This window comes from Astyanax mexicanus, chromosome 16 (assembly GCF_023375975.1).
Source record: "Astyanax mexicanus isolate ESR-SI-001 chromosome 16, AstMex3_surface, whole genome shotgun sequence".
Classification (NCBI taxonomy): Eukaryota; Metazoa; Chordata; class Actinopteri; order Characiformes; family Acestrorhamphidae; genus Astyanax; species Astyanax mexicanus.
Genome location: NC_064423.1, coordinates 38,238,456 through 38,526,813, shown reverse-complemented (window position 1 = coordinate 38,526,813; position 288,358 = coordinate 38,238,456). Strand labels below are relative to the sequence as shown.

At 37.9% G+C, this 288,358-nt stretch overlaps 6 protein-coding genes and 1 long non-coding RNA gene across 12 annotated transcripts in view; 4 read left to right on the top strand and 3 right to left on the bottom strand.

The window, feature by feature from the left end:
* The window catches only part of znf821 (zinc finger protein 821), a 24,571-nt gene extending 11,298 nt beyond the window's left edge, over positions 1-13,273 (bottom strand). Inside the window, exons 1-3 of one of the 2 annotated variants that reach the window (XM_022670093.2) lie at positions 12,762-13,273; positions 603-734; positions 359-465 (exon numbers count right to left, since the gene is read on the bottom strand). In XM_022670093.2, the coding sequence (XP_022525814.2) occupies positions 359-465; positions 603-723 (228 nt within the window). In that variant the 5' untranslated portion in view covers positions 724-734; positions 12,762-13,273. The remainder of the gene's footprint in view (positions 1-358; positions 466-602; positions 735-12,761) is intronic. The other variant, XM_022670092.2, reaches the window with a different exon arrangement.
* Positions 13,274-22,598: 9,325 nt separating this feature from the next.
* Positions 22,599-70,739, top strand: ap1g1 (adaptor related protein complex 1 subunit gamma 1). Its single transcript, XM_022670090.2, has 23 exons — positions 22,599-22,737; positions 41,134-41,337; positions 41,459-41,583; positions 42,614-42,755; positions 42,857-42,953; positions 44,918-44,994; positions 47,422-47,517; positions 48,069-48,149; positions 48,243-48,341; positions 48,505-48,560; positions 49,017-49,130; positions 49,763-49,903; positions 51,276-51,330; positions 52,520-52,642; positions 52,778-52,867; positions 54,499-54,623; positions 54,782-54,886; positions 55,588-55,729; positions 56,730-56,853; positions 58,322-58,423; positions 59,474-59,634; positions 59,725-59,823; positions 61,980-70,739. Exons 2-23 carry the CDS (start codon positions 41,137-41,139, stop codon positions 62,079-62,081), a joined length of 2,457 nt encoding a protein of 818 aa, XP_022525811.1. The 5' UTR covers positions 22,599-22,737; positions 41,134-41,136; the 3' UTR covers positions 62,082-70,739.
* Positions 70,740-75,995: 5,256 nt separating this feature from the next.
* Positions 75,996-145,774, top strand: phlpp2 (PH domain and leucine rich repeat protein phosphatase 2). 2 transcript variants are annotated; one of them, XM_022670087.2, is made up of 19 exons: positions 75,996-76,384; positions 82,058-82,335; positions 87,292-87,425; positions 103,408-103,598; positions 105,062-105,187; positions 108,838-108,992; positions 114,012-114,158; positions 115,681-115,911; positions 118,764-118,966; positions 120,452-120,512; positions 120,647-120,742; positions 121,330-121,485; positions 123,180-123,380; positions 124,652-124,814; positions 125,005-125,135; positions 126,096-126,209; positions 129,807-130,001; positions 130,493-130,724; positions 132,372-145,774. In XM_022670087.2, the coding sequence occupies exons 1-19, from the start codon at positions 76,142-76,144 to the stop codon at positions 133,641-133,643; spliced, it is 4,329 nt and encodes a 1,442-aa protein (XP_022525808.2). In that variant the 5' UTR covers positions 75,996-76,141; the 3' UTR covers positions 133,644-145,774. The 2 variants fall into 2 exon arrangements, with proteins under 2 accessions (XP_022525808.2, XP_022525809.2); XM_022670088.2 differs by lacking the exon at positions 75,996-76,384 and adding an exon at positions 76,632-76,830.
* A 1,523-nt stretch (positions 145,775-147,297) lies between these two features.
* marveld3 (MARVEL domain containing 3) lies at positions 147,298-155,122 on the bottom strand. The gene is made up of 4 exons (XM_007237619.4): positions 155,023-155,122; positions 153,610-153,830; positions 153,402-153,478; positions 147,298-150,328 (listed from the first exon to the last, which is right to left on the bottom strand). Exons 2-4 carry the CDS (start codon positions 153,816-153,818, stop codon positions 149,718-149,720), a joined length of 897 nt encoding a protein of 298 aa, XP_007237681.2. The 5' UTR covers positions 153,819-153,830; positions 155,023-155,122; the 3' UTR covers positions 147,298-149,717.
* Positions 155,123-156,892: 1,770 nt separating this feature from the next.
* On the top strand, positions 156,893-211,764 carry usp10 (ubiquitin specific peptidase 10). Of its 4 annotated transcripts, none has more exons than XM_022670086.2 (15): positions 156,893-157,175; positions 171,139-171,207; positions 172,293-172,338; positions 173,808-173,867; positions 176,550-177,893; positions 184,652-184,743; positions 184,840-184,949; positions 185,952-186,010; positions 186,119-186,222; positions 187,817-187,916; positions 189,224-189,407; positions 195,798-195,963; positions 199,189-199,333; positions 205,031-205,096; positions 209,957-211,764. In XM_022670086.2, exons 1-15 carry the CDS (start codon positions 157,155-157,157, stop codon positions 210,142-210,144), a joined length of 2,754 nt encoding a protein of 917 aa, XP_022525807.2. In that variant the 5' UTR covers positions 156,893-157,154; the 3' UTR covers positions 210,145-211,764. The 4 variants fall into 4 exon arrangements, with proteins under 4 accessions (XP_022525807.2, XP_049321376.1, XP_049321373.1 ...); XM_049465416.1 differs by having other exon boundaries at positions 156,894-157,175; positions 189,221-189,407; XM_049465419.1 differs by lacking the exon at positions 173,808-173,867.
* LOC111196912 (uncharacterized) lies at positions 181,461-182,362 on the bottom strand. The gene is made up of 2 exons (XR_007424782.1): positions 182,082-182,362; positions 181,461-181,579 (listed from the first exon to the last, which is right to left on the bottom strand). It is a non-coding gene; the product is annotated as an uncharacterized LOC111196912 (long non-coding RNA).
* A 23,162-nt stretch (positions 211,765-234,926) lies between the features above and the next one.
* crispld2 (cysteine-rich secretory protein LCCL domain containing 2) lies at positions 234,927-287,956 on the top strand. The gene is made up of 15 exons (XM_049465421.1): positions 234,927-235,074; positions 241,739-242,076; positions 250,996-251,114; positions 258,796-258,928; positions 268,105-268,220; positions 268,905-269,005; positions 269,736-269,900; positions 270,892-270,952; positions 271,055-271,121; positions 271,796-271,926; positions 273,283-273,326; positions 273,431-273,506; positions 274,028-274,103; positions 278,015-278,145; positions 283,109-287,956. Exons 2-15 carry the CDS (start codon positions 241,822-241,824, stop codon positions 283,158-283,160), a joined length of 1,527 nt encoding a protein of 508 aa, XP_049321378.1. The 5' UTR covers positions 234,927-235,074; positions 241,739-241,821; the 3' UTR covers positions 283,161-287,956.
* The last annotated feature ends 402 nt before the right edge of the window (positions 287,957-288,358 follow it).

Below are 288,358 nucleotides of genomic sequence, written 5' to 3'. Positions count from 1 at the left end.
CGACTGTCCATTCTAGTGTAGGTTCGTCCAACTTTTTCCTCTATGTCATACAGTTTGTTAAATGTTTTACTGTCCCATTCATTCTGCCATTTGTTTTTGAAGTATGTGAAGAGTTTTGGATAGCTGTACACTCAGAGGAAAGCGCAGCGACTCCGATCTGATACACCAGCTCACAGACGCAGCCTTGTGCTAATCCACATCACCCTAGGAGTGACCAATTGTGCATTCTCAGGGCTCCGGCAGCTGATGGAAAGTTGCATGACCAGGATTCGAACCAGCGACTTTTTTACCTTAAAGTGGGAACGCTTTAGACTGCTGGACCACTCGATAAGGCTTACTCCATAACAGTTAGACTCACCTCCTTCACGTCTCCATGAAAGGAACACTGGCTCCCCCTACTCGTCATGTTGTCATCAACTGATGAGCTGGAGGAGTTCTCTTTATCCAGGTCACTGTCGCTATCATCTGCAGACACGAAACATTCCATTACCACAGCACGGATTACACGCCCCACAGCTGACCTTTCATTCATCTCCAGCTTTTCTGATAATAAGCAGCAGCTAATCATATTAATAAGTTCTGTTTACGGCTGTGAGACTGACCGGTTATGTTGTCCTGCTCGTCGAGGTCAGGGGAGTCGTTGCTGTGGCACGCTGGGTTTTCTGCAAACTCGTTTCGAGCCTCCATCTCTGAAGTGTGCTGTGGGCCAGAGAACCCGGTCATGTGAAACGGCCCTGCGGATGAAGGAGAATACGATGTGAGGTTAAATCAATGACAGAGAGTCAAAGTGGAATGCCCTTAGCGTATTAATAACATACACTATTCAGTAGGGCTGAAGATATTGGGAAAAAAGTACATGGCAAATTACTTTTTTTGACAATATATATCGCAATATTGAACAATGCAGGGCCCATGACGTCACCAGCCCCACCCCCACCAGCGTACTGTCTTGCGTCCGGACCGGTCAAGAGCTGAGTCAGCGCTGAGCTCTCAAAATCAGAGGAAAACAGCAATCCGCCCTTTAATCAGGCATTTAAATGGCTTTTTAAAAAGGTACATAAAAGTGTTTTTCTGGGATTAAAAGCGTGAATTCAGCTGTAACTGGAAATATCTGTGCTACAAAACTGTGCTGGACTGAGGTGCACAGCTTTCAACACGTGCTCAAGTTCACAAGCACGTGCCCAAACATGTGGATGGAGGCCATTCGATTACGTCATGTTTACTCCTCCACCTCCCCATTCTCAGGCAGCAGCAGCCTTTCACTTACACAGACACAGAGAGAGCACTGTGTATCTACTTCTTTTGTCAATAATCAAATCACTGCAACACGACGCGTTTGCTTTAATTGCACGTCCTGCGATGTGACTATTGCGCATGCACACAACGCTATGATGATCCTTAAACAATATATTGTGCAGCCCTACTATACGGACAAAAATATTGGGACACCTGCTAATTTTTTAGTGTTTCTTATGAAATTAGTGGCATGAAAAAGGGTTTGTCCTGATTTTGTTGGAGTAACTCTCTAATATAAAAGTAGGCTAAGGAGACGAAACGGTCTAAATTTATATCAGAACCATATTTTTAATTTAGGTTCATACAATATCTTTTTGATATTGAAATGAACATTATAAAAATAAAGTATACTTTATTTGAAGGCTACCTACCACAAGGATTTTAAATACATTTTTCAAGCATTGAATAGTGTTATTATAAAGCAATATTTTAAAATTTATTTCTAAGTTCTATAAATAATTTTGAGACATTCAGACTAAAGTAGAAAGTGAAGATGTTCTATTTATAACACCATCATGAAAGTTTGCCCTCTTAGAAACAATATCTAAGGAGTTATAATATAACATCACTCATGCATGTTATATCAATACAGTCTTACTTATTTCATAAAAATAGTTATATCATGTTGCAGGGAATTTATTAGCTGGTTGGTTGAGAATTGGTTGAGAACCTCAGATAGTAGACAGCAGGATTACACAGCAGACTTTTTCTGAGGGTGGGATCTGTATCTACTGTCCGTGGCAAGTCAGCAGATGAAGTAAATACTTTTAAATAAGAACTTTTTTTTTGCTTCTGCCACAGTTAAGCATTAATTCGCTTGTTTGCGTTTCGCCATTTAGCACAAGCTAACGCTAACATGTGGTAAATCCTCAGCATAAACATAGTGTAGCCAGCAACATCTTATCTTATTTGCATAAAAGTGACAGAACCTTTAAACAGCTCACTCTGAAAGGGACTGAAACTGGTAGAAATAGAGGTGGTAAGATATTTATCTTTATCTAAGAGCGATTTAGTGTAAAGTACTTCATGCAAATGAACGTAATGTAATTTTTTTTTTTAGCCCGTAGACCTATACTAGCAAAACCCAGCCTAACCTGAAGCAACAGAAGATCAAAAGACATCAACAGCATCAATTCAGCTTACAGTACAGAACCCTGAAACAGGGCTCAGTTCGTACTGAGCTCCATCTCACTTCTGCTGACCAAATCAGGGAAGAAAAATCAGGATGCAGCATAATTTCCCCACACTATCGTACAGCTTGTGAGGATTCTGCTGTACTGAAGGAAGCGCCTGCGTCGTAGCCCCAGGCTCTGCATACATTAATATCTGAGCTCTGACATATTCTATACTGCACTGTAGCTGCAGAACTCAGGCCAGAGAACCTGTCAAAACATGTCGCTCAAAACTGCTGACAATAATACATCAACAACACGCTCATAAATGTGCATAAACGTCCCAACGATAGTGGACATCCTTTCTAACAAATGCATTTAACTATTTCAAAGAACCAGTGTGTATTATATTTTCTGTACTAACTCGTAAAATGATCAGGGTTGTGATCAGATATTAAGAAAACAAGTTACTTATGCTTTTAGGCATCTGTTAAAAGGGGGTGGGACAAAATATTGATATTGCCATATATCAAAGCTCTTTTATTTGCGATACATTATCCATTCATGGAGTCAGTTATAGATAGGTGCCTTAAACTCCCTAGAACCCCCCATTTAACTTACTAAAATTACTGCTTTATTACTCCAGATGGTGGCGCTATAAACAAATTAATAGGGTAAACATGCAGTGAAGTATATTGGTTGTGGAATTCTGTGAAACTAAATTTAGGAGTATTTAATCCTCTTCAGTAGCACAGATGCCATGAAATATTGTGTAATTAGAATTGTCTTGCAATATACTGAGTCCCCAGAAGGACTACAAGACGGACGCCTGCCAAGCTGCTAACTTGTTCCTGAACAAGTAGCTAAGCACTGAGCATCAACTTGTTAATCAACTAGCAAAACTAATATTTTACGTGTAAGTTTGGGCTCCGGGTGGTCCAGCAGGCTAAAACGCTGCCCCTATGGTTCAAATCCTGTTCATGCAGTTTGTCATCAGCTGCCAGAGCCCCGAGAGAGGGCACAATCGGCCTTGCTCTCTCTGTGTGGGTACAGTAGATGGCGCTCTCTCCCCTCATCACTCCTTGGGTGATGTGGATCAGCACAAGGCTGCGTCTGTGAGCTGATGTATCAGAACCGAGTCGCTGCGCTTTCCTCCGTCTGATTTCACGTGTCGAAGGAGGCATGTGCTATACTTCATCCTCCTGATGTTGCATTGCTAGTGATAAGGGGAACCCTAATGAGTGGGTTGGGTATATGGCTGTGTAAACTGGGGAGAAAATGGGATAAAAATTAAATCTAAAATTATTATATAAAAAAAAAAAAATATATATATATATATATATTTTATATATGGATTATACAGTAGAGTATAGTCCAACAAAAGCAGGATAAACTCTTTAATACCCTGGATTCAATTCCAAAATCCAATACTTCTTTCCATATAAATTACTGTATGTGCATTAACACATATTTAGACACATATATTACACACAAGTAAATTCACACTCTTCACTGCAGCTCTAAAGGAAGCAGGCTGGCGCTGCCGCCTGCGAGTCAGTGCCTCGACTCGCTCGACTGAGAAATCAGCTCCTCCAGAAGCTCCAGTCCGCCCACACAGACCTGCTCCTCCGAAACCAGTGCGCATCTCATTACAGCAACACTACCATACAGCCTACAGACTCGCAGCACCACTCTAAAACCTAATTACGCTTAATTACCCTGACTTTCTCTTCTTAATAACACTCTCAGAGAGAAGAGGTGACTCGCACATGAATTATACTGCCGGTCATGTTCCCCTTATAGTTTACAATACAGTTTTTAAAATAGAACAAATCAGTAGTGATCATATACCTGATTATAGGAATGTAACAATAATGAATATCATTTAAAATCAAACTCTGTTGTGTTTTACTGTGTGGCTAGTGTGTGTTAGACTAAAACACTATAAAGCTTAGTTTTACTTCAATACAATACTTTTTTATATTCAGTATTGTTGTATCTGCTTTTACCTTATTTATTCTGTATTAATGCACTACCTCTTATATTCAGTTAAGGTATATGTATAGTTTTGTACTGTTTGTATTTATATATTGATGTATATATTATTTGACCACTGTAGTAAGTCAGATACTTATCTTGAGGTTACAGCATTTCTTATTTATATCGGACGGATGGACCGGATGCTTGTTGTAGTTTTAAGCTTAGTTTCTGCTTCAAGCATTTCGGATGGAAGCATATACAGATGGTTGTTGCTATAGTCACCAACAGTTGTTCAATAGTCTTTTTTTACAGAATGCACAAAGTTTCTGATATCAACTAGAGACCGACCGATATGGGTTTTTCTAAGGCCGATGCCGATACCGATCATTAGTGGTCAGAGTCAGCCGATGGCCGATGTGACCTGCCGATTTTTAGGGCCGATATGCTATCGTATTATATTTATTTGGCATGCTTAAAATCATACTAGTAAGAGGAGGCACAACAGTTGTAAACTTCACACAATTTATTGAAAATAAGGTTAGCATTTTATAGTGACTTTAATGTTACTATATCACTATATGTTAATAAAAAATATATTAATTTTATTTAGATTGTATTATCCATAACATTTTATTTTATTCATTATATAACATATGTTCTATATACACTATATATTCATGTTTATAGTAGAAATATTATGTTGGCTATTATATAAAATTTACTGTAGGGGCCTACTAATTAACAAATGTATGACTTGTTGCAGTCTGTTAGTCTATTAATTATTCATTTTAATATGTTTAACAGAGTGCAAGAAGACTTCCATAATGTGACAACTTTAGATAGTTACTCCAAAACGGCAAAGCTCATTTCTTCTTCAACTCCATGCAGTTGAAAACGAATGGACATCGGAGGACAATGTTATAAAATGTTCACATTAGGACTGCAGCTATTATTTTACAAAAATGGGTGACGTTTAAATTAAGAATAAAATTATAAATAATGCAAAAACAGACAGGTGCTGTAATTTAAATATAGCTTTATCTGTTTTTTTTTCTTCTTCAAATGAGCTCCTTAGCCAGAGAAACGCGTCTCATCAGCTGTACTGGAGGTTCGGTGCGTGAGCGGAAAATGAGTTGAGAAAGCTGAAGAGCGCGGACTTTATAGGTTCAGGATAAAATGAGCTTTTATCAGAAAAGTCTGGAGGGGGTTCTAAAGTAGAACCCGACAAAACAGAAAATTCTGCTCATCGTTTCATTTAATATCTAACAGCGCAACCCGCTTTAAACGGGTGAGTTTTACAGCAGAACAGCAGGAGGCGGCATGATTTAATGTCTGTTTGTAGTGAAGGAAAAAGAGATGTTTTATTTTAACTCCATTATTTTAGAAACTATTTGTTTTATTAATTCGTTTACAATAAAGCTTATTTATATATAAGGAGAAGTACAGTCCTCTAATAATCCTGACTAACCAGTAATTATTATTTCAGGGCAGCTGATGCTGCGAATATCCTTAAACAGTTTTAGTCCTGCCCTTTTTCATTTCGTCTAAAAATAATTTAAATACTGAAAATATCAAGTGTTAATTTGATTTTATTTACTTAGATTTTCGTTTCTGAAGAAGAGACGGCAGTTATTTTATACTAGAGCTTATAGATAGGGCTTGCCTTGCATAGTCAGGGCGCATTCCAAATGCACTCCTGCCATCAACGCTAAGCATAGTTTCGTTTGGAGAGAAATGCTACAACACAGATGCAGTTGAAATTCTATTCTTTTTCAGTAAATGAAGCAACATCACAGATTACTAATCATGAGAGAAAATATAGACTTTGGGACACTGGATTGTAAAAATGGATGCCTTACCCGTTGAAAGTCTTGCTCACTCTTGAAACCTTGCGCTGCGTTCCAAGTAGCTGCCCGCAGATGTGCCGGATTAAAATCGGCGCGGCCAAATAAGAAAATCGGCCGATGCCGATTGATAAAAAAATAACAAAAATCGGCCGATTAAATCGGCTGGCCGATCGATCGGTCGGCCTCTAATATCAACTGCTGTGGCTTTCCTCGGTCTACTTGTTTGACATCTGTTACTTAGTACACCAGTGATGACTTTCTTCTTCAAGGCATTCAGTACAAACGATTATACTGGTTATGGCAAATATTTGTGCTCTAAAGACCCTGATTGATTTTCCAATTTCTCTCAGCTTCACAATTGCTTGGTTTTTTATTCATAGACCCTCATTACACCTCTATCTATAAATGCAGAATCTGCACAGATAAAAAAACTAATCTGAAACTGAGCATATAGACATTCAACTCATGTCCTAATACTTTTGCTCACAAGAAAAATGGGTGGGTTCAGACAGAAGGTGCTACCTTCTAAACTGTGTATCACATCCAGATGAAAATACATGGAAATAAAAGAATAGAAGAAATGTTGATCTTTTGTCTCATATCTCTTCTTGTGTATGAATGAAGTTACATTTATAAAGCACCTTTCTAGAAACACAAGGACGCTTTACAATTTACAATATACTCAGCAATCATCCACACACCGGTGAGAAGCAACAGCCAATAGCGCACAGCGTACTCTCAACCAGAAACAACCATCCACCTGGAGGACGGCATCGGGCACTATAGCATTTACCCAGGATCTGGACACACAGTCATACATACATTTACACACACACAAACTTGCATACATACCGCACACATACACACTAGATCTATTTAGAGTATTAATTTCATTCTGGACAATTTTAGAGTATCCAATTTACCATGTTTTTAGACTGTAAGAGTGTCCCCATAGAAAACTGATTCTTCTTTTCGCTATCTTTTAATGTCAAACCCAAATGTTTTCAGTCTACAACAAAAATGAGGGGGTTGGCCTCACTATTCCAATACTTATGGATGAGGTATGGATTAAATATTGTTATTATTATTATATTTATTATTATTTCCCTTTAAAACATTTTCAGGCACTTTTTTCCTCTTCTCTTTTTGCTGTGTCAGTGTGAAGACCCCCCCTACCCCCGTATCTGATCTAATCAAACTGTAGATAATGTGATCTGTTATCTCTGCTGTAAACATTCAGGTTTTCAGTGGAATGTTATCCCAGTGATCAGTAGACACTGTTCCTCAAAGTTCTACCTTCCCTTCCTCCACCAATCCGTCAGACCCCACTCACTATGTGTCTGAGCCCATTAAACTGAGGGTTTGATGGGGTCTGATTTGCATTGGGGGGTGAGTTCTGCCTGTTCACAACTCTGAACTGCCACAACAGACTGGCTCTACTGCAAGCAGCCGGTGATTGATGTGAGGGATGCCCATCCCCCACTGCCAGGCTCTGTCTGTACATCTGTCTCTCTCACACACTCAATCTATCTATCTATCTGTCTTTCTCTCTCTCTCTCTCTCTCTCTCTCTCTCTCTCTATCTATCTCTCTCTCTCTCTCTCCTCCTTCCTTCCCTCTCTCTCTCTCTCGCTCTGCCACTCTGATGTTATCTCTCAGTCTGTGTGACTGTAGGCAGGAGGTGACGCAGTGTCTGTCTGAATCCAGACAAAGAGACAAACTCATCAGCCTACACACACACACACACACACGAAAGAATCAGTGAAGGCTGGCAGACGATGGGGGGAGGTAAAAAAAAAAAACAAAAACAGACAAAAGGAAAAAAAAGGGGGAGAAAACCAACAAAACTTAACTCAAACAATAAATGCTGGAAACCAAAAACAGTAAGCTAATAGTCGAAAACCAAAAACATTAAGATTTGATTAAAAAAAAAAAATTGCTAAATGTTGGAGACAGAAACCATTTGCATAAATGTAGGGGACCAAAAATATTGGCTAAATAGTGGAGAGCAAAAAGATTTAGATAACATTGGAGCCCAAAAATATTTAGCTAAATCATTGGATTAAATGGTGAGCTAAACATTGAAGACCTAAACCATTGGCTAAATGATGGAGAACAAAAACATTTGGCTAAAAGATGTAGATAACATTGGCGAACAAAAACATTGAGCTAAATGTTGGAGACCAAAAATATTGAGTAAACCTTTGGGGACTAAAAACATTGGCTAAAATGTTGCAGAGCAAAAAATTTGGCGAGCAAAACCATTGGCTAAATGTTAGAGACCACAAACATTTGGCTAAATACTGGAAACCAAAAACATTAAGCTAAAGGGTGGAGAACAAAAACATTGAGCTAATATTTTGGCAGCCAAAAACTCTAAGCCAAACATTGGCGACCAAAAACATTGAGCTAAATGGTTGAGAACAAAAATGTTGAGCTAAATGTTGAAGGCAAAATAGATTTAGCTAAAATTTGGAGAGTAAAAACATCAGGTGAAATGTTGGAAACCAAAAACATTGAGATACAGAACAGAGCTGTATTTACAAGCTTTGATTTAAAGAATAAAAGAGGGGTAGAATACCAACAAAACTTAACTCAAACACAAACCAAGCAAGGGGGTGTGTATAACCCATACACCCCCCCACCCCCCACACACACAACCAGACACACACACACTCAACCCTCCCACCAAACCAGACAAACCAAAATAAAGGGAAAAAAGGACCCAGACCCGAACAGACAGACAGACAGACAGACTGCCCGACAGGAAACATTTGGCTGGACGGCCGGCTGGGTGAGTGGGGGGTGGGGGTGTCGTGAGGGGCCCATGTCTGTTGGCGAGTGCTCTACTTTCTCAGGGTGATGAGAGCGGTGATGGGAGTGATGGTGAAAGGCCAGGACATCGGATAATCCCAGTCATCCGATTCCGAGAGTCTAACAGGCAATAAACACCTCAACACTCTGCACAACCTTCAATTACAAAACTGGTCAATGCAGTTCCCTCAGAGACGGTGAGCAGAACTTCAGCTCTGTTTCTGTTTCTGTGCTACAGGTGTTGGTTGCTATCACTGTTCCTCGAAGACCATTTAGGAGGGTTTTAATAAGAAAGAAACTACTGGTTAAATATTGATGACCAGAAACATTTAGCTAAAATGTGGAATGCAAATACGAATGGCTAAATGTTGGAGACCAAACTAATTTAGCTACAGATGCATCTTTAAAAAATTACTTTCATTGAGAAGTTACTTTATTTCAGTAATTCAACCAACACCAGCAGATGACATGTCTCTCCAAACCATCACTGATCATCAGTAAATTTTACATTTCATTTGTAAATCAAGGGAGCAGAGTCTGGAGGAAGAGTGGAGAGACACACAGTCCAAACTGCTCGAGGTCTAGTGTGAAGATTCCACCAATCAGTGATGGTTTGGAGAGACATGTCATCTGCTGGTGTTGATCCACTGTGTTTTATTATCAAGCCTAAAGTCAGTGCAGTTTTGTTTTCCTGCAAAATCTTACAGCACTTCATATCTTACAGCTTCCCTCTGCTACTGACAACTTTTATGAAGATGCAGATTTCATTTTCCAGCAGGACTTGGTACATTGCCCACACTGCCAAAAGAATCAATTGGTCTTAGAGAATATTCTATTTTTTGAGACACTATTTTTGGGGTCTTCATTGGCAGTAAGCTTCATAATCATCCACAATAAAAGCAGTATAGAAGCATAGCTGAACTATGAACCATGATTCTGTCATCACTCCATATATGGTTGTGGTAAGATGACTGTGATGCTACTGGGCAATGCTGCATCAGCAGCAGTTTGAAAAGAGGCGGAGTCTGACTTCACATATATCGGAGGAGGCGTGTGCTAGTCTTCACTCTCCTTGTGTTGTGGTATCACTAGTAATAGGGGGTATACAGCTGTGGTAGAAAATGTATAAATAAAAAAAAGAATAACCTGGAAAAGTCTGGCTGCTGTGTTTAGTTGTGGACACCCACAACTACCCACTTCTGAGAGCTATATAGGAGTACTATATGTACTCACTGTAATCTATAGTTCTATAAACCCATATTACACTGTTTTCAGCTTCTTTTTGTGGTTGAAAGGGGCCTGCTCTGCATGTGTGAGGTATGTATGTGTGCAGCTTGCTATTCCCTGATTGGCTGGACGCAGCACTGCAGCCAGATTCATTTGAATAAAGTTGAGTCCTGCTGAACTTTTTCACAGGAAGGCGGGGTTGAGTTCAACACAACCCAGCATGAACCACAACATGCGACAGCTCTCTCTATTGAAACAAATAGGGTTCATCAAAGCTTAAGTGCCAGTGGACACATACCAGAAAGGCTATTTTAAAAATGCAAAAATTCATATTTAGTAATTATGTGTTCTGTATGTCTTACAACCAGGGATGTTACTAATGATAATCTGATGATTATTTTTACAATTATTAAACAAACATTTCTACCATGCCTTCTGTCTCTGCTTCCTGTTCCAGTGCATGTTTTACCTCCCCTGCTTAAACCTGCACAGCTGTGAAAATCAACCTGTTGTCCAGTCTCTACCTTATTATAAAATAAAATATAAAATAAATTCTCATTGCAAAATAAAGCCTGTATTTGTAACATTACTACAAGTAATCGCAATAAACAATGAAATACATTAATTAAATAACACAAATAAAAGTGTAAGTAGGCAAAAATGAAACTTGGAGTTGCCAATTATTTAATAGATATTGGCGATTATATTGACTAATCGATGCAGCCCTACTCACAACACTGTGAGAGATAGAGCTGTGTATTGGCAAGAACTAAAAACAAGATTTCGATACAGGCGTTACGACTTAATATATTGCAATATATTGTAATACTGTAGAAAGCAAAAGCAAGGCTAAATGCTTAAATCAAACGTAAAAATGAACTGTCATAGTATAAAACATACCCTATTCTAATAAGAAAAGTTTAGTTTTTATCCAATCAGAAGAGTAAAACCCAACAACACTGTGATCTAGTGGGCTGGGATTAATCACAACTCTAACCACATGAACCACTGTCTGACACCAATTATTGTAAATTTTAGTATTGTATTAATTTGAAGCTCGATACAGTATTGCAATCAGAATTTTGCAATACGACAGGATATTTTCTTACTACACCCCTAGTAAAAGAGAATAATAAGAAAATACACTGCTCACATATCCTTTCTCTCTCTCTCTCTCTCTCTCTCTCTATGCAAGTACAGAGAGACACTTCACCTGATCCGCTGGACCAGAGGTTTGTTAGCCAAATTTCACATTCAAAACAGCAGGAATGCTTTGTGACATGTTATTTAGAAGAAACAGTCTGAGAGAGAAATGTCTGACAACAAAAAATGAAGGATAGGCTAAACTGCAGATGTAATATAGGGATGATGTGTGGGTGTCTGTAAGTTCAGTAACACAGACAGAAAGCATCCCTCCAGCCAGCAAACTATTATAACATAATAGCTATAACTAACTTTACAGGGCTTACGATTTAATATATCACAATATATTTCAGATAAAAAATGACATAACATAAAATATAGGATTTCACTATTAAGGACAGAGTACAACACTACATCAACACTACATTTTTTACATCTAAACTACTACAGTGTGTGTGGATAATTATCTGTGATTCAATTAATGTAAAATCTCTTTTATTAACTATTTACAGTAGTTTATATCACTGGTGCATGAAATCTTCTAATTTTTAACTAGGGCTGTACGATATTGGTAAAAAAAAAATACATTTAGATATTTTTGTTCAGCATATCTCAAAATAATGCCTTCTAAAATCAAGCAGCAAAAATAACGACTTACCATCTCAAAATAATACGTTCTAAAAATTAAGACATAGATTCTCAAAATAATGAGACAAACGTCTCAAAATAATTCTTTAGCATCTGAAAGTAATGATTCTGAATTATTTAACCTCTCAAAATAATAATGTAGCATCTACAAATAATGAGACAATGTCTCAAAATAATGAATCTGCATATAAATATGATGTAGCATCTAAAAGCAACTACTTAACCTCTCAAAATAATGATTTAACATCTTAAATAATGATTTAGCATCTTAAAATAAGACGATATCTCAAATTACTGAATGGGTACATCAAAATAATGAGATAATGTTAAAAAATAAAGTAGCATCTCATGATAGAATATCTAAAAAAGAATGATTTATCACCTGAGAATAATGATTAATCACCTTAAAACATAAAAAAAAACTCAAAATAAAAATCCACTCCAGGATTTTATAGCTACCCTCCGTAGCGCTGCACCGCGGTAGAGCTGCCCAACAGAGCAGGACCACAATCCCGTGGTGGATTTTTACTTTCCGGACCTGGATTTGATAGGTTTTCTAGTGTAAAGGAGAGTAAACACAATCCCAGTGTTTCTCCCCATTGCGAGCGACTCTGCAGACTTATGCAGACCGGTAAATTAATAAAAAAAAAGCCAATAATCAATCCAATTAATCGATTAAATAGCGTATACAATACCTGCGATACCTACAATTCACTTTGAAAGGGTTGGTCTGTTTTCGTCTTGACATATTATTGCTCCCCTCTCCCGGATGGATTCCATAAATCCTGCTTGTTTGGACGGGCAGCTGGAGCAGGGGAAGCAGGGGACAGTAGCAGCGGCGAGGCCGGGGATGGTGACGTTCCTCCCGGGCACGGCTGAGTAGAAGCTCCGCTAACTAACGCCAGCGCGGTCCGGCTCCCTCCATTCAGTCACATAGCGATCGTTAGCTCTGAGCTAAAACGGGACACTTCTCGGGCTCAGCGTCGTGCCAGATTGACACCGACATTATTAAGGCGGTACAGCCCGAGCTACAGCGCCTTAAAGCGGCAGCGGGCGGAAGAAAGTACCGGGAACGGGGGACCGGCGGACCGGCAGCGCTGCTGATGGAGGGGCTGCTGCTGCTCCCCGCTAAGCTCCGCGGTGTTTACGCCGCAGCGTCCGTCTCTGAAACACTGCGCAGACTGAGCGCAGCCACGCAGAGAGGGCTGCCCAATGACTGAAGCTGCCAGCCCAGCCCTCTGAGGGGAGGGGAGGGGGTGCAAAGCATTGTGGGAAATACACAATAAAAGTTTAATAAAAGAAAAATTATATACAAAAATAAAAACTGTCTTTGATGTAAACCTTTTTAAGCTACTTGGGAAACTTGGGAATAATTATGAGATGGTAAATCATAATTACAAGATACTAAGTCATAATTACAAGCGTTAAGTCATAATTACAAGATGGTAAGTCATAATTACAAAATACTAAGTCATAATTACGTGATGGTAAGTCGTAACTGTGAGATGGTAAGTTAATTGCGAGATGGTAATTTATAATTACGAGATACTAAGTCATATTTATGGGATGGTAAGACATGATTATGAAATACTAAGTAAAAATTATGAGATGGTAAATCATAATTACAAAATGGTAAGTCTTAATTATGAAATATGAAGTCATAATTACGAGATGGTAAGTCGTAATTGTGAGATGGTAAGTCAATTGCGAGATGGTAAATTATAATTACGAGATAGTAAGTCATATTTATGGGATGGTAAGACATGATTATGAAATAATAAGTCAAAAATATGAGATGGTAAATCATAATTACAAAATGCTAAGTCATAATTATGAAATACCAAGTCATAATTACGAGATTGTAAGTCGTAATTGTGAGATGGTAAGTCATGATTATGAAATATTAGGTCATACATATAAGATGGTAAGTCAATTACATACCTGTCAAGTCTCCCGTTTTGGCCGGGAAACTACCGTATTTTACTCCTCTTTCCCGCCGTCCTCCCGTATTAGTATTTTCCCGTAAAATTCCCGTATTCTATTGGAATAAAAATACATATATATTATTGAGGAGACAGGGCACTGACCGCTCTGTGTCTCTTAACCAATCGTGGAGCCGATTCAAGGAGAAAGTCCCGCCTTTCAGGAGAAACAGCCAATCAGCTTGCAAAGGAGGGTCAGTGTGGGGAAGCCCCCCCCCGTCGCTGTGAGTTCAGGCAGCTAGTCGGAGCTGCTGATGTTAAAACATATCTGAATATTCAGCGATTTTTCTAAAAGAAAGGTAACGGTAGGCTAATCATGTAAACTGTGATGAGATTTTTCTGATAGCTGCTTAAAAATACTCGTCTCCAAAATAAAACACACAGATTAAAAAAATACAGCTTGTGACTCAGTTTAACTAGAAATGTGGAGAGGACCGAAATTAACTGAATTAATCAGGGGTGGAGTGATCAAAAGGAAGAAGTATTAATTAAAATTTATTGTGTAGGCCCCTTAGGACTAATTTTTACTGATGGAATATATCTGGTCCATGTCCTTTTAGTAAAAGCTCATGATACAATTTTTAGGTCACCAACAGTAATTTTGCAGAATTTGTGCACCCTTTGTTCAATTTTAAATCCATTAAATAAATAAAAAATATATCATATAAAAGAGTGCATTTATTACAAAAAATACATGAAATCTTAATTTTTTAAAAAATATATAGAAAAGGGTTTTTAATTTGGCTGTATTAAAAGAATGACATATGTAGGAATGTCCACAACATTTCAGATCCTGATAATCTAATTGTAGTGTGTAAGTGGTTCACTTGTGGTTATTTTAGATTTTTTTAAACCTGTCTTAAAATGTAAGAGATACTGAACCTTCGTTGGACTGGTGGGACGGCTTTAAGCGTACAGAGGAAAATATCCCTTATTTTTAAATCTAAAACTTGACAGGTATGCAATTAAGTCATAAATTCCAAAATTATAACGTACTATCTCGTAATTATGACTTACCATCTCCCAATTGTGACTTACCATCTTGTAATCATAACTTAGCATCTCCTAATTGTGACATAAGTCTTGAGTACTCATGTTAATAAATACATTAATAAAATTAATGTAATTGTAATGGACTGGATCTTTCACTACTCATGCATTGTGACTGTGATCATAAAAAAAAAATTAAAGTAGCCTCAGGTGCACTCACCAGGACCGCTCCAGGAAAGGAAGGGTACAGGATAAGTTCATCAGAGTTCCCCGCCTCAGAAACCGCTAGCTAACAGCTCCCTAGATAAGAGAACCTGAATGCTTCTTCACAGAGTATTTTGGTTTGTTTAACACTTTTAAGTTACTACATGATTCCTTATGTGTTCCTTCATAGTCTGGTCACTTCACTATTCATTTACAATGTAGGAAAAAAATAAATACTTAAATGAGAAGGTGTACAAACTTTGGACTGGTACTGTATGTAGTAATAACCTCTGATATAAAGAGACAACAAATAACAAATATCCGTGATAATTATTGTGAGATGAATGCCATATTCCATATACACATGATAATATTTTGTTAAGGTGTGTATATAGGCTGACAGCAGTGTGCCAGTGTGCATCTGGAGCTAATGCCACTTTTAGTCAGTAGAGGGCGCTGTGTATTGTAGTTTTTCTTACTTATTGATCCATGCATTTTTTTTCAAGCACATTAAGTGCACTGATCAGTGGGGCTTTGGTTTGGCTGTGTTGAACATATTGTTAAAAATACTTTACACACAAGTTTTCAATATCAATGTCATTATAAATTTAAAAGCAGCATATTATGATATATATTATTACATGTGTGATTACACAGCATTACATTGCATATCCACATTTGCAAATTCTGCACTGTTATATACTGGGGGTTTTAATGTTTTGGCTGATGGGATGGGAATCTGTGGTATGCTGTTGCTTTAGTGGAAAGCTGTTTAGTGGTTTTAATGTTATGGCTGATGGGATGAGGGTGTCTGTGTTGGGAAGCTGTTCAATAGTTTTAATGTTATGGCTGATGGGATGAGGGGGGGGGTCTGTGGTGGGAAGCTATTCAGTGGTTTTAATGTTTCGGCTGATGGGATGAGGGGTGGGGGGTCTGTGGTGGGAAGCTGTATAGTGGTTTTATTGTTATGGCTGATGGGATGAGGGAGTCTGTGGTGGGAAGCGCTTCAGTGTTTTTTATGTTATGGCTGATTGGATGAGGAGGCTCTGTGGTGGGAAGCTGTTCAGTGGTTTTAATGTTATGGCTGATGGGATGAGGGGGGTCTGTGATGGGAAGCTGGTCAGTGGTTTTAATATTATGGTTGATGGGATGGGGGGTCTGTGGTAGGAAGCTGTTCAGTGGTTTAAATGTTATGGCTGATGGGATGGGGGGTCTGTGGTTAGAAGCTGTTTAGTGGTTTTATTGTTATGGCTGATGGGATGTGGGGGTCTGTGGTGAGAAGCTGTTTAGTGGTTTTAATGTTACGGCTGATGGAATGAGGGGGTCTGTGGTGGGAAGCTGTTCAGTGGTTTTAATGTTATGGCTGATGGGATAAGGGGGGTCTGTGGTAGGAAGCTGTTTAGTGGTTTTATTGTTATGGCCGATGGGATGAGGGGGGTCTGTGATGGGAAGCTGGTCAGTGGTTTTAATATTATGGTTGATGGGATGGGGGGTCTGTGGTAGGAAGCTGTTCAGTGGTTTAAATGTTATGGCTGATGGGATGGGGGGTCTGTGGTTAGAAGCTGTTTAGTGGTTTTATTGTTATGGCTGATGGGATGTGGGGGTCTGTGGTGGGAAGCTGTTCAGTGGTTTTAATGTTATGGCTGATGGGATAAGGGGGGTCTGTGGTAGGAAGCTGTTTAGTGGTTTTATTGTTATGGCTGATGGGATGTGGGGGTCTGCGGTGAGAAGCTGTTCAGTGGTTTTAATGTTATGGCTGATGGGATGAGGGGGGGTCTGTGATGGGAAGCTGGTCAGTGGTTTTAATATTATGGTTGATGGGATGGGGGGTCTGTGGTAGGAAGCTGTTCAGTGGTTTTAATGTTATGGCTGATGGGATGACGGGTGGGGGTCTGTGGTGGGAAGCTATTCAGTGGTTTTAATGTTATGGCTGATGGGATGGGGGGTCTGTAGTGGGTAGCTGTTCAGTGGTTTTAACGTTATGGCTGATGGGATGAGGAGGCTCTGTGGTGGGAAGCTGTTCAGTGGTTTTAATGTTATGGCTGATGGAATGGGGGGTCTGTAGTGGGAAGTTGTTCAGTGGTTTTAAAGTTACGGCTCATGGGATGAGGGGGTCTGTGGTGGGAAGATAGTCAGTGGTTTTAATGTTATGGCTGATTGGATATGGCGGGGTTGTGGTGGGAAGCTGTTTAGTGGTTTTAATGTTATGGCTGATGGAATGGGGGTGGGGGTCTGTGGTGGGAAGCTGTTCAGTGGTTTTAATGTTATGGCTGATGGGATGGGGGGCTGTGGTGGGAAGCTGTTCAGTGGTTTTAATGTTATGGCTGATGGGATGGGGGGCTGTGGTAGGAAGCTGTTCAGTGGTTTTAATGTTATGGCTGATGGGATGAGGGTGGGAGGAGAGGGGGGGGGGGGTCTGTGGGAACCTGTTCAGTGACTCTGTAAAGAAGTGCCACAACACTGCTGGATGGCGTCATCATACACTGCCACGAGGTTAGGCGCAGGCCGCAGCACCGCCCTCCAGCGCCTGTTAGTCCTCCGCCGAACTGACACGTAGCACCAGCAGCGCTGAACTCATTACTTATCGTTAATAGGTTAGATCTTAAAACACGTACAAATAATAAAACTGTGCAACAGCTCAACCCTGCAGATAATTTACCCGGTTTAAACGTGATTTACGGTGATAAATCACTGGAGTTCTATATTATAAACAGACAGGTGGATAACTGTAGCTTCCTGGTCTGTCACTTTATTATAGTGACATAATAACAGACACAAAATACACTAAATACTCTATATACTGCACGAGTTTAAGGTATAAACTGGTGTATAGTTGACGTGAATAATATATTTTCTCTGTTTGTATATGTGGAATAAATAAATAAATTAATGAAAAAAAGAAACTATTTATTTTATCTGTTATGTAATTTTATTTAGTTCCTTAGATTAGTCCAATAATAATAATAATAATAATCATAAAAACAGCTATATATTTTTTTCTCCTACATAGTAAATGAATACTGAAGTCATCCAGTACTATGAAGGAACACATAAGGAATCATGTAGTAACTTAATAGTGTTTAACAAACCCTTACTCTCATCTGGGGAGCTATTAACTTGCTGGTTGGTTTCTGAGGTTGGTAACTGTAATGAAATGATCCTGTAGAACAGAAGAAACTCTTGTTCTTCCTTTCCTGAGGTGGTCCTGATGAGAGCCAGTTTCATCATGTTGAACCGACAATTTTTTTTTTTTTTTGCGACTGCACTTCGGGATTCTTTCAAAGTTCTTGAAATGTTTTGGATTGACTGACCTTCATTTCTTAAATAATTTTTTTGTTTATTTAGCTGAGTAGTTCTTGCTTCTCATAATCTGGATTCGAACATTACTCAATATTCACTATTCACTGTATACCTGTAACTCTACCTCTTCACTACTTTACTTTAACTGATGCTCTCAAACACTTTATTAAGAGACAAGAAATTCAAGTAATTAACTCTTGACGAGTTCAGCACAGCTGTTAACTGAAAGCCATTGTGTGATGCAAAATGTGGAAAGCTGTCATCTAAGCAAGAGGTGCTACTTTGAAAAATCTTTTTGAAAAAAATCATATTTTTAATGACTTAATATTAATAATATTAATCTTCAATTTATTTTGCCACTGAATGTAAGGTGTTTCCAAACATTTGACTGATAATGTATAATATACTGTATATTATATTATCTACTTATTTCCTATTTAATATCTATATATTGCTGTTATTGAAAGATTGGTTGATTCCTTCTATATATTGTATTATAAAAATCAGAGTATAGAGTTGATTATTTAGAGAGATGAATTCAGAAAAAATTAAATAAATATAATAAAAATTCTCTGTAATATTTAATCTGTGCAGTTCTGTGTTGATTAAATATTGTGATGTGAGCAATATTTGTACGTTTTCTTTTGGAAGCTGTGGTGAAAACTATAATTCTAAAGTTTCTCTTACATGCATTATAATGCATTCTAAGTAAAGACACAAAACATACGCAATTATCTGTGAATTTGTTTGTTCTTGCCAGAAATGTCATATTAATAACGAAGAATTAGCTAAAGTAGAATATGTTAAAAGTCTGAGAATTGTTTTAAACTGAAAGAGTCTGTAATTTCTAAAAGGTTATGGTGATTTTTCTTTGGCAAGCGGTTTTGCTGTTTATTATTTATTCACCATAAATGTACAGCATGTATCATATCAGTAGCCATGAATGATTAGTCATAAATATTAGTCATGCTTTATTTGTTTAAATCCAAGTGCAATTAGCAGAATTCATTACAAGAAACTAAAGTAAAGCTCAGCTCACTGGTGCCACTTAATCATTTAAGGTTGACTTTTTGTCATGCTTGGTCTTGCTGGTAAACCAGATTTGGTGAAGTTTGATTATACTGGTTATTTAGCTTGGTCAGGTTGATTATGGTAAAAATTTAACCCAGTTTAACCAGTTTGAGCTTCAGTAAGGATGTTCCTGCAGTCATGTAAGTGCTGTTTAATGTTGTTAATTGTATTGTTTCTATCCTATGTATGTACATTTATTTAAGAATATTAGAAATATTATTATTATAAATAACATTGTTCAAATGACTGTTCTTTTCTATTTATTAATAATTATTTATTATTATAGACTACCGGTCAAAAGTTTTAGAACACCCCCAATTATTTTCCCTGGAAATGGTACAACATCTAGTGTACAAAATATTAGTATATTGTAAAGGTGTATTGTAAAAAAAAAAAAAAAAACCTGAAAAATCTAATTTAAAAAAGAGGGGTGAGCTTTAGCGAACAGTTAATTGGTAAACAGCTTACAGCTGGCCCGAATCAATGCAAATAAAATTAGCTTTGAAAATTGATTTTAAAAAATGTTCATTTCCAAAGCTATTAGTGTATTAAATATACACCATTTTTTTAATTCTAAATTCTGGGCATTTAATGTATAAACATAGACTATTTTTATATAATTCTTTTTATTTATTCACAATAATTAATGCTATACATACTGCAAAAAATATAAATCTAAATTAATAACATTTCTTACTCTGATATTATTAAAGTAACATTGCAGTAATTAATAACTTATTTTTAATTTCCTTGTACTTGTTTTAAGTAGAGATGCACAGATGTTTCTGATGTTTCGAATTTCGGGGGCCGATGCTTATATACGATATTATACATTTATGTATCTGCCGATGCAGATACAATACAATTAAGGGTTTCTCCTGAGAATTTTGTTTTCACATTTTTTGGTTTCAGATTTACTTAGCCATTTTTTTCTTAAATACACTGTTAACAGCTTTAAACCCTAATTTTTAATTATTAAATTAAATAAAGCAGTATATGTACTGAAACTAATTAAAAAAAATTAAACACTACCTAAAATAAATGGATTTAAAAGTAGCACAGCCCATTGTAGTAGAATGACCAGCGTCGCTTAATCCTTTTAAAGTTTATGATAAGTACTTAAGGAAAATAGTTTAGAAATGCAATAACTTTTGATTATTCTAAAATGCAAATATCCAAATTATGAAGAAAAACATATTAAATTATTTAGTAAACAAAAATGTATTAAACAAACCAGAATATGTTTTAAATTTTAGATTTGTTAATGTAGCTCTTCTTGATTAGATAACAACTTCACACATCTCTGCTGGATTTTTTCAGTCAGCTTTATGAGGTAGATTCACCTGGATTTCAGGCTTTCAGTTAACAGCTGTGCTGAACTCATCAAGAGTTAATTACTTGAATTTCTTGTCTCTTAATGTGTTTGAGAGCATCAGTTGTAAATAGTGAAGACTAAAGACTACTCAACTAAATAAAGAAAAAAATGACTTTAAGAAGAAATGAAGGTCAGTCAATTCAAAACATTTCAAGGACTTTGAAAGAATCCTCAAGTGCAGTCGCAAAAAAACATTATGATGGAACTGATACTCATCAGGACCGCCCCAGGAAAGGAAAAGCAAGAGTTCCCTCTGTTGTACAGGATGCGTTAATCAGAGTTACCATCCTCAGAAACCACAAGTTAACAGCTCCCCAGATAAGAGCACCTAAATGCTTTTTCACAGGTTTGTTTAACACTTTTAAATTACTACATGATTCCTTATGTTTTCCTTCATAGTTTGAATCACTTCAATATTCATTTACAATGTAGAGAAAGGAAAGAAAAATAACAACATTGTGAGAAGATGTGACAATGAGACAATGAGAACAATGAGAAGATGTGTCCAAACGACTGGCAATGTATGTCTTTTTTTTCTAAAATTCTGACAACCATGCAAAATGAGAAATTTCACATATTGTTCTTAAAAAAGCAATCAATTATACTGATATACTGAATATTCCAAGATCATCGTGCATCTATAGTTTTAAGTGATTTAATGTGCTAAAACGGTCTTATTGTACTGGCAAATAATATTGCTTACTCCAGGAAATAACTGATAATATTTTACTTTTAGTCAAGACATAATGATGAAACAGACACAACAATCTGCCATAGAATAAGACACTTTCAGTAGTTTAAATTATTCAGTAGATTAAATTACTTAAAATGTTATATATATATATATATATATATAACTACTTAAAATAATATATAAATTACTTAAAATCTTTTATATATATATATATATATATATATATATATATATAACATTTTAAGTAATTTAATCTACTGAATAATTTAAACTACTGAAAGTGTCTTATTCTATGGCAGATTGTTGTGTCTGTTTCATCATTATGTCTTGACTAAAAGTAAAATATTATCAGTTATTTCCTGGAGTAAGCAATATTATTTGCCAGTACAATAAGACCGTTTTAGCACATTAAATCACTTAAAACTATAGATGCACGATTATCTTGAAATATTCAGTATATCAGTATAATTGATTGCTTTTTTTTAATAATTGTATAATTATTAAATAATTATACATAATTGTATAATTAATCGTTTTTTTTGTTTAAAATATTCACTTTTGCATGGGTATATATATATATATATATATATATATATATATATATATATATATATATATATATATAACCATGCAAAAGTGAATATTTTAAACTTGAATTTAGAGGAATTTACTAATTCTATAATTGTACACAATATCTTATATCAAATTAAATTAATTTAAAATATATTTAATACTGAAATATGATACAATAACATTTTATAACTATTATTATTGGTAGAATAAATAATAAAATACATGTAATATATTTGTAATTATCTATGTATCTGTGTGTATAATATATGTGTGCTGTCCTTCCTGCCTGCGCGTGCATGTGTGCATGCGCGCGCGCGCTGCTTCCACCTTGAAGTTCGGTGGGAGACGATTCCGCGCTGTATCCTTCCGCCTGCAGTAGAAGTGCTGAGGCTAGGGCCGCCGCCATTTTGAATGTCTGGTCCGTTCCTCCCTCCGTCGCAAACAGAGACGATTCCAGCGCTTTCCTGGTGTCAGTACGGCTGGTGAGTACGGTGTCTTTCGGAACCACAGCGATAAAAGACCCGTTAGGACGGTAATGGAGCTCGCGGCTTCCCGGGCCGCCTCGAAACGGCGCTATTTTAACACTGTCCGCGGCTGTAAAGGCTGAGTAAGGGGGCTCGGGAAGTAGAGCAGCTAAGGCGAGTAACGTTTATTACAGGTTTAAAAAACTCAAGAACGGCGTTTAGCGAGTCACAAACTTAACGGCACGAGTCGGAGAAGGTTGAGTAGGCGAGGGTGCAGTTTTGTACACTTTAAAACGCGTGCTTAGTGAGATAAATCGGTGAAAATAGCGAGCAATGAGTGGCCGTGGCTAATCCAGATCCGTGGATTGAAAATCCAGTTCCGGCGTTTCGTTCTAACTGCGTAAACGGATATGCTGCAGTTCAGCTGCAGCCGACCCGTCGATGTAGTTAGAACGAAATTCCGGCGCGGAGTGTCACTTCACGGACTGGATTTGCTAGGAAAGCCTCTGATTGGGCATCAGGCGTGTCCATACTGACAAACCTAGCTTGTGCTTAGCTTGCTACGTATATTTAAACCTTTTAAACATGCATATATAAATAAATTCGTGTAAAATTAGCTTTAAAACTTGCAGCTTTCTTCATAATAAAAGGCAGCTGCCATCCGGGTAATGTAACGTTAGCTAGATAGCCTGCCTAGGTAGTTAGGTTGCTCGGTTAGTTAGCTGGCTAATTCGTATCCAGTCTTTAGCTATGGTCCCTTGAGGCCTTGCTAGGTAGCTATCTAGGTTAGCTAGCTTGCTATTAAGCACACTTCTCTCTGACAAGAACTAGAAACAAGGAGGAAACGTCAAGTTGAGAAAAGAAGGGCAATAAATGAATTAATCCGTTTTTAAACTGCAGTAAGTTGAAGAAGGTAGCGTTAGGTTAGCTAGCCTAGTTTACTACTAGGTAGCTGACTGCCTAGGCTGCCTAAGTAGTCTTTTTAGTGAACAGTCGAGCTAGGGAACTAGTTAGCTAACTACTGAGCTTGCCTAAGCTGAGGCCTTGTAGCTTACCAGGTAACATAAAGCAAAAAAAAAAAAAAAAAAAAGTTTTTTAGCATTAAAAGAGCAATGAAACACTTCACTCTGACAAGAACTTGGGAACTATGAGCTAGGAGGAAACGTCAAGTTGAGGAAAAGGTCAAGAAAATGTTTTAACCGCTAAATTAATCCGTTTTTGAGATGTAACTTAGTTAGCTGAAGTATCTAAGTTAGCCAACGCATATAACCAGCTAGTTATCTGGCTAATACCATGACACAGAAATATCATGATATTAAAAATTCATATCGTGATAATTGGGCTGTTCTGTCTTAAAAGTAGTCTATTATTTACTCCAAAGCTTTAAGTGTGTTTATTGTATAATTGTTTTAGTTTGCAGTTCATATGCATGCACTAAATTTTCTGCTGTATTATTTGCGGCATTATATTATCTAATGCTATATTATTTATTTTGCCACATTATGATTATACTATTATACTATATTCCTGAAATTAATGAATTATTTTAGTTTTTCTATATCACCAAGTATATTGTTATTGCCAAACAGTCCCTGAAATATCGTGATATTATTTTAGAGCCATATCGCCCACCCCCACTGCCTAACTTGCCTTTTTAAAGCTTAAGCTGTTGGAATGAGTGGACAACGTAGCTTGGAGGCTATCTAGCCTTTGGAGGCCCAATTGTGCACCTTTTTAAAGTAATTTAAAGTGACGGAACAGGTTTTGAGCATTAAAATAGCAATGTTATAAGTGTTTACTCACATTGAAGATCTTTGTCATGTAGTTTTCACAAAAAAGAAAGGGTTCAAACATGCAGATTTCTCCTTTTTAAGAGATCTTTCATCTGAGGTAACAACGACATTAGTTAACGTTATCTAACCTAGTTAGGTTTCTCCCTTTATGTCTTGCTAGTAAGTTATGTTTAGATATCTGTAAGTCAAGCACACTTCACTCTAAGAAGAACTAGAAACTAGGGAACTAGGAGGAAAAGTTGAGGAAAGAAGCTCAAATGTATTAACTACCTAATTAATTTTGTTTAAACTGTAGTTAGCTAAAAGAGTTAGCTAAACTGGCCAGTTAACTAGCTAGTTACCTACCTGTCTAACTATCTAGGTTGCCTTACAAGTTTGTCTTCTTTCTTTGTTATTTAATGTTTTATTGGTTTCAAAGTCATTGCAATTTACAGGAAATTAGCACATCAATCTCAAGAAACAAATTAAAATCTTTTTTTTACAGTGTTAACTTAATATTTAAGACTATATTAAAGTTTTACAGGGACACATGCAGAATTATGTGTGGAAAAACCTAGCTCGTGATTAGGTTAATTTATCGATTAACCTAGCTAACTAACCAGTTGTAAACAAACCTAGCTTGTGCTGAGCTTGATACTTGATAAACCTTTTTATGTAAGTATATATGTATATAAATGTGAATCAAGGTTTCAGACTTGCAGCTTTCTTCATTATTAAGCAGGATTCAGGTTGATTGAACTGTATCTAATCCCTTTCTGTATCCTATCCTTGGCTATGCTCCTTTGATGCATTGCTTGCTAGTTAGTTATTTATCTTTAACTCAAGCACACTTCACTGTGACTGAAAAAGTAGGAAACTTAAGAACTAGGAGAAAATGTCAAATCGAGGAAAGAAGGTCAATCAATTGTATTACCGCTAAATTAATCGGTATATAGCTCACCTATTTAACTAGCTAGTTACCTACCTATCTATCTAGGCTGCCTAGCTAGTTTCTTTAAAGAGGTGGGAATGAGTGAGCTGCCTAGCTAGGGAGCTAGCTAGCAAACTAGTGAGCTAGTCTAAGGCTAAGCTAAGGCCTGCTAGCGAGCTAGTATAGCTCATTTTGCACCTTTGAAAGTAACAAAATGTATTTAAAAAAATAAAATAAAATAGCCTAAAGTCTAAATACTTATACATTTTGCCACTTTTTTTGCATTTATTATAAGTAACCTAAATATAATGCTAATGCCAGTATTCGCTGTTGCATGTATATTTGCTGGTTTCAATGCCGATATACACATTTATAATTTGCAGAGAGACTAGACACCCTGATATAACCAATGTCTTAAAACGCTAATAAAATGGTTTCAAAATTAGTTTACATAAGTTTATTTTATAGAAGCATAGTCAACATCGGCCAATTGAAAATCTTGAAATTTCGATATCATGGTGCTTCCCTATTTTACATCACTACAGTTCATGTTTTGGACAAGTAATAAGTGAGTCATGTCCGGAACGATGTGTGTGCTTGTAGTACAATATATTGGTATGACCTTAGTCATTTTTGCTGACCTTAGTTTTTCCCATTATGGCTTTGTCTGCAAGGAGAGCCTGTTAACATGAGTGAGCTGGTGTGTCGACATTTGTTTTTTCTTTTTTTAAAAACGGGTTTTTATTTTATTTGTTCCTTAAAAGGGTAGATTTGCATTTTTATGCTTTTATCAGTGGCACAAAATTATTTTGAAATTACTAGTATTTATCGTGTATTGTTTAGGCAGTGGGTTGTTCAGACAATAGTAGTAGTCATTGTGACAGACCTGCTGTTTCTCTTTGTGTTTTTTTTTTTTTTTTTAAGTTTTGTTCTAGATTTTGGAACATTGTTGTGAGGATTTGATTGCACTTAACAACTAGCTAAGTTTGGGATGTATTTTCTGATTTCATAGATCAAGTATTCTCCACTGCCCCACAGCTTAGTACTGGTTGATTTATATGCCTGTAGCCTACATCTGGCATTGGTTTAGTCTCTTCTATTGGCAGTACTATGAGACCAGATTGGTGTGTGCATTTGCACATTTGTCAGCAATGGACGCAACTTTCAAAAAAGCCAGGTATGTTCATTAGCAGGGTTTCCAGTGCTCACCAATGAGAATGTAGAGTATTTGTGGTATTTTTGATATCTGCTTTATGGGATCGTTTCATGTAAGCAGGAATGAGTAGAGGAAGTTCTTTCCCTCACCTGTGAATGTGTACTTTCAGGTCAGTCAGTATTGTGTGTAATAAAAACTGCCAGCTTTCCTCGCAGTGCTTTAGTTCATGTTTGTTTAGATTTGCATGTCCTGTAGGAGAATAGACGCCTACTACTACTATTTTATCATATGTTGTAGTTGGAGTTTTTGTCTGTTTCTCAATTGTGTACAAAAGACAAGTACTGCATATAGTATATACTATATACATATCTTTAATAGTGTTACTTTGGCAGGTTGGTACATTACAATTTAACATACTGACCAGTTTTGTGTGAACAGGACGTGATGAAGCATTGCTGTACCAACATACTAGTGCATTTTAAAACAAGTTACTTTATTTCAGTAATTCAGTTTAAAATGTGAAACTCCTATAATATAGATGTGTTACACACAGATTGACCTATTTTAAGCACTTTTTTCTTTTATTGTTGATCAGTGTCTCAGAAAATTAAAGTGTTATATAAGACCAATTTGTACTTTTGGCAGTGTGCCAAGTCCTGCTGGTAAATGAAATCCATTGCGCAAGTTCTTCAGTCTCTGTAGCTGCTGCACTGCTGCATCATTAGCTTCCATTTTTGCTCACGTGTTTCAAGATGTAAGAAGCTCCTTCTTCTCCCTTTCGTATTGCATTGTGGAATAGTGGCATCTAGCAAAACCATTTTCAAAAAACGAAAAATTCTGAGTATGCATGATTGATATCTGATAGTGGTGTAATGGTAAATGTATTCTTTATAGTCACAGTACAGGGCTCACGGTTTAGTTTGATCAATTGTACGAAGAACTTTTCTTATACTTATTCATTCATTTGCTATTTTTTTTCCCCAGTGTTTTTCAGTTTGTAGCCGACTGTGACCTTTTATGAAAAAATACAGGAAAATCTTAATACAACATAAATACAACAGTTAATTTGTTATAATACATTTACTAGAGTTGGGACCATGCAGGATGACATTTGTTGCTACTTGCTACCAAAGCTCGTTTTCTCTTTGGGAGAATTTAGATTAAGTTTTGTTCAAATATAGCCTATTTTAAACCAATATCACTCCTCCTATTGCACATCCTTTGTATTTGGTGTTGTATTTAACAACAGTAAACATAAGTGGTTTAAAGACTAGATAAAATGTGTATAAAATGCAAGAAAGTTTATATTTCACAGCTTAATGTGGTACAGGTGAGATTAATTACCACAGGGCAGATTCTATCTATATTATATTATATGCTTGAGCTGCGCAACATTTGAGATGTTTAATATTGTTGTGTTAAAACATAAGTGCGCATATATTTTTTTTAAACCAGATTTTGTGAATTTTTAAACCAAAAAGAACCGCTGATGTGTTTGATGTAATTTGGCTCATGTGACGTGTCACTGTTGCGAATGCTCACATTGTGATGACTATGCTGAAATACTATATTGGCAGCCCTAATGTATACTTCACACTCAAAATGTAATTAGTATTAACAATTGATTAATTGGCATGCACCCTTAGTTACATTAAACACACAGATGAACAGAAGTGCTAATGTAGTGTTTACTTATAATTTAGTATTACGTGTGTTACAGAAAGGTATACGTGAAGGTTTTTCAGGATGTTTTACAGCATGTTTTTAAACATAAAGATGTTTTTGACTACAATCCTGTAGTCGTAGCTCAGGTCTCCTCTTGAATTGATTTTGTGGTGGTGTTCCTGCTTGGCCTACATCGGTGTTGAATGGGTCGGTACTGAATGTGTCACTAGGTTCGTTCCCTGTGGAGACTTTGGTTGTTTTTGTTCCTCGTCTGGTTGCTAGGCTCGTCCTCCATCTGATCGAGCCAATTCTCTCGGGGTGAAGGTGAACCGCTTTGGTGAATGGTAAAAATCCAGATCAGAGCAATGATGCATCGCTGCTCCACTAATTCCCATCTTTCCCAGGCCAATATGAATCAGGCTGAATGTTGAGGATCCTAACTGAGATACTCACCTGTGTTTTATGGAGATGACTTGTGACATTTATAACTTTGTTCGGGTTTAAAAGAAGAGTGGATGTATAATTACTTGGCTATAGTCTAGGTGTGGCGCTTTTAGACTTTTTTGTAGATATATCATCTCAGAAATGATTGCACTACACAATATTGTCATTTTAATACCATTAAACGGCACTGCTATAATAATGAAAGAATAGCATGACGAAGCATTTAACCCCTTTTAAAGACAACAAAATATGTGATTAATTATAGTTTTGGAAATATAGGCTACTTTTTGCAAATATACTGTTCCCACTCTGTGTATGGAGTCAGTTATTAAAGCACTGATTGATTATTCCATCACTGGCCAAAATACTATTTACTTTTATTTATGTGAACAAACATACAAATTTACACAATAGACGATATCATTATCAAATATTATTAAGGTCATGTTCATTTATTGTATGATATGTTGGAAATGTATCCATTATTACAGAGTGGCTAGATGTGATTTGTTTTTCTTGTTGGTAGTGCTGGACAATATGGCCAATATTTTGCATAACAATGTATAGTTTAATTTCAGTCAATACAGTATAATTTAGGGATCCACTGATGTGGCAAAACTGCGCCGATATACAATATTACATGTATAAATCGGCAGAGGTTGACGCTGATGTACATTTTTTAAAACTTGCAGAGAGCCAAGACATCCCGGTATAACTTTAACTTTGAAACTAATAAAAATAAATAAAATGTAACTTAAATCAGTTAATTTTTATAGTAGCACAGACAATGTCCGCCAATTGTGGTAGCTATAACCCTTTGTCAGATTTTATTTTTGGAAGGAAAATATTAACCACCACTGCTTAGCATTATTCCCAACACAACATAAAGGTACAATTCCTATCTGCTTGTGCATCCCAAATATAATTCAGCGTCAACACACACAATATAAAAATAACAATACCTACAGACTTCTGAAAAAATGATTTGTCAATTCATGTAGTGTCTCCTGTAAAAAATGTCAGTGAGTAATGCTACAGATAATGTATACAGAAATTCCCCGCCTACTCCTGCATCGAACTAAAACGGTCTGAAACAGAAGCACTGCAGCACTTTTTCACCAAAAACAGATCAAAATAACAAAAAAAAAACATGAAATGAGAACTTTTAATATGATAAAACCTCTCAAAGGATTTTCAGCACTTTGTTTCACAGCCCTAATTGATAATAGGATCCAGATTAGGTCTGTATAGTGTATCGTATTAGCATCATCAATGCGTGCATGAGCAATTCTCACTTCGCAGGATGTATGATGTTGCACAAGGCAAATTAAACATTTTGCTACAAAAAATTTCCACTGAACTTATTTTACGTAACACGTCTACCAGATATTATATATATATATATATATATATATATATATATATATATATATATATATATATATATATATATATATATATAATTTTATTTATTTATTGTAACTGTAGTCTTGTTTGTCCCTATCCATCCTCCTGCTCCTTTTTCTTGATGGGACTTTATCTCCCTCTTGCTGCTGTGTGTATAGACTATACACATACACTAATTTTACAATTTGTTCATCTCTCACTGTTCTTACCTCTTGGGTTTAAGCAACTGAAAATAAACGGGTATTTCACAGATTAATCTTTAGGCTTTAGCATGTTCTTAACAGCAGGTATTAACTCTAACAGCTGCAACATTGGGAGCCCCTGCTTCCTTTTTTTTTTTAAACCACTTTGACCAAATAACCTAAAGCCTGGAGTTGAAAATGCCTGGGACCAGAAACCTGCAGTAGAGTCGTGGAACGGTACTCTTTTTGTCTTAAGACTGGCGGCAAGAGCGTATAAAGCTTACTTTAGTGAGAATAGACTTGAAGCTCCCTGTTTCTTACTGCTGCTTTTTTGGGGGTTGGGAAACAACTTTCATTTCTACAGCACACCATTTATTTGATTTGGTTTGATTTAAGTTAGCTTATTGATTTGATTGGAAAAGTTGTTGTAATCTGCCTGTAAATTGTGACATTCACATATATGTAAGATCTCCCATAAATGACTGAGATGGGAGTAGCTACTCAATTTACTCCCTACTAATGCCTTATATAAAACCCCAAACTCTGATCTAGATCTAGAACACTATAACTAACTTAAAGCTGGCAGGAGCATGGAGCTTCTGAGGAGTTTAGCTGTGAGTGTTTTATATCATACAGTATCTGACTTTAATGGTCCAGGGTATTTTAAATTCTTATAATACTGTGTGTGGTCATGTGATTCCACCCCCACCTCTATGCAACATGGAATCAACATGGAGAATAACTGAAATACTGAGCAACTCAAGCAACTTGTACCAAAGAAAAGGCTGTCTGTCTGACACAGGAACTACTTTATTATTATTTTAACAATCAAAAATAACTGTAAAAAAAGTGTTTATGCACAATGTGTGAAACTTCATATTGGATGGGAGGTAAAAAAAAGCAAAGTTACTGAGAAATTCTTGTAGTAATCACATTACTTCACCAATTACTGAAACTAATCCTGTTCGAAATTCTATAAATGCTCTATAAACTTAAATTCTCTTTTTTTATTTCCAATTTTGCAGTGTCTAAAAGGGCTGCATGATATTGGGTGGAAAAGAAAAATACATTGAGGAAATCTACAGTTTTTACATTGTGAAATAAAAAAAAATAAATACAAGAATATTCATCAGATTTTGGTCATCCAACATGACGGAATTTTTTGAATCCAAAATTTGTGTAAAATAAACAATATTATGTAGAGACACTGTCCTAGGATGCAATTTAAGCTCTTCAGGGAAGGCAAAATTGACACAGTTAAACCATTTACAAACAGTTTAACGCTTTAAAGTGGTTCACATATGACTACTTTTTTATAATGCTTAGTGCAGGATTAGAAAAATGCACAAATAAACACAGTAATGTTAATATATTTATTTTTGGATTTGCTGACTAAGCTTTAGGATGGTTGTGAGATAGCAATACTAGATCTGGTTACTGTATGAGAGAAAAGTTTGATTTTTGTCATATCATGCAGCTAAAAAAGGCTTGAAAATTTTGACTTTGTTTTATTAAATTAATGCTGTTCATGGGCTCATTGTGAAGACAATGCTAAAAATATATATATATATAGTATATTGTGCAGCTCTAGTCTCTGACTGGGTGTGTTTGGGTGTCCCGGACTCCTTCACCATGTATTTGGTGAGAGTGTTGAGTCATATCTCAGTGGTATGCTGTCTGATCAAGAGGTTTCTACCTTTGCCCTCAGGATGTTTACAAGCTGAGGCTTTTTTTTTCCTGATTGTAGGCCTCAGCGGTGGTTGAGGGGAAAACTCGGCTCCTGGTTTTGAGGAATGTGGAATGCTGTGACCTCCTGTTCTGCTTTAATCACTGAATTCTTACTTTATCACTGCAGCTGAGCCTTATTCATGCCAAGGTTCCCTTTAATCCGTGTATCATTCGTTCATTTGATATTCAATTGAGAATCAAAATCGGAAAATTAAAAAACCAATTCGTTTTTTCGTTTTTTCGTTTTTGAATATAATACCAAAAAACGAATAACGGCTTGTATTTTGTATTTTTATTTGGTTATCCAAACAAAAATTGGAAATTTAAAAAACGGACCAGGAGCCGAATTTGATTTTGATTTTGAACTTGACCCATTTGTGTGCCCCGGAAGTTACTGATTTGTTTATTCTTGGTGGGTTTCTGTTGCGCGGGAGTTCACTGCAGTGTTATCTACACAGTCTGTATTGCTGTAGGCAGCATGGCCGGACTGGAACCACATTCTGGCCTAATTAAAGATCTTTTTGAAGGTGGTAAGACGCATGAAGAGATTTCGTGCACGTTGCAGCAAATGGGGATCCAGCGATGTTCTGCAATGAGTGTTAGAAGGTTCTGTGTTCAACACGACCTTAAGCGAAAAAGACATGTATTTTCTGTTGTCATATCGTCTTCTTTCACTGCAACGCGTTTAGTTCCTCTGAACAAGATAAAACTCTCCATCCTCAACTCCATCCAAAGCCTACAGCAATACAGACTGTGTAGATAACACTGCAGTGAACTCCCGCGCAACAGAAACCCACCAAGAATAAACAAATCAGTAACTTCCGGGGCACACAAATGGGTCAAGTTCAAAATCAAAATCAAATTCGGCTCCTGGTCCGTTTTTTAAATTTCCAATTTTTGTTTGGATAACCAAATAAAAATACAAAATACAAGCCGTTATTCGTTTTTTGGTATTATATTCAAAAACGAAAAAACGAATTGGTTTTTTAATTTTCCGATTTTGATTCTCAATTGAATATCAAATGAACGAATGATACACGGATTCCCTTTCTCTGCTGTTCCACACAAACCAACTTGACATTTCCTTTTAAAATGCCATGGCGGTCATCAGCTGTGTATTGAACAGCTTATTTTTTGCGCTATTTTTTGTGCGCCTTGCTTTGAGACTGAAAGGTTTCTGTCTGAAAGATTTTTCGCCATGTAATAGAAAGTTGTACAAATGCTGTGTGGATAGGTAAAATTTGAATAGTTTCTAGTGTGTGGAACATTTGACCTGCTTTAGTTCAATATGCATAGGCTGTCATGGCAACATATATTTTTTTCTTTCTTTATATAAGGTCCCAAAAATAACTGCTTTAGACAATATTGTCATTTTAATACAGTTTTATTACACTGATAAAGATAATATAATAATATTAAAGCGTAATAATGCTTTGTGCCTGTGTTGACTCACTGAATGAATCAATTAAAGCATTGATTACAAGTCTGTGCGTTAATATCAGGCTCAGAGCTGGTGTAAACACAACCGTGGGGAAACTCAGAGATGACCCAGAGCTCTCCTCAGACACTGGATTATACTTTAGAATGGGTTTTTTGCTGAAAATCTGAGAAATAAAGCAGTGAACCAGTCACAAAGTTACTGGATTAATTATAAGTCTTCACCAGAGAGTGATGGTGCTGTTTTTTAGAAAAGGTAGGATTTCTTTCTTGATCTTTCTAGCCATATATATATATATATATAGATATATATAGATATATATAGATATATATAGATATATATAGATATATATAATGCTGATATGTTGAGGCATTATTGAGTTATTAAGCTGTGAAGACTAGATTGTGCAAGGTACATTGTGCTAAATACTGTGCTTTGTGCTTCACAATCAAATAAATGATCCTTACAGACAGAGAAAATTCCTCATTGATTGTAATTGAGATAGTGGAATTAAACGATTGGAGAAATCGTTTTAACTTTAGTAGAAACTCCTTTTCTCTGTGCTCCTCAAGTCAAAGTTGGTAGATGTTGCATTGTATTGATTTGTTTAGAGATAAATGGGGCTTTTGGTATGTTAAAGGTGCACTAAACCCCCTGATTTTTGCCAAACCCTCTGATTCCACCAATAGGTCAAATTAAAAAAAATAGATTGGGAGGGACACTGGGTGATGTATGGGTTTAGAGGCATGTTGGGAGTATCCGTATACCAAAGTACACAGAAACATCATCCACACCAATAGCACATTTGAACCTGTGAGGATGCTGCAGAGGTGGAAATGACCACTCAAAGCATTTTTTAAAGGATAGGAATTTTTTATAAAAACTTTAAGCAGGACTTCAAATTAATACATTTTAGCTATCAATGGGAAAAAATATGGTTTAGGGTTTAGTGGCTCAGGAAGTTATAGGTTACAGGTTGAATGTTTGGCAGCCTCTAGAACGTCATCCTCTGCTGTGCTGTCTGAGAGAACGGTGTATTTTGTCAGTGGTGATTTCTTCCAGACGGTCCTTTTGAGCCAGCTCCTTTTCCACCCAGCATTATCAGCTGTTTTGCTGAGAGGAGAGTAAGATGCAGGGAATGTCTTTGTTCAGCAAGTAATTACTGTAGTTTCTCTGCTGCTGTAGCAGCTTAATTATGTGCTGCGCGTTAACAGATAGAGGTGCGGTGTTTATCTGTGACGGCGAGTCTCCTGCTGGAGGTGGGCAGGGGAAATAAACTTTCTGGGCATGTTTTCTGCTGTTGTCTGTGATGGATCCCCTGGTGTGACAGTTGTGATTAATGCATGCTCTCTCTCTTTTGGCCTGTTGGTGTGATAAACAAAGGTCTCTCCAGACTCTCGAGGTTCTCAGGGCCTGTTCTGGTGCCAGCTCCAGTGTTTGAACTGGTTCTGTCCCTATGTGTGAATGGAGCATGCAGAAGAAGAGGTCACTCTGTCTAGGCTATTGTGGAGCTGTGCTTTCTGAAGTCGAAGGCAAGAGCAGATAGACACGTTAAATATAATCCTTTCAGCACTGCTAGCTCTGAGTCATTTCCTGTCCCTTCAGCTCTGTGTGTGAGTGTGTGTACACACACATTCAAATAATGTGATGCTTATCTGGCGGCTAGGCCTAGGCCTGCCATGGTGGCTTTTTTTTGTTTGGACGATAGATTGTCTTAGGAATTATTGCAATAAATTACGTTATGGTAATTTTAAGATACCATTTAGGTCTACATGAAAGACATTGAGAGGTTTGCTATTTGTTTTGCAAGATTTATATACAGTACCAATCAAAATTTGGACATACCTCTGCTCTTTTAATGTGTGTTCCCTTCTTGTAAATTTAATATTAAAGACTATATGAAAGCTATACAGGAACACATGCAGAATTTGTTAATTTAATTTATTTATTTTATTTTAATCTCAGCGTCTTCATGAGGGGGAGTCACCTGGAATAGGTTTCTCAGCGTCTTGTTCCTGGAGTTCCAGGAGGTGCTGAACAATAGCTCCAGCTCATCCCAACTCACCATCTCAGTTTGAGGTTTAGATCAGTTTACTGCATTAATTCCATGTTCCCTAAAATTTTTGTAATGTCTTTAATATTAATCTACGATGTAGAAAATAACTCAAATGAAGAAATATTAAGGGGTAGGGGTGGGCGATATGGCTCTAAAATAATATCATGATATTTCAGGGTATTTTTGCGATAACGATATACTTGGCGATATAGGAAAACTAAAATAATTCATTCATTTCAGGAATATAGTATAATGGTATAACAGTAAAATCATAATGTGGCAAAATAAATAATACAGCATAAAATAATATAATGCAGCAAATAATATTGCAGAATATTTAGTGCATGCATATCGTCGCTGTCCAATGAAAAACACTTATCTCCAAAACAAACAAAAAAAAAACCTTGGAAACTCTCAGTGTAAAAAGAGTTTATTTTAGGTAATTTTGAAGAGTTTCTATTGGTCTATGCATTAATAAATTTTGGTACAGTGTAAGGGACATTGGGATTGCACATTAAACTATAGCAATATGGTTCTTATTGTAACTTTTGGTCACTTTTGCTGTTATCTTGCCAGTGATTATCTGAACCCTTAGTTTGAAGTGTGCTTTTCAAAAATTGCCATTTCAAGGGCCGTGTAGGCTTAACACCAGCCTAACAAGACTCAGGACTCTCAACCCTAAGTGTGAATGCGTAAAACAGAGGGGTTGGGCTAAGAGGTTGGGCCAAGGGCTGAAATGGGATTTGGGCAGGAGTCTAATCTCTGCTTTAGTTTTCTGGCTGTGAGACAGAGTAGTACACACCTTGCAAATAGGCGGCAGGTAAATGAGCTGCTGACTGTGGGCACAGTTCTCATTACACCTTCAAAAAGGGCATAAAAGCTGCTGTTTAGACGGGTCGCCCTTTCTGGTCTGATGCGGTCTACTTTTGTATTTATGCTTGCACAATATCCTTTGCCTCAATGTACATGTTTTGGGATACCTGCTCATTTATCATCATTTAATTGAATTTTGAACATTACAGCATACAAACCAACAGTCACCATTTTTTTTCTTTGCTAGTTTTGGCCAAATATTTTTGGTTGACTAATATTCATGCCGTCCCAAGATTTAATATATGTAATATAAAAATATGTAAATTAACATGATATTGCAAAGACTATTATTAGTGTAAAAATGTCTTTATGTTAAAATGTTCCTGTTGTCCATCTCGTTAGCCAATCAATGGCGATATGTTTGCACGTATGAATATTCATGAGCAGGAGCCGAAATCCTCCACCGGACTAAAGCAGCGTTATACTGGATCACCGGTGCACTTTTTTTCACAAAAAACAGCTCACAGTGCATTCATTCATACTGGAGACCACGACTCGACATTTTAAAATGAAAAGATTGTGGAATGAGACCTTTAAGTCTAATACCTTTTTTAGTGCAGGTCTGCTGTTAGTTTAAGTGTAGTGATAAATGGTTCATATTTACTATCTGCTTTTGAGTGCAATTCTATTGACATTACTGCAGGAATTAGACAAGCTGTGTCACCAAAAATGGCTGAATTGCTGCTTTTATTATAAGGTACTTTCACAGATATTTGGACGTATAGGGTCAGGCTCAAACTTCTATGTTCTTTTAAACAAAATACCTCCTTTAAAAATGCTGTGTAGTCAAAGACTATGCTTAATCCAGGTCTGGGAAACTGCTGCATAGTGTGTCATCACACATCATTGATTTTCAGACCTTAGACTGATGAGGAATCGGCCTGTCGGGCCGTGTGTCCTTGTGCAGCAGGAATTCCTCGGGTCTCTGGAGAACCCAGGCCTGTTTGGTATCGAATGTTTGAGGAGCAGGCCGCTGATTATTACCCAGTCTACCCAGCTGAGTGTAAATAGATGAGAATGTAATCTTACCACTACGCATGTGCTTCTTTAATTTTTAATCAGACTCCAGCATGCTGAAACCCTAGTGCTCGCCTCTGCAGGCTCATGAAGGAGGAATGGAATTTCACATGCGGTTTCACTGTTATCCATCACAGTTGTTTATCGTAATAATCTATCGCCTTGTACTTTCTTCCCACATATTTCAGCACAAGTGTAGTTGTGTGTGTGTAAGGCATTAGTCGGGCAAAAATTGCTGCGCCCCTATTGAGATGTTTAATGATATTCAGAACTCTGCAGAGATGTTTCTGGGTACAGATCAGGGGCTTGCTGTGGCACGCTGAGCGTGAAAATTGCATTTGGTTGATGGAAGAACCTGTTTTTGACTAAATGCGGTTGTGAGTAATTTAGGTCTGGCTTTTTGTAGTATTGAATTAAAGAATTTAATCAGGTTCTGTGGGGAAACCACATGCATGTACATCTATCAACATTTAAAGGTGCAGTTCTTAAGATGTTGTGGGATTTTTTATTATTATTATTATTATTATTATTATTATTATTATTATTATTATTAGAAGTGGTTTAAATAAATGCCGGCTTTGCACTTGTGCATCAATTCCTGCTAATCTAAAAACAGAGCTATCTGCTAGGTTTTAGACCACAATATGTTTTTCTGGTTACCTTGAGAAACTGTGGTGCTGCTAATGGCACTGATATAAGAGCTACTGCAAACATGGAGATCCAAAAGTCTGAATGTTTAGCTGCTTATTTGTTAAACCGAAGAAATGTAGGATTAAAACTGAATAGAGACGACAAGCTGAGAGTTACTGCTAAAATTACTGTCTGTGTTATACCCAGTAACCGGTGTGTTGGGACATGTGGCTTGGGCTGTTTGCTGTATTATACTCAGAAACTGGGGTGCTGAGGCTTGTGACTCCGGATTAGGAACATGGGTGAACCGGAGTCATTTTTAGAAAGCTTTTTAACTACAGTTCTCAACTTTTCAAACATAATCTGGGTTAGAAGTGTGGGTTTGTATTGTTTGCTATAATATCGACCACCTTTTTTTAAATATTGTGAATGATATTCACAATAATATAGTTGGGGAATTACTAGTGATAGGTGGAGTCCTAGTGAGTGGGTTGGGTAATTGGCCGTGTAAATTGGGGAGAGAATGGAAAAAAAAAAAAATAGTGGGCCATATCGCCTACCTGTACTCTTGGTAGAATAACATCACTTTTATAAAGCTCTTTCAAAATTGCCGCTAATTGATTATTATTATTATTGTTATTATTATTATATATTTTTAAGAGACATCAGCTTTGGCTGGTATGGCCAAACATTCTGAGAGATACATGCTAATGTATTTATTGTATGCTGGAAAAGAACCAAGCAAGGCTGACCCACACTATTACTACTGGTGGACACTACCTGTACAACTTTATATAAAGTTATTCTCGAGTGCGTATTCTCTCTGTTATTTATAAATGTGTATATTGGAATTGGCAAAAAATATGTGTAATATCTTCATAGGCCCAGAATTTGTGCATCTCTACGTCAGAGCTGTTAAAATTTGATTTGTAGAAGCAGAAATTGCAGTTGTCATAATTTCTCTCTTGGACCTTGTTAAACTTGGATCATGTTTCAGTTGTTAAATACTATTTTTTTTTGCATCGGACCAGTTTGAGTAACACTTATCTTGATGCATTTGTTGTTTTACAGCTGGTGTGTTTTTTTTTTTAAGCAAGCCTTATTTTTTTTAACCTTAGTGTGTTTTACACAACCATGCATTTAAAAGCAAACTCTAATTCTAAAAAGAAAGCTGTTCTGTGTTCTATGGTAGAAAATGCCATCTTTGTTTTGTGTTTTGTAGTTGCTATGAAAGATATTTCTGCTAGTTTTCAGTGTAGCGTTTGTTTATAACAGTTGTGGGCTGATGTTGGTGTTCGCGGCTCACTCTGGAATGTGAAGAGGGAGATCTGCTGTGTTTCAGAATTTGATAGAAAGAGAGAAGGAGAGTCAGAGCTCCTGTGGTTTCTAGATCTGTAAGGTGACAGTAGTTACAGGCAGAAATTGGGTTTAATTGATATTGAATTGATAGTGTGGTGGTAACAGTCTGATGGATGACTCCAGCTATCTCTTGGTTCATTCTGGAATTGATGTTTTAAAGACAGTCCTGTGAAAATGCCTCAGTTTAGACAGAATAAGATTGACTATTTATTAGATCTTTCACAATGATTTACATAATAGACTCCTCATACAATATGTGGTTATGACTTTAATAACATATTAACAAGGAAGAGCCCGGAAACAATGAATGAGCTGGTGTGTCAACTTTATATATAAAACAGCTCTCTTATTTGATTCATATTGGATTTATTTTGGATATTTAAAAGTGTTTATATACTTTAAGAGTATTTTTTATTTTATTTTAGAATACGGTAATTAAATCAGTGCCAAAAATTAGTTTTAAAATGACTATTGTTTAATGCTAAGGGTGTGCCATATTGTATCATACAGAATAATATCTCCAAAATTTTTGAATATCGTGAACAATATTATACCCTGAAATATCGTGCCAGATCAACCACCCCTAATTATTACATCAGGGTACTACTTCTTTTTTTTTTACTGTCTTTAGTAAAATAATAAATTCCCACCGTTCTCATTTTCCCATTAAATATCTACTAGAGACAGATTATATTTGTCCAGTATCATTTATTTTACTTTAATCCTGAATATATGGAGATATATGAAGTGTATTATTATTAGTACCATGACATTCTAGGTCATTGCTTCTGTTACCAATCTGATAACATTCTTGTATATTCTTGTATTATATTATTTAATATCTCAGTTAGGTGCCATATATTGTATGCAATAATACATTTATTTTCATTTTGTTTAGCATATTTGTGAAATAATTTTTTCAGTCATTGTTTTCTTATCGTATTTTTCTTTGTTTATGCTTTATCTCTCACTGTACTTAATAATAATAATAATAATGATAATAATAATAATAATAATAAAAACAGCTTTGGAAAGTTAGGAGATTGCTTAAGTTTCTGAATCAGTTTCTCTGATTTTGCTATTTATAAGTTTATATTTCAATAAAATGAACATTGTTTTATTCTATAAACTACAAACAACATTTCACCCAAATTCTAAATAGAAATATTGTCACTTAAATGGTCAATTAATTTGCAGAAAAGGAGAAATGGCTGAAATAACAAAAAAAGACGCACAGCTTTTAGACCTCGAATAATGAAAACAAGTTCATGTTCATAAAGTTTTAAGAAATCCAATATTTAGTGGAATAACCCTGTTTTTTAATTGCAGTTTTCATTCATCTTGGCATCATGTTCTCCTCCACCAGTCTTACACACTGCTTTTGGATAACTTTATGCTGCTTTATTCCTGGTGAAAAAAATTAAGCAGTTCAGTTTGGTGGTTTGATGGTTTGTGATCATCCATCTTCCTCTTGATTATTATATTCCAGAGGTTTTCAATTTGGTAAAATCAAAGGAAACCATTACTTAAAAAAGGCCCCTTTTTAAAAAAAAAAACAGAGCTGTATATGTGTCATGGCCACGTAGCATTTTATTTATTTATACATTTTAATTTGTTTCCAGTTTTTTTTTTAGGCTGGTCTTTGCAGCTGCAGTCTGACTGCTGACGCTGTAAAGTTGGCCCTCATTTATCTTTGTAAATGTGCCCAGTGCTACTACTTCAGTGGCGTCTTGGCTGACATTGTGCTATTTTGCAGAGGATGCCAGCTCCGATCAGACTGCGGGAGCTGATCCGGACCATCCGGACGGCTCGGACCCAGGCAGAGGAGCGGGAGATGATCCAGAAAGAGTGTGCTGCCATCAGGTCATCCTTCAGAGAAGAAGACAACACGTACCGCTGTAGAAATGTGGCGAAGCTGCTTTATATGCACATGTTGGGATACCCAGCACATTTTGGGCAGGTAAATCAAACTGTTCACTGAATAGTCAATGCTGTCTATTCTAGTGGGACTGCCAGAGGGCATCTTATGTGCTGTCTCGTTGAGTTCTGCCATTTGTGATGTGTCAAATCTCATTTTTTAGCTGGAGTGCCTAAAGCTGATCGCATCACAGAAATTCACCGACAAGCGAATAGGCTACTTGGGGGCAATGCTGCTGCTGGATGAGAGGCAGGATGTACATCTACTAATGACGAACTGCATTAAGAAGTAAGAAAATGGCAACAATGACACTGATTTAATAATTGGCCACCACTTTTAAAATACGGCTAAAAAAAGTTTTAGTGCTATTAATTCGTTTAGAAATACTTTATAAACCATTAATAATCAGTTACAACACATAGTGATTTACATTCGTTTATGCTGTAAAACCTCAGAGCTTTCTGGGTGCTTATCTTCCTTTGTCTTTTCCTTTAGTCATCATTAAGCATTACACTCCTTATTACACATCAATAGTCTAAAAAATACAGCAAATATCAGCACACACACACACACACCTGGGAGATGAGTGGTCTGTTATGTAATTCAGACTAGACGATAAGATTTTAAATGTACTATAAATCAGTAGTGATTTAAAAAAAGTCACTACTAAACTCAGTTAATTACTACAGAATGCCTCTTTATATAAACTGTCACTAAAAATACAATTATTTTATTTCAGTATTTATCAGCAGCTCATTTTATCCAAACTGTAGGGCAGTGTTATTTATACAAACACCAAGATAGGACAGGATTAGTTTCTCAGGAGGTCCTGGGGTCATTTTCTCTCTTATGTGCGGTCCTCTGTGATTTTATTCCATGTATGTGTTTTTTTCAGACGCCCTCTAAAACACAATACAGGCTGACTTGACTCCGTGGTCCTCCAGTAATTTTAGTCCCGTCCAGGCGCACATCTGAGATTCATCACCTCTTTTTTAGTAAAATAGCTATTTGTATACACGTTGGGTGTACGTTTTCACGGAGATCGATGTAAATACAACAGTGAGTGGAAATGGAGGAGCTACTGAACGCCATGTTACATGACCGAGAACAACAAAAAAACTCACTGGTCCTCCTGTTTTTTTTTTGTTTTGTTTTTTTTGTTTGTTTTTGCAGTCCAGATGCAGGAGATTTATCACTGAGTAGAAGTGTGAAATATTTGATAGTGCTTAACATTTACTTCACATCTGCATGTGTGAAACATGAGTTTTAGCACTTGCTTTTCTAATTTTCTCCTTCTGCTTGATTCTCTTCATCACAGTGATCTAAATCACAGCACACAGTATGTTCAGGGACTGGCCCTGTGCACCCTGGGATGCATGGGTTCTTCAGAAATGTGTCGTGACCTGGCTGGGGAAGTAGAGAAGCTCCTCAAAACATCAAACTCCTACTTAAGGAAAAAGGTATCTCACCACCTCCCTTGCTCTGCGATGCTGTGATTATCCTCAGTTAAAATGTTTGGATTTGTAGACTTATAAGTAAATACGATTTTTTGTCCCCACAGGCAGCGTTGTGTGCAGTTCATGTCATTCGCAAGGTGCCAGAGTTGATGGAGATGTTTCTGCCCGCAACGAAAAACCTGCTCAGTGAGAAAAATCATGGTGAGAGAGAAGAAAGCCTTATTGTACATTGCTGGCATGTTATCAGGTGTCTGGAGATCTTAAAAAGGTCTTGGGATTGGTTTCCTAGATAGTAAATAAGCCTAGTAATGGAAAAACGTATTAATAAAATGCATTCAAATGTCACTTTTTCCAACTGACTATGTCGCAATATGCAGCATTACCAGAGCATGGCTAATGACTCTAGCAGATCTGAATATAACAGCCTAACTAAAGGGAGAGAACCAGAAGGTAACATAGACATGGAGGCACCCTAAAACACTGGCATCTACCCTTTGAGGAAGGCAAAATATAGTTTTGACTGATTTTGTGGAGAACAGCCAATATAATCAACATTATTGGATGTTGTTCTTAGTCCAAAACAAGGATCATTTGGCACATTTGCATTGCACTGTTTCCAAATTTGAAATGCAAAGTTAACTTGCTGATTTAACAAAAGACTGGGGCTAGCAGAACCTATGGCATTATTATTGGTTCTTAAAATCGCTATTTTCAGATATTTTTCATTGCCTGCTTTAGCTAGTGTACACAGTACTGAAGCCAATGGCGAAGTGTGTGTGTGGGCTAACAATAATTTTGCATTGTTCTGGACCCCATCATGTTTTTGTGTGCTAAACTGCTTATTTATGTACATTTAAAAGTAAATACAGGATTTGCAAGTTTACTGTAATTTTTGGAGACTTAAAAGGGGCACCAATCCCCTGATTTTTGCTGACTCCACCCTCAGCTTAAATTTGGGGGGGAAAAAATGCTAAAAAAAAAAAAAAGCCAAAATGGGAGGGGTAGTTTGAGAAAGGCACTGGGTGATGTATGGGTTTAGGGGTGGGCCAGGAGGTAGGAACTGATTCGCTGATCTGCATATTGTGAGTTTCCATGTACCAAAGTATCCAAAACGTTTTAAAGGTTAGTAAAGGTTTTAAAAACAATTTAAGCAGGAATGGTATGTTTCATTACTTTCATAAGGAAACGCATTTCAGGAAATGAAAAATGTATGGTTTAGGGTTTAATGGCTCTTCAACAGAACTGTAAAAAGAACACCACATAAATATTATTGTGAAAGTGGTCTACATTTGGCCTCTGATTGACAGGATGTCTGCAAATATATGGGGATTTTTAAAGACTATACGATGTCATTAGAGCCAATACTTTATTATTAAGTTAGTACTAAAATTCTAAAAAGAATTCTGTGGTACTGAAAGTACTGAAAACTGCTGCAGCCATTGCAGATGTCAGATTGTAACTTTAGTTTTTCAAGTTTTGTTATTAAATAATATTTTTATTTTACACTCTTTTTTAAATGTTTCAGTGAATTACTTTTTTTGTTTATTTTTTTATTGTGTAAAAGTTGGTATTGAGAATTGTAAGATTTCTGAATATTCTTGTTAAAGGGGATATAAAGTATAAACTTTTTTTGAATAGCCCACTTTTGTTCTTCCCCAGCTTTCCGAAATACAGCACTTTTAGTTGATGCTCCCAACAGGCTTACAATGCTAGTGATAAGGACTTAGAGTACCCATGCAAGAAATCTCTATTTTCATGCCATTAACAAGCTCTGAGTAGCTCCACACTTCATTGGTACGTAAATTAATTTGACTTAGTTTCTAGATGGCCATGCTGGAGAAGTAGCTGAAGGTACTCTGTGTATAAACAGTGTTTTTATTAAACTACTTGTAAACTTTCATAGCTATCGTTGCCTTGATTTAAATGTCAGGACCCTCAGAATTCTACCATTAAAGTGTTGAGCTACTTTAAGCTTGTTTATGGTGTTAAAACAGTAATAGTTTTTTGCTTGGGTAAAAAGCATTGTAAGCCCTTTTTGGGAGCATCGGATAAGTCTTTTAAATGTTTTTTTTTTGTTTTTAATATAAAGATTTGTACACACAGATTATTAACAAATTTAATTGACCACATACTAACTGTCTTTAAATTTCTTTATTTTTTTGCAGGAGTTCTCCACACGTCTGTTGTCCTACTCACCGAAATGTGTGAGCGGAGTCCCGACATGCTTACTCACTTTAGAAAAGTACGTAGTCCTCCTCAGCAGTCTTTTATCTTCAGCAGCCATGCTTTTATCAAATATATATCTGGGGTTGGGGTACTAATGTCTGCATCAGTCTTGTAGTATTGTTACTGTATGCTGAATCTTCTGATTAGTAGCTGTAGATGCTCCTTTTAATGCTTGATTGCACTGCATTGAACTGCTAGTGGTAGTGTTGCTGGAGGTGATTATGGGCTGTCCTCCTGTTCTCTGTATCTATTGCTCTGCTCTCCCTCAGCCTGACCTGCTGTGCCAGCACACCCACCTCTCATACTCATGATCGTAACATTTATTTTAAGCTCTTTCTTAAAGTGAACTCTCTCTCTTTCTCTTTTCTAAATTCCCTCCCCTAACATCTACTTCATATTTTTTCTGTCATTTGTCTTTGTTACAATTCCTGCATTGTGTTAGAATGAGAAGGTAAGAGGACATTCTGGTTTCATAGCTGGTGCATGCTCTTAAAGACACACACACACACACACTTCACCGTGGTCACTGTAGATGTAGTTCACCACTTGGTTTTACAGTATCTTTTTTTTTTCTTTTCTCGTTTTGAAGTTACTTGTCGTTTCACCTTTTTTGGTTTCGGTTCTGAATGTCATCACAAGACTGTATAATTTGCATACATTTTTCAGTAGTCCAGCGCTCACCATTACACTAATTTACACTAAATGTCATTCATTTGAAAGCCATTGGTTTGTGTACAGACTGTAGTTTTGATTGATGTTGATTTGTACATCATGGGCACAGATGAAATTAGGCTTTCGGCTAAAACTAACAAGGGATTAAATGTAAGTGGAGTCTTGGCCATTGATGATAAATGTAACTGATGGAGTCAGGGTAAATCATTTTACTGTAAATCCTTGCTATGGCTGATGCATCTATTTAATTGATTTACTTGTATAAAAAAATACAAAAACTAGATAGAAACCAAGCAAAACATCCTAACACAGTAGTTTCCAGAGCTGGAGTACCCAGACACTGCACATTCCCTTCACCTGATGAGAGGGGCTTGACTTGAAGATTTGGGTATTGGGCAGTATTTATATACATTTTCATTTTTGGGACATGAGTATTTGTTTTTAGTTGCTTGTTAATGCCCTTCAATCAAATGACGTTTTCACACCAGCAATATTTGATCCAGTTAAAACGCACTCTGGTTGGTTTGTACTCTGGAGCGGCTCGCTTGTGATAATGTGGTCCGGTCTCCTCACAGCCACGGCATATGTTTACTACTTGTACATCTATGTCCCATTGAAAACGCTCTAACACAATCTTCTTACTATATTTACTTTTTTGCTCCCACGCCAAACAGCTCTGACTAATCAGAGCAGAGAATATGCTTGTGTAGTTTATTGGTGCCTCATTTTGGTGCCTTTAGGTTTATGCCTGTGTGAAACTAAACCAAACACAGAGAGAAACGCTCCCAATAAACAAACTAATTAACTGAAATTGACCATAGAAACCAACTACAGGTGTGAAAACGCCCTAAATTATTGTCAATATTATAACAATTTAGAAAATCATGACTGAACCTATAGGATACCTAAAGCTGGACAATATAACTCTATTTTATCGCATTGTGATCATTCTTATCGTATTGACAGTACACTTTAATAAGCATATCCAGGATATCAAAGATCCAGTTTAATAGATTTTACACTGTTCATATTGATATTTATTGGCTTTATCATTCAACCCTACTACTTTTATAACTAATAACAGCTTATGTTTATCTTTATTAATTAATTAATGAATTTGGTTCATTAGGACGGTCACATTAATATTCAGCATTTAACTTTTGCAGACATTGATGATGTCTTGCTAACAGTTTGCCTTAACAGCTGTTATTGCTCAACCATATAAATATAAATGGTTTAAAAAGTATATTGACTTAAAATAGCTTTTGTAAAGTTATCGCAACAGGCCTAATCAATCAAATCAAATTTTGTCATGTTCTCTTTTTTTGGTTTATTTAAAATCTCTCCCTTTTCTGTAATCTGTATTTAATACCAATTATCAGAAAAAGAAACTAAAGACTGTAACCTCACCAACGAATCTCTGGTGTTATTCGGTCCAGCCCTCGGGTTGAGTAACTATTAGTCATTGGGTTGACTAATAGAGTTGACCGTTTGTGTTGGGTGCAGGGAAACCCTGTGCAGTGCAGGTGGTGCTCCAGCTTCATGATTGGGAAATTCTGTTCTAACCCGATGAGCTGAGAAAAGACTATTGTAAGATGATTGCCACCCCATTAAATTTACAGTTGATCCCCTTTTACTCATTTTTCTTTGCTATGTGTAGCTTTTCTTTTTGTGTGTACAGTTTTGGTGTATTTTTATGCTCAGTTGAAAGTGTTACTGAAGTTTTTTACTTTTATTTTTCTTTTGCGTATTCATTTTTTTTTTTAACTAGCTGGTTCCACAATTGGTGCGAATCCTGAAGAACCTCATCATGTCTGGATACTCTCCCGAGCATGATGTGTCTGGCATCAGTGACCCTTTTCTGCAGGTATTTATATTAAAGTTCTTACACTGCTCTTATCTCACTGTCTGTACTAGTAGACAGTAGACACATTATAATGAATGCTTTAGTCATTGTAAAAAAAAAAGTGTTACCAATAGAATAGTACTTTTTGGAGAGGAAAAAAACATGAACTTATTGGCACCATGCTTAATCTAATACTAGGGTGTGGGCTAAATGTGTGGTCACTTCAATGTTGGGGGAATAAATCAAATGGTAGAAAAACAACACTAGAGCTCAGGGATTGCTTAATAGTGAAAGTAAGAGCTTTCCCACATGCACAATGCAGCGAAGGGAACTCAAGGGATTGGGACTAAACAGGTATGTAGCTTTAGAAAAAACACTGTTTAGTTGGACTAACCTGCAAAAACGGCTTCAGTTTGCTAGAGAACATGAAGATTAGACTCTGGAGCAGTGGAAGATTTACCCTGTTCCAGAGTGAATGCTGCATTTGTCCCTTTACTAGCGTTGCTTTAATAATCAGTTCTTGTATTCTGAATCCAGTAGACTTGGTTTAATACTTGCTGTCCTTTTATCAGGTGCGGATATTGAGGCTACTGAGAATTCTGGGGAAGAGTGACGACGATTCTAGTGAAGCTATGAATGACATTCTTGCACAGGTAAGACCTTTTAACTACATCTTTTAAAATAGAGCTTTTAAATAGAGTTTAAAAGAATCAGCCGTACTGATTTGTTTGGTCTGTTTTCTGCAGGTCGCGACAAACACAGAAACGAGTAAAAATGTAGGCAATGCAATCCTATACGAAACTGTTCTAACCATTATGGACATCAAATCAGAGAGTGGATTAAGGGTGAGTGCAGTGTGGTGGTAGTTTTGTACTGTAAATGCTACGTGTAATATAAAATATTTATATGCTAATCCTAAATAAGGGGAAATAGGATCTGATTGTCTATAGAAGGTTATTTCTAACATTTACTTGTATGTGCGGTTTTAAATGTACTTTCCTATTGCAGGTATTAGCCATCAATATCCTGGGACGTTTTCTTCTTAACAATGACAAAAACATCAGGTAGCTGTTTTCTGTTTTATATGTAATTAAGATTATTCAGCTTAACAATCATAAAGGTGAATTTTTTAACTATTTACTCAGTGTTCTGTAATCAGATATTTTTAAGTGTTGATTTGTGATATATATGATTTGGCTGATTCTGACTTATTTTGGTTCAGATGGGTATGCGGGTAAAGTATTGAAGAATTTGTATCAATCAACAATACTGTGCTTCTGCAATACTCAGTGTATCGCAAGACAATACTCTACACTACTTTACGGCGTATGTGTTACTGAAGAGGATAAAATACTCCTAAATAATCAAATACCAGAAGTGGTTTACCCTATTAATTTGATTAGTGCCGCCACTCTTAATCAAATTGTCAAAATAAGGCAGTGTTTCAATAAAATATCAACATTTGAATCAGTGTATTGACAACGTTTTCATATATGCATTTTTTCCACACCTATCTTCAGATACGTGGCTCTGACGTCTTTACTGAAAACAGTGCAGACAGACCACAATGCCGTGCAGAGGCATCGGAGCACCATCGTGGACTGTTTGAAAGACCTGGACGTCTCCATCAAAAGGTAATTTATGAGCGCACTCAAGACCTGTCAAAAGTTTGGACACCTTTTCATTCAATTTATTTCTTTAATATTAGTCATTGGTGTAGAAAATCAATTAAACACATGAAAACTATTACGAGACACACATGGAATTATGTAGTAAACAGTTAAAAAAAGTGTTCTTCCTCCACATCTTCTGATCTAAACCTGATGATCCTTTGATGGTGAATTGAGGTGATTTAATTGGGATGAGCATCAAATATTGTTCAGCACCTCCAGAAACTCCTTCCTTCAAACCGCTGAGAAAACTATTCCTGGTGACTCTCCCTCATGAAGACACTGAGATTAAAATACCACCAAGAGTGTGCAGATCTACCCTCAAAGATCAATGTGATACTCATTTAGAAGAATCTAAAGTGTAAAACATTATGTTCTGGTTTGTTTAACACTTTTTACTTACATAATAATTCTTCATGTGTTCCTGTATAGCTTTAATATAATCTTCAATATTTAATTTACTATGTAAAAAGATCATGAAAGAAAAAAACATTTCGAATGAGGTGTGTCCGAACTTTTGCTTCTTTTTATTCTTATTCTGACCCTGTGAAAAGCAGGATTGTGACTGACGACCTGTGTTTTCTTGTGCTCCGCAGACGTGCGATGGAGCTGAGCTTTGCCCTGGTAAATGGCAATAACATCCGAGGCATGATGAAGGAGCTGCTGTATTTCTTGGACTCCTGTGATCCGGACTTCAAAGCTGACTGTGCATCAGGGGTCTTCCTGGCTGCTGAGAAGTAAGTCCAAGTTTGTTTAGACGTCCTGCTGTGCTCAAAGAGACAACAGCGCTGGATTGGAGAGATTGGAGACTATTTTTGTGCTAAGAGTTTTTTTTTTTGTGGAAGTTTCAATGCCTCGTTTTTTTTTTTAAAGAAATGCGCTGTTTTCAGTCTGTTTCACTGAGAATGATGTTTTGATAGACAGTAGACCCTCAGCGCAGGCCAATAGGAGATGGGTGCTGCAAAATCCAACCATAAATGTCCAAAAGTGTACAAAGCAAACTGATTTAAAACTATAACGTTCTGGACTATACTTTTATTTTAATTACAAATACCCCCATTCCTAATTCTGGATGATCCAGGACTATAACTAATCCCCAACCACTAATGCTTGAATGGGGTTTTTTTTTTCCCCCACTCCGTTCTTCTGTGTCCACTAAACACATCCACAGTAAGTGTATGGTATCTATCTGGTTGTGTCTGGTTATAAAAAGACTGCTAAAAAGACTAGTGGACCATTTTGCTTTTTTTAGTACCTTCAGTTAAAGCCCAACTAGGTAGGATTGAGATTTTGTGCTGGTGGGCTCCCCCTACAGTTGCAGAGTGTAATAAATGTTTCAGGCGGATTAGTTTCTCTTTCTTGTTTTCTGGCTTTCACAGACATATTCGGTCTCTTTCCAGCTTCTGCCAGAGTGTCTGTATGTTAGTTTGTAAAGAATGAACCAGTAGTTGTTGTAGAACTGTTAGAACTAAAGGTCGGAAAGCAGGTCGCAGTTCTCGCGAGCGTTGGTCGCGGCCGCCCCGGAAAACTTACAGAGTCTGGTTTGAGCTCAGAGGAGCTCCGGCACAGACACGAGAGAGACGCTATTCCTCCTATTACACCTCAATGCAGCGCTGCAGTGAGTTTCAAGCTGTAATTTTACTTCTTTAAAAAGATTAAAAATCAAGGAAATCCTACCTAGTGGGGCTACTTGAGGAATACTTGAGAGAAAAAAAACAAAAGACAAAGCCCAGAGCACAAAGCTGAGAAGCTGAGGCAAGTAGCAGGTTTAGGTTATTGTTCAGAGCAGCACTTTGCGCTGGAGGTGCTGTGGGGAACGACAGTATAAGTAACCCATTTACCGAGTTGATCTAAAGCCGTTTAGACTGGTGGTTGATGTTATAATAAGTGAGTGATTTAAGATGCTGAGTGATGAAATGAGTGATCCATCGTCAGAGCGTGGCTCTGTTGACACATTAATTTCTGACAGCATGACTTAGAACACTTACATTTAGTCAAAACAGGCTGATTTCAGATCAGGTTCTCAGTCCTTGACCAATATGTTTAGCCATAGTGTTGTATACAACAGTTTGTACTGTTAACTCATTATTTTTTTTCTATCTTTTCCAGGTATGCACCCTCCAAAAGATGGCACATAGACACAATTATGAGGGTGTTAACAACGGTAAATAGTAAATTTTTTGTCACCCCAATATACCTCAATATGCCCCAGTATGTAAAGTTACAGTGGTGTGTCTGAAAATTGTCCAAATGATGCTCTGCTGATTAGTAAATGCTAGGGATGTCACGATTCTCTAAATCCTCGATTCAATTTTATTTCCAATTTTAGGGTCACGATTAGAGTCGATTCTCGATTTTCTTTTTTTTTTTTACAGCAGAGAGGCCTATGCCAGTTTTAGATTAGTCTATGGTCAGTCATTGGTTTGATTCATCAAATGAAACAGTATCTTATTTCAATAGGTGGGCTTGATATAAGTGATGCAAAGTGATACAAGTGATCTGTAATAAACCACATTAGGCACTAATGGTCAAATTTAAATAAGTTAATTAAGATATATATGTAATGCCATCTAGTGGCTTTTTTGGTAGCATCAGTGTGCACAATTAAAACAGCAATGTGCAACATAACAAAATAAATAATAAAAAAATACAGGAACAGTCATGTACAAAATAATAGAACAATTAGAGCCTTAACAAACTGAACTCTATACTACTATAACAGTTAAACATGAAAAATAAGACTTTTAAACTTTTTCGGTCCCTGAGAATGAAAAGTTTTTTTATTTAACAAAGATATATAATTAACTTTATCTGAGAGAAAGATGCTGCTCAAGGTACCAAAACTCTTTGAACCATTCTCTTTGAGCAGTCACAATGCCCGCGACTTCTGCAACAGTGTGCTGCGCCGTTTGTGTAGCGCGCATGCTTGCGTAGCTTAGAGGGAGGGACCGTCGATCCTCTTTTTGACTTCGAGGCTCGAGACCATGACATAATTTCGATCAATTTCGATAAAATATCGAAATCGTGACACCCCTAGTAAGTACAGAGCTCCACACATGCTGTTAGAAATGCAAAGGGGACCGACTACACACTGATGTGTACAGTACAATAAAAGTTGTAGGTCCTGCATGTGTAGTGTGTAGGTGTTTCAATACTTTTGTACATATATTGCATGTTTACTTTGCTTGCTGTTGAATGATGATTATTAAAAGTGATCCATCGACTGAAAACAAAGTGATGAGTTCATCAATTCTGACAACAGCTGCTTTAGGAATAATCATTCATGTACTTTTGAATTGTTTGGATGTTACTTTGATATGAATGAAATATGTATTTTTATTTGGTCATTGTAGGCGGGGAGTTACGTCAGAGATGACTCTGTTCCAAACCTCATCCAGCTCATCACGAACAGTGTGGAGATGCATGCGTACACTGTACAGAGGCTCTACAAAGCCCTTCTGGATGACATCTCACAGGTAAGTCCTATTTCATGTTGCTTTAATGTTAATTCTTTAGATAACCTCCCCCGAGCCAGAATTTGTTCTCACATTTTTATCATTTTTAGTATGTGTGGAATTATTATTAATGTATTTTGTTGGATGTTTCCACAGCAACCTTTGGTTCAGGTGGCGTCCTGGTGCATAGGAGAGTACGGAGACCTACTGGTCTCAGGCCAGTGTGAGGAGGAGGAGCCAATCCAGGTATTTTTATTTATTTATTTTTTTGATATATATATATATATATATATATATATATATATATATATATATATATATATATATATATATATATATAATTTTTTTTTTTTTTTTTTTTTGAGGATACAAAAGACAATAATAAAACGGGAAGGTAGAGAAACGAGACAAATCAATCGAATGAGAGAAGAAAAGTGCTGACTATTAGTATAAAAACACAAAGATATAATAGACAAAACAAATGTACAAAACCTTTTATCACTCCTTCTTTCCCCAAATCCAACACTTCTTTACGTCCCTATCGTCCTCCACCAATTTTGTGTGTTAAGTGTTAAAAAAAAGCAGAATATGTTTTATATTTCAGATTCTTCTAAGCAGCACCTCTTGCTTACATGACAGTTTTGCAGTTTTCAGCTTTATGAGGTGGAGTCACCTGTAATTCAGGCTTTCAGTTAACAGCTGTGCTGAACTCAAGAGTTAATTACTTGAATTTCTTGTTTGGTGTTTAAGAGCATCAGTTGTAAAGTAGTGAAGAGGTAGAGTTACAGGTATGCAGTGAATAGTGAATATTTGAGTAATGTTCTAATCCAGATTATGAAAAGCAAGAAACTACTCAACTAAGTAAAGAAATGAAGGTCAGTCAATCCAAAAAAAATAAAGTGCATTTGCAAAAAAGACCTTTAAAAAAATTGAAATAATGATCAAACTGGCACTCATCAGGACCACCCCAGAAAGGATAGAAGAGCAGGAGTTCCCTCTGTTGTACAGGATAAATTGAACAAAGTTACCAGCCTCAGAAACAAACCAGCAAGGTAAAAGCTCCCCAGATAAGAGCATCTAAATGCTTTTTCACAGAGTATTTTGGATTGTTTAACACTTTTAAGTTACTACATGATTCCTTATGTGTTTCTTCATAGTCTGGATATAGTCAGTATTCATTTACAATGTAGGGTAAAACAAAAGGTGTGTCTAAACTTTTAAATAGTACTGTATTGTCATGACCTTTATTCATACAGCAAGGAAATTCAGTGTTATAGTAGGAATAGCAAGGCACAGAAAAGTAATAAAATCTGGGAGTAATTTAAGTACAGATATAAATAATAAAGGAAAAATATCTATATTTACAGCTATAATTACAAGTGAAAAACATGTATTTCACATGCTAACATGTGAAATTAATATTATATTCAGCACCCTGTAAGTGTAAACTTGTAAACTTAAACTGTAAAGCCCAATTTATACTTTTGCGTTAAACCTACCCTATAGACTGAACCTATCTTGACGCGCACCTGTTTGGAAATGTAACAATGCGTTGTGGTCCTCCAGGCCTGGCGTCCCCTCCCACATATTCCCACCTTCACAGTTTAATCTGCAATGCGACTCAGAGCCGCTGATACGCGCACGCAGAAGTATAAACACACTGTACTGCGTAGCTGGATACGTGTAGACTAGGGCGTAGGTTCAACACAGAAGTATAAATTGGGCTTAAGAAATGTAGTTTAAACATGTTTTTACATGTAAACATCGATTTTAAAGGTGATACTGTGTTTTTATAGATGAACATTGTATTGCAGTACTTAAATGTATGAATTTCTTGAATGTGCATACAAACTAAGTTCACTCTCTAATGATAACAGGTGACTGAAGATGAGGTCTTGGATGTTTTGGAAGGTCTCCTCGTCTCCAACTTGTCCGCACCTGTAACCAGAGGTTATTCACTGACCGCCATCATGAAGCTGTCCACACGTTTCAGCAGCGTGAAGTAAGTGCAGTGTGTGTATATACACTATATTGCCCAAAGTGTTCGCTCTATTTTTGATACTTTTCGCACCATAGTGATTGGTTCAGATTACACTGTGCTGGATTATGTGATATTTCCATTTTATGTTTAAATCCTTTTTATTCTCTTCTTGTTTCCAGCCGGATAAAGAAGGTGGTGTCGATATATGGCAGCAGCATAGACGTGGAGTTGCAGCAAAGAGCTGTGGAGTACAATGCACTTTTCAAGAAATACGATCACATGAGGTAAGAGCTCAGCGTTCCGTGCACTCACTGACCACACAAGGCAGCAGCTGATTATATTTGATTAGAAGATGGGTCTTGTTACAAACACGGGTTTAGATTGGTTCAGAAACCTTGCAACAATAATTGACATAAAATACGTGACATTTATCATATAACAATAGTGTGAGGTGCTGACTTTGTACTTGATATAACACAGTGGACCAACACCAGCAGATGACATGTCTCTCCAAACCATCACTGATCATCAGTAAATTTTACATTTCATTTGTAAATCAAGGGAGCAGAGTCTGGAGGAAGAGTGGAGAGACGCACAGTACAAGCTTCTCGAGGTCTAGTGTGAAGTTTCCACCAATCAGTGATGGTTTGGAATAACAAGTCATCTGCTGGTGTTGATCCACTGTGTTTTATTATCAAGTCTAAAGTCAGTGCAGTTTTGTTTTCCTGCAAAATCTTACAGCACTTCATGCTTCCCTCTGCTGCTGACAACTTTTATGCAGATGCGGATTTCATTTTCCAGCAGGACTTGGCACACTGCCCACACTGCCAAAAGTACCAATAGGTCTTAGATAATCTAATCTAATAATAAAAGAAATAAACGCTTAAAATAGATCACTCTGTGTAATACATCTACGTAATATGAGTTTCACATTTTGAGCTGAATTACTGAAAAAAAATCACACCCTCCTCCTCTCCTCTCTAAGGCCTGCCTTATTAGAGAGAATGCCCATTATGGAGAAAACCGCCACAAATGGCCCCACAGAGATTGTACAAACCAACGGAGAGACGGAGTCTTCTGCACTGGATTCAAAACACCCGCCCAGCATCACTCAGCCAACAAATCAGGTGAGCAATCACTTAGTTTTTTGGTGGATTTTAGCCTTTTTAAAGAGTTAAAAAAAATACTTCTTAAAACTTTTGGGGAAAAGCGCAGCCTAAAAAGTAATTGGGCAACTGATTTAAAAAGATCTTATCTTATTATTTTATAGCTGTATTGTGATAAAAGGTCTAGATTTAATTTTAGTAATCTAGTAGACACCTAGTCAATTTGAGAACAGTCTTGATAGGTAGGTGAAAGGTCTGCTTGATACTGGAAAAATGAAGTTACTGTTGCTGCAAAAAGATAATGCATTTATATAAAGGGTAATGCTGCCAATGTATAAGATGTTAACTTATAACAATAACTAAATTACTATTAAACTTTTAATCAAATCACTTCACCTGGCAAGGTACATGGATTGCAAAGGACTTAAATGCAATAAAATAAAAAATAATGCTCATATTTATTAAGGTAAGCTTTATTTTGTAAGACTATTTTAAAATCTCTTAGAATTGAATTAAATAAAATATTATATTGTGATGAAATACTGTCTTGAATTGCTTCTCTTAGTCCTTTAACCCTTTATTGCATGACATTTTATTTAAGTTATTTATTTAATATTTATTTAAGTTGAATTATTGTTAAACTAGTTTTTTGTAGGTTATGGATCTCTTTTGGTATATCAGAGCATTTAGTTACTAATGCTTCAGCATAATTGCCTTGTGGTCGAGCTGTATATTGTTGGCCTGAGGCAACAAATTATAGAATCACTGTTTTAATAAGTAAATGAAACCAAATTGGACACAAATTTGAAAAATAATGATTAAAAAAAATGAACAGGCACTTTTTAATAATCCACAAATTGGTTTGTTGCCTGAGGGCAACGTCATGCTATAGAGGGTTAAGGTGGTGATTAGAGGCAAAATCACAAAAGTATAACTGTCCAGATACTTAGGGAACTGACTATTTGATTAATGCCTCTAAATAACAGAGATTTAATTGCACTGTTTCTGTTGTTCTCTGCAGGCGAATGATTTATTAGACCTGCTTGGAGGAAATGACGTGCCTGTGATCCAAACGGCTCTACCCACTAAACCTGCCTCAGCTGGAGGAGAGCTACTTGACCTTCTGGGGGACCTCTCTCTGTCTGGTAGGCTGGTGCTCCTCCTTCCCTGACCTTCAGGGTAGTTAAAAGCGCTCGCTCATGTAGAGCTCCATCTCTCTGCCCCTGATGTGTCGCCCTCTCGTTTCTTTGTTCGTTTGTTTGGTCGTCTCAGAGTGTAGATATGTGTGTGCTTATAGGGGTGTAGCGTGCACACGCGTTCTTAAAAACCGCCACGGTGTAGTTTACGCAATTGTACGGAAATTATGTGGTACATGCTGTCTGTAGGACGCCAAAACCAGTAAATGTAATGTTGAACCAAAGTTCTACAACTGCTAATCCCCAAATTATTTATTTTAGTACTTTCAAAACACAGGGGTTGATTGTTTTTCAGTTTGGACATACTGTGCCATTTCATAAGCAGTACAGCATATGGCAATATTCCCATAGTTCCATTGTTAAAATAAAGTTAATGAAGTTGTGACTATTCAGAATGCAGCTATCCCTACCCATTGACAAATTTATTTTCCTCTTTTTTGGAAGAATTTTGTTCAAGCTTCATTTAAATATAGCCAATATATTTAATGCATTATAATGTGCACCGGATTATAAAGCGTATTATGGAACACTAGTAAGGAACAGAGGTGTCTCCATGTTTTCCTTCTAATTACAAAACTGTATAAAAAAAACCGTATACAAAACTTAATAAAAAATAAAATAAATTATTTTAAAGTCAACCAAGTGTTAATCTACACAGATTTCTCTGAAAATATGGTATATTAAACTAATTATAACAGTCCTCTTAATGCAGAACTTTTATTTTACTGTGTAAAAGAGAAATCTGTTGTAAAATGGACTTGGGTTGTAGTAAAACATAACGAGTATAAACTTTTGTTAAATAGCCCTCCTCCTTTCATCTCCAGCATTCCCAAATACAGCCCTTTTATACAATGCTAGTGATGGGGGCATAGACTTACCCATGTAAAGAAATCACTACCTTTACACCATTAACAAGCTCAAAGTAGCTCCACGCTTTAATTCCAGCTTTTGCTGAAAATATCTGGTGATTCTACATGAGAATGAAAGTTCTCAGTTCCTTGTTTTAAATGTCAGGACCCTCAGAGTTCTACCAATGAAGTGTGGAGCTACTTTGAGTTTGTTATTTGTGTAAAAATAACAATTTCTTCATGAGTAATTCATGCCCCAATCACTAGCATTGTAACCTGTTGGGAGCATTGGCTAAAAGTGCTTTATTTGGGAATTATGGGGGGTAGGATGGAGTTGAGCTATTTTACAAAAGTACTTGGAGCATTCTGTGCAAGTTGCACAACTCTCCCCCTACCCGTCCTAACGTAATCATATCGAACTATTGGGTTAATATTGGGTGATTTGAACCTAATTTTTAATCTTTTGTTCCGTTACACCCCTGTTGTTTAGTCATGGGTACAAGATGCTTGATGTGTTCATTGCTCCCCTAATTCCCACCCACACCAGTGTGTTCCTCCACGCTCCATAGGTGGTCCAACCCCTGCCCCTGCTCCCTCTGTGCCCATCTCCCAGACCCCATTTCTCCTGGATGGCCTCTCCTCACAACCCCTCTTCAATGACACTGCAGCAGGTGAGCTCACTGCAATGTGCCCCATTTGTCCCGGCGATGGTGCCTTCAGACACTGACTCAGCAGAACCTACCAGAGGCAGTCGTCAGTAGAGGTGGACAATTATGTCTCCAAAATGATAAGTTATTTTAGGGTGTTTTTTGCGATAGTGTGCAAAGAATGTCTTTTAACTATTATATATTGTATTAGTTTAAGGAATATGCTACTGCGACATGAATAAATGTAAAAGTTTTATTTTTATGTGAGTAAAACAGTTTTAAACATTCAGCAGAAGCAAATAAATCTGCAGAAACTTACCAGGACTCTTTAACACCTGTCTTGTTTGGTCCAGCCTTTTCAGTTTGTGGTCCAAACCAAAATAGCAGGTGTGAAAGGGGGCCAAACAACCAGAGTTTGACTCGAACTAAAGAGGTGTCCTTAGTCCATATCTACTGAACCGTGGGCCAGTTTGTTTGCAGTGTGAAAGCACTTTCCTAACAGTTACAGTCAATCTTTAAACAAATCCGAGGAAAAAGAACTGGTGTTGTGCCAAAATGTTGCCATAAAAAAATCTGTAACAGTAGTTTATCCCTTATAGTTATGAAATGAAGTGCAGAATAGTTTGTGCAATTTAGTGCAAATTACCTTTTAAAGCTTTACAGTAAGTAATAATAGCTGTGTTTTGTTGTAAAAGCAGTTTATCACTTCTAATCCTCACACTATATTGTGTACAATATGGTGAGCCCCTAGTTGCCATGCTCCAAAAACCTTTTTACGACTGTCACACTACTTCTATTTTTTCAGATTATATATATATATATTATTGCTGTTTTTTGGCCCATTTCATGCCAATGATGTAATGATTAAATTAAAAGCATAATAATGCAGTTGCACATTAATTATGTATATAGATTTTTTTTACTATTAAAAATATTCTTATAGACATTGAAATTGGGAATAAAAAACACAAGTTAACAATCATGTTTATATTAATGGGTCGGTATACTGTACGAGTACTATAATCATTGTGACAGGCCTATATCTGTAGCTTTTATTATTTTAATCTTTTCCAGGCATTCCTCCGATGACTGCGTACAACAAGAACGGCCTCAAAATCGAATTCACCTTTGAGAGGTCCAACCCAAACCCCAACATTTCAGTTATCACCATCCATGCCTCCAACTCCACCGAGGCAGACATGACGGACTTTGTATTCCAGGCTGCAGTACCAAAGGTTTGAGACTCTTTGTCTTTGTTATGGAAAGATAATTTTCTCTCGTCCCTCGTTGTTCTGCATTCTCATTGGTTGCTTGTGTTTCTGCAGACATTCCAGCTGCAGCTCCTCTCCCCCAGCAGTAATATCGTCCCAGCACTCAACCAGGGAAGCGTCACACAGGTCATCAGGGTACTAAACCCACAGAAGGTAATGCACAGGCCTCCTATGCATGATTACACCTTGCTGCCTGCTGTGGTGACAGTGTAGATCAGACTGTGGTTGTTGCAGTTTGGAGCTACTTTGAGCTTGATGAAGGCTAAGCGCCAGCTATTATGAACTTGTCAAAAATGGTCATATACAGCCTAAGCCTGAGTTCTAACTTGTGCTAATCGATGGTTAGAAAACATTATTTTTTTCCACAAATTCAATAAATACAGCTTAGAAGACTTTTATTTGGCTGTCTTCAGAGTCTCTCACACGTCAGACGTGACATAGATGGTGAAAAACCTAACCAAGACATTGAACCAGTTAAACAGAAGATGATGCAAAATGACAAAAAGGTGTTTTTAGCTGCAGTAATTTGATGTACACAAATAGCCTAAAGACCTCAAAATATGAAGTGGACAAAATTTGTATAGTTTAAAAAGGGCACACTGGAAAGGACCATCTGCGCACTCCGTTATTTGTAATGCTCACTTCACGATTAACACAACTATGGGATGTAGAAAGCCGGTGTTGAGCCGAATTCAGCATCCCTTCCAGGAAAAGCACCCCCTGGGGTGCTGAATTGAGCGCAACATCAAACTTGTACAATAACTGGATCTTAAAACTGACGTGAACGAATTTAAGAGCCTCTTAAATACGAGAGGTATTTAAGAGCCTCTGTGGTCATGGAAGTAAGCAGGGTACGTGCAATCGTTTTTCGCTGGCCTTGCTAGTTAGAAGTATAACACTAGATAATTACACACCGTGCTCAGAGCCGTCCTCCCCTGCAGTCAGAAAAGCAGAGCTGCAAAGTTTAGTGGCTTCTAATGGCTAAAACCTGTTGAGGTAGTTTGATTATGGACATTTTATAGAGTTGTTTATGAATTAGACTTTCAAAATCTGAACTATATTAGCTAGCAGGTGTATAGTTCATTGCGAAGTTTCTAATCTTCATTTTTTCACCCTTTACCATAGCTAACAGTGTTTAATAGCAGCGCTATTCACTGTTTTCCACCAGTGGCATCTTTGTGAAATTTCCATAGCAACTCTGGTTCCGCAATTCCGCAATTTACCCAAATTCTTTGTTTTTAAATTCATGTTTACATTTTTAGAAGCCAAAATAATGTGTAATCTTCTAGGAGGTCCTTTAGGTCAGTGGTTCCCAACCTATGGGTCGCGACCCAACCTATGGGTCGCCAAAGATCCACGATGGGTCGCGAAGCCCTCTTGATTTTAAGGGGTTTAATTTTAATACTATATATAGTCTAGGGTAAGCAAAATTCGCCGCGCTGCGCTGCTCTCTCTCTGTCTCTCTCTCTCTCTCTCTGGCGCGCGCGCGGGCGCTCTCTCCGGCAGCGCGGAGCTGAATTCAGGCGAGGCTGAATATAATAATATAAGAATATAAGAATATAAAACTCAGTTTAGTTAAATAAATGAAAATGAGTGAGGGCCTGTAAAGTTAATCAATTATTGTCCAATATTTGGACAGGCTGAGGTTTTGGTGAGCTGTTTTACTGATTTGAAACTGAAACTGAAACTGATATTATTCTTTTTTTTTTGTTGTTGTTTTTATTTTATATAAATTATTTTTTATTCATTTTAAATAGTTGTATTATTTTATTGATCTAATTATTTTTTCTTCATAAGATAAAAATTCCTTATGTTTTATGTATCAATTTTTCCTTTTTTACGTGTTTATTTTATTCATCTATAGTAAATGTCAGTTTTTATTTGTCATTTCTAACCCCCCCACCCCAACCCAATTATACACTTACATCTTTTACATATGGGGGAGGGGGGGGGGGGGTTTATGTTGGGTCACCAAAGCTTACAATGGTAAAAATATGGGTCCCTGACGAAAAAGGTTGGGAACCACTGCTTTAGGTGGTGCTTAGCCTTTAATGGTGTAAAAATAGAGATTGCGTGGGTAACACTATGCTCTTATCACTAGCATTATAAGTCTGTTGGGAGCATCGGCTAAAAGCACTAAGGGTGAATGGAGGTGGGCAATAAGAGTGTTTCACTACATCCCAGGACCATTTCACACTGGACTTCTCATTTAATATAGTTTAAGGAATTGTGGTCATCAAGAACATTTCTTATTTTTGCAATAGGTTGTGTTCGACTGTGCCTGACTCTGTGTTTGTTTGAAATTACAGCAACAGCTGCGAATGCGAATCAAGCTGACCTACACCCTGAAAGGCGCGCCTGTTCAAGACCTGGCCGAGGTCAACAACTTCCCCCCTCAGTCCTGGCAGTGATTTTGCGGTTGCTCTCGTTCTTAAAGACCCCCTCCAAGGGAACTATGGGAAAGATCGCCCTTCCCCATCTCCGACTGATCCCCCTGTGACATCACTGCACATCGCTGCCCCGGGGTTGCATGGGAAGCAGTGGAATCTTCCTAACACACACACACACACACATACGTACACACACACACATAGACACACACACACACTCAAAAAGAGCTGATGGTATGAAGACCATGATGACCATGAAGATTACCACGACAATGATGAACCATCCACCTGAAACAACATCTCAGTACATCAGTACATATCCATTTTACTAATCGCCCCCTGCTCCACCTCCTCCTCCTCCTCCTCCTTTTCTTCTCGTTCACTCTGATTTGGTCTCACCACAGTCTTGTTTCAGTCTGTGCTTCTTACTCTCTGTCTGTCTTTCCGTCTGTCTTTCTGTCTGTCTGTCAACTCTAGAGTTCCTTCTTTTCTTATAGTATGCTCTGTGCATACATACACACACACACACACACACACACACTCGTACACGAATGCGTACACCCCAAGCTGGCCCACTGGCTGTCTGTAGATGGAATATACCACGCTCACGGTCACTCTGGAGAGGAGCTCGTTGGTATGAGCACTTGTTTGATTTGTATGTCTGTTTTTGGTTTTGATTTTTTTTCTTTCTTGTTTTTAATCTTTACTGTTGATGGATTTGGGGTCATTTTAATGAAAAGAAGAAAATGAAAAAATGCTTTGAAATATATAAATAACTAAACTAAATTGCATAGTCTATGAATGTTTGCACCTTGTCTTGTCCAACTCTCACTGGCATTTCAGAGTCCGGAGCGTCACGGTTCGTGATGGGGCTCGGAAGTCATTGTGTGGCATTTCATTACCTCTTGAGAGTTGGCTTGTCTCCTTATCTTATGTGCTGTAATAAAGAATATCAGATCATTGCTCCAAACAGAACCTATGTGGTGGCTGTACCGTGTTCGTAAATATATAAAAAAAAATCATTTGCTGCACTAACAGGCATTTTTTTTTTTCTTCAAGCGTTTTTTTAAACAACTGAAAGTCCGGACCGTCTACAAAATGCACCTGAAAGTACAAACCAAGGCTAATGTGATTTTCCGTTCTTTTGGTTCGGTTAGTTTTGGTTTCACACTAACTGCAGTTTATTGGCTGAGCTCACTAAAGAAATTTGCTGCTTTCTGTCATCAGCACATACGTGGGCGCAGCCTCCCCATACTGTGCATTTGATTGGTTTGTAGAATGGCTGAACACATTGGATTTTGACGTGTTGTCAACTCTACAGGTTGCCTTTCCAGGCAGTTAATCTACAGTTACAGTAGATATAGAAACCACCAGAGCAATTCATGTAAAGAAGGAGGGGGGCTGGTTTCAGCACAGCACTGGTTCTTTTTCTTCTATTGTTTAATGGTTGACGACAGCCTGCCTCAACCTCCTGCGGTTGGTCTGAAAAAGTCAGAACTATCTGAAAAAAGTCTAAACCATCCCAAAAAAGTGCTTTCACACTGCAAACGAACCAGTTAATGGTTCATCTGGTTTTAGTACTAAGGAAAGAGCCATGATTCACGGCACCATTTACGATTGCTTTCTTTTTTGGGTCAGGCTTTCTGCACAAACTGTAAAAAAGGTCTGAAGGCCAATTCTTAACGACATCAATAAGAAAAAGCAGCCTTGCTGAGCTAATTGGTAATATTTAGATATTTAAATGAAGAAGCCCCTCTTTTGGAGGTGAATGAGTGGAAAGGAGATGAATTGTGCCCATGGTTATACTCTGTAGGCTTGTATAGATGATGGGTCATTCTGTAGTCTGCTCCATGTTATGCCCATTTTTGGCTCTTCATGCTTCTCCATCAGCAGCCGGAGTCTGAGAGAGCACAACTAGCCATGCTCTATCACTCCCTGGTTAGTAATGGCAAATACTGGTTGATGTATCTGATGTAGAAAAATTCAGGTTCGACCCTCTTTATGCCGGATATGTGCATATATTTGGATATATCGATGACTACAGAATGATACATTACTTTAGTGGTTGTTTTTTGAGCTTTTTTTGTGTAATTTGTTAAGTTGTTGAAAGCTGCTAGAGATTTAAAACTAATTATTCTGAGCAGGCTGGTGCAAAACAGCACAGTATATCAATCTATCACTCAGTGCAAATGTAACAGCAGAAACTGGAAGTCTAGATCAGTCTAATGTAAGATGTTAGAAATTACAATTATTTGAATATTTGAATTAACTGTGGCCCACTGAAGCAGTGTGGAACCAGATGGGGTCAGCAGTCTAGACAATGTAAATGTTAATGTAAGCGTACACTGTATGTGCAACCCCTTATGAATGTAGTCATATGCACTGAATGGATTTCCTAGGTTTTTTTCTCCTTTTTTAAAATTAGTCTTTCTTTCTGCAGATTTTTGAAGTTTGAAGTAAAAAATTATTATTGCCTGATTTCAAAGCGATGTGCCTTTTGCTGAAACTGGTAGAACCGAAACCCTCTGACTTTGTATTTCAGGTCGCGGGGTGGGTGCTGCCACACAAAAGAGAGAGAAAGGAGAGAGCGAGCAAGCTTGGAATACTTTTTTCATTTCACATTTATTAATAGTTCTAAGTTCTAATTATTCAGACAGGACTTTTTGTTTTTGATGGTGGAGAATATCCTGTATAAGCCTTTGTTGTAGGCTGGTGGTACAGTTTTTTGGATGTGTAATGCTGCGTTCCACTTAAACTTGGATGGAAGTAAGTTGGAAGTTTGAACTCTTAGCACTCGTGCAGGTCCGATTTCCTACTTTATTAGCTGATGCTAATGCTGCTCCAGCAGTGCTAGCCAGGGTGAGCAGCTGGCTGCAGTCTGATAATACTCACCTCTGAACGACCATAACACTAGCGCTTAGTGCGGTTGGTGGTTAATGCTAATGCTGCTCCAGCAGTGCTAGCCGGGGTTATCAGCAAGCAACAGGGCGATAATTCTCATCTGTGAAACGGGAAAATAGCGGTTAGTGGCTAATGCTTATGCTACTCCAGCCTTAGTGATGAGAACTAAACTGAAACTCCTGTATAACGCTGCACTTCAGTGGAGTGGCTTTACTGCTTCTTAATACCTGACTGGTAGAATTCATACATAAGGCACACTGATGTTTTTTGGGGGAAAATTAAAGTAATTTAAGTGCTCATTATAGTGTGAAAAATGGCCATATTACACTTCCACAACATATTTTAAATCGAGAACAAAATCTGACTAAAACCTTGTGGTTAATGTGTACCGTTTGGCTCAATAATGCACTGAAATATAATTTTTCGACTTTCGATTCTGGCTACTGCACCTGCGCAGATCTCCACACCTAAAAGGGCTTCCCCACAAGCATGCTGACCCTTCTCCACTCTTAGCATAAACAGCAATCTGATTGGCTCTTTTTTGTAGGGTGGGACTTCTCGGGAATATCTTTTAAATGGATGCTGGGTTGAGTCAAATTCAAGCCATGATTTCAGAATCCAAGATGGCTGCCCTGCACACCAACAAAGTAGTTAATGCTGGTACTCTTAAAGTTCTCACTTCTATCCATTTCTATTAGTGTCTCATTAAATCAGTCCCACACACAAATTACTGTCCAACTCCTATCCATGGACATTCTTCCATAATGTTGGACAAAATGTGCAAAATACTGTATAATGCGATAACATCTAGTGTTGAAAGCAATGCTAAGTCATGGCTGATATCTGAACGATTAACTGGAACCCCATTCCCAGCTCTAACATCCGAATTAAATGGAACGCAGCATGAGATACAGTAAAAGTACAGTAATCTAACCTGAATACCTCACATCAATTCTTTCAGAACTTTTATTTTGAAATGTCGACAGTACCGCAACTGTTAGTTTCGTAGAGTCGTCGTTCGCATGGTTCTAAGCCATTATTATGGGGAAAAGCTTGCTTAGTGTTGTTCACAAATCCACCACCACATCATCACTAACGAACTGACTCGGCTCTCTTGCTGCTGCTCTTCTTCATACGAGTCTTCATATACACCCAGTGACCAGATTTTGCAGATGAATATTCATATAATGTTCGCTATGCCTCATTTATCAATTTTTGAGTTTTGTGACCAAATCAGAGATGTTCCTTTTAGGCTTTGAAAATAATGTTAAGCAATGTTGTTTGTGTGTATATGGAGATAAAAAAGACTGCATTCTGTTACTCTGTTAATTAATTTTCTTTTTTTTCTGTCTTTCTTTGTTTGGCTTCTTTGGGCTTTTTTTGTACATATTGAGGGCTTTGAAGATGAAACGTTGAAATGATGCAACTCTCCTTGTCATCCTTTTTTTTTCTTTTCTTTATTTTTTAAAATTAGATTTTTGACCATTTTCTAAAACTTCCTTCCAGTAACTGCACAGTAATCATATATACACAGAATCATAGTCTAATTTAACTTCCCTGTTTGATTGATTGATTGGTTGGTTGGTTAATTGAATGATTGATTGTTTATTCAGATGGAAATGTATTATCTGCTGCCTGTATATTGTATATAATTGTAAAAGTCGACAAAAAAAAAAAAAGATCAAATCAAATAAACTCCCATTCAAAGACCCGTGAAGATTAGCTAGGGCCTGTACTGTACTTGTACACCAGTGTAAAGAATCAAAGGATCAACCCTGCATTTCAGTTTCATCTTAATTTTAACCCTGTTTACACCTGTTCACTTCATGTGTCTTTAGTACCAAGGTTAATCAGGTAAACACACTCAAGATTCATTTAGAAGCAAATACAAATCCGCTCTTTCAAACCACTTTCATGACCTGTTTTTACCTGGTCGCTTAATATTACATTTTAAAAATCAGGATTATCTTTTATCTGGCCAAGTCACATAAAACTGCACCCAATACACATTTAAAACTAATATAAATCTGATCACTCAGACCACTTTAAGACCCCTTGTAAATCTGGTTGCTTCATGTGTCTTGAGAAAGGAGTCTGGATTAGTTGTAAGTGTAAACACCTCCAAAACGTGATTAAAACAAACCAAAGCACATTAAGACCGTGTTTACACCTGGCCATTTTATGTGTTTTGAAAATCTGGATCATATCTGGACATTGTCAACTGTATGAAAACTTGGACAACTAAAACTGACACAAATCTACCCTCTTCAGAAGGTTGTCTGAGACATGTTTATAATACGATACAAAATGAGCGCGTAAACCACTTTAGGAGTTGATCTGAGGTGTATATAAAACTGAAACAAATCTGATTGCCCAAACCGTCTTCAGAAGGTGGTCTGAGATGCATTTAAAATGATTTAAATACGATTGCTCGCACCACTTCAGGAAGTTGTCTCTGATTCAAATCTGATCACTCAAACTGCTTCAGGAGGTGGTCTGAGACGCATTTAAACCAAATCCAAATCAGATTACTCAAACCTCTTCAGGATGTGGTCTGAGACGCATTTAAAACAAGGAAAATCCAGTTGCTCAAACCACTTTAGAAGGTGGTCTTAGACAGCATAAAACAGACACAAATCTGTCTACCAAACTGCTTCAGGAGGTGGTCTGAGACGCAATAAAACCAAATCCAAATCAGATTACTCAAACCCCTTCAGGAGGTGGTCTGGGGGGGGGGGGGGCTTTTTCTAAATCTTTTGTTTTGTCTTTTGATGCACTACTAAAAAGAGGTCTTTCAATGCAACCTGAGGACTTGGAGGGTCTTTAAGGACCCTAAACCATTGGACTTTTTTTTCTAACTTTTGTTTTTTGTTTTTTTTCTGTACATACTGAGAACTTTAAAGATGAAATCGTTTGATCTTGACTTTGTCAAATGTCTCAAAGCACTTCAGAAGCTGGGCTGAGATGCATTTAAAACTGGAGGTAGTGTCCTTTTGTGTCTGTCCGTCTTTGTTTGATTTGATGGTCTCAGACACACTTAAAACCGATACAAATCTGATTACTCGTCCTGCTTCAGGAGGTGGTCTGAGACGCGTTCAAACCATTTTACAACAAATCTGACCAGGTTACAGTTTAGATACTTTTCACATGAAGTGACCAGATTTAAACAGGGTCTTGGTTTTATACTTGTTTTATTGTTATTTTTTCCATTACCATTTTGCTAATTGAGTTTAGAGCTTGGGGATTGCTGGTGGTTTATGTTTGATGCACTACTTAAAAGAGGTCTTTCAATCTAACTTAAAAACTTTGAGGGTCTTTAAGGACTCTGGTTTCCCAACTGTGCCCCCAAACCATTGGATCAAAAGACACAGGATTGATGTAATGCCAGCAGAACTGCAGTAGAAGCTTGTTAGGGAATGACTGTAAAGTCTCTGATGAAGGCCTTATGATCAATTATTGGAATATTTTGTGTTGATTACGAAAAACATTCTATTGAAACAAACATATTTTCTTTGTGCCTCCATAAACACCAAAGTCTCTCTGCATGTTAAATGCAGGCCACCTGCAGAGACAGAGGTTTTTCACCTTTGATTGGCGATGGCGTATTCCATCTACAACATGCCATGTTCTCAAGTCTCGTAAGTGTCACTGCTGAATTCACTGATAAAACTTCAGTCCAGTCTTGAATGTTTCTCTAATACCAGTGTAAAACAGCCACTATCAATATGCAGTGTTCGTCATTCTATCATCATGGTCAAATGAAGGGCATCTATATATACAGCTCTGGAAACTAAAATTAAGAGAGCACTTCAGTTTCTGAATCAGTTTCCCTGATTTTGCTGTTTATAGGTTTATATTTGAGTAAAATGAACATTGTTGTTTTATTCTATAAACTACAGACAACATTTCTCCCAAATTCCAAATAAAAATATTCTCATTTAGAGCATTTATTTGCAGAAAATGAGAAATGGCTGAAATAACAAAAAAGATGGAGAGCTTTCAGACCTCAAATAATGCAAAGAAAACAAGTTCATATTCATGTTTCAAAAAGTCTATATTTGGATATTTGATAGAATACCCTATCAAAAAAAAACCTAGTTTTTAAACATCACAGTTTTCATCATGCATCTTGGCATCATGTTCTCCTCCACCAGTCTTACACACTGCTTTTGGATAACTTTATGCTGCTTTACTCCTGGTGTAAAAATCAAGCAGTTCAGTTTGGTTTGATGGTTTGTGATCATTCGTCTTCTTTTTGATTATAGTCCAGAGGTTTTCAATTGGGTAAAATCAAAGAAACTCGTCATTTTTAAGTGGTCTCTTATTTTTTTTCCAGAGCTGTATATTATATCTGGACACTTAGTACTTCTATAATAATAACACACTGTAGTCCTGTATCTGTTTTTTTATCCTCCTTCCACCCGTTTTTTTCACTCCAACCTACAGCTGCTCAGATAGAGAAGCTCTGAATCTGTTGATGCACAGTTTATATTGGTCATGCTCTAGTTCTTCATTTCTTCAGCAGTCACAGGACTCTACTGAATAGTTGTTTCTGGTTGGTGGACTATATTCTCAGTCCTGCAGAGAGAGACAGTGAGGGGTTTAAAACCTCCAGCAGCACTTCTGCTGTATCTGATCCACTCAGTGTATCAGAACCACACACACTAACACCTCATACACCTCCACTACCATGCTAATCAGTGCTAATTAATCACTGTAGTGCTGAGAATAATAATAAGCCAACAAATAAGGTGAAAAAAGAGGAGAAACACATACAGGACTACAGTTTGTAATTATTATAGAACTACAAAACGTCCTGTATGCTCAATGGAGCTAATAAATTGGACAATTAAGGTGGTGATAAAGTTATGGTTGGTTGTGTTCATGCTGTTTAGGCTTCTCTCAATCAGCTCCTTCCTTATTCTAAAGGTGTGTGATTACAGTGAGTGCGTGTGTTGGGGAGAACCCAAGAGGCGTGCACCTTCACGCTGCTGATCAGAACTTTAGAAATTTTGGCTGCACCTAATATGGTTCTTACGATTCTTCTGATTATTTCGTTTGTTTTGACTCAGCTTCTGAGCTGCATGATGTGAAACCCGGCTGTAAATACTGTCATTTTTACTCTTTCTCTAAACTTCCTTTCCAAATGCGAGAGAAGTTGCGATCCTTAAACCAGGCGCTCCCCGCTGTCCCGACGTCTGTCCACATAAACCGGATTATTTTGGGTCAGATTTTCTTTCTTTCTTTTTTTGGCTGGAGGGCGTCCGAAATATAACATCACCACAGTTGATTTGGATGTAGTTGTTTGACCAGGTGACCGCTCTGCTCTCCATCTATCACATGCTTGGATATAGGATGACCCCCACCATCCGGACCCGCTGTTTGTAAACTGTAAAGCTATGGGTTGTTCTTTTGGACTTGTATCTATTATACATGTGCCTCCTCCCCGGCCATTTTACACTTTACTCTATCTGACTACATCTAAGCGTGCAGGGTGGGACGAGTACTCTCTCGGATACATACTCTCGACTCCACCCACCCCACCCCTAAATGAGTTTGACATGCTGAACTGAATCACAGTGTCCTGTGTCTTCAAGGAGTGAGTGCTGGACTGAACATAATTGATGATGACGACGACGATGATGATGATGATGATGATGATGATGAATGAAAATAACTTGTAATCTATTACATGGGATATTTTAGACTTATGCTGTGTATTATTGTCTTTTGGGTTGGAGAAAATGATGACCACAAGAAATAAAAAGTCAAAACTAACATTTGTACCATGCAGTATTGTTATCATTGCACCCATTGACCAAAAGTAATGCACCAAGATGTTTTAGGAAATGCTTATTGGGGAAAACTCTACTATACTATACTGTCATTAAAAGTAGGCTCTAGAACCCTATTGGGTTCTAGAACCTCTAGGCTGAATATAAGGTGAGATTGAGATAGTTGGGTATCATTTAAGCATAGTCATCGTGATGTGCTCATATAACACAGTGGATCAACACCAGCAGATGACATGTCTCTCCAAACCATCACTGATCATCAGTAAATTTTACATTTCATTTGAAGGAAATCAAGGGATCAGAGTCTGGAGGAAGAGTGGAGAGACACACAGTCCAAACTGCTCGAGGTCTAGTGTGAAGTTTCCACCAATCAGTGATGGTTTGGAGAGACATGTCTGATATCTGCTGGTGTTGATCCACTGTGTTTTATTATCAAGTCTAAAGTCAAAACCAATGTTTTCCAGCAAAATCTTACGGCACTTAATGCTTCCCTTTTTATGGAGACTTGGCACACTGCCCACAGTACTGCCAAAAGTACCAATTGGTCTTATATAATATTCTAATTTTCTGAGACACTGATTTTTGTGTTTTCATTGGCTGTAAGCCATAATCATCAACATAAAAGTAATAAAGACTTAAAAAACCTTTAAATGATATTTACATTTTTGAGATGCACTAGTATATAATGTATCTCTGCTTTCTTTGACTTTTTATCTTGTTTTTTGACAAAATAAATGTCAATGGTGCAATTAATTTTGAGAATGTAAAAAGAGAAGTCTCCTTAAGTTATCACTAAAAGCCTGTATACAGCTTGCTTTATTTGCTTCATGTGTCCCATGACTTTTGCCACGTCGCCTAAAAGCTGTGGGATATGTGTGTGTGGGGTCTTCTGCACTGATTATGGATGTGATTTTCTGCCCGAGTCTCTTGTTTGTACTTTGTTGTTTGCATGGACAATTCTAGCCAGATGCCACCGGTCGCCATCACTACCACCCACAGTGGTACACAAGATAACACCTCACAACTTACACAGGTGTGGGTTCCCACGTCCTCAAGCCATCCCCTGAGGTAATTCTTCACAATCAATTGTTCTCCTTTTTCCATATGTTTTCTTTCATTGGGTATAATTGGCTCTCCTGAGAAGCATTCATCTAAAATAAACCCCAGGAGTTTGTTTAGATGGTTCTCTTTTAGGTTCTGGAACCACAGAAGAACCCTGGGGTAGAGTCTATGATTATCTGTTACACTGCTGCCCTCTTGTGGTGACATAGGAGAACTGTAAAATAATAATAATAATAATGTTATGTATTGATAAGAAAACCATACACGAATTATCCTGTAAATCACTATACTGGAAAGGTTATATCAGTACGTGATGAACTGCTGAGTCTGTGATAAGACAGATATGATAAAGTATAGAGCCATTGTGTGTTTCAGTAAAATACTGAGTCATTATGCACTGATGTCATGTTTAAAGGTTTGTGCTTTTCCATCTTAGTGACAGCATCCACTCTCACGTGCCTCACAGGGAGGATGTAGAAATAGCTTGGAGGAATGGAGTAATGCTGCAGTCTGTGTCACAGGTGAAATCACAGTATTTCTTACTGTTTTTCATGGAGTTTAGTAAAACACTCAGTATTCTGTAAGTGCCCTATATCATTAAAATAGCTTAACTAAATAAAATACGAAGAAAAATAATATTTTGTATTACAATTCTGACTAAATCCCTCTGCTAGTAGGTTTGAAATTGAGTTTCTTGTGTACTCAGTATAAAAAACTGGGCTTAAAAACCCTATATGGATAAAGGTTGTGGGATGCCTATTAATTTATTGATTTTTTCTGAAATCAAGGGTATTAAAAACAAGTCTGTCATCTTGTTGTGTCCCGGGGATGTCTTTCTTCTAGATTTTTGAAGCACTGCTGTGAGGATTTGGTTGCATTTAGCAATTCATCGCATTCAAGCATTGGATGGAGCTCCATCATTCCATAAAACCTTTTATCTAGCCCACACGTTCCATTAGATTAAGCAAGGCACCAATAGGTTCATTGTATTTATCTATTTTAGGGACTAGATAAGCTGTGTGTACAGTGGTTAAAAAAAAGTTTGGGCAACCCTGATAACTTTTATTATTTTTCTTTATAAATCATTGGTTGTTCAGATCAGTAATTTCAGTTGAATATATCATAAAGCAAACGAACACAGTGATATTTGAGAAGTAAAATGAAGTTTATAGGATTTACAGGAAGTGTGCAATAATTCTTTGAAAACAAAATTAAGCAGGTACATAAATGCAGGCACCCTTATGGTCAAAAATACCTTCAACCAGAAGCCAGCCCTCATTGGAAGCTATAAGAAGAGTTTAGAGGCTGTTATTTATGCAAAAGGAGGATCTACTAAATATTGATTTGATGTATTTTCTGTTGGGGTCCCCACATTTATGCACCTGCCTATTTTAGTTTAAAGGATTATTACACACTTTCTGTAAACCCTATAAACTTAATTTCGCTTCTCAAATATCACTGTGTTCATCTGCTATATGATATATTTAACTGAAATTTCTAATCTGAACAACCAATGATTTATAAAGGAAAATCATTATCAAAATGATCAGGGGTGCCCAAACTTTTTCAGACCACTGTCTATGTGTGCATTAGGACGTCTATGTGTCAGCAGTAGGTGCATTCACAAACATATATTTGAACATGTAGCATATTTAGGGTTACTTTAAATATATAATTCTTAATAAAGATAAATAATGACATTACCTTAAATAAAAAAGTGTATGTTTGTTGTTCTCCATATAGACTTAAAATGGATTTAAAATACACACATTTTCCTCAAGTAAACTCTGTCCACTGGCCACAATACCTGTCAAAAGTTAGGACACATCTTCATCAGCTGAACTAGTCAAGAGTTAATTACTTGAATTTCTTGTCTCATAATAAAGTGTTTGAGAGCATCAGTTAAAGTAAAGTAGTGCAGAGGTAGAGTTACAGGTATACAGTGAATAGGGAATATTTGAGTAATGTTCTAATCCAGATTATGAGAAGCAAGAACTACTCAACTAAGTAAAGAAAAAAAAGACAGCAAAAAAACATTAATAACGTTAGGATGAAACTGGCACTCATCAGGACCGCCCCAGGAAAGGAAGCGCAAAAGATTCCTTTGTTGCACAGGATAAGTTCTTTAGAGTTACCACCTATGGAAACCGCAACTTAACAGCTCCCCAGATAAGAGCACCTAAATGCTTCTTCACAGGGTATTTTAGTTTGTTTAACACTTTTAATTTACTACATGATTCCTTCATAGCCTGGATTGGACAGTTTTTACTACCCAATCGTAAAGTCTCTACTCTGAATCTGTGTTGTTGTGTGTTGGCTTACCTTGTGGGTCTTTGTTTAAGGTCTGTTTTTTCTATATATAGATAAGCACCCATTACATAGTGCATATGGCCTGTCACCTCTACTTAGTTGGGCTGGTACAAAAAAGGTTAAATATTAAACATTAGAGGCATTTTATTTATCTTTAACACGTGGTTTGACAAGTGTGTGTGAGACATATGAAGTGACCATGTTCAGGACTGTTTAAATTTGAACTTTAAAACCATATATAAACTTTGTTAAGCCTATATTATCAAGGTGAACTTGCTCTTTGATAAGAATGAGACACGCCCATGAAATACAAAACTAAGCATATTGACTTTGTGATGATCTTTGTGATGCATGACATCAAACTGAATGTATATTTTATGATAAAATCTTTTACAGCTATATACATAAGTGTGACGTCTTATAAAACTAGCCTCTATTACTTTTTGTTATATGTAAATTATTATACATTACATGTCCAGTTGTCCTGTAGAGTAGAAGTACTAATAGATTAGGACTGATAACCACCCTGTTTTAGTATTGAAAGTGGTACTTAGAAGAATCTAATGTATAAAACATATTCTCATTTGTTTAACCCCCTTTTTATGTTGTTGTTCACAAAATAATTCCATGTGCCATATCGTATCATACGCAAAAATAGTGCAAATTTTTGAACATATAAAAAAATACCTCCATATTGTGATATTGTAATATTCTTTGAAGCTGTCTATTTTGTATTTGTTTTCTTATTTACTGTATTTATTTTTAATTGTTTGTTTGCAGTTTATCCACAGGCACTAAATATACTTTTGTTTACTGGTACCAACAGCAGCAGATTACATGACTCTCCAAACCATCACTAACCATCAGCAAATTTTACATTTCATTTGGAAATAAAGTAGTAGTGTGAAGTTTCCACAATCAGTGATGGTTTGGAGAGACATGTCATCTGCTGGTGTTGATCCACTGTGTTTTATTATTAGGTCTAAAATCAGTGCAGTTTTGTTTTCACGCAAAATCTTACAGCACTTCATGTTTCCCTCTGCTGACAACTTTTATGGAGATGAGGATTTCATTTTCCAGCAGGACTTGGTACACTGCCCACATTGCCAAAAGTAGAATTTGTCTTAAATAATATTCTAATTTTTTTGAGATACTAATTTTGGGGTTTTTAATGCCTGTAAGACAAAATAATCCACAATAAACTAAATATGCGCTTAAAATAGATCACTCTGTGTGTAATACATTTATTATAATATAAGAGTTTCACATTTTGAACTGAATTACTGAAATAAGGCAAATTTTCTAATTTTGAGATGTAGATTGTTTTGTTGTTCTGTAATTACATTAAGCTATTTTTCCTACAATTTATTTTTTTGTTTACTATTATTTTATATAAAATTAAAGTCTCGGTAAGTTACTTTTTATGAAATAGACAAATGTTTATAGATTGTACATAGAAACGTTTAGATTTATGCTGAATAAAATGAAAACAAACATATTTTTGCAGTAGTATTTTCTTGAAATTAATAAAAATGTATAATATGTACAAAAAAATAATTAATAGCAAAAATACTATTTTATAAAAAAAATATTATTTGGGGGCAATATCGCCAACCTGTAGTTCCTGTATAGCTTTTAATTCCTGGCCAAAAAATATTGTATTCAAAAAGAAAAAAAACATGAATCATAAAAAGAGATAAAAACACAAGATTTTTTATATATTTCCTATCATTTGTCACGAAGCACCTGTTTTGGGCGTTCCTGTTCTCATGAATAATTCATTAAATCCGAAGCCCAGGAATGGGCAGTGCCTCATGAATAATAATTAGCCCCGCCCTCTACTGTTTATTGAGCGCGGATCTGACAGCCGTGCGATTCGGTCCCATTATGGCGTCTCACCGAATCAGGATGGGCTTTTTCCGCCGCCGCCTGTGCTGGAATTTACCGCTGGTCAGCTGCGACGCGACATCTGGACGTTTGGGTTGAAAACGGGACGTAAATGTAGGCGAGAGGATGAAGGACGAGGAGAACGCGGCGAGGCCGGTGCGGAATGCCGAGGCGGACGCGAAAAACGGGGCTGCTGTGGAGGACGGCGACCGGAGCGGCGCGGCGGTGGCCGTGGCGGTGACTGGATCTGCGGCGGGGGCTGGCGCTGAGGCTGCGTGGACCAAGCCGAAGCCGGGGCTTGTCGAGGGGGCGGGAGAGCGCGGCGCTGTGGCAGCCCGGGGTGGCACCACGGGGATACGGGTTTTAAAGGTAACACATCTGTGGCGTCAGTTATTTATCTCGTTAACTAGTTAGTTATGCGGTTAGTTAGCTAGCTAGCTGGGTTACCGTTACCGAGAGCTGTGAGCGAGCGGCTGCGGAGGGATGATGTTCCCGTTAACGAGGGCCGAAAGGCAACAGCCTACGTGTGTGAATAGCATCGTGAACAGCATCGAGAACGCCTCGCTCGGAACGCCATTGACCCCCTCCCTCCCTTCTCCCACCCGTCCGTCCGTTCAGCGAGAGATGATGATGATGATGATAGCTAGCTGTCTGTACCCTGACAGGAGCCGGGCTCTCCGGTTAACCGGGTTTACACCCAGCGCCCCGATCCTTCCCGCCCTTTTGCTAACTAGCTACAGCGCGCGACCAGCTAACTCACACCAACTGTCACTTTTATAACCTGTTAGCATCGTGGCTAAATCTGCACCTCTGAGGTAAATCTTTAGTTGAATCTGTGAAAGCACTATGTAGATAAAGATAAATAATCAATAATAACGAAATAATGAAAGCTGACTGCTAGATTTTAAGCTATATCGATACCTTTTTAAAGTAAGTTAAGTTAATTGTAATGTTTTTAAAAAACAGCAATGGTTTAATACAGTTAAGCATACACTTAGAAAAAAATACTATTAGCAAGTAAAATGATCTAATTTCCATGCAATAAATCTTAGTTTCTCTATGATAAAGATTTAAGCACCTGCTGAACATTTAAAGGGCATTTAAATCCCACAATCCGCTGTTTCTAGTTTGCTAGCTAGCTAAAGCGCTGGACCTGCTAACTTACACCAACTTTCACTTTTATAACCTGTTAGCATCTTGGCTAAATCTGCGCCTCTGAGGTAAACCTTTGTTAAACTGTGACAGCAGGATGTAGATAAAGATAAATAATCAATAATAACGAAATAAAGAAAGCTGACCGCTAGATTTTAAGCTATATTGACACATTTTTAAAGTAATTGCAATGATTTTTTTTTTAAAACAGCTATGGTTTAATACAGTTGAGCATACACTTAGAAAAAAAATAGTATTAGCAAGTAAAATTATCTAATTTCCATGCAATAAGTCTTATTTTCTCTATGATAAAGATTTGAGCAACTGCCGAACATTCAAAGGGCATTTAAATCCCACAATCCGCTGTTTCTAGTTTGCTAGCTAGCTAAAGCGCTGGACCTGCTAACTTACACCAACTGTCACTTTTATAACCTGTTAGCATTGTGGCTAAATCTGTATGTCTGAGGTAAATCTTTAGTTGAAACTGTGAAAGCACTATGTAGATAAAGATAAATGATCGATAATAACGAAATAATGAAAGCTGACTGTTAGATTTTAAGCATTATCAAAACTTTTCTAAAATGATCATAATGTTTTTCAATTTTTCAGGAAAAACAGATAACATATCATAGTTGTTATGGCTATGTATAAAAAACACCAGTGGTTTAATACAGTTGAGCAGTAACATTACATTTCGAAAAAAAAATAATATTAGAAAGTGAAATGATCTAAATCTATTTTTTCTATTAAAAAGATGTAGGTATAAGAGTATCAACTTGGCCTATGTCTCTAAAAGTGCCCAAATACAACAGATTCCATATTGACTCACTAATATCAGTCAGTTCCACATTTAAGCATCTTATGATCATTTAAAGGGCATTTAAATCCCATGTTTGACTGTTTGTAGTTTGTTAGCTGGCTAGCTATCTAAAGTGCATGACCAGTTAGCTTACACCAACTGTTGATTTTAGAACCTGTTAGCCTTGTGGCTAAATATGTATGTCTGAGGTTAATCTGATAAACTGTGACAGTACCAAATAAATAAAGATAAATGATTGATGATAACGAAATACAAAAAGCTGATCGCTAGATTTTAGGCTATATTGACACCTTCATAAAATAAATGTAATGTTTTTCAGATTTTCAGGTAACAAAAAAACATAGTTAACAGTTGTTATGACTATATATTAACATTTTAAGATGTTTAGTTTAGCATACAGCTGTACACAGCAAAAAAAAAAAAAAAACTTAGCAAGTAAAATTATCTAATTTCAAGGCAATATATTTTTTTTACTCTTGAGCAATTTCTGAGCATTTAACAGACATTCAGTTCACCACCAAATTCATCTGATGTAGGATTCTAGTTGAGATAGTCAGGGCCCTGTGGAAATATCCAGTTTTAAGGACGGTTTTTGCTGGTAGCAGGGTTCGGATGGTCTAAGCTGATCTTTAATAGTCAAACTGATTGAAAATCTTATTCTTCAGACAAAAACATGCACTATAGAGGTAAATTAACTTGTTAACCAGCTCTTGACCATCATAATGTGTGTTGAATTTTATTTTAGGCGTACTGATGATAATGTTTGTAGACCAGATAAACAATCAAACACTAAAGGATATATACCCTATAGTGGTCAAAATCAAGGCTGGTCAAAAAACAGCATCAGCATGACCGACTTGAGCTGTATATTCAGCAGGGGGGGCAACTCAGTATGCTTGAGGTCACACACACCACTCCTTCCACTTTCCCGTCAGAAGTCATTCTGTTCAAAGATGATAATGTTTGTAGACCAGATAAACCATTAAACACTAAAGGATATATACCCTATAGTGGTCAAAATCAAGGCTGGTCAAAAAACAGCATCAGCATGACCTGAGCTGTATATTCAGCAGGGGGGCCAACTCAGTATGCTTGAGGTCACACACACCACTCCTTCTACTTTCCCATCAGAAGTCATTCTGTTCAAAGTCTTAGGACAGAATAAAACAAGCAAAGTGATTAGCTAGACCTGTTATCTTGGGCTTACTGTACAGAGCTCACGTTACATAGTGTAATAGCCCTCAGTGAGTACATTTAATCATCAATCTTGATAGTGAGTAAGCTAGGTAGATAGATAGATAGATAGATAGACAGACAGACAGACAGATATATAGATACTTTATATGTCCACATATTTGTGGACACCCGTTGGGGTAAATTTATTCACTGTACTTTAAGTTGCACAGCTTGTTTAGTCCCAATAAGAAAATAAGACTTGCTGGAGCATATAGACATGAACATGTTGGCTCCATGCTCAATCTAATGCCAGGCATATAGTGGGCTAGTTGGGAGCTTTGAAGCAGTGGAAGAACCTGTGTTCTCTGAAATGATTGTTGGATGGTCAACACCCAACTCCACCTCATACCCAAATCATCCAGTCCAAAAGAGTCCTGGATGGAGCACCAACAGTCATCTTGACCTCACTAATGCTTTTTTTATTGCTAAATGCAGTGCAATTAAATCCTCACAGCAATGCACTACAAAATAGTAATATAGAGTCTAATCTGGGCATTAGAGACAGTTACTAGGAATTCACTGAATATTCAGCAAACAATTTTATTTGCACTTTGTTTGCATGTGTTTGGCCAAAATAAATAAACAGCTTTTTGATGAGTAGGGATGAGAATCGCAGGTCATCTCATGATAAAACACTGTCAAAGATTTGTTGCCTGTGATAACAATGGTAGGACAACACTGTAATTCTGTGTTAGTTACGTATCCAATATTTTTCATCGAAGGTTTACCCTTTTCATTTGATTAGCACCACTACGAATAAGTAACTTAAATTTGGGGCAATATTTGACTCATGACATGTATGTTTGGCCAAATAAGTGACAAGACAGAACCATATTTGTTAAAAGAAAAACACTTATGTTTTCTTTAAAAATCAAGACAAAAATACATTGTGCCCATGTAATTCATTTAATGGTGAAAAAGCAGGTCCACATTAGTACGTATTTCTGTTGATCTCTGGACTCTCTGAATAGTGTTTTGGTGTGTAAAACGCAGTCATCTCTTCTTTGTCGTAGCCCGCAGGCGTGTCTTTAGTAGATGGTGGGATGCTGTCTGTGCTCAGCCCTCGCTGTGCAGTGGGCACTGAAGCAGCAGCAGCTGCAGCCACAGGCAACCCAGGCCCTCTATCTCCGTCTCTGCCATGGAGCCCGGCTCTGTAGGAGTATGATTTCATCAGGCTGACTAATGACCTGATGCCTGGCTGCCCATCTGTGAATCAGGCCTGGCTTGCGCCTCTCGTCAGGGCGTTTGTGCCCTGTGTAAATATTTGGGCCCTAGCAGGCTCTCTCTCCCCCAGTCATGTAAAAGCAAGACTGCTGGTTTTAACACAGGCTGTGTGTTGCTGGGTGGAGGCAAAATGGTCAGGGCCTCCTGGAAAATATGGCTTAAGACCATGCTTTTGCTGGTAGTTGGTTTTGGGTGATCATGGTGGTTGAAACTTTTCCAGACAGAAACATATCATATGCATGTAAACTAGCTGATTAAACAGCTCTTGAGCAGCATGATGTGTGTTGAATTTGATTTTAATAGTGGTAGGAATCAAAGGGCATCTCCTGGTACAGTGATATCACGATACTCTGTAATTCTGTGATACTCGATATGTTGCTAGACAATTCTCTGCTATACTATATGATACATTGCACCTGTGTTACTGCAAATACTCCTAAATAGGCAAATACCTGGAATTATGGATTTATTAGTGTCAGTATTTATCATTAATGGTTTGTTTGCCGTTAATATTCATGCACTTTAGTTTTGTTGTAGATTTTGTTTGTAGGAACAGAACTTTAATCAGAGTCTTGCTAAGTTACTGCTTACGAAACATTACTGTCGTATTTTTATGAAATAAAACATATTTATTTTGTTGCGGTAGTTTAGGAAATTAAGGAAATTAATTTACAGAAATTTCTTTAAAGAATGTCGTTATCGCCATGTATTGAAACAATGTTATAGAAATTACACATTATAACGCAATATTGATATATGTTGGCCACACCAAAATGACCAGCTAGAAACAAGCATGACTCAAGCTTGGTCAAGCTGGTTATTCAAAAAAAAAAGAAAAAAGAAAAACATCATTTCAATAGCGTAAGTGTAATTACATAGTACTTTTATAGAGCAGTAGGCCTGTCCCCGTAACAGTTTTTTTTGGGGATGATTATGTTGTCCCAGACATTATTGTGTTAAATGATAATATTGTAATTTTAAGACCAATAAAATACCACTGATATAATGATAATAGAATGGCATAACAAATAATTTTCTACCATTTTAAAACCAACAAATGTAATTATTCATAGTTTGGGAAATATATAGTTTTTTACATCCTTCTGCAGTCCACGCTGTGTGTAGGGAGTCAGTTATTGAAGCGATGGTCTGGTATTGCATGACTGGCCAAAATGATCTTCGCTGTTATATATGTGAGCAAACATACAAAGATACCCTGAAATTTCGTGATATATATTTTTTTGACGCCATGTGTCGAAACCATATGATAGAAAGGATATGATGTATCACAATATATCGTATAATATATTGTCCCACCCCTAAAGACCAGCAAGATCAAGCATGACTAAGCTGGTCAAGCTTGCTCATTCTAGTCATTCTAAACAACCAGTCCATATTATTTACCATGATTCTGCACTAACCCCAAAAATGTATGATATAGATTACAGTACATTTCATATTGTGGCATGTGGTTTTTGCAGTTGATAATATTTGTATGTCCTGTGTTAAAGTTAAGTGCACTGATGCTCTGGGGTTTCTCTAAATCAGAGTTGATGTTGTTATTGATTTCTCGTGTGGTCTGTGCCTCACCTCGGTTTCTTGTGTTGCAGCGTAACATGAAGCGGAACGGCAGCCGTGGCTGTGTGACCAGGAAGAACCGCTTTGGCTCACGTGAGAGAGACTGGCTAAAGGGGGATGCCCAGCGGGGCTGCGTGTGCCTCTATGGGGCCAGTGAGCCCCAAGCACCTGTTCCTGGGCCCCAGACCACGTCAACGGCACAACCGGACCTTAAACTGGTTTTATGTTCAACCAGCACCACGGTGGAGGAGCTGAGTGCACAACGCAACGGCCAGGGACTGTACCTGCAGCTGCATGGGGACCTTATCAGGTAAAAAAAATGTTTGGGAACACACCATTTAGTAAAGAATGCATTTAGCTTCCTTAATGAGTGGCACACACAGTTGTCTAGTCTGCGTAAAGAAGATTTCCCAATAATATAATAAATATTACTCTCTGGAGCAAATAAACATGCTAGGTAACTTAAATTGAGCTGTGGAGCAGTGAAAGATCTGTGTTCTCTAAATTGATGATGCTACATCCAACACATTCAATATAATAATTTGGGGAGTTAAAGATGAGGTGGAGTGGTGATTAGGCCTATCACGATAACCCTATTTTATGCATGAGATATCATCCCAGATATTGTTGAAATAAACAACATCATTGTCATTTTCAAACCATTTATGCCACTGATCATGTATAATAATGTCATAGAATAAAATTGTAATTACACAGTACTTCTATGGAGCAGTAGGCCTGTCATGATCATTTTTTTGTGGATGATATATCCTCCCAGAAAGTATTGTGATAAACGTTATTATTGTCAGTTATCAAAGCACTAATTGGTCTAAAATACTGTTGACTGTTATATATGTGAACAAACATACAAATAAACACAATAGACTATATCACTATTATCAAAAATAAGATAAGAAATAATAAGAAAAAAGATTTTGTTCGTGTTAATTTATTGTACAATAAGTCGATATTGTAATTATCATGACACGCCTATGGATCGGTGAACATTGAATCATTAACAATATTTTGACTTTGAAATTGGAGTATAAAAGACCTAAAATACCTGGAATATTGGTGGCTAATAAATGGGCTCTTCTGGCAAGTAACCACAGTGAACATTAATAAGAGTAGTGTCCTAGTCTTGACCTAACTTATGCTTTTGTTGTTGCTGAATTGCTGAGAAATCCTCGCAGCAATATTCCAAAATCTAGTATATATCTAGCATAAAACCTTCCCATAGAAATAGAGATTTCAACAAAAGCAGAATAATTTACTTTATAATACCATTGATTACAGAAGAAACAATGAATGCTAAATGATAAATAAGCAGGAGTCCCAATATTTCTGTCCGTTTTGTGTATGTCAAAAGCATGACAGCCACTTTATAGCCAAACCAGAATTAAAGCAGACCTCCAGTAAACTCACCCTGTAATCTGGTTACGCCCTCTCTCTCTCTGTTTCTGTCTCTGTCTCTCTCACTTGCTTTTTCTGATGAGACAGGGAAGGGCTTTTTAACTTCCTCTTCAGCTATTTTTGATGTGTGCCTGCTTGTTTTAGTGTTTAGTACACATACATGCACTACCTTAAATACACAGTAATTACTCTTCGGACAGCTTACCTGATACTTACATTTCTCTAGGCCTGTCACAATAATTACATTATGTGCTTATCGTACAGTATATTTGGCAAGATTTTAGAATAATGTCACTCATTGAGGAAGGCCCATAAATGTAAATGAACCAGTATGTTTGCAATTCAAGGGTCTGTATATTTTTAAGAAGTAAAAGTATATTACTCAAGTCATTCCAAAGAACACAGTTCCTCTACTCCACAGCTCAATGCTGAGGGGTTTTATACCTCTACCCAATTATTACAGAGATTCTCGGTCTTTTCCGATTGTGCTATTCCAGTCATTTTTACAAACTGCACATCCCTTATCGGTAAAGATTCTGGTATCTTTTACCTTATGTAAAAATAGTCTTAAAAATAACCTCAGGTTATGTTAATCACATGCAAATCGGCATATGTGCAAATAATCCGTCATATCCTGTGGAAAATATTTTTTCATTTTTCCAAGAATAGAGGAAGTAGAGGGGGCATTTAGTTTTGTTGTGGATGGTACAGTTCCTTCAAGTCTGTGGCAAATCCAGATGATGACACAAAGGTGTCATCATGATGCTTCTTGCAAAGTTAAGGTGCTGTCTAGCATTATCTATATACATGTTATAAATATGTAGCTGCTGAATTAACTAAAAGTTCATTATTATTATATCATTATTATAAGTAAGGTTAGATAAGATAAGATTAAGTAAAGTTTTACAGTTATTATAAATTTTAAGTTATCATGACCTTTTTTTGGTGTTCAGTGTAAATCAAGTAGCCACTCCCATTCCTGCAAATGTTAAAGAGCTCCTGTTATAAAATTACATTACTACCATGTAAAATTAATTCTGTTTAAATAGGGCTATAGTCCGGTAAACAGATTATAAATAATAATACACACAACAATACACTGTTTAGTCATCTTAAGATCCCCTCAAAGTATCATCTGATTACAGCTTTTGTGAAATTTGTATCTAATCATATCACGAAAAGAATGATTTTTATTTTGTTCATACCAGTCTCAGATCCTAGAGACAGCACTGTACCCGGAAACCAAGTGGAGCAGAATTACATAACTTTATGGCTCAGTGTACTGGGCTGTGAAGATTAGTGCAGTTCACCATGAAACCTTCTGAAATTCATGTTCTGCTGTGTTTCTCTCATTGTGTTGTTTGGAGAATGAAAATGCTGCTTTAATTGCAGAGTATTATTTTTTAATGTCAGTGTTATTTACAGCCCCCTTCAAAAATACTGGGACAGTGATGCCCTTCCTGTAGACTAAAAACATATGGATTTCACACTTAAAATATGTTGCAAGGCACAAGCTGAGATTGGTGCTAAAAAGAAAGACCTCTGGTCCAAAATTTCACTGAGAATGGTCGTAAAAGGTCTCAAAAATTCTTAAATTTAACTCACTGAAACCTGGAAGGTCCCTGAACCCTCTACAGCACACTCGAAAACATTTGGGCCAGTAGACAGCATTTAAGAGGAGGTACATTATTGGACTGAGAAAGTAGGATGGTCATTTCATCAAAATTCTTGCAATTCTTGCAATTTTCAACCCACAAACCACAGACACTCTTACACTGACACACACAGATGCAAGCTCATCCCAATGCTGTGAATAGGCCGATTTGCCCAGAACAGGATGCTGAGGTTACATGTACACGTGTTCGCCTGCATGCACAACCACTAGAATAGAATGGGAGGAGCTACAGTGGGTTTGTTACTTGTTTTTGAGGGAAAAAGCACAGTATTTATGTTGAAAAAACCTGTAAGAAAAAAAAAAACGAAAAGAAAAACTGAGTTTGACAATTGTCGCGACATTGCCTCAACTCCCTGGAGGATTGTATTTGAGTTTGTGTGTCAGTGTTTGTGGCTTTGCGACGGTTGGTTTGTCGGTGTGCATGGGCACAAACAGGCCTGTTGTGTCCCAGTGTCCACTTTCTGCAGTGTCTGCAGAGATTTGGAAGGTGTGTCTGAGAGAGAGAGAGAAAGAGAGAGAGGCGAGTCATGCTTTCTCCTTTTTCTGTCCTTGTGAGGATGACTGGCCTGCTGAAATGGCTAAAATCACATTAGTCTTCAGGAAGAGGCCCTGGGCTGAGGTGGAGGCCAGGCAGACAGGGACCTAGTTCATAAAGGCGACTGTGTGTGGGTGTATAAGCTCCAGTGTACTACCAGTACACATTCAATAATACACTGCAGATTAGCAAGATAAGAAAAATCATATTTTATCATTATTTTGATTGGATTTTTCATGATGAACACATTGAAAGAGCTGCAATACAAATTGTAAATTGAGTGAGGTAGACTGATGCAGAGTGAGGTAGACTAATGCCAAGTGAGGTAGAGTAAGCCAGTTTGAGGTAGAGTGAGGCAAATTGAGGTTAAGCAAGGTATAGAGAGGCAGAGCAAAGCAGAGTGATGCAGAGCAAATTAGATTAAGGCAGAGCAAGATCGAGTGAAGCAGAGTGAGGCTGAGCAGGGAAGAATGAAGCAGATGGAGGTACAGAAAGTGATTTCGAGAGTGAGGTAGAGCAAAGCAAAGTAAGGCAGAGCTAGGTAGAGTGGGGTAGAGTGAAGCAGTGTGAACTAGAACAAGTAAGTGTGAGTTAGAGTGAGGCAGATTGAGGTTGAGAAAGGTTTAGTAAAATTGAGCACGGCAGATTGACGCAGAGTAATGTAGAGTAAGGTAGAGCAGGTAGAGCAAAGCAGTGTGAGGCAGAGCGGGGTAGAATGAAGCAGAGGGAGGTACAGCAAGGCAGAATGAGGTTGATTCAGTCAGAGCCAGGTAGAGTGAGGTAGAGTGAAGCAGAGTAAGGCAGAGCTTGGTAGAGTGGGGTAGAGTAAAGCAGAGTGAGGCAGAGCTAGGTACAGCGAGGCAGAGCAAGGTATAGTGAGATAGAGTAAGACAGAGTGGGATAGAGTGAAGAAGAGTGAGGTACAGCAAGGCAGAATGAGCTAGAGTCAGTCAGAGCAAAGTAGAGTGATAAAGAGTGTGAGGTAGAGCAAAGCAGAGTAAGGCAGAGCTAGGTAAAGTGAGGCAGAGTGAGGTACAGCGAGGCAGAATACTGCCCCTACTCTGGGTGGATAGATGGCGCACTCTCCCCTTTTCATTCCCATTGTGATGTTGACTGGCAGTCTTCAGTGTTCATGTCTTCGCTGCAGTCGTTCATATTGATATGAAGAATACTGTAGTTCATATTGAAGCAGCATAGGGCTAAACTGCCCCTTGTTGGTGGCATGCTGGATGTGGCAGTCTGGAGCTGCTAACGGTGTCAGCTGGGTTGAATAAGCTGAACGTTTAATCAGGTGGAAGAAGGCCACAGCTTGACCCAAGACCAATGACCATGAGGCTGAACAGTCTCTATATAGAGCACCAGATGCCACTGTCAGAATAAACGTGATGTGTTCTGTCTGCTGTAACATGCTCAACATCTCAAAATGAAGACATGTATTGGCAGAAAACTGTAGTACTGTATGTATCAAAACAAAACAAGGGTCAATAGATCAGTATATTCCATATACATATACACTAAACAGCTATAACCTGCCTAATATCAAGTAAGTTAATTTCATTGTACATTGCAATACCTCACTCTGCCTCACACTACCTCGCTCTACTTCACACTGTCTAATATTTTGTTCTCTGTAAACTCTGCAGGAGACTGGACTCCTCTGAAAGACCTCTTCAAATGGTATATGACTACCTGACCACCATGGGTTACGCCGACCCACTGCGCGTGCAGCAAGAAGCTGCCAACTCGGACCTCAGCTGCATGATCCGCTTCTACAGTGGTGAGTACTTTTATAGACGACCCTCTCTGGGTGCTGCTTGGCTAAAGTCTGCTCTGAACCTACAGTTCTCAGTTTGAGAACAGTTTCCTTTAAGGATGGGCAAAATGACCCTAAAATAGTTGCATAATATTTATAATTTGTAATAATATGGAAAAAGAATTGGCACAATCCAAAAAAACTCCATATCATGATATTTATTGAATTCAAGTACTTACGGTAAACATAAAAATATATAGTATCTGTTAACTTAAGCAAAATGTTTAACAATAGTAACTTACTAAGACTCGCATTTTGTATAAAATAATGTAACAAAAATAATAAATAAAGGAATGTAACAAAGAACGACCTCAAAACTAAATTTTGGAATATTTATTTTTGCGATAGCTATATTCTTGCTGATATGACGAAACACTACTGCAACAAAATAATTGTGAATTGTTATCATATTATACATGCAGTAGAATTATTAACTTACCAATATTCTGATTTTGTATAGAATAAATAATAATGTAACAAAAATGTAACAGTGTAACAAACAGAATCTACCATAAAAATAAAGTGCAGGATATTTAGTGCAGGCTGGGTGCCGTAGATCAACATGGTAGAGTTCCATTATTGCTGTTTGGTGAAAGATTTTGAAATAAAGAGGATAGCATTGGTTTGGTTATCAACGCTCTGTGAGTTAAAATAGTTTCATTCTATGGCCCGCTGCTAAAACAGAGTCAAGAAACATCATTACCCAGTAATTATTATAGAGGGAAATATAGACACACACACCTATTGATAAAAATGTATTTATTACAAGTAAGGTAGAAAAACAATTGATATTGTATTCATTCAAGTACAACAAAACAATTGATGTTATTGGATTCATTAACATTAAAGTAAAAAAAAAAATAAAGCTATACCTGTGCATAAGTAAGAACTGTATGTAATCTATAGTTTAATAACTTATGAACATATAACTAAAGAAAAAAAATAATATAGTTTTATTCCAACAAATAAAATGTGCATTTTTTTGAAAGGCTATTAAGACACACAACCACTATGCACTTAAATATGGGACACTTAGCACTTTATTCACTTAGGGCCTACTCACCCGACAACTGTATGGACATTACTTTTTCTCGTATTCCATTATTGGTGGATATCATACCTGTTATGCTGTAATTTATTTTATATTCTTATAAATATTTATTTGCACTCTGCAATTCATTCTCATCCACACTGACAACAAGTATTTATTTATTTATTTATAGCACCTTTTACCTCAACACACCGCACACTTCAGCTACTCTAATTTTTTTGCTTCTTGTGTAGATATTGATGACTGTAAATCTCTTGGCTTATTGTATTTTGGTGTCTTTGCTGCTTGGTAAGGTTTCGTTATACTCAGGTATAATGACAATAAAGATTCTATCTTCCTCTATTCTATTTTAGAGAGATTTTGATGTTGCACACTCCCTATTGTGCAGTTCTGACAGAAGAACTGAAAAATTAATAATATTAATATTTTAAGATTTAATGAAATCACTGTAATTCATTTTGACAAATGTTGATGCTCTGTTTGTAGCTGGTATTGTTGCTAGGTTACCTTCACGTGGTAGATGAATACATGGAGAGCTTTGGTTACAGTGCATTACCGCCTGATAATAGCACTCTTAGAACGCCTCTTAGCCAATCACATTGCAGGGTCGGAACTAACTGTGGTATATTGAATGATACATGTATATTGTTACTGTGTAAGTTATTGTGATGGGCCTAATCACAATATGGATGTTTTTAAAAGTTTAAAAACTATATTGATTTTATCATGAACAAGATGATATGGCACACCTCTAAATACTGGTACAGGTGGTGTCCCAAGGCCCAACTACTTTCATGGCATAATCTGCTGATACTCATCCTCTCTGGGTGCTGATTTTTGCTCTGGACCTACAGGCAGGTTGCCAGTCCTCAGTTCTGGGAGCAGTTGCCAGCTGTGTGCCCCCAAATAACCGAGCAAGCAGCATTTGGGCTTTTACCTGGAGAAAAGGTGCTGGTGTCCCCGTATTTCTGTTGTGCTGTAAAAAAGGTTGCTGATTTGTGCTTACGTACCTATTCTGACACAGCACAAAAAAGAACACATTCTTGTCTCTCTTGGGTGGCGGGTTGCTGTTAACACTCCTCCCCCTTCCCCCTCTTTCTCTCTCTCTCTCTCTTTCTTAAACCCCAGAGCTGAGCAGAACACTTTGCAGGCGTCATGCTTTGATAGGTGTGCTTATCGCCTTGTGTGGAAGGAATTGTGTGTGCGTGTGTGTGTGATTCCGAATCCCTGCAGCCCCTTTATGTCAACAGACGGAGGCCGAGCTTATTACACTGTGGCTTTCATTCCTGCAGCCATCACACAGCGAGAGCAGCAATCTGTCTGTGTGTGATTAGTGGCCGAGTCGTTGTGCTAAGCCGTATTTATAGTTTTTTGTTTTCTGTCTTTGTAGTATCGTATGTTTCCTTTTGCTGGTTTATTGAAGGCTGTGTGCCTGAGGGGGAAAATCGGATGCACACAAACACACACACACTCACACACACACACACACACACACACACACACACACACACACACACACACACACACACACACACACACACGTGCTTACTTACAGATAGCTTACTATTTATCAAGATGCTCCCCTCTGGCTGTGCACCATTATCATTTGCAGCATGGCAGTGAGAAGAAAAAAGAATGCACCCAAAAAGAATTTTTGTTTCAGTCATGACTACTGATAATGTGTGTCTAGTAGGGGTGTAACGATGCACAATATTTGAAACTAATTTCTTAAACTGATATTTGGGAGATTTAGGGCCCTCGCTGGTAAGAATTGGTAATTGCAGTAAGCATGCAGAAAAATAATTTTCAGCTGGGAGGGTGTGATGCGGTCTCCTTTCAGAGCAGATGAATCCGATTCCAGGTTATGTTAAGTCAGAAACTGCTGACTTTTAAACCCTTTCAGGTCACAGAGCTCTCTCCACCGTTCAAACACCAATTCGATATTAATGCTGGTTTTAGCGCAGACTCTTATCGTGTTCCTGTTTTTTGTCTTTGAAGCTTGGTTCACACCTTCATTTCTTTGGTTTAACTATGGGTGAATGAGCTATTGCGTTTCCCCTTCTGAAGTCTCCATTGCTCCACCAGCTGCTCGCATTCAGTAAAACAGGAAAAAAGTGCTTGTGTCATTGGCTTCAGTCAAAAATGACTGACATATTCTCTGCCCTTTGCTTAAGCTTACTGGTTCTTTGAACTGCACAAGTGGGACTCCGACCTCTGATGTTCAGAAAATGCTTAACATTTTATAAACAGGACATGGAATCGTATGTTCCCACGATGCACATTGTCAATTTTTTTTATTGTGATGCACCGTGCAACGATGCTTTGTTTCACCCTGAGTAAAAAGAGCTTATCTCTATAATCCATGTGATCATCATGGATTCAAAGGCTCACTGTGAACACATACATTTGCGTACAATATGTTATAGGGGTGTAATGAAAGGTATATTCATTCTAAACATTCATGATTCGAGGTCTCTGTTTAGTGCAAGCAGTTGCTGAGAGTATCCACAGCAGTAAACAGTGTAATATGATGCATAACCTAACATATGATTCATGGAGGTCAGGTATTCATAAACCATCTGAAGCATGCTCGTGGCAAGGCGACATGAATTATGGGAGGTGGATCGAGGCCAGTTAGTGGGGATGGGACATTTCTGAAGTTCCACAGTGTCACATACAGTACCAGTCAAAAGTGTGGACACTTTTGTGTTGTATTTCTTTTTAAGATTTTTACATTGTAAATGTAATATTGAAGACTATACAGGAACACACGTGCAATTATTCTGTAAACAGAATAAAAGTGTAAAAGTGCTAAACAAACCAGAATATGTTTTATGTTTTAGTTCTACTACCACATTTATTTTTGAGGACAGATTGGCACACTCTTGGTATTTTAATCTTAGTATCTTCATGAGGGAGAGTCACCTGGAATAGTTTTCTCAGCATCTTGAAGGAGTTCCTGGAGGTGTTGAACAATAGTTGCTGCTTTTATTTTTACGCCTTTCCCAGGTCAGGCCAAATCACCCATCTTAGTTGTCCCTTTTTATTTTATTTAATTATTTAATTATATAATTATGTCTTTAATATTAATCTACAAACAGACAAGAACAAACATTGACAGACGTCACAAAAATACAGATATGTATATATAGCTCTGGAAAAAAATAAGAGACCACTTAAATTTCTTTACTTTTACCAAATTGAAAACTCACAAGTCATCAAACCAAGCTGAACTGCTTGAATTTTTGCACCAGGAGTAAAGGCATAAAGTTATCCAAAAGCAGTGTGTAAGACTGGTGGAGGAGAACATGAAAACTGTGATTAAAAACCAGGTTTATTCCACCAAATATTATTTCTGAACTCTTAAAACTTTATGAATATGAACTTGTTTTCTTTGCATTATTTGAGGTCTGAAAGCTCTGCATCTTTATTTTGAGCCATTTCTCATTTTCTGCAAATAAATGCTATAAATGACAATATTTTTATTTGAAATTTGGGAGAAATGTTGTCTGTAGTTTACAGAATAAAACAGCAATGTTCATTTTAGCAAAATCAGTATCCGTGCTGTGTAATAAGTTCTATAATTTTAGCTGCTAGTACATCGTTTACCCTAATATACTTTCTTCTGGCTCTGCTGGTCACCCTGTCTGGGAAGTTTCTGATCATATGGGCTGGTTGAGGTGAGACAGAGAGCCCTTTGGATAACCCCCAGCTCCCCTTGGTCCAGAGGTCTGGGCAAACGACCATCCATCAGGGTAGGGGGAGGGACTGGGGCATGCTATCTCTCATCCCCAGGTGGCCTGTCCCTGTCAGGGCTGCTGTGGTGAGCTACTGCCCCACATGACAGCCTGATGGATGGCTTAGGATGTTGGACGAATGGCCCGCACCCTCTTCATTTGTACGCCACAGCCTCCTGGGGAAGGTGGGCACAGCGTATTAGAGTGATGTGCTCTGAGTCCTTACACACACACACACACACACACACACACTCTGTCTCTTTATACTCACACTGTGCCAGCGTGTGGCTCTAGGCAGGCCTAATGATCCTCTTAAAGCTGCTGATAGGCCTTAGTTTGAGAGGAAACCGGGGACCTGATGTTCTGTAATGCCGCTCCTATTAATAACCGGTCGGGGAGTGTGTGTGTGTGTGTGTGTGTGTGTGTGTGTGTGTGTGTGCATGCGCGCGCTGCTGAGTCAGTGTCACAGCGAGTAGCCAAGACGGTGACGGAAGCACAAGTGACCAGAAAGAGAGATACCCTTATTGCTATTATTTTACAAAATGAGCTATGGCTGCACATCTGAGACTCAGATTGCAGTATTTCTTTTTCTGCAATATATATTGCACTAATAAAAAATACAGAAATTGTAATAAAAGTCACAAAAAAGTCAATCCAACATGATTCAGGTGTCAGAGGATACCCTTTTATTTCAGCCCCGAAATATGGCAGCTTTCAAGATGGCATAGCGTAGAAGATAGGCCTTCACCCAATACTTTCTGGAATATTTAGATATTTCATTGTCCCTGTTGTTTTTTAAATAAAAGGGTGCCCGGTGCCTTTTGACTCACTTGTATTATTGAAAATACAAACTATATTTTTTTCTTTTGTATCATTGATCATTTTTTTTTAGATGATGCTCTGTCTTGCGATATAACTTGTTGTACATTTCAGCATTGCATTAGCAGTGCTTAAATTATATATTGTGCAGCCCTAATATAAGCTTATGTCAGGTAAACTATGTGTCCCAATATTTATGGACACCACTACTAATAAATGCATTCAGGGAATTTTAAGGGGGCTTTTACACCTGCCTTGCTTGGTCTGCACAGTCACGTATGATACAATGGCAAGTATTAAGCAACCTATAGCAACCTTCCAATAGCCACCTAGCAGTGCCAGAGCAACTACCTGCATTACACTAACATTATGAGAACATTTTTTGAGCACTGTTTTATTTGAAAAGCTTTCAGAAAGGGTAGGCTGTAACATTACACAAATAGTGTTCCAGGAACGTTCTGAAAACATGTGACATAATATTGGTTTGCGTCACTACATTTTTGGAACATTTTTTATGTAATGTTCCCGGCTAGACGAATACTAACATTATAAAACTAAAACTAAGGACCACTTAGCAACCCCATAGCAAACATCTACAAAACCACCTACAATTCAGATGTAACCATGTACCAGCTGCCTGGATTAAATTAAAACTAAAACTTACTTGCTTGCCCAAATAAGGAGCTTTTAAAATCTGTCCTAAATTTTTTAGTTATTTAAAACTCTTATACAATGCTGTATGTTTGCATATCACTGATGTAGCTCTGCAAAGCTCTTCCCTTCTTCTCCTCTTTTAAGAGGGTGAGCTGTGGACAGAAAATGAGATGAAAGAAGAAATGAGGGAGTAAACATTAATAAACGCAAACTTAATAAAGTTCATGCTTTAGAAAAACACAAGCTCTGAGATTCTGGAGAAGCGCCGGAGTCGGGGGGTGGAGGGTCAGCCGGTCCAGCTGCAGCTCCTGGGGGAGAAAGATGTGAGTTCTGGCCTGGCTCCATTCAGCCCGGCTGGGTGTTCCTCTGGAGCTCTGACCCAAAACCCACCCTACCCCCCGCACAGAAATTCGGCTGGAGCCTCTGGCCGCCGCAGCGGCCAATAGAAAATAAATCATCTTCGGGACTGGCTTTGTCCAGTTAATGAGATATTGATCTGCCAGGAGCCTTAACTTAGAGGAGAAAATGAAAACTAAATAAAGAGTCTGTGTGTACATGTGTGTATGTGTGTGATTGTGTCTGTGTAACTTCACTGTGCAGACAGGAAGGCAGGGGCTTAAAGGTGTTACACTGGGGCCTTAACAATACGTATGAGAGGAATCTCCATCTTCTCATTTTGGACCAAATACACTGTAGGGACAAAAGTATTGTGAGACTTTCTCATTCATAATTTCTTCTCAAAACAAGAGTTTATTCTGCTGTTGTTGAAGTACCTGTCTCTACAGTCCAGGTTAGAAGGGTTTCTACTAGAGTTTGGAACCTGAGCACTGCTGTGAGGATTTGATTGAAAAAACAAGAGCATTTGTCAGGCCAGGATGTTTAATGATCACTATTCCACCAAATTCCCAACTCGTCCCATTCAGAGGTATTGGACTTTTTCATCTCAACATTACAACTCTTACAGGCTTTGTATCAATTTGCTATTCAAGGCTTTTTGGATCTAAGTGGAAAACATGGGGCAATCCAAAGTCAAATTTTAGTAAATTTATTGTAATAAAGACCCCAAATGTGACAGATGCCATTGAGCCCCATCTAAAAAACAGAAACAGTTTCAGATATGAATTAGGGTAGAAACATTTGTTATCTATGCTTTAATTTTAACTTCTCCTCCTTACATTTTAAAAATAGCCTCATTACTGCTATTTTATTTCTGCTTGTTCTTCTTATCGTTTAATAAAAACTTTATCCAGATAGATCTCTCCATCCAGATAGAGTGAATCTGATTGTGATTGGATGTAGAAAAGTATAAACATATACCATTCCAACTCTCTATTGGTTTATACTGTGATCCATCACACCTGCACACGCCACCCCACCCCCACACTCCAGCAAGAACATAGCAGACGTATGTAGTCTAGAATGAAGATGCTCCGTGCAGAGACTCAAGAGAACTCCAGACAAACTCCAGTCCAACGAAGCTTCTTTAATATATTTACATTAAAATTCATTTATTTTCAATCAGCATATATGCAGCTGAAACAGGGAGGAGCCTAGTGCATCCCAAATGTATCATAACACCTAGGACACAATGGCAACTCACAGCAACCTTCTAGTAACCATTAGCAATGGCATAGCAACTGTCTGGGATACAATAGCAACATCCTAGTAAAACACTATCATATTTCTAAAAACTGTATAAAAGAGAAGTTTACTATTTATCCAATTAGAACAGTGGGATCTAATGCTATATATACAACACTGTATATAGTGGGCAGGGTGTTGAGCTGTAGGGATACTGAATGCTTGGTTTTAGATTATGGTACAACCACTAATGAAAACAACAGCAACCAACTTGTATATCATAGCATCCTAATAGTAATCACTTAGCACCTTTACAGCAACTATTAAGTAATGGTTATATAATATATATTTATATAATTATATAATACTTAGTAACTTTATAGCAACCATCTGGGATTCCAAACTGACCACACCTTGGCGAGCATCTATTAATCTCTTAACACCATAGCAACTACCTGAAAAACCACAGCTACCACCTAGCAATTCTACCATCATAATAAAAGAGAAGCTTACTTTTTATCAGGACAGTGGGATTTAATGTAAAATACAACACTGCTAACTAGTAGGCGGGGTTTAAACACAACACTAAATGAACCACTGTCTGACACCAGTCTTTACATGTAAACTAATTTTTAAAAAATGATAGTGTGTTTTTGGTTTTTCAGTGAAAAATCTCCATTTTAAATGTGCTTTGTAGTCTAAGACTAGGCTAACTCCCTGTCTGGGAAATGCCCTATGGTGTATACAGCATTACATAACAAAAGTATTACAAATTGCCTAGTCCATTAAAAACACTATCAACCTCCTAGAGCTGTGATTTGCTAAGATTATTATATTACATGGAGGAATAAATGTGATTAGACAGGAGGCTTGTGTATATAAAGTTCTTCAGTAGTATCAGTATTGCAAAGTCCACTGTCTCGTCAATGATTAACATGCAATATATTGTGATGGTTTGATCTCCACTATACAGTTTGTCATCCACACAGTGAAGATCTACCTATTGGTGATCAGTTGTATGGTTATAAGTTGTGAGGAGCTTTGCCTTTACCTCTGGTGGTCGTTCATCCGTCACTGTAATTGAATTACAGTGATTTGGATCAGCTCCGTTTTTTAGCTGTCGTCATTCTGAGGACAGGGACCAAGATAAAGGCAGCTCATCTGAATTACTTCATAGTTCAAGGATTCATCATTCATGCAGTTCTAAAGGTCTTATAGGAGGTCAAACATTTATTGGCTGTTAGTGACTCAGTTCCTTTCCTGGACATAACTTTATGACAGAGCTTCTTTATTTATTGATGTCCATCAGTGATGTTTCAAATGATTTCATTTTCTTTCACCAGTAATACTATTTGGACATTCAGACATCTGCTTATTTGTGATTTCTTTTAAAACAAGGCAACTTTAAAGCAGCCAAATGCATTTATTAAAAATAGACTACTTAAAAACTATCAGTTTCTCTGATTTATTATTTAAAGGTATATGTTTGAGTAAAATGAATGTTGTTGCTTTATTCTATAAACTACTGTAAATATTTCTCCCTAATAGAAATATTTAGGAGCATGTATTTGCAGAAAATGGGAAAAGGTCAAAATAATGAAAAAGCATGCTCTTCACCAATCTTACACGCTGCTTTTGGATAACTTTATGCCACTCCTAGGACAGAAATTCAAGCAGTTTAGCTTTGTTTGATGGCTTGTGACCATCCATCTTCTTTTGGGTTACATTCCAGAGGTTTTCAATGGGGTTCAGTTATGGATTGACGGTCAGCTTATTCAAATTTAAATATCAACCACAGGATGATATACAGTAACCTACAAAAAGAATGGCAAATAGAAGCTGGGGTTAAGTGCATGGCAAGACCATTAGGAAAGAGGATCATAGAGACCCTTCATCAATGAGAAGCAAAGAAGAACAAGGCTGAAATTTGCAAAAGACCATAACGATTGGACCATAGAAAAAAATAAATGCTGTAAATGACAATATTTCTATTTGGAATTTGGGGGAAAGGTTATCAGAAGTTTATAGAATAAAACAACAATGTTCATTTGACTAAAACATGAATTGTCCTATGAATAGTAAAAAAACTAAGAATTTTAATTAATCTTAAATTAATAGTATGGTGAGCCATATTCTGGTTTAAGGAGGATCCTGATGCTGCTGTCTTAATATGGTCTCTTAATAGGATTTTCCATTCTGTACCATTACTGTAATAGCTTCTCTTATTTATGCTTGTCTCTGTGTTTTCCTTAAAAAAAACAAGCTAATTTATTTAAACTTCCATTTTCATACTTTATATAAGAATATTGTGCCGTTTCCTGAAAATTCCATTAGCAGACTTCCTCATAGTTTAACCCATCAATGATGGAGGCTGATGTTTACGATTACCAGAACTGCTCTTTGCTTTTAGCCCTGTCTAGAGCTTGCATTTCCACCCGACGGCACCCCCTGCGTGCAGGTCTTAATCTACAGTGTGTGACCTTACATACACACTGTATCTCCACATGTTTGTGGAAATGGCAACTACTGAATACATACATTTATACATATTGAAACATGGAACAAATTGTCTGAAAACCCTGGCTGTTTCTTTAAAGCTGTTGCTTAGAAAAATGCTAAAATCAGTGTCTATTACCAAATGCTAAGCTAATTTATCTAGCTTACCAGGATCTGTTCCCACCTATCACAGAAGTTCAGTGAGTCTCTTGCATTTCTCATTGAATAAACTTAAACTTTTATTTTATTCAGATTTGATAAAAATGATGGTGTACTTATACTATGACAGTTGTTTTCTAAAATTTGTATTGTGTTATATTTTGTTTTGCCAAGGTCTTGCTTTTATACAGCCCTACTTTTCATACAGTATATGGATGTAAACTCAGTCATTTTTGCCCATTGTGTTTACGTTGCATTATTCTGATTTTGTAGTATCATTATATCAGTGGCATAAAAAATATTAAAAAATGACAGTAATTTATTACAGAGATTGGCAAAATATGACAGTAGACAGTACGCTCCAGTAGAACAGTGGTTCTCAAACATTTTAGACCATATACCACCCATGTTAAAACTAAAACTCCATGTCCTCCACAGGAACATATGCATGCAAACTAGGGGTGACTAGGGGTGTCCCATATAAATGCTGCAAAGTCCATGACATTTGGAGAAAATTATGTTCATGTTATAGATATGTTTTTATCCAATGAAACCAGGCAAATTTTTAAGACCCAGAGATTTGGACATCCCCTTTTACTCACATACATTTGCTTGTATAATCTTTTGTTTTTGATACATGAAAAACATTTTAAGAACAGTTTAAGAACCACTGTAGTAGGCAGTCTTCTCTGTACAGTAGAGACAGTTACCCCAACAAGAACCCTGATGTTGGAAAAAACAGTGAATGATGTGTCCCAATTACAGTATTATATGTGGCCCATATAGTGAAGCTTAAACAAACCTGGAATGCTCGTTTTTAAGCAGTACACTGGATCCTAGACTGGTCCTAGATTTTGGTGTATTTCTTTGAAGCCTACAGCCAGACAGATCAGAGTTTAGTACATTTTATTCTATATGATTCAGTAAGGAGTATTACGTTTTGACAGATCCCCTCTCAGCGAGGAAAAGTAAGACTTCAGTACTGTAGCCAAGTCCACTGTCAGCAAGAGCCTTGGAGGTTTGAGCTAGGGCCCAAAGGAATGGAGCAGGGCGCTGGCGAGAGTGGGTATTCAGTAAGGAGATCCAGAGATCTGTCAGTTTTCTGGCGGTCCCTGCTGTGTAAAAGACCCTGGGGGAGGAAACAGTACTCCATATGGTTAATACAAAGTCAGTTAGGGATGTCCAACAACAGATTTCACTTATGAAGGCTTGTACCTGCTAAATGGCCCATCGGATACTTATCTTAAGAGTTAAATTTTATATAACTGCATATCAACATGTTAATTTACTTGTAATTTATTTGATAACTATATAATATAAGATGTAATTTTGCGCAATCAAAGTAACTCATGTAATCTTATCTTTTTTAATATTCTTCTTTAATTGAGTTAATACTGTCTACAAGACAGAACAGGTACATCCATCAGTATGTGATGGGTAAGGTTGGCAGTACTTTGCAAAAGTGTTAATAAACAAGACAGATACATTTTTAAGTAGGTGTAATTAAAAACAGGTGGAAAATATTAGTACTCTGGTGAAGAGGAGCTGGAAAACAGTTCATGATTTGTTGTATGAGATTGTGTGACTGAAACATAAGAAGTAGTTGGATTATGGAAATTTAGGCAGAGGGTGCATGTTTAAAATGTCTTAAATGCTAAAATATCCGTTAAAAAAGTTGCTAAGGTTCCCCCATCTCAGTTAATCACAGTTGGCATTGGGGTTGTGCAAATTTCAGAATTGAATTAAAAATTTAATTAAGAAATTTGAATTGAGATTGTAAACAGGAAGCGGAATTGCAATACTAATTTGAATTGCAGTAAGTATAATTGGAATTCCATAAAATTAAGAAAAGTTCATAATACATAATTAAGGTGTATTAACAATGAAGCTTTAGAACATATATTGGCAACAGAAAACAAAGATGTGCCACTGACTGATTATAATCCTGACAACAGTCAACAGTGAAACGTTCATTGCTATCTTGGCAGTGCAGGTGCACCGCATGCACTCAACACGCGTACACCCCCATTTGTTGCACACACATGGATGTGTTAAACTCATTTACTCTTCTAATGTGTTACAGACTATAGAGCCAAAACAATAACAGCTCTTTGGTCACATCAGTGTCTTTTCTGTTGTTATGCATTTCTCTTGGGAAGTCTTTGTGTCATGTTGGAGGTTGACCCCATTTGGGGAATCTTGGAGTATCTCCAACCTCCCCACCCAAACTTTGCAATCAGAATTTGCAAACCAGGCTGGACTGATGTGTACTACACATAGCCAGAGTGTTTTAAAGGATGTTGGTGAGTGTGTTATGTGGTAAAGGCTGCTGTGTGAACCGCTTTATATTCCTGTTACTTTTGGCAGTGTGGGCAGTGTGCCAAGTCATGCTGGAAAATAAAATCTGCATCTCCATAAAAGTTGTCAGCAGAGGGAACCATGAAGTGACCTTAGACTTGATAAAACACAGTGGATCAACACCAGTGGATCAACTTGAACTGATCAAGCTGCTTGAGGTCTAGAGTGAAGTTTCCACAATCAGTGATGGTTTGTAGAGTCATGTCATCTGCTGGTGTTGATCCACTGAGGTTTTATTAAGTCTAAAGTCAGTGCAGTGTTTTACAGCACTGCTTTCCTCTGCTGATTCAGATTTTTTGGGTTTTCATTGGCTGTAAGTCATAATCATCAACAATAAAATAAATAAACGCTTAAAATAGATCACTGTGTGTGTAATACATCTATATAATATATGAGTTTCACATGTGAAACGAAATTACTGAAATAAAGTAATAATCATTTTTCAATGATAATTTATTTATTTTTTGAGACACACTAGTGTGTGTGTGCATATTGACTAATCAGAACAATAATCGACAGGCGACTACCTAAACAATCCCTAGTTGCAGCCCCAGTAATTATTGCTGTGAATACATTCTTTATATTACCCACCCCCCTATGACAGAGAGATAAGTCCCTGTCTTTTTATCTGTCTATCCCTGCTGGGCTCCAGAGATCTGAGTTTGACAGGTTAGGCCCTCATCCTCACAGGCCAACGAGGAGAGCCCCTCCATAACGGCAGGCTGCACCTCTCTCGACCTCTGAGCCTCATCTCTGGAGTTCAGGGAGCTCAGGGAGTGGGAAAGCCCAGCAATCAGACACTCTTATCGATCTTCACCGACCCAGCGCACTGTCACATCCACTCGCTCCTTATCAGCTTTCCAAACAAAAGCCACTCAGCTGGGCACAGAGTTGCAGTTCGATCCAGCCGCCGCCACTTCTTTAGGTTTGTTGGAACAAAAGAGCAGACGACACGCTGTGGCGAACCTCCGCCAGGAGATACCAGGCTGCTGGCACATCAGACTGCACCGCATAAAAGGAAGCCGCAGAGGAAGTTAAAGTTGTGTTTGTGTCCTTTGTGCTTTGTTTGACCAGCAATTAACCTGAGTGTGTTGGCGCTCTGGCAGAGTTTGGAGCGGCGGGTGAGCGGTGTGTCCTTCAGAGGTGCAGAATCGAGGCCACGGCTGACGCTGGATACATAATTAGATTGAAAGAGGCGAGCTTAATGTGGCTAAAGCCCGACTCATTCATCAACCTGACTGCATCTGGGGAGGACGAGCTCAGGGAGAAACAGCCAGAGCTGATTGGATGTGTGCTGGTGGGAGGATGTTGATACTTTTTTGTTGTCTTACACTATATGTCCAAATATTTATGGACACAATGTCTAATCACTGTATTCAGCTACTTAACATTGGTTGCAACCATTGCTAACACAGACGTTAGGGGTGGGGATATCTAGGCATCCTACAATTGGATTTGATTATGATTCATTGGTCGATTATTGATACGATCATTGATGCATCTTGATACATGTTCTACTTCTATACTGGTTTCACTGTCCTCATTGCATGAGTGCTTGGTACTTTTGAAGTAAAGTAACTGTTATGATCCATAATGAATCCGGATATTTAATAGGCTCCCTGACACTATTTCTTTTTTCTTAAAAAACAGTATAGTAATTTTAATTAATCAAATAATTTAATACAACAGTATAGGATTAATGTTATTAGGGTAATATTAAAACCAGCTACAAGGAAAGCTGATACAAGAAGGTTGATTATAATGTATTGGCTGACCAGTATATTGTATATACAGAGTTGGTTTTAATGTTGTGGCTGATCTGTGGTGTACACTGGGCATCCAACACCATGACCTCACTAATGCCAAAACATTTGCTTTTGTTGCTGAATGCAATCAGATCCTCACAGCAGTGCTTCAGAATCACCGGACTCTTGACTGTAGAGGCAGTTACTTCAACAAAAGCAGGATAAACTCCTTTAATACCCCTTTATTTCAGAAGAAAATGAAAAGAACAGGTGTCCCAGTACTTTTGTCCATATAGTATAGCATGTCTGTGAGTGCTGATGTGTCAGACATAATGAAATAGGGGCATGACACAGTTGTATCTGTTACTCTCAGTGACCTTATAAGCTGTGTGAGTGTGTGTGTGTGTGTGTGTATTTGTATGTGTCATTGTGAGCTGAGCAGTTCATGTGACATAATTTGCTGGCAGCTCCATTATCCCTCCGTCTGCATCTCCTACAGAGAACGCCTGCAACATACTCTGCATATGGCCCTAATCAGTGTGTGTGTGTGTGTGTGCTGTGTATCTGTGTGTGTTTGCATCATATTGTGACATCTGCCTCTTGGGAGGTCTCTGTGCTAAGAACTCCATCAACTACACCTATTGTTTGTGTGAGTGTGTGTATGTGTGTGTGCCTGCACTCATTATAATGTTTGAATAACCAAAACAGTATACAAATAAAGGTAAAAAAAAAAGTATTAATACAGTGACAGGTAGGCCTGTCATGATAAGATTGTTTCGATATACAGTCCCAAAAATGATTGTGATAAACTACAGCTCTGGAAAAAAGTAAGAGACCACTTAAGAATGATGAGTTTTTTTGATTTTACTAAATTAAAAACCTCTGGAATATAATCAAGAGTTAGATGGATGATCAAACCTTCAAACCACCAAACTGATCTGCTTGAATTTTTGCACCAGGAGTAAAGCAGCATAAAGTTATCCAAAAGCAGTGTGTAAGACTGGTGGAGGAGAACATGATGCCAAGATGCATGAAAACTGTGATCAAATAACAGGGTTATTCCACCAAATATAGATTTCTGAAAGCTCTGCATTTTATTTGTTATTTTAAACATTTCTCATTTTCTACAAATAAATTCTCTAAATTACAATATTTTTATTTGGAATTTGGGAGAAATGTTGTCTGTAGTTTTTAGAATAAAACAACAATGTTCATTTTACTCAAACATAAACCTATAAATAGCAAAATCAGAGAAACTGATTCAGAAACTAAAGTGTTCCACGTTTCATTAAGTCATTATATTAAAACAACACTGTGTTTTTTTTTTCCTGTCTTTGTATCTTCAGAGCGGCCGGTAAACGCAGACCAGCAGGACCGAACTCTACTGAAGGGCGTCTTTAGTGTGAGAAAGGGCAAGACGCAGCTTCACAAATGGGCAGAGCGCCAGGTTATCCTATGCGGCACCTGTCTGATCGTGGCCTCCGTTAAAGACAGCCTAACGGGCAAGATGCACATCCTACCCCTGGTGGGGGGGAAGGTAAGAGAACGTAGTCGTAGACGCTCACATGTGACTCCTTTGCCCTGCACTTCGTCCATGGACAGAACCACAGCTGGGGTGTACAAACACAGCTGTGGATGACAGGGGAGGGGGAAGAGGATGGGAGGCTAGAACACAGCAGGATTCACATTATTACAGTACATTCATATTAGAAACCCAAACACACTGATCAGACCGTCTGTAAAATTCATCCTAATAGTGCAAACTGGAATATCTGTACTGTGATTGATACGGCAATCCCAAGGAGAACACTTCTATTTGCACTGTTAGGGTTTTGCACATTTTAGAGATGGACAGATTAGGAACAGATTTTTTTTCAGCATGATCCATGTGGAGATCTGTGCAAGCGCAGGATCAATCACAAGCTGAACTATCACGTTTTGGTACATTAATGAATCAAATCCTACAAAAGTGTCATGTTATGTTTCTTAAATGGTAATGCGACTGCAGTTTCAACTGGTCTCACCTCGTTCAAACATATGCGGCTACATATAATACCTGCCTGTAAGGACCTTGACTTAAAGCACCACCTGTACAATCCCTTTGCTGAACTGCACTGTGAAACTTTGTAATTAGAGGTGCTTGTTTACAGTGACTTGCAAACTTTACAGTGCCCACACACTTAAAGGTAAAAGTGGACTGAAAATTATAAATGGTTTTAAAAACTTTTAATAAAATAAAAATCTAAAAGGCTCACATGCAAAAGTATTCACCCCCTTTTACTCTGAACCCCCTAAATTAAATCCAGTGCAATCAGTCGCCTTCAGAAGTCACTTAATTAGTTAATAGAGTCCAGCTGTGTGTAATACCTGTTTTGTGAAGGTCTCAGTGGTTTGTTAGAGAACACTAGTAAACAAACAGCATCATAAAGGCCAAGGAAACCACCAGATAGGTCAAAGATAAAGTTTACAGCAGGGTTAAAAAAAAATGTGTGATGCACTCTTGAGAGGGATATCCAGTTTCTGGTGTTAAAAGACCTTACTCTAGTTTTACACCATCTACAAATATATGTTTGTCGTTTTCTGTCTTTTTCTTTCTTTACTGTTGTGCAAAACCAAACCATGGTCTGATCTAAAGCGTGACTTTTATATATACCATTACACCCCAAGTTATCAGTAAGAAATATTAACTGTTTGAAGTGGGTTGCTGGAGATTGCAGGTGACAGCTCTAGCCATGCCTGAATTACCTTGGCCCGCATATAAGCCAAAATATTTAAAAGAACTTTATTATGGTAGTAGAACTGAATTTTTGATTTGATTTAGATTTTTGGGTGTTTTATAGTGTTCCAAGTTTAACGGCACTTGCAGAGAGCAAAAAATGTAAAATTATCAGATTGCTGTGGAAAAGACGTTTTTGATTTGTATTAGTAAGTGACTTGTCCATATAATGCAGGGTAAATACTGCCTAAATTTTTATTACAGCTTTTTATCCTCTTTCCCAGGTAGAAGAAGTGAAGCGAAGGCAGCACTGTCTGATGTTCAACTCTGCCGGTCCCCAGGCCCAGACCTACTACGTTAACTTTGATACATTGGCCGAATACCAGCGCTGGCATCGGCAGGCCTCCAAAGTGAGTCAATGGGGTTTTTATCTAATCAAGCCACACATTTAGCTTTCGTTAGAGAGCCAAACGTCTGCTGGGCAAACAGCTGACTGCTCTTAAGTCTCATTCATCTAATGTATTTAGTCTTCATTCTGTTGTCACAAAGTGTGTGTGTGTGTGTTGTGCTCAGTGTTCCACTGAGATATAACACTGTAATAACCTCCTGCAGAGCACAGCTTTGGTGAAACAGCTGCCTGTGTTTGCGTGCATTTCTGTCATTTTTAAAGTCTTTCTGTATAAATACTGTCCAGCAGCTATGCTCTTGTATGTACCCTGGATACATTTTTAAAAAATGATTTTCCTCTTTTTAATCCACTCTTTAAATAAGTAGGAATACTATTTAATTCTCTCATGTGAATGTAGAGTACCAGTAAAAAGTTTGGACACAATTCATGCAATGTTTTTATTTATTTATTTTTTTCCTACATTTCCTATAAAGTGTTAAACAAACTAAAATACTCTGTGAAACATTGAGATGCTCTTATCTGGGGAGCTGCTAACTGTGATGAACTTATCCTGTGCAACAGAGGGAACTCTTGCTCTTCATTTATCGGTGCGGTCCTGATGCGAGCCAGTTCCATCATTACATTTTTGATGGTCTTTGCGACTACAATTGAGGATACTTTCAAAGTTTCTGAAATGTTTTGGATTGACTGACCTTCATTCAGTTCCAAGTATTTTTTTCTTCACTTAGTTAAGTAGTTCTTGCTTCTCATAATATGGATTAGAACATTACTTAAATAGAGCTATTCACTGTATACCAACTTTACAGCTGATGCTCTTAAACACATTAAGAGGCAAGAAATTCAAGTAATTTGTTCTTGACAAGTTCAGCACAGCTTTTGACTGGTATTTTCTGCAGAAAGTTCTGTGCTGTACTTTTTGATACTTATTAAAGGAATGTATACAGATTAATCCTCCAAATAGTGTCCAAAGTTTCCAGAAATAAAGAAAGCTTTAATTGGGTAAATAACCATTTGAACATACCAGTTGTTCTTTGGACTGCGTAATGCCAAGAACCCAACAATACTAAGTATTGTGATACAGGAGTTAGATAGCAATATATCTGTGATGTACTGCAGTCCCTTACAGGTAGCCTGCATATCAAGCAGTTCCAGTGCATACTGTTACATTTATTCATGTCAGCCCCACTGCTTATCAACAAGTGTATCTATCTTCTTCTCCTCCTCTTGTCCTCTCAGCTTGGATCCTTACTGGCCTCTAATCATCTAATTAACGTGCTTTCCCCCACGTGAGGACCCCAGCACACTGTGAATACTTCCATCCAGGCAGGGATCAGGCTTACACACAGAGAGAGAGAGGGAGTATGAAAGAATAAGAATGAAAATCCAATTAGGAGGCATTTGCTTCGGAGGGAGGCCTGTGTGAGGTGAAGAGTTGATTACTGGGATGACATGGTGAGAGAGAGAGATAGATAGAAAGAGAGAGAGCATCAAGTTCCACTGCATTTTTGAGATCTCCTCTGGCCAGTCAGAAGTGAGTTAGTGAGTGTGTAAGCATGTGTGTTTGTTCATGCGTGTATGTATGCAGTCTCTGAGTGCACGTTCACATTTGTGTGTGTGTGTGTGTAGAGACTGTGCATGATAGGCTTAGTGAGTAATGCGCATTGTGGCAGTCTTTGTGGGGGAAGCAGCGGCTGGTTTATAAAGGCACTCTTTCAGTCAGTGCAGCAGAGAGGCGAGACTGCCTGGCTGCCAGATAGCATCAATTGTCTTCGGGGTGGGGTGAGGGGGGCTACCACCTCTCTCTCTCTTTCTTTTCCTCTCTCTCTCTCTTTCTCTCTCTCTATCTCTCTCCCTGTCATTAAAATAGAGTAAGATCTGATACATTATGATGACACAATATAGCACTATAAGAACCATGTGCATTAGAATAGACAGTTATTATGGGCTATGCTCTTTAGCACCTAGAGGCCCTGCTCTGTGAGTGTTTTATCGTTTTACACATGAACTCATCATGTTGTGGGGATACGTTTCCTCAGCAGGAACAGGGAAGCTGGTCAGAGTTGATGAAAAGATGAATGGAGAGAAATACAGAAAAATCTTGAAATAAAACCTGTTGCAGGCTGCAAAAGACTAAAGACTGGAAAGGAGATTCACCTTCCAGCAAGACAATAACCCTAAACACATAGACAGACCTACAGTAGAATGGTTTATATCAAAGAATATTAAGAGTCATGTGTTAGAATGGCACAATCAAATTCTTAACCTAAATCTGATTGAGCTTCTGTGGCAAGACATGAAAACTGCTGTTCACAGATGCTCTATATCCAACCTGGCTGAAGTAAGGTGACAAAATGTGAAAAGATCAATGGGTATGAATACTTTTGAAAGTCATATTGTATTTTGGCCTGAGTGATGCACTCTTGGGAGGGGTTTCCAGTTAGTGTTGTTAAATGACTACTTTCTCCACAAGCTGAGACAGTTTTACACCTTCTACAAATGGGAGTTTTTATAAGTTTAAATTCTGTTAAATGTACACCAAAAAAAAAGGTGAGAACAGAATCAGAATGTACACCAAAAAAGTATCGTTGAGAACAGAATCAGAATCGCAGTATCTCACCCTACTTGCTAACAGTAGTCAACCAGCCAGATTTGTGATTCCTGCAGCCGGTAAACTTTAGCAACCATGAAGCAGAGTTATTCATTCATTTTGCCTTAAAACAATCCTGAGTATTAGATTTTGTACAAGACGTCTGGGAGGATAAAGTCCGGTTAATGTCTGGAGGCGGTGTACATATGTACAAAATATAGTATACAGTATACTGGACATTACCTGGACTTTATCCTACACATAGCAAAATACTGTACATGTTATTCACACATGGGTTCTTTTGGGTATTACCCAGACTTTGAACTAAGGAGCTGAAAAATAAACTGGAACAACTAATATCGATATTTGTTTACTCATGTACTGCTCTACCAGGTAACAGGTTCTGGGTTATTGTGAATGTGTAAAAGGGGCCTGTGTGTTCTACCGTTTTGTGGTTGTTAAAAGGTTGCTTCTGAAACAGATCCAGCAGAGCAGAAATTTCACAAACTGACTTGTGGCAAAGATTCCATCCAATAACACAGTTAGTGCCATGTCTTCAGTACGACCCATTCTTCTGCTATTGTTTATTTATGGAGTATGCGTGACTATATGAGAGATAAAATACATCTGTTATCAGTGGGTGTGACTGAAACATCTGTCTTTATGCACTTTATGTCCAAATGTTTGTGGACACCCCTTCTAATGAATGCATTAGCCTCTTTAAGTAGCAAGTTCACACGCATCAGTTGGGGTGTATGTGCCTTCACAATTTGCTGTCAGAATAGTCTGAATGTTAACGTTTGTCTAGGTGTTTTTCAGTCAGTGGCACACCAGTGTTTTCCATTTGCAAGATAGCAATACGCCATAAATGTACCTAAACGTATCTTATTTCGAGACCACCACACCTATCAGTGTAGATGTATTTAGAAACACTGTTGCTATTTAAACAATGCAGGTGGAAGGCGTAAAAAATAGACTGTTGACGGGGTGTAAGTTAGCAATGAGCATCATAACACACTTTGTAAGATAGTAAAATGTTTTTGTATGTGTGTGTTTGTGTGTAGGTTGTTTCTCAGACCATCAGCCTGGTGGATCTGTCCTGCTACAGTCTGGAGGAGGTGCCTGAATACCTTTTCTACAGCCAAGATGTCACACATCTGAACCTACGCCACAATTTCATAAGCTTGGAGGGCCCTGGTGGACTCTGTAACTTTAACAGGTAAGGAAAGACAAACGTGTTCTTACCCACGTGACCGATCTAAGCATGGCCTCACGCATGTTGGTAATCTAAGCCTGGTCGAGACAGAACTACATGAACGTGTCATAAACTGTTTTCGTGATTAACCTGGCGGTGACTATTAAAAACGTGTCTCTGCTCGTGACAGTTATTGTAGTGACAGTGTGATAACGTAGATAACAGCTACGGAGTTGCTGATATGACCTTTTACACAATGGGCTGATAAGGCTGTTGATAAGACCTTACATGGATGCACTTTATGCAGTACTGCTATTTCTTGGTTGCTAGTGCCATGGCTGTGATTGTGACTTTAATGGTCTAAGAGGAAACACAATATTTATAGGAGACAGTCACTCATTTCAGATCTTGTTATTTTCAGGAGATCCTACTGCTTTGTTTGAGAAATAGTAGTGTAGAATAAAAAAGTAGTGTAGGGTAGTATAGATTAATGTAGAGAGTTTAAGGTAGTGTAGGGTAGTCTAGAGTAATGTAGAGAGTTTATGGTAGTGTAGGGTAGTATAGAGTAATATAGGGAGTATAAGGTAGTGTAGGGCAGTAGAGTTAGTATAAGGTAGTTAGGATAGTATAGAGTAATGTAGGGAGTTTAAGGTAGTGTAGGGTAGTATAGAGTAATGTAGAGAGTTTATGGTAGTGTAGGGTAGTATAGAGTAATGTAAAGAGTTTATGTTAGTGTAGGGTAGTATAGAGTAATATAGGGAGTATAAGGTGGTGTAGGGCAGTAGAGTTAGTATAAGGTAGTTAGGGTAGTATAGAGTAATGTAGGGAGTTTAAGGTAGTGTAGGGTAGTATAGAGTAATATAGGGAGTATAAGGTAGTGAATGGTAGTATAGAGCAGCGTTTCTCAACCTTTTTTCTATCACGGCACCCTTTAAATATATGCGAGATGTCAAGGCACCCCAGTTTACGGACGGGGGGGGGGTGCTGGCGCAGTACTTCAGGTGAGAACGAGGGGTGTTGCTGGCGGAATATGAAATAAAATAGCGCGTGCATCGCGTGGGGGGACAAAAACTTTACAGTGTGTCCCAATTTAGGGGCTGCATCCTTCAGAGGCTGTATTCGAAGACAGATTGCGTCACAGCTGCGCAGTAATACACCGCCTCTGTGGGTCGCATCCTTCAGAGTATGCTGCATGTGAATTGGGACACACCCCGACACGAGCTGACTCTGGAAAGGAAATTTGCACGTGAGGCGCAATATTTTGACGGCACCCCCGATGAAGCCAGACGGCACCCCAGGGTGCCGCGGCACCCTGGTTGAGAAACACTGGTATAGAGTAATGTAGGGAGTATAAGGTAGTGTAGTGTAGTATAGAGTTATATAGGGAGTATAAGGTAGTGTAGGGTAGTATAGAGTAATGTAGGGAGTATAAGGTAGTGTAGTGTATTATAGAGTTATATAGGGAGTATAAGGTAGTGTGAGTAGTATAGAGTAATATAGGGAGTATAGGGTAGTGTAGGGTAGTATAGAGCAATATAGGGAGTATAAGGTAGTGTAGGGTAGTATAGAGCAATATAGGGAGTATAAGGTAGTGTAGGGTAGTATAGAGCAATATAGGGAGTATAAGGTAGTGTAGGGTAGTATAGAGTAATGTAGGGAGTATAAGGTAGTGTAGTGTATTATAGAGTTATATAGGGAGTATAAGGTAGTGTGAGTAGTATAGAGTAATATAGGGAGTATAAGGTAGTGTAGGGTAGTATAGAGTAATGTAGGGAGTATAAGGTAGTGTAGTGTAGTATAGAGTTATATAGGGAGTATAAGGTAGTGTAGGGTAGTATAGAGTAATATAGGGAGTGTAGGGTAGTATAGAGTTATATAGGGAGTATAAGGTAGTGTAGGGTAGTATAGAGTAATGTAGGGAGTATAAGGTAGTGTAGTGTATTATAGAGTTATATAGGGAGTATAAGGTAGTGTGAGTAGTATAGAGTAATATAGGGAGTATAGGGTAGTGTAGGGTAGTATAGAGTAATATAGGGAGTATAGGGTAGTGTAGGGTAGTATAGAGTAATATAGGGAGTATAAGGTAGTGTAGGGTAGTATAGAGCAATATAGGGAGTATAAGGTAGTGTAGGGTAGTATAGAGCAATATAGGGAGTATAAGGTAGTGTAGGGTAGTATAGAATAATGTAGGCAGTATAAGGTAGTGTAGTGTATTATAGAGTTATATAGGGAGTATAAGGTAGTGTGAGTAGTATAGAGTAATATAGGGAGTATAAGGTAGTGTAGGGTAGTATAGAGCAATATAGGGAGTATAAGGTAGTGTAGGGTAGTATAGAGTAATGTAGGGAGTATAAGGTAGTGTAGTGTATTATAGAGTTATATAGGGATTATAAGGTAGTGTGAGTAGTACAGAGTAATATAGGGAGTATAGAGTAGTGTAGGGTAGTATAGAGTAATATAGGGAGTATAAGGTAGTGTAGGGTAGTATAGAGCAATATAGGAGTATAAAATAGTGTGAGTAGTGTAGAGTAATATAGTGAATAAAATGTAGTGTGAGTAGTATAGAGTAAAATAGGGAGTATAATGTAGTGTATGGTAGTATAGAGGAATAGGGGAGGTATAAGGTAGTGTAGGGTAGTAAAGGGAGTATAAGGTTTATTAGGTAAAATAGGGTGATATAAGAAGTTATAATAGGTGATATAAGGAGATATAAGGATATAATGAGTAATTTAGGGAAGTATAAAGTAAAATAGGGAGTGTAGGGTAGTATAGAGTAATATAAGGTACTATAGGAAGTAAAAATGTTGTATGTAGTATAGGGAGTGTAGGGCAGTATAGAGTGATATAAGGTACTATAGGGAGTAAAAATGTTGGGAGTATATGTAGTATAGGGAGTGTAGGGAGGAATCATTTGGCTTAAGGACAGTTCATTGTTGTCTATTCACTGTATGTTGAGCAGTTAAAGTAAAACTAATCAAACGAGTGAAATCATATTACTGGGCGTGGCGGACTTTTCACCGGTGATTTGGTATCAGTATCTATAACAATAATTGATCCATCTATTTCAATGTCAAGGCATTCTTTGAACTGGATGGAGTGAACATTGTGATAATGTGTGTGTGTGTGTGTGTGTGCTTAAGAGCAGTTCTGCTTGTGGCAGCTTTCACATGTGGTTGCCTCTTTCTCACACACATACACACACACACATGCACACACACACACTGTGTCTCTCTTCCTCTCTTACCCATCCCCCTCCTTCTCTCTCTTTTCTTTCTATTTGCTCATCTCAGCTGTATGGTATATTTAGCAACTGTGTGTGGCAGGAGGCACAGGGGCATCTGTGTGTGTGTGTGTGTGTGTGTGTGTGTGTGTTGAGGCAGAAACGCTTCCTCAAGCAGCCAGCTTTAGCATATGTTGTGACTCAGCCGGACATCTATGACCATGAAATAGTTGAGGATTCTGTAGAGTCATGCCCTCCACCCATCTGCACTCAGAAATGTATAGTGTGTGGGTTTGAGCTGGTATGTACATTAGGAATGTATAGCCATTATATTTTGTGTGAACAGAAGCATTGGGACACTTCCTGATCCATTGTTTCTACTGAAATTGAGTGTATTAAAAATAATTTATCCTGCTTTTGTTGGAGTAACTGTCTCTGCTGTCCAGAGAAGACTTTCTACTACGTTTCTGCTCTGAGGATCTGATTGCATTCAGCGACAAGAGCACTAGTGAGGTCAGGATGTCAGATTAGATGATCACTACAACTGCCCGGCTCGCCCCAAATGGTGCCAGTAGGTTTTAGTTTATCTGCTGACAAGCTTTGTGTGATGTGTGTGCACTTGCACATTTGTGTCAGCAATTGGTGCACCTCAAAGCAGCGAAATGCATTAATTATTCACAGTTATCATAAAGTTTTACCCACACGTGTATACATTGTGAGGTGTTATCTTGTGAGTGAATTGAACACTGTGCTCATGGCAAGGCCTAATGTGAATTATTAGTATAATAAGTTAGTATAGAGTAATATAGGGAATATAAGGTAGTGTAGGGTGGTATAGAGTAATATAGGGAGTATAAGGTAGTGTAGGGTAGTATAAAGTTATGTAGGGAGTATAAGGTAGTGTAGGGTAGTATAAAGTTATGTAGGGAGTATAAGGTAGTGTGAGTAGTATAGAGTAATATAGGGAGTATAAGGTAGTGTAGGGTGGTATAGACTAATTTAGGGACTAGGGGTGGGCAATATTATATCGTATACAATATATCGTGACACAGAAATATCATGATATTAAAAATCCATATCATGATAATAGGGCTGTTATGTGAATTATGGGAGTAGGAGAGAGGTCTAATAGTGGAAGCAGATGGATGGGCCATTTAATGTTCAATGTTGTGCAGGTATTTAATACTTCGTAATTCACAGTTTCACATGTGTACCGGGAATATGTCATAGTAGGCTAATATTACCACAGTGCATTGAGTTGTAATGAATGTGACCTATGGCATCTGGCTAGAATTGTACAGTATCAGTCAGTTTAGTTAATTGAATTGAATTTAGTAAACAAAAAGTGTTAAATAAACCAAAATTAAAACTTTACACTTTTTCATCCATATTAAAAGTTATATCTATTATATAAATATTATATTAAATTAATTTTATTCCAGTTATTGTTATACACATATAATTAATTATTTACATCATGATAATTGATGTCTAGAACAGAAAAATATTGCAATGTCAATTTTTTTTGCAATATCATGCAGCCTTACTACAAATGAGTCTAAATATTCCCATTCCCAAAAGATGTCAGATCAGGCTCAGACAGTGCCATGCCTCAAATACCAAATACCAGCCAATCTTGCCAACACATGCCATTAAAACAGGTATGTTACTGTAAATCAGCAGCGTGTTTTATTGTAATGTCAGTATTTTTCCCACCCTTACTGAACATCACCAGCAGTATGAGTTAATGATTGTATATCTTATCTCTGCTGTGCCAGTTTCACACATGGAGGGGGGCTGTGTGTGTGTGTGTGTGCCTGCAGGTTTGTCCAGCTGAAGAGCCTGAATTTGTCTCACAATCGACTGGGTGTGTTTCCTGAATCCGTGTGCGAGATCCCGACCCTGTCTGAACTCACGCTTTCCTGCAATGGACTCGGCTCCATTCCACCCCGCATCGGCAACCTCCAGAGGTCAGATCACTGAATCCATGCCCTGCACATTAACACAGCTTTCCTCAGTCCCCAGATGGTATCCACTTGTGCCCTATTCATGCAGAATGTACAGTTACAAGAAAGAGATGGGCAATATGACAATATTTTATTGTATATCATGATAGATTTTGTTATTGTGATGCACAGTACACTTCCATCAATCAATGAATCAACCTTTAGTTAATTGAGGGTGGCTCTCATTTACAATGTAGCCGAGCCAATAGACAGGAAAGGGATTTTAACAAATATATAAACAAATAAGAGGTAAGAAAAGTTAATAAAGGCAATAAAAATGATAAGAATGCAACTACAGATTAATAAATAAAACTAAGAACATGAAGGAGTAAAAAATAATAATATGCAACAACTAAAAACCATAAAAGAATAAAAAAAAACTATAAACAAAAGATTAAAAGACAGCTAAAACAAACCAAAATGTAAAAAGTTAACTAAAAACTAAATAATCATAAGTAAATAAGTAATCTATATTGTACATAGTATTGTGTGGATATTATTAGTGCTTAAAGAAGGCAAACCAACTGCACATTTCTTTTTTAAGAGGGTAATTAGAAATTCAGCACATTCAAAAATACACACTGTACTGTAAAAATGTTTTGTAATGTTGTGCAACAATAAAGCCCCTGGTACCACATTTAGGGGTGTAACTATGCACTCTGCTCACAATTCTGGATTCATAATTAGTTTTTTTGTAATATTTAAAATAATATACAAAAAAAATATAATACAAATATTTTTTATATTTCTTAGCTGTATAAACCATGCCAAATCTGCCTTATATAGTACTTTTTCTTGAGTGAAAGTATCATTGTATACTTAAGTCGATTTTAAGTCGTATCTTTAGTTTAAGTATTTCCATCTTTAGTGACCTGCATTTCAGATTAAAATATCTTATTTTGCACTCTATTACATTATCCAAAATCATTTTTTCCTTTTGGCTTGTGCAATAAGCAATGAGCATTGCAACACGCCCTTTACAGGATATAAGATAGAGCCCAATATCTACCAATGGCAACAAAAATAGCTTCTTTCCCCATAATGGAGAAATGGTTGATAGGTGATTATCCATTAGAAGGACTCTTGTATAACGATATGCAGGACGTTAGGCTCTGCAGAGCATTTCTGCCATGATAATGGGCTTTTTTCTAAAGACACATTAACCTACGTGTTCTCACTAGAGCCAATCCCCTGTCAAACTACCAGTTTTTCTTGCCTAATTGAGCCAGTGAGATGCATTAAGCTCGGCTGTGCTCGTTGTGCAACCCGATTAAATCAGGCTTAGAAATCAAACCGGTTTTAATACTCTCAGCTTGGCTTAAATCTTAGGAGGGTACTTAACACAAAGAGCATGACTGCAGTTTCACATCATCCAGCACACATCTTCCACATTTCTTATAGCGGGGTCACCGAGTCCGTCTGACCAGAGAGATTAATATGAGCCAGAATAAAGTGAGTTTGACATGTCTGTCTGTCTGTTGCCCAGCCTGCAGACACTCTGTCTGGACGGGAATCACTTGAGCGCCCTGCCAGAGGAGCTGGGCGGCCTGTCGCAGCTCTGTAGCCTGGGGCTCTCCTTTAACAACTTCCCCAACATCCCCGCTGTGCTGGAGAGGCTCTGTGCCGTGGACAAACTGGCCATGGCCGGGAACAGAGTGGACACACTGGAGCTCAGCAGCCTTCTGAGAATGAAGCACATCAAGAGCATTGATTTACGGTGAGCCGTCGGAAGCTATTTAATGTTTCTGTTTTATTTCTTGCTTTGATGTAATCTTTCATTTGCTGTCTCTGTCTCCATCCCCTCCATCCCATCCCTGCTCTTTCTCACTCTTTTAATATTTTTATCATTCTCTACATGCATCATAAAATAGAATCAATATGCACTCATCCAACATTATGACCACCTCCTTGTTTCTGTAGTTCTGTATCTGTTTCTCTGAATACCGTATTGCTCACACTGTAAGGCACACTTAAAATTGGCAGTGTTCCTTTTAATCCAGTGCGTCTTATGTATAAACATTACCAGTCAGGTTGTAAGGAGCAGTAAAGCCACTCCGCCAAATTGCTGTGTTATTCAGGAGTTTCAGTTTACTAGCCTTAGCATTAGCCGCTAACCGCCATTTCCCCGTTCAGAGGTGAGTATTATCGGCCTGTGGCCTGCTCCTTACTCCAGCTAGCACTGCTGAAGTAGCATTAGCATTATCCGCTATCCACATTCACTATTTCCCTGTTCCGAGGAAAGTATTATCACACTGTAGCCTGCTTCTAACCCTGGCTAGCACTGCTGGAGCAGCATTAGCATTATCCACTATACGCGGTCACTGTTTCCCTGTTCCAAGCGAAGTATTATCAGACTGTAGCCTGCTTCTAACCCCGGCTAGCACTGCTGGAGCGTTTAGCCGCTATTGCTCCAGCCTAGTGCTGGAGAAATTTGGGAATCTAAGCTTACTGTAAATAAACATATGCGCTTTACTCACCCAAATAAACAGTTTTTAGGAGATAAATGGGTGTAGATTCACACCCAGCGCTTGTTTGACTTTGTTTAGTTTTGTTTACTTAGCTTAGTTTTACTTAACTAAGTTAGCTACCCCCACTGGCGAGACCTGCTGAATTATAGGCTCCTGTTAAGTTTTGTGTGGTGGGTCACTATTCTCAGTGGATCAGATACAGCAGTGCTGCTGGAGTTTTTAAACACCTCAGTGTCACTGCTGAACTGAAAGCCATCCCCCATCATTGTAATGTGGTCAACATCCAGTTTTTCTGTGGGACTTTCTCAGTGGGACTTAAAATAAGTGATAATACTATTGATTGGTTTCAATTGGGCCTGTTCCGATAATTACATTATTGACTTATCAGAAGATTATTAAACATGACGTTGATCATTTTTGTCTTGGTTCCTCCTAAGGTTTCTTCCTCTTAGTGTAAGAAAGTTTTTTTCTTGCCACTGTTTTCAACACAATTATTGGCATCACTGTGGTACTCACTTATATGTAGCTTGGACCCATTTTCTCTGTAAAGCTGCATTGTGATAATGTTTGTTGTAAAAAACGCTATATAAACAAATGTTAATTGATTTTACTTGAACTGACGACCTCATTAATTAAGGGATTAATGGACAACTGTAACTTCTTTTTCATCGCAAGTCAAAAGTCATAATTCCTGTTTTTGGGGTTTCCTAAATATCAATATCTCCTAAGATATCCCCAGCACTACCAATAGTAAAGCAGGTTGTAATACATTATCTAGGATTTCTGTTAGTGCCAGAAAACAGACAAAATTACTTGTCAATTTCAAATAAAATGCTCCGCTCATCTCATCTGACCCACCCAATTTTATTTTTCTCTATTAACAATTTTTGATTCCCTTGGAGCTTTTAGTTTCAGGTTTTCCATCATATATCATGATCATGTGGCTCCGTTGTTCTGTTTGCTCTCTGTTCCTCACCTGGAGAGAAGAGTTATTCTCCATGTGGGATTGTGGATTTACTGGGACCTTGCTGCACCTGTGGTGGATGAGAGCGCCAGCCAGACTCATAAAGATGATTGGTGCTGCTGTTGGAATGGAGAGAGAGAGACAGACAGAGAGCACTCAGAAGAGAAGAGCAGAGAAGAGAGAAAGTGCCAGAGAGGAGGGTGGGGTAGAATCTGTATAACCTGGAAATGTCTACACTTGTGAAGTGTCTCACAGTAGATATCTAAATCTAGATTATATCCCATGCCTGTAGCACTGTGCAGCTTGATTTAGGGCGAGTCAGCGTGTTTTTGCTATAGTAACGACGGGAAAAGTATGCCTTCCACATCTCGAAATGCAAAAAAGGCATGCACTGATTTTCTTAATTAATCATGGGTGTGTTTTGATTGCAACGTGCAATAAACCAATCATGTCACATGCCATTTCCTTTAAGAGCCAGGTGCGCTCTGACTTTGGCAGATTGCTATTTTATCGGTGCAGCTACCTCAACGTATCCAACACTTCTCAGTAGAGGAATCTGACCTGCTTGTTCAACAGGCCTAAGAGAAGGTAGCAGCAAGCATTTGAAGTAGAATAATGACGTAGAATGTAGAATATAGTGACGTTGATTTAGAATGTTATTTTATTTTGTAGTCTGTTTATTGCTGATAAAAAAATAACAGGCACGTGCTATGGATATGCGGCTGTGTTGACAATTAACTGCCAAGATAGCAATGAACGTCTAACTGTTGCCAACTGTCTAGGTTGTATTCAGTCAGTGGAGCACCTGTGTTTTCCTTTGCCAAGATACGCCAGAAATTTACCTGAACACACCTCACTTCCAGACCACCACTCCTATCATCGAAGATATATTCACAAGCACTGTTATTATTTGAACGACATAGGCAGAAGGTATGAAAATAGACTGTTGGCAGGGTGTAAGATAGCAATGAACATCACAGTGCACCGTGCACAGGGTGTAAGATAGGGCTCATGGTCTTTGAAGTTTAAAGTATACTAATTCTAGTACAAATAGGCATGCCAGGTTTAAAACTCTGAGGCAGTGTGTGCCCACATATATACAATGTTCAGTCTGTTGGTACATTTTTTGTATTCCAGGCTGAATGGACTCCACTGTATAAAAGGCGAGACTCTGGAACCCATCAAGCATCTCACCCAGCTGGACCTGAGGGACAACCGGCTGACCTCACTGGACCTGAGTGCTGCCTGCAACCTGGAGACCCTGCAGTGCCAGCGCAACCAGCTGGGGTCGCTCACACTTAGCGGCTTTACGCTGCGGTCTCTTCATGCCAACAACAACCGTGAGTAAAGCCCTGACACATATGCCTATTTTTGTAGATTTTGAGATTACTACATACAAATGGAAATTCTCCAAAGTTACCTGAAATAAACCATTTCTACATTGACTTCCATTGAAAGTTAAGAAGGTTTTGTCTCTCCTGTAAATTTGCTGTTTTCGAGATACTTGTTTTTCATTGGACGACGGCAATATGTTATGTAGTGTAGCTACACAGATTAAAAATGTACACAGAGAGTGCTAAGATCAAGTTTGCTCAACTAATATTACTATACTAGTCCTGTACATCTTGTATCTTTAAGCAGGTTGATAAAAAAAACCTGGTACCAATTATGATAAGTGATGTTGATCTCCAATCCTTGCTGAGCCTAGCTGCTGAATATTTTATTAATATTGTGGCTTTAACACTGTTGAGAACAGCAGTTAGCATCATGGCTAACAGGCTTCAACTTTGCAGAGGTCAGATGCTATGTCTGTTAGCATGTTGGTTCCATCTTTGCTGAGTCTGCTATATTTGAGTCACTTTCATATGCGGTCCTTGAACAGATATGTATCCAATAAGTGTGCATATGACATGAATGTGAATGGCCAGATTGGATTTTGTGCTTCATTTTTCTGTATGTATGCACTTTAGGAAGGTCTGTTCACTTGGTGGCCATCTTTGCATCTTTATCATAATTAATGGACAAGACCATGATAGTCTGAATATCATATTACCATTTCAAAAACATGTTTTTAAATCAATGAGATCCGAAGGCGATGAAGTGCATGGCTTAGCTTCAAAAACATCAAAGATGTGTTGAAGAAGACGAAGGACATTATGCTGCAAGCTCATCTATTTAACTCTACCAGGTCTACCAGTACTCAACTATGGCTGTGAAGTGGGGACTACACGATAAACCAGCATCAGCATTTGGCATTAAATTGCTTCAAGGACCACCATCCATTTAGGTGGCCAAAAGGACAACCCACAAAGTTCATAAAGGACAAGTTGACAGGAACTGAATAAACAGAATACACAAATGGCTGAAATGCTTACATTGATGTTTGTAAACTTTCAATTGAATAAAGCTCTTAATTGACCTAAAATCGCAGTTAAAATTTGCTTAATAACATTATGATTAATTAGTAGTGTTTGCCTTAGTACCTGCATAAAACCCTGATGTTTTTGCTTTGTTCTGGCTGCTGTGTTTGCACAGATCTCCACATTGATCTGGGCTTCTACACTAGTATGCCATCCCTCCTCTGTTCATGGCTGATTGGCTCTTTTTGTTAAAGAGAGGGATTTAGTTTGTATACAGACACCATGTTGAGCAAACATTTCCAGTCATATTTTAATCACAGACCGCATATCAGTGTGTGCATATCGCATACATATTGTTTCAGAGACAGAAATAATTGGAATTGATTAATGAGACTCAGTTTTTGACACATTAAAACTGTTGTGAATTTGGAACGTTGTACTGACCTGCGGTATCTTTAACCCTAGGTCTCGCTACAGTGAACATCTATCCAGTTCCCAACCAGTTGACGCACATGGACCTGTCATGGTAAGTTAAAGTCCAGCTCCTGGTAATGGCATGTTTTGATATGTGGTTGTCATTTTTGACAAATTCTCAATATACGGCAGACAAGCCATTCAACCTGCAGTTGTGGACATAATGACTTTTTGTTGATTTGATAGGAATCTTCTGGAATATCTGCCTGACTGGGTGTGTGACAGCAGGAAGATTGAGGTGCTGGACGTCTCTCATAATCTGCTTCTAGAGCTACCTGCAAGGTCAGGGGGAGTGTGTTTGTATGTGTTTAAAGTCCTGAACTGTCTGGCCTGTGGTTCTTCCCCTCCGTTGCTGTTTTTCAGTGCCTGCAATTTCTGTTCATTTATTTGACAGTGCATCACATTATTATGATTTATATTGGTCAGAAAAAGCGTCTGTCCAGATTCGGGAGGTAGACGAGGGCACTGCCTGTCGTCGGTCGAATGATCAGGTGGCTCCTCTGGCTGTCTGGGTGAAAGTATTGAGATGCAAGTGTCACAGGGATGAATGTACTGCTGTTTTCATCTAATTCCTCATTGACAGCAGAGCCATTTGCATGTGAATGTGTTTTCAAATGAGATAACGTACCAGCTGGATGCTGGTGCCCTATTTGGGATTTTGTTCTGGGACATTGCTCTGTTTCTTTTTTTCCCTTGACGCTTGTATTGTGCTGTGTTGGCATTTTTGGGCTGATCGATTTGTTTGGTCATTTTTCATATTTAATGCCTGTTCAGTTGTAGAAGTGATTATTAAATGCATTGCTCTAGCCAATGGTATCTCCCTGTCACTTTAGACATCTCTCTCTTTCTCTCTGTCTCTCTCTCTTTAGGCTGCTCAGTGGTCTGAGTCTGCGGAAGCTACTGGCTGGCAGTAATGCACTGCAGAGACTGCCTGACCTACTTGACCACATCCCACTGGAAGCCCTCGACCTGCAGCACAACAAGCTTGGCGAGCTCCCGGAGAGCTTCTTCTACAAGGCCTTAAAGTAGGTCATTCCTTCACTCTTGTCCTGTACACCCTTCTTCTGTTCTCTGCCTGTTATTGGTAAACTCTCTGCCTATTGGCCTGTTTATTAAGGATACACCAAATATTTGGCGTCCAAGAATATTTGGAAACCAAATTATTCAGCCAAAAATTAGCTGGGGAACCCTGGATGAGTTGGGGATGTGTGGGATGAGTTGGGGACAAGTTATGGATGAGATAGAGATGTGTTTAGGAGCTGGGGATAAGTTGGAGAGTTGGGGAGCTGCAGATAAATTGTGGAGGAGTTAGGGAGTTGTGGATAAGTTGGGGAGCAGGGGGTGCGTTGGGGAGCTGGAAAAGATTGGCAGAACTGAGGATGAGTTAAGGATTGGTTGGGGATGAGTTGTTGGAGAGCTGGGGATGAGTTGGGGAGATGGGGATGAGTTGTCGAGCTGAGGATGAGTTAGGGAGCTGGAGGTGAGTTTTGGATGAGTTGTTGGAGAGCTAGGAAAATGCTAGGGAGCTGGGGATGAGTTGGGGAACTGGGGATGAGTTGGGAGGCTGGGATGAGTTGGGAAGCTGGGAATCATTTGGGGAACTGGGGATGAGTTGCAGAATTGGGAATGAGTTGGGGAGGAGTTGGGGAGCTGGGAATGAGGTAGGAATGACCTGGGGAGCTAGGAATCGGTTGGGGAACTGGGGATGAGTTGGGGATGTGTTGCAGAGTTGGGGATGAGTTGTGGATCTGGGGATATGTTGGGGGGCAGGGGATGAGTTATGGATGAGTTGAGGGAGGCAAGGAAGGCGATGGATGAGTAGTTTGCTCTATTTGCTTTGGTCCAAGTCAGTTAGTGAGTTTGTAAACATGGGTACCTTTTACTTGGTTTGTTTTTGGTTCTCTCTTTGTGCTTATTTCTGTACAGTTTTAAGGTGGAGCAACATCAGGGTCTCTCTCTTGCTCTGTCTTTTTCTCTTCCTCTTTATCTCTCTCTCTTTCTCACCTTCCTTCACCCTCTTTTTCTCACAGCCCTTTCTTTCTCCTCTCCTCCCTCTCTAACAGATGCTAAAAGCACGGCAGCTGTGTTTCTCTCTCTCTCTCTACCCTCTGGGCCTGTGGCTCTGAAGTGTGCTCCACTGCCCTTTTGCAGCACCAACAGAACACACACATGCATAGGCAGCAGCAGCCCAGAAAACAGCACTAGGCCTCTGTCTGATCTGTAGATAAAGCTAGTTGTCCTGGGATTATTACTGGAGTATAATGTACTTTCAAACCACCAGAGATCTCCCACGACTGAATGGAAGCAAGTAAACCCAGGGTGTGGTGATGTAACATGAGCTAGACCAGCAGCTTGTCCATTTTCTTGTGGGCTGAATTACGGGTCAGCCTTGAAGGAATCAAAACTGATGCCCGAGTTGTTTAGATCTCTGGGTGTTTTAGAGCATCTCGTTGCCTCTGCCAGGATATTTCCCTCTCTAAGTGTTTTCAGATAGCCTCCATTAAAGTGATGCATGCCTATCGATTTTCCCATCCGTTTCATCCTGAGATGCTTGCTAAGAAGACATCATAAAGACATTATAAATCATAGATCATTATAACCTACACATTTATTGCTCAGATGTTGTGCATCAGAAAAATATTAATCCATATTATTATACATGATGTTAACACTTCTGTGTGGTGTTTTTTTTGTGTTTGTGTGTTTTTTCCCCTCCTAGCTTAAAATACCTGAATGTGTCTGCCAATGCACTGGAGACAATCCCCCCAAGCAGCCAATCAGAGGAGAGCTTGAGCACTCTTCAGGAGCTGTACCTCACAGGGAACAACCTGAATGAGAACTGCGCCACCCTGCTGGTGGGACATCAGAACCTGCGGGTCTTACATATGGCCTATAACCAGCTGCTGTCGTTCCCTGCAAGGTATTGGTGAATCTTATATTCGTAGGCTTTAGAAAAATAACTATGAATAGTCATTTAAAAAAGAGATTGTGATTTTTATAATCTGAGGATAAGTAGTAGTTCTGCACAATATTTTAAAATATCCATTTTACTGGAAAACAGTGGAAAAATCTTAATTTGAAAGTGAGTCTGTATATAAAAAAAAGATAATTTCAAGTCAGTTTGGAGCATCATAAAGTAAACTGAATGGCCAAAGAAATGGTCACACAAACGCACTAATATTTGGTTTGACCACTTTTACCTTTGAACACGGCACGCATTCGCTGTGACATCGTTTCCACAAACTTCTGCAATGTCACAACATTTATTTCTGTCCAGAGTTGCGCAAAGTCTTCTCTCCAGCACATCACAAAGATTCTCAATATGGTTCAGATCTGGACAAATCCATGTGTGAAAATAATGATCTCATACTTCCTGAACCCTGCACTCTTTCACATATGCCCGTGCAATGAGTGAAGAACAAATCCATAGATGGAATAACCTGGTCTATATTCTGTATATTCAGGTAGTCAGCTGACTTAATTCTTTGGGCACATACTGTTGCTGAACCTAAACCTGCAGACCAACTGCAGAAACCCCAGATCACAGCCCCGCCCCCACAGGCTTGTACAGTAGCACTAGGCACGATGGGAGCATCACTTCAACCACACCTCTTTTTACCCTGATGCTCCATCACTCTGAAATAGGATAAATCTGGACTCATCAGACCTTAACATGCCCTTCTTTCATTCCAAGTCCAATCTTTATGATTTCTAGCAAACAGAAGTTGTTTTGACAGTTAGACTCACTGATGAGAATTTTTTTAAGGCTACACAGCTGTTTAGTCCCAAAAAAAGCTCTTACTTTTACTATTAAAGGAGAACTGACTTTTGGTGTAGTAAAACTATCACTATCATTCAGGTTTATTTTTTTGACCACATTCCTTCCTAGAAGATGATGCTTCTTCCACTGTCCTCCACTTTTTAAAGCTAAATCATAATCACACATGCAGTATTATCCAATGGGAGGCTCTTACCCATTTGCTTAATTAAATCTAGGTGGTTACCTTTTTGCCCAGGCGTATGTGTATATATATGTAAAGAAGAAATACCTGATTTAGTCAGATATGTTAAAAAGTAAAAGACAAATGTAAGGATTTTGCTTGGAAGCAATAATTGGCATAACTTATGTAAAAGGGATATTACTAACCAGCTAGTAATCTTTTATTTTTGTCACTGTGTGTGTTTTCTCAGTAAGCTCAGTAAGCTGGAGTTGCTTGAAGAGCTGAATCTGAGCGGGAACAAGCTGAAGACTATCCCCTCCACTGTGTCCAGCTGTAAAAGGCTGCATACCCTCATCGCACACTCCAATCACATCAGTGTCTTCCCTGAGGTTCTTAACCTGCCTGAGATAAAGGTAATGTGTGATGCAAGTCTATATCAAACAATATTACATGAATTAATACTGGTAGGTACTTACGTTTATCAGAGACTATTATAGGTGTGTGTGTTTATTATTTGGGTATTAAAGCATGCCTTAAAAGTGCCTGAAAAGGAATTAATGCTAAAGGCCATATGTGTATTGTTTTGTCTTTTTCCATTTCTAGCTGGTGGACGTGAGCTGCAATGAACTCACAGAGATCCTGCTCCCCGATTCTCTACCTGCCACACTACAAGAGCTGGACCTGACGGGCAACAGCAGCCTTATGCTGGAGCACAAAACCCTCAACCTCTTCAGGTATGCCTTGAGATTACCCTTAGCTTTGCACTAATCACCTGTCTGTCCTGTTGAAAACAAAATATGCTGTATAAATGTGTAAACCGTGTACAAACAGTGCTGTAAAAATGTTTGCCCCATTACAGTTTTTTTTAGTTTTTGCTTTTAGTTTTTACATTTTCAGATTATCTAACAAACCTTAAGATCAGACAAAGATAACCTAAGTAAATACTTTTTCATTTATTAAAGGAAAAAAATGATTCAAACAAATCTGGCCCCATGTATAATTAATTAACTGTGATTAACTACATTTTTGGAAAGCTAAGATTAATTTCACTACCCACATCCAGGCCAGGTTACTGCCAGACTTACTTGGGTTCTGCAGCAGGACAATGACCCTTAGCACACCAGCAGGTCCACCTCTGAAGTTTTTGGAGCAGCCTACTCAAGTATTAAGCCTACTTTTAAACAGGCTGTTTATGCTAAAAAAAACATCCAATGTGTCTGAATTAAAACAAATCTGTAAAGAAGAGTGGTACAAAATTCCTCCACAAAGCTGTGAAAGACTCATTACCAGTTATCGGTAAAGTTTGATGGCAGTTGTTGCTGCCATCAAGGGTGGCACGACCAAGTTATTAGGTTTAGGAGGCAAATACTATTTCATGAATAAATTAAATTATCATTTAAAAACTGCTTTTTATATTTACTCAGGTCTGATATTAAAATGTGTTTGTTAGTCTGAAAATGTAAGTTTAATAAACAAAAGCAAAAACAAAAGAAATCTGTAGGGAAGCAAATACTTTTTCCCAGCACTGTGTTTGTAGGTCAGTTTAAATGTAGTTTAAACTGCAGTTTAAATGCTCTGGGTAAATGTAACTGTGATTAATTGATTTGTTTGTCTACATCATATTGAGTAGAGCTACACACATCAAACATGATTATGTTTAAATTCCCTTCTCCATCACTTTTTTATCTTATCAGTCATATAACTACTCTGAAACTGGATCAGAAGCCATCCCTGTCTGCAGGAGACTCACAGGGGACATCTACACTGTGGGATCATGGCTACGCTGAGATGAGCGGCCAGAGGAACAAGTAAGCAGCAACGAAACATCAAACATACAGAGCTGTTTTTCAAATGATTTAAAATCTCTCACTCTATAATTTGTTGTACTGCTCTCCATAAAAAAGATATATATGCCAATGAGCTCATGCATATTAATGACCAGTGTTAAGATTGGATACAGTTACAGGTACATGTTTAGCCAAATTCGCTTTGAGCAAATTGCACAATTCTGAGTTTACTGTTGTCCTTGTTTTCTGAAACTTAGGCTAAAAGATGTAGGCTAATAAGAAATATTGACAAAAGGATTCACACACAATTTGTGCTCCCCTTAAAATCAACTCAGAGCAGTAGACTGCATTTAAACTGAATGCTTCCTTTGGGTGTAAAGCACATATTAAATCTTTAATGAGACATTCATGCAATGGGCTCCCCCTCAGAGGGGCCGGACTTCTGATCTGTCTCTGTGATTAGTATCGGATGTCTCTTTTCTCTGCTCTGCTTACATCAGTGAAGGCAGCTATGTGTATATTGTTTGGGAGTGAAAGAAGAGTTATTTTGATGTACACTGCCCTCCAAAAGTATTGCAACAGTCCCTTTTTTCTGCTGTAGACTGAAAAAATTGGGGTTGACCTTAAAAGAAAATGTCAAAAAATCAACATTTCAGCTTTTATTTCCAGGTATTCACATTTGTGACATTAGTGAAGATTAACTAGCCCCTTTCCAGAAGAAGCCATGCAAGCCCAAGCCATGTCATTACCTTCACTGTCTTTCAATTTAATTAAATTCAATGTGTTTTTTTTATAGTGATGCAGGGTTGTAAAGTACAATGAAACACTATTAAGCTAGATCTCTAGTGCAGACAAAAACAGTGTAAGACAGAGCACATTTTACAGATACATTTTATATAGTCCATGTAGTGTATATTGAGTAGAGGTAGGTTGATTAAAGTACAGAGTACATACATGTGATATAATTAAAGTACAAAGTGAATACAATCTCTGTGCTGGAGCAATCAAACAGGCCTACCTATTCAAAATACATCTGTTAGTTAGTACACCAGTGACGACTTTCTTCTTCAAGACATTTCAAAAGGTTGTTCTGGCCATGGACAATATTTGTGCTATAACTCTGATTAATTTTCCATCTACTCTCCACTTCACAATTTCTTGTTTTATCGCATAGACAGCATAGATGTAGACTTTCAACGCTGCTTATTGTTCAAATAATCAATGTAACAGGACACACCTGGGCAACAAAAAAACCCTGACACTCACATGTTCCAAAACTTTTGCTTACAAGATAAATGGGTTGGTTCCAGATATGTTTAGTAAGGAATTAGAAGTACTTTCTTAAGTACTTACACTACCGTTCAAAAGTTTGGGGTCACTCAAACAATTTTGTGTTTTCCATGAAAAGTCACACTTATTCACCACCATACGTTGTGAAATGAATAGAAAATAGAGTCAAGACATTGACAAGGTTAGAAATAATGATTTGTATTTGAAATAACATTGTTTTTACATCAAACTTTGCTTTCATCAAAGAATCCTCCATTTGCAGCAATTACAGCATTGCACACCTTTGGCATTCTAGCTGTTAATTTGTTGAGGTAAGCTGGAGAAATTGCACCCCACGCTTCTAGAAGCAGCTCCCACAAGTTGGATTGGTTGGATAGGCACTTCTGGCGTACCATACGGTCAAGCTGCTCCCACAACAGCTCAATGGGGTTCAGATCTGGTGACTGCGCTGGCCACTCCATTACCAATAGAATACCAGCTGCCTGCTTCTGCTGTAAATAGTTCTTGCACAATTTGGAGGTGTGTTTAGGGTCATTGTCCTGTTGTAGGACGAAATTGGCTCCGATCAGGCGCTGTCCACTGGGTATGGCATGGCGTTGCAAAATGGAGTGATAGCCTTCCTTATTCAGAATCCCTTTTACCCTGTACAGATCTCCCACCTTACCAGCACCAAAGCAACCCCAGACCATCACTTTACCTCCACCATGCTTAACAGATGGCGTCAGGCATTCTTCCAGCATCTTTTCATTTGTTCTGCGTCTCACAAACGTTCTTCTTTGTGATCCAAACACCTCAAACTTGGATTCATCCGCCCACAACACTTTTTTCCAGTCTTCCTCTGTCCAATGTCTGTGTTCTTTTGCCCATCTTAATCTTTTTCTTTTATCAGATATGGCTTTTTCTTTGCCACTCTGCCCTGAAGCCCAAAATCCCGCAGCCGCCTCTTCACTGTAGATGTTGACACTGGTGTTTTGCGGGTACTATTTAATGAAGATGCCAGTTGGGGACCTGTGAGGCGTCTGTTTCTCAAACTAGAGACTCTAATGTACTTATCTTCTTGCTTAGTTGTGCAACGCGGCCTCCCACTTCTTTTTCTACTCTGGTTAGAGCCTGTTTGTGCTGTCCTCTGAAGGGAGTAGTACACACCGTTGTAGGAAATCTTCAATTTCTTAGCAATTTCTCGCATGGAATAGCCTTTATTTCTAAGAACAAGAATAGACCTGTCGAGTTTCAGATGAAAGTTCTCTTTTTCTGGCCATTTTGAGCGTTTAATTGACCCCACAAATGTGATGCTCCAGAAACTCAATCTGCTCAAAGGAAGGTCAGTAGCTTCTGTAATGAGCTAGACTGTTTTCAGGTGTGTGAACATGATTGCACAAGGGTTTTCTAATCATCAATTAGCCTTCTGAGCCAATGAGCAAACACATTGTACCATTAGAACACTGGAGTGATAGTTGCTGGAAATGGGCCTCTATACACCTATGTAGATATTGCACCAAAACCAGACATTTGCAGCTAGAATAGTCATTTACCACATTAGCAATGTACAGAGTGTATTTGTTTGAAGTTAGGACTAGTTTAAAGTTATCTTCATTGAAAAGTACAGTGCTTTTCCTTCAAAAATAAGGACGTTTCAATGTGACCCCAAACTTTTGAACGGTAGTGTAAGTATTAAAATACTAGATCTGTTTCTACTGGCGTATTATTTTTTCTCCTATTCCACTTTTACTTTACTACATATTTTGGATGAGTTTAATACTTTTACTCCAATACATTTTTATGTGCTGCACATTGCTATTTACAATATTTTATAAAAATGTTAGGAATCATTCTAAACCCACATTATCACTAAAGCCAGAACGGAAGATGCTCTGCACTTTCACCAGGTTTGATATATCATTGAGTAAAGCAAGCGATCAAGCTGATCTTATAAGACGATCTCGCTGCTCCAGTTCTGCCTTTAGCACTGCTAACTTTCCATTGAGTCATGTAATAACTATAAAAGTACTGTACTTTTACTTAAAATTTTGAATAATTTAGTACTTCATTGAAGTGTGGAGCATACATAACACTTCTACTTCAGTCACTTTTTTGATAGAGCACTTTTAGTACCTTAAACATACAGAAAGTGCTATCTTCTTAACTGTGCATCAGATTCCAGTAAATACCTGGACATAAAATCTAAAATGTTAATCTTTTGTCTTATATTCATATTTCTGTGTCAAACCCAATTGTTTTTAGTCTACAGCAGAAATAAAGAGATGAGGGGACGGGAGTGTAGTATGTTTTTTTGAGAAAAGCTCAAGGCTCTGCTGTTTCTCCTTGCAGGTTATGTGTCTCTGTGCTGGCAGTGGACCGTTTTGGGGACAGCATGGAGGCGGCTTATGCAATCTTTGATGGCGACCGCAATGAGGAAGTACCACGGCTCCTCCAGTGCACCATGGGAGATGTGCTGGCTGAGGAGATCCAGCACAGCAGTGTGGACAGTGTGTATATGTGCAACACTTTCCTCACCTCACATAGGTGTGTCTCTCTCACACACACACACACACACACACACACACACAGAAATACAGGGTGCATGATCTGTGCATCAGGGGTGTGCCATATCATATTGTACTCAATAATATCACCAACATTTTTTAATATTGTGAATGATATTATACCCTGAGGAGTGCAGTGATTTTGTGCATCTTATAAACTATATGGACAAAAAGTTTGGGACACCTGTTCATTTATTGTTTCTTCCAAAATCAGGGGTATTAAAAAAAGAGTTAATTTTGCTTTTGTTGGAGTAACTGTCCTTACAATTCAGGACTAGATTTTGGAGCATTGCTGTTAGGATTTGATTGTATTTAGCACCAAAATATTAAGTAAGGTCAGGCATGGTACCAACACATTGATTAGAAGGGTTGTCCACAAACATTTGGACATATAGCTTTATATACTATAAAGTGGTTTATTCAATACATTGTTCTTAATTGGGCCTCTTATCTCCCCTATCTAATGCACAGAAAGCTGGGGATGGCTGGACAGAAGCTGGGGGCGTCAGGTCTGCTCTGTTACATTCACCACGAGTCCTCAGAGCCAGGCAGCTACTTCAGCCTGACAGTTGCCAATGTCGGCACCTGTCAGGCAGTGCTGTGTCGTGATGGCCAGCCGCTGGCCCTGTCCAAGGTCTTTAGCCTAGAGCAGAGTGCCGATGAAATGGAAAGGGTCAAAACTGCCAAGGCTATTATCACTGAGGTAGGATATGGTGTTTTTAACACTTATGATGAGGATCTTAAACGATGGGAACGGTGGGTACTAAGCACTGCAGAAGTACAGCAGCAGGACCCGAAGGAAGGATAAAAGAATCACGTTGAGACTGTTTTTAGAGCTAAATAAGCAGTGATTTTCTGTTGTTACCACTTTAAATTTAACGGTGCAGTTCTGGACGGGTAATCACAGACGGTCTCAGCTGGAGCTGAGCCGGAGTATTATATTATAGTTGTTATAATTAAAATAATACTTTAGTTGTGTGTTTTTAGAAATAAATGTAGGCTATTTTAAGCAGTAAGATGACTCCAGAGAACAGGCAGTGAGGAGGCCAATCTTGGGAGACCTGTTCCTGTGCTATTGCTGTCTAAGTAAATAAAAGCATAACTATAAAAATAAAAAATGTACCCTTATATCTTTCCTGAAATCTGTTTATCTTGGTGAGTAAAGCACTTCTGATTATTTACAGTTAGCTTAGATAGAATAGAGGTGGCCATATTTAGGGGAATCTGTACCAAGTTTGCCTGGCACCTGTGTGGCTTTAATGTGGCATTTTGCCCTGGCCAATATTGGGATTAAGGATTGACCAATCGCGCTGAAAGACGATACAAGGCGATTAAAATCGGACCCAAAAACACTGATTGGTCTATAGGGGTGTGACGAGACAATAATATCACGAGACGAGACGAGACACGATACTGGGTTCACGAGAACGAGACGAGACGAGATTTAAAAATAAAATTTTAAAGAAAACTTCAAAAATGAAAAATGACTTAAAAATTAGAGTTTTATTTGACAAAAATCATATAACGCACACTTAACAGACTGGTTTCTCTCACACATTGATTTTATAAGAAATATAGATAAGAATAAGAATAAAAATAAAACTTATCTAGGTCTTATATAGTGCAAACAATAAGTGCAAACCACAACCAGTCACAGAGACAGAATTTTTTTTGAATACAGTACAGAGCTAAGGGATTAGTACAGCTGCCTATGAAACAGACGTGTGTAGGATTTACTTACAGTATTCACATATGGTTTGTGTCTTGTTGGTCACTCTTTTACTGTTTATTGTTTCCACTGGAGCCAAAATGCAGCCAGATATACAACTTAAAAAGTGGGTATGCAGCCTATAGGGGGCGCCAAATGAAAGCCCCAAATAAATTTTCTCTCAGGAGAAACAGCCAATCAGCTTGCTGGTTTTGCGGAGCGCGGTGGGCTAGTAATGACAGAATGTATCCCCCCCCCTCCCCCCGGACTTGCGCTCCTGCTGTTTTGCCAGATCCCGCTTAAAAAGTCCACACTAAACTATTTTTTTCCCCGCAAGAAAGGTTAAAGCTTGACGAGAAATATCGTCCGTTTTAATCTCGCGAGATCTCGTGCCACGAGATCTCGTCACACCCCTATTGGTCTATATCTCTTAGTTACAGTTCTGGGGTTGGGTACATCAGGCAGTGGCATAGGGTATGGCTTAGGGTGCAGCGTAGGGTATGCATCGGCTATGGCTTTAATTTAATGCAGAAATAAAATTTAACCATTTTGTGGAAAAAAACTGTTTAAACACATTTCTACTGATCATTACATTGCGACAAACTTTCTAACTACATGCTTTTTTATCTTTTCCTCCTGTAGGATAACAAGGTGAGTGGTGTTACATGCTGCTCCCGACTGTTGGGTTGCTCCTACCTGTCTCCTTGGGTATTGCCCAAGCCCTGGGTACGCACCGAGCCCCTCTGTGCACAGGACGAGTTCCTGATCCTTGGGAACAGGGCACTCTTTCAGCGCTTGTCCTACCAGGAGGCAGTAAAGACTGTGCTGGCTGTCCGAGATCCCCGAGCTGCTGCCAAAAAGCTCTGCACACTGGCCCAAAGCTATGGGTGCCGGGACAATGTTGGGGCAGTGGTGGTGGCCCTGCATATCGGGGAGGACAGCTGTACCTGTGAGCCTCCTCTTACGACTCTCACAACTGAGATCCGAGGAACGCCTGTACTTACCTCTGTCCCCATTTCTGTGCCACCTGTTGACCCAGCCACGCCTTCCTCAAGCAGTGGGATTGCCTCAGAATTCAACAGCGAGACATCTGCCTCGGAGGTAGGCAGCGAGGCTGGTTCAACAGCATCTGATGAGCACCCTTCTTCGGGTCCGAACGCACGACCGGAGCGCCGCTGCAGCCTGCACCCGGCGGCCACTATCTGCAATGCTGGGGTGGTGGGTACTGGCAATCTGGGACCTGGAGCTCATCAAGCTCTGTTTCAGCGCCAGCCATCATCTGCCACCTTCTCAAGCAATCAGTCGGACAACGGTTTGGACAGCGACGATGAAGCTCCACTAGAAGGCGTCATTTCCAATGGGAGTAAGTTGGAAGTGGAGGTGGACATCCACTGCTGTGCTTTTCAACTGCGCTCTGGGCCTCCAGACAGCCCTAAAGAGCTGGACCTCCGCCATGACTCTCGAGGTTCTGACTACAACAACAGTAAGGTGCGTCGGCAGAACAGCGTGGTTGTGTCAGCTACTAACGGCTGTCTTCTTGCGGTATGCGGTAGAGAGATTTCCGACCTGAAGAAATCTCCGTCTACTTCCAGCCTCTTTGGGAAAAAGCTCTCAAACGGCTCCGTCGTGGCACCAGAGGACAGTCACAACATCATTGAGGTAGCATTGGAAGCACCCAAGAAGAAATCTGGGTATTTTGCGGCACCGGCTCAACAGGACCCTGAAGATCAGTTAGTCGTCCCTCCAAGCTTGGAACAAGACGTTCGGGAGCAGCTAAGAGGCCAGAGTCCTGTGGTTCCCGGACCTCCGCCCCTCTCGACACCTCCCACTAACAGAGATCGTAACTGGGACCATCCTCAGCCTGGTCTCCCTCCAGCCACCTTTCAACAGGAGGTCTATGACACTGCACTTTAGTAGACGCTCTAGCGCAGCACCATTCGACAGGCCATCTGTGTGACATAGTGCCATATCGTGCAGGCAGGTACGACTCCTCCTCCTCCTGCCCTGCTTGTGGAACATTCCCGTTCCTGTTCAGCTCCGTCATAGTGTGTGAAAGCCCTGCATGTGCTTGTGGTAACATCCACCCACCAACTAGGACTGGTCTGTGGTGAATCCGAGGACCGAGGAGGAGCAGACATGGAGAACAGGGGGGAAAAAGCGTACAGAACCAATGAGCTTTCAGGACCAATGAGACGAGGTCTTGAACAAAAAAAAAAAGATGGGCTGTCCCTGACCAAAACTCACAGCGCGAGCTAGAATACCTCATAAACAACCTTGCATAACTGACTTGCTACATTCTGCCCTTTACGCCAGAAGACTTTTTTTGCTTAAGCAGGCTTTTATCATCTCAGTTTCTTCTTCACTGGAAGGTTACAGGGGCTAACCATGACCAAAAGGTAAGAAAAGTGCCTTTTGCAGATGGTTGTGGCTCTAGAGGGCCCTCACTGTTACCCAGTAACGCCAACTCTCTTTCTCCTGCCCACTGGAGGTTGTTGTGGTTGTTTAGCAGGTGTGAAAGGTGTGCCGCGAACCAGACCACAGTCTGATGATGTGAACCAGACATAAGGACCAAAATTTGGTCTGAACAAAAGAGGTGGTCTTAGTCTGGATCAACTGAACCATGGACCGGTTTAGACCGGTTAAAAAAAGACCGGTTAAAAAAAAAACCCTTTCTAGATGTTTAAGACTTTTGGACCAATTACACACAGTTGATGCAAGCTATAGTCACCTATTAAAACAATAGAAGAAGAAAAAGATCAGGTGTTGTGCCAAAATCTGACTCCCCTCACCCCCCTCAGCGTTCATACTGGCAGGCGACAAGTTGCTTGTGTTGCTCCCCACGTTTGTCTCTTATAGGTGTGTTAGAGGCTGTTCACACTGACGTAAGTGGGCATGTATCAGCGTTACTGGTTAGCATGCTAGCAAGCTTCCTATCAAGCTATTTTTTGTCTCCGAATTCCACCTCTATTTGTGCAAAACAATGCATCATATAAAATGGAAAGAGCAAAAACAGCAGTTATAATCCTGTCTCTTGTGTTTAGAACCGTTTACTCTGCTGGGGATATAAATAAAGTATAGTAGAGCCCTGTCTGGACGGGATTAGTTTCTCAGGGGGTCCTGGGGTCATTTTCTCTTTTATGGGGGTCCTCTGTGATTTTATTCCTGTCCGGAGTGCACATCTCTGAGTTTCGTCTCCTCGCATTTAATAAAATAGCTATTTGTCCACTGCCGCGCACCGTAATTACACTTTAATGGCAGGTGTTTCCACAGAGATCCACGTAAACACAACAGTAAGTGGAAATGGAGGAGCTACTGAATGCGATGTCATGTGACCGAGAAAGCCAAAAACCTTTTTTTAATTGCAGTCCGGATGCAGGGTTTTTTTTACCACTGAGGAGAAGTCTGAAATATTTTTTTACAGACGTCCCCCTGAGAAACTAATCCCGTCCAGATAGAGGCTTAGGAATCAAAAATCCACAGAACAGATACTGAAACCTGCTTTTTTATAATTGGTCTGAGAAATTTGCTCGGCCAATCAGTGTCTAATGTTGCTTAACCACATCATAATCTCTGTGCCAACAAATTGGGCAATCCAATAGGAAATAAATGGTTGCCTGTTGCTCTTGTCACCTTACAGTGTGAACACAGAGTTAGCATGCACATGCTTCACACAGCAGTATTTAGAAACAGAATTACTGTAAAAGGAGTCTGAGGGGAATCTGTTATGCTCATTCTGGCAGGGATGCAGAATTTGGCACAACACCTAGAATGCGAACTCGCCCAACTTTCTTCAACATTCTACAAACCAATCAGTGTGAAGTATAGGGAGTCTCCGCCCACATATGTGATAAGGACAAGACGTAACAAAGTTCTTCAGGGTGCTCAGTCTAAACTGCAATGTGAAACCAAAACAAACCGGACCAAATGTGATCTATACAATGTTTCAAACACATTAACCTTGGTTCAGACTGTGGTCTGTGGTCATTTTAAAAGAAAAAATGTTGTGGAAGGAAAAAAATAAGCTTTTCCCAATCTCTATTTCTCCTGGTCTTCTCATTGGAGTGCAACTGAACCATTTTTTTAAGCCATAGGGTAATGGAAGATAACAGGCGCTGCTACTTAGCCTGTTTGGCATACATGCAACCCTGAACCTTCTGCACAATGGAAGAGAGAACAATGCACCCCTCATCAATCAGTGTGAACTTTGAAAGACCCTTCCCTTCTCCAAGTCCATCTGGATCTAGAGAAGTAAGGGTGGCCACAGTGGACGTGCTATAGTGTTGGTAAGAGTGAGATTGAGATCAGAAAGAGAGAGAGAGAGAGAGGGGGGAAATTGAATTTGTCCTCTGTATGTGTCATATCACCGGAAGCCCAATTCACTGGGGAAGCATCATCATAGCTCATTGGCTAAGGCCATTTCGATGGGGATCAGAAAAGACCTCATTAACTCACACTAACTGACTGATTTCACAACGTGGTCTTGGGATACTTGCTAGGAATACTTGAAGCGTGCCATGAGAGACTTAGAGGCTTAGAGCACTGATCTAAGAAAGAAAAAATATTATTGTATATACTGAAAATACTTAAAAATGACTTAATGAGTTATTTTTCATCTTATACCTGAACCGGTAAACTGAACAAACTACTAGTATTGTGTCATATTGTGAAATATGACGAAACTGAATTATTTTTTATCAAACAATGTATGAAATGATACAATATATGATACCCATGTCATATACAGTATTGTGCAGAGTGTGCTTCTGTGTGTACGCGCGTTTGTGTGTGTGTGTGTGTGACACCAAGTCTTATTTCAAGTCTTATTAATATGTTTTCAATATATTATATTTTCCCAAGGCAAGAAATGGAAAAGAACAGATACAATAAGTATCTCTTAAATCAGAATGATATCTTGGGCGCTAGGTATCTGGAGGGAGAGCGTTTTCAGATTTTTCAGTCAAAAAGGTTAAAAGGGTTTTGGATTTTACTGGAATGAATGAGCCAGGCTGTGTGATCCTAGACTGAGGAGACATCTGGTGGTGGTCCATGTTAACAGCAGCATTCTTGCACAGAGCATATTGGTTTAGAATTTTGAAATTGGGACGTACACTGTTATAGTTAATTATACTGTAGTTCTTAATCAGTTGCAATTCATTTTTATAATGGAAACAGTTGACATTACTGAATTGTCTTAAATTTAAAGCCAGATGAAGACTATCCAATGCACACTGTCTCTGCTTTGTTAAAAAGAATATATGCACACATCAGAATTAATAAATAATAGGGGTGTAATGATGCACTGTGCTCACAATTCAATTCAATTCACAATTCTGGATTCACAATTCAATTGCAAAGAAAATGAGGTGATTTGTTTTTTATTTATTAAGTGCAAAAAAAATAAAAAATGCACTGTGCATAAATACTGCTTGTATCGTTTACTGCTTGTGCTGTTTAAGTGGACAGTAACAAAGGAAATATAATTCATTACACTAATAGGTTTTTGTATTAATTTGGCTGCATTCAAAATTCTTAATTTCCTTAAATTCATACTTTTCACTCCACTACATTATTGGAAATTATTGATTGTTATATTTGGCGGGTGGGTGGAGGATCTGTCATGTCTCCTGGCCCACGAGAGTCAAATCCTGGAGAGGCGAAACTTGTGCATTGACCACGGTGAGCCCCCCAACCCCCACACAGTCAAAAAAAGCGCTTGTGTGATTGACTTCAGTCAAAAATAAATGACATATCCTCCACCCTTTGCTTACGCCCAATGGCTCTCCGGCTTGCACTATTGGGATTGAGACCTTTGGTGTTTAAACAACAACATTTCACAAACAAAACATGGAATCGTGAATCGTGAAATTTTCCATTGCAATGCATTGTGCAACAATGCTTTGTTACACCCCTAATAAATATATATTATTTATAGATATTTTTGTTATAGATTTGACAGGGACATGCCACTATTTTCGGTTTTTGTTTTTCTCATGTTTTGTCACTGGACAATAGACTCCCATCTTCTCCACATTCTACTTACAGTAGGCGAGTCATTTGCACACTATGTACACTGAACAATATACGTCCAATATATGTTTGTGGAGACCCCTTCTAATTAAAAAGCAGCCATTCCGCTGTTTTAGGTGGCACCTATTGCTGACGCAAATTTGAAAATCTAGTCCCTGTAGAGTCCTAAGTATTGCCAAAAGAATAGGACACTGGAGCAGATAATTAACATGAAATTATTGGTACCATATGTACCATATGCCCAGCATTAAGGCATTATTGAACTGAATGATCCATCCAATACTTTTGGATGGCATGACTATATATCACTCCCTATCTCTTTATTGCTGCATGCAATCAGATCCTCAAAGCAATGACCCAAATCTAAAATCTAGTAAAATCCCTGGAAATTAGAGACAGTTACGCTATCTCTCTTTCTCTAACAGTCCTAGATTCTGTAGAACAGAAACAGAAACATTATCAAATGAGTCAGCATTCCAACAGTTTTTGGGACTTTTTTGTATTGTTTTTTTTTTCATATAATTTCAAGTCTAAAAAATGTTTTTACAGTGCTGTATTCTTTTGGCTTTTATAAGAGAGTCACCTATTGTATGTAGAATCCCTGAATCTAAATTATGAGTAAAACACTATACTAAACTAAAGACAGAGGAGTGATTGGAGTGAGATTGAAATCTGAAGCGCAGAAACATTCCACCTGAACCGTAGATTATCCTCTGCCTGTATCTGCACTTTGTCAAAGTATTATATTTCCATTTAGAAGGAGTTTATTGTGTTTTTTGTGGTCATTTTGAGTTTCAGGTTTATTTCTGTTGAAGTCGTGGGCTTGCTGTCGAGTGCCCGCTGTGCCAACGCGCTTTTGTTTCCAGACTTACTGTTTTACTGAGTTACACAGATCAGTCGTGTCCTAATCTCAGCATAATTTTCTTACTACAGGAAACTGATAGTCACTTTTTCTGAAGTCGCTCGTGTGGCTGTGCAGTGCTTTAGCAGGCTGCCCGTGGATTAAAGAGACACTTGTATCATGCAGTAAAGCTTCAGACCAAATTCTGCTGTTCTCGTGCCAAAAGGGGTCCATTTTAAAAGGGATGTGGCAATCGAGAAGGGGGTTGGAGCCACCCAGCATGACTAGTGCTTCTTTCAGCTCTGCCATAGCCTTAAACAAGGTTCATTCCAACGTTCGCTCCAATTTCTACCAATGCTGTTTCTTAGCTTTGTAGTCAGTAGGTCAGTTATGGTTTGTAAACACTAGTGTCAATGTTTATTTCTACAATATTTAGACCAAACAATGACTCGATTTGATGCGATTTGATTTAAAACAATCAACAGACATCTAAAAAATTTCCCACATATTGCCTAGACTTAAAATTATGGTATGCACTGATCAGCCATGACATTAAAACCTAGTCTTGTTCATGTCTCCAAGTACCACACCAGCCTAAGTCATGAAAGATGTCTTGTGGAACCTCCTAGTGCATTATTCCTTAAAGTACTTTTGGTAGATACTGACCACTACACACCAGTAATTCCCCACAAGACCTGCCTGATATTCTGGAGATATTCCAACCCAGCCATCTAGCAGTTCATCACAGTTTGGTTCTTGTCAGAGTTTATGATTTTATGGTCCAAATCAGTTGATGAGTTTGATTACTTGGAGCGTTTTCTCCCTCTGTTTGGTTTGGTTTCACACAGGCATGAACCTAAACGCAGCAAAAGGCGCACCAATAGGCCACCAATGCGCACCAATTGTTGCTTCAACACATCAACTACAAGAACTGACTGTTCACTTGCTGCCAAATATTTAAATTCCACCCCTTGACAGATTTGAACCAGAGCCATTTGAACCAGATCAATGACCCTATATATAATTTAAATACTTAAGATCCATAAAGTGACAAGTGTTCATGCTAAGGCTGCACCAAAATGAAAATTCTTGACTGAAACAGAACAAAATTAAACAACCATATGCAGTATACTGAATACCGAACACCTTTTTTCATTGTTTCTCCTTAAATATTGCCACTTATTTTACCATTTTGTTAAATAAATAGCGTATTTTGTCTTGCTTTTTGAAGAAAACACTACAATTTAAAACATATTTATTGAACACTACACATTTTTAACATCCTAGTTTTTTTTTTTTTTTACCATCAAAAGCATTATTATTTTTATAAATTATTCAGTCTATCCACTTATTCATTAATTTGAACACCAGAAATGCATTTTTATGTACTTTACTTAGCAGTGCTTTTAATGTTATGGCTGATTTTGTATATTATTGTATATATACAATGGAGTATTATGATTATGTTATAGCTGGATGCTTAATGGATCGTTTTGTGTTCTGTGTCGCAATGGGAAAAGACCTTGTTCAACAAAAGCACTTTGCATATAGTTTAAGGAACCAATACAGATATTAATATGTCATATATTTGTGATAGCCTACACTGTATATTAGCTATTTGTTGAAATGCACATACACACATAGGCCTTGAGTTGTGATTGCTGTGGCTGCTTGTGGCCAAATATTCTTCTCTAAGAGAAAGTACTTAAGGAAATGATGGAGAGATAATATGTTCGAAAGCGGTTCTGTGTGAGGCAGGGATGGACCGGGACTGATGATGTAATGCATGCTGAATTACAGTAATTGTTATGATAAGCAAAACAATTGTGGAGCATTTGACTGTTTTAAAATGAGGTTTGTTAGATTAGGGCTGCGTCCCAATTGAAATGAATGGTACTGCACACTAATACTACGCAGACATGCCAAGAGCTTAAATTTGTGAGTGATAATTTGTATAATAATTTGATCATTGCATTAAATGAGCACGCTAGCTAGTGTTCAACCCCACTTACAAGATAACACTTAACATCTAACACTAAATTTAACACTTAAAGGTTAAGTTTACTATACATAGTTAGAGTGAGGTTAAATTCAACAGTCATTTACATTCAACTAAGAATTCAGTTAAATTTAATGGAATTTTTGTTTTTGTCCCATTTTTCTCCTCAATTTATATGGCCAATTGTCCTCTCCTCGTCTCTCAGGGCTCCGGCAGCTGATGGCAAGCTGCATGACCAGGATTCGAATGAGTAGTCTCTCGATCATAGTGGCAGCGCTTTAGCATGCTGGACCATTCAGAGCCCGTTTAATGAAAATTTAGTTAAATGTCAGTTGAGCAAAGATGAGCAATTTAACTTTTATCTATATTAAATACTACCTACTCACAAACTAGTTATTATTAGCAATTTGTTTCCAATTGGGTAAAGCTTTCAGTTTAGACTCTCAGCTCGAGCCGAGACGAGTTTTAACTTCATATTTACTAAAAAATGTGAATATGAAGTATTGAGAGACTCCGCCCACATAGCTGATGATGACAGGATGTAATAATGTTCTTTAGTTCGCTCACTTAACTGCAGTGTGAAACCAAAACTAACCGGATCAAATGTAAGTTATCTAATGTAACAGACTTTGGTTTGGACTTTCAGGTGTGAAAACGCCTAAATTAACCACTTTTGACACCAATCTTTACGTCTAAACTAATGACTACTAATCAATGCTCAATTTTGGGACGCGCCCAAAGTCTACAAACTACATATAACTAACAATGAACACTTTGGCACAAAATTCGACACCATTACCCAAGAGAGTAGTCTTGTTTTTGGTGCATCATGAATGATACTCACGCACAGATACACAGTATACACAGAGATACAGTCCGATATACATGTCCCTCATTGCATTACTGCATCACTGCTGGCATGACGTTACCTGTTTACCTTCTCAGACATGATATATGCAATGTAGTGTGTGTGTGTGTGTTTGAGTGAGTGTGAACGACTGTGGTCTTACAGCAGTGTGGTTTAGCCTTCTAATGTACGTCGTATAGGAATAGTATTAAAACTGCAGCTTTCAAGAGCTTTTCCTGCCTGAGTTTGGTACACTATATGTCCAAATGTTTGTGGACACCACTTCTACTAATCTAATACAGAATGCAGCAATTTAGTTATTTTGCGTTGAACATATTGCTGCTGACACAGATGTGCAAATAAATGCACACAAACACACAGCTTGTCTAGTACTTGCAGTACAGACATATAGATAGATATACAGACATATTTCAGTTAACAGCTTTTCTCAGTCAGTTTTATGAGGTAGAGTCACCTGGAATTCAGGCTTTCAGTTAACAGCTGTGCTGAATCTCTTAATAAAGTGTTTGAGAGCATCAGTTGTAAAGTAATGAAGAGGTAGAGTTACAGCTATACAGTGAATAGTGAATATTTGAGTAATGTTCTAATCCAGATTATGGCAAGAACTACTGAACTAGGTAAGGAAAAAAAATACCAATGAAAAAAAAACAACAGAAAAATTATAATGATGAAACTGGCTCTCATCAGGACCTCCTCTGTTGCACAGGATAAGTTAATCAGTTGTACCAGCCTCATGAACCACAAGTGAACAGCCTAAATGCTTCATAGAGTATTTATGTTGATTTGTGTAACACTTTTAAGTTACTACATGTGTTCCTTCATAGTCTGGATGACTTATTAAAACATATATATATATATTAAAATGTATATATATATATAGCAGCATTTAGTACAGAATTAGAAATCCCTCTGGTACTGCCTAGTGTTTGCAATTAGCAAGGAGGTACCATAAACATCAATGAGTCTCTCTTATTCAGTTGTCTCTTTTAAATTAATAGCAGTAGCATTGCTGATTTGGGAGGGGACAAAATATCCTCATTAATGCAACATCTAGTATATTCATTCTAAAAACAGAAATACAGGGGTCTGGTAGGTTTGCTGGATGTAGTTGCTTTCTACATCTTTACAGAACAATATACTCAAAAACACATACATTTATTTACATTAACCTGCATTAAAAGTCACCACAGAGGTTTCCAAATCCCCACAACTTACAGAATGTTCCTTTAATAAAAATATTCTCCCATTTCAATGCCTGAATATTCTTAATACTTAAAAGTTGCTCTCTGTTCACATAATTGTGCTATTATGTTATCATTATTATCTAAAATATCACACAAATAATTAGTCATCATGACAGGCCTAGTTATTGCAACATATGCAGGATAAACACTAAGCAGAAACACTAAATAAGCAGGTGTCCTAAAACTTTTGTCCATATAGTGTATGTTTGCAATTCTGTTCCTTGTTTTGCCAAGATGTGCTGTGTGCTTCCCCCTGCCAAACTGCACTGCAGGCCTGTGCTGGGTCTGTTTTAGTGAGAGTAAATTCTAGCCAAGATTTCTTTGCAGATAGCCGATGTTTAAGCGTCAAATGTCACATTTATTTAAAAAAGTCATGATTGAGAGTGATATGGGAAAATGAAAATGGTTTATTTTTGAGAGTTGCTGAGGAATGAGTGGCCACAGGTATATAGTATATTATATGCACAAATATAAATATAAATGTAATAATAATGTTTCAGAAATTCCCTTTAAAAGCTTCTGGGTTTGAGCGCAGGTGTTCTGATTACGACTGCTGTGTGAATATGCGTATATACGGTACAGTACATACAATATACATAGTATATTGTACATAGTATATTGTACATACAATAGTACACAGGCTGTTTATGCTGATGTTTTACAATTGGGCCATACTAAGGCCTGAAACATACTCAACACAAGGATACAAACGCAGACGCTTTGAGCTGTGCAGACTGGGTTTCAAGCTTAGTTGTGTGCAAAAATGAATCATGACAGACAATACACTTTATTACGCAGCAGAAGCTCAAACTGCATAGCTATCTTTTCCACAAGGGGGGCGCTACAGTAAGAGGAAAGTTACCTTTATGCCTTTTTGGTTTAGGTCTTTTGTTGTCAAAGACCCTGTTTTTAAACATTTAACCATTTATCCATGAAACCAATCAACGAGCACAAGCTAAAGATGTTTTGTTTTGCAAATAAATTAACTAAATGTATGTTCTATCTTAAATTACATTGGTTGATCTACAGTATCTATATATTGGAAGAATATTTGCGGATCTAATCCTTCACCAACATGAGGGTTTCCTGAAAGCAAAATATAAGATCAATAATCTATACAGAGCCAGTCTACTTAAATGTAGGAATTCTTGCATTTCATATACATTTCAAGTCTTAAGTCATATTTTATTGATTTTTGTTCTATTGTTGGCTTTAATTTAATGTATTAAAGAAAAAAAGTATTGGATAGTGTGCTGTCACATTGAGAATTTGAAGTACTGTACAACAGCATCAAAAACGATTAACCTTTTATGACGTAGCATCCTCGAAAGTAGAAATGTGTATAAATGGCAGACGTTTATCCTCGTCTTGTTTAAAGGCACCATGATTTGTCCTCTAGCACCCCCTGGAGAACTGAGTTTTTTAATTGTTACAGTACCCTAAGAGCACACACTAAGTTTAAACATTGGACAGAACGTTGGACAGCTGTTGGTATTTGTGTTTGCATCCTTGCTTTGAGTGTGTTTTTGGACTAATAGTGTCTAAGAGTCTCTTTCAGTTTATTCTAAACCGTTTTTTTTTTTAGTGCAAACGGTAAAAAGTTTGGACACACCACTTCTTATTCAGTGTTTTTTCCTTATTTTAATCAATTCAACAAATGCATCATGTACTCATCATAAACTATTTCCAAACTTATAAATTCATCCCAAACCCATCCCAAACTCATAAATTAATTCCAAACCCATCCCAAACTCATTATAAACTCATCATAAACTCTTAAATTCATCCCAAACCCATCTCTAACTCATTATAAACTCATTATAAACTCATCCCAAACGCTTAAATTCATCCCAAACCCATCTCTAACTCATTATAAACTCATTATAAACTCATACCAAACACTTAAATTCATCCCAAACTCTTAAATTTATACCAAAATCATTATAAACTTATCCCAAACTCTTACATTCATCCCAAATTCATCATAAACTCATCCTAAACCAGATCAGTTGAATTGTTCCTTCATAGTTTTGGTATCTTCTATATAATAATGTACAATTGTATAAAATAATGTAAAAAGAGAAAGGGTGTGAAGGGCTGTGTCCATACTTTTGAATTGTACGGTAACCTTGAAGGAATATGTGAAGCCACTGTCTTTTTATTTTATTTATTTTATTAGATTTTATTATTTTTTGCCTGTGAGTAATTCTACTGCCTGATTCTGACTGACTGTCGGAACTGAGACCGTGCGGATGCAGATGTGATTCTGGTTTTGGGTTTTATTTTTAAAGAGAGATTTTATTGCTTTGAATGTAAAAAATCTTTTTACTCCTCATTCCTGAGTCGACACTTTTCCTAACGACTTGCTCTGGACACGTGCGGGGGTTCAGAAGGTGTCCCGATTCATTTGACATGTGACCAAAGTTTGATCTCGCTATCATTTCTGTACATTCTTCTTTTTTAGAGATGCTTGAATATTTTCTCTCAATGCCAAGAAGCTGAGGTTTATTTTTGTACTTCATTGGTTCATGCAGATTTATAGGTCCTTCAGTACCGAATCTAGAATATAAGGTTCTATGGCGTTCCCTCACCCCATTACAAACGGATTTTGGTTAGGATAATAACAATAATTAAATTATGTATTTAATGTCAAAAGCATGCCCTATATAAATGAATTACATGTAATAAAACTATATGAACATGTGATTTACTTTGTACAAAATGACAAATGTTTATGTTTATAAGGCATTGTTTTAAATATCCAAAGCATAATGTATATGATATTTTTATGTTTTTATTTGAGCATGCAGAAATCTGCTGGAGGTTTTAATTCTGTTCTATTTAAAGCCGTTCAGTTTTAGGGGATTTGTTTTACTGATTTTGGGACGAAGCCCAAACGCGAGCACTTTTGCTGTTAGTCAGCGAGACCTGTGTTCCTCCGGATTTTGAGGGCGAGTGGTGGCTCATTATTTCATTTGAGATGCTGCTATGACTAGTTTTGAGCAGAAAAGCTGTATTTTTAATTAACTTTTCAGCAAAGTAGCAATAAAAATTTATACTGTGAAACGTGTTTGAAGTCTTTTCTTTTAGAACGAACCGAGTTGCCTGATTGCATCGGAGTCTGACAACAAATATGATTGTAAAGAACATGCTGGGTTAAAACTAAAATGACTTATTTGGCAACCCAGAGCTGGGAAACAATGAAAATAACTAGGACTATTTTCTGCTTTTACAATCTACAGTGGTGTGAAAAAGTGTTTGCCCCTCTTAATGATTTATATGTTTGCATGTTTGTCACTCTTAAATGTTTCAGGATTCTGATTTGACCGTTCACATTCATGTTGCATGTCCATGTGTCGGATATGTATCTAAATTTAGGACCACATCTGAGTGACTCAAATCTGATTTGAAAAAATCGCATTTGGCACATTCACACAGCCATTAAAAAAGTCAGATCTCAGCCACATTGAGCAAAAAATCTGATTTGAATTACTTCAGCCTGGTAATGTGAATGTAACCTAAATGATTTTTTGTTTGAGAACAGCTGTGGCAGTACTCAGACCGGTTTGGCTAGAGAAACTGAATTCATTCACTGTATCTTCATTTAAAAACTGCATTTTGTATTTACTTGTATTGTCTAAGAAACACTTCCTTTTTTACACCACTGTATTTTACAGTATTAAGAAACAGGCATATTTCTACAGTAATCAATAATCCAACTAGTGCTGTAAATGTAATATTGAAGACTATATGAAAGCTATACAGGAAAATATGCAAAATTATTTTATAAACAGAAAGTGTACGTTTTATTTAGTTTATTTATTTATTCTTTATTCTATTTTATATTTTGATTCCTATGTTCTTAGTTCATTGCTATTCATTTATTATATATCATTTATTATCATTTTACTTTACTTTTACTATTATTATCTTTTTCTTGATTCTATATTTTAAACAATTAAAGAAAGAAGAAATTTAAAACAAGTATTTATTTTATTTTATTTTTTTTTTTACTATTTTGTTCCTTTGACTTTAATTATTTAATTTAATGACTTTAATTTACTTTGACTTTAATTATTTAAAATTTCTTATTAAATGTTTTCAATCTCTTTTATACTGTAAATGCTCTGCAGCATTGTAAATAAGGGTCACCCTCAATGTAATCCTGATTGAAAGGTTAAATTGATTAAACTTTAAATGCTGAGAAAAGTCAAGCTTGTTTAACACTTTTTGTTTGCAGAATAATACTGCATGTGTTCTTGTATAGCTTTAATGTCTTCAATACTAAATTTATAATGTAAAAAATCACATATATAAAGAAAATACACTGAATGAGAAGATATGTGTCCAAACATTTGACCAGTGTGTTAAAAGGCACATAATAAAACTGTTAAATGGATCAGATTAAGTGGGATTGTATGAGCTTCTGGACAAACAGTAGAGGAAAGTGTCCAGGTATTTAAACCATGCAGTAAAACCAGTCTGACCAGCTTGGTGTTGATGGAACTAGGATTTCAGATAACTATGATTCTTCATAAGGTGTTTATTTCCTGTAGCAGTGAAATTAATACAGCAGAAAAAACCTGAAACATATAAACGTTCTTTATTAAAAGTGTACAAAAGGCTATGCATTTCATCTGTTTTAATAAAAAATAGTGTACAATAATAAATTTGCTTGTAACATAAAACATATACAGACATGCAGCTCTGGAAAAAAATGAGAGCACTTCAGTTTCTGAATCAGTTTCTCTGATTTTGCTATTTATAGGTTTATGTTTGAGTAAAATGAACATTTTTGTTTTATTCTATAAACTACAGACAACATTTCTCCCAAATTCCAAATAAAAATATTGTCATTTAGAGCATTTATTTGCAGACAATTAGAAATGGTCAAATTAAGGGAAAAGATTAAGAACTTTCAGACCACAAATAATGCAAAGAAAACAAGTTCATATTCATAAAGTTTTAAGAGTTCAGAAATCAATATTTGGTGGAATAACCCTGTTATTAATCACAGTTTTCATGCATCTTGGCATCATGTTTTCCTCCACCAGTCTTACACACTGCTTTTGAATAAAACATTTGGATAAAATTCAAGCAGTTCAGTTTGGTTTGATGTTTTGTGATCATCCATCTTCCTCTTGATTATATTCCAGAGGTTTTTAATTTGGTAAAATCAAAGAAAATCATCGTTTTTAAGTGGTCTCCTTATTTTTTTCCAGAGCTGTGTATAAGTTGCAAGGTTTTATCTTGTGAGGCAAGGCGGCATGAATTACAGGAGTTGGAGTGAGGCCTGAGTGCGGGTGCAGATGGATGGACTCACAGTGGATTGGCAACACAAAAAAGTGAGGTGGGTGGAAATGATGGTGACCGGTGGCTTCTGGCTAGAGTTGTCCCTGTGAACAAACACTAAAGCAACTCTGATAGACCTTCTAGATTCCACACCCACATTCACTACAGGAGATCCCGCCCACATATCCCACAGGTCAGTGTAGATTTCTTTATTTAACTTCTATAGGACATGGCAAAAATAGCAACAGCATTTAGTATTGTGTCCCATGACATGTGGCATGTGAACTAAAGTTTGAATGGGGTTTGAATCGTTCACATTAAAAAAAAATAGTAATAGAAAAATAATAAAAAATACATTCTGTCAGGTAACAATCCCTTCCATTTATGGTAACAGTGTTTGGCTGAATTATGTAAACCTTATTACTATATTTTACAGTAAACATTTAACATATACAGTGTTAAAATCTATTTTTATGAAAATAAAAATATATATATATAAAACAAATAAAAAAAAATGAATATGGTAAAAAAAAAGCGTGGTCCTTTGTAGGAAACAAGTCATTAATTAACAGCTTACAGCGGGTAAATGGCAATGAAAATAAACTGAGCTTTGGAAATCATATAAAGATGTCAGGTTTTTTTTTTAAGTCTTTTTTTTTAGTTTTTTAAGTCTTTGTCTGTAGTAAAGCTGTAGTGCTGGAACAGGTGGTGTTACTGTTGTTACTCTCTACTGCAGCAGCATTTACTGTTTCCTACACCTTCAAAAGACTCTTGGAAACTGGAGAAAACTGCTACAGAAAGACGTCTGGCTGACCCACATGGAAACAGCTTCATAGTACATTACATGAGGTTAAAAAAAAAAAAAATCTTAGTTTGCAATGGTAGTCAATGTAAAAAACAAATACTAGTAATTGGTCCATTTATCATGAATCCATGATGGTCCATTCTGACACCGTACTTTTCAGACTATAAGGTGCACTTTAATTTTCTCAGCAATCGACAGTGTGCCTTACTATTAGATGAATCTGATGTATTAAATCAGGTTGTGCTGATTTTATGCGGTACACAGATAGTAAACTATTAAAAGTAGAAGTCTTTTCTTTAGAAAAATTACAGATGAATCCAGAGAGTGATAAGTACTGTTTCCTGTTATTTACACCTTTAAATGACTCTTGGAAACTGGAGAAAACTGCTACAGGAAGACGTCTGGCTGACCCACATGGCAACAGCTTCACAATTATTTACATTAGGCAAAAAAAACTTAATTTGCAAGGGAATCAATGTAAAAAAAATACTTATCATTGGTCTATTTATCATGAGTCCACCATAGTTCATTCTGATACTGTATTTTTCAGACTATAAGGTGCACTAAAATTTTCGTCACAAATCGACAGTGTGCCTTATTATAGGGTGCGCCTAAACTATTAAAATAGAAGTCTTTTCTTTAGAGAAATTACAGATGAATCCAGAGAACGGTGAGTACTGTTTCCTACACTTTTAAAATACTTGTTTTGAAACTGGAGAAAACTGCTAAAGGAAGACGTCTGGCTGACCTACATGGCAAGGTCTGGGCTGTACGGTACTGCTACTGTTCTAAAACTCTTTACTGTAGTGAAAAGAGTAGGTTTTCTTGGTTTACCCATGATATATATATTTTTTACATTGAAAGATTGGTGTATGTTGGGTCCTTGTTCTCTCGTCTTCTATTAGAGGTGTATTAAAGGTTGTTATCCTCTGCTTCCCGCTGCTGCTTCAGCCTCCGGACCGTTCGGAAAGCCTGCACTGCCAGCACGGCACTAATCAGGAACAGGATGAAGCAGAGCACCCCAAAGATTCCTCCGGCGACGTCGGTGCCGCTGACGCCGCAGTCGCCCACCTTCAGCGCTTTACTCTGATACATGACCTCCCTCTGCTTACACACGGGGCTGCTGTACGCCTCCTGCAGCTTAATGAAGAAAAAAGCCACGGCAGGGAGGTAACCCAGACCAATCAGAGCGTCCAGCACAGCCTCAACTGGCAGCACCGCCGGCCAGCGGAACGGCACCCGGAACAGCCCCAGCGCCAGCACGCCCAGCGCATACGCCATCAGTGCCCCCCCAAACGCCATGCTGTAGGTATAAGAGGGCAGCTTCATCTGGTAGAAAAGATCATCCAGCTCATTCACCTGCACCGCCTCCTGCGCCGTGAACGCCTGCGCCCCCCCGTAATAGTAGTAGTACAGCCCTCCCAGGCTGGCGATGTCCCGGTACCGTCCCTTATTACTGTACGGCACCCCGGCGCAGATGATGATCAGCAGGTTTAGGGCAACTTCAAGAATTTGGCAAATACCTGAAAGAGTTAAAAACAGTGATACAGATCACATTAAAGGTCTCCTGCTAAAATCCACTTTTTCTTGTTCTCTGTGAAATACAGTAGGTCTCTCTGAATTGTATATGATGCACATGAAACTCTTCCTCAACCTCCAGAAAAATGACTGGATCAGTAAAAGCACTGTGACTATGTCAACCCGCGAATTAGAATTCATGGCCCCGCCCACCTCGCCTCAGGACCGCCCACAGGCAAAGCTGAAGCCGGGCTGCAGCAGAGCTGACACAGTCAGTTTACAGCTTCTGTTTACATCAGCTAGTAAGCGTTAACTATCTTGTGTGAATAACTATAAGTTCATATCGGATCTCCGGTGGATTCCGTGTTTTACCCAGACCTTAAATCAGTGGCGTGCAGTGAATATAGTGGGTACTCCTTCTGCAACCACCCGCCCGACCGACACATTGATAAATACTACAATAACTACATATATTCTCTGTCTTGACTGAGTTAAATAAACTTAATACACATAAACAGCCCACAAATACAGCTACAAACCACAAAAGTATACAATTAACCCAACAATAAATGCTTAATTTTAGTAGTACAGGCGTATGCCTACAGGATGCCAGAGCAGCCTATTACTTAGTTTCACGTTGAAGGGCAGCCTTTAAAAAGGCTTTTTAATATAATATGACACAATATCTGTCTTATTTCCATGATAATTAGCTAAATATTTAATTAATCCAGCATGCGCGCTCCGTCAATGCTCGTAGCGTAACCCCTTCATCCGAGCACAGAGAAGGGGTTAGACAGCCATGACCCCGCCCATACTGTGAAAACCATGAATCTGATTGGTTAGACTGTCCTGTGACTTTGCTAATAGATTCATTACTACACCCTTCTCAAAATCAGGAGAAGGGGCAGCAGACACACGGGGCAGAAGCCATTTTAAAAAGCTTTGATTGGTTAGAACAGCTGTCAGTCAGATAAGAGTCCTGTAGCAACTGAAAACACAGACTAATGCTTTTAATTAGTGGCTGTTTTTTATTTTAGTTAACTTATAAAATAAATGCTTACACTTAAAATAATTATATTATATACTTTCTGATAAAAGATTATGTAACTATTTACATGCACTTTTGTCACCCCTTCTCTGAAGGGTTAGAAGGGCCTCACTGCACACCACTGCCTTAAATATACACTAGGGAAGCACGGTTTGACAAGGCAGCACAACTCGACAGAACACCGGTCAAAGCGGGAGCCGTTCACTTTGAATTTTATGGTGTAGTGCGGACTCTGGGGCTTCAACGTGGTGAAACTGCCCAAGCACAGAATCACCAAGCCTGAGGAAAGAGTTTAGTAGTGTTAGTTTAGCTGAAAGAAATGTTATCAATGCAGCAGTGAAAGAAGCACTGAGAGTCTGATGTTAAGCAAAGTTAAAGGGTTAAAACTTTATCTAGCTCTCAGTGCTATATCTTTAACTAAGGCTGTATCTCTTAAAATATTTAGGAAAGTAGGTAGTAAATTAATCCTAAAGTGATCCACACTATGAAGGAACACATAGGGAACCATGTAGTAACTAAAAAGTGTTAAACAAACCAAAACACTCTGCCATAATCTGGATTAGAACATCAACTTGAGCTATTTACTGTATACCTGGAACTCTACCTCTTCACTACTTTACTTTAACTGATGCTCTCAAACACTTTATTAAGAGACAAGAAATTCAAGTAACACAGTAGCACAGCTGTTAACTGAAAGCCTGAATTCCAGGTGAATCTACCTCATAAAGCTGACTGAGAAAATCCATCAGAGATGTGCAAAACTGTCAAATCTAAACAAGAGGTGCTACTTTATAGAATCTAAAATATAAAGCATATTCTGGTTTCTTCATAGATATTTAGTTTTAATCTACCATCCGGACTTTTGACTGGTAAAATCAAATACTACCTGGTTACCCTTGGGTAATAAACATTGAACTGAAATTAAATCTCCCTCTGGGCAAAATTCATTCAATAGAAATCCTGGAGAGTTTTTCATTTTTGTCATTCTAATCATGAAATAACATAGGTGAACTTTCACCTGCATTCCATCTGCATCATTCACACATACAGATCATACAGACTCTAGGAGAGTGCAGAGCGTTCCACACATTATTTACTCTTGTGCAATCCACACGTTTTTTTTTTTTTTTTTTTTTTTTTATAAATCAATTCCCCCCAAAAATGCCCAATTGCCTGTTTATTTATACAATAATACTGTAATTTTGTAAGGAACAAAAATGCAATGCCACAAAATGGTTCATACAGAATCCTTCCATACATGGAAACCGTATATCGAACACAGATTAGTCTGAATTCATGCCTTTTATTATTTCATATAAAACGAACCTTCAGTTATAAGGAGAGCTTAAGCTTTTTTTAAGGCAGACACCCAATCAGAAAGACCCCCTAACATTTTATTTTTTTTAACTAAATTTAGCTATTCAATTAACAAGTAATTTATAAGGAAATTTTAAATTGTAATCAAATAATACTAAATTAATTTTAATTTTGCAATTTTTGATAAAATAATTTTAGTTTCTGGATTTTCAGTAGATCCACAATTTTATATTATATGTGGCACAGGTCAAAAGTTACACCTTAAATTCAGTGGTTTTTCATTATTTTAACATTTAAAAAAAAACTATTAAGAAAAACATATGAAACAATTTAGTATACAAAAAAATGTTGAACCAGAACCAGAATATGAACTAACATACATTTTAGATTTTACAGTCGCAAAGACCTGTAAACATCATGATGAAACTGGCTCTCATCAGGACTGCCCTGATGGGTATTTTGATTTGTTACTCCTTATTCATAATCTGGGTGGATTCAAAAACTAAAACACTGAATGCGAAGGTACGTTTAATCCTTTGGCTGGTATCATATTTATATTATTATTTTTTTATTTTGTTTTACTATTATTAAAACTCTTATTAAAGTATCTCTACTTTGGACTCTTTGTTTCAGCAATCTTTATTTATGTATTTGTTTTTTTTTTTTACTCTCTTTATGGCTCTAAGCTTAAAATAAAGTACATGTCCACGAACCTCTGGAAGTTGTAAGATATCGTAGATTGTAAAGAGACGGCTGGTGCGTTGACTCGTAGGTTGACGAGTCTGAGTACCTACATAAAAAAAAAAAATCAATATTTCAGATTTTAATGGTCATTAAAAGTGATGGGTGTTGATTTGATGAAGTTATAATAAACCTGTTGATAATATACTGTATTAAGGTGTGTATAAGAGTGTCTCTCACATTTCCTGAGGCTCGTGGTGATAGGCGTCCTCATAGGCCGGTGGTTTTGAGTTAATTTGGGTCCTGCTGTGTTCATCTCTGGGATACCCAGCGCTCCTCTCCTCCCTGTATCTCTGATCATCTCTCCGGTACTCCCTCTCTCTGCTCCTGTCTCTCCCATCACGACTGGGACGATCCTGGGTCCTGGACTGGTGATGCCGGTCAGGCATTGCTGAATTTACCTGTTATACAGTAAATACAGGAGGTTAAACCTCATTAATTACAGAAATTTGTAGAAATACACTGTATGTTTGCACTATAATGTAAGATATTGGCACTGGTGTATGATTTTTGTATATATACACACACACACACACACACACATATGTATATATATGTATATATATATAATTAAGAGACCACTTAAGTTTCTGAATCAGTTGTTTTAATAAAATGAACATTGTTGTTTTATTCAATAAACTACGGACAAAATTTCTCCCAAATTCCAAATAAAAATATTGTCATTTAGAGCATTTATTTGCAGAAAATGAGAAATGTCTGAAATAACAAAAAAAGATGCAGAGCTTTCAGACCTCAAATAATGCAAAGAAAACAAGTTCATATTCATAAAGTTTTAAGAGTTCAGAAATTAATATTTGGTGGAATAACCCTGGTTGGTTTTTAATCACAGTTTTCATGCATCTTGGCATCATGTTCTCCTCCACCAGTCTTACACACTGCTTTCTCCTGGTGCAAAAATTCAAGGGAGCTATTTAACAAAGGTAACTTACTTTTTTATCATGTTTTACTACACCAAATGTCAATTTTACACCGGAGTTCTCCTTTAAGTGTAATGGAATTATTAGAACTTAAAGAACTCAAAAAGAAAATGTTCAATTTTAGTAATGATACCTTACAAAATTAACTAAGAATAGACTTATTTTAAACCCTACTCATTTTGTTGGGTTAGTTCATAAAGAAAATCCTGTATAGATGGTACGAAATGCAGAAAACTGTGATAAGTTTGTGTGAAGAAATGTACTCTGATTTTTATATTGATGAAAGGTGTTTACAGGGTTTCCTTAACGAAAAATAAAACGACAATTATGGATTATTAGCAAATGACAAACAGAAATTGAAATAGAAACTGCAATTAAACAACTAAAGCTAGAGGAGTATATATAAGCAGCCAATCTAAATAAATTACAGAAGGAACACAGAATAAGCAGGTGTGCCAAGACTTCTGTCCACTGTTTTTTTTCACTGTACTGTGATTTTCTGTGTGAACAGACAGGTAAAAGAAGGCTAACCCTGTGAGCTAAAGCTAACAGTCACATTTTCTAACTCTGTACAGGTGAGCAGGTCTGAATTAAAGATATTAAACCCCACTCTGCCACCAGATACAGCATTTAAACACGACTCAGCGACACCTACCTCAGGATCTGTCTGTAAAACAGGAGATTTATGGTGTTTAAATTAAACAAAACGCTTCCTGGTCACTCTTCAGCTTGTGTTTGTGTCTGTAAGCTCCTCCCCTTCACCTGTGACTCCAGGCCCCGCCCACAACTACGCTCTTTCACACAGGAACAATCAAATCACTGTGGACCCTTCTCTTGTAAAATGCATTCATACATTTCTCTATCAATTAATTTTTTTAAATAAAAAAATACGTTTCGCATTTACCTTTTTTCATATATTAAGAAATACATATTAAAATGGACTAATTAAATAAATATATATAAATACAAAAATATATATCAATAAGATACAAATAAGACAATAATAACTAAAATAAATAAAATTGCAGTTTTTATACCAATGCGCCATCTTACATTTATACTGTGTATTCTCATTTCTCTCCCATTCCCACTAACATAACCATATGGAAAAATTACATGTTAAACTATTATTTTTCCTTAAATTAAAAAAAAATAAAATAAATAAATTCATATGTAAAGAAATACATGTCCATATATTAATTGATTTTCTGTGTGGGATAGCCCCATCCTATATTTAAAAAATATAATAATTAAATAAATAATAAAAGAAATTAAAATATTTCGCATTTACCTATGTATTCTCACATCTTACACATTCTCACTAACACCCCTATATGTTATATATGTTACATGCATTTATAAATACATTTGGAAATGATTAAAAATGCATGAATTAAGATAATAGTAATTGAGATTAATACAATTACAGTTTTTAAACCAACACACCATATAGAAATAAAATAATTATATATTTTAAAGGCATTAATAAATACAACTTGCTGGATGTAAATGAATGAATTAATGATTGAATGAATGAATAATTGAATAATATATTGTCACTGTTTTTATTTAGTTTTATTTTAGTTTTCGTGGATTTCCTTAATTGTTAAATGTTGTGTACCTCCACAATAAAAAAATGAATAAGCAATGTACTGTAGTTTTTTTGTACTGATTAATTTATTAGTATTTTTAATGTTCTATAGTTTTAATGTATTTGCAAAAAAAAAACAAGACAGGGAGTACATATATACAGTACCAGTTAAAAGTTTGTGTGCACACACCTTAAATTCTGTGTTTTTTTTGTCATTTTAGAAATGTTCTGTATTGTAGATTAATACTAAAGTCACCCAAACTATAAAAAAACACATAAAATGATTTAGTAATGAAAGAAGTGTTAAGCAAACCAGAATAAGTTATAATAATATTATATTTTTTAATACTTCAAAGTAGCCCCTCTTGTACAGTTGACAGTTTGCAGAACTTGCCATTTTTTGAGTTGGTATACAGTGAATAGCTCTATTTGACTAATGCTTTAATCCATATTATGGCAATACCTACTAAGTAAACTAAGTAAAGAAAAAAAATACTTTAAGAAATGAAGGTCACTCATGGATCAATTCAAAACTCTGTGATGAAACTGGATCTCATCAGGACCACCCTAGGAAATGAATACCAGGAGTTCCCTCTGTTGCACAAAATAAGTCCAGACTAAGACTCAGATAAGATAAGATAACCAAAATGCTTCACAGTGTGACTTCATGATTCCTTATGTGTTCCTTATATTTTTTATTCACCTGTGGACATGGAAGTGATTGGAACACCTGTATGCAATTATTTAATTTAAATTTAATTGGCTTTGTTTTTCTCTTAATCATTTAAAACACATTAAAAATAGTAGAGTCGCCACTGTTGGTTTAACTCTTGAATTAAAAAATAAAAATATTTTAAAAAGTGCGCGTGCCCTCTTCCTACCCCGGACGTGAACGAGCGAGAGCGCGCGCGTGCGTGTGCATGCGCGTGTGAGCGCGACAGAGCGGAGAGAGCGAGCGCGAGACAAAGATGGCGGCGGCGGCGCGAGCAGCAGCGTGACTCGGTGTAGTGGAGCCACACGTCCCGAAACAACCCGCGGAGAGAGAGCGCGAGCCAGCGAGGAGATGGACGGCACGGCACAGTGAGCGAGCCCGCGAGCGAGCGCCCGTTACCGTCCCGCAGCCGCCAGAACCGAGGGATAACCCGCCCACCCACCTGCCCGCGCGCGCCGAGGAGGAGAGCAGAGTCACCGGGAGCATGGCCTCGCGCAGCAACCAGGTAACAGGGTAACGCCGCTCGCGCTAGCTAGAGCCTGTGTTTGCGCGCGAGCGCCTGCTTAACACGCAGCGCGTGGCGAGGCGAGGCCGGGGACTGAGTTGAATGTTTGAATGCATGTGAATGTGGTGCTTAATGTGGAGCACGTGCGCTCAGAAATGTACGTAGACTGGTAGCTAGTGTTAGATAGCCAGTGTAGCGTTATTAGCTCGCTCGCGCTGCTGCTACTGCTGCTGCTGCTACTATTGGAGAGCTCATTGAAACGCACGCGCACAGCGCAGCACTCCAGCGCGTGGTGCTGCTGCTGCAGGCCCGCAGCTCAGCTCAACACCCAGTGGCGCTGAATCCGGATCCAGGAGGGTGAAATCCAGACCGGGATTTCTCTCAGATTTAGCACCCCCCCCGCAAGCACCCCCCTTCACTTCCCAGCTGCAGCAAATATACAGTATTAAACTGTGCAAAAATAACACTTAAGCATCAGTATTAGGGGTGGGTGATATAGCCCTCAAATCATATATCGATATTTTATATAACGGTATTCTTGGCTATATGACTTTTTTATTATAAGAAACAACTACTGCAACTAAATAAATACTATTTTATAAATTGAACAGTTTCAAACAACCAGTACAAACCATATATAATATGAAACATATATAAACATTAGTCTACTTCGTAAACAGTAACTTATGAAGGCTATTATTGTATATAATAATATTCACTGGGGGATCTGAATTTTATGTTCAGTGTTTTGCCTGACTCTCTGTACTGCACATTTCTAAAAAGCTGCTTTGTGACATCAGTTGTAAAAAGTGCTGCACAAATAAGGTTGATTTGATTTGAAATAACATAAGCTTAACAGAATAGAAAATGTAACAATCAAGTAATGAAACAAGTAAAACCTTCTAAAAAAAAACGAAAACTGTAAACAAATAAAAAGTAAAAACAGTAAGTAGCAAAAACCGTACAGAATAGATGAGACATGAGCTATTTCTTAATTTTTAACAGCAAAACCCTGAAAATGTCAATGATAAATTTGCAGATTCATGTTATTCACATTGAAATCCAAATTGGTCAGTTGAAGATTGTGAAAAGTTGTGAAAAGTGTATATTAAAATGTTTCTAGTGTTTAGTGTTTAAAAATCATATTGCTGTTATTGAGACATTTTCTAACAATATAAACAATATTGATATTGAAGTTTTGACAATTCCCATGTCCATTCTTCTATCCTTTTGTAGCTATATTTGCCTTTTTTTGTAAGTTTTGCACGTTATTATTTGTAGTGTGTACTACTTGAGATTATAATACGTATATATATTTTGATTTTTGATTTAAGTATATAAATAAATGATTTGAATATTTTAAGTAGAAAGTTAAGTTGAAAACCAGGCAGTTGGAGCAAAATCCCGGGGGTGGATTTTCAGTGCCTGGACCTGGATTCGCCTTCTGTAGCAGCTATATATCTCTACCACGAGTTTTTAAGCAGCTTCCTCGCTTTAATACCGTTTTAAAGCAGTGGGGTTTTTATGTTTGGTTAATTTAGTTTAATTTAAAGCTGTTTTAATGTCTGAGTGACAGTTTTCTGAGCTGAACTGGTGGAAGTGTGGAGAGCCCGGCTGAGCTGCAGCAGGCCCGGACGCTAGCCACGGCGGCTAACAGAGCTAACGCTAGATCAGCTAAGCCAATCTAAGCTAAGCTAAGCTAAATGGCTAATGTGACTAGGCAGACAAGAAGGCTCTGAAACAACGTGTTTAGCTTTTATTTAAATGAACAGCGATTAAACACTGAGTAAGTAGACTCTATATATTTAAACACCGCAGTATTGCGCTGTTTTTGGCAGTTTTTTTAGCTGTAAATGGTGTTTTAAAGATATCAGGTGGTGTTAGCTAGGCTAATGACTGACAGTGTGGTGGGCCTGTTGATTGGGGGCGGGCTCACCGTGTGCTGCTTTTAGTTAGCTAGCTAGCGACTTCATTCAAAATGGTTTGTTGGAAAACACGCAGTTAAACGACGTGCAGAAGCCCCGACACGCGCTATGTGTCGACATATCTGCTCCTAATAATGACTGTCGTGTGAAATAACGTGGTTTATTTAGCCCATATGTCTCAGGTGGCCTCGTTCTGTGTGCTAGCGGTTAGTTAGCTAGCGAGGGAACTTCGCTCTGACTGCCGATTCACGCGTGCTTTGACGTTAGCCACTTAGCTAAATACCTACATAGGGCAAGCTGACTGTGGTAATATGTTTCCCGTTAAAATGAGGTAAAAGTAGCTCGATTTCACAGTAAAAACTCAAGTTAAAGATCTCTTTAATGTTAGTATTACTAGTAAAAACCATGGCAAACTACAAGTTAAAACAGTAGCTCACTTTTAACATTAAAACTCGAATTACAGCTCTGTAATGCAGTTTTTGCTTGCTTACCTATGTCAGCTATTAATTTTTTCAAGTAAAATCATAATTACATACCAACAAAGCTTTTAATATCACAACAGAAGCCATAATTAGTTTTTTTTTATTAAGTTTGTACTACTAAGAAGTGTCTTTAATGTTCCTGTAATGTAAACCTTACTTGTAGAAACTATTGCAAGCTGTTTTCCCTTAAAATGAGGTAAAAGTAGCTCAATTTCACAGTAAAAACTCAAGTTAAAGATCTCTTTAATGTTAGTATTACTAGTAAAAACCATGGCAAACTACAAGTAGAAACAGTAGCTCACTTTTAACATTATAAACTCGAATTGCAGCTCTCTGTAATGCAGTTTTGATATCTGACTATGAAATTTTAATATCACAACAAACGTTTGTACTAGTTTTTGCCAAAAATGTGGCACAATTACCTTAGTTTTACTGGTAAAAACTGGTAGAAACTATAGCTATATGTTCTAACCGTACATATCTCTGTAATGCAGTTTTTGCTTTCTAACCTATGTCAGCTATGACTTTTTTTCAAGTAAAATCATAATTACATACCAACAAAGCTTTTAATATCACAACAGAAGCCATAATTTGGTTTCTACTAAGTTTGTACTATTAAGAAGAGTCTTTTTAATGTCCATGTAATGTAAACCTTATTTGTAGAAACTATTGCAAGCTTGCTAGTTTTCCCCTTAAATGAGGTAAAATTAGCTCAATTTAACAGTAAAAAACTGTCACTGTTATGCAGTTTTTGCTAGCTAACTCAAAAACTCAACCTCAACTATGACATTCCTCCTAGTAATATCTTTACATGTCTACAAAGGGTTTAATATCACAACTAAAACCATAAGTCAGTTTTTACTAAGTTTGTTTTAGTAAGAACTAAAATCTGAAGATTAGATCTCTCTAATGCAGTATTTGCTAGCTAACTTCCAGTACATCTCAAAAAAATTATAATATCATTGAAAAGTCATTTTATTTCAGTAATTTAGTTCAAAATGTGACTTATATAGATGTAGTACACACAGACTGGTCTATTTTAAGAGTTTATTTCTTTTATTGTTGATGATAAAATGACACCAGTGATAGAGATCCAACTCACTTTTACGGCTAAAACTGAATTTACAAGTCTTGTTTCACCTATGCTATTTCTTCAAATTATAACATTAAAACAACAGAATTACTAATCATTTTTTTCTTTCTTTTTATGTCTTGCATAAAATGACTTTTACCTGGTTTTCCCATGAATTGTGGCAAAAGCAGCTCAATTTTTTCAGTAAAATCTCAAGTTCCAGGTGTCTAATGTAGGTATTACTAGTAGAAACTTGGTCAAACTGACTTGCTCTAAAATGACACCTTCCCCACCCTCTTCTTTGGGAATGAATGACATGTCAGAAGTTATTTTGCGTTTTTTAATTCCAAAAAAGTAGTAGAAAGTAGTAGAAGTAGTAGAAAGTTTTGCCCATACTTGGGCAAAACTTTCGTTTTGTCTTTAGGTCAAGTTCCTTCATATAATTCTTTCTTGGGCTTTAGAGAAGTTGCTGTTTGCCTGTAGAACTGAAAAGGCTATCAGTATATGTGTATAACAATGTTCACGGTTTCACTCCTTTCATTTGAATAAGGAAAGAAATCATTCATTCATTCATTCATTTACAGTAGATTGAATCAGTCCACCTCTTGTGTGAGAAATGAACTGTGTCAGTCAGCGTAATTTTCATATTGAAAGTAGTTCAGACCACTGGCTGTGGGTAGGTAAGATGCTGAAGCTGTTTCATAGCTGTACTGAGATATATATATATATATATATATTTTTACTCATGTTAACACTGTTAACCTGAATAAACTCTTAACATGTTTTCAGTTTGGCTGTTCAGGTCGTGTCATGTCTACCGACTGTACTTTAGCTACTGCATACATATTTTTACAGCTCAGATACCAAATAGAGCCACCACTTAGAGTAGAAAAATTCCTGATGTCCCAGCAATTCCTTATTGTATAAACAATAGTGTCTGCTTCACTCAGGCAACTGCTCGAAATGCATGCATCTCCTGGCTGGCAGATTCTTCTGCAGTGTGTCATGCTCTTCAGCTCGGGCTGGTTGAGGTTATGGTATCTATTAAGGGTTTGTGACCGTTTCGTTTGGCCGTTTCCAGCAGGGATGGAGCAACGCTGAATGGTTTAAGTGTCACATGAGCGAGCGAGTGGGAGGGAGGGAGTAGGGTGGGTGGACTGTCAGGATCCTTGAATGAAGAAGCCAACTGAAAAAGGAAGTAAGGGGAACACTAGTGGGTGTGGCAACAGATCACTGAAGTTGTTGTTTTGGTTGTTTGTAAGAAAAGTAGATGTTTGCATTTGTGTTTCTCAAATTAGACATATTGAATTTGACAGCTTGATGTTATCTGTTTCATGTAGGAATGCAAAAATGCAACCTTTTATTACTTGATCATTTTAAATAATTGTAGCTGCTCTATACTCTGTTTACTCTCAATTTTTTTACTTAGAAACTAATATAGAAACTATAGGAAGCTGTTGTACCCTGAATGCCACCAACTAGACAACTCATAACTTGATTTTCAGATAATCAGCTATGATGTTTCTACAAATAACAAACCTACTGATCTGCGAAGCCTTTCAAGCCTGTTTTAGCCTAAAATGCCACCAGTGATGCATAACGCAACTTATCTTTCTGACCATTCGTATTAACACAAAATGTTTTACATAAATTACCTAGTCATATGTTACCATTAATCTATGTGAATTTTGTTTCTCTTGTCTAGTAGACACTTCAGGTAAAAATATGTATAATAACTTTGAGTAGTTATTAAATTGCATATATTTTTTAAACTATAGCTTTTATCTGAACCAGAACATAATACACTGCTGTTCAAAGAAAGACGTACATCTGCTTTTGTCAGTTTTTAGTGTTCGTCTTAACCATGCTCTATACTCTGTTTACTCTCAATTTATAACTTGTAGAAACTATAGGAAGCTGCTTTACCCTACATACCACCAACCAGACAAGTCATAACTGTAATTCAAGCTCAGACTTTCAAGCTGTGTTCTGTTCATTTCTTCTCCAGCGTGAAAACGCTGAGGCCTAGTTTGATTAACGCACGTTCTTTGATTTTGTTACGTTTAAAATCTTTTTTTTTTTGTTTTTGTTTTTTTAATTCACAGCCACATTGATGAAAAGTTAACTGATTTAGTCCGTGATCATGTACAACCGCAAATAAAGAAATTGGTGAGTGAGCGCATGGTCAAAAAGTGTTTAATCAAGCTCCTGTTTCCAGCTACGTCCACCAAACTCCCCCACGCCATATATCCTTTGCCCTCATGACGAGTCCACCACCATGGGTGCACCACCACAAAAAGAAAAACAAAAAACATAATTAAACCTTTACTAAAACATAATTCAATATCACAAAGAATATAATTCAAATTTAAACCACAAAATTAAAAGAACAAAATTAAAGCTAAATGGCTAACAAGCTGTTTTAACCTCAATGACGCCACCAAATGCTCGACTCAATTAGCTTTTTACTTAGTTACTCGTAAAAACTATTTAAAAATATTTTCTATCAGCATGTAATTAACACTAAGCATGGTAAGGATGGTAATTATACTGTTTGTATCGATAAAGGAACTTTGTGTTACCTGTAATTAAGAACTATATTGTGACACACATGTTGGCCATGTCATTCGGCCCTAGGATGCATCAGAATTAATATTTTGGGCCAAAACTGAACAAAATGAAATGTTTATATTGAACACGAACTTTGTTTTACACAGGTTTTCATGTATTTTGCCACTTTTTTCACCATTGCATCAACATCCTAAATACTAAGAATGCACTGACGTGGGAATTTTGGGCCTATGCTGAAATCTAATATAATACATATGTATCAGATGATTTATAAAACTTGCAGAGAAAACTGGTTATCTTTATTTCTTTAAAACGAAAATATATATATATATAAATAATATTGATGAAGGCAAGATAAAAGCATGTGTAGATTGTAGGGTGCACTTTTTTTTTTTTTATCAGTTGTACACAATTGTGTAATAACCTGAAAATCCAGTGGAGCCACTCCCCTCTCTCTGCACCCTGTCGGCCTTGAGGTGTTTGGCTCGTTTTGTATGTGTGGGGGTAAGGTTTTGATGAAATCGCACTTCTGCAGTTCCTTTGATCTGCTTTGCCCATTAGATGGGAATAGGTGAATTTATATGATACATGTAAAATCAGAGGATGGCACGGTTGTGCAATTTTGTGCTACATGTGTGACAAAACTCATGATGGCCCGTATTGCCTCATGAACCTTGCCCCTGGTTGTGTCTCTGCTTTAGTGTGAAGTGTGTGTGAGGGTATGTGCGAGGGTGTCGTCACTACAGCATGTTGAAATGGCTAATTTAACTTTTTTTTTCTCTGGTGTTTTTCAGGCTAAAATGGTTTGAAATGCAGGGAAAACATAAGGCATCGCAACAAACCATGTGAACACATTCTCTCCACTGATTGGACAGAGCAAGAAAGTAAATACAGGAAAGGTGCTCTGCTCTGGAATAGTGTTTCTGTACAGTTTAACCCGGAGTAGCAGCAGAGATTTTATTGGATCATAGCTGTAGTATGATTTTTTTTTATTTTTTATTCAGTTTTTGCTGCATGTCATGCAGTTTAACTTTATTTTAAATTGTACAGTTGGGCATTGATGGCTTGATATGCATATTAATATGTTAAAACTCATGATGGCCCATATTGCCTCGTGAACCTTGCCCCTGGTTGTGTGTCTGCTTCCGTGTAAAGTGTTTGTGCGAGTGTGTCGTCACCACAGCATGTTGAAATAATACAGATGGCTAATTATGCCTTGTATTGATGGTGTCATTTATGCTAAAACAGCTTAAAACGCAGGAAAACAAACTGCATTTCAACAAACCATGTGAGAACATTCTCTCCTCTGATTGGACAGAACAAGGAAGTAAATAAAGGAAAGGTGCTCTGCTCTGGACTAGTGTGTTTCTGTACCGTTTAACCTCAATTGGTTCATAGCTGTTGCATTGTTTAATTGCATATAATGCAATTTAACTAGACTTTGAATTGTAGAGTTGGGTACTGTTGGCTTGATATGCATATTAATATGTTAAAACTCATGATGGCCCATATTGCCTCGTGAACCTTGCCCCTGGTTGTGTCTCTGCTTCAGTGTAAAGTGTGTGTGCGGGAGTGTGTCGTCACCACAGCATGTTGAAATAATACAGATGGCTAATTTGAGGTAATCCCCTCTGCAAATGAGCAGCGAGGGGGAGCTTAGTGTGGTACGTGTGGCACGCCTGCAGAAACGGGCGAAGGGACATTCTTTCTGTTGTGGCCGTATTAACCGCCCAGAGGCCGTCGGATTACAGGCCGCTGTTTGTCACTTGTAGTGCCGTTTCAGCAGTGGTCAGTTGCATAGAGTTACATGTGCTTGAGCTGCACTTTCTTTTCTCTGCTGCTTCCCTTTCATGTGGCCAGCGCTGTGTGTGTGGAGGGGATTTATTGCCACGTTTACCAGGCCTGGTTTACTCTTTACGTCCAGCCTGTTGTGGGAAGGAGTTGGTGCAGTGCTTCTAGTAACTCGTCCTACCAACCTTTTTTTTTTTCTTTTTTTTTCTTTACAGACCTCAAAATTAGGGGTACACTAGAGCTGGGCAATATATATTGATAGTTTATCGTATTGTGATAAACCTTGTGATCGTATTGGCTTTTTTTTTTTTTTAGTATAATGAGTATATTGTCAGTGCTTAAAGAAAACTGACCTGACTAGAGGTGAAATGATTTCTTGAGTAATTTAAGTACCTCGATTGCAAAAAACTGTTAAGGAATCTTTCTGCCTTAACAAATCCTATATTAAGCTGTAAAGCTCGAAGCACTTTATTTTTACACTGATTACTTTTAATGAGGTACAGCACGTTTGACACAAATTGCACCTTCCTGTCTTCTCACCTTAATGCCTCAACACATCAGCATAAAGCATATATATGACTAGAGAGAAATCCGCGACATTGCAATCCAGTGAGGATTCATGATTAATCCATTGTGGGAAAACACTCAATAATAATCTCTCCTTCAAAGTTTCTATCCCAGTAACTTTCTGTGGCTGGTTTACTGCTTTATTTCTCAGTTTTCAGTACAAACCAGTCTTCTGAACTATAATCCAGTGTCTGAGGAGAGCTCTGTCATCTCAGAGTTTCCCGGTCAACACATGAGCTTTTAATCGATGTTTTAAATTATTGATTCAAATTGCACTCGATTCATGAATCGATTCAGTCAATGAGTCAACTTTACACTCAACCCATCGTGTATATATTTCTTAAAGCATCCCAACAGCACACAGATCACAAAGAAATTCCTTAGTATGGAATAAAATATCACCTAATATCACATGGACTTGATCAATGCTCTTTTAAATCATTGATTGAAATTTCACTGGATTTGTGAGTCGATTTAACACTCAAACACCACACAGAACCCACAATTCATGAAATATCAGCTAAAATATCAGCAGTTTTTTGCTATGCTCAATGTTTTATTTATTGTTTAATTTAAGAAATAAAACTGTTATCTAAAAAACAATTTTGGCCATGACGTCCAGGCTTATACACACATTTATACCAGATAGACTACACACTCTGGTATAACCTTAAACATAATAATAATAATAATAATAATAATAATAATAATAATAATAATAATAATAAAAATGGGCAGATCCTAAAGAATTCTCACTTAATAGGAGAAAGAAAGAAAAAAAACTTATTTATACTTAATGTAAGTAAATGTACAAATATTTTATTCTCATTTATTTTGGAGCATTTTATTGGCCCATAATCAGATGCTGTATCAGTTTTACCAGGTCTTGCAGGGCAGTGAGTGTAGTTAAGTGTTTAGTGCTAAAGTGCAGTGAGCTGCTCTCAGTAAGTGACAGACTGTTAGACTAGTAGTGCTATTGGGATTAAGTTAATTATAGACTGCTGGTGGAAAGCAGGTTATCTGCAGGGGAGTGGGAGGTCACTATTCTCAGACACACACTAAGGTTAAAATGACCAGTAAGAATAGCAGGAAAAGGTCCAGCATCTTTTGGTGGTTTGGTATCATTTAAATAATTTTTTCTATTTTTGGTACTTTGGTACTAAATATTGAGATCAGTTTAAAAACAAAGGGATACAACTAATGTTTATATCTGAATTACGCTTTAAATCACCAATTCTGTGATTCCGTCCGCGTTTTCCGCATTACGGAATATCGTAGGACAAGGGTGGAAAATGGGATGCATAGAATATTATTTATAATAAATGTTTTGGCTGAAAATCACAAATAAAGCACTTTCAGTGTTTGAAATTGCATGTCTGCTGGGTTCAACATATATATCTCTAGGGATGCATGGTTTCGAAATTGTATTATATTGGCACGACCAAAAATTTCTTCGGCGTGAATTTGGCTAATATTTTAAACTCTGGACGAACTACTACAATTGGACTACACAAACATTTCTCAGGAGAAACTTTTATTTTCGTATTAGGGCTGAGAGGTTTAACACATTAATTTAATTAATAAAGTTTCTGTTTTAATCTGATTTACATGTAAAATGTGGCAATATGAGAAAATGGCAAATTCTAAACTTAAACATTTTTTAGGGATACATTTTCACATTTATTATTAAAGATGACAGCCACACTCCTCTGGACATCATCATAATGTACTTTTTAATTTAGTAATGTTGTCTAGTATATACCTATTAAGAACTGGCAGTGAATTATATATTTTACACTTTTCCTTATATTTAAGTGAAATATAGGGAGGTTATATTTGCACTGTGTTAAAAATTAAAGCTGCGTGGACAGATGAATGGGGCTGCTTCTTTATTAAATGAAAAGGAAACGATAGTTTGAACATTACATAAAATAGTGTTGTCTATTTACTAATTACAAAATTAAGTAAGAACTAAAAATTTTAATTGTAATCAAGAATCGCTCATATTTGAATATCAAGATTTTTTTTTTTTTAAATAGTCACCAAGCTCTAGTTTGTATTCAGTTGGTTGAAAGCTAAAATGTAAGGTATGTCAATTAGACTTGTCTCTAAAGTGATACCTGGGTGTGTAGTCTCTCTGTAAGTTATAAGTATGGCAGATATATACATGTGTAGTATTGGATTGTGGGTATTTTGGATTGGCACAGAATTCACACTTTAACTCAATTTCATAAACAGTAACTTATCAAAATGCTGATTTTGTATAAGGTACAAAAAGATAACAAAATTCTAAAATATTTTAAAAGAATAGTAATGTAAAACAAAAAATTAACACAAAACTAAAGTGCAGCTTATTTAGTATACAGTAAATAACAAAACTAATAGAAAACACCATTTTACTGCCTTGTCAAAAATGTGTGCTTTTGAGTACGATACAATTTGGCACATCTACAGGAACTACATTAAATTCTAGGACTTTTCAGAGGGCTTTTAATTTGAAATTATGGAAACAAAGTTTGGCAAGCGGGAGGGGAAAGTGTGGAGCTGCTTCTGCTGAACAAATCCTATATGAAAGAGTGAGTGAGAAAATAATACAAGAATGGTTTTACAGAATTCAAATATACCGATATAAACTTGGTTGAGTTTTATTAAATTGATTGATTTTTAGATAATTAAGCAGAGCTTCCCTGGTTAATATGAATGAGTTTGAGCGTCCCCCGCTCTGTAGCTGCTCTGTAACTGATGGAAGGTCATCTGGTGATAAGATTTGTTGTAGGCCAGAGAAACCCGGGGTTAATCTCAGTTGGAACCAATAGGATTTTCTACAGTGAAGTTTCTACCGGTGCTGCGACCACGGCGTATTCTCACGCGGCATCTGGACGCTGCGTGTGCCCAGACGCTACATGTGAAGTATGTTAAGGATGAAACCTCAGTAAGACTCCAGCGCTGGTTTTCCAGCTGTTTAAACAAATACAGAGCAGCAGAAATGTGGAGAGAATGCAGAAATGCCAGCTCCGGGATCCTCCCCATGGGACGGTGGTGTTGATGGAACTCTTATCAATCGGTTTTCCCACGGCGGGAGAGAAGAGTCTGTTACTGGCCCGACCAGTTTTCAAGCCAATTCTGGTTTTAAAATCAGTTTTTGCATTTAAAATTGTTAAACCGCAGGTTCTAGAAATTAACTGTGGTCCTGTTATAATGACTTTTTTTGATAGGGCAGCATATTTTGTCAAAAGTGCCCAAAAAAGACTGTTATCGTCAATTTTATTATTAATATTTACATTTTTTTTTTTTTTTTTTTCCTAATTTTTTCCCATTTTCTCCCCAATTTACACGGCCAATTACCCAACCCATTCATTAGGACTCCCCCTATCACTAGTGATACCTCAACACACCAGGAGGGTGAAGACTAGCACATGCTTCCTCCGATACATGTGAAGTCAGCCACCGCTTCTTTTCGAGCTGCTGCTGATGCAGCATTACCGAGCAGCCAGCGCGCTTGGAGGAAAGCGCAGCGGCTCGGCTCCAGTACATCAGCTCACAGACGCCCTGTGCTGCAGACATCCCCGTAGGAGTGATGTGGGGAGAGAGCGCCATCTACCCACCCAGAGGGAGCAGGGCCAATTTTGCTCCCTCTGACGCCGGCAGCTTGATGGCAAAGCTGCATGAGCTGGGGTTCGAACCGGCGACCTCCTGCTCATAGTGGCAGCGCTTTAGACCGCTGGACCACTCGGCGCCCAATATTTACATTTTAATACAAGTTTATGCCATACAAGTTTATACTCCATCATTAAAATAGTGCCATTTTGAGCAGTGATACTTTTTGCGGTTATTTTGCATGCATTAAATATGCGCTTTTTCTTTGTTAAATTACTGTATTTGTGTTGCATTTATTTTATGTATGTATTATGTTTTAGTATTTTTACGAAATTAGGGTCTAGGCAAGTTACTGTGTACGAAATTAAGAAATATTTAAATGTTCTTTTGTTTCCACTGCATTTTTTGAACTTATTTACACTAAAAACATTTTTCTTTTTCTTAGTAGTCTCTTCTTGATTTTTTTTTTAAATGTTGTTGAAACTGTTTGGTCATATTGCCAAGAATATCACACCATTATATGTAAATATATAATCTCTATCTCTTATTTGTTCATCCATATTCTCTTGCATGCTCTCTCTCATTCTCTTATTCTTTCTCTCATTCTCTTTCTCATTGTCTCTCGTTCGGTCATTCTCTCAGTTTCTCTTATTTTCGCGATATCACTCATTCTGTTTTTTTTGTTTGTTTTTTTTCCGTATTCTCTCTTGCTCTCTCTGGTTTTCTCTATGTTGTATTTTTTTCTCATTTTCTCTTGTATTTGCTCTCTCTCTCTCGTTCTCTCTCTCGTTCTCTCTCTCTTTCATTATCTCGTATTCTCTTTCTCTTATATTCTTTTTCTCTTTCTCATTGTCTCTCGTTCTGTCCTTCTCTTATTTTCTCTCTCTCATTCTGTGTTTTTTCTGTATTCTCTCTTTCTCTATCTGGTTTTCTTGTATTCGTTCTCTCATTCTCTCTTGTATTCTCTCTCATATTTTCTCTTGTTTTCCCTTACACTCTCTCTCTCTCTCTCTCTCATATTCTCTTGTGTTCTCTTTCTCTCATTCTTACTCTCACTCGTATTCTCTCAATTGTATTCCCTCTCTCCTTTTCTCTCTCTCATATTCTTTCTCTCACTCTCTCTCGCTCTCTCATATTCTCTTCGTATGCTCTCTTGTATTCTTTTTCATATTCTTTGTCATTCTTTTGTATACTCTCTCTTGTATTCTCATTTCTCATTTTCATATTCTCTATTATTCTTTCTCTCCTATTCTCTCCCATTCTTTCTCATTCTTTTTTTTCTAATTTTAATGTCTCATTCTCACACTGTTTCTCATTCTGTATCTTTCTTCTATTCTCTTTTGTATACATTCTCTCTCTCTCTCTCTCTCTCTCTCTCTCTCTCTCTCTCTCTCTCTCCCTCTCCCTCTCTCTCCCTCCCTCCCTCTCCTGTGAAGTGGGCCATGTGGGGGCCGTATTGCTATGCTAATGCTACATGACTCATCACTTTTCAGCTTGTGCTGAACTTTAACCCAAACTGATAATCAGATGATATCAGACTGTCAGTATTAAAGTCGAACCTGGTCCGAGTTTCTCTGTGGTGTTTCTCTTTATGCTGTAATCTGTATTACAGGCTGTAGATGTTCTCAGAGATGCTGCAGTGCATTCAGATAAAACTCACCCGTGCGTGTCAGACTGCTCATAATTCTGCATCACACACACTTCCACATTTTGTCTGGTATATTTAAATCACAGCTATATGAGTAGTCCTTCTCTAATAACAGTTTAACCAAATGTAATGACAGCTGCTGACAGTTTAGAGGACTGAATTCGATGTACTGTGTCCAAATTGTGCTCTTAATATTCTAGATTTGTCAGCATGCTGAACGTTTACCCATTTCTCTTTTTTATCCTTAACTTTTTTTTTATGGGTGGAATTATGTGCATTTAAATGAGTTTTTCTGTGTTTGTTTTTGCAGTACATCTTCGGGGAGTTCAGCCCGGACGAGTTCAATCAGTTCTTTGTGACTCCTCGCTGTTATGTTGAGGTAATGTGGATAAAATCCTTATTTTTTAAGGTGGTGGCTTTTATAAACATTTGTTCCTTTGTCAGATTGCAGTGATGTCTCCTAATGTTATGTTTGATAGACCATACAGTCTGTCTCTCAAATGCCTTCAATGTAATCTTGAGTGAAGATAAAGGTTGGTTGATTGGTTTTTGTTCAAGTGTTCAAGTCCTGCTGAAAAATGAAATCTGCATCTACATAAAAGTTTTCAGCAGAGGGAAGCTTGAAGTGTTCTAGGAAAACACTGCACTGGACTTGATAAAACACAGTGGATCAACACCAGCAGATGACATGTCTCTCCAAACCATCACTGATCATCAGTAAATTTTACATTTCATTTGTAAATGAAGGGAGCAGAGTCTGGAGGAAGAGTGGAGAGACACACAGTCCAAACTGCTTGAGGTCTAGTGTGAAGTTTCCACCAATCAGTGATGGTTTGGAGAGACATGTCTGTCATCTGCTGGTGTTGATCCACTGTGTATTATTATCAAGTCTAAAGTCAGTGCAGTTTTGTTTTCCCACAAAATCTTACAGCACTTCATGCTTCCCTCTGCTGCTGACAACTTTTATGAAGATGTGGATTTCATTTTCCAGCAGGACTTGGCACACTGCCCACACTGCCAAACGGTCTTGCATATTATTTGAATTTTCTGAGACACTGATTTTTGGGTTTCCATTGGCTGTAAACCATAATCTGTGTGTAATACATCTATCTAATATGAGTTTCACATTTTGAACTGAACTTTTTTAATGATATAAAAAAGAAATTGAGATGCACTAGTATACTTTTTTGGGCAAACTTTATTCTGGATTCATAGTAAGAAGAGTTCAGTTTAAATTAGTGTACAACTTGTATTATATTTGTTTGAAAAATTTACTTGTCAGACAATATAGGACTAAGCTTACTGTCAAATCTTAGTGGCGTTAAAAAGCCTTTAAGGTCAATTTCCCCCTCTCTGAAGATTCTGTGATAATGATTAATGCTAAAGTGATCTTAATTACGTTAAGCTTCATTGTCATTGCTCCTGAATTTCTCATTGTTCCTTTTCTGTCTCCTAAATAAACAGCTTCCCCCCTTCAATGATAAAGTCTCCTGTGTCAGCCATAACTCAGGTAAGGTCATTACTTCATTTCCATGATTTAATTCTGTCAGCATTGAGCAATGACCTCAGTTGCCCCAGCAAACTTAAGAAATTGATTTATATATGAATTATGAAACACCACACATCTGCCACTTTTTTGAGGGACTTTAAAAAAGACTCCCTCTTCAATGCCTGAGCACCCTGCATCCTAATCAATAAGATATTTAAATATGCCCTCAGTATGCCCTCTACTCTTCTGTCCTGATTTGATCCCGAACCTGATCTTGAACCACAAAGTGCCAGCAAAACACAATTACTAGGGATGCACCGAATATTTGGCAACCGAAAGTATTCATCCAAAGAATGAATAATAAAAACTGTACAGGGCTAGGATAGTAACATTAGTGGAGTTGACTTAGTCTTAATATCAAAAACGTTCTTTTTGACTGGAAAATCACTGCTTCAGTAAATCCATTATTAAAATTGCACTACTGAGGGTAGGGTTGGATAATACAGCCAAAAATATATATTTTTACGTTTTAATATGTATTTTTTATTTTCTGCAGATACAATTTAATCATAATTTTAATATTGAGCCATATAAAAGCCACAGAAAAATTGCTAGGTATGCACGTCTTATAATGAGTATCAGTCAGAGAAATGCTGCGAACAAATATTTTACTATTTCTTAAGAGTTTTATGTTACATAATTATAGATTATCGTTCAGCACTCTGCTGAGGTAAATGTATTGTGCTCTGCTGGGATCATTTTTAAAGGATTTATTACATTTTTCATGTTTAAACTGAAGTTTTGTAACTGCTAAAATTATATTTAGTCTCTTTAGTTTATTGTGATAAAAGTGGCAAAATATAGTACCAGTCAAAAGTTTGGACACGACTTAAATTCAGTGTTTTTTCATTATTTTAAAATGTCCTGCATTGTGAATTAATACTAAAGTCGTATGGAATTATTTAGTTAACAAAAATCTGTTTTATATTGCTTAGCCTTACACATCTTGGCTGCTGGATTTTCTCAGTCAGTTTTATGAGGTAGAGTCACCTGGAATTCAGGCTTTCAGTTAACAGCTGTGCAGAACTAGTCAAGAGTTAATTATTGGAATTTCTTGTCTCTTAATAAAGTGTTTGAGAGCATCAGTTGTAAAGTAGTGAAGAGGTATATTTACAGGTATACAGTGAAGAGCTCCAAAGAGTTATCCAAATAAAAAATGTTATGATGGAACTGGCACTCATCAAGGCCGCCCCAGGAAAGGAAGCTTCTTCAGAGTATTTTGGTTTGTTTGACACTTTTAAGTTACTACATGATTCCTTATGTGTTCCTTCACAGTCTGGATGACTTTATTGTTCATTTACAATGTAGGAAAAAGTGAAAAATCAGATTTTGTTCGGTTTTGCCCAAACCGTTTAATTTCGGTGCATCTCTAACAATTACAGTTACATTATTACTGTTAATATTTACCCTGATTTGTATCAATCATTTAGGAGGTTACTGCCCTCCTGCTGTGCCGTACATTACGGAATCTATGAGACTGCAGGTCTGCGGTGAGTTGTGGGTTTGACGCACAGTGCCTTACTCTTCCTGTTTACGCTGCAGAACTTCAGCCCATTCTAAAACACTGAGATTTGCTTTCTAAACTTTTGCCTTTTTGTCGACCTCGAACCCTTCCCTCTGATTTCTGCCTGTCTGATAATCTGAAGCTTTGCATGTTTAGATGCCAACAGATTCCTCTCTGGCGTGTAAATGCATCTGCACAGCAGGCTTGGAGTTGACTTGAGGTTTTTAAAGTGATGATTTATATAATTATTTATTACCGTATTTTTCGCACTATAAGGGGCATTTAAAATTAGGGGTGCACAATATTGGAAACATATATTTTACATTGCAAATGTCCTTTTTTTCGACAATATATATTGCAATTTTAAAGCCCTCAAAACCTGAGAAAAACAGCAAAACAACAGTAACCGGCCCTTTAATCAGGTTTTTAAAAGGTAATTAGGAGTGTTTTATCTGGGATTAAAAGCGTGAATCCAGCTGTAACTGGAAATATCTGCGCCGCAAAGCTTTCCACACGTGCGTTTACAAGCACGTGCCCAACCATGCTCCTTTTAAGAAGCAGTAAAGCCACACTGCTGAAGTTAAGTGTACTTGTACAGGAGTTTCAGTTTAGTTCTCAATCACCAGGACTAGCACTGCTGGAGCAGCATTAGCATTAGCTGCTAACCGCACTAGCTCTTTCGTCGCTCAGAGGTGAGTATGTCCGGTATTAAGGAGCTGAAGTACAGTGTTTATAAGAGTGTGTTTTCTGGAAAGTTTCTCCAGCACTAAGGCTGGGTGCAGCAGCATTAGCGTTAGTCGCTAACGATGAGTATATTGGAATGTAGACAAATAAACAGTTTTCAGGAGAGAATTGTGTAGATTTACACCCAGCGCTCGTTTGACTTTAAAAGAAAGTATTTTTTTTATTGCAGTTTTGTTTACTTAGCCTAGCTCTATATAACTTGGTGAGACTTGCTGAATTAGAAGTTACCTATAGTGTCTCTTTAAATGCGCCTTATAATCTGGTGCTCCTTATAGTGCGAAAAATACAGTAATTATTTCTCTTTTTTGGACATTCTTCTGCTAATACACCTCCTCCTCCTCCTCTTCCTCACTTACCGAATGAAACTGAAGTTTGAAGATGGCTGCTGCAGGGTCGAGTGGCAGTCCTCGAGGAGTTCTAACATATAAACCATTAAAAACAGCATTCCTGTTCTGTCAGATATATTGACTATTGACCCCTAATAGCCTAATAAATGTCCTCCCTTCTCTTTCTCTCTCACGGAATGAACACTGTTGAATTAACACTAACAGAGAACATGGCAGACTGCAAAGTCTGGCTCTTATTCCTTAATTTACTACACAGAACTCAGTAACCCTGTTTTTTCCCTCCATGGTGACTTATTTTTTGGTGGCTTGGAGCTGGTTATCGTTTATAACTCGAGTATTATATTTGACCTAATTTGACTTGTAATCATTAACCCAGTTCTTAGATTCATTCAAACCGTCTCTTACTGCTTCACTTTCTTGCATCACAGCACAGCAGCCACTTTTGTGAATGAGACTGACCTTAGCCTTTGGGTAATGGGGCAATGATTACTGTCAATATGGAATATTTGTATGTTTTAATAGGGCTGGTCTTAATTATTCATAACTATCTTCAGTTAATAATAATTCGGTAAAATTAAGAAAAAAAGAGATAGTTAAACACTGCTTAGTTTAGGATTTGGACCATGCTAACGATAGGACTGAGGCCTGATTTGGGGTTGGGGAAATTTAAAATAATTTAATACCTATACACTATAGGGATGGACGATATGGCTCAAAAATATTATCACAATATTTCATGGTATTTTCACAATAACGATATTCTTGGTGATATGACAAAGCAATAATTAAAAAAAAAAAAATCATCATTTTATGAATATACTACAGCAGTAAAATAAAAGTAAACTATTATTGCGTACAATATTATGTGGCACACCCCTAACTGAGATATTAAAAAATACAAGATATTTTTAATCAGATTTGTGTAAAAAAAAAAAAAAAAAAAAACATTAGTAGTACCCTGATGTGATAATTACGGGTGGCACCATATTTTATGGTATATTATCGTTCATGATATTTAAAAAATATTGCCGATATTATTGCACACCCCTAATATATACACTATATTGCCTAAAGTATTTGCTCACCCACCCAAATTATTATACTCAGGCGTATGGTGTATAATAAAAGCAGTAGCTATGTTTTTTCAGTTTTCTAAACAATAACTTGCCCTGATTTTGTTGAAAATGGTAGTTGAACACGAGTAGAAAAAATAGAAATATGTAACAAATAGTAATTTAACCACAAAACTAATGTGTAGCATATATAGTTTTCGCGTATAAACGGCAAAACACTATATATAAAATGTATTTATTTTTATTACAGTACGATATATGGCACACCCCTGCTGTTAATACATTAATGTTGTTTTTAACTGCAATAACAATCCTACAAGCTTCTAAACCTGTAGAACACTGTTCTGGCCAGCCCTATATTAACTTAATATTAATGGTAAGGTTGTTCTTCTTTATATGACTTTTTTTTTAATTTGAGGTTTCCGTTAAGGTTATTATTAATTGTTAATGGCTCATTAAATGGTAACGAGTCTTATTTGCGTATGTGTGATGTGTAACCTGCAGGAGAAGACTACCAGCACATCGAGTTTGGTGTGGACGAGGTGATGAGCTCGGAGCCGGTGGTCATGAAGGACCCCTTGTACAAAGTCTCCAGCACTCTGAACCCTCAGGCTCCCGAGTTCATCCTGGGCTGCCAGCCGGCTCAGAAGGCCCTGCCCACGGCCGTGCCCGACGTCGCCGACATTCCAGATGGTGCCGACTTTAATTCTGTGGACTGCGCCGACTCCGAGGCCTCGGCTCTGGACAGCCAGCAGGCCTGCTCTGACCTGGACGGGGTCTCCGGCGGTCTGGGCCAGCGAGAGCGGAAGAAAAAGAAAAAACGACCGCCGGGATACTACAACTACTTGGAGGGCTCCGTTGGCAGCAGTGGCGGCAGCGGTTTAGTGGCTGTGGATGGTGTGGCAGCAGGCTCGGGGCTGGTGAATGGACATGCCCTTGGTGCCTCAGCTCTGGCATCTGAGGACATGGTTGGTGAGGTGCTGCCAGGGACCGACTTGGTCTCTGCAGCTGTTGCCGCCGCCCCTGTCGCTGCCCCCGTCATCGCCCCTGCCACTTCCACTTCATCCACAGCTCTGGGAGCAGCTCCTGCTGCTGCCACCACCCCCAGTCAGAGGACTTGTGATAGCCCTGATGAATCCTCATTGGACTTGACGAGTGGAGCTGCCTCTTTGTCAGACAGTAACGCCGCGGCTTCCTCGTCGTCTTCCTCTTCCTCCTCTCAGAGCAGCCAGAGCTTCGGGCTGGCAGAGGCAGCCAGGACTGCAGAGCAGCATGCGGAGCCACTGGCTCTAGAGAGCCCCGAACTGCAGGGCAGCGGCGGGCACAGCCCCTGCCCGACTTCGCCCCTTTCCCTTCCTACTCTTTCTCCTCCTGCTGCTGCTGCCACTGCCGCCGCTGTGGCCGCCACTGCTTCTGCTACTGCTACTACTGATGAGGGCCGGCCCGAGGGCTCGGGCCAGCCTAACGGGCTGCTGGAGTCGTCCCCTGCCAATGGAGGAGTTGCCGCCGACAGACTCCAGGACTCTTCTGAGACAGACGAGGCCCAGTCAGGCTCCGCCCCTCTCCCGCCACCCTCAGACTCCGAGGCCCAGCCTGCTGCGGCCGAGCTGGCGTCTTCGCCCGCTCCGCCTTCAGCGTCTGCGGCCCTAAACCCCCCTAAATCCTGGGCCAGCCTTTTCCACAACTCCAAGCCTCTGCCTGGAGGCCCTCAGGCCTACGTAGAAGTGAAAAACGCGCCGGTTGTTGTGGCGGTGTCGCCGGCTGCCACTGAACTGCCTGAGAAGGTCTGTGAAGCGCGGGAGGGCCCGGTTCCTGTCTCTGAAGATCCAATGGCCCCTAAATTGGCAGGTATGGTATCTATACAGCAAGGGCTCTTGAGTAGATGGTAAAAATCTTGTAACCTGAAAGTGTTTCTTGTGTCCTATGTGCCAGGTTATTGTTCTGTGTTTATATTTATGCTGAACTGCATTTTTTTTTTTTTAATGAGGCTGTGAACCCTAATTAACATCATACTGGGTTTAACCTAATGCTGAACCAACATACAATACCATTCAAAAGTTCATTTTCTATATTAGAAGTAGATTAATACTGAAGACAGGGCAATTAAAGGGGCAATTAAAGAACACGTATGGAATTTTGTAGAAAACAGAAAAAAATAAACTGTTTGTCCTCCACAATCCCCTGATCTAAACCTGGTCAACTAATATGGGTGTTCCTGTATTGCTTTATTATAGGCTTCTGTATTAAATAAAAAAAAAAAATAGTAATTTATAAAAAGAAAGAAAGCCGGTGCCTTATAAACCACAAAGCACAACGCTTCTTTTTAAATTGGATATGAGGAATCAGCTACCTAGTGTAGTTACTCTAAAGATGTGCAAATGTGCACATCCAGCTCATCTAGTGCATGTAAAATATTGTAATATTTAAAACAGTTATTTTCACCAAAAGCCTGAGATTGAAGTTGAGCTGTATGACTTTATTATATGGTTTATATTAGATGTCAGTGATTTAACATGTGGTAATGTTAATAATTGCACTCCATGTATCAAAGATTAGAGTAATCGAATATAACCTGCCTTTTGTAGATCTTTAATGAAAAATTTATGTTAACTTTCCTTTTGGGTTAAGCAAGTTGTGGCATGAAATTCATGATAAAATATCCCTGTGCCATGCTCATTAATATGATCTATTCCTAAATAATGGTATTCTGTCATGGAAATTGTGGTGAAGGATAAAATGTATTAACTAATTATTTTTAAATTTATTTTATTTTCTCCATTTTTCATTTATAGAGACTAACAAAAGTTGTATATAATTTTTTATTCTTCTTTAAACCATTGAGAGAGACATTAGCAGAAACATTTGAACCTGTAATGGATTGTGCTGTCCACAGGGTGGCAGCAGGACTCTTTTCAGAAAGCAGTTCTCTTGCACTGCTGTGTAAGCGTTATAAAAGATGTGACTCCTCAGCATGAGTACACATTTCCTGTATGAGTGAGTTTACTGCTGTAGGATGCTGATTAAAGCATATCTCTCATTTTATTTTCGGCAAATTTAATCTGTAGTAAATTATTAGAGAGATAAAAAAGCCTTTCATTAAATACACAAGCAACGGGTGCAGCAAGTGTGCAGACAGCTGTTTCAGATGCAGCTCAGTGACCCAGGGCCACTCCCTCAGCTCAAATTTAAAAAAGGCAAAAAATAAAATGTTAGGGGTAGTTGGGTAGGGGCACTGTTTGATGTATGGGTTTAGAGGCAGGGCAGGAGGGAAAGCTGATTGGCTGATCTGCAGCAGCAGCAGTGTGCCTCTAATAGGGGTGATGCGCAGATGGTTGAACGTCAGTAGGGGGGTGGTATTACTGATTGATTTATTTTGCATATTGTGATGTGTCTATAGCACAGTTGAACCTGAGAGGGCGTTACAGTGTTTTTTTTTTTTTTTTTTTTTTTTTAAGGTTAGAAAAGATTAGCAAAAAATTAACAGGACTGGTATGTTTTATTACTATGGAACATTTTGGCTATTAAAAAATATATATAGTTTAGGTTTAAGTGGCTCTTAAAGGAGTTCCTGGAGGTGCTAAACAAAACCTGCTGCTTTTTCTTAACGCTGTAAAGCTCCAGCTCATGCCAACTCACCACAAAACACCATCTCGGTTGGGATTGTGGAGGACAAATAATTTTTTTTTTTTTTTTTTTTTATGAAACAAAATAATTCTGCATGTGTTCTTGTATAGCTTTAATGTCTTCAATATAACACTTACAATAAAAAAAATCATAAATAAAAAGAAAACACATTGAGAGGCGTGTCCGAACTTAGGGCTGGTGCTGTGTATCTCAAAACAACTAAATATTGCAAAGTCAGTTTATCCAGTATTGTTCAGTAGCTTTGTATTAGAATGTTTGGTCAAGTTTTCTGACGAAAAATAATTTAGTAAGCTTGCATTTATCTTCTGGTGAAAACACACTTTAAGACCATATTCATGATACGTTTGCGATAAAATGGTCAAATTTGTTCATATTTGTATTTGAAATCACTCTATTTTTCACGTTATAAGGCAAACTAAAAATTAAAAGGAGTGCTCCTTTTAATCCGTTGTCCCTTATGTATGAACTCTACCAGTCAGATATTAAGGAGTATTAAAGCCACTCTGCTGTCGTACAGTGTTATAAGGGTGAGTTTTTAGTGAAGTTTCTCCAGCACTAAGGCTGGGAGCAGCAGCATTAGTATTAGCAGCTAACAGCAGCTCTTTGACTGTTCAGAAACAAGTATATTGAACTGTTACCTACACGGTTTCCCATGTTAAAACAAGCGACATGGGACAAACCGCTAGCTGATAGCGCTCTGGGTTGCTGTAACACTCAGGGTTTCTCAGTTTACCTGTATCGGGCGGCATTTAATAGCACTAAGTGCTGCCAACCTCATTTTAAAAGAATATTGGAATTGTAAGCTTACTGTAAATAAACAAAAGAGCTTTACTCACCCAAATAAACGTTTTTGTAGATTACCATCATGGCAACACCCTTGTTCCTTACTATTGTCGCTTAAAATGCACCTTAGAATCCAGTGCACCTTATGTATAAAAAAAATACACCAGTAAGTATACGTTCAAGGAAATACTGTATAATCTTTTAAAATACGATACCTTTGACTCGTCACATAAACAATGCAGATAATCATTTCGTCATGTTCTTCTCATGAGTTTATGTAACAGTAAGCAAATCTGTCTTTATGAATGGAAAGATGGCAGAAGATAAATGTTTGTTATATTGATTTGCTGAACACATGTTGACACTAGCTGCGGTCCAATCTGAAGGGAGCTGCCTAGGTAGTCATTGCCTTCAAAGGCAGCTCCCTCGTTCGGCAGCATTTTCACCCATAAGGGATCTTATAAGGCAGCGCGTTCGGGACACGCTCTGGAGTCAGCATACGTCATCACGTCTAGCGCGCTGTGCCCGTGAGCTGTTTATAAAAAAACTAAAGTTAATGATCACTTACCTCGGGATAAATCTCAATGCAGCGGCAGCTATTTCTCTTTTACTCATCCAAATATTACAGATATTTAAATATTCATGATTTACTTTAATTATACACTTTTCCTCACTTAATTCTCAGAGTATGGTCAGTTTTATTTATGTATTTAATTTATTTTTGATTAGATGCTTCATAGAAATGCATGAGTGATGAAACCATAATATAATAAATATTTTGTATGAGCCATCAGAGCTAAATTATCAAACTAAGCTACGTTTCACACAATATAGTACATTCATACACAGTCAGCTAATTTATCTTTACCTTTTAGTTGCATAAAACACATGATTCATAAACTTTTTATTTATTTATTTACACATACCCACTAGTTGAGATGTGATACTGCAATAAGCATAGTGACTATAAAACACAGCAAGCAAAAATAATGTTAAGAGAGAAAACTTTATTACATTCAAAGAAAAAAAATTATATTCATAAAGGGAGCTAACGCTGCCTCCAGCCGGTCTGACCAGAGTTCACCTTCCCCGGCCCACGTTCATCCCTGTGGAAAAAATAAATCTGAATTAGTAACAGTGGTTTATGGAGAACACGCTCATAATTCCACTATTTACACAATTAATCACTCAGTTACAGGTAAATCTAGTTATTCCCTCTAACAATTAAACTGTTTACGCATTAAATCACTGAATTACAGGTTATTCTACAGTTTTACACTATTTACACAGTAAATCACTTAGTTATACGTAACAGTGACTTAAAACAGTTAAAACTTTTTATACTGGACGGCCAGGGTATCTTTGTTTCCTAGCGGGGGTTTCCTCAGCGCTGCAGCCGCGTTTGGTACTCTGTAAGTCGGCTAGATGCATGTTAGCTTACCCGGTAAATTAGCGCGATAAGCTAACGGTAGCTTCCGCCGGTCAGGTCTTACATTAAATGAAGTACAGGCGAAAACAACGATGGAAAACAACTTAAAACAGTCTAAAATATGCTAGTTTGATAAACCCACGCAGCGGTGAGTGGAAATACAGGAGGGAATTACTTACATTTGTACAGAAACTCCGTGGCAGTGCCGGCTCCGTCCGCCATGTTTTTAAATCTGAGCGCTGGAACTCTGATCTGGTGAAATGCATCATGGGATTGCCTTCGCCGTGAAGGATACATCTCACGCTGCCTTCAGAATCGGGGTAAAATAAGGCAGCTGCCCAGGTAGGCAGCACATGCTACCTTCCGAATGGGACAGTCCTTTTCTCGGGAGCGCGCCTATGCTGCCTGAAAATGCTGCCTAGTTGGGCAGCTCCCTTCAGATTGGACCGCAGCTACTATCTGACTTTTATCGGGCTTCGGGTTGCAGATGTGGTTTTCTCTGAGTACTCTAATGCATTTAGAGCAGGGCTTTATTTACAGAGCCAGTCTGTTATAACAGTAGGGTTGGGTAAGAGGTTGGGGCTGTAAAAGTGGCCTGAAACACACTTTCCTTCAGCATGTTTTTATGTTGTGTCGGAAGAGTGTGTCCATTCCTTATATGGCAGTACTCTCTTCTAATCTACTGTTTCAGTGATTGGTTTTCCTCGTTTTTCATTCTTTATCCAGAGCTTGAGTGGATGGATGTGTTTCACTGCTCCTCTGTTTTTTTTTTGCTGTTTTGTTACTTTAGATGTCAACATGCTTAAGATATGGAAAAATAGGGAGTTTTTAAACTTCTCGAAAGTGAAATTTTCTGCTTTCTAATGGATTTTTCCACCTTCACAGCAAATCTGCAGGATTATTTATGACCTGTTGAAGCTGTTTTTCCACACATGTAGATATGGCACTGGTTGTCATGTTTTCTGTTTTTAGAGACCAAAACAGGTTTATTTTTATTCTCCTCCTGCTTTTTTTTATATCTCTGTCTTGCTTCTATCAGTGACACCTTTAAGAGATTTGGGCTTTTTCCCTTTTTTCAAGAGCCTCTGTTTAACAAATGACCAGATAGGGCTGTTGCAATAGCTGATTTTCTTTATGTATTGTTTTAGGAGTTGTTAATAACAATATTAATATATTTTTCAGATTATTTTATACCAACTGAAGTAATTATACTGATATAGTGTAATAATTACAGAGGGTTCCAGTAGCTTATATACAGTATAAGTGCGCAAATATTTTAAGAAACCTAGAATAAAGTATGGAGCATGCTGTATTAAGTACAGTATAAAACTAAAGATGCACATTTTGGCTCTTATTAAGAAAACATGATGGGTAATGTTGAGAAATGTTGATGTCAGCAGGTTGTGAGGTTTTTATGAAGTTTTATTTTGTGCAACATGTCGTGAATGTAATTGTGTTGTGATGTAATTGCATATGACCAGCAACTGCTGTTATCAATTGGCCTCATTCAGTAATATTTTCACAAGAGTTTTCTTTCGCTTGTTTTTAAGAAGTGTCTTTGTTTCTGATACTTTATTATATTTACTGTGTTCTTTTAAAGTGCAAAATTGTTATTTGTAAGAATCAGAATCTGTGTAAAAAGGAAAAATGAGAGAAAGGCAAGGAAATTCCTAAGAATAGTAAGATTTTTTTTATTTCATGTTTATTGCTGTATTTACGCATGTTTTATTTTGTTTTATGCTTTTTTTATGACATAATTTTCATATATTGTAATTAATTACTAAATTCATCCAGGTTATGGAGGAACACATATATAAGGAATCCTGTAGTAACTAAAGTGTTAAACAAACCAAAATACTAAATACTTTCCTGGGGTGGTCCTGATGAGTGCCAGTTCCATCAAAACATTATTGATGGTCTTTGCGACTACATTTGATGATACAAAGTTCTTAATTTCTTAGTTATTTTTTGTTTACTTAGTTGAGTAGTTCTTGCTCCTCATAATCTGGATTCGAACATTACTCAAATATTCACTATTCACTGTATACCTGTAACTCTACCTCTTCACTACTTTACTTTAACTGATGCTCTCAAATACTTTATTAAGAGAGAAGAAATTCAAGTAATTAACTCTTGATGAGTTCAACACAGCTGTTAACTGAAAGCCTGAATTCCAGGAGACTCTACCTCATAAAGCTGACTGAGAAAATCCAGCAGAGATGGGCAAAACGTTCATCTAAGCAAGAGGCACTACTTCTAAATCTAAATCTAAAATATATAAAACATATTCTGGTTTGTTTAACTCTTTTTCATTGTGTTTTTCTTCATAGTTTGGGTGACTTTAGTATTAATCTACAATGAAGAACATTTTAAAATAATGAAAAACAATGAATTTTAGATGTGTCCAAACTGTATGGTTTTAATTTTCTTTATTTTGCATTGTCTTACAATGTAACAGTTGAGTTGTGTTGCCAGGATTTTGCTGAATCAATGTATTGTGCAGCTTTAATACATGCATTATTACCCATAATTCCACGTTACCATGGGAGCTGTGTTCCTATGACTGCTTCCCTTCCTAGGCGTGGAACAGTGTCCTCCCAGTTTACCTGCACCGGCTTCATGAGTATCAGTCATGTGTCACAGAGGCAGGAACTGTTGGGACATCTTATATATGTTTATTTCTGTTATTTATCTCTTAAAACTTGAACAAATCAGTTTTTGCATGATCTTTTCTCTGGTGTTCTGTCAGAACTTATCGAGAATGTGAAGTTGGTACACAAACCTGTGTCTTTACAACCGAGAGGACTGATCAACAAGGGAAACTGGTGCTATATCAATGCTGTATCCTTTACTGTGCTGTGTCCGAGGCCTGTGTTGGTTTGTGTGAATGTTGTTTGTCTTGTTCACTGTGTTTTCCCCCTTGACTCTGAGTGAAAGACCCTGCAGGCGTTGATTGCATGTCCCCCAATGTATCATCTGATGAAGTCTATTCCCATCTTCAGTGAGACGCAGCGGCCCTGCACCTCCACACCAATGATGGATAACTTGTAAGTCCTGGCTTTTGTCAATTACAGATTTATTTCTTTATGTATTGAGCAGAGACTAGAGTTGTGTATTGGAAAGAACTTAGTAATACTATATATATTACGATACACAGACTACGATTACCATATTTTTCAGACTATAAGGCACAGTTAAAATCCTTTAATTTACCTAAAAATCGACTCCACTCCACTGAAGTATAGAGTTATAAGGGTGAGTTTTCAGTGAAGTTTCTCCAGCACTAAGGCTTGGTGCAGCAGCATTAGCATTAGTCGCTAAAGACGAGAATATTGGACTGTAGTCTGGGTGTGTACCGCGTTAATACAAGCTACGTGGAACGACCACTATATATCTGATTGAGCCCTGGGTTACCAGAACATTCAAGATTAGCGGCTAATGCTGCTGCACCCAGCCTTACTGCTGGAGAAACTTCACAGAAAACTCACCCTTAGACAAAACATTGAATATCTAAGCTTACGATTTTCAGGAGAGAAATCTGTCTAGATTAACTTCCAGCACTCGTTTGACTTTCAAACTTTTTCTTTTATTCATAATTTGATTTATCTTTTTTCCTAATGGGGTGCTTTCCCCAGCTTCCCCATTAGAAGGGAAACATGACAACACCCTTTCTCACTTCGATGTACTGGTATTGTTTAATGCACCTTACAAACCAGGTCACCTTTTTTATGAAAATAGACCAGACAAAAGACTTTAAGGATCATGTTCCACTCCTGTTTTTCTTTGAGTAGATATGTTCGAAAGCTTCGGTTGTTTGTTTTTGTTCAAGTAAAATAGAAAACAGCAGCACTCATACAGTTAGGAACAGCAGCAGGAGCTTCACAGATAAAGTGCTGTTCTCACATCACCGAATAGACTGATATACCACCCAGCACTAATTAAAAAAAAAATGTATACACACACACACACACTATCCTATAGCTTACAGCTTAACATTTCTTGGTGGCATAAATGATCTGATTGATGTGAATCTTCTGTTGTTTCTCCAGCGTCCGGCTTGTGAACGAGTTCAGCAACATGCCAGTCCCCTCCAAAGCCAAACAACAAGGTTAGTGTCCTTTCTGTGACCCCGGGGTCTTTTGTCTTTGCTGTTTCAGGTTGATTAGTTATTTATACACAAATGCAATAAGTATAAGTATCTTTTTGTGCTTTACAGCTACTGGAGAGAAGATGATAAAAGATATTAGACCAGGCACTCCCTTTGAGCCCACATACATCTACAGACTGCTCACCCTCATCAAATCCAGCCTTTCAGAAAAGGTAAAGTATTGGTGTTTTTCTTGTTTTAGGGAGAGGCCAATGAGTAATTTAGCTTTACTGTAGGGCTTGGCAAAGATGTCAGATGTTTCTTAATTACTCTGTAGGTAGAAGTATAGATAGTAGGGTTTAAAATACTTCTGTAGAATTTGGAGAATCAATATAAGCTGTTTACTCTTTAAGTAAAAGTGTTTAAAAAAGTACTGGTTTCAAAACTATTTAAAGTATTAAAGTAAAAGTAATTTAAGGGGAAAAAATAAAGCCATTAAGAACAAAAGCTTAGGCCGAACCACAGAGTCCTATAGTGCACATCAGCATATATATATATATATATATATATATATATATATATATATATATATATATATATATATATATATATATATATATATATATATTTGTGTAATATTGGTTATTCGGTTATCATATACCGTTTTTTTTATATATAGTAAAATGTCAATATAGTTCTTCCAATAATTGATATTTGACATACAATTTTTCTTTTATCACTTCTGATATCACTATCACTATTTGTATGCCTTTAACATAAGAAACGCATACAGAACTATTAACATGGAGGATGCCTTAAATTATTGTGCAGTAAAAATAAAATGAAACAAATAATAAATACAATATATACATGTTTTATGAATAGTAGTTTGTTCTACTACTGTTTCAGTGAAATCTGTCTTTTGCTCTTTATTTAAACTGTCCATTTTAACCATTTTACAGATTTCAACATATGCAGCCTAATAGCAAATGTAATTTTCTGTATTCCTATATAGAATATACCATTAATATACTATAATCATCCATTCTTTTAATACTGGGCGATCAGGAATATGCAATCTCCTTATAACTGTTTTTTTTTTTTTTTTTTTTGCTTTAAAAAAATATATCAGATAAATCTATTTAATCCTATTGCTTGAGGTCTCTGAAAAATAAAATGACAAATCTCAGGTTAATTTCTAAGTCCAATATTTTATGTAATATATCATGTAAATCTAAATTAAAGCTCTTCATTTTGTAATTGCCAAAATATACGCCATTGTCCAGCTTCTGATTTCATTAATCTAAGTAGGTATCTGTATCGCTATTGGTAGCTATTCGAGTACTAAAATATACAACTACCCGAACTCTGTTGGGAAAATGTGGTATCAATGCTTCCCTAATTTGTTGAATCAAAAGATTGTAAACACTTGTTTCACTTGGGTGTTCTTGTGGTCAGATGTTTTGGCCAGGAGTTGCAAAACCCATGTGAAAAACTCAAAGCACATCAGGAATTACTGTTTCTTCTGAAGTACAGAATGTTTTGGCTGATTAGTGTTTGTAATTAGAAATGAACATGTTCTGCTTCATTTATTTCATGAAGAATAATCAAGAAACTTCCTTTTGCTGAGTCGAATGCTTTTCTAATGAAGTGAAATCAGAGCTGGTTTAGAACAGGAGAACCGTATCAGACGGTACACCTGCAGTAATGCGGTACAGTGTGTGTGTGTTTGTGTGTGTGCTGAGTCAGAGCTGGCGCAGACACGCTGTCTGTCTGTCAGTGGTGTCTGCTAATTAGTGGGCATCTCTGGTTTCCCTTTGCCTGCAGGGTCGACAGGAAGACGCGGAGGAGTATCTGGGCTTCACCCTGAACGGACTGCACGAGGAGATGCTGGCACTGAAGAAGCTCATCTCTCCACAGGAAGAGAGTAGGTTATTTTATTGTTTACTGAATGTCCAAGGCAAAATACTTTCTCTTTTTATATAGATGGCTTTGTACAGTGCCAGTGTCATTGAAAAGTTACTTTATTTCAGTAATTCAGTTAAAAAAAAGGTGAAACTCATATGAATGATCTATTACAGCCAATAAAAACCCAAAAATCAGTGTCTCAGAAAATGTGAATATTATATAACACCCATTGGTACTTTTAGCTGTGTGGGCAGTGTGCCAAGTCCTGCTGGAAAATGAAATCCGCATCTCCATAAAAGTTGTCAGCAGCAGTGGGAAGCATGTAGTGCTATTAGATTTTGTGGGAAAACAAAACTGCACTGACTTTAGACTTGATAATAAAACACAGTGGATCAACACCAGCAGATGACATGTCTCTCCAAACCATCACTGATCATCAGTACATTTTACATTTCATTTGTAAATCAAGGGAGCAGAGTCTGGAGGAAGAGTGGAGAGACACAGTCCAAACTGCTTGAGGTCTAGTGTGAAGTTTCCACCAATCAGTGATGGTTTGGAGAGTCATGTCATCTGCTGGTGTTGATCCACTGTGTTTTATTATCAAGTCCAATGTCAGTGCAGATTTGTTTTCCCACAAAATCTTACAGCACTTCATGCTTCCCTCTGCTGATAACTTTTATGAAGATGTGGATTTCATTTTCCAGCAGGACTTGGCACACTGCCAAAAGTACCAATTGGTCTTATATAATATTCACATTTTCTGAGACACATTTTCAGATTGTTGGGTTTTCATTGGCTTAAAATGCTTAAAATACTGTATATACTGTGTAATACATTTATTTAATGAGTTTCACATTTTAAACTGAATTATGAACATAAAAAAAATGTGAAACTCATTACTAAAATTTACTTTGAGATGGTACTAGTCCTGTACTAAAGTAAAACTACTTTTACTATGCCTGTTAAAATTGCAATGATTGCAATAAACAATATTTTGTTTTTTAGCTGTGATATCTTTCAGTATCGATATTGCGATATTTAGGCAGTTGTCATAGTTTTATTATTGTAATAACACTGCTATATTATGTGATTCTATTAAGTTTCAGCAGTTCTGGTCCTGTAGGGTGGAGTTCTTAAACACTTTTGTGCTTGTTGTGCTGAAGCACATCTTATTTAGTGGTAGAGCAAGGAAATCAGCAAACAGCCCTTATCCACCCTTTACTATAATTTATTTTATAATGTACTACACTGTACTTTATACTATAGAATGTAAGAGCATATTTGGCTTTTATTAAAGTGTATAAATGTATTTTGTCATAAAAGCAGAAGCCTCCACACCCAATGGGCCGGGGTCTCACCCGGCTGCTGAGGAGGACCCAGCTGAGAAGGATGGGGAGGAGGGCAGTGATGACGAGTGGGAGCAGGTTGGGCCCAGAAACAAGACCTCAATCACCCGCCAGGCTGACTTCATCCGCACCCCTATCACAGACATATTCGGAGGGCACATCAGGTGTGTTATCGGGACTGGGTTTATTGAGCTAGGATACTTATTATTTAAAAAAAAAAAAAAAAGTTTCTGTGAAGCAGTACATTGTGCATGCACAGCCATACCGGCATTAAATGCACACAGAAGAGGCATGACTTCCTCTTGTGGTATGAATACTTTTGCAAGCCACTGTATCTTGAGCAGAGAATGAAGAGTTCCCTGAACTTTTTTACATTTTGTCCTCTTACAACCACAAATTTAAATGTATTTTTAGATGACAGCTTTATGAGGTAGAGTCACCTGGAATTCAGGCTTTCAGTTAACAGCTGTGCTGAACTCATCAAGAGTTAATTACTTGAATTTCTCGTATCTTAATAAAGTGTTTGAGAGCATCAGTTGTAAAGTAGTGAAGAGGTAGAGTTACAGGTATACAGTGAGTAGCTCTATTTGAGTAATGTTCTAATCCAGATTATGAGGAGCAGGAACTACTCAACTATATAAAGATAAATATTGCTTTAAGAAGTGAAGGTCAGTAAATCTGAAACATTTCAAAAACTATAGACGTATTATATAAAGTATTCTCAAGTGTAGTAGCTAAAACCATCAAAAATGTTATGATGAAACTAGCTCTCATCAAGATTGCCCCTGGAAATGAAGAGCAAGAGTTTGCTTTTACATTTGAAACACAAACACAGGGTTTCCCCCAGGATTTCCTTGAAGGTGCGGTGGCAGGACCCCCCGGTTGGGAACCGATAATTTATATCACGTTAATGATATCACGATATAACACAATTACACATGTTTCCAGTTATTTTCTTTATTTCCAACTGTCACTGAAAAATAATATATTTAATATATATGTATTATTTATTCGCTCTTATCTGTATTAGGTATTTTAAATGTGAGAATGAGTAAATAAAATAAAAAATATTATTGAATTTAATTAAAAATTGTGCTTATTAAAACAGACAAATAATATCTTTAATCTTTAATTTAATTACAATAAAATGTTTACTGGACCGTGAAAACAAATGCATCACAGAGCTGTTCTAGGGTGCCTCTATTCTAGGGCCCTACATCCTTGCTTTGACAGCTCCAGAAACAGAAACATAGCGTGATTTTCACTCCACCAGGTGAGTGAGCCTGAGTGGACACCTGCGTAAGTTGAAGCTGTTTAATCACTGTTTAATTCATCTCTCTCTCGCGCGCGCGCATTATGTTTCAGTCTCTCTCTCTCTCTCTCGCATTATGTTTCAGTCTCTCTCTCTCGCTATTTACAGGCGCGCTCTCTCTCTCTCTCTCTCTCTCTCGCGTTATGTTTCAGTCTCTCTCTCTCGCTGTGTCCTATACTCACACTCTCTCTCGCGCGCGCGCGTTATGTTGGCACTGCATGACTAACTACCGATTTCCACCCCCGAAGTTCAACACATGGCTGACGGAATTATTCCCCCCTAAATTTAGCTCCGGCAAATTTAAGACATTTTGGTTGAAATTTTAAGACAAAATAAGACTTTTCAAGGCCTTATTTGACAAAAATGAAATTTAATACCATTTAAGACTTTTTAAGGACCCGCGGCCACCCTGCTACATGTGCAGGACTGGAACACAGCTGTGCGTTTAGGAATTACGGCTAGAGAAGCCCTCACCTGTAGCCTCCCGAAATAGATGCAACATGCGAAACCAGCCGTGTTGTGTAGGCTACGTCTACAACATATTACCGATATAACCCTTGAACAATGTTCAACAACTTGTTCACAAATATAAAAAAACATCATTTCAGCGCCACATACCTCGGATTCAGTTGTCCAGTTTGACAGCCGGTGTCCTGTCGAGATGATCAAATTCCAGTGTCAGAAACGAGAGAGGGCGGGGCAACGCTGATCAAGCGCGGGAAAAACGCCGGGCTCCGAATTTTCACGAAGGGTGGCGGGGAAGAACGAAGGCGTGGCGGACCGCCGCACTGAAATGAACGTGGCGGAAACCCTGCAAACATAAATGTATTTTATTGAGATTTATTTATTTTTAATATATTTATTTCAGATTTTTCAAACATTTTCTCCCAATTTGGCCAATCCAGTTGTCCCACCCCTTTTGTACGTCCCCATTACCAGTGTCTCCTGCAACCCTAGGAGGGTGCGGACGAGCACATGGCTCCTCCAACACATGTGAAGTCAACTTAAAACAGTGATAAATGTTCTACTTTAATAAAAACAAACAGCAGTGAGTGGAAATACAGGAGAAAATTACTTACACTTTTACAGAAACTCCCCCGCTGTGCTGTGTCCTGTGCGCTGTGCTTCGACTAGGGCTGTCCCTAACGATTATTTTTTAAACGATTATTCTAATGATTATTTTTTTCGATTAGTCGACTAATCTATTTATTGAGAAACATATTTAAATAACTAATATTTTACGTTTTAAAGCAAACGATAAATTACTATATTTATATATAATAACAACAACAACAACACAAGCCTACTAAACCAAACCCCACACTTATAATCACTTACATGTACAACACGTTGTTTAGATCTATTACGCTAAAAATGGATAAGCTCCCATACACCACCTCCGTGTGTTGTTTTCTGTGACCGCTAGATTTTGTGACCACTGGCAAGTAGTTCTCAGCAGACCGGTGCACTGGCCGATTCGAAACGTGTTCGTTTCTAATGTTTACCCCGACTGGCCAAAACAGTTAAGTTTAGGGCTGAGGGTAAGGTGTAGGTATAGAAAGCTTCTGTTTTGCCAATGAACGCTCATAACCGTGAGCACTGGTCACAAAATTCAGACGGTGACAGAAAACGGTGTAACACCGCAGCGCCGACGGCTCTAGCTAAAATAACTTAAGGCAGCTAGCTTAGCTAAACACCTGAACTTATGAATAATGCTACTGTTTCTGGAAACTGCGAAATGCCATGCACAAATATAAACCAAAAATGTATAATTTCTGCCTGTGGCAGGTTTAAAACCTTTGGTAGACAGCCTTAAGTCTTTTTAAGGACACCCGCGGAGACCCTGATGTAAACGGTAACTTACTGTGTGACCCTGTTGACATAGTGCTCCTGGATGTTTGCGCTTTTTTTTTTTAAACACACTTCTACTGGAATTTATTAACAAATAAAGTCGTTTTTGAAGGCAGTTGATTGCACTGGATTTTATTTAGGGGTTATTTCAGGACTCCTGCATGTCATACTTTTTTTCTAAGCCACTGTAACGTCACTCCTGCTCTTCGTCTTTACGTGGAAATGAGCTGTTAGTTGTTTGCTGTCAGATTTTGTAGTTTTTAAAGATGAGAAACGCAGTAGATTGGCTCAGATACCTGAGATGTCTGTCGGTACCGTGTTGTGCAGCTTGTTCAGCACTCAACATCTAAACACCTGACTTGTCTGGCAGGTACAGCTCTCACTCAATATCCATTTCTGCTCTGCTCTTTTCCACACGCTTATTTTTCTTCCCGCTGAGGCTCCAGTAGCGGCTCAGTGCTTCTTTTCGTTGGCTCTGAGCCCCGGCGTTCGGTGGCAGAGCCAAGCGAGGCTCATGCCATCCTCTGTGCGGCCTGATGTCCTGGCGCAGCGTCCAGCCTTCGAGCTGCTTGCCTGTAGCCATTACAATTCCAGCCTGGAGCAGCTGTGTGTTTCTCTCTCTCTCTCTCTCTCTCTCTCTCTCTCAGGCTCTGCATTCAGGGTTTGAACGGGTGCTTGAAATCCTGGAAAATGCTTGAATTTTAACATTGTTTTCCAGGCCTTGAAAGTGTTGGAGTTTTGGAGAAAGTGCTTGAAAATGCTTGAAATTCTAACTACATTTACTTTACAATAAATACAGGGGTTGGACAGTGAAACTGAAACACCTAGTTTTAGACCACAATAATTGATTGTGGTGACGGACAGTTCTGGTGGAAACAGGAGAGTTGAGGTGCACATTGAATTCTGCGTGATTTGATCAGCCGTGGTTTTATGTTTTTTGGATACAATCCGGGTTAGCACCCGAACATCCCTTTCAGACAGCTTCCTCTTACAGCGTCCACAGTTAATCCTGTTGGATGTGGTTGGTCCTTCTTGGTGGTATGCTGACATTACCCTGGATACCGTGGCTCTTGATGCATCACAAAGACTTGCTGTCTTGGTCACAGATGCTCCAGCAAGACGTGCACCAACAATTTGTCCTCGTGTTGTGTGCATTGCAATATTTAGAGCAGAACTGTGCTCTTACCCTGCTAATTGAACCTTCACACTCTTTACTTTTGCTCTTATTGGTGCAATGTGCAATTAATGAAGATTGGCCACAAGACTGCTCCAATTTAGCCATGAATCCTCCCACACTAAAATGACAGGTGTTTCATTGTCCCTATAACTGACTAAATAAAAAATAAATAGCGTAAAATAAAAAAGCTTTAATTCCTTCTCCTTCTGCTATTACCAAACACAATTCTGGTTGTGATAACGTGACATAATACCATTTTTTGCAGTGTGACATAAAGCAAATCAATAATTTGGAGTATATGTATGTATAAATGCTCTCAACTCATCACCGAATTTGACACATTACAGTAACTTCTCAATCAAACGAATAGGATAAACAAGCAGTGAAGAAAATTGGTGTTTAAATTGTATGAAACTGACACAAGTAAATCCATAATTCGTTCTATTTACTTACTTAAAAGTATTTTTTTTCTCAGTAGCATAGTCATTGTGATGTGTGGAGAATATTTTTTGCAATATATTAATTATGGCTGAATCGTAGTTTTGAGATCACAGTTATCATTAATTTAGCACAGCTGAAAGATGCTGGAAAACTTGAAAGTGCTTGAATTTTACCTTGTAAAAGGTCTATGAACCCTGTGCATTGTAACTGCTCTCTGGCACTAAACCCTCGACCCTGCTGCCCAGAGCGCCCAGCGTGCCCAGCGCTGGCAAACACAAAGCAGAAGCCCTAACCTGTGAGGCCAAGAGGCTTATATGACATCCTCTCACGTTGAGTTTGAGGTCTGGGCTTGGCGTGCTCCCCCACTAAAACTGGAGACAAATAGCCTGCAGGGCTGATGTTTGGATAACCAGACTAAGTGCTGGATCCAATCTGAGAAGTTCTTCAGAAGTCTCACTGTGACAAATACGCTGTATTTAGCAGGGTCTTCGTGTTCCTGGAAGCATACGTTCTGTTTTTGCTTTGCAGAAGCAATTTAAGCAGCTTGGATTCAGCGTGACCTCTCGGAGGGGTTTGTTAGTGAATGAAAGGAGCCATGTAAAATAGTAGATCAGTATGCCAGTAGAGCTTACATGTTCATTTGATTTGCCTTTTTAAACTTCTTCACACCTCCAGTCTTCTAGAACTGTTTTACCTAATTTATTTCCTTGACATTTTTCATCTCACTAACGATGAAAAACTTTCTCATCGACTGTCCTGCCTATAACTGTTTAAGACAATCTTACTACCAAGAAAAGAACAAAAAAATAACTTTTAGGGGAAAAAAAAAAAAAAACACTGGGGAAGATTTTAAATTTCTTATCCCATCTTTAACTCAAACACCTCATTTTATACATGTATAGTAAAAAATATTTCCCTTACTGCTCTAGAACCTTTGAACTACTTTGCTCTATCTGGACATATAAAACCAAGTGTATGCCACAAATGGACAAATATGTGCTGAAGTGGCAATAAAACCACAACCAACCAACTTTTTAATTCAGTTTTTGCTTTTTCTCATTTTATTTTTTGTTTACTTGTATTAGTACTGTTTTCTATTATGTAGAACCTTTTTGACCCACAGTACCAGTTAAATTAAATTCAGTGTTTTTCCTTCATTTTAAGATGTTCTACATTGTAGGTTAAATACTAAAGTCATCTAAACAAAAAGTTTTTAGATTCTTCAAACTAGCACCTTTTGCTTAGTTGATCAGTTTTGCACATCTTGGCTGTATATTCCCAGTCAGCTTTATGAGGTAGAGTCACCTGGAATTCAGGGTTTCAGTTAACAGCTGTGCTGAACTCGTCAGTCCTTATTATGGCAAGAAATACTCAACTTAGTAAAGAAAAAAATACTTTAAGAAGTGAAGGTCAGTCCGAAGCATTTTAACATCTTTTTAAATTATCCTTAAGGTACAATCACCAAAACTATGAAAAATGTTATGATGAAACTGGCACTCATCAGGAACGGAAAAGCAAGAGTTCATCAGAGGATTTCATTATTCATTTACAATGTAGGAAAACTATATTAAAACATTGATGTGCCCAAATTGTGTATCTTAATTACCATATTGTGTGTCATCTTTGTGTCTTTTTGTCTGTATATTTACATCAAAGTCAAATTCTCTTTCAATCCCTGTCTGTTGTAAATGCGGGTGGCACCTCAGAATAAACATACAGGTTGATTTCATTAAATTAATCACTTATTTTACTGTTTTTAATGTGTGTGTGCAGATCGGTGGTGTACCAGCAGAGTTCGAAGGAGTCTGCGACCCTGCAGCCGTTCTTCACCCTGCAGCTGGACATCCAATCAGAGAAGATCCGCACAGTACAGGAGGCTTTAGAGACCATGGTGGCACGAGAGTCTGTCCAAGGCTATACCACTAAAACCAAGCAGGAGGTGTGTACTAAACTTACCTAATGTGTACCTAATCAATTTATTCACCTAAATAAACTGTTTTCAGGAGAGAAATGTTTTTAGAATTAACTTTGTTGTCTACTTAGCTTAGCTTTACAACTTGGGTTTTTAGAAAGGTGCTACATACGTGTATTTTCATTCATTTATTCATTGGTTCATAACTGTTCCAGCTTTACGAAGCACACAACTTTCGTTTCTCAATATGGTCTGGATAAATTCCATGCTTTGGGGAAGAAAAATAGATTTTTCCTCTAGAATTTTTTTTGGGGGAAAAAAGTTAAGGTAAAATAAGACAAATTAAAAGTTATTTAATACTTTTTGTAACTTGCAATAATATTTGATAGCTTAACGTTTTGCTTTTAGTCTGTAATGCTTTAGTTTAAGTATTTGAATTACACAAGTTATTGTCTAATTTGGCAAAAATCTATATCACAATATGTATTTAATTTCGGTCAATACGATGCAATTCTGATATCATCCAATTAAACATGATTTCTATCACACTAACTTCTTAAAAGTGCTTGTTATGCTCAATATGCCTGTTGGTAATACAATAAAATGTGTAATGATACAATAAATAATAATAATGTTGATTTTTCCTATAGAAAACCTAAGGAAAAAAGTAAGAAAAATTGGACAAATTAGGACAAACTCAAATTATTATTATTATTATTTTTTAAAACTTATGGTAAAATTCTGAAATCATGCACTTAAACAGGATTTCTTACACACTCTTTTCTATGTGCACTGATGATATGCTCAATATGCTTATTGTTGACGAGAGGTTCATGCTATAACGTGTAATTTTGGCACTGCTATGCTGCGGTCAGAGGCATGAGGTTATAGCATGAACCTGGAGTGTATTACTGCGATTATTTCATTATCACTGTTTATTGCAAGATGTAGAGTTAAAGAGGAGGAGAAACAGGATCTGTTTGGTTTTAAACACTCAGCAAGTTAAAATAGTTCCGTTGCTCCTCTGTTTGTAGCTGCGCTGTTTGGCTTGTACGCGCTGCATGGTTGCTAAGTTACCTGTATGTGGCGGAGTATTACATGGAGAGCTTCGGTTACAGTGCATTACCGGCTGATAGCGGCACTCGTCGAACGCCTCTCAGCCAATCACATTGCAAGGTTGGAACTAACTGTGGCATAATAACATATTAGTATAAGTATTATTATTTTTGTCCAGTTATATTCCTTCCATAATAATAAACTTCTGTAAGAGAAATTTTGGAAAGTTTTTGTAAGAATCTCTAGCGTTAATCATTCGTAAACATGGATTTGCAGACTTGCTTTTAATAATAGCAGCTCTGAAAGTAAAGCCCCCTTGTTCAGTAAATGTTCTGAATACTGTGGAATGGAAAACATGTGTGCCACAGCTGTGCACTAGCTCTTGTGTGTAGTTCTTGTATTGAGAGTTTTATGTGTTTTGTAGCAGTGTTGTGGTTTTATTGTGAGAGTGTGTGCTGAGCTTTCAGATTGCTGATTGCTGTAAGAATAGAGCAGTGGGTTTTACAGCAGGGAGACATTTAAAGATGGACTGAGAGCTGCTCTGTTTGAAGTGATAATGATTGAGAGGGTGGATGAGAGTTAAAGCAGAGGCAACAAGTTAAACTCTGAGTGCTCTTCTGTTCTGCTCTGCTGTTAAATCAGACAGTAACTCTATTTTAGTATGTCAGCTGTCTAAATTAAAATTGACAGGTCTGTATTTTATACTCTAGCTTTGTCAGGCTAAGTGTGAGGCTGTTTTGAAGTAAAGGAAATTTTAAAGATATAAACTTTATAATGCTAAAAATCTTGAAATTTTTCTTTATGGAAAATTTAAGGAAAAGTAAAAAAAAATAAATAAATAAAGTATTAAGTAAATAGAAAAAAGCACATCTAAGAATTTGTCTTAAAGGAGACTCCGGTGTTAAATTGACTTAAATTGACTGTAGTAAAACATGATTAAGATTACTAACCTTTGTTAAATAGCACACCTCTGCTTTCCCACAGCTTTCCGAGATCCAGTAATTTTGTGCTTTTTGCCCAGCACTCTTAATTTATTCCCGCTTTGGGGAATATTTTGCCCCAATATATCACTTTACTAACCTTTGTTAAATAGCACACCTCTGCTTTCCCACAGCTTTCCGAGATCCAGTAATTTTGTGCTTTTTGCCCAGCACTCCTAATTTATTCCCGCTTTGGGGAATATTTTGCCCCAATATATCACTGTCATCCAGACTCAAAGTAGGTTCACATGTCCTTGGTCATATCTGGAAAGCACTGACATTTAAAACGAGGCATTAAAAACTTTAAACATGCACAAAAATCTTATTAAAAACCTCTGTTTACAACCTGTACAGTAGGTATATCTCCAGGAGCCGCCATCACTGTTCTGACCATGAGCATAGACCTATCAAACACGTGCTTTCATGCTGAAATACTTTATATTATGTTCATTAACAAAGACGGACATTTAACACTGAAGTTCTTCTTTAAACCCCAGGTTTCTTCTAAAAGACAATAAATCTGCTCTGATTTGTAATAAATGCACAAGAGATTGATTCCATAATCAAGCTTTAGTGGCACTTTAAAATATGTTTACTTAAATGTTTATTGTATTTAGTTGTTGAGTGGTATACCAGTCATAGTGTAATTTATAGCAGAATTTAAAAGTCCCACCAAGGACCATGCCCCCTCATTTGTCAAAATCGTAAATAGGGGTATTCTATATATGTTTTTGCACGCAGTAATATTGGCAAAAATTCTAACATAAAAATAAATCAAATATATACATTTTATTATTGAGAGTAGTCTGCTTGTTTGCATTTGTTTATATGCACTTAAAAAGCTATGCTACACATTAGTTTTTGTTACATTATTTTTGTTAAATTGTTTGTTTTTGCTATATATCTTGGCAAGTTACTGTTACGATTATTATGTTTTTCCGAATGTCTTTTTCACTTTACTGTATGAAACTCGTATATTCTACATAAAATTTTAATAATAATATTTATTTGGTTGTAATATTCTTGAAATCAATTAAAAAAAAATAATTTCACCAAATATATTGTTATCGCAAAAATACCCTCAAATATTGCAATATAATTTACGGTCATATCACCCAGCCCTAATAATTTTAAAATGAGTGTCAGTTTTTGTTCTGTGCATTGTCGTCTTTACGTTTCCTCTCTAACTGTGTGTTATCTTTTGCCGTGTCTGCAGATTGAGATCAGCCGGAGGGTGACCCTCGAGGAGCTTCCTCCAGTGCTGGTGCTTCACCTCAAGAGATTTGTCTTTGAAAAGACGGGTGGGTGCCAGAAGCTGATCAAGAACATTGACTACCCGGTCGACCTGGAGATTAGTAAAGGTACGCTTGACTCTGGAGTTCTGTCTTAGTGTTTAAGATGTAATTTAAGTTAATCCGTAACAATTTATCTAATATATTGTCATTCTTTCATTTGCACTAAAATAGCAATGCTATGTTCAAGTAAATCATATGTGAGAAACATGTTAGTCTTAAAACACCACACTGATACACTGAGATATTAGTTTATAAACATCCATAATAAACACTTTAATACATTAGAATAGGAGAAATCCTCCTAATCTGTAATCAGGAGGAAGAGGATGGTCACAAAACATCAAACAAAACTGAACTGCTGAACTTTTCTTTGTGCCAGGAGTGGCAAAAGGTCACCCAAAAGCAGTGTTTAAGACTGGTGGAGGACAGCATGACTGCACTCATGAAAACTGTGATTTTAGAGTCAGGGTAATTCCACCAACTAAAAATGATATATAGATCTATTAAAAAAACTGAATAAATACTGTATGATGATACATTAGTTTATGAACAACCTCTTACACAGTCCATACATTCATATTTATCAATAAAATCGTTCAGCTTTACAAAAAAAATCACTGCTTGTGAGCAATATCAAATTGTCTTAAAATGAAGCATGTCCTCCCACCAAAAGTATTGAAACAGTGAGGTTAATCTCTTTATTTCTGCTGTAGACTGAAAACATTTGGTTTTGACATTAAAAGACAAAAATGAGACAAAATATCCTCTGGATTTACATCTGGATCTGATTCACAGTTAAGAAGATTCAGCACCTTCTGTCTGAACTCACCCATTTTTCTTATGAGCAAAAGTATTGAAACGATGAACTTAAAGTGAAAAAGTGAATAAACAGATGAAATTAAAGTGAATGAATGACTTAATATTAAGTTGCAAGCACTCACAATGGTTGTCATCAACTGCTGTGGTCTTTCTTTGGTCTACGTGCTCATCACCTGTCATTTAGTACACCAGTGACGACTTTCTTCTTCAGGACATTCCATACATTTGTTTTAGCTATTAGCAATATTTGTGCTCTAATGGCCCTGATTTGATTTTCCGTCTTCTCTCAGCTTCGCAGTTGCTTGTTTTTCACCCGTAGACTCTCATAACATAAATGCACTGTTGCCACAGATAAAACCCAAATCTGAAATCTGAAAGCACAGTTTATTGTTGGAATAATTCATGTATCAGGACACACTTGGGCAACTGAATCTTCTGAACTGTGCGTCAGATCCAGATGTAAATACCTGGAAATATAAGCTAAAATGTTTTGTCTCATTCATCTTTTAATGTCAAATTTCAAATGTTTTTAGTCTACAGCAGTGACTAATACGATATACATTACTGTTCCGATACTTTTGGAGTAGGGCTGCAACGATTAGTCGATATAACCGACAATCTTGATTATTTAAATTTATCGGCTACTAATTTCATTGTCAATTAACTTAGTTTGTGTCTCCAAAAGTACCCAAACACAACAGATTACATATTTAATCACTAGATATCAGTACTCTCCACATTTAAACAACGTTCAGATATTTAAATGCCATTTAAATTTCATGTTCTGCTTTTTATATCATTTTTAGAGATGGCAGAAATAATCGTTAACTAATCGACTAATCAGAAAAATTATCGTCTGATTAGTCGACAACCAAAATAATCATTAGTTGCAGCTCTATTTTGGAGGGCACTGTAGTTGTCGGTGCGCATGAGCTGGACGTCTTACTGAAGGCCTGCAGCTGCATGCATATTGGATTTATTATTTTTTATTAATAGTACGGATATGACAGCAGTACTTATTGGAATCAAGTTTTGAATCAAGCTGTGGAGTAATGGAAATAAATATGAAATGTTCCAGTTTTAATATGATGTGCAAAACTGGAGAGTCCCTATTTTGGTCATCATGCATGTGAGGCAAGAGGGAATAATTATTAGCCATCTGCCAGATGATAATTCTTTTTTTTTTTTTATATATATATACACTGCTCAAAAAAATAAAGGGAACACTCAAATAACACATCCTAGATCTGAATGAATGAAATATTCTCATTGAATACTTTGTTCTGTACAAAGTTGAATGTGCTGACAACAAAATCACACAAAAATCATCAATGGAAATCAAATTTATTAACCAATGGAGGCCTGGATTTGTAGCCACACACAAAATTAAAGTGAAAAAACACACTACAGGCTGATCCAACTTTAATGTAATGTCCTTAAAACAAGTCAAAATGAGGCTCAGTATTGTGTGTGGCCTACACGTGCCTGTATGACCTCCCTACAACGCCTGGGCATGCTCCTGATGAGGTGGCGGATGGTCTCCTGAGGGATCTCCTCCCAGACCTGGACTAAAGCATCCGCCAACTCCTGGACAGTCTGTGGTGCAACGTGACGTTGGTGGATGGAGCGAGACATGATGTCCCAGATGTGCTCAATCGGATTCAGGTCTGGGGAACGGGCGGGCCAGTCCATAGCTTCAATGCCTTCATCTTGCAGGAACTGCTGACACACTCCAGCCACATGAGGTCTAGCATTGTCCTGCATTAGGAGGAACCCAGGGCCAACCGCACCAGCATATGGTCTAACAATGGGTCTGAGGATCTCATCTCGGTACCTAATGGCAGTCAGGCTACCTCTGGTGAGCACATGCAGCCCTCCAAAGAAATGCCACCCCACACCATTACTGACCCACTGCCAAACCGGTCATGCTGAAGGATGTTGCAGGCAGCAGACCGCTCTCCACGGCGTCTCCAGACTCTGTCACGTCTGTCATGTGCTCAGTGTGAACCTGCTTTCATCTGTGAAGAGCACAAGGCGCCAGTGGCGAATTTGCCAATCCTGGTGTTCTCTGGCAAATGCCAAGCGTCCTGCACGGTGTTGGGCTGTGAGCACAACCCCCATCTGTGGACGTCGGGCCCTCATACCATCCTCATGGAGTCGGTTTCTAACCGTTTGTGCAGACACATGCACATTTGTGGCCTGCTGGAGGTCATTTTGCAGGGCTCTGGCAGTGCTCCTCCTGTTCCTTCTTGCACAAAGGCGGAGGTAGCGGTCCTGCTGCTTGGTTGTTGCCCTCCTACGGCCTCCTCCACGTCTCCTGGTGTACTGGCCTGTCCCCTGGTAGCGCCTCCAGCCTCTGGACACTACGCTGACAGACACAGCAAACCTTCTTGCCACAGCTCGCATTGATGTGCCATCCTGGATGAGCTGCACTACCTGAGCCACTTGTGTGGGTTGTAGAGTCCGTCTCATGCTACCACGAGTGTGAAAGCACCACCAACATTCAAAACTGACCAAAACATCAGCCAGACAGCATAGGTTCTGAGAAGTGGTCTGTGGTCCCCACCTGCAGAACCACTCCTTTATTGAGTGTGTCTTGCTAATTGCCAATAATTTCCACCTGTTGTCTATTCCATTTGCACAACAGCAGGTGAAACTGATTGTCAATCAGTGTTGCTTCCTAAGTGGACAGTTTAATTTCACAGAAGTTTGATTTACTTGGAGTTATATTGTGTTATTTGAGTGTTCCCTTTATTTTTTTGAGCAGTGTATAATTTTATTTCTAATTTTTCCCATTTTTCTCCCCAATTTACACGGCCAATTACCCAACCCACTCATTGGGACTCCCCCATCACTAGTGATGCCACAACACACCAGGAGGGTGAAGACTAACACATGCTTCCTCCGATACATGTGAAGTCAGCCACCGCTTCTTTTCAAGCTTTTGCCGAGCAGCCAGCGCGCTTGGAGGAAAGCACAGCGGCTCGGCTCCGGTACATCAGCTTACAGACGCCCTGTGCTGCAGACATTACCCTAGGAGTGATGTGGGGAGAGAGCCCCATCTACCCACCCAGAGGGAGCAGGGCCAATTTTGCTCCCTCTAATGCCGGCAGCTTGATGGCAAACTACAGAGATTTCTGATCAGCAGTGTTCAGTTCAAGTTCAGTTCATACATGCTCAAAGTGAACAGTTCACGTTCAAAGTTCACAATTTTAATTCTGAACTAGTTCAAAGTTCAGTTCATTTTACTTTTTTCGTGAGCTATTCAAATAAATACTTTTTTTCACACTACAAGCTAGAAATCACTATAGGTTCTTTGAAACTGCTCATTGTAGACATTTGCTCATGACACTGCAATTGTGGGTTTCTTACCAGGTGATGAAAATGTTCATAAGGAGAATCGGTGTCTGTCTCCGTGCATCACTTCCACTAGCCATATTTTTTTTTAATTGCAGCGCTTTCTCTCACTCCTGTCATTGGTCTCTCTCTCTCTCTCTCTCTCTCTGTATCTCTCTCTCTCTGTATCTCTCTCTCTCTCTCTCTCTGTATCTCTCTCTCTCTGTATCTCTCTCTCTCTCTCTCTCTGTATCTCTCTCTCTCTCTGTATCTCTCTCTCTCTCTCTCTCTCTCTCTGTATCTCTCTCTCTGTATCTCTCTCTCTCTCTCTCTCTCTGTATCTCTCTCTCTCTCTCTCTGTATCTCTCTCTCTCTGTATCTCTCTCTCTCTCTCTCTCTGTATCTCTCTCTGTATCTCTCTCTCTCTCTGTATCTCTCTCTCTCTGTATCTCTCTCTCTCTGTCTATCTCTCTCTCTCTGTATCTCTCTCTCTCTGTATCTCTCTCTCTCTGTCTATCTCTCTCTCTCTGTCTATCTCTCTCTCTCTGTATCTCTCTCTGTATCTCTCTCTCTCTGTATCTCTCTCTCTCTGTATCTCTCTCTCTCTCTCTCTCTGTATCTCTCTATCTCTCTCTCTCTCTATCTCTCTCTCTCTGTATCTCTCTCTCTCTCTGTATCTCTCTCTCTCTCTGTATCTCTCTCTCTCTCTGTATCTCTCTCTCTCTCTGTATCTCTCTCTCTCTGTATCTCTCTCTCTCTCTCTGTATCTCTCTCTCTCTCTCTCTGTATCTCTCTCTCTCTTGCCCTCATGCTCCGCGCTCTCTAGCCAACGTTCATTTACGTGATGTCTGCCGTTCATGACACAATGTGAACTAATTCACGTTGCGTTCTGTTCAACGTTCACAAAAAAATGAGCGTGTTCAATGAACGCGTTCCTTTGAACTCGTTCACGCACAACACCGCTGATCAGGCACTTTACTCAGCCTCTTACAGCTTCACACTCCATCAGTCCGGCTCACCAGCCGCCCACGTTTACCGCAGCTGCGCATTCCTCTTACAGGCCGAGCCCGCGCCCTATACAACTGAAATATTTTATAGCCAACCTGTAATCCTGTCACCCGTCTGCCCTCTCCAAAACCTCAGCGTACATATATTTATTTCTCCTGCCAGTAACTGACGCGAGCAAGTGTTTCTTATGGATGTAGTTTTGTGTACCGTCTGGGTCCTCCGAGTGACGACTACATATATAGGTTTGATGCTCCCACACAATGCAGAATCGTCCAACATAAACACCCAGAACCCAGAGAGAGCCGAGCTCGAGGCTGCAGCGTTTCTATCATTGGTAGTTTCTCCTGTTCGAAGCCGGCTACATCTTACTCCAGTTAGAGCCCAGGAAGAGCTGCCAACATCGTGACCCACTTAGGCTGTAGTAAAACATGTAATCTGGATTCAATTTAGCAAGTGCTACAAATATTGTGTTTTTCTCCCCTCTTTAAGGGCCGGTTTACTATTCTCAGAACTGATGACCAAACTGGTGTTTACGGCTGGTGTGTTTTGAAGTGCTGTAATATGTTGCAGAGATGGTTTGTTCCTCTTGTCTTCCCGCAGATCTCCTCTCACCAGGGGTCCGGAGCAAAACGTTGAAAGGCCAAAGAACCTACAGGCTCTTTGCAGGTAAATGTCTTCATAATAAAGGGCTGCTTTCATTCTTCTCTTATTTGGCCCAAATTTTTGCTTTTTTCAGTTTGGTCAAAGCCAAAATGAAAGGTGCACTGTAAAAATGAAAAGGTTGGAAAAACTAGAGTTGAGCATCAAATTTGATACCAAAAAGGCACAGACCGAAATGTCTTGTTGCTACAGAGTCACACTCCTAAAACTGAATTTTTTGTTCTTAATAAAGCACCAAAAACATGCTCACTGTTTGTTCCAAGGTCCAGGATCCAGAAAGATGGAGTCTCTCCTGGTGACAGTATGAGAATGAGATTACTCATCTTGGCTGTTAAATACATTGTGTGAAAAATCTTTTTTTTTTTTTTTTTTTTTTTTTTTTGGCTTTTTTTTTGGAAAAAAAGTGTCGTTTGGGTTTTTCCCAAGTTTCCAAATGTTAAAACGGTACTCTGCCTTAGAGAAAACTCAAAATTATAAGGAAAACCACAGAGGAGTGCCAACTAAAAATCTTTCAGTAGGGGTGTGCCATATTGTATTGTACACGATAATATCGTAAAAAAAACATTTATATCGTGAACGATATAATACCCTAAAATATCATGCCATATCACCCATCCCATTTCCTATGATATATCTACTAGAGACAGATTAAATCAGAGTTTAAGATTCAGATATTTAGTGTCACCAACTTCAAAATAGTTTTTAATTGAAGTTTGGTGAAATGTGTATTGTAAGCTCTGCTGACTACCCTTTAGGATCTACTAAAAAAAAAAAAAACTGTTAATCATGTTGTGCCCAACACGGTGTTGAAATGCTCATTGCCATCTTAACCTTTCAGCCTGCGTAGTTTAAACAGCAACAGTGCTTATGACTATATCTACACCGATGGTCATCTGGAAATAAGATGTGTTCAGTTAAATGCTTGGTGTATTATTATCAGGTTGATATAAAACACAGGTCAACCGTAAACCGAATACACAATTAAATCTGTGTGAAAGAACAGCTCAAGATTTCTCTGCTGTGAAGTGCAGAAGCGCTGCGTCGTTAAAATAGCAATCCTCTAAAGTAAGAGTGCACTTGGCTCTTAAAGGGAATAGCAAGTGAGACGCTGATTGAATCTTAATGCTAAGCCCAAAATTCACTCATGATTATGACTCACTCATTGTATTCAATGTAACAAACGCACAAATCTTGGTTCGTGCTCTGGTCAAGACTTTTAGGTGTGAAACGCACTAAAATAACTAGTTGAATGTACTGTATCTCCTCCATTTAATTTGAGGGGTTGTGATTTTAAAGGCAAGTCTGTGATGAAAATTGTGGAAAAGCTCAGTCACAGCTTTAGTGACTTTTGCCCCAGATTGTACCTGCATGATGCAATTGGCTCTAGCGTAACCTGGAAATGTCCTGTAGGCTTTTCCCCTCTTCTGCTGCCAATCTTAGGTCTGCACTTTCCAGATGTCTGTAGCTTTGTTCTTTTGTTCTTACCCAATATTTATTTTGCAATCTAGGCTATTCCTTGCCTGTAATCTTCTAGGAAATCCTGTATTAGATATTATGTTACTGCTACAGTATAGATAGCTACTGATCACTGGGGACTGTATACCAGCTTGAAAGTTAGCACTGGACATATAGTGACCATAAGCTTATGTAAAGCTGTGTCAGAGCAGCCAGTTTACTTATTATGAATGGTTGTGGTCCGGATAACTATGCAATTTGGCACAATTTGGACTTGTTCTTGTTGCCAAATATTTAGATAATAATGACTGTGTAATGGCAGTCAATAAATAATCTATACTGCTATACAAGCTGTACACTGACTACTGTATATCTAAGTTTAATTTCTGTGGTGTTATTTCATTAAAATATATAATAATATTTGCAGAAATGTGAGGAGTGCACTCACTTCTGTTGGGTTTTGTATATTTCTTTTCTCATAAAGGCACTTAGATTAAAATGTGGCTCACAATAGGATAGAAAATAACTGATTTTGATCAAAACTTATTCCACAAAATATCAACTGTGATTGTATTTGCCCACTTACAAATGTATTTTGTTCCTGCTTATTTATCATACTTATAATTTTTAGTTTTTTAATTAAACACTTTTCTTTTAATCAGGTTATCTTTGTCTAATAATAAAGTATTTTTATATCATGTTTTTTATTCAGGGAAAAAATCTATCCAAACCAACTTGGCCCTATATAAAAAAAATAGAAAAGTAATTTCATAAAAAGTCAAAGATGATGGTGGTAGTGGGATTGTCTGGGGTGGCTTTGTTGCTTTAGGACCTGGACAGCTTAGCTGTAATAGATGGAACCATGAATTCTGCTCTCTACCAGAAAAAAAACTAAAGGAAAATGTCCAACCATCAGTTTGTGACCTTAAAGGTCTCATTTTATTGTTTTTAAATTCATTTAAAAAAATGTCTAGTTTTGGTCTCTAGTATGAATAAATGCCATGTGAACTGTTTTTGTGGGAAAAAAATGCTTCAGTGTTTCTAATTCCCTAATTCCCTGTTTTAGATCACTGAATTAGAGGTCTCTGAAGGGCTCTAGCTACTTTTTTTTCTAGCTACTGCAGACAAGAGAGGCTGAGAAATAGTTTCATATGCAGCATCCATATACAACTCAGAGACCTGTAGTATTTCACAAAGATCAAGAAAAAGTGGATTTTAGCAGAAGGAGACTTTTACGCTTAAGCATACTTGGGTTCTGCAGCAGGACAATGACCTGAAGCACAACAGCGGGTCCACCTCTGAATGTCTTAAAAAAACAAAAGTAATTGAAGATTTTGTAGAGGCCTAGTCAAAAGTCGGGTTGAGATGCTGTGGATGATCTTAAACAGGTGGTTTATGCTGGAAAATCCTGCAATATTTCTGAATTAAATGATTCTACAACTTAGACTGCACCGAAACAACTTATTGCCAGTTATTGGTAAAGCTTGATTTGCAGGTTGTTCAGTTTAGGGAGTGAACACTTTTTCACACAGGGCTAAATTGGATTGGATGGATTACGTTGGGTTTTGCTCTGTAGCTCTTCTTAATGATGAGTCAGGTCTGAATAAGGATAACTTATTCAGGAAAGCTTACTAATCAGTAGCTCTCTCTCTCTTTCATTCATTCACACTCTTACCCTCCCTCGATCTCCCTGCAGTTTCCAGTGACTCGCTCTGCCCTCAAACACGGCTCACTGATCTGTTTAAACACACACTGCCCTCCCTCAGGGACTATGTGCTCCTATTCATCTCGCCCCGGCTCGCGAGTAAATTACCTCCAATCGTTTATTTTACATCGAGAGGAAAACCCTGCAGCACGCTTGTCGGAAACGAGCTTGTACTGGAACCCTTAGCAGCGGTTGCTATACCAATGCAGTAAATTTCCCCAAAACCTTTCTCTATACACCATCATCCTCTGTAAAACCTTTATTACAGAGCAGAAAATGAAAATGTCCTGTTTGTTTCTATAAAATGATGAATGTAGATTTGTTCCCCTAAGGAAAAATGGCTTCCTGGAATTTCCTTCTGTAACTGAATCAGCATTATTGCACATTTGTTAACAAAGCACCAAAGTGCTGCAATAAAAGCTAAAAAATTCTGCCCTCACCTATGGGATATACAGCTCTGGAAAAAAAAAATGAGAGCACTCAAAATGTTTAGTTTCTTTGATTTTAACAAATAAAATAAAAAAAATCTCCGGAATATAATCAAGAGGAATAGAGAGCAAGAGGATGATCACGAGCCACCAAACCAAACTGAACTGCTTGAATTTTTGCACCAGGAGTAAAGCAGCATAAAGTTATCCAAAAGCAGTGTGTAAGAACGGGGGAGGAGAACATGATGCCAAGATGCATGAAAACTGTGATTAAAAAAAAACAGGGTTATTCCACCAAATATTGATCTCTGAACTTTATGAATATAAACTTGTTTTCTTTGCATTATTTGAAACTCATTTTTGAGACAATGAGACTTTAAAATGAACACACTGGATTCCTGCACATGATTGTTTTATTTGATTCTAAATTATTCTATTTCTCCTGATATGGGTTTAGCAAGGGAAGCAAGAAACCAGGAACTCACTTGGAACTTTGTCCCGATTACGGATGCGTACCATTTCGTCGAAGTTCACTGCAGAAGAAAATGACAAAATTATTGGTCCAGCAATCCACAAAATAATTTGTATGAATGTCCCCAATCGTTAATATTAAATGCATTATGGACTTCCTTAATAGACAAGATCAGACAATCATGACTAGGTGCCGAATTCGACATACTGCCCTACACCTTTAACCACCAGAAATAACTTTTATAGGGTTGCAAATAGGGGTGGGCGATATGGCTCTAAAATAATATCACGATATTTCAGGGTATTTTTGAGATAACAATATACTTGACGATATAGGAAAACTAAAATAATTAATTCATTTCAGGAATATAGTATAATAGTCTAACAGAATAATCATAATGTGGCAAAATATAAAAAATATAGCGTAAAATAATATAATGCAGCAAATAATATTGCAGAATTTTTAGTGCATGCATATAAACTGCAAACTAAAACAGTTATACAATAAATACACCTAAAGCTTCGCAGTAAATAATAGACTACTTTTAAGACAGAACAGCCCTATTATCACGATATGGATTTTTAATATCATGATATTTCTGTGTCACGATATATTGTATACGATATAATATTGCCCACCCCTAGTTGCAAATATGAAAGAACTGTTTGAAAAGATTCCACCAGCAAAAATACTTAATTTTCTGAAAGTCCTTCATATGAAGACACTGATTTAACTCTGTGATGCTCAAGTTTAATGTGACTGTTATAGTTATTTATTTATGATCATTATTTTTGTTTATTTTACAGTCGTTTATCACCACGGGAACAGCGCCACGGGCGGCCACTACACTACGGATGTCTTCCACATCGGGCTGAACGGCTGGCTGCGCATCGATGACCAGGCAGTGAAAGTGATCAACCACTACCAGGTGGTGAAGCAGACTGCAGAGCGCACTGCCTACCTGCTGTACTACCGCCGCGTCGACCTGCTGTAGAAAAACCACACACACACACGCGCACATTTACATACACACACACACTCACACACACATACAGACACTCATGCACTCTCTACTACAACACACACTCTAACACACCTACACTTACAGACACGCACACGCCTCAACAGGAACACTGCCCAACTTTCTCTCTTTGCGAGATTTATTTTTTTTTGGTTCCTCCTTTCCCCGCCTCCCTTTCTTTCCTCAAACAATACCCCCCTCCCCTCTCTCCTCCCGCCCTCATCCTTCGCTTTTTCCAGCATTTTTCCAACTTTTTTTTTTCTTTCTTTCTCCTTCTTCCCTGATCCTTTCTCTTATTTTTTTTGTTCAATTTGGAAGTAGGAGAAGAAGAAAAAAAAAAGATACTTTAAATAAAAGAAGATGATGGCGACTTCCTTGAAGAAGTAGGTTAACCCCGCCCACCTCCCACTCAGAACATGCAGCCCCGCCCCTTTTTTCCTCAAGCGGGAGTCGAGGAGACACCTAGGGACGTCTGATGATGGTGGATTTAATTGATTTGATTGGTTGATTGATTGATAGATGGATGGTTGAATAAATGAATGGATAATGGACGCTGCGGGGAAATCAACAAAAACAGCAAAAACATAAAAACATGTGTGAGGGGGCGGGGTTAACAACCGAGGAGGGGCAAACCCCAGTAGACAGTGCTGGACCAGAGACGTTGGCTTCAATACCGATTCTTTGACTCTTCAATACCCGCAGCCTTGTTTTTCTTTGGACTGGCACTGTAAGAACTCCAGCTGTGAGCTGAGGCTAAAACTGAAACCCAAACCGAGGAGGGACTGCTGGAGAGAAGTCATTTAATATTTTCTTTTCTTTATTTTGTTGTGTTTAATCCACTTTTTTAACGGCATAGCGAGAGAAAAAACAGCAAACAAAAAAAAAAGTGTTTTGCATTTTATTAAAGGGGATTTGATTTCGTCGTCCGAATGAATTGCAGAGGTTCAGCGAAAGCTTCCGAATGCGAATCCGGACGAGAAAAAAACGTGACTTCTTGACTTAATAGCATACAACCGGAGGCCCTGCACCAGCAAACTATGACAGAACATTTAACCTATAAATGTGTAGATCGCGATGTGTGACTTTTATATCAAAACCCCCTAAAGCAAGACACTCTGCTCTACCAATGCCACCACCAATACCACCACCATAAAAAGAAAAAATGCCGCCGCCACCACCAACGATAATGCTGCCACCACCACTACTACTACTACGACAGTGTCCTCCCTCTTTCTCTCCTCCATTCCACACGATCTCGACGCTCTCAGGCCTGTGTGTAACACTGGAGCAATCAGATTAGAGCAGAAATGAATGAATGGAATAAGACCAAATCAAAGAAGAAACCAGGTTGAGGAAGAGGAGGAGCTGTGGCGCGCTGAAACATCAAAAAACAACTAAAAATAAAGGAAAAAATCGGCTTCTTTGTTCAGGAGAACCCGGGTGTGGTTTCTGGGGGTAGAATTAGACTGATTAACACGATTTTAATGCGCTTTAGGACAAAAAAGAAAAACCCCTCAAACAACAAAACGTGATTTTCACAATTGCTTCTGTGCACGGAAAATACTAAAAAAAAAAAAAAAAAAAAAAAGCAAACACACACAAATAAAAACGCTCAATAAAAGGGGTGTAATGTGTAATATGGGTGCGTGCGCTTACGATGCACCTTGTTTTTTTTGCAGATGTTTAAAAATAAAATGTTTCGAGGAGGATCAGAATAAAATGTGATACAAAATGATTATAAGCAATGGATCTGATGATCTGGTTTGGGGGAGAAAAAATAAAGACGAAAAAAAAATTATTATAATAATAATACAATGAAATCTTGTTCAGCTGCCTGGGGAAAGTTTGTGCTGCTTGCTAAGCTTCTTTTTTTTCCCTGTTATTTTCTGTTTTAATGTCAGTTGGTGTTAATGTTTTTTTTTTTCTTTTTCACTTTGACACACACAAACACGCATACCGTCACATGCTGGACAAATACCAATGAACCAATGATGATGGTGATTATTATTATTATTATAATGATGATTAAATTCATCAGCCCACTTCTTTTTTCTTTTTTTTTTTTTGGTATTTTTTTGTTTTAAAGTATTAATTCTTCCATTAATCCCGATCCTGTGTCGGTCTCGTTAGCTTATTTCTGTGTCGCATCACATTTACATGGTATAGGGGTGGTAGTCCAGTGCCTGCCTGCCTTGTCTCAACTGCAAGCTCAGCCATTCCTGACTTCTAGGCTTCTATTTTGAAGAGGAGGCTGCCTTAGGGTACAATTTGGGCACACTATGGGTACACTATGTAGTCTACATCCCTGTCCGTTTGACATGCGGCCTCGTGCAGTCAGCCTGTCTGTTCTGTACGCGTTCGTTTAGCTTTGAGGACTATTTGATCCGAGTATCTTGAGTGTGAGTATGAATATCTTGAGTCACGGCCTTGGGAATTTAGTCTTATCTTCAGTAAAATAGCTGTGAGCGTTCCCGGAAGTGGAAATTCTGCTTCTGCATGGCTGCACAACCTGTTATCTCTCTCTCTCTCTCTCTCGGATGCTCTCAGACGAGCGTGTGCGCACACACAACAATCATGTTTTCATGCTTTTTCTTTTTGTTTGTTTCAAACACCTGCTTTTGATCATCAGTCTTATTCATTGATTGATTCATTGATTGTATTGATTTTTGACTTCTTTTCCATTTCTAATTGAGTTTGTTCCATTTTCACCCCTTCCTTCCTATTTTTTTGTCATTTGAATTGATATTTGGAAAAGTATGACCCAAGGTAAAGCACAACATTGAATAAAGTTGTACAAGTTCTATGCTCGATCATATTTTTTTCACTTTTTTTCTGTTTGTGTTCATTAATTCCATTAGCTATGGTGTCGTTTACACACAGTAACAGCACACATACAAACACACAATGGGTCTGGACATGTGCATTTGAGAGCATTCGTGTTCATATGCTTCAGTGCAGCCATCATTTTACTGGGAATACCTTGACAAAAGTCTCTTTTTATCGGTTGGTTAGTTTTTTTTTTTTTTTTTTAAATAAGAACCCCAATAGGTTGCTCTGACTGGTATATTTGAACATCTTTAAACATCTTTGACCCTGTTTAAACCAAGCCACATAAAAATGCACCCAAAGTCTAAGCACACTCAGTTCTCTTTTTAAGCGCATTGCCACACCTATGGTTGGTTTGCTCTGGTCTGAATTAGTTAGCAAGTTTTTTAAAAAGAGGTAAATCCATGTCTGTAAGACACTAAGTTCACCCAGCTGGTAAAATTGGCCCAAATCCAATTTTCTAACCCGAACTTTTCACGCAGTTTTTAAATGTAACCTGTATCTGACATCTGCCTTGAACGGTGCTCGCTTTGTAAAGTGGCATTACATGCACACCCGAGCAGTGCTTCACGTTAAGTTTCACTTTAATCTTTGCCAAAATCTTGAGAGCTGTGCATGATTAGTGCAGCGCTTCAGCTCGCTGTAAAAAGGACATGTTATTTAGCCATGATTAGGTTACTGTTTTTAATTTTTTAATTTTTGATGCTGCAGTGGTGATCTGTAGCCATGTTTGGTCAATTTATTAGGAACACCGCGCACCTGCTGCACGGGTCTTTTAATAGTATTGAGAAAAAACATATCAGTCCAGTATTTTCATCTTTATCTGTATCACCTGTGTCTAATATGACTTAAAACATTTGGAATTGGGACACTTTTACCTGCTGTGTGAATACAGGTGCTGGTCAACGAATTAGAATAATTTGAAATAGTGCAATCATGAAATTCTTTGAATGCATTTTTTGTGCAGAAAGCAAATCAGGTGTTCACCGCACCTGTCCTACTCGTTAGACTAATCACAGAACTCGTTACCTGGAAAAAAATTTGCTCAGCTGAGCTTTCCAAAAGGCCCATTTAGGCCATTTAACTGTGACACTGTTGTTTTATTGAATTAGAATAATGGAGAAACCGTTTCATTGAATTAGAATAAATGCTTGAATTTTTGTTTTCTGTGAAGAGTGTTCACTGTGCAGTATAAAGTCAGGGTTGAGTAGAATTTCTAAGTTGTAAAATCAATCATGGGTAAGCAGCGCGACCTCTCAACCGGAATAGTGGCTCAAATTCAAGCCCTTCGCCAACAAGGCTTGACCCAAACTAAAATTGCTGAGCAGCTCGGCATCAGCCAGTCTTCCCTCTGCAAAGCTCTCAAGAAAAACTGCAGCAAGCGCACCAACTGTTCCGGCGTCCGAAAAACTTCTGCTCGCGACAACAAGCAGCTGAGAAAGATCGCAGTCAGCAACCGGTTCAAGTCCACTTCCGAGCTCATCGACTTGTGGAACAAGCAGACCGGCGCTGACGTCTCCAGATCAACCACTTACCGTCGTCTGCGCGAACTCGGCTTCAAATCTCACGTTCCAGCAGTAAAACCGATGCTGAACAAGAAACAAATGGAGAAACGGCTGAAGTGGGCCAAAGAACACGGCGAGTGGACTGCTGAAGACTGGCAGAAAGTGGTCTTCAGTGACTAATCACGCTTCTGCATCTCCTTCGGTGACCAAGGTCCTCGTGTCTGGCGTCGTGGTGGCGAAACCTACAACCACGAGTGCGTGAAAAGATCCGTTAAGTTTCCCCAGAGCGTTATGGTCTGGGGATGCATGTCCGCTCGAGGTGTAGGGAAACTCTGCTTCCTCAAGAAGACTGTCAATGCTGCCGTATATCAAGATGTTCTGGAAACGTTCCTGATTCCGACTGTTCAGGAACAGTTCGGCGAAGAAGACTTCATATTTCAACAGGATCTTGCACCGGCTCATGCGGCAAAGTCGACCAAAGATTGGTTCACTAAAAAACAGCTTGAAGTTTTGGCATGGCCGGCCAACTCGCCTGACCTCAATGTCATTGAAAACCTTTGGGCCATCGTCAAGCGGAAAATTCGTGACAGAAAGCCTACTACGCTGGACCAACTGAAGCAGAACATCGCCACTGCCTGGGAAGCTGTGAGTGCGGAAACTTGCGACAAGCTGGTCAAATCGATGCCGCGGAGACTTCAGGCAGTCATACAAGCCAAGGGGGCAGCCACAAAATACTGAGAAAGTGATGATTGTAATTATAATAAAAATTATTCTAATTCAATGAAACGGTTTCTCCATTATTCTAATTCAATAAAACAACAGTGTCACAGTTAAATGGCCTAAATGGGCCTTTTGGAAAGCTCAGCTGAGCAAATTTTTTTCCAGGTAACGAGTTCTGTGATTAGTCTAACGAGTAGGACAGGTGCAGTGAACACCTGATTTGCTTTCTGCACAAAAAATGCATTCAAAGAATTTCATGATTGCACTATTTCAAATTATTCTAATTCGTTGACCAGCACCTGTATATCCTAAATAAGTACAGAAAATGTTGTTTAACTCATACTTGTGGAGTATACTAGGTTTGGAATTAATACTTATTATCCTATGGGTACTGTTCCTGTTTCTTTCTCCTGTTCTGATGTTTTAAAATGATGATACAAATTTTTACTTGCAGTTAAAATTTATTTGGATAAGTTTTCCCACATCAGAAATCAGATATTAGATTAGATAACCACTAGTCAAATATGGCATCAGCAGCCAGAGTCCGAGAGAGCACAGTTGGCCGTGCTGCATGGTGGTGCTACCTACAGTAGGTGGTGCTCTTTCTACCCTCATCACTCCTAATATAATGCTGGTCAGCACAGGCGTCTGTTAGCTGATTTGATAGAGGTGGGGATCCGGTGCTTTCCTCAGAGTGCGCCGTAATGCTGTCTACCTAGTTCTGGCGGCATTAAAGGAGAAATCCAGTATAAAATGGTCTTGGGTTGTAGTGAATTGTGATAACGTGTACAAACTTTTGTGGAAAAACTCACCTGTTCTCCCTCAGTATTCCCAAATACAGTGCTTTTAGTCGATGCTCCCAACAGGCTTACAATGCTAGTGATGGGGCATAGCACTGCCCATGCAAAAACATATATAAATATATTTTTACGACATTTAACAAACTCAAATCAGCTCCAAAATTCACTGGTAGAATTCTGAGGTCCCTTACATTTAAAACGAGATACTAAGAACTTTGAAAGTTTTTAATAAACACTTTCAGACCTGAATTATGTTCAGTGATATAAAAAATAGAAGTGCTCATTTCTGCCAGAGGCAAATATTCAAATATATAAGCTATAGAAAAATGTTATCTAATTAACTAAAATATATAGCTTTTTTTGATGTCCAGTACATTGGAAGCCTGTGTTTAACAATTTGACTTTTTTATATTAACATTTTTATTTAATTCCTTAAAAACATGATTTAAAAGTGTTCTAAATCACGTAACAATAATAGAAATTAGCTCTTACTGTGCCCTTACTTTGGGTCTATTGATGCCATGCCCTAATGTTTGTGCAGTGGGCGGGGCTAAGCTGTGGTTTTATTGGCTTGTAAACTTTTCATTGGTTGGTTCATGGTATGTTCTGATGGACAACAGGTCTTATAATGTCAATTGCAGTGGATGTAGGGTCACTATTTAATAAATCACTATTTATACACACACCAACCTAAAATTTAAGTCACGATATTTCAACTGACGAGCACAAAAATTCATGCATTTTCACTTTGAGCTTGTTAATGATGTATGAATAGCCATTTTTTTTTGCATGGGTGACTCTATGCCCCCATCGTTAGCATTGTAAGCCTGTTGGGAGCTTCGGTTAAAACTGCTGTATTTCAGATCGCTTGGGAAGAACTGGACGTGGGCTGTTTATCAAAAGATTATACTTCTTAGGTTTCCCTTCTACAACCCAAAGTCCATTTAATTCTTGATGTCTCCTTAAATACGAGTGATGGAGTAAGTTTATATCAACAGGGATTAAGAAACTGGTCTTCCAGATTAGGAAGAAAATGGTGTAAAATTATAAACTAGATTTGTTTAAAAATGAATGAAGTGTGACGTGAGGTAACAACACCTTTTAAAAGCACCTTCAGGTGATTCTTTATAAAGATAAAATGATGCTTAGGGTTGTCCTGCCTCCTGCAACAACAGCAGGACAAGCTTTCTTCCTTTTTCCATTATTTATCTCATTGCAGATTCAGATGATTCTCATAATAATAATGTAAATATCATCCTCCAGCACTTGGAAAAGCCTTGGCTGTGATTTGAGAAAATCCCCCTTTGTCTTCCTTTTGCCTTATATTTCAGTTGGAATATTTGAGCAGAAAGATTATCTAAAGAGGAAAATGCCCCAAAACCAATAAACCAAAGTATTTAGGACCTTTAAATATATATAAAAAATGATTTATAGAATTAATCTATTGACCGAACCTATTGATTGTTGTAACACAAACTACAAGTGCATCTCAAAAAAACAATATATATATATATATACATCATTAAAACTCTTCTATATTATATAGACGTTTTACACACAGATTGATGTATTTTAAGCGTTTATTTCGTTTATTGTTTGATGATCATGGTTTAAAGCAAATAAAAACCCTAAAATCAGTTAGTATATTATATTAAGTATATATAAGGAGTGGTCCACTGTGTTATATCATGTCCCTGAAGTCAGTGCAAAAATATATATATATATATATATGTATTTTCCTGGAAAATCTTAAGAGGATTTCATTTTCCAGCAGGACTTTGCGCACTGCCTACTCTCCCAAAAGTAATATTCAAATTTTCTAAGACACTTGATTTTTGTTATTTTTCATTGGCTGTAAGTCATCATCAATAAAAAAATAAAAAAACAACCTTGAAATAGATCACTCTGTGTTTTTAATACATCTATATAATATATTTTAGTCTCACATTTTAAACTGAGTTACTGAAAAAAGTAACATTTCAATGATATTAATTTTATTTTTTTTTTATATGCACCAGTATAAGGAATATTTAAGATATATAAGAATCATTTGGTATTGGTTTTATTATTACACCACTTTTATGACCCTGTTGATGATGCTTTTTTTTTTTTGTATATTTTTTAGAAAACCGTTGCCAGCATTCAATGATACATTACTTATGAATAATCTTCCTCACTGAAATGATGTCGATTCAACGTACCAGTCGTCAAACCTACCAATGGCTCTGTATGTTAGTTATTTAAAATTCTATTTTTTTTTTAATCAGAACTGTTGCATCCACTGTTGCCAATGCTTTTTTTATTTATTTTTTTTTATTATTTTTTTTTGTCTGTCTTTTTTTCTTTATACATGGGAAGTTTGGGAAGTTTTGCAAATGGAGATACAGGTTATGAACAATGCACATCTCAAAGCTGATAAAGATAAGATAAGCTTTTGGAGAGGCGTTTTATGTTGTACCAGCTCAACCCCGAGACTTTTCCTCTGTTCTTCTGTTCATTTCTTGTTTATCTTCTCTCAGTATAAAGTCAGGGAAATGTCCTGGCGTATAGCTTCGATGATGTCTCTCTCTCTCTCTCTCTCTCTCTCTCGCTCTCTTTTTCTCTTTATCTGTTTGGTTTTGTTCTTCCTAACACTTGTGTCCGCTAAGAGCTTGACGTGTTGGGAAATCGAGCTAAAATACAAAGTATATGCTGTCTCTGATCCTCGACCTTCGGCGTTCCTTTTCTTTTTTGTCAACTTTTCAAATAAAAAAAGAGAAACTGTGGCGAGGAGGTGTTTCTACTGTAGTCCGGCCCGAGGACTGTGCTTGGCTTCGGGATCCGAGGTTTTACTGTATTTGAACAATGCAGTCTTTTCCTCTCCTCTGGGCCTCCTCACTCGAGGAATGTGCACTGTAACCAAAAGCAAACATGAAATAAAGGAGAAAATGATACCCGCTGTCCATGCAAGCATGTATTGTGGACCACTCACTGGGGCTGGGCCATATTGTATCGTTCAGAATAATATACAGCAGTTTTTTAACCCTTTCCAGGGTTCATACAGTTTTTAAACAAGGAATTTCCATGATTTTTCATGACTTATCCATAATTTTTAATGCAATTTTTCATGTCGATATGATCGTTAAAATATCAGAACAGTCGTGGACAGTAATCGGTACCTCTTTAAAATAAGACTACCTTTATAAAGGGTTTATAAATGGTTTACAATTAGTTTATTAATGGTTACTAATTAGGTTGTAAATGCCTTAAAAATCATTAATAATCAGTTATAACACATACATAGAAAGGGCAACAATGACCTGTTGTTTGCCAAATAGTGAACCCACAGCTATATTCTATATTGTTGCCCTTTCTACGTATGTGTTATAACTGATTATTAATGATTTTTAAGGCATTTACAACCTAATTAGTAGCCATTAATAAACTAATTGTAAACCATTTATAAACCCTTTATAAAGGTAGTCTTATTTTAAAGTGGTACCCAGTAATCAACTAAAACTAGTAAATAAAATTGACTACAGTATGCCTAAAAATAATAGTATATATATTAGGGGTGTGACGAGACACTAATATCAAGAGACGAGACGAGATTTAAAAATAAAATTTTAAAGAAAACATCAAAAATGAAAAATGGCTTGAAAACTAGTTTTATTTGACAAAATCATATAACACAAACTTAACAGACCGGTTTCTCTCACACATTGATTCTATAAGAAATAGAAATAAGAATAATAAATAAAAATTAAACTTTTCTAAGTCTTACATAGTGTAAACAATAAGTGCAAACCACAACCAGTCATATTAACCCTATGGTTTGTGTTTTTTCTCCTAAATCTCTTGTAATTTAACTATGCAGAACCATGACAGTCATATTAAGACTATGCTTGAAGTGAAACAGAGACAGAACATGTTTTTAAATACAGTACAGAGCCAAGGGATTAGTACAGCTGCCTATGTCACGTGTAGGATTTACTTACAGTATTTATATATGGTTTGTGTCTTGTTGGTCACTCTGTTACCGTTTATTGTTTCCACTGGAGCCAAAATGCAGCCAGACATACAACTTAAAAGTAGCAGAAGCATCTTCTATACAAATACCCGAATTTTCCTCTTCTGCTGAGAGCTGCTTTCACTGCTCAGCCACCACACTCTATCACTATCACTACTGTGTTGCCAGATCCCTCTTAAAAAGTCCACACTAAACTGTTTTTTTTTTTCTTTTTTTCCATCTTTTTTTCTTGAGACAGGTTTAAGCTTGACAAGAAATATCGTCACACCCCTTATATATATATATATATATATATATATATATATATATATATATATATAATATATTACATATGTATATATAATGTGTGTGTGTGTGTGTGTGTCTATTGGAAGCCTGTGCTTAAAGGAGAACTCCAGTGTAAAATGCTGTGGAAATTGAAGAATATTCTTATGGTCTAAAAGTGCTAACAGTGCATAGCAAGACAAAAAAAAATAGATGGCCTTTATGTAGAATACAGCTATTATCACAATAGTCATTGTTTTTTATAGTATTAACTCTTTCAGACCCTGCATAAATTATTATAGACATCATGTATTTTATCTTATTTTTTCAAACGTTTTGTTGCACGTAACACTAATTGAGACCCGTTTATAATCAGAATGGACTATAAATGAGCCAAAGATTAGAAGTTTACAATCCAATGAAACAATAGCTTAACCCTGCCCACTGCACTGGGAAAAAACAGCACTAAAATCAAAGAGGCAAATTAAAAGAGCCAATTTATGTGTCACTTAGAACATTTTTTTCATGTTTATTTCAGTGTTTTCAGTGAAATGGCTTGTGAACAAAAAGATCAATATCAAATAAAAAAATGTTAAAGGAGAACTCTGTTGTAAAATGGACTTTTGTTGCAGTAAAACATGATAAAAAGTTCTTACCTTTGATAAATAGCACAGAAATTTTAACAGTTTATCTTATCTTTTATCTTTTTCCACCTTTATACAGGCTAAAAGTATCTCCATTTAAAACGAGGCATTAATAACTTAAGTGAACAAGAAGCTTATTAAAAACCCTGTTTACATCCCATAACGCTAGCTTTAGCTGAACTGAAAATAACACATATTTATATATATATAGACTCTGCTATGCTATGTATATATATGTCTGTTATTATCAGTACAGTGATGGCGGCGCTCGGAGCTGAAGCTAGTGTTATAGGATGTAAATAAACAGGTATTTAATGAGCTTCTTTTGCACTTTTTAAGTTATTAATGCCTCGTTTTAAATGTCAGGGCTCTCCAGACTCTAGCAAGGAGAACTTTTGGAATAAACTTTTTTTCTTAGGCTCATTTATAGTCCATTCTGATTAAAAACGGGTCTCAGTTAGTGTTATGTTCAAAAAAAAAAAAAAAAAAAAAAAAAACATGATGTCTGTTGTAACGGACGCAGAGTCTAAAAGAGTTTAAACTATAAAAACAGTGTCTATTGTGATAATAGCTGTATTATATTTGGAGGCAGTCTATTTTAAAACTTTTTTTTAGGTTCTAGAACCTGTTTCTGTTCTGGGAAAGTTGCAAGAAAGGTTCAGTAACAGGTTTGTGAACCAGAACAGAACCTCTTCCACTTTGGTGCCTAAAGGGTATTTTTGTGTAATTGTTCATGTTTGCAGGTTCTACAGCTCTGGAAAAAGCATTGTGTAAGATTGGTGGAGGAGAACATGATGCCAAGATGCATGAAAACTGATTAAAAACCAGGATTATTCCACTTTTAAACTTAAAACTTTTAAAACTTTATGAATATGAATTAGTTTTCATATTCATTTTGCATTATTTGAGGTCTGAAAGCTCTGCATCTTTTTTGTTATTTCAGCCATTTCTCATTTTCTGCAAATAAATGCTCTAAATGACAATATTTTTATTTGGAATTTAAGAGAAATATTGTCTGTAATTTATAGAATAATATTCATTTTTACTCAAACATAAACCTATAAATGGCAAAATCAAAGTAACTGATTCAGAAACTGAGTGCATGCACTGAATACTCTGCACTTTAGTGTGAATTGTGATAGCTTGTTTTGCTCCATTACATGAAAGGTTCTTAAAATGTTTTTTATTCCTCAGCCTGAGTGCTGGAGAAACTTTACTAAAAACTTTAAAACCCTTATAACGCTGTTCTTCAGCTCCTTTATACCTGGTAGACTGGTAGAATTAATTCAAGACGGAACTCTTTCTCTTTCTTTCCTGGTGCAGTCCTGATGAGTGCCAGTTTTATCATAAAGCTTTTGATACAGGAACTGAAAATTTTGAAGTCTGAAATTTCTTAAAGTGTTTTTTAGTATCTTTATTTAGTTGAGTAGTTGTTGCTTCTTATCATCTGGATTAGAACATTACTCAAATATTCACTATTCACTGTATACCTGTAACTCTACCTCTTCACTACTTTACTTTAACTGATGCTCTCAAACACTTTATTAAGAGACAAGAAATTCAAGTAATTAACTCTTGATGAGTTCAACACAGCTGTTAACTGAAAGCCTGAATTCCAGGTGACTCTACCTCATGAAGCTGACTGAGAAAATCCAGCAGAGATGTGCAAAGTCAAAATAATTCTGTTTTTTTTTTTTTTTTTCTCATAGTTCGGATGACTTTTTAGTATTAATCTACGACAGGGATGGGCAACTGGCGGCCCGGGGGCCGCACACGGCCCTCGTCATCACTCAGTGCGGCCCGCGAATAGATCAAAAATAATTTCATAATTTCATAATTAAAAAAAAAAAAAAAAAAAAAAAAACGTAATTCTACTTTTGACCGCTAGAGGGCGCTGCCAAACAACCACGAAAATTGACATTGACATCCAGTCCATTGTGAGCCAGCAGGCCAAACCACAGCTCTCTCATTAGCTTCAATAAATGTTGGGCCTCTGTGGTCTAGTTTTCTGCTATTATTGAATGAGCTATTTGCAATCAGTTTTTAAATCTTTTTTGTTCTTTGTTATAAATGAGTTCAAATGCCTTTTGCACTTTTATAAGCAAATGTTTTGTCCTTGTTGCTTATGAAGGACTTGTTATAATGAACTTATTTTACACAGAGGAACTACTGTATTTGCAATCAGTTTTTTAAGCAAACTTTTTGTTCTTTGATATGAAGGACTTCCTTTTTGCACTTTTTTTAAGCAAACGGTTTGTCTTTTTTTCGTATTAAAATGCATTAATATGCAGAAAATAGTTGTTGATAAATGTTGGTGCTGTAAACATACAGATATAAATTCATATAAAATTTGTTCTTATTGAAAATCATTTGTAGCGTTTTTCATATTCAATTATTTGAAGTGCGAGGTCATGTGGCCCTCCAATGGTCATGCTGAAAAAAATGTGGCCCTCTCCATCATGGAAGTTGCCCATCCCTGATCTACGATATGGAACATGTGTAGGTGTGTCTAAATTAGTGCTGGTAAGTTGCTGCTATATTATAAGATTGTTTTTGGCCCTCATCCCCCACCCCTAACACTCTAACCCCTATGAGATTTTAGAAGGGTTTATTCTGTTAAACATGCCGCCTTGTGGCTCAGCTGGCTGCCTGCTCGTCCAGGTCCAGGGTCCGGTCTCGGGGTTACCCGGCCGCGCTGTTTGCTTTCTGGAGGCTGATGGATTGCCGCTGCCCCCCTGCTGGATCTCATCTACACAGTCATACAGGGTGCGGTTTCAGCCTCCGCTCTCTCGTATGTAATTAAGTGGAGTATTTTCCTTAATGTCATGATGCTGTTTAAGTTTGCTACCTTACAGGGCCGCAGACGGACCACCTAACAGCAGAGAAGTGGCTCTTTCAGCTTTTTAAAACGATAAAGCTCATTTTCCAACCCTACTTTTATTGCTTTAAATTGCTTTTATTATCAGTGTGTATATAAATAAGCCCCCAGTGTCTTGGAGGCTGGTGGAGTCGTGAAAATGATCCGTGATAGAGGTTAGGACCACCACTGGAAATGTTAATGCTGCAATGCTAATTCTATGTGATCTGATTTCACTGTATATGTAATGATATCTGCATGGCGTGGGCTGCAGGGGGGTGTAAAGCCCCCCCCAGCTTTGAGAATAATGTGCATTATTAAGCATTATTCTACCACGGTTTATTATCTACAGGGTTCGTACAGTCATGAAAAACCTAGGAGATTTAAAAAATAGCAATTTCCAGGTCTGGATAAGGTTTGAGGAAAATTAAACTACCCCGAAAGTCTTATAAAATTAATGAAAATTAGGTCTACAAATCATTGTGTTTCAGTTTATCGATGGAGAAAATCTATAAACAATGAACAAATCACTTAGCACAGAGTTCAGTAATTTAGCTCTACACAATGAAGCTCTCAGGATCTGACACACATTTTATTAAAAATTGTCAAATTTAATCTGATTCATTTTAGACCTCCTATAATCAATTTTAATTGTAGTTTTAGTTGATTTTTTGTTTTATTGTCCCATGTTTGCACTGATGTTTTAATAATCGTATAAAATCACATGAATATAATATAATATGATATAAATATCTTATTAAAATCATATATCATTTTTTTCTTGAAGGCATAGAAAAGTCATGAAAAAAAAATAATGGAAATGTATTGGTTAAAACATGTATGAACCCTGTTTCTAAAGGCCCTGTCCCACTGCGATTGCGTCTAAATATCCACTAAAGTACGTCCAAATTTCAGTGGACGCAGTTTAGTGGATATTTAGACGCAATCTGGACGTAGTTTAGTGGATATTTGGACGGCACCATCCAAGTGGAAGTAGTTTAGACGTTGCCGTCCACTTTAGACGCAAAAGTGGTTTTGGTACCTCCCAAAATTTTCGGAATAGACTAATATGGACGTAATTTAGTGGATATTTAGACGCAGTACGGACGTATTTTAGTGGATATTTGGACTGGAAAATATTTTTCTGGCGTCCATCGCTTTACCATCAGCCGGTCATACAGTCCAAACTCCACCCGGTGTACAATCCAAGGCCTGACCCATACAGTCCTCTCCTGCTGCCGCCTCCTCCTCCTCCCGGTCTGGTCCAGCACATGGAGGAGTATGTTCTGCTGCTGCACCATCGCTGCAAGGAATCTGTGGTCCATGGTTGTGTAGAAGAGAATAGATGTGCTCTCTCTTGTAGCTCAAGAAGAAATGATGATTCACTAGAAAAAACAACCATATATATTTGGAAGTCGGCGTCCAACTTCAATTTAGACGGAATATGGACGCAATTTGGACGCGTCTATATTTTGGACGCAGCGCGTTCACTCAGTGGACGCAGTGTTTTCTGATAAATTTGGACGTACTTTAGTGGATATTTAGACGCAATCGCAGTGGGACAGGGCCTTAACAAAAAGTGAGACCTTCCTATGCAGATATGATACTATGCATTCACAGTTCTTTTTTAAAATCAAACTTTTTTTTTTACAGATTAACAAACATTTTAATATCAGACCTCATTAAATATAGAAAGCAGTTTTTAAAATTATAATTTCATTTATTAAGGGTAAAATCTATCCAAACCAGCTTGGCCCTATGTCTAAAAGTATTTGCCCCCTAAATCTAATAACTGGGTTGTTCCACACTGTTGATGATAACTGAAAGTAAGTCTTTTACATCTTTATGGAGGAATTTTGTTCCACTCTTCTTTAAAGAATTTTTCAAATTCAGCCACATTGAAGTTTGTTTTTTTTTCAGCATAAATGTTCTGTTTAAGATCATGTACAGCAGGGGTGTCCAAACTACGGCCCGTTCCCTTTTTTGGAGCGGCCCGCGAGGTATTTTAGGAATAGAATGAAAGTTGGCCCGCTGTTAAGCAGGTTTTTATAATGTAAGGGTCAAAGTTTGAACGCTAGGTGTCAGAAACGGGCCAAAGAGTCTAAAAACGGAGAGAGTGAAGTTGCAGCACAGAAAAACGTGCCAAAGAGTCTAAAAGAGGAGAGAGTGCGCATTTCTAGCGCAAAAAACGGGCCAAAGAGTCTAAAAGCAGAGAGAATGCGCATTTCTAGCGCAAAAAACGGGCCAAAGAGTCTAAAAGCAGAGAGAATGCGCATTTCTAGCGCAAAAAACGGGCCAAAGAGTCTAAAAGCAGAGAGAATGCGCATTTCTAGCGCAAAAAACGGGCCAAAGAGTCTAAAAGCAGAGAGAATGCGCATTTCTAGCGCAAAAAACGGGCCAAAGAGTCTAAAAGCAGAGAGAATGCGCATTTCTAGCGCAAAAAACGGGCCAAAGAGTTTAAAAGCGGAGAGGGTGCGCATTTCTACCGCAGAAAAACAGGCCAAAGAGTCTAAAAGTTGCCGTAATTAAGGAGTTTAATATTAAGAGACGTCATGAAATTAAACATCAATTTGAAAAATCTTAGTTTACACAACACTGTCAAAGATAAAGATAGTAAGTCAAGTAAAATGGTATGTAAATGAAATAAGCAGGAAAATGTATTATTTAAAGTGGTATATTTCATTATTTGTTTTATTACAGAGTCTGTGGCCCGTGACTTCAAATATATTTCTCCTTCTGGCCCCCAACAAAAAAAGTTTGGACACCCCTGATCTTACAGCATCTCAATCAGACTTTAACTAGACCTCTCCAAAACCTTCACTTATTTTTTTTCCAAGCCATTTAGAGCTTGACTATTTTGTGTGCTTCAGGTCATTGTCCTGCTGCAGAACCCAAGTACACCTGAGCTTTAGGTCACAAACTGTTGGGCAGACATTCTCCTTCAGGATGTTCTGGTAGAGAGCAGAATTCATGGTTCAATCAATTACAACAAGTTGTTTAGCTTCTGAAGCAGCAGGACAACCCCAGACCATCATACTAACACCGCCATATTTTACGCTCAGTATGATATTTTATATTTTTCTGAAATTTTGTGTTAGTTTTACACATTTTACCTTCCAAGATGGTCCACTTTTGTCACGTTCGTCCACAATGAGACCTGAGCTAACTGCTGTCCCATGATTGTCCCATGTAGTTATGTCTGAATGTTTGTGTATTACTTTTAAGTGTCTGTATAGAATAACTGCCAATAGAATAGGACCATATAAGGTATAAGCAGGTAAACATGAAGCTGTTGGCAACATGCTTAATCTAATGGCAGGTTTGGGCAAGAGAGGTAAAAAAAAAAGCCCTCCAGCATTGAGCTGTGGAGCTGTGAAAGAACTGTTCTTTGGAACAATGGCGCTCCATATAATACTTTTGGATTGGATGATTTGGGAATTTCCTCCAAGAAAACTAAGCAACTCTTTTAATACCATTGATTTCAGAAGAAACATTAAATAAGCAGGTGTCCCAATACTTTTGTCTGTGGAAATTTGCTCTGAATGACCTTCACCAAAATCACGCTGGTAAGCGGAGAGGAATAAAAAAAATTATAGTTTGGGTTCCTTTACAACAATACCATCAATACTGTTAGTTTATCATGGAGCGTTTCCCTATTTTCCTGATGAGTTCTGGCAGCTGACCCAGGTTTATTTAAACAGAGTTCCTGCCCAGTACATGACCAGTACTGCTCCTCTAACAGTGCCCTGATGTTCCCCAGACCTCTTCTTTATCCCTAGACTCCATGAGGCTGTATCTACTGCACTCACTTCATTGAAGCATTACTGTCCATATATTGAGGCCATTCTGTTAGCATTTCCCCCTTAAAACACTGGCTGCATCCCAATAGCTCACTATGCCCCAATACTATAGGATATAGGGTGGATTAAGGGTGATTGGTCAAAGTTTTTTTCTTTCTTGCGATTAGTAAAACTAAATTCTCCAACAAGTGAAACGTTTTACAATACTTGAAGCGTCTATTTTAGATTCTTTGGTTAACCCTTGTGTGGTGTTCGGGTCTGTGGGACCCGTTTTCATTTTTCATCAAATGACACAAAAAAAATATTTTTTACAACCAATTAGCATTGGTTCATTTTTGGCCAGGGGCTAATAAACATTGCTTCATTTGTAAATTTGAAACTAAACAAATTTTCTACTCATATCTTGAGTTTAATTGATTTTCTTTTACATTTTATTAAAAAAATAATATAAAAAAGAGTAGCACTTTAAAAAAGAAATGTAACATAAGAAAGGAAAAGGGCAAATATTAACCATGTAAGCTGTTTATATTGCTTGCAGTTTAGGTGAAGCAAGCATGTGTAAAGCATTTTAATGTAAAATTGCTTAATTTTGCTGAATTAAATACAAGTAACAAAGTAAACGAGTAACAAAAATATGAACACCACACAAGGGTTAAACAGCTAGGGCTCAGCTAAACCTTTAGTTTTATGAACCCTTTAGAATGTTATATATATATATATATATATATATATATATATATATATATATATATATATATATATATATATATATATATATATATATATATATATTTTTTTTTTTTTTTTTAACTTAAATTTAATCTTAAAACATCAGATTTTGAATAAGTAGAACCTGGTTAAACAAATTATACAAAATTAACGATCCAATTTGGGTCCATTTGGGTCTCATCCATCCACAGAACATTTCCTCTTTCCTCTTGGAACCCCCTGCCATGCACACCATTGTTGTTCAGTTTTCTCCTAATGGTGGACTCATGACCATTGACATTAGCCAGTGTAAGAGAGGCCTTCAGTTGCTTAGAAGTTACCCTGTCCTTTTACAAACTCTACTTTCACCTTCAAATAAACTGCTAATCCTAGAGGTTCACATACTTTCCCTATCCAGATGGCATTAATTTCTCAGGGGGTTCTGGGGTAATTTTCTTTTTTATGGGGGTCCTCTGTGATTTTATTCCTGTCCAGAACGACCATGTACGTGTTTCTCTGACGTCCTCTGAGAAAATTACAGGCTGAATTATCTACTGTTTTTCGCTGAACTTTCATCTCCTCACATTCTTTGCCGCTCAACGTAATTACACTTTGGGTGCACGTTTCCACGGAGATCCACGAGTGGATCCGCAACAGCGAGTGGAAATGGAGGAGCTACTGATCGCGATGTCATTTGACCTAGAAAGCCTAAAAAAATCACTGATCCTCCTGTTTTTTAAATTGCAGTCTGGAAGCAGAAGTGCAAAACATTTTTCACAGACGCCCCCCTGAGAAACTAATCCTGTTAAGATAGAGCTATATTAAAGAAAAAAAAATAATCTAAATGCTTTTTCACAGAGTATTTTATTATTATTATTATTTTTTTACACTTTTAAGTTACTACATGATTCCTTCCTATATGTGTTCCTTCATAGTCTGTTTGACTTTACTATTATTTTACAATAATTTAAAAGAAGCACATTTAATGAGAAGGTACTGGTACTGTATTAGTGGTACTGGTACTGTATTAGTAGGACAGTACAGTGTACACTGAGAGCAGGGATGGGCACCCTCTGGTGGATACAGAACCTCCACTAAAAAGTGCTGGCTTTGACTTTTTTTTTCCAGTGAGTCACGGCCCGAATACTCCCTATTCTCTCACTGTGTTCTCTCACTGTGAGTTTTTACACGCTGGAGACAATTTCGCAAGTTAATACATCATTTCCTGCCTGACAAACTGGAGCTGTTCGCAAATTAATTTCCTTGTTTTTGCAACGAATCACTAAATCACTTGCGCACTATTATTACTGAATTCTCCCCAAAACCAACAGAAACCCCCACTTACCCCCACCGGCCCATGTAGTTCTGTGATGTTCCGCCGGTGTGTATGTGTGTTTTTCTTTAGGAATGAATCACGGCTTGGTGTAAAGGTGAATTTTACTGAGGGGTTCTCTTTCTCTCGGCCGTTTGCTGAGTTGTGGTGTTCCCATGCCATGTCCAGCTGGGGCACAGCGCTCTGTATGTTTGAACTGCAGCGCTTTACTGAGCGTTTCTCTGGAGATGAGCTGCTCAGGCTCTTGTTGGACCTCGCAAAAAAACGGCATTCCCTGTACTGATATTGGAATTATACTCTGCCTGACCAACAAAAAAAAGTTTCCACCTGGATTTAAGTAAGTAAATGATCTGGGGTTGATGCTGCAGTTGGTCTGCAGGTTTAGGTTCAGCAACAGTATAAAGTGCTGAAAGAATGAGGTCATCTGACTACCTGAATATACTGAATATAGACCAGGTTATTCCACCAATGGATTTTTTCTTTATATTTCAAGATTACAATGTCAGGATTCATGGTGCTGGAATTGTGAAAGAGTTCAGGGTTCAGGGAGCATGAGATCATCATTTATCATTTTCACACATGGATTGTGTGAGGGTTCATCACAGAGTCCAGATCTTAACCTCATTGAGAATCTTTGGGATGTGCTGGATGGAGAAGAGAGGCTTTGCGCAGTGGTCAGACTCTACCATCATCAATGCAAAGATCTTGGTGAAAAATGAATCCAGCAACACTGGATTGAAATATGAAATCTTGTGACGTTGCAGAAGATTATTGAAACAATGCCACAGTGAATGCGTAAAGCCGCAATCAAAGCTAAAGGCAGTTCAAAGAAATATTAGTGTGTGTGATTAGACTAATTTAGACTATTTTATTTTATTTGGACTGTACTAATAATTAAATTCTTGATATATATATATTGACACATATCTATATTCTCTTAGTATTTGCATCTCAGCACATACTACATTTAGTGTGAAAACAGCTTGCCGTGGAGCCGCAAAAGAGATACATTAGATCATCATTGTAGTAATAATCTGAATAATTAATCAAGTAAAACTGCAACTGAAAAGCCATTTAGTTTTAACTTGATCACTGATTGGTGGAAACTTCACACTAGACCTCGAGCAGTTTGGACTGTGTGTCTCTCCACTCTTCCTCCAGACTCTGATCCCTTGATTTCCTTTAAATGAAATGTAAAATTTACTGATGATCAGTGATGGTTTGGAGAGACATGTCATCTGCTGGTGTTGATCCACTGTGTTTTATTATCAAGTCTAAAGTCAGTGCAGTTTTGTTTTCCCACAAAATCTTACAGCACTTCATGCTTCCCTCTGCTACTGACAACTTTTATAAAGAAGAGGATTTTATTGTCCAGCAGGACTTGGCACACTGCCCACAGTACTGCCAAAAGTACCAATTGGTCTTATATAATAATTTAAATTAATTATAATATTATATGCTTAAAATAGATCACTATGTGTGTAATACATCTATATACAATATGAGTTTCACATTTTGAACTAAATTATTGAAATAAAGTAACTTTGCAATGATATTCTAATTTTTTGTGATGCGCAAGTAGTTAATTTTTCTTTCCAATAATAATATTTTTGTTTTATTTAAAAAATAAACACTCCAGTTTTAAAGTGGCTGTTCGATGATTCAGGCTTTTAAAGAGTTAACAAACTGAAGCCTCTGCCGGAGTCCTACACAACAGAATTGGGTCGGAGAGAAACATGTTTGAGCTGATGTGCAGCAACAAGTTCAGCCATGTATGAGGAGCAGCATGGCACGCTGTGGCAGAGGCATGAACAGTTTAGTGCCAGCATTTAGAAACCCTCGGTTTTCCCACTGTTAATGCTGAGGCTCAGACCTGAAAGGATCCCTTATTGAATTTGTCTTTTATACCCGACTTCTCTTTGTTAGACCCGATTTCTCTGCCTTCATTGAGTTTTTTACAGTGTAGAGCAGGGGTGTCCAAACTACGGCCCATGGGCCATTTGGGGCCCGTTTCCTTATTTTAGAAATAGAATGAAAGTTGGCCCGCTGTTAAGCAGGTTTTTATAATGTGAGATTCAAAGTTTGAACACTAGGTGTCAGAAACGGGCCAAATAGTCAGAGAGAGTGCGCATTTGTAGCGCAGAAAAACGCGGCAAAAGAGTCTAAAAGCGGAGAGGGTGCACATTTTTTGCGCAGTAAAACGGGGCAAAGAGTCTAAAAGTGGAGAGGGTGCGCATTTCTAGCGCAGAAAAACGGGGCAAAGAGTCTAAAAGCGGAGAGGGTGTGCATTTCTAGTGCAGAAAAACGGGTCAAAGAGTCTAAAAGCGGAGAGGGTGCGCATTTGTAGCGCAGAAAATCTGGCCAAAGAGTCTAAAAGCAGAGAGGGTGTGCATTTCAAGCGCAGAAAAACGGGCCAAAGAGTCTAAAAGTTGCCGTAATTAAGGAGTTTAATATTAAGAGACATCATGAAATTAAACATCAATTTGAAAAATCTTAGTTTACACAACACTGTCAAAGATAAAGATATTAAGTCAAGTAAAATGGTGTGTAAATGAAACAATCAGGAAAAAAGTATTATTTAAAGTGGTATATTTCATTATTTGTTTTATTACAGAGTCTGTGGCCCGTGACTTCAAATATATTTCTCCTTCTGGCCCCCAACAAAAAAAGTTTGGACACCCCTGGTGTAGATTAAAGAAAGGACCTACTGCAGAGGACTGAAACGGATTCACAGTTTGTCCAGTAAGTGTAATCAGTTTAATTCGTGCAATATAAATTTACATCTTGTTTTTTATTACAAAACCATTGACATTTGTAGAAAATTACGGTTCCAGAACTTAGCTTTGTTTAACAGGGAGACAAACCAAAGCTACACCCAAACTGGTTGACCAGTGTTAGAAATATGCGTCACTGACAGGAGGTAAAGGTCATAATGCTGGATGATCACTAACCAACCAACTCATTCCCAACCCCCAAAATATTGATTGGAGCTCCATCATTCAAGATAACTCAGTTCCTCCACTGCTCCACATCTCAATACTCCTCTACTGTTCTACTGATGGAATACTCTGTTAAATTGGAACTGAATACAGTGTTTTTTCCATTATTTCAACATTTTCTGAGTTGTGGATTAATCATTATTAAGTCATCCAAACTATTAAGAAAAACCCCATGAAACTGTTTGGGGAACAATAAAGTTTTAAACAAACCAAAATGTGTTTTCACATTTTCAAAGTAGCACCTCTTGTTTAGATTAGACAGTTTTGCACACCTCTGCTGGATTTTCTCAGTTTTATGAGGGAGAGTCACCTGGAATTCAGGCTTTCAGTTAACAGCTGTGCTGAACTCATCAAGAGTTAATTACTTGAATTTCTTGTCTCTTAATAAAGTGTTTGAGAGCATCAGTTAAAGTAAAGTAGTGAAGAGGTAGAGTTACAGGTATCCTCAAGTGCAGTCGGAAAGACCATCAAATACGTTATGATGAAACTGGCACTCATCAGGACTACCCCAGTAAAGGAAGAGCAAGAGTTTCCTCTTTTGTACAGGATAAGTTCAACAGAGTTACCAGCCTCAGAAACTAACCAGCCAGTTAACAGCTCCCTTTTAAGTTACTACATGATTCCTTATGTGTTCTTTTATAGTTCGAATAAGTAGAAAGTGTAGTGTAGACCGGCTTCATCACTATATGGGGAAAACAGCAGATATTAATCTATAATTAATGATCTGCTTATTTATTCTAATAGAACTGTTTTAGTCATCATCTACAACACTTACGTACTGCTGTAGTCTAAACAGAGTATAATTAAAATCTAATAGGAAACAGAATTATTGTGGGAATTACTGTATTTCTAAGTCACGTTTTCCTGCTTATTTATCACAGTATTACTTAACTATAGACGTTTTATAATCGTCATCAGTTAATGTCTTATTGACATAAAGAGAACTGATGGTATCTCAGCTGGAGCTCTCAGCTGCTGCCGTAAACCCAAAGAAAAAATCTGGCTCTAATGTGGACGGATATGATTTAATGATTTACATTCTTTGCGTCTTCGTCTGGACTGTTTCGTCAGAGCTCTCTCTCTCTTTCACTCTCTCTCTCTTTCACTCTCTCTCTCTTTCACTCTCTCTCTCTTTCACTCTCTCTCTCTTTCTCTTCCTCCCTCTATCTCTCTCCTCTCCCTCGCTCTTTCCCCCTCTCTCTCTTTCACTCTCTCTCCTTTTCTCTCCCTCCCTCTATCTCTCTTTCTCTCTCTCCTCTCCCTCTCTCTTCCCCCCTCTCTCTCTTTCACTCTCACTCTCTTTCTCTCCGTCCCTCTATCTCTCTTTCTCTCTTCTCTCCCTCGCTCTTTCCCCCCTCTCTCTCTCTTTCACTCTCTCTCTTCATCTCTTCTCTCCCTCACTCTTTCCCCCTCTCTCTTTTTCTCTCTCCCTCTCTTTCTCTCCCTCCCTCTATCTCTCTTTCTCTCTCTCTCTCCCCCCTTTATCCCTCCCTTTCTTTCTTTCTTTCTTTCTTTCTCTCTCTCCGTCTATCCCTCTCTTTCTTTCTCTCCCTCCCTCCATTCCGCTCTCCTTCTCTATCTCTCTCTCTTTTTTCGTCTCCCTCTGTCTTTCTCCCCATCTTTCCTTCTCTCTCCTTCTATCTTTTTTCCTTCTCTCTCCCTCCCTCTTCTTTCTTTCTTTCTTTCTTTCTTTCTTTCTCTGTCTCTGCCTCTCTCTCTTTCTCTCTCTCTCCCTCTATCCCTTTCTTTCTTTCTTCCTCTCTCCTTATTCCTCTCTTTTCTCTCTTTCCCTCAAGCCCCCTCTCACCCCTGTTTCTTTCTATCTCTACCTCTCTCTTCGTCTCTCCCCTCCCTCCCTCTATCTCTCCCTATCTCTCTCTTTCTTTCTGTTGCTCTCTCCTTCTCGGTCCCTCTCTCTCTCTTCTTCTCTGTTTCTCTCACTCTCCCTCTATCTCTTTTTTTTATCCCTCTCCCTCCTACTCTCTCCCCCCTCTCCCTCTCTCTCTCTCTCTCTCTTTTTCTCTCTCTCTCCCCCCTCTCTCCCTCACTCTCTCTCCCCCTCTCTACCTCACTCTCTCTCCCTTTCTCTCCCTCCATCTCTTCTCCACCCCTCTTTCTCTCTCACTCCTACTCTCTCCCCCCTCTCTTCCTCACTCTCTCTCTCTTTCTCTCCCTCCCTCTCTCTCCCCCCTCTTTCTCTCTCTCTCCCCTCTCCCCCCCCCTCTCTCTCTCTCTCTCTCTCTCTCTCTCCTCCTCCTCCTCCTCCTCCTCTGGGGTCTCCTGCTGTATAAAAGGAGCTGAAGTCTCTCAGAACCAGTTCAGTTCTGTAGCAGCTGCTGTAACTCTCAGCTCTAAATCCAGCCGATAGAGAGCGCTGAGCCCGACCTGTCTGACCCTCTGCACCCTGTGGAGTTACTGCAGGACAAAAACACACTTTGGTAAGATTCATATTTTTTATTTTATATTCTGTAGCTGTTTGCCTGCTGTTTAGTCTCTTCTTCTCTAGAGAGATTTAACAGAGAAAATGTTGGTTTCAGTTATAGTGTAATTATAAGGGATTTTTTTCTGACATACAGATCTGAAAAAAAAAAAGAAATCACTTAAAAATTATAAGTTTCTTTGATTTTACCAAATTGGAAACCTCTGGAATATATTCAAGAGGAAGATGGATGATCACAAACCATCAAACCAAGCCAGGAGTGGCATAATGTTATCCAAAAACTGGGACTAAAAACCAGGGTTATTCCACCAAATATTGATTTCTGAACTCTTAAAACTTTATGAATATAAACTTTTTGTTTTCTTTGCATTATTTGAGGTCTGAAAGCTCTGCATCTTTTTTGTTATTTCAGCCATTTCTCATTTTCTGCAAATAAATGCTCTAAATGACAATATTTTTATTTGGAATTTAGGAGAAATCTTGTCTGTAGTTTATAGAATAAAACAATAATGTTCATTTTACTCAAACATAAACCTAAATAGCAAAATCAGAGAAACTGATTCAGAAACTGAAGTGCTCTCTTAATTTTGTCCAGAGCTGTATATTACAATATTAAAAAAAAAAAAAATATATATATATATATATATATATATATATATATATATATATTTAATTACAATATTTAAAGAAAATGTAAGTTTAAGAGGTTATGAAGAAACCTCTGCATATCTTTGGACTTGTTTTAGATGAGTTTGGGATTTGGGAACATGGTGAGGTGGATTTGTGATCCAGCCATGGACAGTAGAGACAGTTACTCCAGCAAAATCAGAATGAAATCAGTTTAATAGCCTTGATTTCAGAAGAAACAGTGAAGCTTGTGATGTGATGGCTGTTGCACAGTAGAGTGGACTGAAGATGGGTGTCATCATGGTCAATGTGGCTTTCTTTGCCAAGTGTTCTTTGGGGAGAGTCAGAGAAAGAAAGAAAGAGAGAGAGAGAGAGAGAGAGAGGGGGAGGGAGGGATGAGAGAGGAGTGGTTGCTGTGTGTGTGGTTCAGAATGTAATGAAACTCTCAGGTATGTAAATGTCAGCACTCGCGCCATGCTGCTACAGCACAGGCCGGAACAATTACCACATTAAGCCCATTTATAACAGTCTTATAACTTCCTGTGTGAAGTGCTGATGCTGAAACACGCTGAAGGGGCTCCTACTACATGGTTCTTGGCTTGTATGTACAGTTCCAAGAAAGAAAAGAAGTTGTATAACATTATTTTAACATTATTAAGGACATTCTGTATTAAATGAAGACTCAAACATGTGAAAAATACATTTTGCTGAGTGTGGAGAATCTGTAAGCTCTAAAAAGGAACTTTGGTAACACTTTATATGAATGTCATCTCTATAAGACTCTATAAACATATTTATAACACATTATAATGCATTCATAAGGCATTATAAACATGGCTATACATATTTATAAAACTCTATAATTCATCATAGCCATGTTTATTATGCATCATGTACTGTGATTATAATGCATTGATAGCTGTGTTTATAACATGTTATACATCAATACCAAGAAACTGGTCCCAGCTTGTAGACCATCTGTATCATGACTAAAAAAGCTTCCAACCTATAAACACAACCTCAATAATCCTATAAATATATTCTTAACCACTCATGAATTATACTTGTCTTGAATATAATATTAATTATAGTCAATTATAATGTATTATAACAGGTCTTTGTGCGCTCTAATAAAGTGACAGACTTTCATTGTGGGACTAGATTATTAAAGATGGATATGAACTATTTTAACCTGTATATCATAAGCATAGCTTGTATTATGATCACAAGTTATAATGCTTAAAAGACATGGCTATAGTGGGCTATGCATTTTTATAAATATTTATAGCCATGTTTATAATGCCTTATGAATGCATTATAATATATTATGAATGTGGTTATTGAGTCTAATAAAGATGACATTCATAGAAAGTGTTACCGGAACTTTTTTTTTTTACATTATGTGAAGGTTCTGCACAGTACAGTATAGATCATATATTATGATGAATACTGCTTGGCCTCTGTGTTGTAGGCTTTAAGAACAAGCATTATTTTTGAGCTGCTACAGTAACTCTGTATTGGTTTGTTCTTTCAATACTGTTCACTCTGTAGCATTTTCTTTCTTCATCTCTTTTTTTTCTATTAGAATTTAAAAAAAGAGAGGACTAAATAAAATCGACGATTATTTTTTAAAATAAATTATATACGTTTAAATCTTATAAAAAAAAACAAATGTTTTGAGTTTAGTGACCTTATTGGTTTTTACTGTATATTACTATTTTATAATGTTAATTTTTATTATGGAAGAACAATCTAACAATGTTTTGATGCAAACCATGTTTTCAGAACATTCCTGAAACATTATTTCTGTAACATTACAGGCCAACCCTCCAAGAATTTTTTCAAAATGTTGCTAAATGTTCTTGAAACTTTCTCTGTTTTTTGAATAGGCACATTTGTATTATGTGGAGGTTCTGTGAGCTTTAACTTCTTAAGCTCTGTGACTTTGATTACATTGTAAGCATTACTAATTGATAATTACATGCAAAACATTGCAAATTCAGTTGTTCTTAGTTAAACCAGTGGGAAAAAAGTCCAATGGTGGTTCCAATGGGTTTACGAGGACATATACATCCTAACTAGGTACTTTTATATTATTTGGAGGTTATATATACTCTAAAAATTCACCTTTATGGGGACATATTATGAAAAACCTACTTTTTGCATGCGTTTCTTGGGTTTCTTGACTATAAACACTGTGAATCAGCTAAAAGTCAGGCAACAACCCTCACCTGAGCTCCACCGACTAGATTTGAAGAGTTGAAGAAACACTATTTCATTCTGCAAGTTAAGAACTTCAGACAGTTCACAGCAGGAATAGCCAGCAGACTTCTTCTGAGGGAGGGATCTGTACCCACTGTCTGTGGCAAGTCAGCAGATATTTTCAAATAATGAGTTCATGAGCATGAACTAGCCTGTTGGCTAGCCATGACTAGAAACAGCTTATTTGCATAAAAGTGTCAGAGCCCTTAAACGGCTCATTCTGAAAGGCGACTGAAACTGGTGAGAATAGACCTGGTGAGATCTCGTTGTGAGTGATTTTGTGCAAAGAACTTCATGAACTTGTAAAAATAAGTATAATATGTTTAATATGCAAACAAACCATTATTTCATGTTGTAATTCTATACATTTAGGATAAATATTTATTCTGTTACAGTATTTTCACGCTGTGGCATTCGATTCCCAGTTGTTTTAGGGATCTACAAGATTTTTGTTGGTTGTTATATAGTGCTGCTTCTAATAGAACCCTTCCTGGGAGTGTATCTGTTCAATAGGGAGGCTCTGTGAGTGAGTGTGTGGACAGATTACCTGGCTTGTGTTTGAAAAACTGAGAGAGAGAGAGAAAGAGAGAGAGAGGGATAGAGGAATGGATGGATGGTGAGGGGAAGGGGTGTGGTGGCTGGGTTCACAGAGGACTGTTGCTGGAGCTGTGCCTGTGTGTTGGCACCGGGTGCCAGACCTAAAGCCTGTGGACAGAGGGAAAAGAGAGAGAGAGAGAGAGAGAGAGAGAGCGCTGGTGTGCATGCTGATTTAGGAGAAGTTACTGTTTGGCTTCTCAGTGCCAGCAGGCAGTGGGTGTCGCTGGCACACTGGCAGGAGCTCCAGGAGCTGGCAGTGCCCATCAGGAGAGTGACACTTTTGCTCCAAATTCCCCCGTAAAAAACATTCCTTCATCCCTCTCTCTCTCTCTCTCTGTCTGTCTGTCTGTCTGTCTCTTTCTCTCTTTCTGTGTTTTTTGTACACACATACAGACAGCCACTATATGGAAAAAAGTATTGCTCATCTGCTCATTCAATGTTTTTTTTCTAACATCAAGGTTATTAAACCTCTTTTTACAAAAAAAAAAATATATATATAATGTTCTTTACTCAAAATCACTCTCACATAAAGATAAATATCTTACCAGCTCTATTCTTACCAGCTTCAGTTCCTTTCAGATTGAGCCGTTTAAGGGCTCTGTCACTTTTATGTAAATAAGCTGTTGTTGGCCACGCAATATACACTATACACTGTCATGACTGGCTCTAAACTGTGACAAATAAATGGAGGCCACAGTGTTTAAATAGCAAAATATATATATTTAATGAAACAATTAGAAAAAAAGAACATGCCCAGACATTTGATTTTATTTAACAAAAAGATGGCCAAAGAAAATCTAAGGATCAACAAAAAAACAACTAAAGCATAATGCCAAACAGAAGTAAAGCAAGCAGGCCCAGACACTGAACATAACAAAGGAAAAGGACCCCACAGCACACCTACACAGGTGAATACATTGATTAGGTCTGTAGCCCCACCCCCCTCAGGTGTGGCACACCCAATCAGGGGACAGGCAGGCCACAACACTGTGTGTTAGTGTTGCAAGCTAGTTCATGCTTCCTTGAGATGGATCTACAAAACTGTATTAAAGTTATTTGAAATTACTTGCATCTACTTTCCTGGTACAGATCCCTCCTTCAGAAGAAGTCTGTTGGCTAATCCTGCTGTGTGCTGTCTGAGGTTCTCAACCAAAATGACTGAAAAGGTGTTTCTTAATCTGATCTAGTGGGTGGAGCAGCTGTCTAGTGTGTTGGAGTAGCTGTCTCTATTGTCCGGATGCACCAAAATCTAGTATCTATCTCAACACTATGGGGCTTTACAGTATATCCCTGTACTAGCTCACTCCTGGCATTAAATAGGGATTTTGCCAACATGATAATAGTTTTTCTTTTAATTCGGACACATTTCTTTCTCACACATCCCTTCCGGGATCGTCTCAGCCCTGCTAATGAGGTGCCAGCCTGTGAGCCGGCCCACTGTCAGATCTTGCCGCTCTAACCTTCACCCAGCAGTTCACAGTTACAACAGGAAATTAATGAGATGAATCAGTACCCACAGGGGGTAGCCCCTGTTTCTGCCGCTCCATCAGTGGCGGCACACACTATAATCAAGGCAGCTTGTTTTAAAAGCCTGTTGCGTAAGAAATATTCACCAAAAACAATAAAAAAAACAATGGCTTATTGTTATGAGGGGTTCTGCACCAATAAGCACAGTATTATCAGTGAGATAAAAGGGGCTTGAGCAGACCACACGTTAGTGTTACATGCTAGTTCATGCTTAACTGTGATAGAGGTACAAAAATCTAAATCTAAAAACGTCTTTGAAAGTACTTGCACCTCCTTCCCTGGTACAGATCCCTCCTTCAGACGAAGTCTGCTGGCTAATCCTGCTCTGTACTGTCCGAGTCAACACCCACAGGGGGTAGCCACTGTTTCTGCCACTCCATCAGCGAGGGCACACACTATAATCAAGGCAGCTTGTTTTAGCAGCCGGTTGCGTAATCAATATTCACCAAAAAACAATCACAATGGTTTATTGTTATAAGGGGTTCTGCCACAATAAGCACAGTATTATCAGTGAGATGAAAGGGGCTTGAGTAAGCTGGCAGAAATCAGATGTGATTTAGTGCCAGCAGTGTGATGGGCAGCGGTCCGGCTGGCACTCGGAGGTGCCCGCTGCTTTGATGTGGGCTAATGCTGTGGGTTTTATAGCCTCAGCAGTGGGTGTTACAGCAGAGGGGAAATCCTTTGTTGTGAAAGGCGCATGTCATCACGGCCTGCCCGCGTAATGCCCTGCAGATTGATGGATGGCATGCGGGGGCATTAATAATGAACAGAGTGTCTGTGTGTTCAAAGAGAGCCAGGGAATGAAGGGAATGAATGAGTTGACACAAATAGATGCAACATTCCTGCTCATAACTGTTGTATTGTTATGTAATATTAGGATTACACACTATACTGTATATGGATAAAAGTATTGGGACACATTTTAATTAATGAATTCATGAACTCAGATGTTTGATTTAGTCCAATCAAACAGAAATCTTGAATTACGACAAAATATCAGACACTGCAATGACTTTGGACTTGATATAACACAGTGGACCAACACCAGCAGGTGGCAAATTTTGCATTTAATTTTAAAATCAAGGGAGCAGAGTCTGGAGTGTGAAGTTTCCACCAATCAGTGATAGTTTGGAGAGACATGTCATCTGCTGGTGTTGATCCACTGTGTTTTATTATCAAGTCTAAAGTCTGTGCAGTTTTGTTTTCCCCACAAAATCTTACAGCACTTCATATCTTACAGCTTCCCTCTGCTGATAACAACTTTTATGGAGATGCAGATTTCATTTTCCAGCAGGACTTGGCACGCTGCCCACAGTACTGCCAAAAGTACTAACTGGTCTTATATAATATTTTTTTATTTTATGAGACACTGATTTTTGGGTTTTCATTGGCTATATAAATGAGTTTCCAATTTTAAACTGAATTACTGGAATAAATTAACTTTTTAATGATATTCAAATTGTTTGAGATGCACGTGTAGTAGATAGGGAATTAAAAAGCACGTTAGGAATGTATGCAATGTAAGTGTAGGTCTCCTAATACATTTTTTCCAAATAGTGTTGGTGTTTTTTATAATAATACTTCCTATTAAGTGTATATACTGTATAAATGTCCTTGACCTCATAAGATCTATTATACTCTCCCCTCAGACTCAATTACCTTCTACTGCAGTGCTACTACCAGTGAAGGACCACCTCCAGTCTCTCGTCCAGCCCCTCGTCTACCGGCTGCCATGTCTAGACTGCCCCTCCTGACCCTACTGCTGCTGCTGTCCACCCAGCTGGCCGCCTCCCTCTTCCTGCCCGACTCTCCAGAGCTGAGGAAGCTTCTGAGCCGCTATGAGAGTGAGCTGGAGCCCAACAACAGCACGGCCTCTGCCTCCCGCGTCCGCAGGGCCATCCAGTGGTCAGACCGGGAGGAGATCCTCGCACTCCACAACAAACTGAGAGAAGGCGTCTACCCCACCGCATCCAATATGGAGTACATGGTAGGTGTGCTGTAGAAGTAGTGGGTAATGCTTGTGTAATGTTTAACAACATGCCAGATGTCTCAGCATATAGAGAGTTGTAGAGGTTCCTAATGGTGTCCTATGAGAATTCATCACATGCATTTTCAACCAGGGATTTTTGAGTTTTAAACTTAAACTTAACTTTTTGGCCTGTTATATAGTCACACTCAGCACAAAAAGTGAAACTTGCTCTTACAGCCTCCAACACTGGGGCCAGGCAGTTAATTATTATATAATGCAAAGAGGCCTGTGGAGAATGACTACACACTGATGGTGAGTGAGACTGAGCATGTGCAAAGTAGTTGGCTTGGCCAACTAGAGTCAACTAGGGAAACTACAATTTGTAATTTTTGCCAGCACAGATTATGAAATTAGACTGTAGTTAAACTTTTAACAAGAAATTTAATAATTTTAGTTTAGGTGTTTAGTTTGCTTTTTTAGGGCTTTCTCTGTTTTTTTAGTGTTAACTCACTATATTATTTTTGTAATCAGTAACACGTTATTATTTTTTTTAACACAAGTTATTTATGCCACTCAAATTTGACCCCAACTTCTGCAGTAATCTACCCTGCCACCGCCCAACAGGCTCAGTTCAGACTTCCAGCTCATATAGAGAAATATGGAGCAGATAGGACAGAAATGAAATAAATAAAAGAAAAAAGCTAGGTCCAACAGTCTCCGTGATACAGCACAACACACTCTGGTTCTATACGCTCTCAGCGTAGTGCTGGTGCACGTAGCATATACTTACGAGGCTCTTAAAGGGACAGTGTACACATTACTGAATACTGGATGGCCATTTAAATGGTCATCCCCTGTTGTAAGCAGGTGCTGCTTAGATCTTGTTTAATGCTGGGGAACTTTATACACCTGCAGACTAATAATAGGTTCATATCGTCGCTGTCCAGTGAAAAACAAGTATCTCCATTTTTGTCGATTTTTAGTTTGCTACATTAGTTACAACATAAACTCTTTTTAAATTGACTTTTGTTAAATGTTTTCAATTTTTTTTAAAGTTGCTGTTTAGGAGATGTTTTGGTTTTCATTGGACTGCAACAATAATTAGTATATTGCTTCAGAAAGCTGTGCATACAGTATGTGTGCATTTGCCTTTACATCTGGCAACAGCAGTGGTGACCAGGGCACCTCTAGGCTAGACTTTGAATGGGCCCACCCTCCTAAACACACTCAAAAAAATAATGCTATTTTTATAATAATGATGTTAATTAGATGGATGGATGGATGGATGGATGGATGGATGGATAGATAGATACTTTATTGATCCCTGAGGGGAAATTCTAGACATCCAGCAGCAGGTATAATACACAAAGTTACAAATTGAATACACAAAGTTACAAAATAAAATATATAAAATATAAAGATAAAGATATATATAAATACAATCACATAGAAAATAGAATGTACAATGTAAAATGTAAAAATGCAGTCTTTAGTGTGTGTGTAATGTAGAATGGAGGTAGTGCAGTTGAACAATATACAGTGAACACCAGTTGATGTGCATAATGTGAGGATAACTGATGTCAGCCATACAGAAAGTGCAAATTCACAGTTATATAATAATTTAAATTAAATTAAGCAGTGCAAAAGATACGTAAACAGTGCAAAAGATACGTAAACAGTAGATGAATGAACTAGTGAATGAACTACTAGTGCAAAATAGGGTAGAACTATAAAAATAGTGTTATAGGCATCAGCAAGACTGAGAGTGTGTCCATAGCTGAGGGTGTGTCCATGGTGTGGCTGGAGTTACCAGAGTGAAAAAGTGTCACAGAGTCTTCAGTTTGCTGTGCTGAGAGGAGTTGAACAGTCTTATGGCCTGAGGGACAAAAGACTTTCGGAGTCTGTCTGTGGAGCAGGACTGGGACAGCAGTCTGCCGCTGAATGAGCTCCTCTTCCTGGTGATGGTGCTGTGCAGAGGGTGGTGAACATTTTAATTACTAACATTCTAATTACTTTACATTATTTGTTTATGTGAGTGAGTGAGTGAGTGTGTGAGTGAGTGTGTGCATGCTAGTGTCTGAGAGTCTTCAGCACAGTGACGTAGGTCCATAGGTAGCTTACTGGATTAGCATTATTGCTAACCAGGCACATGATAAACAGCGCGATGAACAGACAAACTCATCATTCCCATCATTAAGCACAAATCTAGATGAGGCAGGGTGGTTGTTTGAAATGAATTAATTTAAAAAATGTGACCAATCAGTGGGACCTAATCATTGCATGGCCCCAAGGATGTGCAGCCTAGGGTAGCCTGAGCGTTTTACAAGGTTTGCCTTATTAGAAGCTTAAATGACTAAATTACTAGTGTTAATAAGCATGTACTGTTGTGCCCACGCTGCCCGCAGTAGTGTCCTGGCAAGGTTGGGCATGCAGCTGAGACTGTGTAATTATGTCCAGAGTAAAGGAGGCCACACAGCGCCACCCTGGCAGCCTCGTCTCATGAGTTCATGTTTTCCAGCCGGGATCACGCTCCTAAAATCAACACTGCCCGTCACGTTTGGGTCAGACTCAGCACCGACTGGACCGACTCTCCCGAGACTCGGTGAGGAGCTGACTGCATCACTACAGACTGGGCTGCCACTGTTTACAGCTCAGCACAGCTGTTTAGAGTAGTCTGCAGTAGAGTGGCTGGCGTTAATGCTCCCGGAGCTGCCCTGCTGCTGAACGAATGCCACGTCCTGCTGTGTCACCTTTCCAGTTTTCCACTTAGCATGAATGTAGTCAATCAAAAAGCCGAGACGTGTTTGGTGGTTTCATGCCGTACGTTTTGCAGTAGAGCTAAACCTTGTAAATTTAATATAATAACTAGTGGTTTCAATCAATTAAAAATGTAATCCAATTAATCACGGTAATATTCTGTGATTAACTGTGATTATGAATAATCAAATGAATGAAGCTACACTTCTATAGTCCTCACACAGCGTACTCTCAACCGGAAAAGACTGTCCACCGGAAGGAATAGTCACTACAGCATTTTACAGCATTTTACAGCATGTTCGCACTTGTTCTTCTTAAGATGCAATTTTAATAATATATTTATATTAGTGGTGTTATTTAAAATACTAGTATATTGTATACAGGAAACTTTTTTTTGCTTTATTCTAAACATCTCAGCTTGATTGCAAGGATTTTTGAATCAGAAATTAATTGCTGAGAATAATTAAATACTGATTGTAAATGAGTTTGCTATTGCACACATGCTCACAATGCGGGGGATGACCATTTAAATGGCCTGGGGGAAATATATAACAGCCAGTATTCAGTATATATAATATGTACACTGTCTTTTTTAAGGACCTCTTATACTAAGTGTGTAGGCACTCAGCTGTATACAGTATACTGTACACACTGTACACAGTATACTCTATATTGGCAAAAGCATTAGGTTGCCTGCCTATTCGAGTACCTGCCTCTACTGCCCAAAGGAGACTTTGTAGTACATTTGAGAGCATTGTGTGAGGATTTGCTTGTGTTAAATGTCTACAATAGTGTTGGCTAGTGAGATGAGGATGTTGGATGATCACCCAGATAGCAAAAATCACCTGGGCTAGTTGAATTTGCTAAGCCCCAGTTTGAATTTGATATCTGAACTGAGTGGTGCATTTACCAACACCCCAGTTGCTGAGTATAATATGGCAAATGGTACAGTTCGCTTGAGCCAACGCCCCGGATGCTGAGTATAAAGCACATTTGACCCTGCTTTGCATGGCTGATGCAGAGTTTCAGACAATGATGCCATACAGCAGGGGTGTCCAAACTTTTTTGTTGGGGGCCAGAAGGAGAAATATATTTGAAGTCACGGACCACAGACTCTGTAATAAAACAAATAATGAAATATACCACTTTAAACTTTACATAATACTTTTTTCCTGATTATTTCATTTACACACCATTTTACTTGTCTTACTATCTTTATCTTTGACAGTGTTGTGTAAACTAAGATTTTTCAAATTGATGTTTAATTTCATGATGTCTCTTAATATTAAACTCCTTAATTACGGCAACTTTTAGACTCTTTGCTCCGTTTTTCTGCGCTAGAAATGCGCACCCTCTCTGCTTTTAGAGTCTTTGGCCCGTTTTTCTGCGCTAGAAATGCGCACCCTCTCCGCTTTTTGACTCTTTGGCCCATTTTTCTCCGCTAGAAATGCGCACCCTCTCCGCTTTTAGACTCTTTGGCCCGTTTTTCTATGCTAGAAATGCGCACCCTCTCCGCTTTTAGACTCTTTGCCCCGTTTTTCTGCGCTAGAAATGCGCACTCTCTCCGCTTTTTGACTCTTTGGCCCATTTTTCTCCGCTAGAAATGCGCACCCTCTCCGTTTTTAGACTCTTTGGTCCCATTTTCTGCACTAGAAATGCGCACCCTCTCCGCTTTTAGACTCTTTGGCCCGTTTTTCTGTGCTAGAAATGCGCACCCTCTCTGCTTTTAGACTCTTTGGCCCGTTTTTCTGCGCTAGAAATGCGCACCCTCTTCCCTTTTGACTCTTTGGCCCATTTTTCTCCGCTAGAAATGCGCACCCTCTCCGCTTTTAGACTCTTTGGTCCCATTTTCTGCACTAGAAATGCGCACCCTCTCCGCTTTTAGACTCTTTGCCCCGTTCCTGACACCTAGCGTTCAAAGCTCATCCTGTCCAAAAGTATTGCTGCTTGGAGCTCCATCATTCTGGAGAACACAGTTCCTTCATTGGTCCACAGCTTAATACTAGAGACTTTATACCCTCCCACACCATACCTGGTATTGGAATAAGCTTAATTCTGATAGATTTATTGCGATTATCTGCTCCAGAGAGGTCTGTTCTATTGGTAATACTTCTCTACAAGGACCAGATAATATTTGGACAGTCAGTCAGACAAGAGATATTTGTTGTTCCATGTGTATTTCTACAGTTTCTGCATAAAGTTAAAGTTGACGAAGCTTGTGATGAGAAATCTGCCACTCAAAGCGGTTGCGTGATTTGGTGAAATGTATGTCTTGGCTGATGGGCCGTATTTTGGGGTGTATTTTGGGTCATATTTGGTTTAAGAGGATTAAGCTTGACTTTCGCCTCACCATTCCTTTAAAATCTCACACTAATGATTACATTATCACATGCAAACATTTATATCATTGAAGCCAGCGGAGTCCCCCCGAGAGCCCAGAGACCCCCGTCATAACATACACGGCTTCTGCTTCCAACGTTTATAAACAGCGATGGAGTAAACACAACTCTCCGGGGTTTCAAAACATGTTCCAGTGCCGGGTTTGGATCCAGAACTTTGCATGTGAACGGCTCTGAGGGGAGGATCGACCCCGTCCATCAGATTTAGAGTAAACTCTACTGACAGGGTTACTACACTGCTGTATTTAAAGTACGCTATAAAGCTTTAAGAAGAAGACTGAAGAGCGTAGGGTTGGTTAAAGACAGAGAGAAGGTCAGTGCAGTTAATTCTTCACTATAGCTGGGTCTTAAGTCAGAAGATAGACTGTGTTGAAGGACTGAACACTGCAGTTTACTACAGCACAAAACCTTTAGTACTACAGGCAGCAGCCGTGGTTCAAGAGGGAACACTCTGGATGAGTTGGGTGGTAATCGTCCAACATTCTGACCTCATTAATCCTGCATTTCTATTGCATGATACCTCAACACGACTCAACACTGCTTAACACTACTCAACACTGCTTTACACTGCTTAACATTGCTAAAATCTACTCAACACTGCTCAATTCTAAACTCTTCTCAACTTTATTCAACACTACTCTACCCAGCACTACTCTATTCAACACTACTCTGCTTAGCGCTAATCTACTCAACATTACTCTACTCATCACTGCTCTGCTTAACACTACTCAGCACTACTCTATTCAACACTACTCTACTCAGCACTACTCTATTCAACACTACTCTACTCTGCACTACTCTATTCAATAATACTCTACTTAGCACTGATCTACTCAACATTACTCTACTCATTACTGCTTTGCTCAACACTATTCAGCATGACTCTACTCAACAATACTCTACTAATCACTACTAAGCACTACTCACTTCAACACTACTCAGCACTACTCAGCACTACTCTTCTCAACACCACTCTATTCAACACTACTCTACTTAGCGCTAATTTACTCACCACAACACTACTCAGCACTAATCTTCTCAACACTACTCTGCTCAACACTACTCAACGCTACTCTACTCAACACTATTGAGCACTACTCTGCATTACTCAGCATTACTCTACTCAACACTACTCTACTCAACACCGCTGAGCAATACTCTACCCAGTACTACTCAACACTGCTGGAATCTGCTCTACACTGCTTAAATCTATTCAACACTACTCTACTCAGCTCTACTCTGTTCAACACTGCTCTGCTTAACACTACTCAACACTACTTTACTCAACACTATTGAGCACTACCCTGCATTACTCAGCATTACTCTACTCAGCACTACTCTACTCAGCACTTCTCATTGTCACTACTACCATACTTAAAGTGATGGTACCAGTAACAGTGGAGAGTTCTAAAGGAATTGTGTTCCAGCTTCTCGATTCATGGCTTTTTGCATCAAATCAAATGACCACTATCTCTGGCCAATCAGCTCTCTACAAGGTTTTTGATAAGCTTTTTTATTCCTGTGTATCTAAAATAGTAGCTGGTTCCAAGTACCAGGTATCAATATTGTCTATTGGAAAATATTTAACCATGTTTATTACTTTTGTAAGTGCTGTTATTTAATGTTACTTGTATTGTATTGTAAACTGTTACCAAAATCTTTTAATATCATTTGTAGTTCAAAGTTCAACAAAAGCAAGATAGTATCTTATTAACAAATAACTGATGAATGATTGAGCTGGTGTCCCAATACTTTTGTCCATACAGTGTAATTGAGATTGGAACAAGGCCCATGAATAAAGACACACTGACTGCACCCGTACAGACATCAGAGCCTGGCACCGGTCCACTGCAAATCCTCCACCTCCTCCTCCTCCATTCATACACCCACACCGCCAACCAGTACCCGCTCTACCCCCTCAGGACTCCCAGTAAATTTCCAGCACACACACACACACACACACACACACACACACTCTCTATAAGCCCTATTCTGTGCAGTGTCCAGTGTTGAGGTGTTGGCCGGCTCCAGCCCGTGCTCAGTGTACTGAAACCGCTGCTTTATTCCCTGGCATCTGGCACAGAACCGGCCCTGAGAGAGACCGTGCCCAACCTGGACCTGCTGGACCGACCCGACCCGACCCAACCCAACCACATTTCCTAAAAAAGCTCTCTCCCCTGCTCATCTCCCCCCACCCTCACCCCCTCACTCCAACCACCGCACCACATGCAACACTGTGTTCCTTATAGCCACCCGCCGGCTTCTCTGTGCCCACCACACCTGGCACAGTCTGAATTTCCCCTTTCTTACACTGTATGGACAAAAGTATTGAGACACCTGCTTATTCATCATTCATTTCTTTGTTTCTTCCAAAATTAAGTGTATTAAAAATAATGTATTCTCTTTTTTGTTGGAGTAACTGTTGGAGTTTCTATTGTATGGACAGCAATGTATAAAGTACTAGAGACTCAGACTTGATTAAAAGTGCAAGGGCTCTATCAAAAAAGTGACTTGTGTAGAGCTCCACTCTTCAGTAAAAAATCGCAACATTGTTTTAGTACTTAAGTATCACAGAAAGTAGTTTATCGTAACATTTATTGTAACAATGATCCTCAAATCAGCTTCAACAGGTTTGATGAAGCTTCTTATCATTAAGTTAATCAAGTTTCCTAACATTTTTATAATTATAATAAGTAACGATGCGGCACATAAACAATGTGTCAGAGAGAAAGTATTAAACACATTCAAAATATGTAATGGAGAAAAAGTGGAATTAGGAGTAAAAATAATACTCCAGTAGATACAGAGACAGCCTTTTAGTACTTAAGTACAGTAGTGTAGTAAAAATAATACTCCAGTAGATACAGATACAGCATTTTAGTACTTAAATACAGTAGTGAAGTAAATTTTTATAATTGTAACAATTAACGATGCGGCACATAAACAATGTATTAGAGTAAAAGTATTAAACACATTGAAAATATGTAGTGAAGAAAAAGTGTAATTAGAACTAAAAATAATACTCCAGGAGATACAGATACAGTATTTTAGTACTTAAGTACAGTAGCAAAGTAAATTTTTATAATTGTAACAATTAATGATGCGGCACATAAACAATGTATCAGAGTAAAAGTATTAAACACATTGAAAATATTGAATAGATAAGTACTTAAGAATAGTAGTGAAGTACTTCTACTTTGTTACTATACTATACATCCCTGTGAATGGACTATAGGATAATAGTATTGGGACATGTATGTAACTATACATCATTCATTTCTTTGTTTCTCCCAAAATTAGGTTTATCCTTTTTTTGTTGGAGCAACTGTTTCTATATGGACTATTTGAACAAAGGTTTTGGGACAGATTTAAGCATTTAGGCATTAAAAAGAGTTTATCCTGCTTTTGTTGGAGTAACTGTCTCTACTGTCCAGGATAAAAGGCTTTCTACTAGATTTTGCAGCATTGCTGTGAGGGTTTGATTGCATTCAGCAACACTTAGAGCATTCCCAGCTTTTTTAGTTAGTAGAGCGTTTTCTGAATGTTAAAGTTAACATCCTTAGAACATTCAATTTGTCATGTTTTCCGGATGATCTTAATTCTTTTATTTAAATGTTTTCCATTATGTGAGAAACGTTTTAATAACGTGATGCAAACCGTTATTACGTCACAAGTTTTCAGAACCTTTCTGGAACATTATTTCTGTAAAGCTTCAAACGAACATTCCTGGAACCTTTTAAAACGTTGCTAAATGTTAATATTTGTTTGATTGTCTGTGCAGGTTTGGGATGATGAACTGGAGCGTTCTGCTACACACTGGGCTGAGCAGTGTCAGTGGGAACACGGGCCGCAGGACCTGCTAATGTCTATTGGACAGAACCTGGCAGTGCACTGGGGCAGGTATGTAAACGCACATAGTCGCATTTTGGCATTACTGTATTTGTGCAGTGCTGTATCAAGGTAATACAGCTTCTCTTCAAATCAGAAAAGGTTTGGGACAGTATTGAAAATTAAAATAAAATGAACACTTATGGCCCTATTTAAGTGATCTGCAGGCGAGTCATCAACCATGCAGCTTGATTTAGGGCGTGTCAGTGTGTCTTTGCTATCATAACGACGGGAAAAGTACACCTTGCATGCACTAATTCTCTTAATGAATAATTCAATATGTCATTTTCCATTCCCTTTAAGAGCCAGGTGTGCTCTCTGATTTTGGCGGATTGCTATTTTAACAGCGCAGCTACCTGGAAGTGTTTAAAGCATGGTGAACAAACACCAGCAGATGGCATGTCTCTTTATCCAAACCATCACTGATTGGTGGAAACTTCACACTAGACCTCAAGCAGTTTGGACTGTGTGTCTCTCCACTCTTCCTCCAGACTCTGATTCCTCCCTTGATTTACAAATGAAATGTAAAATTTACTGATGATCAGTGATGGTTTGGAGAGACATGTCATCTGCTGGTGTTTGTTCTCCATGCTTTAAACACTTCAAGGTAGCTGCGCTGTTAAAATAGCAATCCGCCAAAATCAGAGAGCACACCTGGCTCTAAAAGGGAATGGAAAATGACACATTGAATGATTCATTAAGAGAATTAGTTCATGCATTTTGTGTCTTTCCAGTCATGCAAGGTCTACTTTTCCCGTCGTTATGATAGCAAAGACTAAATCAAGCTGCACCATGCATCCACTGCGTTTTATTATCAAGTCTAAAGTCAGTGCAGTTTTGTTTCCCACAAAATCTTACAGCACTTCATGCTTCCCTCTGCTACTGACAACTTTTACGGAGATGCATGAGGATTTCATTTTCCAGCAGGACTTGGCACACTGCCCACACTGTCACAAGTACCAATTGGTCTTAAAATTATAATATTCTAATTTTCTGAGACACTGATTTTTTTGTAATTTTTTTATTGGCTGTAAGCTTCATAATCATCAATGATAAAATAACTAAACGCTTAAAATAGATCACTCTGTGTGTGATACATCTATATACATTCACTTTTTTAACTGAATTACTGAAATAAAGTAACTTTTCTATGATATTCATTTTTTTTAATGCACCTCTATTTGGAACGTGTTGCAGGCCTGAACTGCAAGACTGGATGTACAGTATATTAGTTAATTGTTAAAGTTGAGCAGAAAGAACATAAAATAGTGTATTTTTAGTTCATACTGTAAATACTGCAATAGAATTTTTTGTTATGAGTATTTTTTATATAGTCTCACTTCCAGCCTTTTCTCCTTTAGGGTTTGGTTAAAAAACTACAATACTGGTCAGATTGTCGTGCTTTTCTGTCATCAAAAGAACATTTAGTCCTCACAAGGGGCTTAAAAGAAACACACACACACACACACACACACACTCAGCTCAGGCCTCCAGAATGAGGAATAATGAAGTGCAGAGGGAGAGCTGCGGTTCTGTTTTTATAAAGTGTATCTTAATTCCGCGGATCAGCACATAACGCTGAAGACACATTTCCTGTAATATTAGGAGACGTGTTGGAGGTATGAAGCACAAAGGCCTTGAGTTTCCCTGTGTTTACTCTGGCTTACACCCGGCCCAACTTACATCCCTACATCTGTTCTCTGAGGAAGAACAGCAATATGACTTTCACTGGTGATTTTTATAAAAAGAAAACGTCTCCTGAACATGTGGGGCAGGGAGTCACCTGCTTTACACACATCGTTAAGAGACATTTTCCTTCTTTTTCTTAATGTAACAATAGTATACTGCATTTTCGACAGTCAAAAATCGTATACACTCACTCATTTAAAGTTTTTTTCTACATAGTAAACACATAAGGAATCATGTAGTAACTTAAAGTAAAGTGTTAAACAAACCAAAATATCATAATGAACTTGGTACTTATCCTGTAAAACAAAGGAAACTCTTGGTCTTCCTTTCCTGGGCCAGTCCTGATGAGTGCCAGTTCCATCATAACGTTTTTTAAGGTCTTTGCAGTGAGTGCACTTGAGTAAACTTTCAACTATAAGTTCTTAAAATGTTTAAAGTCTTTTATTTTTTTATTTACTTAGTTGAGTAGTTGTTGCTTCTCATAATCTGGATTCGAACATTACTCAAATAGAGCTATTCACTGTATACCTGTAACTCTACCTCTTCCCTACAGCTTTACAACCGATGCTCTCAAACTAACATTAATTAACCCCCTAAGACCCACACTTTTGCTTGGTGTGCATTTTTAATTGCTCCTAGCTACTTGGGATTAGTAGGGCCTATAAAAGTTGGAAGTATAAAAACTGAACTTTGTGTACATAAAGTAATTTTTGCAAAAACATGTCCTCGTATGGGGACAACAATTTATTTTTAAATAATATATATATATATATATATATATATATATAATAATAATAATAATAATAATAATAATAGTAATAATGCTTTATTTTTATATAGCGCTTTTCTATAACCCAATTATTTATCCCTTGTGTGGTGTTCATATTTTTGTTACTCGTTTACTTTGTTACTTGTATTTAATTCAGCAAAATTAAGCAATTTTACATTAAAATGCTTTACACATGCTTGCTTCACCTAAATTGCAAGCAATATAAACAGCTTACATGGTTAATATTTGCCCTTTACCTTTCTTATGTTACATTTCTTTTAAAAAGTGCTACTCTATTTTTTATTAGTTTTTTAATAAAATGTAAAAGAAAATGAATTAAACTCAAGATATGAGTAGAATTTTTTTTTTGTTGTTAGTTTCATATTTACAAATGAAGCAATGTTTATTAGCCCTTGGCCAAACATACTGTATGTAATTTAAATGTGTGTGTGTGGGGGGGGGGGGGAATGTAAAAATGAAAACGGGTCCCACAGACCCGAACACCACACAAGGGTTAAAAAGATTACAATCATTATTACAAAGGAGATACAGATATTCAAAACACAGACAATACAAATACAACATTTACAGTGGAGCTCCAACTCAACAGTACTATGTTATGTGAATCAGAACATTAGAACATCAAGCAGAAGAAAGAACATACAGTGCCCTCCATAATTATTGGCACCCCTGGTTAAGATGTGTTCTTTAGCTTCTCATAAATTGAGTTTTGTTCAAAATAATATAGGACCACGATGGGAAAAAAAGTAAAGTCCAACCTTTAACTCAAGTAAATTTTAAGGGGGAAATAAAATCCCTGACTAAGAAATAATTATTCTTCATAAAATCACCTGTTCCACAATTATTGGCACCCCTAACAATTCTTAGGAAATAAATTTAATAAAAGTATTTCTGTCACTTCTACAGTAGTTTACGAAGTTGATCAGAGTATGTAGGAACATTTAATTAGTAATTCACAACTTCCTGTTTCCCTGGGGTATAAATATGACGTGACACAGAGGCCATTTATCTTCAACATGGGAAAGACAAAGGAACATACCAGTCAAGTGAGGCAGATGTGTGTTGACCTTCACAAGTCAGGCAATGGCTACAAGAAAATCACTACTCGCCTACACCTGTCCATATCTACTGTCAGAGGAATTAGTAAGAAGTTTAAAACAACTGGAACAGTGGTAAACAAGCCTGGACGAGGACGCAAGTTTATTTTGCCACCACGCACAGTGAGGAGGATGATAAGAGAAATAAAAAGTTCTCCAAAGCTCACTGTTACAGAATTGCAACAAATGGTAGCTTCTTGGGGTCACAAAGTCTCCAAAACAACCATCAGGCGCTATCTACATGCCAACAAGCTGTTTGGGAGGCATGCACGGAAGAAACCATTTCTCACTCACAATCATAAACGCAAACGTTTGGAGTTTGCTAAGCGGTACTGGGACTTCAACTGGGACCGTGTGCTTTGGTCAGATGAAACAAAGATGAAACAAGCTTTTTGGCAACAAATGCTCTAAGTGGGTCTGGCGTAACACAAGAGCTGAGTATGCAGAAAAGCACCTCATGCCCACTGTGAAATACGGCGGGGGATCAGTGATGCTGTGGGCCTGTTTCTCTTCTAAAGGCCCTGGGAACCTTGTTAGGGTGCATGGCATCATGAATGCTCTAAAATACCAGGACATTTTAAAACAAAATCTGGTGGCTTCTGCCCGAAAGCTGAAGATGGGTCGTCACTGGGTCTTTCAGCAAGATAATGACCCTAAACATGTGGCCAAATCTACACAGAAATGGTTCACTGCACACAGAATCAAGCTCCTCCCATGGCCATCTCAGTCCCCAGACCTCAACCCCATTGAAAACCTGTGGGGTGAGCTGAAGAGGAGAGTGCAGAGGAGAGGACCCAGGTCGTTGGATGATTTAGAGAGAATGTGCAAAGAGGAATGGTCAAAGATCCCTCTTTCTGTATTCTCCCATCTTGTGAAACATTACAGGAGAAGATTAGGTGCTGTTTTGTTGGCAAAAGGGGGTTGTACAAAGTATTAACATCAGGGGCACACATGACAATTGTGGCACACATGATTTGATGTTAAATAATTATTCCTTAATGTGGGATTTTTTTCCTACTGAATAAATTCACTTGAGTTAAAGGTTGTATTTTACTCTTTTTTTCCATCGTGGTCCTATATTATTTTGAACAAAACTCAATTTATGAGAAGCTAAAGAACACATCTTAACCAGGGGTGCCAATAATTATGGAGGGCACTGTAAGCAAGAGAGAAAAGATGAGTTTTAAGATTAGATCTAAATATATGAGAAGAGTGGGAGACATCTTAACTTCAGTTGGGAGAGAATTCCATAGTCAGGGAGCATGCCTGGAGAAAGCCTGATCACCGAAACTACAGAGATTGGTTGACGGGACTTTTAGAACCATTTGGGATCAGAAGGAAAACTAATTTATGGTTTCTACAGTAAGGAAATAAACTAGTTTCAAACTTAAAATTGGTTAAGAATTATTACCTGGCCCATGTTTCTGTCTGCACTGGCTGTAGAAACTCTTGACTGGGATTCACACCATCATGTTTCCAATCAATTGAGTGTGTAATGTTCTCATGTGACCACTAATTGTTATGGGCAGAGTCTCTATATGAGCTCAAAGGGTCAACTTTTTAAAACATTAAGTATCAAGGTGCAGAGAAACAGAAATGTGATGTCCCCATATGAGAATACACGGTCTTAAGAGGTAAGAGACACTCAAGTAATTCAAGTAATTAACTCTTGACGAGTTCAGCAGCACAGCTGTTAACTGAAAGTCTGAATTCCAGGTGACTCTACCTCATAAAACTGACTGAGAAAATCCAGCTAAGATGTGCAAAACTGTCTCTATCTGAGAAAGAATGTAAAATATATATTATTTAATCATAGTCCATATGTTTATCTTCACTATTTATAGGTTTATGTTTGAGTAAAATGAACATTGTTGTTTTATTCTATAAACTACAGACAACATTTCTCCCAAATTCATAATAAATATATTGTCATTTTCAGCATTTAAAAAAAAAAGATGCAGAGCTTTCAGATCTTAAATAATGCAAAGAAAACAAGTTCATATTCATAAAGTTTTCAAGTTTTAAGAGTCAATATTGGGGGAATAACCCTGGTTTTTAATCACAGTTTTCGTGCATCTTGGCATCATGTTCTCCTCCACCAGTCTTACACACTGCTTTTGGATACCTTTATGCTTTACAATCCTGGTGTAAAAATTCAAGCAGTTCAGTTTTTATTTGGTAAAATCAAAGAAACTCATCATATATATATATATATATATATATATATTTTTTTTTTTTTTTTTTTTTACCAGCTTACTGGTAAGCTTAGGTGCTGTTCCAGGGCTTCTTCTGTGCTCATAACCTTTCTGTCTGTTCTGATGTCAGCAGCACTTTTCCATCCTCTCCTTCCTAAGACTTCTCAGTGCCGTATAAAGCAATGTTTATAGTCAGCCGCTGAAGCTGATTGGTCGGGGGGATGGGGGATATTTACACTGGAGGATAATAGGGAATGAGGATAGATAGTGCGTCTGTGTGGTGCGTCAGCAGGCTGCTCTTCAGATGAGTGCTGAACACTGCTCTAGTAATGTAGTTATACTCATCTTAAAATAATAGTTGCACACAGACGGAATTAACTGATAGGACTGTTACTGTTGCTTGGTGGTGCATGTGATATTAGGAACTAGGGGCTCATAACTGTAACTGACTTACTGACTTTATAAGGTCATCATGTTGTGCGGGCTATATAATTTTGATTTATACAGCTCTGGGAAAAATTAAGAGACCACTTCAGTTTCTGAATCAGTTTCTCTGATTTTGCTATGTATAGGTTTATGTTTGAGTAGAATAAACATTGTTGTTTTATTCTATAAACTACAGACAACATTTCTCCCAAATTCCAAATAAAAGTATTGTCAGACCTTAAATAATGCAAAGAAAACAAGTTTATATTCATAAAGTTTTAAGAGTTCAGAAATCAATATTTGGTGGAATATCCCTGGTTTTAATCACAGTTTTTTTGATGCATCTTGGCATCATGTTCTCCTCCACCAGTCTTACACACTGATTTTGGATAACTTTATGCCACCACTCCTGGTGCAAAATTTTAAGCAGTTCAGTTTGATTTGATGGTTTGTGATCATCCATCTTCCTCTTGATTATATTCCAGTGGTTTTCAGTTTGGTAAAATCAAAGAAACTCGTCATTTTTAAGTGGTCTCTTATTTTTGTCCAGAGCTGTACTGTTGTGTTAAATATAAAGCCTTGGAGAAGAGTTCCAGCAGTTCCAAAGCAATTCCAGCAGTTGAAAGAGTTTCAGAGGGGTCACATTGTTGAAATAACATTAGGGCTAACACATAGCCTAAAGGCTTCCATATGCCGTATTTTTTGCAGTGTAAAACCCTGTCCGGATGGGATTAGTTTCTCAGGGGGCGTCTGTGAATAATATTTCACACTTCTAGTCAGTGCTAAAACTTGAAAAAACAGAGGACCAGTGAGTTTTTAGGCTTTCTCTGTCACATGACATCACATTCAGTAGCTCCTCCATTTTCACTCGCTGTTGTTTTTACGGTGATCTCCATGGAAATACGGCAGTGGACAAATAGCTATTTTATGAAACACAAGGAGACTAAAATTGTAGATAATTAGTAGATAATTCAGCCTGTAATTTTCTCAGAGGACGTCTGAGAAAAACGCATACATGGTCGTTCCAGACGTGAATAAAATTAAAGAAGGACCCCCCGTAAATAAGAGAAAATTACCCCAGGACCCCTGAGAAACTAATCTCATCTTGATAGGGCTTAAGGCATAATTAAAATCCTTTAATTTTCCCCAAAATTGTCAGTGGGCCTTATGTATGAATTTTACCAGTCAGGTATTAAGGACAAGTAAAGCACAGAGTTATACAGGAGTTTCAGTTTAGTTCTCCAGCACCAAAGCTGGAGCAGTATTAGCATTAGCTAGCTAAGCGCTAGCTCTTTCGCTGTTTAGAAGTGAGTATTATCGGAGTGTAGTCTGCTGCTAACCCTGGCTAGCACTGCTGGAGCAGCATTAGCCACTAACCACTCTAAACGCTAACTCTTCGGAGGAAAGTATATCAGACTGTAGTCTGCTCTTTACAGTTTATAGAACAAAACACACACCAGCAACTAACTTTTCTAATTCTATATCCACTCTGATAGGTACCGTTCCCCTGCCTACCACGTCCAGGCCTGGTACGATGAGGTGAAGGACTACACCTACCCTTACCCTCACGAGTGCAACCCCTGGTGCCCTGAACGCTGCTCTGGACCCATGTGCACCCACTACACCCAGGTAAGGAAGATAAGAGCATGAGACCAGCCTTATTCCACTTTTTATTATGTTCACATCTGAGCTTTCTGACCACATATTGCTTAAAATATTGCATAAGGCGTATTGTGATGCTTATTGCTATCTTACACCCCGCCAACAGTCTATTGTCACCATTTTTCGCTTTTTTTGTAGTTTAGATAGCCACAATGCTTGTGAATATATATATGCTGATGGGCGTGGTGGTCTTGGAAATGAAGTGTGTTCAGGTAAATTTCTGGTGTATTGCTATCTTGGCAACAGAAACACAGGTGCTCCACTGACTGAATACAACCCTGAAAGACTTTAGGAGCCAGATGTTCATTGCTATCATGGCAACACAGCTGCACTGTGCATATATCCTCGGTTGTTACAAACTCATGAACAAGCAGCTGTGCACAAACCCAACTTTCATATCAATAATAAACAGAATAATAAATAAAATAAAATTGCTGTTCAAGTCAGTTTCCTCTGCTGAGAAGCAATTAGATGTGCCCAGGTAGCTGCGCCATTAAAATAGCAATCCAGCAAACTTAGAGAGCACCTTGCTCTTAAAGGAAATGGCGCACCAGGTTTTTAAAGTGGCATGATGGTTGGTTTATTTCAGATTAGCCCAAAACAAAAAAAAAGAGAAATGGTACTGTCATTCAGCTCTGGAAAAAAATAAGAGAGCACTTAAAATTATGAGTTTCTTTGACTTTACCAAATTGAAATCCTCTGGAATATAATCAAGAGGAAGATGGATGATCACAAGCCATCAAACCACCAAACTGAACTGCTTGAATTTTTGCACCAGGAGTAAAGCAGCATAATGTTATCCAAAAGCAGTGTGTAAGACTGGTGGAGGAGAACATGATGCCAAGATGCATGAAAACTGTGATTAAAAACCAACCAGAGTTATTCCACCAAATATTGATTATTTCTGAACTGTTAAAACTTTATGAATATGAACTTGTTTTCTTTGCGTTATTTGAGGTCTGAAAGCACTGCATCTATTTCTCATTTTTTACAAATAAATGCTCTAAAAGACAATATTTTTATTTGGAATTTGGGAGAAATGTTGTTTGTAGTTTATAGAACAAAACAGCAATGTTCATTTTACTCAAACATAAACCTATAAATAGCACAATTAGAGAAACTGATTCAGAAACTTAATTATTTCTTTATTTTTTCTCCAGAGCTGTATTGCGGCAAATAAATGCAGATATTCAGTGGTGTAACTTGAGCATAGCCTTCGCCAGTCTGGGGCTCTCCCCACAGTCCTCTTAATAAGCTTCATATGTGTTCTGTACGCATGTGGAGACAGGTATTCCAGGCCTTTCTAAAAACAACATGTGCACTGCAGCCCTGACCACTGCTGTTCATTAGAAAGAGCGAAAAAATAGGATACCAAGAAAATGAGTCTGGCTCTGTCAGAGGAAGGTGCCACACTTGATTATTCACTATATACACAGTTTTCTGAACAGTTTTTAACAATTGTTATGCTGAAAGCAGTGGTGTTCGTCATTAATAGATTTTTTATTTTGGGTTAACCTCCATTTCTAAGGTATTCCATGATCAGAACTGTTCTGCAGTAAAGCTTATTTTACGTTACTTTCATTTCTCTTCCTTTTATAGATGATAAATAGATAAATAATATGATTGTGTTGTATGTTATGCTTGTTTCTCAACTTCCTATCCATGCTAGCTAACAGACATAAAGGCAGGGCATCAGAAACTGCAGCAAAATATATTAATTGGGAGTAAGCAGTCAAAAGTTTGGTCCCACTTTATAATAAGTGTCCCTAAGTACTATGTAGTTACACGCTAACAATCCATGTAACTACAGTGTAACTACTAATGAAGTACACATTGTTACAGTTTAACTACAGAGGTACAGGCTATGTAATTACACATGCGTATTAAGTTTCATTTTGACTTGTGTAAGTACACATGTGTACCAGGGTGAGTGTACTTACATATGTAATAGAGGAAGTGTACTTACACATGTGTAACAATGTGTGTGTACTTAAAGATGTGTAATAGTGTGTGTGTGTGTGTGATAAGTTGAGTATAAACTTATCTAACAGCTTTTGTCTAGTATGTAATTAGGGCTGATTGAGTACACACACATTGTTACACATGTGTAAGTACACTCACCCTGGTACACGTGTGTACTTACACAAGTCAAAATTAACCTTAATACACATGTGTAATTACATAACCTGTACCTCTGTAGTTAATCTGTAACAATGTGTACTTCATCAGTAGTTACACTGTTGTTACACGGATTGTTACCGTGTAACTACATAGTACGCAGGGACACTTATTATAAAGTGGGACCAAAAGTTTGGTGAACACACCATTCTCTCTCATTCCTTGATTTATTTTCTACATTGTAAATGAATACTGAATTTATCCAGACTATGAAGGAACACATAAGGAATCATATAGTCACTTAAAAGTGTTAAACAAACCAAAATACTTGCGCTTTTTGAGGCTGGTAACTCTGATGAACTCTTGCTCTTTCTTTCCTGGGGCGCTCCTGATTTGTGCCAGTTTCATCATAATGTTTATGATGGTCTTAGCGACTGCGCTTGAAGTTACTTTTTTTTAAAGGCCTTGAAATGTTTCAGAAAGCGACTGACCTTCATTTCTTAAAGTATTTTTTTCTTTACATAGTTGAGTAGTTCTTGCTTTTCATAATCTGGATTAGAACATTACTCAAATATTCACTATTCACTGTATACCTGTAACTCTACCTCTTCACTACTTTACTTTAACTGATGCTCTCAAACACTTTATTAAGAGACAAGAAATCAGTGGTGTGCAGTTAATAAAGTGGGTACCCCTTCTGCAACATCCACCACCCAACATCCGACCTACACTTAGATTTATATTAGAACTACATATTCTCTGTCTCGAGCTTCATGCACATTAACAGCCCAAAAATACAGCTACAAACTACAAAATCAATGCTTAATTTTCAGTACAGCCGGCCAACAAATGTCACTCATTTGTACGCCTACAAGAAGCCAGGTCAGCCAAAACATTAAGTACACGCAAAAACTCACCAGTCAAGATGGCCTATTATTATTAATAATAATAATAATATTTTATTTGTATAGCGCCTTTCCTGAAAACTCAAAGCGCTTAACAACACAGCCATAGACAAAAGGCATAGTGAATAAAAACAAGCATGCAAGCACTTACACGTAACAGTTCAAGTATTTATACAAAAAAAAAACAGACAATAAAATAAAAAATAAAATAAAGTATGCAAGTAATAATATATTAACAGCAGTAAGATTTCCTAAAAAGATGAGTTTTAAGTAAAGATTTAAAAGAGTTTAGGCTGTCTGCAGCACGAATATTACTGGGGAGCTGATTCCACAATCGTGGGGCAGCGGAGGAGAAAGCTCGATCACATAGAGTTCGCAGGCTAGATTTTGGTACAGTGAGTAAACCAGAGCTCGCTGAGCGCAGGCAGCGGGATGGGCAGTATGGGATTAAAAGTTCAGAAAGGTAAACCGGAGCAGTGTTATGTAGAGCTTTGTATGTGAGTAGTAGTACCTTATAAGTGATTCGATATATGTGATTCGATATGACACATATTATTGTGAATTAGTTTTGCGTTTTTAATATAATACGACACAATATTTGTCTCATTTACAGTCGCAATTCCATGATAGTTAACTAACTATTAAACTAATCCAGCAGGCACTCTGTTTTACACTAAGCAATGTGTAGCCCCTTCAACACAGCACTGAAAACAGGTTAGACAGCCTTGGCCCCGCCCCCGGAGTGAAAATCATGAATCTGATTGGTTAGATTGTCCTGTGACTTTGCTAATGGACTCATTACTACACCTTTCTCAAAATCAGGAGAAGAGTCACGCAGACACACGGGGGCAGAAGCCATTGATTGGTTAGAACTGCTGTCAGTCAGATAAGAGACAAATGCTTTGAATTAGTTGCTGTTTTTTGCTTTAGTTCATTTATAAAAATATGTTTATCGTTTACAATAACTACAATATATATTTCTTGATTAAATATTATGTAATGATTTCCTTGCCTCTATTGTCACCCCTTCCCTGAAGTGTTAGAAGGGCCTCACTGCACACCACTGCAAGAAATTCAAGTAATTAACTCTTGACGAGTTCAGCAGCACAGCTGTTAACTGAAAGCCTGAAATCCAGGTGACTCTACCTCATAAAGCTGACTGAGAAAATCCAGCAGCCAAGATGTGCAAAACTGTCTCATCTAAACAAGAGATGCTACTATAATATTCTGACTTTAGTATTAATCTGCAGTGCAGAACATTTTAAAATGATTAAAAAGCACTTCATTTTAAGGTGTGTCTTAATTTTTTAATAGTACTGTACATGATCTCGTCTAAAAACAGTCAGCAGAAAATCAGGCCTTAAATTGTGCAGTGTGAACCCAGACTTAAGAAGCTTCTTTGGCTCAAACAGCAAAATGGCATCACAAAAACAGGTCACAGGTCACAGAGAACAGAACAGCAGGATCAGTAGGAAAAAGCAGTAGCTGTTAGGGATCTGGACGCGTCTCGTGATTCAGCAGAGCCTCTGGCCCAGAGTCCCAACACTGAGGTTAAGAGCCAGCTTGATCTCTGTGGAAAGAACTGACACTGAGAGGATAACAGGGCCGAACTGTAGCCCCCCCTAAACCCACCGCCCTGCCAGAAGCACCAGAGAGTGACCAATGAGAGGGCAGAAGAGCAGGGGAATCAGTGCGTGGTGGTGGTGGTGGTGGCTTGGCACAGTTCCCTCCACTCCTTGGCGTCTTCAAAGGAATCCAGGTCAAATAAGAAAATAATCCTGCAGTCTGAGAACCGCTTCCAGATGCTGGTGACCTGCTTTCCAAGGGTACGTGTTTTCACAAACCCATCCCAGCTGCTGAGTAAAGTCTGAGAGAACCCATCGCCAGCGTTCACCAACTCTCTCTCTCTCTCTCTCTCTTTCTCTCTTTCTCTCTCTCTCAATTAAATTTTCAATTTCAATTCAAAATGGCTTTATTGGCATGAATTGGCAATGCTCTCTTTTTGAGCATCAATTTTTAATCAAAACAATTACAGTGCTTCGCAAAAGCCCCCTTAAACTTGTATTTTTTGTTTCTGAAGAATCAGCAACAAGTGGGACACAATCGTGAAGCGGAACGAAATGTATTGCATATTTTAAACTTTTTTTTTAGAATTAAAAAAATGAAAAGTGGGGCATGCAATATTATTCAGAAGTTCAGTGAGGATGATCTGAATGATCCAATGTTGACCTAAAGTCAAGTCAAGAGGCTTTTATTGTCTTTATATCTGAGTACAGGTACAACGTGTAGTGAAATTACGTTCCTCCGGAACCATGGTGCAACATGGGACAACATGCAATAGACAACATATGGATATGCCTGCCTGGTGGAAGAAGCTGTTGCAGAGTCTGGTAGTGAAGCCTCTGTGTGTTGAGGAGTCTGACTGCCTGGTGGATGAAGCTGTTGCAGAGTCTGGTAGTGAAGCCTCTGTGTGTTGAGGAGTCTGACTGCCTGGTGGAAGAAGCTGTTGCAGAGACTGGTAGAGGAGGCTCGGATGCTCCTGTATCTTCTGCTGGACGGCATCAGAGCGAAGAAAAATGACTGGTGATGATAAATTGAATCCACCCGTGTGTAATGAAGTCTCCGTATACATAAACACACCTGCTCTCTGATAGTCTTAGAGTTCTGTTTAAAGCTATGCAGAGAGCATCATGAACCGAGATACTGTTGTGGAGGAGTTAAAAGCTGGATTTGGATACAAAAAGATTTCCCAAGCTTTAAACATCTCAAGGAGCACTGTGCAAGAAATCATATTGAAATGGAAGGAGTATCAGACCACTGCAAATCTACCAAGACCCGGTTGTCCCTCTAAACTTTCAGCTCAAACAAGGAGAAGACTGATCAGAGATGCAGCCAAGAGGCCCATGATCACTCTGGATGAACAGCAGAGATCTACAGCTGAGGTGGGAGACTCTGTCTTTAGGACAACAATCAGTCGTACACTGCACAAATCTGGCATTTATGGAAGAGTGGCAATAAGAAAGCCATTTCTCAAAGATATCCATAAAAAGTATTGTTTAAAGTTAAAGCCACAAGCCACCTGAGAGACACACCAAACATGTGGAATAAGGTGCTCTGGTCAGATGAAACCAAAATCAAACTTTGTTTTTTGACCACAATGCAAAACGTTATGTTTTGCCAAAAAAAAAGCAACACAGCTCATCACCCTGAACACACCCCACATCCCCACTGTGAAACATGGTGGTGGCAGCATCATGGTTTGGGCCTGCTTTTCTTCAGCAGGGACAGATTATGGGAAGATGGTTAAAATTAATGGGAAGATGGATGGAGCCAAATACAGGAGCATTCTGGAAGAAGAAAAACCTGCTGGAGTCTGTAAAAGACCTGAGACTGGGACAAAGACTTACTGTATCTTCCAACAAGACAATGACCCAAAACATAAAGCAAAATCTACAATGGAACGGTTTAGAAATAAACGTATCCAGGTGTTCGAATGGCCAAGTCAAAGTCCAGACCTGAATCCTGAATGGAGAATCTGTGGAAAGAGCTGAAAACTGCTGTTCACAAACCAACGCTCTCCATCCAACCTCACTGAGCTCCAGCTGTTTTGTAAGGAAGAATGAGTAAAAATTTCAGTCTCTCGATGTGCAAAACTGATAGATACAAACCCCAAGAGACTTGCAGCTGTAATCGCTGTCACACCTTAGCCTGTGTCTGTCTCTGTTTTCCTGTCTTGTGTCCCTAGCCATGTGCTTTTTTGAGCACATGGTATTTGTTTTGGTTATCCTTCTGTCTTCGCCCCAGCCCCGCCTTAGCCGTTAGTGTTGTAACCTCTTGTCTCATTTGTAACCCCGCCCCCTTGTTAGCTCCCACAGGTGTCCCTTATGTTTGCCTGTGTATAAATACCCCATGTGCTTCTTTGTTATCTGTCGCGCTTTTTGTTTGACCTTATGCTGTTACTCTGTTTAGATTGTGTTTATATGTTTTGTTTAGCCTTAGACCTGCTGTGTTTTTTTGTCTTCAGTTTTCAAGGTTTACTTTATGTAGTTTATTTCTTTATTTGTTATTTTGGCTTGTTTGTTTCAGTATTTTAGTTTATTTTCTGGTGTTTTGTTTTAGTTACTTTTTTGTTATATTATTCCATAGTGTTTTGTTCTTTGTTAGTTTCTTAATGTCTAATAAAAGTGAATTTTTGCATCTGGCCTCCGTGGCGCTAAGTATTAACATTTTTTTATTTTTAATTTTTAAAAAGTTTAAGTTTAAAAATATCCAATACATTTTGTTCCACTTCACGATTGTGTTCCACTTGTTGTTGATTCTTCACAAAAAATGACAATTTCATATCTTAATGTTTGAAGCCTGAAATGTGACAAAAGATTTTCGTGCATTCCTCCGGCTCATTCCTCCACGTTCTTGCAGCAAAGGACGGGAGCGGTCTCTAAGTTTCTGGATGCACCCACTGTCCCCTGGCCCACATTTGCGGTAGCCTCTTCCTGGCCCCAGCGCAGGAAATGCATTCCTCAGAGAACACGAGAAAACCTCGGATCTGAGGGCCGGCATGCGGACCTGCTGTGCAGTTTAACTGCGTGTAGGACAGGAGAAACCCTGAGTAAGCACTTCCCACTCATTTACTGCTCAGATCGTAATGTCTCGTGCAGCGCTCGCTGCACTTGGTGAACCCTCAGCAGATTAGGCCCCAGACTCGGCCCGAAACTCTCGTCCAGACCTCTCGAGAGCGTCGCTGTGTTTGTACGGAGAGGGAGGACGCTCTACAAGTTCACAGGAAACTGATGCCGGTCACACTTGAGCTGCTGCTCCTTCCGCTCCCAATGAAAGGGGCAGTCTCTGCTCTTGGCCCCTGAGGGCCCATCAATCTGCCCATGCTGGACCATACTGGTCCAGCCAGGGGAGCAGATACTTCCTGCTGCGAGGGAACAAGAGATAGTGTACATCAAGGGTGTCCAAACTTTTTTTGTTGGGGGCCAGAAGGAGAAATATATTTGAAGTCACGGGCCCTAGAAATGCGCACCCTCTCTGCTTTTAGACTCTTTGGCCCGTTTTTCTGCGGTAGAAATGCGCACTCTCTCCGCTTTTAGACTCTTTTGCCCCGTTTTTCTGCGCTAGAAATGCGCACTCTCTCCGCTTTTAGACTTCTTGGCCCGTTTCTGACACCTAGCGTCCAAACTTTGAATCTCACATTATAAAAACCTGCTTAACAGCGGGCCAACTTTCATTCTATTTCTAAAATACCTCGCGGGCCGCTCCAAAAAAGGAAACGGGCCGCAAATGGCCCGCGGGCCGTAGTTTGGACACCCCTGGTGTACATTAAGTTCTGGAACAGCTAACCATGGTCAAAGTGTGAAAAGGTATAAAATACTTCTGTAGAATTTGAAAAAAGTATCAACTCAAGCTTTTTACTCTTTAAGTAAAAGTGTTCAAAAAAGTTCTGGTTTCAAAACTACTTAAAGTATAAAAGTAAAAGTAATGTAAGAGAAAAAAATAAAGCCAAGGACAAAAGCCTATAGAGTCCTATAGTGCACTAAAACACCCCAAAACACATTTTTCTAAAAGCCATAATGACTATGTTATGGTTGAAAATATTATATTTGGGATGTACTAGGCTCCCTAGTGTTTCAGCTGCATATATGCTGATTGTAATTGAATGTATTTTATTTAGTAAAATGTAAATATATTAAAGATATTAAAGTTTAGTTGGACTGGAGTTTGTCTGGAGTTCTCTTGAGTCTCTGCACAGATCATCTTCATACTAGGCTACATACGTCTGTATGTTCTTGCTGGAGTGTGTGTGTGTGTGGGGGGGGGGGTGATGGATCACAGTATAAACCAATAGGGAGTCGGAATGGTATATCTGGTATATCCGGAATCCACTCTATCTGGATGGAGAGATTTATCTGGAGAGGGGTTTTGAAATGAAATGAAAATGAGCTGAAATGAAATAGGAGGAACGAGGTAGAAATAAAAGTAGAAATAAAAAGTTCCACATATTGCTTGAATTACATTTTCCTACCAATACAAATCTGAACCACAAAGAATTCTAGTAAATTTCTGAGTAATGTCATGAAGTCCTGATATATGATGGATGTTCTTCCTCTTTTGCAGTTGGTTTGGGCAACAACCAGTCGCGTCGGCTGTGCTGTACACACGTGCTCCCGCATGAACGTGTGGGGGGAGATCTGGGAGAATGCCATCTACCTCGTGTGCAACTACTCGCCAAAGTAAGAGCCCTAAACTTTTACTGTTTAGCCGCTAATGCTAATGCTGCTGCTAATGCTGCTGCACCCAGCCTTAGTGGAAATCTGGAAATCTAAGCTAACTATAAATAAACAAAAGCGCTTTACTCACCCAAGCAAACTTGGGTTTTCAGGAGAGAAATCTGTGTAGATTAACATACAGAGCTTGTTTGCTTCCCTTTGCAAATAACTTTTATGGAAATGCGGATTTCATTTTCCAGCAGGACTTGGCACTCTGCCCACACTGCCCACCAAAAGTACCAATTAGTCTTATATAATATTATGGCTGTAAGCCATAATCATCAACAATAAAAGAAATAAACGCTTATATATAATATATATAGAGAGAGTTTCACATTTTGAACTGAGTTACTATATGTGTAGTATTCAGTAGTTCTCTGACCCATTTGTAGCTAAAAGGCTCATGCCTCCAGCTTTTGAGGACAGTAGGAAAATCACAGTATCTGTTCCAGTCATTTGTCTTTGGAAAGAACTGATCATTTCCAGACTTTCCCGATGATTTAATTGCTGTTGGGAATTTGGATGGAATCTTCCAGAGAGTTTTAAGGGTTGGTGATAATGTGTAAACAATATTAAAGCAGCCAGTAAAGACTGCAGGTTGTATAATCTCTCTAAAACTGCCGCTGACCTGTTTGGAATTCCCACCAGGGGAAACTGGATCGGAGAAGCTCCTTACGCTCACGGCCGCCCGTGTTCCCAGTGCCCACCGAGCTACGGAGGAGGATGCAGAGACAACCTCTGCTACAAGGGTAAGCAATTATTTACAAAAAAGCTATTACTTTAAAATCTTCTTAGTAGCACATACAGGGGTTGCACAATAAAACTGAAACACCTGTCATCATTTTAGTGTGGGATTTTAGGTTTCATGGCTAAATTAGAGCAGCCTGGTGTCCAATCTTCATTAATTGCACATTATTGCACCAGTAAGAGCAATAAGAGTGTGAAGGTTCAATTAGCAGGGTAAGAGCACAGTTCTGCTCTAAATATTGCAAAGCACACATTAAAACATTATGGGTGACATACCAGAGTTCAAAAGAGGACAAATTGTTGGTGCACGTCTTGCTGGAGCATCTGTGACCAAGACAGCAAGACTTTGTGATGCATCAAGAGCCACGGTATCCAAGGTAACGTCAGCATACCACCAAGAAGGACCAACCACATCCAACAGGATTAACTGTGGACGCTGTAAGAGGAAGCTGTCTGAAAGGGATGTTCGGGTGCTAACCCGGATTGTATCCAAAAAACATAAAACCACGGCTGATCAAATCACGGCAGAATTCAATGTGCACCTCAACGCTCCTGTTTCCACCAGAACTGTCCGTCACCACAATACATTATTGTGCTCTAAAACTCTAAAAAATGTGTTTCAGTTTCATTGTCCAAACCCTGTAGTAAAAAGCTTTCCATAGAGAGTAAAGATAGGTACTACAACACAAGCAGGATAAACTCTTTTTAATACACTTAATTTATTGTTTTCAGGAGATCCTGTACGTCCTGAGACTCCAGAAATGAATGAGGTGGAGGTGGTCCAAGTTCCAGTACAGCCAAGGACCACTCCCTCCAAACCTGCAGCCAAGCCTAAACCCAAACCGGCAGCGCCCAAGAAGCCCTCAACGCCCAAAGTCAACCGCTCCAACTTCCTGAGTAGGTGTTTCTAATTTACACGTTTGGAAAACTTGTGCTGCAGTTAGTCATTCTAGAGACTTAAGCTTTGGTTTTGTAACACAAGGGACAAATTGATATGGCAAATGTCATGAACAGGAGTTAGTGTATTTAATCTCCATGTCTGTGGAAGCCAAAGAAAGTAGTTCTTTCAGATTTATTTCAGTAATTCAGTTCAAAATGAGAAACTTATATATTATATAGATGTATTACACACAGAGTGATCTATTTTTTTATCGTTTATTTCTTTTATTGTTGATGATTATTACGGCTTACAGCCAATGAAAATCCAAAAATCAGTGTCTCAGAAAAGTAGAATATTATATACTGGTACTTATATAACTTTTGTCAGTTTTTTTTCTTACAGTACTTGCGTACAGTAATATGTGGATTTCATTTTCCAGCAGCACTTGGCACACTGCCCACACTGCCAAAGGAACGAATAGGTCTTATTTAATATTCAAATTTTCTGAGACACTGATTTTTTGTTTTTTATTGGGTTTTTACAAGAATAAACCTGTTCAACCTCGTCTTTGGTTTTTAAATCGTCTATTTGTAGGTTAAAGATCATACTCTTCAGACAATATATATTTAAACCTTTTTTTAAATAAAGTAACAGGTTAAACAAATCACTAGTTTTATTAAAACTAATAGAAATAAAAAAGTTGCATGGCTGCTGTCGGCCTTGCATTGTTTGGTCTTTTTCCAGCATGCGATAAATACGACAGTCAACAAGTACTGGTTTAAAATATCGTCTAATGCCGATGATTCTAAAAAAAAAAGCCAATTATTGTTTGATACCGATATGATTCCGATATTATCATGCTTCCCTAATTCACAACTTTTGATGTTCCCCCTGATGTAACACTTCGTGATCAGTTAACCTACTACTGTCCCATGACTTTTGGCATGTCTGTTCATGTGCGGTTCATACTGTAGTTTTTATAGCATGTGTTTTTTCATTGTTTTACAGCTCAGAAGATTAAGTGTGAGACCAAAATGAGGGATAAGTGCAAAGGCGCCACCTGCAACAGGTCAGTGCTGGAAAACTGAATTTAACTGTAAATCTAACAGTTAAATTTACTGATAAAGCTGCATAAAATGTTATACTTAAAGCCTGTCTGACTTTCCCTCAGATACAAGTGCCCAGCCAACTGCTTGTACAGCACATCCAAGGTGTTTGGCACATTGTACTATGATGTGGTAAGTGATTTAGTTTCATCTACACTGTAATAAAGTTTTGAATATAACATAGGAATATATGGAATATAATATAATATAATATAAGCTGGACTGCTTGAATTTTTGCAGCAGGAGTAAAGCATGATAAAGTTATCCAAAAGCAGTGTGTAAGACTGGTGGAGGAGAACATGATGCCAAGATGCATAAAAAAAACTGTGATTAAAAACCAACCAGGGTTATTCCACCAAATATTGATTTCTGAACTCTTAAAACTTTATGAATATGAACTTTGTTTTCTTTGTATTATTTGAGGTCTGAAAGCTCTGCATCTTTTTTGTTATTTCAGCCATTTCTCATTTTCTGTAAATAAATGCTCTAAATGAGAATATTTTTATTTGGAATTTGGGAGAAATGTTGTCTGTAGTTTATAGAATAAAACCACAATGTTCATTTTACTCAAACATAAACCTATAATAACAAACTCAGAGAAACTGATTCAGAAAGTGGTCTCTTATTTTTTTATGGAGCTGTATAATCTTTTGTACTGTGGTTTTCCAGAGATTTACACAAATTTACAATTTACAGAAAATATTGTAGCTTACCATGAAAACCTTTTTTTAAAGACAAATTACTTACAAAACATCATATTTAATATATTTTTTCAGTCTAAATCATATATTTTCTGATTCCTACAGCAATCCAGTATTTGCCGGGCTGCAATCCACCATGGTGTCATTGATAACAATGGTGGTCTGGTGGACATCGTCAGAAAAGACAACCTTCCCTTCTTTGTTAAAGCAGCAAAGAACGGCGTTGAATCATCAAGGTACGTTTTAGTGTTAAAACATTTGGACACACCTTCTATTTTTCAATGCGTTTTCTTTATTTTTATGACTATTTACATTGTAGATTCTCACTGAAGCATCAAAACTATGAATGAACACATGTGGAGTTTTATGTACTTAACAAAAAAAGGTGAAATAACAAAAAACATGTTTTATATTCTAGTTTCTTCAAAATAGCCACCCTTTGCTCTGATTACTGCTTTTCACACTCTTGGCATCATTCTCTCAATGAGCTTCTCTCAAGAGGTGGTCACCTGAAATGAAAAGTTTTCCAACAGTCTTGAAGGAAGGAAGGAGTTCCCAGAGGTGTTTATTAGCACTTGTTGCCCCTTTGCCTTCTTCACTCTGTGCTCCAGCTCACCCCAAACCATCTGGCTTGGGTTCAGGTCCGGTGTCTGTGGAGGTTCAGCTCATTTTTTGTTAAGTACATAAAACTCCACATGTGTTCATTCATAGTTTTGATGCTTCAGTGGGAATCTACAATGTAAATAGTCATGAAAATAAAGAAAAACGCATTGAAAAAGAGAAGGCGTGTCTAAACTTTTGGCCTGTACTGTATAATCCAGTGATGGAAAAATAAAAGAAATTCTGTTTTTTTTTTTGCCTGTCATGCACACAAAAGGAGAAGCTAATACTCTAATATAAAGTCCAGTTAAATCCAGTTAGCTAAAATGTTTAAGTGTTTTTTATGTTGACTGAATTGGAAGCCTTGAAATGTTTTTTAATTTTTAATTTTATGTTTAATATTAATCTTTTTAGGTCACACACTAAAATTAACTCTAAATCACACAAAATGAGCAAAAATGAGCTTGTATTACTTTGCCTCATTGGCTTTAGAGTGCTGCCACTCTCTAATGCATGATCTGAGCTTTTTCCAATGAAGTGGGCGGGGCTAAGCTACTGTTTCATTGGCTTTTAAACGTATTCATTGGCTGTTTCATGCTCTATTCTGATGGACAACAGTGAGTCTTAGTTAGTGTAATGTGCAACACAACATTAAAAAAAGGAAATATGTGATGTCCATTGTAATGTGGCGGCATAAAGTTATCCAAAAGCAGTGTGTAAGACTGGTGGAGGAGAACATGATGCCAAGATGCATAAAAAAACTGAATAAAAAACAGGGTTATTCCACCAAATATTGATTTCTGAACTCTTAAAACTTTACGAATATGAACTTGTTTTCTTTGCTGAAAAAACATCACGTATTAAGTGTTTTGTGCAACACCGCATTAAAAAAAGAAAATACGTGATGTCCATTGTAATGGACGCAAGATTTGAAAGGGTTAAAAATCTGGTCTGAGTAATGACTTTAAAACTCTCATAATTTTCTTTTACAGTAAATATAAACCTGGAAATGCATTTATGGTCACCAAAGCTGAAAGTAAGTGTCTCAGAATTTCTTGTAAATTCAATAAATTGTGTGTATTTTTGACTATTTTATAATCTGAATGTGCTAAATGGATAAGTTTATCTTTTTATTCATAGTAAAATCTGTGGACTGTTATTCCACTGTCGCTGAGATTTGCCCATACACCACAGACCCGTCGTCCTACTGCCCAAGGTAAAGTACTTTAATGCTGTTATACCAGAGAAATGATTATATATTATTATATATTATTATTATATAAGTGCGATTAATTGCAGTTAATCACAAAATATTGATATTAATGTGATTAATCTGATTTTTTTTTTTATCAATTGACCCCACTAATATTATTACATTTATTAATATGTGGAAATATGAAATCTAGTGCTATCTGGATGTAGACACTGTAGTTTTATGGCTTATTTGTAGTTCACTTTACAGGGAGTAAGAAGATATTTGAGATTCTTGCAGGAAACAACAATACTGAAAGCTAAAAAACTAGAGTTTTCACTAAACTCCACCTTGAAAAGTGTTGAAAAATAGTGTTTCCTTGTTAACGGGAGGCCAAAACATAGAAAAAAAAACATTTTATACTTTTTTTTTTCACAGTTTACTGATACATGTGGGCGGGGCTTTTGATTTCTTTTTATTCTGTGAGATAATACACTCATTTTTTTTAAGTTAACATTATTTTTGCTCCTGTTCTTTCTGTTCAGGGTATACTGCCCAGCTAACTGCAAGAACCAGCCTTCATACTGGTCTCCGGTGATTGGCTCCAGCATTTATGCTGATGTAAGTACTGCTCCTCAGTTCTCTCCATTGTTCGAATGAGTCTAAATTTAGCAAATACTAGTATTATTTAGTTTTTAAACTGAAAGCAGGAGCTTTTCTGAGTGGAGAAGTATATGGATAAAATATTGTGTTTAATGGTACCAGTGTGATGGAATGACCATCCCTGATAAGCCTATTAATATATTAATTTTATAAAAACTGGGGTGTCAGGTGACTTTTTGCGATAGTTCTTCTTCTGGCCACGTCACGCGTCTTTACATACTTATGTCACACGTACAGCCTCTAAAACAGGATCCGGCTCAGTTTTACTGAACGTGAGCAGCTGGTGGAGCAATGGGGACTTCAGAAGGGGAAACTCAGAGCTCAGTAAAACTTACAGACATCAGCTTTAATAGTGGTAAATTGCTTGAAGTTTTGCGGCAGAGGGAGATTTGTTCTGAATCAGGATGCCTTCTCTAAGAGAAGAGCTGGAGCAGAGCCGTACACTCTCAGTTCCTCTCCCTGAGTCGACGGATTATGCTGTAATCCTCCGGAAAAACTGCATGGGCCATTTTTCTCACATTAGATTAAAAAAGCTTTAAAGTCCCATCTTAGTGTCTGTCATTTTAAAGTTATCAGTAAAGTTACACAAAATTGCCTCTGTTCCACACTGTAAATAACTAAACTCTTTAGATTAGATTCGATTAGATGGAATTAGATTACAATAGATTAAATAAATTCGATTATTTTGCTTTTTTTTTTAGCAATAATTATCTTAACCAGCCTTACTTAGAATTTTCACCTTAATTTAAATAAGCACAATTTTTCTGATTCTTATGTCCAAATTGAAAGTGATTTTTTGCTTAATTTAAGTCTTACTTTACTAATTTTGAGACTTCTAACTAAGAAATCTTACTAAGAAAAATGAGCTAACCCCATTTTCAGATTTATTTTGCTTAATATAAGCAAATTTGTTTTTGTTTGCATATATTTGTCTAGTTTTTCCGTAGCAGTTCTCAGCATGGAACCATTTCTGTTGCTTTTTTACTGTTTCGTAATGCTTACAAACTGGGCTGGGCTTCAGTTTCCCATCCTGGTCCTAATTTAGCAACACGGTAAATGAAAAAAAAAGAAAACAGAATCAGTGTACTAGGTAATAACAGTATGGTATGGGCTTAATAACCATTATCAATAACCATCCAAAGTGATCATAAATGGCTGCCTAAAACTGAGTGATCAGTTAATTCTTAAAGTCTCAGGACTGCATGTCCTGTAGCAAAGGACACTCCAGCCCCCTCGTCTCTGACATATTCATCTTCATCTTGTGCGAGAGCCAGTGCACTAAATGGCCTGTGTTTGTGTGAGCCCACGACCCTGGAATGGAAGCTTGCGTTGGCTGTGGGTGAACTCGGGTGAACTTGCAGACTTTTGGCCCGTCAGATGCATTCCAGTGTAAAAGCTCGGTGTCCTTCCAACTGGCCACGGATCAGAGCTCTCCCAGGGGACTCCAACTAAAACTAATTACCTCCCGTTACCCACAAGCCTGGACCCTGCTCTTAATGAAGGTGAAGCTCTGTCCGTAATGCTTCAGCGTTAAGAGGAGGAGGATGATGATGGTACAGATACTGTATAGCACAAGGGGTGTCCAAACTACGGCCCGCGGGCCATTTGAGGTATTTTAGAAATAGAATGAAAGTTGGCCCGCTGTTAAGCAGGTTTTTACAATGTGAGATTCAAAGTTTGAACGCTAGGTGTCAGAATCGGGCCAAAGAGTCTAAAAGCGGAGAGGGTGCGCATTTCTAGCGCAGAAAAACAGGCCAAAGAGTCTAAAAGCCGAGAGAATGCGCATTTCTAGCGCAGAAAATCAGGCTAAAGAGTCTAAAAGCGGAGAGAGTGTGCATTTGTAGTGCAGAAAAACGCGCTAAAGAGTCTAAAAGCGGAGAGAGTGTGCATTTCTTGCGTAGTAAAACGGGCCAAAGAGTCTAAAAGCGGAGAGAGTGTGCATTTCTAGCGCAGTAAAACGGGCCAAAGAGTCTAAAAGCCGAGAGAATGCGCATTTCTAGCGCAGAAAAACAGGCCAAAGAGTCTAAAAGCGGAAAGAGTGCGCATTTCTAGCGTAGAAAAACGGGCTAAAGAGTCTAAAAGCGGAGAGAGTGCGCATTTCTAGTGCAGAAAAACGGGCCAAAGAGTCTAAAAGTTGCCGTAATTAAGGAGTTTAATATTAAGAGACATCATGAAATTAAACATCAGTTTGAAAAATCTTAGTTTACACAACACTGTCAAAGGTAAAGATAGTAAGTCAAGTAAAATGGTGTGTAAATTAAATAATCAGGAAAAAAAAGTATTATGTAAAGTGGTGTATTTCATTATTTGTTTTATATAGTGTGGCCCGTGACTTCAAATATATTTCTTCTTCTGGCCCCAACAAAAAAAAGTTTGGGCACCCCTGGTATAGCGTATTCTCTCAGATGTGCTGGATGTCACACTCCAATTACTTTAAATAAGGAGTATGAAGGGGTCCAGGCACCACTCCAGGAACCCTGTGCTGCCTCTGAGTGAAGGAGAGTGAAGTTCAGGAGGCTGGAGCTGGCCTGCTTAGAGTCGAGAGGAACGTGACCTTCTCCAGGCTACAGATAAAGCCTGGGAGAACGTCATTTTCTGGAGCTCTGGAGCTCTGGAGCCAGACTACCAGCAGATTGACCTATCAAACCAAAGCCATCATACTGACATACATAAGACCTGTGCTGACCAATGGATGACAGTGATGTCATCTGTCTGGGTTCCCCTAGACTGAGGTCATACATGCTTACATCATAAAAAATTACGACGGTATGGAAAATGCAAACTACAGCGGCTTGAATAAAAAGTGTTTGCCTCGTTTGTTTTTGCATTTTTTTTGTCAAACGTACATTTTTCAGATGATTAAACTTTAATATCAGACAACCTTAGATAACCTGATTAAATATGAAAATCATTTAATGATTTTATTGATTTTTATTGATTTTACCAATCTAGCCCTTTGTGAACAAAACGTTTGCCCTCCATAAATTAACCGTGATTAATCACTTTTTGGAAAGCGGAGTTCAATTTCACTACTAACCACTAACTAACAACCAGGCCTGATTACCGCCAGACCTGTAGAATCTAGAAATCACTTAAATAGAACCTGTTTGACAGCATAAAGCAGATAAAATATATTATAATAAGATAAATAAAGTTTAAAAACAGAAGAGGAAACAAGCTATTGGTCATCTATCAGTCTGGAAAAGGTTATAAGGTCATTTCTAAAGCTTTGGGACTCCAGAGAACCACAGTGATTCACTATTATTATATTCACTAATGGAGAAAACGTGGAACACTGGTGAACCTTCCCAGGAGTGACCGGCCGACCGAACAAAATTACTCCAGTAGGGCAGGAAGAACTCATCCAGGAGGTCACCAAAAAGAACTCAGAATAACATTTAAAGAACTGCAGGTCTCACTCGCCTCAGTTAAGGTTAATGAGTGTTAATAATTCAATAATAAGAATAAAGAGACTGGGTGAAAATGGTATCTATAAGAGAGTTCCAGAGTTCCAAGATAAAAAACGACCTAGATCTGCTAGATCAGGTTTGTTAGAATTGGTGCTGGTTCTAGAAGAACAGAACATCAGAACTGATCTGATATCAGAGCTTCTGATACTGTATCTATTGTTAATTCACTGTTTTTGGTTTATGGTGGCGTTTTTTTTTGTGTTCTCTTGGAGTTTCGGGGGCAAAGTTGCATCAGATATGTGCATGAGTCCATGTAGTGTGACTAAACCAAACCACTGGCATGAAGGTCAGTGGAACATCATCCAGCGTAATGGAAGTGAGGATGAATGTGGCACTCAGAGAGGTAGGAGGAGAGGGTACAGTGCCTGAAAGAAACCTCTTTTGTGTCCCTGTGTGCAGAAATCCAGTATCTGCCGGGCAGCTATCCACGCCGGAGTGATCAAAGACGCCGGCGGCTATGTAGACGTCTTGGCTCTGGATAAGAGGAAGAGCTACGCTGGCAGCCTGAAGAATGGCATTCAGTCTGAGAGGTACTTTCTTCTGTTCCGTTCTGTTCTGATGCACTGAATGAATGTAGCTAATTGAAACGTCTACATTCAATCATGTGCACGTACCTAAAATAGTGTATATGTGTCCAAATACTGTGGTAACCCATTCTAATGAATGCATTTGGCCGCTATTTTTCATTCATACAATACTTTTGGATGAGATGACTGGAGAGTAGAGAAAGTTACTCCAATTAATAAATTAGCAGGTATCCCAATCTAAAGAACCAGTCAGATCTTTCTGTTTTAATTTATTCTCACATAGTAAATGAATAGTGAAGTGATCCAGACTATGAAGGAACACAAAAGGAATCATGTAGTAACTTAAACGTGTTAAACAAACCAAAAAATACTCTGTGAAAAAGCATTTAGGTGCTCTTATCTGTGGTCTTATCTTATCCTGTGCAACAGAGGGAAATCTTGCTCTTTCCTCTTTTCTTGGCGCGGTCCTGATGAGTGCCAGTTCCATCATCATAACATTTTATGTGACTGCACTTAAGGAAAATATGAAGTTCCTGACAATACATCATTAGTCTAATAGGCTATTCACTGTATATCAACTCTACCGGTCTTACTTTCCTGGGGTGATCCTGATGAGTGCCAGTTCCATCATCGTAACATTTTATGTGACTGCACTTAAGGAAAATATGAAGTTCCTGACAATACATCATTAGTCTAATAGGCTATTCACTGTATATCAACTCTACCGGTCTTCCTTTCCTGGGGTGGTCCTGATGAATGCCAGTTTCATCATAACGTTTTTGATGGTATTTGCGACTACACTTCAGGATACTTTACTTAGTTGAGTATGGATGTAAACATTACTCAAATGGGGCTATTCACTGTATACCTGTAACTCTACCTCTTCACTACTTTACTTTAACTGATGCTCTCAAACATCTTACTTTAATTAGGAGGCAAGAAATTCGAGTAATTAACTCTTGACGAGTTCAGCACAGCTATTAACTGAAAGGCTACGATTTCAGGTGACTCTACCTCATAAAACTGACTGAGAAAATCAAGAGGTAGGCAAGAGGTGCTACTTTAAAGAATATGTTACATAATATTCTGGATGAGTTTAGTAATAATCTACAACGCAGAAAATAAAGAACATATAAATAATGAAAAATCACTGAATTTGAGGTCAGTTAAACACTGATGATGACTGAACTGTAAACTGCAATGTAAAACTTGATTTAAGTCATATTTTTTATTGCATGTTAAGATCAGTATTGAGCATTTTTTAGCTTTTTTTTCTAGTATCCTCCAGTAATTTAAGTCCAGTGGTCAGATGCCACAGCCGGGCAGCTCCGAGAGCCAAGTGTGTGCTTGTGGCACGTTAGTGGTCTCAGACTAATGATGTGGTTTTCTCGGCGAGCTCGGACCACACATGGACTCTTTGCATACTCTAACCCTGCACTTCAATGGCGTGTGCAGAGTGCTGCGTGGGCAGAATCGATTCCAGCCTAGAGAAATCCGACGCTGCACCCCGGCATCCTCTCCCACCTCAAACAGATCGATCTGCTCTCAGCCAGACGGCAGACCCGGCTCGGTAAAGCCAGCAAACCGAGGCCTGAATGGCTTTTCCTCCCCAGGCATAGTGTCAGGCTGTTGACGTGATGCAATGTGAAACTCATATAGTCTTTTACTGTTGATGATTATGGCTGGCTTACAACCAATGAAAACCAAACAACAAAACTCAGTGTTAAAATCAGAAAATTAGAATATTATATAAGACCAATTGGTACTTTCAGCAGTGTAAGCAGTGTGCCAAATCCTGCTGGAAAATGAAATCCACATCTCCATAACAGCATGAAGTGCTGTAAGACTTTAGACTTGATAATAAAACACAGTGGATCAACACCAGCAGATGACATGTCTCTCCAAACCATCACTAATCATGCGCTCAGCCAGACGGCAGACCCGGCTCAGTAAAGCCAGCAAACCGAGGCCTGAATGGCTTTTCCTCCCCAGGCCCGTGTCAGGCTGTTGACATGATGCAATCCTCGGGAAACGAGGGGCAACCGCTTGTGTGAACTACGGCTTATTAACAAGGAAATAATCACACGCTCTCCAGTTACCAGCGGGTGGAAAGCTGTCGGAGGCTGACTCAGTGCTTCCCTGCCGTGGATAATTACAGCTGATCTACAGCCAAAGGCCTCCATTCTATCCCACTGTTCTCCAGCATGGCACAGCCTGAAGGCCACACCAATAATGAATTAATAACAAAGTGATCAGGCCAAGTACAATAGTCCGTAGCGGCTGTTGGAAGGAGGTCAATTGCTCTGAGAGGAGGTTCAGGAGGACCGCAACACCAGTAACAATGAGCCATTCACCCTACAGTACAGGCCAAAAGTTTGGACACAACTTCCCTTTTTCAATGCGTTTTCTTTATTTTCATGACTATTTACATTGTAGATTCTCACTAAAGCATCAAAACTATGAATGAACACAAAAAATGGTAAAATAACAAAAAAAAAACATGTTTTATATTCTAGTTTCTTCAAAATAGCCACCCTTTGCTCTGATTACTGCTTTGCACACTCTTGGCATCATTCTCTCAATGAGCTTCTCTCAAGAGGTGGCCACCTGAAATGAAAGGTTTTCCTACAGTCTTGAAGGAGAAGGAGTTCCCAGAGGTGTTTATTAGCACTTGTTGGCTCTTTGCCTTCTTCACTCTGTGCTCCAGCTCACCCCAAACCTGAAATCTGGATTGGGTTCAGGTCCGGTGACTGTGGAGGTTCAGATCATTTTTTTGTAAAGTACATAAAACTCCACATGTGTTCATTCATAGTTTTGATGCTTCAGTGAGAATCTACAATGTAAATTGTCATGAAAATAAAGAAAACGCATTGAAAAAGAGAAGGTGTGTCCAAACTTTTGGCCTGTACTGTATATATTCAGTACTTTCAGCAGTGTGGGCAGTGCGCCAAGTCTTGCTGGAAAATGAAATCTGCATCTCCATAAAAGCATAAAGTGCTATAATATTTCCCCGGGAAAGCACTGCACTGATTTTGGACTTGATAATAAAACACAGTGGATCAACACCAGCAGATGACATGTCTCTCCAAACCATCACTGATCATCAGTAAATTTTACATTTCATTTTAAAAATCAAGGAATCAGAGTCTGGAGGAAGAGTGGAGAGAGACACAGTCCAAACTGCTTGAGGTCTAGTGTGAAGTTTCCACAGTCAGTCCTGATGAGTGCCAGTTTCATCATAACAGTTGTTTTTGCACTTGAGGATATTTTCTTTCTGTACAAGTTCTTGAAATTAGAACATTACTCAAATATTCACTATTCACTGAATACCTGTAACTCTACATCTTCACTACTTTACAACTGACACTTTTAAATACTTTAAGAGCCAAGAAATTTAAGTAATTATCTATTGATCAGTTCAGCACAGCTGTTAACTGAAAGCCTGAATTCCAGGTAACTCTTCCTCATAAAGCTGACTGAGAAAATTTAAGTCAAGCCAAGAGGTGCAAAGCTGTTTAACCTAAACAAGAGATGCTACTTTGAAGAATCTAAAGTATAAAAGATATTCTTTATGTTTACTAAATAATTTCATATTTAAGGTGGATTTAAGATGTGCTCAAACATTTGACCAGACAAAGCATTGCAACAGTATAGAGAATGCAAAATCTTATATTTACATACTGTCCCAATGTTTTCCTGATGTACAGTATTGTGCAAAAGTTTTAGGCACCTGTGTGAATTTTGAGTAAAGAAAAAGCTTCTTATCTGTGAAGTAAGTGTTTATTAGCTCAGTAAAACACATTACAGCATTACAATAAATACAAACAGCAATTTTACCAAAAAACACTGTTTCCCTTAAAAAATCTCTTAATCTCTCCTCATCTAATAGAGTTTAATAGAGTTATTTCTAGTTCTCATCATATTAATCAACACCTGGTTTGGTAAATTGATAAATTGGTAAATGTGGTAAATCAGGTGAGCTGCTGACGGAACTGAACATAATATACACATGCTGGCTGAGGAGCATCCAGGAGAAATCTGGAATCTCTACAGCAGGGGTGTCCAAACTACGGCCCGCGGGCCATTTGCGGCCCGTTTTCTTTTTTGGAGCGGCCCGCAAGGTATTTTAGAAATAGAATGAAAGTTGGCCCGCTGTTAAGCAGGTTTTTATAATGTGAGATTCAAAGTTTGAACGCTAGGTGTCAGAAACGGGCCAAAGAGTCTGAGTGCACATTTCTAGTGCAGAAAAACGGGCCAAAGAGTCTAAAAGTGGAGAGGGTGCGCATTTGTAGCGCAGAAAAACGGGGTAAAAGAGTCTAAAAGCGGAGAGAGTGCGCATTTTTAGTGCAGAAAACGGGCCAAAGAGTCTAAAAGCGGAGAGAGTGCGCATTTCTAGCGCAGAAAAACGGGGCAAAGAGTCTAAAAGCGGAGAGGGTGCGCATTTCTAGCACAGAAAAACGGGCCAAAGAGTCTAAAAGTTGCCTTAATTAAGGAGTTTAATATTAGGAGACATCATGAAATTAAACATCAATTTGAAAAATCTTAGTTTACACAACACTGTCAAAGATAACGATAGTAAGTCAAGTAAAATGGTGTGTAAATGAAATAATCAGGAAAAAAAGTATTATTTAAAGTGGTATATTTCATTATTTGTTTTATTACAGAGTCTGTGGCCCGTGACTTCAAATATATTTCTCCTTCTGGCCCCCAACAAAAAAAGTTTGGACACCCCTGCTCTACACTTTACACTTTGTTCTTCAGCTTGACAGGCTCACAGAACATAACATACTTATACTTAGTTAAAAATGACAATTCCTTGTTGCGTTTTACTGTATTAATATTTATTTGCATCTGTTCAAATCATATGTGGTGCTTTCTTTTCAGGTACAAATACTCGTATTGCTGAGATAAATGAATTAGTGTAAAAAATATATGATCTAATTCTCTTTTCTCTTTCTTTTTGCAGCAAAACTCAGACAGAGGGCGGAGCCTTCCGCGTTTTCACTGTCCGGGAGTGAGCGTCATCGTCTTACAGCAAACCATCCACTGTTTTAGGGGCTTTATCTACTCTGGAAGGACAGAACAGTATCTTCACCACGTCTTCGGACACGTCTTCAATCTTTTTTTCTTTTTTTTATATCTGTCGATCTGAGAGAAAGAGAGAGAGAGAGAAAGTAGACCTCGTCCTTCCATAACCAACCATGGCACCACCACCGTCTTTCATCCATACCAGTGAAGAAGCTACACCCTTGATCTTCATCATCTAAACTGCCATCTGGTTAAAATAGGAAGGGTTTCTGTTTTTTTTTTTTGTTTTTTGTTTTTTTGTGTGTGCATTTTTTTTAATACCACACACAGATCATATAGAGAAATTAATTGTGGCAAAAAAAAGGACGATTTATCGATTTATAACAGCAGTGCTGATTTTTTTTATTATTTTTTTTATTATTATTTTACTGTACAGTTCTTTTTTTTTATTCAATCAAATAAGTCCTGGTACTTTTGGTATCTATCGAAATCCTCATTTTTTTTTTTACGTAACATCTTTTAAATATAAATCTTTAAATATACATAAGCGGGAATGTATATGGGTTACACTGTATTTAATCATTTTGTACAGATGATCTTGATCTTTGTTCAGTCCGTGATTTTTGCGAATTCCTTTGTATTCCAGTTTTGGCTTCATATCGTGTCTTATGTTTTATGTTTTAGGTTTTATGGCCCTGCTACAGTATGTTTATGTGGGCGGCGGTGGTCCTCGTCTAGGCAAAAAGAAAAGTGTGTATATATTACACGGGCTCTGTTCTTGTGGGCAGAGAAACCTTCAGAGAATAGACAGATGCTCTGTGTATGAAGGAGAAATGGGGGAAGGCAAGCGTCCAATGAAAAGAGAGCTTTCCTGCCGAACGTTCCTGAACCGTCTTGTATCAATAACGTACGAGGTTTCGGAGAAGGTGCGAAAACAATGAAGCGGCGCTGGGTTCCAGGGGTTGTCAGAGACATCGAGTGCATGTAGAGCAAGCAGGGCATTCACCTGGGTGGCATGGCCTTTCTCTAGCTTCCAGCATTCTTCTAGCTCTTTACTGAACCACCGACATGTGCAACGGCTTGCAAAAGTATGTGTACCCCTTGAACTTTTTCACCTTTTATCAGCTTACAACCACAAACTTATGTAAACTTATCAAAAATGTATTTTATTGAGATTTGACTAACACAAAATAACATATAACTGGGAAGTGGAACGAAAATGATGCATAGATTTAAAAAAATTTATGAAATATAATTCGTGCAAAAGTATTAATCCCCCTATAATATCAATACTTGGTAGAGCCACCTTTTGCTGCAATTACAACTGTGTTAACTGTAAGTGCTTTGGGGTTTGGTTTGTCTTTACCAGAAAAAAAAGAGACTAAAGAGATTTTTGCCCCATTCTTCTTTAGTTTCTTTAGTTTTTCACATCTTGCCACAGAAGCTCTTTAATATTTAGATTTTTTTTTTCTTTTTTTTTTCTTTTTTTTTTCAAATTTCTTCCCATTTTCGCACCCCAACCCAATCACTCCCTATCACTAGTGATTCCCCAACACACCAGGAGGGTGAAGACTGATACATGCTTCCTCCGATACAAGTGAAGTCAGCCACCGCTTCTTTTCGAGCTAACGCTCGGAGGAAAGCGCAGTGACTCGGTTCTGATACATCAGCTCACAGACGCCCTGTGCTGCAGACATCACCCAAAGAATGATGTGGGGAGAGGGCGCCATCTACTGTACTGCACCCACCCAGAATGAGCAGGGCCAATTGTGCTCCCTCTGAGCGCCGGCAGCTTGTTGGCAAAGCATGCGCGCGGGGTTCAAACTTGCAACCTCCCGCTCATAGTGGCAGGGCTTTAGACTGCTGGACCACTCTGCGCCCTTAGGTTAGGTAGATTTTGACTGAGCCATTCTAACACCTGAGCTGTGAATCTCTGCAGCTCCTCCAGCGTGACCATGAGCCTCTTGGCTGCTTCTATAACCAGTGCTCTACTTGCTCGATCTGTCAGTTTAGGTGGATGGCCATTTCTTGGTAGGTTTGCAGTTGTAGAATACATTTTTCTATGATTTTATAATGCAACCCTGCTTTAAACTTCTGTTTAAGTTTACTAGTGTTCTCAAAAAAAACACAGAGGCCTTCACAGAACAGCTGTATTTATACTGAGACTAAATTACACACAGATTTACTCTATTTACTTATTAAGTCACTTCTGAAGGCAGTTGATTAATTGCACTGAATTTTATTTAGTAGGGGGTTCAGAGTAAAGGGAGCTGAATACTTTTGCACATCATAGCTTTTCAGATTTTTATTTGGTAAAAATTTTGAAAACCATGTATCATTTTCATTTCACTTATTCTATTATGTGCTACTTTGTGTTGTGTTTATCACTTAAAATCTCGATGAAATACATGCAGGTTTGTGGTTGTAAGGTGACAACGTTTGGAAGAAGAACAGAGATATAAATATTACACATTACAATATATAAAACTCTCCCTGAAATAAATGATTATCATTATATAATAGTTAATAATGCAGCCAAAAGCTGGGTGGCACAGATGACTGCCAACAGCAGATTTGTCAGTTTAGCTTAGCTTTGAGCTTAGCTTTTGTTCATTTAATCCCAAAACCCTCCCAGTTAGAACGATTTTAGACATTTTAGACCAATTTACAGACATTACAGAACAGCCACTGCAGTACAATGGAGCATACAGTATATCGTCGCCGTCCAATAAAAAAAAAAACAAGCATCTCCATTTTTTAGTTTACTATATAATTTTAGAAAAATTTAATTAGAACTTTAAAAAGGTTTTATTGCTCTAAAGTTGATTTTTTTGGAGATACGCATTTTTTACTGGGCAGTGAAAATATATAGGATATAATTTTGTTACCTAGGTTTTCTGTGCTAAATAAAGTTAGCAAATTAATATTTGTATTAATGAGGAATTAGTGAGGAAAGGGACGCTGGCTATCTCAATTCTCATATTAATATCTTTATATGTATTTGTACTTCTTAGCAAATACACTCAAATATATATTTATTTGGTATCTGATTATATACAGCACATGTAACGTCTTTAATAACCTTTTCTAAACCATGTAAAAGTCCCACAATCATGTTTCTGGTCCCTCCTTTATCCATTTTATGGGTTTGGTTAAACTATTAATTCAATTATTTTTTTCCATATACAGTAGATGCTTTGTGCTCTTTCTTTTTCTTTCTTTCTTTCTTTCTTTCTTTCTTTCTTTCTTTTCCTTTTTTTATCCTTATCGCTCTCTATCTATCTATCTATCTATCTATCTATCTATCTATCTATCTATCTATCTATCTATCTGTCTGTCTGTCTGTCTGTCTGTCTGTCTGTCTGTCTGTCTGTCTGTCTGTCTGTCTGTCTGTCTAACAACATTGTGGTTTAACTATAAGTTCAATTATTTTTTTCGTATACATTTCTTTCTTTTTTTTCTTTTTTTCCCCTTTCTTTCTCTATATCACACTCTATCTATACCCTTGTTGTCTGTCTATCTATCTATCTATCTATCTATCTATCTATCTATCTATCTATCTATCTATCTATCTATCTATCTATCCATCTATCTATCTGTGTGTGTGTCTGTCTGTCTGTCTGTCTGTCTGTCTAACAACATTGTGGTTTAACTATAAATTTAATATTTTTTTTCATATACATTTCTTTCTTTCTTTCCTTTTTTTCTTTTCTTTCTCTATATCACTCTCTATCTATCCCTTTGTTTCTATCTATCTATCTATCTATCTATCTATCTATCTATCTGTCTGTCTGTCTGTCTGTCTGTCTGTCTGTCTGTCTGTGTAACCACTTTGTGGTTTAACTATAAATTCAATTATTTTTTTCGTATACATTTCTTTCTTTCCTTCCTTTTTTTCCTTTCTTTCTCTATATCACACTCTATCTATCCCTTTGTTTCTATCTATCTATCTATCTATCTATCTATCTATCTATCTATCTATCTATCTATCTATCTATCTATCTATCTATCTATCTATCTGTCTGTCTTTCTGTCTAACAACTTTGTGGTTTAACTATAAATTCAATTCTATTTTTCATATACATTTCTTTCTTTCCTTTTTTCCTTTCTTTCTCTATATCGCTCTCTATCTATCCCTTTGTTTGTTTGTTTCTATCTATCTATCTATCTATCTATCTATCTATCTATCTATCTATCTATCTATCTATCTATCTATCTATCTATCTATCTATCTATCTATCTATCTTTTTAACAACAGTGTGGTTATCTATCTGGTTTAACTATTTTTTTTTTCATATACATTAGCTGCTTTGTGCTCTTTTTATTCTTTTTATTCTTTCTCTCTCTCTCTCTCTCTCTCTCTCTCTCTCTCTTTCTCTCTCTCTTTTTTATATGGGCTACCTCAGTCTTGCTGCAGCGTTAGAAACGGGACGTTTAGGGAATTCATATCAGTGTCTGTACAGCTTTTAAAATGATGTGTAAATATTTTGATTTATTATTTTGTTTTGAAATAGTTGTGGATATAAAGGAATGTTTTTATCGAGGTGTATTTTATTACTTTTTTTATTTTATAAAATTTCTTTACGATTAAAATGTTTTAGCGTCTGGATGAGAAAAACTGAAAATGTACATTCTGTCTTTATGAAAGCTCCAGCAGTGCCTTACAGGTGATTAATGCAGAGGGTCCCGGGGTCCCGGGTTTGTGTGATTTAGCTCGGCTCGAGGAAACAGGCAGTGAATGTTATTTTTGCACATAATTGAAAATAAAGTTTATGATATTAACATGGCTGATTGTGATAGTCTGTCTCGCTGATCATCGCAAAATCATTTTAGACCACCCAAGAAAAGATAGGCAGCATTGGAAACTCGTCTTAAACCACAGGACGTTACTTTTCTCTGCTTTAATGATCAAATGAGATCTGTAATCATCTTAAAATACAATTCACAGGCATAAAAAGATGCCAATTTGAACATTTTAAATTGCAACAATTAACTTCACTATCATAATTTTACAGCATTATACTATATAAGATTATATTATAAGTAGGGGTGGGCGATATGGCCCTAAAATAATATCACGATATTTCATGGTATTTTCGCGATAACGATACTTTTGGCGATATGACAATGTAAAAAAAAAAATATTTAAAAAATAAACTATACACTGCAAGAAAAAAAATTTACATAC

Excerpts from the sequence above, each read along its gene's own strand:
- ap1g1 (XM_022670090.2), top strand. The coding sequence starts at position 41,137 with ATGCCAGCTCCGATCAGACTGCGGGAGCTGATCCGGACCATCCGGACG. Across the intron at positions 44,995-47,421 it reads TGCTTACTCACTTTAGAAAA|CTGGTTCCACAATTGGTGCG; the intron begins GTACGTAGTCCT and ends TTTTTTAACTAG. Across the intron at positions 55,730-56,729 it reads TCACTCAGCCAACAAATCAG|GCGAATGATTTATTAGACCT; the intron begins GTGAGCAATCAC and ends TGTTCTCTGCAG.
- phlpp2 (XM_022670087.2), top strand. The coding sequence starts at position 76,142 with ATGAAGGACGAGGAGAACGCGGCGAGGCCGGTGCGGAATGCCGAGGCG. Across the intron at positions 118,967-120,451 it reads TCTTCATGCCAACAACAACC|GTCTCGCTACAGTGAACATC; the intron begins GTGAGTAAAGCC and ends CTTTAACCCTAG. Across the intron at positions 125,136-126,095 it reads AAAACCCTCAACCTCTTCAG|TCATATAACTACTCTGAAAC; the intron begins GTATGCCTTGAG and ends TTATCTTATCAG.
- marveld3 (XM_007237619.4), bottom strand. The coding sequence starts at position 153,818 with ATGCCTGACCGGCATCACCAGTCCAGGACCCAGGATCGTCCCAGTCGT. Across the intron at positions 153,479-153,609 it reads CACCACGAGCCTCAGGAAAT|GTACTCAGACTCGTCAACCT; the intron begins GTGAGAGACACT and ends TTTTTTATGTAG. Across the intron at positions 150,329-153,401 it reads ATATCTTACAACTTCCAGAG|GTATTTGCCAAATTCTTGAA; the intron begins GTTCGTGGACAT and ends TAACTCTTTCAG.
- usp10 (XM_049465416.1), top strand. The coding sequence starts at position 157,155 with ATGGCCTCGCGCAGCAACCAG. Across the intron at positions 186,011-186,118 it reads CTCCAAAGCCAAACAACAAG|CTACTGGAGAGAAGATGATA; the intron begins GTTAGTGTCCTT and ends TGTGCTTTACAG. Across the intron at positions 199,334-205,030 it reads CGACCTGGAGATTAGTAAAG|ATCTCCTCTCACCAGGGGTC; the intron begins GTACGCTTGACT and ends GTCTTCCCGCAG.
- crispld2 (XM_049465421.1), top strand. The coding sequence starts at position 241,822 with ATGTCTAGACTGCCCCTCCTGACCCTACTGCTGCTGCTGTCCACCCAG. Across the intron at positions 271,122-271,795 it reads GCACATTGTACTATGATGTG|CAATCCAGTATTTGCCGGGC; the intron begins GTAAGTGATTTA and ends TGATTCCTACAG. Across the intron at positions 273,507-274,027 it reads CCGTCGTCCTACTGCCCAAG|GGTATACTGCCCAGCTAACT; the intron begins GTAAAGTACTTT and ends CTTTCTGTTCAG.